Source organism: Astyanax mexicanus, chromosome 3 (genome assembly GCF_023375975.1).
Source record: "Astyanax mexicanus isolate ESR-SI-001 chromosome 3, AstMex3_surface, whole genome shotgun sequence".
Lineage (NCBI taxonomy): Eukaryota > Metazoa > Chordata > Actinopteri > Characiformes > Acestrorhamphidae > Astyanax > Astyanax mexicanus.
In genome coordinates, this window is record NC_064410.1 from 13,159,498 (window position 1) to 13,447,855 (window position 288,358).

Sequence of the window (288,358 nt, forward strand, 5' to 3'; positions counted from 1 at the left end):
TATCAAGTTTTTCTTGCAACCCTATGTGTCACAAAACAAAATGTCCAAACTAATCCACAAAATGCTAATGTGGCTTCAGTCTAAATTTTCAAACAACGGAAAATGTGAGCTTCTGGTTGGTTAGAAGGAAAATCTGCAGCAACACCAGCCTATTGTGGATAGATTAGCAATTCTGCTTTCCAGTCAAAATTAACATGATTTTAAAGTGTATTCTTGGATACTTACAGCTAAAGTCCAGTGATGCTCATTTTTGACACCCAAAAGAACTCTGTATTGGCTTGGATTACACTAAAATAAATTGTGATAAAAATAATTCCTAAAACAATATTGATACTAAAGAAATCATGTAAAATTACATGTGAACATAGCTTTAAAAAAGTACAGCTACAGTAAAAGCTTTTTAGAATTAATTTGCTCTACCTTTCTTAGGATTTGGTCTGACCCTTGTCATAATTGGTTTATTGCAAAGCTGTCGATCATGTAGGCCTTCTCTTCATGTCCCTGATTAAGTTTCCTCACCAGTGTGAAGATATATGCATTAATAACCTTTTAGAGACAAAAACATGCTACATTATTAATGACATAGCTATGTCTTAAATATATTGCTACTGTCACAACAAAACCTAATCTCTCCACTTGTAATATAAAAAGTAAAGGTAGATAAATAAATTAATTAATATTAAATGCTGCTGCTGGTACAGGATATGTGTTGCTCACATCTGGAAATTGTGGAGATGTCTGCATTTTTACTGCCTGGACTGGAGGTGGTGTGGTTTTCACGGCTGGGACAGGAGTTGTTGGAATCTCAACTGCTTCAACAGGAGGTGTCTGCATCTCAACCGCTGGGACAGATGAGAGAGCCTCAACTGCTGAATGCGAGGATGAGAAATATGTTTCAGATTCGTATGTTTCGTATGTTCAGTATGTTTGTGGGGAATATGTGTGTTTTCTCCTCCAGAATTTCTCCGTCCAACTTTCTTCCTTTTCTGCGTTGAGTTCTGATGTTCCTCCTGAGAACCTTTTCCCCAATAGCAAAAGTATGTGACACAGCCCTTTTGTGACAAAGCTACTTTTCTTGCTCTCACTTTGTGCCTTATATATATATATATATATATATATATATATATATATATATATATATATATATATATATATATATATATATATATATTGTTTTTGCTAAGATTTTTCTTCTTCTTCTTATTATTATTATTCTTTTTCCTCTGAAAAAGCAGTTGTGCAGCCTAAACCGTAAGTCGTAGAGATATGAAACTTGGTAGGTAGATGTAGGATCAGTGCATCTCGGGGGACAACAAAAATGGCACCGATTGGTCAAGTGGTGGCGCTATAAACAAGGAAATTCATTTTTCACATTTTTCTCAATAACTCCAGAACCATAAGACCTACATTCAAACATTTTTTTTTTGATGGATTCCATATTAGACCTTCTTACACATCACCATTCTGTGCTCTAGTAGGCACCATTGTGCCAGTTGGTGCTTGAACCCGATGATTGCCGCTTGCGGCTATATATTAAATGATATATATATATATTAAATAAGCACTTAATATCAATTTATTTACTTCATATTTGGATGGGGCCAGCTGGGTAAACATAAAATTAAAGAGATGGTATGTTTTTTTTGTGTTCTCTACACATTTTATATACATCGGTGTTGTTTTGGGGTCAATTTGACCCCAGGCTGTTTTAGCTGTGTAAAACATACAAAACATATCTGAATTTTACACACATTTGTGTTGAATGATGTGAGGATCACTATGACATGCAATTGCATAATCTTCAATTAACTTTAGAGAACCTAAAATAATATAATAATAACTATATTAGTTCAAGAACCACTAATATTTCACGCAGAAGGGGGGGGGGGGGGCATAATTCTCATGTTTCTCCTTCTGTGGAGGAATATATTGTTCCTACAAACATTTAGATAGTTCACACAACATAGCTGTGTAATGCAGATATATAAATTTTTTATACAGAAGCTTCTAAAGCAGTTCTCTCTTGGTTCTCTGTGTGCTCTCTTTTTCTGCTCTCTCTCTACTGAAAATGACGTCTGAATGAAGAGATTTTCTTTCAGTGAGGTTTTGTCTCTCCTTTGATCATTTTTAAATGGCTATTTAAGTAGTCAGCAAGCAAATATAGCATGTGACATAAACTTGGGTAAAAAATTACTATTATATAAGAATTTTCTGTAGGTTAAAATTGCTGGGGTCAAATTGACCTCAAACATAAAAGGTGTTAGTAAATTTGAACATAACAGGAGGGTTAAAACAATTTACAATTCCTTAATTAAACTTATATGTAAGCTTAAAAAAATCTATATTTGCAATATTCATCGCAAGTTTACCCTATTCACGTTCTCACCACAAGCAAACTGCTCCAGAGTTCTAGCTGGTCTCAGTCTCATTATTTTGATCCACATCCGAGTACAAGTAAACTAAAGTCTGTCTGGACCAGATAATGCTGGTCTAAAAACGCCTTTACATTTCTTTGTAGTGATGCAAAAGTGCTGCTTTTGAGAGATTGAATCAAATGAAGGAAAATATTCGATCTTGACCACACAGACATCTGCAGAGCAATCAGACACTTCATTTGTTTGTCTAAGTTTAAAAAGATCTCAAACTGTAGAGCTGGTTCTTTTTCAGAGATCCTTTTGATTTAACAAATGCTAATGGTTTGACAAATTATGAGCAATAAATAATAAAGCAATGCAGCCTGTGTTGTAGTGCTGTTGTGTGTCCTGTTGACCACAAACACAGTTCTGAGATCAGGGATCAAATTTTTCAGCTCACATTTACAAGCATTTGGGGACAAAACATCCCAGATCAGCTGCTTGCCCTGAGGCGTGTACCAAAGTGCAAAAAAATGATCTGAAAAGTTTTGAAACTGTGTGAAGTAACGAAACCTGTTTAGGGACAGTCACAAATATATTTTTTTCATATTAATACTTCGAAGCAGTGTATCAAAGCACTGTGTTTCAAATGAATTGATTTTGACATCTCTATGTGCACTATTTAACCCCTTCAGACCCCTTTTTCCCTTTTATCATTCCCAATCATTTGGTTCATTTGGTCCAATCTCTCAAAAGCTCCAATTATCCAACTCTCACTACACACATATAGCTAGCTTACGCTAACTTACACACATATAACCTAGATAACTTTGCTAGATAACTAACACACACACACACACACACACACACATATAACCTTAACTAACGTTAGCTAACATTAGCTAAAACACATCCTAAAGCTGTTTAACAACACCCAAAGTGTCCTTGTCCGATCTGGGGGTTAAATAAGCTGGAAAACATCCCAATATCTTGATTACTAGTTTATTTTCAGTCAAATACAGAAGAATTAAGACCCGAGAGACCGAGCCGGAACATACCTAACCATCACATCACTAAAAGAAAGGAGTGCAAGGCCATGAAGATGTTTAAAAACGGTGCTAATACCTTAAACTCTTAACACGCCCTGAAATTTATTAAATATAATATCTGGCTGTGTTTATGAATAGTTAAAAATACTTATAGGTTCAATATAGACACCCAATATACCATTTTAAAGCTTAGAATCTCTGCTTTTCGGTTATCTAGTACCAATTATATTCGCTTCCATTACTTTTCATTATTCCTTTTCTCCTGAAAAAGCATATCTGCAGCCTAAACCATAAGTCGTAGAGACATGAAACCTGGTAGGTAGATGTAGGATCAGTGCATCTCAGAGGACAACAAAAAGTGGTGGCGCTATAAACAAGGAAATTCTTTTTTCACATTTTGCTCAATAACTCCAGAAACATAAGACATACAGTCAAAATTCTTTTTTACTGGATTCCTTGGGTCAATACCTACAACTTTCCAATTTGGACCATGCACCCCGACCCGATTTTTTGCTAATTTGCATAATATGCAAAACATACTTTTGTGAACTAGTCCTAGGAATTTTGACCAATCCTGACATGTTTGGTATCAAAATACTCATGAGAGCATGGCCTTCAATACCAAAAAAATGTTGAAATTTGTAAACAATATGGCCGCCTATGCAAATTAGTCCTTCCGGATATATGCCCCATTCACTCCAACAGTTAAATCTGGAACACTATTTCTCAGCAACCGTGCAACCTAGCAACCTGACAATTTGCATGCAGAATATATCATACAGCCTCTAAAGAATGTTCAAAGGGCAACTTAATAATCAACATTAATAACAGGTAAAATACTTTTGATAATTTCTAAATGTGACGGAGTGTCTCCAATTATGTTAGACCTTCTTACACATCACCATCCTATGCTCTAGTAGGCACCATTGTGCCAGTTGGTGCTTGATGAAGCACCATTTAATTCAGAACTAGATTTATAATAACTTTGTAATGACACGTCATATCAGACAATGCACTCCTTTGTGTTAATTTAAACTTGTTGGTCAAACATTTCAGCTTGTTTTGCAAAGGTCAAAAGGTCAATCTGAACACTACTTTGTGAACATTCTGGTTGAAGCCACCTGATTAATACCAATAACATGTAGATAACTTTTGACTAGTTCTAACTCACTTGATGACTATCCTACAAACTTCAATAGATTTGCATGTGAATTTAAGCACTGATCATGTTGAAAGGCCTCTGCTCAACATTAATAACAGGTGAAAAACTTGATAATTTCTAAAAGTGACAGGGCATCTCCAATCATATTAGACCTTCTTACACATCACCATTCAATGCTCTAGTAGGCACCATTGTGCCAGTTGGTGCTTGAACCCGCTGATTGCCGCTTGCGGCTATATTTATTATTGTTTCTACCCATTGTGTCTTTTTTCACTCCTATTATCTGTAATGTCCTGTACCCAAGAGAAAATCTACAGAATTACACTGGGCAAAATTACCATAACATTACCACCCTCCATCTAATAATTTGTTAAATTAAACTGAGCTTATGTTAAACTTATTTAACATTAACATTTAAACACCATATTGTATAAACTGACAAATGTCAATCTCATTGTGAATCAGTGCATTTTAATTTATTTTTAAAAAATAATATCTTAATTAGTACGATAAGTCCTACAGAGTTATGTTGAGAAAACGTACAAGATTTCAGGTGTAGCAAGCCTGTCTCCACCGCTGGGGTTCTTTAGTTCTTCTATGCCATCATAGACGTGCCAATCAGCTTCAGAGCTGAGAAAAAGGAACAAATTTTCTCCATTGCCAAGTTCAGAGGGTCATAATAAAAAATGGTACAGTAATATTACTTGTTCTTTAGGCTGTTCACAGTGTTTAATAGTTGTATTTTCATAATGTGGTCTCAACTTCAAAAGACTGTTTGATAATCTGGAGTTAGGGCAACTGGAAATATGCAGAACAGGCACATCACTTGTATTTCGACTTTTTAAGGTGTACTGAAAAACCTAAATGAGAATCTGACAAATAAGAAGCCTGAGACTAAGCTAACTCTGCTGAATAAGCTGTGCGATGAGTTTTATCCACATATGTGCACTTTTGTGGAAATATGGAGATTTATTATGCTGTATTCTTAATGTTTAAGCACAGTTTTTTTGGGAATACTGCTGAATGTTGAGTTCAGCCATGTATATGTGTAACCACTCTGTCTTGGTCCATCAATAAAGTAACTACACCACAGGGTCAGTTCTGAGCTTTTACTGGAGTCAATGGCTGTATAAAATCAGACAGAAAACAGCAGCTTATCAGTTTTCTTCTCCACTTTTAACAGCATGTCCTTTCAGTATCAAAACTGATTTTACAAAATATAACAATATAATTCATTACATTATAGACTCTTTAGTCTTTTTAAAATAAAGCAGCTCAGATTATCTTTTTTTTCCAGTAAAACAGTAACACAAAAAACTAACAAATAGAAACAAAATAAAAAAAAGTTTACAACATTTTAAATTTTAAATTAGGTCAAGGAAACACAATATGCTAATCCACTCTTAACAGTTATATGCAAAGAAATAAAATTAGCTTCTTGCTAAAATTTGCTTCAACATTGAAACCACATGAAGAGCAGTGCTAGTTCAGTTTACTGTAGCTAAAAGTTAATGCATTAAACCCTTGTAGTAAACAATGCTAAATTAGCTAGCTAGCTGTAGATAAAGGGCCAATACATTACAACCACATGGTCAATAGCTCCAGAATTGTTTTTTACAGTGTAATCAGGGCAAGGAACGGCAATTGAGCTGCATCCTCTGGTGGAAAAATTATTTTACACTTGAAAAATGGTGTCCACAATCCACGCAACGCTTTTACATTGCATCACTGATATATTGCTTTAAGCACAGCTTGCACATCCTGTGTAACAAATAAAAGAATAATACAATTACAAATTGTAAAAGAATTACATAGGTATGTTATTGTAACAACTATTGTAAACCTACAGCAATTTTACAGTGTAGATGAATGAAGGAATCACACAAAATCAAATTAAGGTGTTTAATATCTATTCTTGATAATAATCATGCCTATACTCACACTGTAGCAAAAGAGACAATAGATTCTCACAAATAGTTGAAACAAAAAAATCGCTTGGATGGACAGCTTCACAGCGTCACAGCTTCATGTTGTTACCAAAAATGGTAATTGATTTATTGTTTTTAATGTAGAATGATGCAATCAAGCCTCATATTCCAAAGATGTAGAGTTTAAGAAGAGGTGACCACTACTGAAAGAGGTGACCACTACTGAATACTAGTAGTTTTACAACTAATTCACATTCACACATACACAAACAGTGTGGGACAGATTTAAAGTAAATATAATTGGTAATTAAGGTTTGTTTCTTACATAGAGCGTACAGTTGTACAGAAGCCATTCCCCCCACCTAAAATTTTCAAAAAAAAAATCCAGCACATTTTTTCTTAAGTAAACTGCTACCTAATACTAAGTCATTAAGTCTAAGAGATGCTAAGCCATTATTTTGAGATAGTAAGTCATTATTTTGAGATAGTAAGATATTATTTTGACATGGCAAGAGTGTTTGCTTTTGGGAAAAAAGGTTTTACTTTCAAAACAATTACTTACTATCTCAAAATAATGATAGTATCTTAAAATAATGAGAGCAGTTTACATGATATATATATATATATATATAAAAAATGGGATTCCATAGTTTTGGGAATGCCTATGCTTAAGTACATTTTAGGGCAAATACTGTTGAACTTTTGCTCAAGTGAAAGTCTACTTTTAATAATATTTTATCTTGTGTATCTCCACTTTAACTCAAGTGTGCGATATGTGTATTTTGTCAACAGAATTAAAACATTTGTTTGTGGAATCTTCTACAGCTGTTTAGACAGAGGTTAAGTGAGTTCAGAAAGTGGCCGTGTATATTACCGAGCATTACAGATCAACATTGAATTACGTTATAATACTGAACTCAGTTATAAACGTCTGATTGGTCCCTGAAATCCCCTGTCCTATCACTCATCTTTTCTTTACCTGAGAGTGAATGATCAGGTTATATGTGGATGTAATTCCATGCCCAAACACTAGTGGCACTAATGAGGAATGTTCAGCCTGATTAAACCATATATAGGAGAGTTCATTTGAGCTGACTGTGAAAAGGTAAAAAGGTTTTAAAAAAATAAATAAATAATAATAATAAAATACTGGATTTTCTCACATGCTGTGTGCTTGAGAGTATTTTGTCTATGTACAGTAAAAATGAATGTAGAATTAAAATCTTTATGAAGCTCATTGTGCCAAAGGTTTTGTTTTTAAAAATCTGAAAAATTTCCAGAGTCAAAAGGCTTTAACAACAAAATCCACAAAAACACAAAAATGAAAGCAAAGACTGGCAAAATCCAATCAAATAATTAAAATAACTACAAAGAATAATACACTAACCAAGTGTGTTTGAAAATATACATTTAATATAATTTTTATTGCAGGTTTTCTTTTTCTGTGTAAACATTTTGGCACAAAATGAACCCCATTAATGTTAGTGTAAGCTTTTTAAAAATGATATTCAAGTGTTTGAACATGGGGACTCAGTAGCCAAATCAGGCAGTGTCTGTTTACCTTCACCCTAAAATATAGAGCAAAAATATGTAAATTAATTAATAAAGCCTACTTTTTTTTAGGAGGCAAATTCTATTGCTAATAAATACACATCACTAGTTGTTGGAGTAATTGTTTAATTAAGTAATTATATCTAATTACAAACATAAATAAAAGTGTATGACTAATTTAGATGCCAATTTTGCTGGAACTGAGGGGGGAAAAAAAGGGACCTTGGGAACCTTGACTCAGTTTCGGTAGCCGACCAGTGTACCAGCACTAGAACAAACAGGAGAACCGGTAGATATGGAAGCTACTACAGAAACCACCTGCTCCTGCTTCTGTAAGCTCCCTCACCTTTAACTCCAACTCACGCAGCTGAATCTCCTTTTCATATTCCAGCTCCATTTTACAAACATCCAACTTAAAATCAAACTCCAAATTTCAAGCCTTCTCTTCTGCCTCCAACTGGAGACAGGCCAAACAGATTTTACATGACTGTCAGTCGAAGACCAAGATAAATGAAAAGCTCCCCAGAGACACGCAGCGGGGACTCCTTGCGGTAAGGTGAAAGCCCCCGGTAAGCGAAGCCCCCCATCCGGAGAAATAGTTGGCTCATGCCCCATAGGTGTATCTACCTGAGAATGTGTGGCCAACACCCCCACATCTACCAACCGTCTAATCACAAGCTTATGAACCTCTAACTTTAACCAGAGCCATAGAAAGAGAGAGTCGCTCTTTTGGCAGATGTAATGGGACACACACCTCCCAAGGTTTCTTCCTCCAGATTTTCTTCTTCTTTCAACTGATCACTAGGGGCTCTTTGAGAGAGGGAAAGAAAAAATAAATACCAGGCTCAGTATTTTTAAGGTATAAAAACAACAAAATAGAAACTTTATATAATATATAAAAAATAAATAAATAAATAAAATATATATATATATATATAAAGAAATAGAGTAAGAGAGACAGAAAAATATGTAGAATGAGAGGTGAGATATCAGAATGAATAGGAAAAATATGGTACAGAGAAACGAGTACATAGAGAAGATAGAAAACTTGAATTTACTGTTTAATATGCTGCTTCATGTTTCTTTTAACAGAGGAGGCACAGTATTTGAACAAAGTGTCTCAAGTGCTGAACTGTTCATAAAAACAAACTAAATTAAAAACAAACTAAAAGAAACTGACAGTTTTACATTTTTCACACTGTCTTCGGAATAAAGTGATTTTATGATTTGATTGCTTCCCACTTTCAGGATTTCAGACCTGTTAAAGCTGCTTTTAGGCAATCCATACAATCCTATTTGCCCGGAACTTTACTAGTGACTATCCAATCAATGAATTTGTCCTCCACGCTTTGATTTCTCTGGGGGACCACTTTTTCCATTAAATTGTTGAAGAACCTACACCAGATGACACATTTTGTATACTTAGTTTGTAATTGTTCAGAGAGATGAGAGAGATGCAGAGAAAGATGCAAAGGTAGAGATATAGACAGACGAAAAGGCAGATGCAGACAGCTAGACAGATGCATAGTTTATACAAGTTATTGTGTAAATAAATGTATACTTTTCGAAACTAAAAATGCCCGAAATTATTTTCTTTGATCTTGATCCTTGGACTGATCAATTACCGCAGGTAGAAGAGTAGATGTTGTGAGGAGGATAGATGGATAAATAGATGAGATGGAAGACAAATAAACAGTCATTCGGGACAAAAGGGCAATGGGTTCAGGTAATAAATTTTTTCCCCAATATTTCAGATTGGTGGCTATCCAACTGTGGTAGGCCCCTGGGGTTAGGGGCATGACCACTGTGACCCGGAAGGAGGAAGCACACAGATAACACAGACACGGGGAGTAAATGAACTCAAAACATACCTTTATTTGGTTCCCAAATGCCCTCCACCACACCCAAAATAACTTAAATAAACATGCTAGCCCAGTTTGGCTCTAGAGTCTGTAGAATTACTTCTTATTCTTTCTTTTAGAGTCCGTGCAGCCTCAGCCCTCAGCTCCCCAGTGAAAGTCTCCCCTCAAATGAGGGCTGAGGCTGAGTATATATGCCTGTCCCAGCTGGCGGCTCAATCAGTCCTCATGCGAACCAGCTGAGACAGGCATGGCGTGGGGCGGACCGACAACTCCCCCGCCTCCTCACGCCACACCAACATTCAGGACAATCCACTTATTTCCCATGACAATTAAGATTGACATGATATTGGATTTTCAATAGTAAAACATACTGCCAAGAACCTAACAACAGCAACTGTGATTGAATAGGTATACAATACTCAACACACCAAAGTACAGACTCTGAAGGGGGCACATGTTCAAAAATGCATTAAAGAGAGTATGGATGGGATGTTGAAGGAGACCTGGCATGTTTTGGTCTGCCTCATCTTCATTGTCAGTTTCAGACAGATCACTGTCCAAGTTCACCTTCTCTGATAAGTCAGTAAACAAACCCCAATATTTTATCTTCACATACACTGACATAAACCTTTATATTCACCAATGTTTACTTGTCTGCTTACCATTAGGTTCAATATTTATGTCTTCAAAGTTTCTTCCCTTGAACTCTTGACATTCTTTCCTGCTCGTGGGCCATGAGCACCAGTTGTAATGTTCCTTCAGGTAGCCGGTAACATTTTCAATGAACCCTAACGTAAGCATTTCTGGAGAGAGAAGAATGGGAACCTTTCTGTCACGCTTTCCTGTGCTGAAAATGCGCTGGAAATGCTCACACAGCTTCTTCTCCACTTCAAATAATGCATCTGCTACATCAGAATATAAATCTGAGGTGTCTCTGAGAACATATGAATAAATCTCATTTTGGACACTTCTCCTGCCCTTCTTCTATTGAAAAGTATAACTTCACACAAAGTAACTTTTTTGCAAGATTTGACCAGTTCTTCTGTTTTTTTTTTTCAACTGAAGTTTGATTTGACAGTCATTTATTTTTTCATCAAGATTTAAATGCATCTTCTTTACATCCTCCATGAAGGGAAGAAGCCACCTTGACTCAAGAAGGGTTTTCAGAACACAGACAGACACACTTTTATTCTACTGAGTCATAAAGGTGCTTGAATTTCTTTACATCCTGTACGTCATCCTCTTCTGCAATTATTGCTTCACATTCCACAATATCAGCCATCTTCTTCAGGCTGTGGCCCAACCTCAGTGTTAGAGATGGAACTTTGAAGGCCTTCTTCATCCTTAAATCCACAAGTTTCTTTTACAGCCTGGATCACAATTTTGAGAAAATTCTTCAATTCTAAAGGTTCCCTGTTTTTCTTGCATGAAACAGCAACGTTGCAGCTTCCCACATTTTCTGTTTTATGTATCCGTGTGTAACCACACGCCCCGGTTACGGCGCTCACTCTGCGTTATGTTTTAAGGACAGGACCACGACAGCTGCTGCGTCTTCATTTATTATCTGCATAAGAGTTTCACAGAATCAACAGACATTCAATGTAGCAGCACTAGCCCCACAGCTCTGCCTCGCTCAGCAGGGTGGAGGGAAAAGGGGGTGAATTTCTTTGACTTAGGGCAAAATGTAACAGAACTAGGTATTTTTCATAGAATTACCAGAGCTATGCATTATTACAATATGTATCACATATGTAAGTAGAAAAATAATATATATATATAAATATTTATGATAAAACAAACAAAAACATATATAAAATAAAATAAATAAACATAATTACAGTGCACACCTGCATAAGAGTTTCACAGAATCAACAGACATTCAGTGTAGCAGCACTAGCCCCACAGCTCCACCTGTTGGTTAAAATCAGTAATTCAGCTCTCTATGCTTTATCTATGCAAAAAAATATATATATATATATATAATAGGTACGGGTGCTGTATAACAGTATTTATAGTGTAAAATGAAATTATATATAAAAATACACGAGGGGATAGTTAGACCACGTGTGTTAGTTAACTAGTTAATGCAGCCTAGCTTCCTGATTCTAACCTAGCTTCTAGTATAACTTATATAAGCTTAACATTTGTACAAAATACTGAAAAATTCAAAAATATTACTTATATAAGTGCTAAACTGTGCTTAAACCAGTTAAAATGTAGATATTAACTACTATAAAAATAAAAATTTATCAGAGCACATGTAGAGGGAAGATTTTTACTGCTGAGCTCCCGCTTTATACTAAGTGTACCCTGTTAAAAAATCCCCACGTTTTCAAAATTCAAGTCCTTCTGTTATAAATCCTGTTATAAAATAAAGGTATTTCTTTTACCTTCTATATAATAATAATTAACAATAATAATAATTATAGCAAAAAAATAGTGAAACAATATTAATCCTGCTTGGCCTTGTCACTGCCCATTTTGTTCTAGGGCTGTTCTGCAAATTTAAGGATGCATTTTTCACTCTTCACAGTCTGTCTCACCTCATTTTGACTCATGTCACTAATCAGTTTGCACAACTTTTAATTGTAATGCCATCAGATACAACAGAGTGCTTGAGCTCTTGATTTACCTGGTTTTGTTGTATTGCATTATTGAGGTGCATCCATAGGTCTTTTCATCTAAAAAGCCCTTGGCAGTTTATGCAGTGCATGTAATCCTTCACATTGGCATTCCTTATAGTTGTCTGTTGACATAGGACCAGAACACCTTTTCCAGTCTTCAGAAAATGTATATGGTGAACACTATTCTCTTTATTGCACAAAAGATGCAAATGAATCCTTCTTTCCTCTGATCCCTTATTAAAGCTCAGAGTTTTAGCAACTTCTACCTCATTATGTATTCGTTTCAAGTGTGTCGCCATTTTACATAAGGGTTTAGAGCAATACAAGCAGTCCTGCTTTTTGTTGTACCTCCTTCTTTGCTGTTCAGTTTCATGACTGACACTTCAGTACTACTATTACCATCTCAGTTTGGTGTGTCTTCATCTATAGTTGAGGTTTTTGATTTGGGTGTGTGATGTCATATCACTGGACATCACAATTCTCCCTTTTTTAGAAGAAGTTCTTCTGAACTTGATTCAGTTGTGTCTGGGAGACATTAATCTTCACTATTTTTAGCACTGCTGATTGAGCTGTCGGTGGTGTTGCCATGTAATTCTTTTGTGAAAGAACCAATGATTTTTCTATCTGTAGAACAGTCAACACATAGTTAATATGTATAAATCTTCAGCCAAAATATGCTATTGACAGATATTTCTCTAATTAACTCCTTAGGAGTATGTCACTCAGTCTAGTACAGTGAGTATCAAAACCCTGTAGAGCCAAAAAAAACCCACACACACCAGCAAACTGTCATGTCTGGTGCTGAAAGCACGTCTGTGTCTCCCACATCCAGCTCTATCTGCGATTCTCACAGTAACAACTACAATACCCAGAACGCACCACTCCATGACACAACACACACTCCCGATCACATGACACGTCACATGACGCCACCAGGAAGTCCCGAGTACTGATTACTCAGTGTATTTAAGGACCATGCTCACGCTCACACCTCGCCGAGTATCTGTTTGGTAAATCCTACAATACAAAGCGTTTCTCTTGCCCTTGCTATTCTCCGTGTATGATCTTGTTTTTGTTTTCTACCGACTTTGATTTTTGCCTGCTCCCTTGTGTTGGATTACCGTGTATGACCTGGACTGTTTATCGTACTCTGGATTTTTGCCTACCCTGTGATACTGCCTACCCGTGTATGAACTCTGGACTGTCCTCCGGTTATGGTATGGTTTCTCTACGCTGTGCATTTTTGGTACTGACCCTGTTTCTGTTGACTACCCCTGTCTACTCTATAACTTTAATAAAAGTTATTTTATTGTATCTGCACCAGTCTCATTCCTGTCTGGCCCTGACAAGATACTCGGTCCTAATGACAGAGATTGCGGATACAGAGTCTATTAAGTCTGGTTTGGCTAACCAGGGTCGGCTTTTAGGTCAGCACCAGCAAACGCTCGCTGGTGTGACCCAAGCTGTTGACGAGCTAGCACGCCACCAGGTTAACCAACAGCAGCAGCTAGCCGAGATTATGAGTCACCTCCGGGGTTTGTCCACCCAGAACCCTAGCCCAGTGGTTAGTCCTGTAGCCAGCCCTAACAAAACCACTACTCCCTTTTTCGCTGTGTGTAAACCCGAAGTCTATGACGGTAACACTGAGAAATGTAATGGGTTTCTGCTCCAGTGCTCCGTGTTTTTTAGAAACTCACCTCCTGCTTCTGATAAAGCTAAAATCGGGTTTATAATTTCTCGGTTGTCTGGCAAGGCTTTGGACTGGGCTACAGCTATTTGGGAGAACATTTCTGAATCCAGCTACGACACTTTTTTGTCTATTTTTCGCAGCATTTTTGATCATACACGCTATGGGCAATCTAGTGGAGAGCTTCTGATTACCTTGAAGCAAGGTAAACTATCTGTGGCAGCCTTTGCTCTGGAGTTCCGTACGTTAGCTGCTAGCAGCGGTTGGAACGACCCTGCTCTCATCTCCATGTTTCGACACGGACTTAACCCTGAGATTCAAAGAGAACTTGCATGCAAGGACGACTCACTCACCCTGGATCAGCTGATCGCTCTGTCTATCCGTCTGGATCAGCTCCTTTCCCGTAAGCCCAAAGCTGTTAGCCACACTCCTGCGGTTCGCCCTGCACTACTCCAGTCCGGGAATCCAGTTCCGGAATTTGCGCCTGCACCCAGCTCTGAACCCATGGATATCACACGATCCAGACTACCCGTCGCTGAGAGGCAGCGTCGCATGCGCCTTCACCTGTGCCTCTATTGTGGTGGTTCAGGTCATCTGAGGGCTAACTGTGAACTCCGGCCCAATTCTGCTCAAGCGTCTGCTCTGGGACAGCGCGTGGAGTACTAACGTGGTATGTACCCCTGTTTCTGAACTTAAAGAAAAATGTTTCATGTTGCCTGTTATTATTACCACTCCAACGGATGTGTTTTGTGTCTCAGCGCTTGTAGATTCTGGGTCGGAGGGGAACTTTATCAGCCTGGACCTGGTGGAGGAGCACGCCATACCCACGAAAGTTCTCCCCAAGTCGATCTCCATCCATGCCATCGATGGAAAGACTGTACGCTCCAAACCTGTGACCCTGCAGACTCTTCCTCTCACCCTTCAAGCCAGCGCTCTACATGTGGAACAGCTCTCTCTCTATGTGCTTCCACACACAGAACATCCACTGGTTTTGGGAGCGCCATGGCTCAAGACACACGATCCCGTCATTTCATGGAGCCTGGGAGACATCACTGCCTGGTCTCCTTTCTGCCGTGAGAACTGTTTATCTTTAAATTCACTCTCTTTGCAATCTACCTCTGTTGAAAGCCCTAATTCTGTAGATACCCCTGCTATTCCCTCCGAGTACTATGACTTTTCTGATGTGTTTAGTAAAGCTAAAGCTACCGAGTTACCTCCGCATCGCCCCTATGATTGCTCTATTGATTTACTAGAGGGTTCTGTACTGCCCAAAGCTCGTGTGTACCCATTGTCTCGTGATGAGGAGAAGGCTATGGAAGAGTATGTTAGTGAAGCTCTTGCGCAGGGTTTCATTCGCCCATCCAAATCCCCTGTTGGTTCCGGTTTCTTCTTCGTGAAGAAGAAGGATGGGGGTTTGAGACCCTGCATAGATTACAGAGGCTTAAACGACATTACTAAAAAGTTCGCTTACCCGCTCCCGTTAATCCCAGCAGCTCTTGAACAGTTACGTAATGCCGTGTACTTCACCAAACTCGATCTCCGTAGCGCTTATAATCTCATTCGCATCAGGGAAGGTGACGAATGGAAAACGGCGTTTTCCACCACCAACGGCCACTATGAATACCTGGTCATGAGCTACGGTCTCGCTAACGCCCCAGCTATATTCCAGTCGTTTATGAATGACATATTTCGCGACCTCATTAATCATTCTGTTGTCCTTTTTATAGACAATATCCTTATCTATTCACCAGATCTCCCCACACACATTCAGCATGTCCGTCAAGTTCTCCAATGCCTGAGAGAACATAGCCTGTTTGCCAAAGCCGAGAAATGTGAGTTCCACACTCAAAGGGTCACATTTCTCGGCTACGTTATCAGTTCCTCCGGTGTCCTTATGGACGATGACAAAATAACTGCCGTTACTAGTTGGCCTGTGCCCCAGACCATTAAAGAACTCCAGCGATTCCTTGGCTTCGCTAATTTTTATAGGCGGTTCATCCGTAACTTTAGCTCCATTGCTGCGCCCCTTACTGCCCTCACTAAGGGGGCTACTAAAATCCTGAAGTGGTCAACCGAAGCGGATCGCGCTTTCTGTGAGCTGAAAGCTGCGTTCATTTCAGCCCCTGTACTTAGGCACCCTAATCCCGAGTTTCCCTTCGTAGTGGAAGTGGACACTTCCGAATCGGGTGTTGGCGCGGTTCTCTCTCAGCGTAGTGGGTCGCCACCCAAATTGTTTCCTGTAGCCTTCTTCTCACGCAAGCTTTCCCCTGCGGAGCGTAACTATGGGATAGGGGATAGGGAACTTCTTGCTGTGAAATTAGCTCTAGAAGAATGGCGTCACTGGCTGGAGGGGTCCGTTCATCCGTTTACTGTGTATACTGATCACAAGAATTTGGAATACCTCCGCACGGCTAAACGACTTAATCCGAGACAAGCACGTTGGTCTCTTTTTTTTCTCTCGATTTAACTTCTCGATCTCGTTCCGTCCGGGAAACCGTAATACTAAAGCTGATGCGCTGTCCAGGGTTTACAGCACTGTGGACAGCGCATCCCAGCCCCAGGAGGCTGAACGCATTCTTCCTCCCTCTGTTCAGATCGCAGCCATTCAATGGGAGTTAGACGATCAGATTCGCCAAAGTAACGCTAATCAGCCCGATTCTGAGGACTGTCCTCAGGGTAAAACGTTTGTACCCGTCCAGTTTCGAGACAGGCTCATCACCTGGGCTCATTCCGCTTTAACCTCTGGTCATCCTGGTGTCACACGCACGTTACAATTACTCTCTGCCCGTTACTGGTGGGATTCTATGCGTGCTGATGTTCACTCATTCGTTACCTCCTGCTCTGTCTGTGCGCAATGTAAAACGCCTAAAACCCTTCCAGCCGGTAAGCTACTACCTCTCCCTGTACCTGAGAGACCTTGGTCGCATATTGCTGTTGATTTTGTTACTGATCTGCCTGTATCTGAGGGTTATACTACAGTTCTCACTGTTGTTGATCGTTTCTCTAGAGGGGTTAAATTTATTCCATTCCCAGCTCTGCCTACTGCCTTCCAAACTTGCTCAAGCTATTTATATGCATGTATTTAGACACTTTGGTATCCCCGAAGATATTTTGTCTGACCGTGGTCCTCAATTTACCTCTCGTGTGTGGAAGGCATTTTTTGAACATCTCGGTGTACATGTCAGTCTCACTTCTGGGTTCCACCCTACATGTAATGGTCAATGTGAGAGGGTTAATCAGGAACTCGGGAAATTCCTCCGCACATACTGCTTCAAACATCCCACTGATTGGTCACAATACCTCGTTTGGGCTGAAATTGCACAAAACTCCCTAGTTAACACTACCTCTGGCCTCACCCCCTTTCAGTGTGTTCTGGGTTTTCAGCCTCCTCTAGCTCCCTGGACAGCGGTGTCCACTGATGTGCCGGCTGTGGATGAATGGATGAAGCGCAGTGAGCAGGTGTGGGAAGACACGCATCGTAAAGTCTCTGAGGTACTGCGCGTGTACAAGGAGCGTGCTGACAAGCACCGTGGTGACAGCCCAGACTACCAACCAGGAGATCGGGTGTGGCTTTCTACCCGGGACTTTAGGTTTGAGGGTGGTTGTAGAAAACTCCTGCCTAAGTTTATTGGTCCTCTTAAGATTTTGTCACGTATTAATGAAGTTACTTACAAGGTGGAGTTACCCCCTCAGTATCGTATTAATAATTCTTTTCATGTATCTCTCCTCAAGCCTATGGTCCCGGGTCCGCTCGCTGACGCTGCACCGGCTGATGTTCCACCCGCGGCTGTGGAGGGGGAGGGGTCGTCCACGTATGCTGTCCGGGAGGTGCTGGATTCACGCAGACGTGGGGGTGTGCTCCAATACCTTATCGATTGGGAGGGGTATGGTCCGGAGGAGCGTTGTTGGGTGGCTGCCAAAGACGTGCTGGACCCTGCCTTGCTCGTGGAGTTTCATGCTCGTTTTCCTGGTAAGCCTGCTCCTAGGCCCCGTGGACGTCCCAAGCGTCCTCCGACCTCCTCTGCTCCAACTCGTCGGGTTTCTCGCTCTGGTGAGCCCCGTCTGTCTGGCACCTCCGCTCCGACACCTGCACCTCCCGCCGGTACTCCCTGTCCGCCGGGTGGTCGTCGCCGGGGTCGGCCCCGTTCTGCCTCCACTCCGGTCCCTCAGGGGGAGGGTACTGTCATGTCTGGTGCTGAAAGCACGTCTGTGTCTCCCACATCCAGCTCTATCTGCGATTCTCACAGTAACAACTACAATACCCAGAACGCACCACTCCATGACACAACACACACTCCCGATCACATGACACGTCACATGACGCCACCAGGAAGTCCCGAGTACTGATTACTCAGTGTATTTAAGGACCATGCTCACGCTCACCCCTCGCCGAGTATCTGTTTGGTAAATCCTACAATACAAAGCGTTTCTCTTGCCCTTGCTATTCTCCGTGTATGATCTTGTTTTTGTTTTCTACCGACTTTGATTTTTGCCTGCTCCCTTGTGTTGGATTACCGTGTATGACCTGGACTGTTTATTGTACTCTGGATTTTTGCCTACCCTGTGATACTGCCTACCCGTGTATGAACTCTGGACTGTCCTCCGGTTATGGTATGGTTTCTCTACACTGTGCATTTTTGGTACTGACCCTGTTTCTGTTGACTACCCCTGTCTACTCTATAACTTTAATAAAAGTTATTTTATTGTATCTGCACCAGTCTCATTCCTGTCTGGCCCTGACACAAACAGTACAAACCATTTTAAGTAGCAGGTGGAAAATGAATGGAATCACGCTATGGAACGGTTACCAGTTTATGGTAAATCATGGTAAAATCAACAACGGTTAGTAGGGGTGTGGCATATCGTACCGTATGCTACAATATTGCCAACATATTTGAATATTGTGAATGGTATTATACCCGGCATTACAATGTGTTTCCCTTGCTCTGATTGTATATTTGTTATTTGTTTATGACCCTTTTTCCGTGTACCTAAATGTTGCCTTTTTGTTTGCCCTATGTTGCTGTTTGCCTGTGTTTTGACCCTGGACTGTCTCTTGTTTATGGTATGTCATTCCCTGTTGGCTCTGTTTTTTGGTATTGACCCTGGTTGCTCTGACCACTCGGCCCTAGAGCCTGGCCTCAGTGTTGAAGGCTGTAAGAGCAAGTTATCCTTTTCTCTGCTGCAGACAGTGGTATTATTTGCTAAATGTCACAGCAGTCACTCAAAAAAAAACTAAAAGAAATGTTAGATTAAAGTCTTAGGTCAGTAAGCTCTGTTCCCTGTTCTAGTCACATTTTTAAATCAGAACTTTTAATCCAGATTGCAGTCCTGCATTTTGTTTTTGCTGAAATTCAAAGAACAGTTAATGTATAGGATTGGCCAGTTAACACCATACCTACCAAATATTACAAATCCAGGACTGAATCCTGGATTAAAGATTCAGATGTAAAAGAGTTATTTGAGAGTAGTGTCAGCATAAATTGAGTACAATTTAACATAATTCCCTTCCGTATTCTATACTTAGTTCAGTATCTTAAGCTCAAATCATTTAAGTTAACATGATTTAAGTTGGCTTGACTTAAGTTGCATTAATGCAAACTTGAAACAATCAGATAATTAGGTTGAGCTGACTTAAGGTAACTAGGTTCATTCAACTTAATTTAATTATGTTTTACCAATTGAAGCAATTTATTTGGTTCAACAATTCTCCATTTTTTTGTGACTAACATGAAGACCTGCATGAACATCATTAAAGCAAATAAATAAATAACATTTGCACCTTAATTACTACATGAACTAATATATTATGCATGCATTAACATATGTATGAGACATGCTTACTTCATGCATAATTATGATGACTCATGTTGTATTATGTGCTCACTCATTAAATACTGCATGAATTCATGCTAGTTCATGTACCCTCATTGTAAAGAGTTCTCCCCCAGCTCCACTGTGCAAGCGGCTACCATAAAACGCAGTTTAGGCACCCCAACGTTCACACAGATATTTTCCTGGAGTAAATATTTTATTTTTGTATTGCTTATATCTTTTAACATGCACTAGTGTGTGCTAGAGATAATTGAGATAATTGCATCCATGGGAAATGTGTCCAGTAAGTGAAGATATTAATAAATGAAAATGAGTCCAAAGATCTGGTGGAGAGATTTCTAAGCATATGAAGGAATCAAAAGACATGATATCACAAGTCATGCTTCATAGAGTAATTTATTGAGAAATGCTATAGAAAGTAATCATAAAGATGATGAATCAACACCCAGAATTCAATTTATCCTGCAGTCAGAGCAATACTAAATAATGCTCAGGTTTGTAATTTTGCAGGTAGCATATCTTAATTATATTTCTTCAGTTACAGAAACTTATCAGAATGAAATAAAGACTGATTAATGAATTAAAAAGAGAAATCCACGCAGAGTCAGTGGCTAATCATATTAAAAGAAGATTAGGTCAGGGTTGGGTAAAATTGTTGTTCACAAAGGTCTAGTCAGGTTATCCAGAAAGTCCTCATCTGAAGAATCCTGTAAACACAAAATGGATTTATTGGATGATACAGATGGAACTGATCTAAGCCACTTTAAATATACTTAAATAAATAATCACAGTATAACTAAAATATATTTTCCACCCCCTGTTAAGGGTTTTTTTTAGTTGTATCTACTCACTTTTTATATAAACACAAGCTAGGTTATCTGGTTATTCACAACAAAGCTAGGTGAGCTTGTCATAACGTTAACTTATAACGTTAGGTTAGGTTAGTTACGTATAACTTATAAATTAAAGCTAGGTTAGCTAGTTATAACTTATAAATTAAAGCTAGGCTAGCTAGTTATAACTTATACATTAAAGATAGGTTAGCTAGTTATAACTTATAAATTAAAGCTAGGTTATCTAGTTATAACTTATAAATTAAAGCTAGATTAGCTAGTCATAACTTATAAATTAAAGCTAGATTAGCTAGTCATAACTTATAAATTAAAGCTAGATTAGCTAGTCATAGCTTATAAATTAAAGCTAGGTTAGCTAGTTATAACTTATAAATTAAAGATAGGCTAGCTAGTTATAACATAAATTAAAGCTAGGTTAGCTATAACTTAAATCTAGGTTAGCTAGTTATAACATAAATTAAAGCTAGGTTAGCTAGCTAACTTAAATCTAGGTTAGCTAGTCATAACTTATAAATTAAAGCTAGGTTAGCTAGTTAACTTAAATCTAGGTTAGCTAGTCATAACATAAATTAAAGCTAGGCTAGCTAGTTATAACTAACAAATTAAAGCTAGGTTACCTACTTAACTTAAAGCTAGGTTAGGTAGTTATTTATAACTTATAAATCAACGCTACTTTAGCTGGTTATGAATAAATTATAAGTTAATGCTAGTTGAGCTAGCCATATCTTATAAATCAAAGCTTGGTGAGCTGGTTATTTATAACGTATAAGTTAAAGCTAGTTTCATTACATTTCAAATTCCTTTCATTTATTAATATACATAGATTATTGCATTCCTGGCCTGCAATAGACAAAAAAAGACAAAAAAAAAAAGAAAAAAAAGTTGATGGTCTGAGAGCAACTGATGTATAAAAAATATTATATAGTAATGAAGTAAAAAAAATGAATAATGTGTTTTAAAACAGGCGATGTTAATATACAGTGTTTCTTAAAGAAAGATTGAAAGGGATTTGCATGTCTTTTCCTCTACAGTGCATACTCTCATAAACAAATATCCAATGAATGAGGAGGAATTTCAGTGTGTAAAAGGCAAGGGCCCAGACCTAAGCTGAACAACCTTATCTCCAATCCCTCAGACGCATTGGATCATCAACAACCATCAACCGTCATTCAACAACAGCTGATAAAACCATGTTTAACAAGAGACTTCTTTACACACCTGTATCATTAACAAGCAATAACCACTTTACTGTACACAACACATTATGTTTACCATGTCCTTTACCACCAACAAGCTCTATAATAGACCACTGAAGTTGTGTCATCATTTTGTAGTTGCAACTATTGTGTTCATGCCCATATTTGGGGTTCTGTGCCTAAGCTTCATTTTTCTATGGCAAATTGAATTGGCTTGTTAAAAACCTCCTCTATCACATTCTGTGGTAAATAAAATATGTTCAAAATCTTTATATGTTTTATTCTATTAAATACTGTTTTTTTTAAGTTAAATTTAGAAAGTGAGTGTTAATTACCTGTGCTTCAGACTGTCCAGATGAAAGGCCCCACAGATATGGAGGCCATGTCATGGATGTCCACAGACCGGCCAACTCTGTGGTGAAACCCAGGGAAACAGCGCTGCAAAACACAAATGATTCATTAATGAATTCTTAAGGACATTATATACTGATGTAACCGCTGTTAAAACAAGCACCCTAATGCTGAGTCATTTTTTATAAAGCATTAGTGATGGGTCAGTTGTGAAGTAGGCACAGGAACTGGAGGTAGAGGAAAATAAAAATATTCCTTTTACATAAACAAGATTAAATTGTTGGAATGCAAAAACAAAAATATTTCTTTAGAAAGCTAAGACTACTGTTGGAGAACATTTATACTGTAAATCAATGTGGCACGATGTTTCAGGATGAAAAAAGGAATGAAACTCACCGCTGCACAGTTGTTGCCCTCCAGAATGCACAGGTGAATGGAGCAGTGAAGGAAAACTTTCTGATAGTCTCCATTAAAGGCAAACATCCTGAAGGAGAAACGGCCAGTAGTGGAGACACCGTTCTGAAGAACTTCTACTGTCGTATCCTCTGGATTAGGACACCTGAAAATGAATAAAATTTTATTCTGAAATCATATTTTACTCATGGGTGGGAAACACACAGGGCTCTGCCCTTTCCCTTCACCCTTATTCCTGTCCCCCGCTAGCTCACAACATCTTTAAACTAATTCAAAAAGCTCAACAGTGAGGCTCAACCTTCAAGATCCCTTTACAGGATCATATACATCAAACTCATTTCAGGGGTGTAGAATTATGGCCTAAACCCTGACATTCTCCTACAACCTCCCCAGACACAGACCCATAGAATAAATGGAATGGGTTTCCATTAATTTGTCCCAGCACGGGTAATACAGAAGTCATTGTTGTTAACAGTGCAGTGAGCAACACATTCGGCTCGTGCCTGCGACCGGATCACAGCCGTGATGTTATTCGTGATAACACACTCCCTCTCGTGTTCTATTGCTTAAATAAAATCTGCTTTTGGCTACAGAGAAGCAGCTTGCTGGAATTCACTAAAGGAAACTCTAAAATTCTAAAACAATGAACTTTTAATTTCTAACCACTTTCAGAAAGCCTATAACTGTTTTACCTGACTTTTCCCTTTACCTTTTTATATATTTTATTCTTTTGTTTAATTTACCTTTTAATTTCATTCTTTAATTTATTATATATTCTGTTTTTATTTTATTTCATTTACTTTCTTTATAATCTTGGTGTTAATCTTGGTGCTACTTTATGATTTACTCCACAATATCTTTATTTGTATTATTAGTGGTGACTAAGGCTGTACCTAGGTCCACTGGCCACACTGAAACCAGTAGCATCTTTTAAAAGTTCAAGATTTTAATTAAACAATTAAAGTATTAAATTAAATAATTAAATGTAGAATGATGTCTGTAAAGAGCGCACATCAACAGGACAGTCAAAGAAAGTAAGAAACTCTGACCTGTTAGTGATGAGATCCCAGCGGACAGCATGGTTCTGGTCATTCTCAGGAGTGGCCCAACATGAGTCTATCACTGTGGCAATCTGACGACTGTCCACCCCCTGAACAAACACTCCCACATAGATCCTCTCGTCCACCACTATCTTCACACTGCCGTTGTAAGGTTGGGAGAGGGCAGCATCCTGATAGGGAACGATCCGGACCTGGTACATCCCCTGACCTGGAAGCCTCTTGCGCACTACGCTATATACATTTAAAAAACACAGCAGCAATATTATCAAGTCTCCTAAGCTTTATTTTAATACATCAATCTAAGCTATTAATCAGTTTAAATTAGTAGAATATTAATGAAGGTTTTTAAGAACGCGGGCCACAGCTCCCCTACCTCTGCAGAGGGGTCAATTCTGTGTCCATGGAGAGGGTCTGGCTGATCTGATAAATGCAGGAGAACTGCAGTTCTAGATATTTCTTTCTGTGGATGGATCCTCTTGCTGAGTCTGCTCCTCCTTGGATAGTGTTCTCATAGATGAAGTGTGTACCATTGGCCTGTAGATATTGTAAATTCAGTACATTTAAAAATTGGTCAGCAGTTCACGTAGCTTTACACATAAATAGTTTTAGGAAGTTCTAAGACACAGGAAAGGGACTGTTGGTATATAAATCATGGATATTTTTTTTAATTAGGAGTTCCAGTTGAGGCTGCAGTTTAAGTTGCAGACCTTTTTTGTCCACCTTTGGTTGGTCCCCTTTTGCTAATAAAGTCCTTGCTGGAGTTTACTGAGTTAATGTATTTCCATCTTTATGTATCAGGTATTTGGACCGAAACTAAACCACAGAAATTACTCTTTTTTGAATTTGTTTTACATTATGTTCTTCCTCTTACACCAACTGTGCGTTACGTTAAGTCAGACAGATTCTTCATACCACAGCTCAGGCCAACTAACTAATTTTTGCTGTTGCCCATAAATCACCCACCATGTAGCTGGTGGAGTCTTACTTAAGGCTCTCCTGACTATCCTAATTAGGAGTGGGCATCCCTAAGAAAATCCTAACCAAACATGGCATGACTGCTTGTTTCTTAATTAATTGCAGACCTGTGTTAATTAAATCCCAAAATGTATAATATATGCGCCGACTGACCCAGGGGCATCTGGGTCTAAAGACATGCAAGCCTGCCTTGAAACAGTCCTCTAACTTGTCCAAGAACAGACTTAGCTTTGTGAATTTTACCTTTGTGACAGGTTTCTGGCCCCCCTATCACTTACTGCACGTAAATGTTACAGAAACTGAAACAAGATGCAAAAATGTACTTTTTTTGCACTGATTATTTAATATTTTTGAATGCAGTGCACAACCTTATGCTAAAACTGTTGTCTTTACATTTAAATAACTACAAAGGGCGTGTTTACAGCTGCTTAATAAACTGTAAAAAACTCAATCAGTGTCATTATTGTTTACTGTACCACAAGATTTGTCCCACAGATGTTTGCATCGTTATCAAAGGAGAAGACCAGTCTGCCGTTCTGGATTGTCCCTGTGCAGTTGGGGTCACTCAGGTGCAGGATGTCAGCAGAGAAACCAGCTTCAAAGAGCTGACAGCGGGACAGAGACATGGTGCCAGAGCTGCTCTCACACTCTTCTTTGGAGTCTGGAACAAAAGAGAGAGAATGGAAAGATGAAACAGGCAGTAAAGGGGCACTGAGCGTCTGTTGATGCCAATGCCCTAAAATATCTTCGTACCATAAGACTCCTTCTTTGGTCTAGGATGGTTCTCGTTACAGAAGCAGCCATAGATGTTATCTTTCTCTCCACACCACTCGTCTGCTGTGCATTCCAGCTCTGCACAAGGGTCCGTGTACGCTGAAGATAGAAAAATGGAAATAATATACAAAAATCACCAAACAATCATATAATCAATCAGTAAAACACTTCACATTTAACCCAGATAATCTAAATGAGAGAGAGCCATAAAAATAGCTGACTTACAGCAGCCTAGATCAGAGCGCCACTCTGAGATCTCCAGACCCATTGTAGTGCAAGCAACCTCATAGGCCTCCAGAGCTGAACACAGCATGCCATTGGCTGATGAGTAGACACATAGATCATACACGCAGGACCTGAAGTAAACCATGGGGTTGACATGGAAATGACAGTGCTGGAAAGGTCCGCTGGTGTTGGTGATGATGCTGCAGACTTCAGAGTACTCCTGTGTGAAGGGGCAGTCGTTCACATCATATCTCTGATCAATAGCTCCACACCTGGAAAGAACACAGTACAATCAGTGATGGTGTAAAAAAGTAAAGTTGAGCTAAAAAAAAAAACTATTAAAGAGCCACTAAACCCTAAACCATATTTTTTCCATGAATAGCTAAAATGTTTTCCTTTGAAGTAATGAAACCTACCAGTCCTGCTTAAATTTTATCATTAACCTTTCCTTTTACTGTGGTCATTTCCACCAGGTTTAACTGTGCTATAGGAGTGGGTTAAGTTTCCATGTACTTTGGTGCGATGACACTATATGCATATCAGTCAATCAGTGAAGTTCTCCCTCCTGTCCTCTAAACCCATACATCAACGACTTCTTCCTTTTTTAGCATTTTTTAAATTTGACCTGAGGGTGGAGTCACCAAACATCAGGGGGTATACTGGCCATTTAACTTACTTCTAATGTCAACTCTATTTAATTAATCTCATATTTACAAAACAAACTGATGGAATTCTGATTTGTCATCTTCAGCTCTTTTACCTGCTTGTGTGTCCATTATAATGTATTTTAAGTTTCTTTTTTAATTACTATATACAACAGAGATAAATACCCTTGGGTGCTGATTTCTGATCTCCAACTGTTGCCAAATTCATCGTCACTGGGTGCAAGAGCTCCACTGGGCATAGCTTTGTCATCTGCAGCGTCTCCGTTATTGTTTCCACACATTCCACATACAGATCCGTGAAAGCTTTCGTCCAGTCTCACCAAAAGTGTAAAACGACCATCAAAGTAGACCATCAACTCACTGGATGCATTTACAACCACAAAATCATTCTCCTGATGAAATTCTGCAAGTTGGCCGATTTCAAAAGCAGATGAGTCAATGTCTGTCCCATCAACCTGCAGAGAAAAAAAATAAATTTAAGAAAGAAAGAAGAAAAAGAAGAAAAAACAGGAACTTTTCCCCACTCCTGATCAAAACAGGAAATGCCTGTACCTTCACTCTCTTGTTCTGTCCGATAGTAATCTGTGAACGCTGTCCCCCTTTAGAAAGCCATATGTCCACTACAGAGGCAAAGGACACATCCTTGTTCTCACGGTGCATGTTGGTCGCCACTACAAGAAACTCCAGGCCGTTGTCTAAGAGATTGCCACAGGTCTTAGATATCTCATATGAGCAAGTGCCCTGGAAAGGATCAATAATATATGAACATATGTTACATTATTTCAAAAGAAAAAAAGATTTAAAAAGTTTAAAATCTCTATTCCTGCCTGGAAGGTGGTTACAGCTCCATCAAAGGTAAGGTAATGGGGATCACCCCACACCATGCATGAGGACATTGTGCTGTAGCAGCCGCGTTGGCCATTCTTGACCATACACTCCTGGGTGGGAGAGCAGGAGATGGAGGAGCAGCGCAGGTCATTGGGAGCAAAACACTCACAGTGTTGTGAACATTCTTGGTTCCAGAACTTCTCACCTATCTTTAAAAGGCAAGTGCAAATGACAGTAATTAGTTTTATGATAACACCAACAATGTCTAACTTTTTAAACTGAATTATTGAGGTTGTGTATTTTGATAGATGGATATATAGCCATTGGGAACTCACATTGAAATAAAATCCATTGTAGAGGCAGCCACATTGTTCCACTGGGATACAGAAGCCCCCACTTCTCACAAAGCCTTCATTACAGAAGCAGCCCTCTGAACAGGCATGCTCGCATACAGAATCAATGCTACTAGCACAGGTATGCTCACAGTCTGTGCCACAAAGTTCATAGTGGCTGTTCATGGGACAGTCCATGCCTGTAAGGAACACACAGGCACGTTACATTAGCTACACAATTATTATCTTTTGTTTTTGTGGGGGTAATCTAGTGTGCATTGCAATATCATATTTGAAGTCCAAAAGTAAGGATTATTTTCATGAGTGTCCCTCCTGATTCCCTCCTAATTAAAACTCCACTATCTCCATCTAATACCTCAAATCTATGTTCTTCCATCATTTAGGTCATATTTAAGTAAGTCACTTACGGCAGGTTGTGTTCTGCCTCCAGGGCAAGACTGGAGCATTGGCAGACTGGCAGGCACTCACATAGGTTTGAATAGATCGACACAGTACATCATGTTGGTACTCCGAGAGGCATAAGTCGAAAGCACAATCGTTAAAGTAGGCCTCGGGGTCCACGTAGGAATGACAGAAACTTACAGGACCCTGTCTGTCCCTGAGAATCTCACACTGAGACCGTGCTGACACTGGGTTTTGGCATCGTGCACAGGAGTCTCCACATTCATCATCGCATGAAGTATCATTCCCGACCTTCCAGTCAGCTCCAAACTGAGAAGCTGAAGAAACCAGTTCACCTGAGCGAATTCGGAAATCATCATTTGTCTGGCCATTAAAGTTACCACACAGGCCACAGGTTGCTCCACTGTAATTAGCTGGAACAGTGACGCGCACTACCCAAGAGCCATCGTAACTCACACTTAGGCCAAAGTCAGTTGTAATGAATGTGTTCTGCCCACTGGAGTAAACAGAGACACTGCCAGAATCCAGGAGGACTGGAAGATTCTTAGTCTCACTGTCAATCTAAGAGAAAAGAACAAGAATTATTATATACATTCCTCTTAAAAGTTGTTAATATTAAAGGGTTTAACTTTGATGCTTACCACAGCAATGCCACGCTTGTTACGTGAGACCAGAACCAGGTGTCCTGAGACATTAACAGAAACTTCAACAGTGATTGAGACTGGGAGCCCATTCCATGCTTCATTTTTTGCAACAACCTGGAAAAATGGTAGATCTTGATTGTCACTGCAGACAGTTGACAAGATATATCTGCAGGTGCCCTGGAAGTCAAAATTACGTCCATCAAAAGAGGTGTAATGGGGATCCCCTGATGCAGAACATGTGGCACGGGGTTGAGGGTGGCAGCCATATTCTCCTCCGACAATACGACAGGTTTCCTGCTCACTGCAAGATGATGGGTTGCAGCGGACAAAACCTGTGGTCCCATCACAGATGCATAGGGACTGGCACTGCTCACCGTACCAGAAACGCTCCCCACCCTGCCTATAGCGCCCTTCATGCAGACAGCCACAGCCAATGGGTGGCACACAGTGGTCTCCACTCAGAAGAAGCCCATCATCACACTGGCACCCTTCCTGGCAGTGTTGGGTGCACAGATAGGGGAATGAGAGACTAGGGCAGGCTGCTGGGCAGGAAGTTCCACACAGCTCATAATGACTGTTGGTTGGGCAGGGGAACTCTTTAGGAGAATAAGGAACAAGAAGCAAGGTGTTGGTTGGTGTTTGAAAATTGTTATATATATAAGAAAATTACTGTATTTAGAAATACTTTATAAAATGATAAAGCTACTAAAATGTTTTCTTCAGAACTCACCACAGTCAGTGATGTTTCTCCATTCTTGCAAGACAATGCCATTTTGCTGGCAAAGCACAGCATACCCTCGCAGGGCCTCACACAGGGCTTCCTTTGCACCCTCTGTCTGTTGCAGGGAACTGATACAATCCTCTACCTTCGCCGAGGGATCCAGACTGCTGTGGCATTGAGCGAAAGGTCCAGATGGTGAGGAAAGTATGCTGCAATGCATCCTGAACTGGTTGCTGTCCTGATAATACCCTTTTTGCCAGATATCAGTGGATTCTTCACAGTGGGCTGAGAGGGACCCATCTCGCCAGCTATCCCCAAATGTTCGCGAGTCATTCAGCAAGACTCCATCGGGACTGAGGAATTCATCTTCAAGGTATTCATTGAAATTCCCACACAGTCCTCCAAGTGTGCCATTGTAGGTACTGGGGGCAGTGATTCGGATGAGGTGTGGCCAGTCAGCTCGTACAGTTACACCAAAAGTGGTTTCCATGATTATGCCCTTCACACTGCTGTGGTAGATATGGATTCGACCGCTGCCAACGCTAAATGGCAGAGCAACTTCCTGACCATCCACCTGAAAAAGAATTTCAACCTTTATTTAATCTAAAACTCAACCTTGTTTACAATGTAGCTATGCACTGTAATGTGATTGGAAATAAGATAAGGTAAGATAAGATAGCAATTTCAAAAATAACTTAATAGATGAGCTTACAGTTGCTGTTCCTCCTTCTTCCATCTTCATAGAAACCTGAGTTCCCTCTGCCTCAAATGTCAGCACTCTGGAAAAGCCCTGAGGGCCTGAGGGCTGTTTCTGAATTGTTACTGCAAAGTTAGGGAGTGGAGAAAGTCCCATCACCCTGCTGAGGGTCAGTTCACAGGCTCCTGGGTAGCTGAACATCAGTCCATCGTATGTGTGATAGAAGCCTGGTCCTTCAACCCAGCAGGTGGAATAGCCTATTGGTCTGCAGCCTCTCACACCATTATGGATTGCACACATCTCTTGTGGACCACACTGGTAGTTTTGGCAGCTCATTACTCCACTGTTGCAGGAACACTGCCTCCCACAGTCCCCATCCAATATCACTGACTGACCACTGGCATAGTAGAGTCCTTCAAAAGTGCAGCCACAGTTGGCTTGAGATACACATTCTCCAGCACTTAGGACATATCCTGCGTCACAGATGCAGCTCTCCTGGTTCGGCAAAGGGCAGTTTACGGGAGCAGTGGGGTTACTGCACGTTGCAGGGCAGCTTGTTCCACTGGACTCAAAGTGACTGTTCCTGGGACATGAGATTTCTGAAAGTAAACAGTGAGAAAATAATAGTTTAGTTCGACATGCTCTTCCACCTTTTATTATTAGTAAAATCAGTAAAAATCTCTTTTGACTCCTACCACAGAATCCTTGTCTCCTCCAAAGGCCAAGCTGAACGCCTTGCTGCTGGCATTGAGCAGAATACACATTGAGTGCCTGGCATAGGATTGGCTGGTATCCTCCTCCCACACAAAGATCATAGATGCAGTTCTCCATAAAGGTCTGGGGTGACAGTCTTGAGTGGCAAGAGCTAAAAGGACCAGCAGGATCTCCCAGGATTCCACAGTAGTCTGAATTACTGTAGAGGCTCCTCTGAGCTTCAGTACAAGCAGCACAAGTCAAGCCTGAGCAGGTATTCTGGCAGCCAGGATCTGTGTCCCCTGTTGCTGTCCAAGAATTTGCAAAGTCTGTATCTGAACTCAAGACTTCACCTGAAGGTGTACGGAAGTCATCCTCTGGGTGGTGGTTGAAATTGCCACATAGGCCACAGGTTGCATTCTGGTAGTCAAAAGGCACACTGATGGTCACGTAGGAATATGCATCATATGTGACAACCAAGCCAAAATCTGTACTGATGGCCACTGAAAAACCTGACTGGTAGACTTGAATGGAGCCATTCCGGAGGCTGAAAGGTGTTGATGCAAAACTGCCATTGACCTAAACAGACAAAAAAAAAAACAATCACAGAAAGGACTTCATTAAAATAAACTTTAATGAACTACCTCAGTGATGCTTACCTTGGCCTCATATTGATGATCTTTCACCAGTTCCAGTTCTTCATCATAGACAAACACTCGGACTAAGCGTGTCCATGATACACGTGTGCTGCCCCTGTGCTCATTTTTCCCTTCAATTCGATAGTATGGCAACCCATCCCCACAAGCCTGTACAGAAATTTCAAAATCAGACAGGTTCAAGACTACAGATTCTGTTTCATATGCCGACCACAAATTCCACACCAATAAAATAAATGTTTGTGTACCTCCGACAGGACATAGGTGCAGGTCCCCTGAAAGTGGAAGATCTGATTGTCAAAGGTGTAGTAGTGAGGGTCTCCAGAGATGGTGCAGGTTTGGCGTTGAACATTTTGGCAGCTGTACTCCAAGGCAGCAGGCCGGCAGGCTTGAGAGTATGTGCAAGGCTGTGAGCTGCACTGGAGACCCCTGCGAGTGCAGGTGCATCTCTCCCAGCATGAGGAATCTGTCCAGAAACTGGTTCCCTGAGGTACAGTGTTGCCTGAGAGAAAGTTACATGAGATACATTTAATAGTGTTACTATGGTACTGATACCGATTCTCAAAAGCAGGTATTGTTTTCTTTAGCTTGAAGTGACATTACCATTAAACTGACATGTTCGTGATCCGTGATCTACACGGAAAGCCCATCTGCCCGTGACATTCACATTGCTTGTGTATGTGAAGTCATTGCTGTAGTTGCGTTGAAATGATCCGGGGATTGAGAAATAGTAGCTGGAGTCACTTGTGTCATAACCAGCCTAGAAATCAAAATTAGACAATACAAATTTAATATATATTTTTTCTTTTTTATCATTTTATTTCAATTTTTTCCCATTTTCTCCCCAACACAGCCAATTACTTAACCCACTCACTAGGACTCCCCCTATCACTTGTAATGCCCCAACACACCAGGAGGGTGAAGACTAACACATGCTTCCTCCGATACATGTGAAGTCAGCCACCGCTTCTTTTTGAGCTGCCAGCGCGCTTGGAGGACAGCGCAGCGGCTCGGTTCTGATACATCAGCTCACAGACGCCCTGTGCTGCAGACATCACCCTAGGAGTGATGTGGGGAGAGAGCGCCATCTACCCACCCAGAGAGAGCAGGGCCAATTGTGCTCCCTCTGAGCACCGGCAGCTTGATGGCAAAGCTGCATGAGCGGGGGTTCGAGCCTGCGACCTCCCGCTCATAGTGGCAGCGCATTAGACCGCTGTACCACTCGGCAACCTCAAATTTAATAATTTAATAATTCCTTAATAAAATATTGAACATCGTGTAACAAACAAGTAATTCCTACCTGTACAGCCCGGCTTGTTGGAGCAATTTTACCATAGTTCATTAGAACAAAAGACAGCCGTCCATCAGAAATCAAGACTACTTGGAAAGATGTTTCCTGAAAAAATGTTTAAGATAAGATAAGAAAGTGAACTTAAAGCTGTTTAAGGTAATGGAGGATAAATATTATGTCATTATAGTATGATGTTACATAAGCCAATGAAAAGATGAGATTAAGTAAAGGAAACTTGAAAAAAATATTTTCTTACTTCGCCTGAGTTAGAGCAACAGTATCCTACTCTGTTCCACGTTGCAACAAAGACCCAAGTGGCATTAAAATGAAGCTGAGGGAAATACTGGTTAATGTCCTGGGTAGCCTGAGTGAGAACACTGCCAGATGTGTATTGCTGGTATGAGATGATTCCATTGTAACGATTGTCAATGTCTGTCCAGTATGGAGCAATGATGTCTCGTCCAGCATTAGCAGGAAACTGATAGGGGACGAAGCTGTACCACGCCTGATCAAAAGTTAAGTCTCCATTATTGTTGACCTGCAGAAAAAGAAAGAAAAATCACTGACCACTGACCGCTTTTATTCTGAAAATTAAAAAAATATATATATATATTTTATAAATGTGCTTGGAATAAAAAAGATTGCATGATTGAAATTAATACAAATACAAAGAAATACAATTTGAATTGCAAATCATACTCTCACAGACTGTTCCTCTCTACTCTATTCTACTAATCTATTTTTTAGGACTTCATCTAATATTAGTTATTTTTATGGTAGAGCAACTATTTACTGCAAGTGTGTTGGTGTGAGTTTCTTAAAGCTCCGTTCACAGATTAGGAGGATTTTAAGTTATTCTTTATGTAGAACTATCCCCAGTTCTTCTTCAGGTTGGTATAATGATGCCTATGTCAAGCAGTGCAGATTCCTGATTGAATTGACCTTTTTTCAAAACATTTGAAACTGCCATTTCAAATTTATATTTAACAGATTTTGAGATTAGATGTTAGTATGTTAATGCAGATAGAAAGATAAACAGAAAGACACTGGCTTACATAAAGTTGAGCGTATGTTGTGCCAAAGAATATAAAGTGCTGTAGAAGAGCTATAGCTGGTGAACTTCCATCATCAATTCGCCCGTTCTCTATATCCCCAACTCCAAATGGATAGAAAGGACCTAACAGACATAATAGATACTGTAATTAGCATAAAAGAAAAAAACTTAAGCTTCAGAGCCTTCAAAACTGCATCTAGATTGATGAAAGTAAGCATGTTTGATGGAAGGCTTTCTTTTCTAATGGGAGAATTCCAATCAAGAGCTAATTTAACATGAAGAACACTGGTAATGTTACGTTAGGTGAATAAGGAACCTAATAATAAATTATAGAGTTCCATTGTCAATTAGTAGACTAATAATTCATGTAAAGTAAATAGAATATATGTATGTAAAAAAATATATAAAATATATAATATTTTAAATGAAATATGAATATATGTAAAACAAAAACAAAAAAACAAACTGCAATTTAATAACCATTGTAAATGTTTACATCAACTGCAATGAGAAAATAAAAAAGTGTGTGTGTGTGTGTGTGTGTGTGTGTGTGTGTGTGTGTGGCAGGGGAGGAGGGTGGGGTGATGTGTATCCAGGCATACCTGTGCTAGTGTTCAGTGGAGCAGTCGTGGTCGGCGTCTCTGAATAAAAGATAACATCAAACATTTAATTAAATCTATTCCCCCACACCATTTCCTCTTCACCCATGCATGCTGATTGTTGGTTTGAGGAGTCAAATATATATATATATATATATATATGTATATATATATATATATATATATATATAAACTATATATTTAAGCTATATCTTACATAGCTTAAAATTTTGCAGCATCTTGGCTTTTCATATTCTGAATTTTAAGGGCCCTATTATAGCGATCTATAATGCGCTGGTTAATTGCGCATCCCGCAGCTTGATTTAGGGCATATAGGTGTGTCTTTGGTATCGTGAGGACCCAAACAGTACACCTTGCACAGCTTAGAATGAGCAAAAGGCATGTACTAATTCTCTTAATTAACATAAAATAAACCAATCAGTGTGCCAGTTGTCATTCCCCTTAAGAGCCAGGTGTGCTCTGACTTGGACGCACTGATATCTTAACAGCGCGGCTCAGAGGATACTAACCTGCACGTTTATGCTATGAAAGTGCGACAGCAGCTCATTGTTCTTTATTCTGTTTATTGTTTATGTAAAAGCTGGATTTGTGTCCATATGTGTGTTATAAGTGGGGGTGTACACGCACACAATGCACCTGCAAGGCTAAGATAAGTTTTGGCGGGTGACTATTGACTGTTGTCAGGGTTTAAATCAGTCAGTGGTGCACCTGTATTTACCGCCACAAAGACTGAAAATCAACAGATATTTACCTAAACACACCAGACCACCATGCCCATCGGCGTAGATACATTCCAATACTATTTAACGCTTGCGGGCGCAAGGCTTAAAAAAATTGACTGTTGACAGGGTGTAAGATAGCAACAAGCATCGTAACATGCCTTGCACAGAGTGTAGGATAGCGCCCTCAATCTTTAACTTTATGCTGTTTGGAGATCAGTTTAGGTTCTATTTATTTAACTGTAACCCTGCCAAATGATCATTTTGTTCATTTAAATCGTTCATATGATTTGTTTATTGTAGATAAACTCTATTTATTCTCTCGTTTATATTTCATTGTTTATTCATTTCATAACCTAAACTCTCAGTTAAGTGGCTGTGGAGGGAGAAGGGCTCGGGACATGCTTAAGATGTTAGCTAGAGGTCAGAATTTAGAATGTTCAGATTGTTTAGAGTGTTCAAATTTCTTGCCATTTGAGGCTGATTTTCCTTTATAAATCATTGGTTGTTCACATCAGCAATTTCAGTTAAATATATCATATAGCATATGAACACAGTGATATTTGAGAAGTGAAATGTTTATAGGATTTACAGAAAGTGTTCAATAATTATTTAAACACAATTAGGCAGGTGGTACATTTGGGATACAAAAACAACAGCATTAAGGCCTAAACAGGCCTTTTTTAAGTGTAGTGAATTTTTTTTTTTCTGGCCCGCAGTCTGCGCTTTCATTTTGTCCTCTTAAAAACGTTTTTCCCAACTCATTGCTCTCTTGTAGACTGAAGCAGATATGTGTATACTGCTGCATTCATGTATCCTCTACTTCAACACACCTTTCAGAGCCTGCTGCTGAGAAGATGCCTCCACCATCAGAGTCATGACCAGCTGCTTAGAGAAGCACATGGCTGATGATTGTAGGGATGAGTAGTTTTTGAGAGTGTTTATATAGCTTTAAAATGTGCATTACATGACCTCTCAAAAAGGTTACATTGAATAAGCCATAGCTCTGAGATCATAGCTCAATCTGTCACACCTGGCACTGAAAGTGCACCTGTTGCCCCTGCACTGGCTCTGCCTGCAATCTTTAGTCTCTGAAATACATTACCCTTAACCCACCTCACCATAACAACACTAACATGATCACATGACTCTGAACAAGGCACCTCTAGGAAATCAATCACCGTAATTCTAATCACCGGGAGTTACTTAGTGATGAGTATTGTTTTGGTTCGTCCTGCATTACAATGCATTTATTCAGTGCTCTAATTGATTAGAATTTTTTTTCCATTTTTTCTGTATACCTCAACTCTGCTTTCTTACCTTCCCTTTATTGCTGATTGCCTGTGTTAGAACCCTGGACTTTTTCTTGTGTTTGGTATGTTATTTCCCATTATCTCCTGTGTATACCCTGTCTATCCTGGCTGCTCTTTGTATTGCTTCTATGTATTATACATATTTAACTCAAATGTGCATTTGTGCATTTGAGTACTACTGCTTGATCATGACACAATAATACAGTAATCTTGCTTCAAATGTTGAATGTGAGGAGTTCTTTACTTTACCTGTAGTGGTAGTGGGTGGCTGAGTCGTAGTAGTTATTTCTGACGGGGTAATGCTGCCAACATCTGCAATGAAACAATTTTACTATCAACTAGGGCTGTCAACGTTAAAGCGTTAATGCGTGCTATTAATTTGGAATCAGTAACGCGTTACTATTTTTTTAAAGCAAGTTAATTAAGGCACCAAGTTTGACCCCTTCTTCAGCCATACAGTCCAATTTGGCATACATTCTTTATTCCAGCACCCTGCATTGATTTTATCTCCCCTCAAACATACAAGTATATACTATTACTTTAATTGACACCACTAATATACACATAATTGCATTTTACATTTCTTACATTCATTGCTTTATTTACATTTAAATATTCACTATAATAATTTACATATGAAGACAAACAAATGCTATTAATCACAGTTAATCAGAATTTTGTTGTGATTAATCAGATTAAAGTTTTTAATCAATTGACACCACTACTATCAACATAATGTCTATATGCAGACTTTCTTATCATTTTTTATTTTGTAGATGGATTTTTACATTTTCTGTCAGAGAAGTAATGATTATAACATCATGTGTATATTAACACATATCCTGTTTTCACTGCTGTAAATGAAGAATATTGTTTCCTTGTTGGATGCGCTGTTTTTTTTCAAATGTGAGTTTTGATCTGCAAGAGCTTATTACTGTTGTTGCTCAGTCAAAGTAAGGAGTTTCTGACACACCATAAAAACATCAATAAATGTTGGACTTTGTTAGAGCATCACAAAGCAAATGAAGTGAAATTAAGTGAAGAGAGTGAATATTATATTATTAATAGGAAAGGACATTAACAAACAGCAGATATGGTGGTCACTCAAGGTCCTACAAAAAGAGGTTAAAACAAAGAAGGGAGAAAATAATAAAGGAAGAAAACAATGAGAGTGTTTGAATATCATGTAAAATCGTAAGTATACACACCTGCACAGTAAGCTAAATGACAGTTGACTGGACGGACGAACTCATAAACGTAGTAATTTCCTGGACAAGCTTTCACTTGAATGGGGTAGGAATTAAAAAGGCAGCAGTCACCGTTCCAGTTCCCACAGACCTGCCGACTGACCACTCCATCTTCCAGTCGAGGGTGAGAACCATTCAGCCAGAGAGGGGCATGAGTTCCACACATGTGCTCATTAACACATGACTCTGGCATCCGGACGTTATTGCCCTGATGGAGCAGACGATACCAGCCGTTCCAGCTGATGTCACGGTCACAGTGTAAACCCCACCAGTAATTGGGGCTGTTTGTGGCTCTCCAGGGCTCATCCAGTATGCTGTAGTTATCACAGGGGTCAGTGCTTGGGTTACTGATGGCCTCTGTCATAAAAACATAAAAGAGCGTATTTAGGAAAAACTGATCTAAAGTTTTTTAAAATTGTTAGATTTGTGGTCATTGCTAGGGTTGTTGCTATGGCATTTCAGGGGTTGGTAAGATGTTTCAGTTGGTTGCTATCATTGGCAGTTTCTTCATTAGGGAAAAAAGAAGTACAAGGTTTCTAACACATTCAACCAGTGGTAAACTGTTGTGTCTGTTTTGGACAGCCAGTTCTGCCTCTGAATACCAATCAGCAGCAAGTTGTTTTCCCTGCAATAACACATTTTTTTGGGTCGATTCTTGATAGTCTACAAACCGAGAAAAAGACCACTGTTGGTGCGATAATGACAGACAGTCTCCCTCACTCTGGAGCTCCATGAAAGATCTCACATTCTGAGAAAGAGGTTTTGCATGGGGGAGCTTGTTAATGATCTCACGGGAGCTGGATAACCAGTCACCAAACAACCATTGGTAACACACTCCACTGTAATGGACTGAGATACTACAGCGCCTTTTCTCAAAAAAGCTCATGTACAGTAAACACTGAATGATTCAGAGAAGACTTGGGAAGATTTGTACAATCTCGAATGAGAAGCGCCTGGGCTCTGAACACTGGAGATGGGTCTTCAGACCAGTTCATGTTCTACTCACTGTAATATTCACAGCAACAGAAATTTTATTCAAGGGAGTCAACACATTTATATTTAGAACTGGAAGAAAGAGAACAGTAGTTTACCTGTAGTGGTAGGCAGTGTCTCAGTTGTTGTTGTTTGTGGTATTTCTGTAGTGGTTTCATTTCCAACATCTGTAACGGAACATTTTAAAAGTTAAATCAACAGTACCTAACATAATCTTTCTGCAGGCCCTCTAGCGGTTATTTTATTTTGTATTAAATTAGCTGTCAGTGGAGTAAACTGGAAGCACTATGTTTTTTTTTGTGGCTCATTCAGACAGCCTTTTAGATATGTAATAGCTTATTACTGTTTTTACTCAGTCAAAGAAATAAAAAAAACAGGAGTGATTCATTATATAAATTTGTGTTTAGGGTTTCATAATCACATATAAACATATAAAAGAGAAAGATATAAAATAATGACAGTGTTTGAATATCATATTAAACAGTAAGTATACACACCTGCACAGTAAGCTAAAGAACAGCCATTTGGACGGACGAACTCATAAACGTAGTAATCTCCAGGACAGGCTTTCACTTGAATGGGGGAGGAATTAAAAAAGCAGCAGGCACCGTTCCAGCTCCCACAGACCTGCCGAGTGACCACTCCATCTTCCAGTCGAGGATGAGGACCATTCAGCCAGAGAGGGGCATGAGTTCCACACATGTTCTCACTAACACATGAATCTGGCATCCGGACGCTATTGCCCTGATGGAGCAGACGATACCAGCCGTTCCAGCTGGTGTATTGGTCACAGTGTACACCCCACCAGTAATTGGGGCTGTTTGTGGCTCTCCAGGGCTCATCCAGTATGCTGTAGTTATCACAGGGGTCAGTGCTTGGGTTACTGATGGCCTCTGTCATAAAAACATAAAAGAGCGTATTTAGGAAAAACTGATCTAAAGTTTTTTTAAAATAGTTAGATTTGTGGTCATTGCTAGGGTTGTTGCTATGGCATTTCAGGGGTTGGTAAGATGTTTCGGTTGGTTGCTATCATTGGCAGTTTCTTCATTAGGGAAAAAAGAAGTACAAGGTTTCTAACACATTCAACCAGTGGTAAACTGTTGTGTCTGTTTTGGACAGCCAGTTCTGCCTCTGAATACCAATCAGCAGCAAGTTGTTTTCCCTGCAATAACACATTTTTTTGGGTCGATTCTTGATAGTCTACAAAACGAGAAAAAGACCACTGTTGGTGCGATAATGACAGACAGTCTCCCTCACTCTGGAGCTCCATGAAAGATCTCACATTCTGAGAAAGAGGTTTTGATTGGGGGAGCTTGTTAATGATCTCACGGGAGCTGGATAACCAGTCACCAAACAACCATTGGTAACACACTCCACTGTAATGGACTGAGACACTACAGCGCCTTTTCTCAAAAAAGCTCATGTACAGTAAACACTGAATGATTCAGAGAAGACTTGGGAAGATTTGTACAATCTCGAATGAGAAGCGCCTGGGCTCTGAACACTGGAGATGGGTCTTCAGACCAGTTCATGTTCTACTCACTGTAATATTCACAGCAACAGAAATTTTATTCAAGGGAGTCAACACATTTATATTTAGAACTGGAAGAAAGAGAACAGTAGTTTACCTGTAGTGGTAGGCAGTGTCTCAGTTGTTGTTGTTTGTGGTATTTCTGTAGTGGTTTCATTTCCAACATCTGTAACGGAACATTTTAAAAGTTAAATCAACAGTACCTAACATAATCTTTCTGCAGGCCCTCTAGCGGTTATTTTATTTTGTATTAAATTAGCTGTCAGTGGAGTAAACTGTAAGCACTATGTTTTTTTTTGTGGCTCATTCAGACAGCCTTTTAGATATGTAATAGCTTATTACTGTTTTTACTCAGTCAAAGAAATAAAAAAAACAGGAGTGATTCATTATATAAATTTGTGTTTAGGGTTTCATAATCACATATAAACATATAAAAGAGAAAGATATAAAATAATGACAGTGTTTGAATATCATATTAAACAGTAAGTATACACACCTGCACAGTAAGCTAAAGAACAGCCATTTGGACGGACGAACTCATAAACGTAGTAATCTCCAGGACAGGCTTTCACTTGAATGGGGGAGGAATTAAAAAAGCAGCAGGCACCGTTCCAGCTCCCACAGACCTGCCGAGTGACCACTCCATCTTCCAGTCGAGGATGAGGACCATTCAGCCAGAGAGGGGCATGAGTTCCACACATGTTCTCACTAACACATGAATCTGGCATCCGGACGCTATTGCCCTGATGGAGCAGACGATACCAGCCGTTCCAGCTGGTGTATTGGTCACAGTGTACACCCCACCAGTAATTGGGGCTGTTTGTGGCTCTCCAGGGCTCATCCAGTATGCTGTAGTTATCACAGGGGTCAGTGCTTGGGTTACTGATGGCCTCTGTCATAAAAACATAAAAGAGCGTATTTAGGAAAAACTGATCTAAAGTTTTTTTAAATAGTTAGATTTGTGGTCATTGCTAGGGTTGTTGCTATGGCATTTCAGGGGTTGGTAAGATGTTTCGGTTGGTTGCTATCATTGGCAGTTTCTTCATTAGGGAAAAAAGAAGTACAAGGTTTCTAACACATTCAACCAGTGGTAAACTGTTGTGTCTGTTTTGGACAGCCAGTTCTGCCTCTGAATACCAATCAGCAGCAAGTTGTTTTCCCTGCAATAACACATTTTTTTGGGTCGATTCTTGATAGTCTACAAAACGAGAAAAAGACCACTGTTGGTGCGATAATGACAGACAGTCTCCCTCACTCTGGAGCTCCATGAAAGATCTCACATTCTGAGAAAGAGGTTTTGCATGGGGGAGCTTGTTAATGATCTCACGGGAGCTGGATAACCAGTCACCAAACAACCATTGGTAACACACTCCACTGTAATGGACTGAGATACTACAGCGCCTTTTCTCAAAAAAGCTCATGTACAGTAAACACTGAATGATTCAGAGAAGACTTGGGAAGATTTGTACAATCTCGAATGAGAAGCGCCTGGGCTCTGAACACTGGAGATGGGTCTTCAGACCAGTTCATGTTCTACTCACTGTAATATTCACAGCAACAGAAATTTTATTCAAGGGAGTCAACACATTTATATTTAGAACTGGAAGAAAGAGAACAGTAGTTTACCTGTAGTGGTAGGCAGTGTCTCAGTTGTTGTTGTTTGTGGTATTTCTGTAGTGGTTTCATTTCCAACATCTGTAACGGAACATTTTAAAAGTTAAATCAACAGTACCTAACATAATCTTTCTGCAGGCCCTCTAGCGGTTATTTTATTTTGTATTAAATTAGCTGTCAGTGGAGTAAACTGGAAGCACTATGTTTTTTTTTTGTGGCTCATTCAGACAGCCTTTTAGATATGTAATAGCTTATTACTGTTTTTACTCAGTCAAAGAAATAAAAAAAACAGGAGTGATTCATTATATAAATTTGTGTTTAGGGTTTCATAATCACATATAAACATATAAAAGAGAAAGATATAAAATAATGACAGTGTTTGAATATCATATTAAACAGTAAGTATACACACCTGCACAGTAAGCTAAAGAACAGCCATTTGGACGGACGAACTCATAAACGTAGTAATCTCCAGGACAGGCTTTCACTTGAATGGGGGAGGAATTAAAAAAGCAGCAGGCACCGTTCCAGCTCCCACAGACCTGCCGAGTGACCACTCCATCTTCCAGTCGAGGATGAGGACCATTCAGCCAGAGAGGGGCATGAGTTCCACACATGTTCTCACTAACACATGAATCTGGCATCCGGACGCTATTGCCCTGATGGAGCAGACGATACCAGCCGTTCCAGCTGGTGTATTGGTCACAGTGTACACCCCACCAGTAATTGGGGCTGTTTGTGGCTCTCCAGGGCTCATCCAGTATGCTGTAGTTATCACAGGGGTCAGTGCTTGGGTTACTGATGGCCTCTGTCATAAAAACATAAAAGAGCGTATTTAGGAAAAACTGATCTAAAGTTTTTTTAAATAGTTAGATTTGTGGTCATTGCTAGGGTTGTTGCTATGGCATTTCAGGGGTTGGTAAGATGTTTCGGTTGGTTGCTATCATTGGCAGTTTCTTCATTAGGGAAAAAAGAAGTACAAGGTTTCTAACACATTCAACCAGTGGTAAACTGTTGTGTCTGTTTTGGACAGCCAGTTCTGCCTCTGAATACCAATCAGCAGCAAGTTGTTTTCCCTGCAATAACACATTTTTTTGGGTCGATTCTTGATAGTCTACAAAACGAGAAAAAGACCACTGTTGGTGCGATAATGACAGACAGTCTCCCTCACTCTGGAGCTCCATGAAAGATCTCACATTCTGAGAAAGAGGTTTTGCATGGGGGAGCTTGTTAATGATCTCACGGGAGCTGGATAACCAGTCACCAAACAACCATTGGTAACACACTCCACTGTAATGGACTGAGATACTACAGCGCCTTTTCTCAAAAAAGCTCATGTACAGTAAACACTGAATGATTCAGAGAAGACTTGGGAAGATTTGTACAATCTCGAATGAGAAGCGCCTGGGCTCTGAACACTGGAGATGGGTCTTCAGACCAGTTCATGTTCTACTCACTGTAATATTCACAGCAACAGAAATTTTATTCAAGGGAGTCAACACATTTATATTTAGAACTGGAAGAAAGAGAACAGTAGTTTACCTGTAGTGGTAGGCAGTGTCTCAGTTGTTGTTGTTTGTGGTATTTCTGTAGTGGTTTCATTTCCAACATCTGTAACGGAACATTTTAAAAGTTAAATCAACAGTACCTAACATAATCTTTCTGCAGGCCCTCTAGCGGTTATTTTATTTTGTATTAAATTAGCTGTCAGTGGAGTAAACTGGAAGCACTATGTTTTTTTTGTGGCTCATTCAGACAGCCTTTTAGATATGTAATAGCTTATTACTGTTTTTACTCAGTCAAAGAAATAAAAAAAAACAGGAGTGATTCATTATATAAATTTGTGTTTAGGGTTTCATAATCACATATAAACATATAAAAGAGAAAGATATAAAATAATGACAGTGTTTGAATATCATGTAAAACAGTAAGTATACACACCTGCACAGTAAGCTAAATGACAGGTAATTGGACGGACGAACTCATAAACGTAGTAATCTCCAGGACAGGCTTTCACTTGAATGGGGGAGGAATTAAAAAAGCAGCAGGCACCGTTCCAGCTCCCACAGACCTGCCGAGTGACCACTCCATCTTCCAGTCGAGGATGAGGACCATTCAGCCAGAGAGGGGCATGAGTTCCACACATGTTCTCACTAACACATGAATCTGGCATCCGGACGCTATTGCCCTGATGGAGCAGACGATACCAGCCGTTCCAGCTGATGTCACGGTCACAGTGTAAACCCCACCAGTAATTGGGGCTGTTTGTGGCTCTCCAGGGCTCATCCAGTATGCTGTAGTTATCACAGGGGTCAGTGCTTGGGTTACTGATGGCCTCTGTCATAAAAACATAAAAGAGCGTATTTAGGAAAAACTGATCTAAAGTTTTTTAAAATAGTTAGATTTGTGGTCATTGCTAGGGTTGTTGCTATGGCATTTCAGGGGTTGGTAAGATGTTTCGGTTGGTTGCTATCATTGGCAGTTTCTTCATTAGGGAAAAAAGAAGTACAAGGTTTCTAACACATTCAACCAGTGGTAAACTGTTGTGTCTGTTTTGGACAGCCAGTTCTGCCTCTGAATACCAATCAGCAGCAAGTTGTTTTCCCTGCAATAACACATTTTTTTGGGTCGATTCTTGATAGTCTACAAAACGAGAAAAAGACCACTGTTGGTGCGATAATGACAGACAGTCTCCCTCACTCTGGAGCTCCATGAAAGATCTCACATTCTGAGAAAGAGGTTTTGCATGGGGGAGCTTGTTAATGATCTCACGGGAGCTGGATAACCAGTCACCAAACAACCATTGGTAACACACTCCACTGTAATGGACTGAGATACTACAGCGCCTTTTCTCAAAAAAGCTCATGTACAGTAAACACTGAATGATTCAGAGAAGACTTGGGAAGATTTGTACAATCTCGAATGAGAAGCGCCTGGGCTCTGAACACTGGAGATGGGTCTTCAGACCAGTTCATGCTCTACTCACTGTAATATTCACAGCAACAGAAATTTTATTCAAGGGAGTCAACACATTTATATTTAGAACTGGAAGAAAGAGAACAGTAGTTTACCTGTAGTGGTAGGCAGTGTCTCAGTTGTTGTTGTTTGTGGTATTTCTGTAGTGGTTTCATTTCCAACATCTGTAACGGAACATTTTAAAAGTTAAATCAACAGTACCTAACATAATCTTTCTGCAGGCCCTCTAGCGGTTATTTTATTTTGTATTAAATTAGCTGTCAGTGGAGTAAACTGGAAGCACTATGTTTTTTTTTGTGGCTCATTCAGACAGCCTTTTAGATATGTAATAGCTTATTACTGTTTTTACTCAGTCAAAGAAATAAAAAAACAGGAGTGATTCATTATATAAATTTGTGTTTAGGGTTTCATAATCACATATAAACATATAAAAGAGAAAGATATAAAATAATGACAGTGTTTGAATATCATGTAAAACAGTAAGTATACACACCTGCACAGTAAGCTAAATGACAGGTAATTGGACGGACAAACTCATAAACGTAGTAATCTCCAGGACAGGCTTTCACTTGAATGGGGGAGGAATTAAAAAAGCAGCAGGCACCGTTCCAGCTCCCACAGACCTGCCGAGTGACCACTCCATCTTCCAGTCGAGGATGAGGACCATTCAGCCAGAGAGGGGCATGAGTTCCACACATGTTCTCACTAACACATGAATCTGGCATCCGGACGCTATTGCCCTGATGCAGCAGACGATACCAGCCGTTCCAGCTGATGTATTGGTCACAGTGTACACCCCACCAGTAATTGGGGCTGTTTGTGGCTCTCCAGGGCTCATCCAGTATGCTGTAGTTATCACAGGGGTCAGTGCTTGGGTTACTGATGGCCTCTGTCATAAAAACATAAAAGAGCATATTTAGGAAAAACTGACCTAAAGTGTTTTGCATGTGAGGTACCTGTTGTTTAGTTTTTTTAAATACTTAGATTTATGGTTGTTGCTATGGCATTTCAGGGGGTTGGTAAGATGTTCCAGTTGGTTGCATTAGGCGATCGAGCAACGCCCCATTACAGGACGAAAAGAAAAAATGCACATTGAACCGAAAACACATTCAACCAGTGTTAAACTAGCTCTGACTCTTTTAGACAGCCTGTCCTGACACTGAATATCTTAGACCAATCAGCGGCAAGTTTTTGCCGAATCTCGATAGTCTAGAAAACGCCCCAGATCGCTCTTATTCAGTCCAATTTAAATTGCGTTTTTTCAGAATTTTAATCTCAAAGAGTAGTTTACCTGTAGTGGTAGTGAGCAGCTCAGTCGTAGTAGTTTGTGGTATTTCTGTAAAGGTGTCACTTCCAACATCTGTAACAGAACATTTAAAGTTAAATTCAAGTTAAATTAACATTACATCTTTTTGCAGGTCCTCTAGTGTTCATTGTGTATTTAAATTTGCTCTCAGTAGAGTAATGGCTTTAGCAGGATATACTGTACATATTATCTGCATGTTGCTAAAACCAGTATGTTGCTATGTTGGTTCCAAAAACACTTTATTATCTTTGATCATCATGTGTGAATGCACACAAAACACATTAAATAGATCTTTTACAGGATGTTTGTGTAGGGTGAACTCCAACCTTCAAGTAAAAAAAATTAATATAATGGGTGAGCTCACCGACATGATCACAGGCCAACACTCTACTAAATAAGCTACCTCAACCACATGTTAAAAATCATAAGAGCAGAACCCAAGCCACAGCGGCTGTTTGGGAAATTCTGCTCATTATATATACTTGGGGTATTTAAATAGAATTTATGAAGGCTCAGCTAGAGGGAATTTGCTTAAGCCTAGGTCTGGACTGTCATCCTATATACTACCTATGTAATACCGTTTATTTGGGTTAGTAAAGCACTTCCGTTTGCTTAGATTTCCAGATTTCCACTAAGGCTGGGTGCAGCAGCATTAGCATTAGCAGCTAACCACTAGCCACGGTTGGACGTAGTAAATGCCGCACGACAGAGCTACACTGAGGAACCCTGTTCTGATAAGCCAGGGAGAAATTACCTTGCAGTTTGTCCCATGTAGATTGTTTTAGCACGCAGGCTACAGTTTGATATACTTGCCTCTGAACGGTGAAAGAGCTAGTGCTAAGCGCAACTAGCAGCTTATGCTAATGCTGCTCCAGCAGTGCTAGCAGGGGCGTAGCAGCAAAGACTGGGCCCTGTACACTCTCAATGTCAGTGGGCCCCTATCCATGCCAGTACATGTAACGTGCACAGTAACATAAGCCAAAAAAAGGAGGAGGGGTTCTCTTGATGAGCGGTTCTTTCATTCACTACCTGTATTGATGCATTTGACCTACTTGTGCTCAAATACCTAAAACATTAGACTACATCTGGTTTGTGTACTAACGTTTTGATCCATGACACGTGCAAATTTTGATTTAAAACATTTACTCTTAAACACGAGAAAGGGAGACAACTGTACGTTCAGAATCGAATCAAAAATCATAATCACAATTATTTTTGATTGATATTGAGATCACAGTTATTTAACATGATTATTCATTGGCTTTGGTAACATCATGAATTTATTGAGTGTGGACAATAGATTTTAAGCACAGCACTGCACTGCAAGGACAAGGCTTTTTACCAGACAAAAATCATAAATTGCTTTATTGCTCAATATATTACTAGTGTGCACTTGAGCCTACAGTGATATTGGTAGGATATTTACTTTTTTATATATGCTGCAGAAATATTGCTAGGTGGATCATTTAACGTTATTAAGTCTCAACACTTTCAGCTCTGCTGTGTTAGTTAACAACAGGCTATAGCACACGCACTGAACCAAAATGCTAACTTACTTTAACACCTTAACAACTCACATTTAGGCAGCAATTCTACCAGTCAGCAGCTTGCGCTCTCTTTCTCATGTGAGCATACAAACATCAGCAGCAGCTGTCTGGAGTGTACTACGTTAACTTTAATTGGGTTTTGCATAACAAGCAAACTCCATTCTGCCTTTTTTCTTTTTCCTTCTTTTCTTTCTTCAATTTGATAATCTGATTTCTGCTTTTTGGGCAGATTTATGCTTTTTAGTTTAGCCCCCAGGTCTTTCAGTCTGGGCTGACTCACGTTACACTTGAAGCCGGTCGCTGCAGGGCGGACTAAACCATCATTTCTAAATAAGTTCGCTTAAAAAAAATGCAGAGAGTAAAATAAAAAACAGGCTTCTCTTGCACCTCCATGTATATGTGACAACAAACTCTGCTTCTTTCTCGTAATCCACGAGGAGTTGGCTCACGCGAAGCCGGCTCCTTTGCCCCCAGATGCAACATAGTTTTACCATTTCTGTGTATTTTTTTAACACGGACAAGAGGAGAGTTAGCTAGCTATGCTAAAAGCCAAGCTTTGGATTTATCTTTACATTACATTACATTACATTTCATTTGGCAGACGCTTTTATCCAAAGCGACTTACAATAATAAAGAACAAAATAATAGAAGTTAAAGGTAACAACATCTTTGGATAGGGCCTAAAGGAGGTCAAAGGGAAATGAGGTGGGGGAGTAGAGAGTAGAGAAGAGGAAGAAGGAGATGAGGTTAGAAGTAGTTAGTTTGTTAGTGGTGTTTAGGAGAGCAAGTGCTCTTTGAAGAGCACTGTCTTCAGGAGTTTCTTAAAGATAGCGAGAGATTCTCCTGATCTGGTAGTGGAAGGTTGTTTGTTCCACCATTGTGGAACTCTGTATGAGAACAGTCTGGATTGCTTTGTGTGAATGTTGGGCAAAGCGAGGCGACGCTCATTGGAGGAGCGCAACGGCCGGGAGGTAGCGTAAGCCTTCAGGAGCGAGTGCAGGTAGGAAGGAGCCTGTTCTGTCATCACCTTGTAGGCGATCGTAAGAGCTTTGAATTTGATGCGAGCAGCAACCGGTAGCCAATGGAGCTCAATAAGCAGCGGAGTGACATGTGCCCGTTTTGGCTGGTTGAAGACCAGACGTGCTGCTGCATTCTGAATCATCTGTAGTGGTTTTACTACACTGGCTGGGAGGCCAGTTAGTACTGCATTGCAGTAGTCAAGGCGAGAGATTACCACCGCTTGTACTAGGAGTTGGGTGGCCTGTTGCGTCAGAAACGGTCGGATTTTTCGGATGTTGTAAAGCGCAAAGCGGCAGGATCGAGCAACGGAGGCCACCTGGGGCGTAAAAGAGAGCTGGTCATCAACCATAACACCTAGGTTCCTAGCAACCTTTGTCGGTGAGAGAGAAAGAGTCGATGGTTATGGCGAAGTTGTGTTGAAAAGATGGTTTCGCTGGTATAACCAGAAGTTCAGTCTTTGATAGGTTTAGCTGAAGGTGATGCTCCTTCATCCATGCGGATATGTCTGAGAGACACTGTGATATACGTGCAGAGATTGAGTGATCTTCAGGTGGAAATGACAGGTATAGCTGAGTGTGATCAGCAAAGCAGTGGTAGGAAAAGCCATGTGAGCGGATAATCCGACCAAGAGAGGTGGTGTATATTGAGAAGAGGAGGGGTCCCAAAACCGAGCCCTGGGGAACCCCAGTGGATAAGGAGTGTGCTGAGGACAGCTGTCCTTGCCACGACACCTTGAACGAGCGTCCAGTGAGGTACGATCTGAACCATGACAGCGCGTTGTCTGAGATCCCCATGTTTGAGAGTATGGTTATGAGGAAGTCATGGTTGACTGTGTCGAAGGCAGCCGAGAGGTCCAGCAGAATGAGCACTGTGGACTGTCCTGCAGTTCTGGCAGTCCACTTTTATTTTACGCTTCAGTCACAGCCAACAGAGCCGTCTCCGTGGAGTGCCCTTTTTTGAAACCAGATTGGTTTTGGTCCAGGAGGTCATTCTGGGAGAGGAAGCCAGAGACCTGATTGAGAACTGCTCTTTCTAATGATTTAGAAAGAAATGGTAGTAGTGAGACCGGTCTGTAGTTGTCAACCTGGGCGGGGTTGAGAGTAGGTTTTTTAAGCAGTGGTGTCACCTGTGCTTGTTTAAAAGCAGTCGGGAATACACCAGATGTTAGGGAGGCATTGATGGTGTGAGTGATAGCCGGAATGATTGCAGGTGCAATCAATTGGGTCAAGTGGACACGTAGTAGGGCGGCTACGCGTTAGGAGAGCCAGTGTCTCGTTCTCAGTGAGAGGAGCGAACGAGGAGAAGGCGACTGCTTCGGTAGAGGGATACCGATTAGCAGAGCATGTAGTAGGACTGCTACATGTTGCATCTGTAAACTGGCTGCTGATAGCTGCCACTTTCCCAGTGAAAAAAGAGGCAAGTGTTTCAGCTGTGAGGCAGGTAGCCTGAGGAGGAGGTGGAGGGTTGAGTAGTGTTTTAAATGTAGCAAATAGTTTCCGGGAGTCTGTGAGGGAGCTGATTTTCTTTAGCAGTAATGATGCTGATTGAAAAGGAAGCCAGGAGCAGTTGGTAGTTTTGTAGGTCTGTATTATTTTGTTTCTTTTGCCATTTTCGCTCTGCAGCTCGGAGTTTGGAGCGTAGTTCCCTGAGCGTGTCATTTTTGAGCCATGGCTGCGGTTTGTTTGAGCTAATGGCTCGAGATGTTAGAGGACAGAGGTTGTCCAAACAGGAGCTTAGAGTGGAGCAGAGAGTTTTGGTGGCATCATTTACATTGAGTGATGAAAATGAGCCTAGTGGAGGCATATTGTCAGTCAACAGCGAGGAGTACTGGTCGGCCGAGAGATCTCGAAGTTTCGTCGGAACGAGACCAAAGTAGGAGTAGCTGTGGGTTTTTTCGAAATATGAACAATGAATTGCATGAAGAAGTGATCCGAGAGGTGCAAAGGAGTGAGGGTTAAAGAGTCGGCGTCACAGTTTCGGGTGAAGATCAGGTCAAGATGTTTGCCAGCTTTGTGTGTAGGGGGGCTGGGGACCTGCTCCAGATCAAAAGACTGCATAAGGGATGAGAAGTGTGAGAAGTTGGTACTGTCACGGTGGATGTTCATATCCCCTAGAATGAGCATGGGACAATCTTGCTCGGGGATAGAAGACAGTAGCATGTCTAGTTCATGTGTGAACTCGCCCATTTGTCCAGGAGAACGGTAGATAACAATAACAGCAAGTTTTGCTGGAGTATTAACCAGTGTGGCGTGGTACTCGAAAGAATTATATGTATTTGTAGGTAGTAGTGGATTATGTCTTAAGCCATTAGCGATCAATAGACCAGTTCCACCTCCTCGTCCTGAGAGACGAGAAGTATGGGTATGGGAGTAATTATTAGAAAATGCCGCCGGAGTAGCAGTGTTTTCAGGTTTAATCCAGGTTTCAGTCAGAGCCAGCAGTTGTACTGAAAGATGGTTGGCATAAGAGGCGATAAAGTCTGCTTTATTAACAGCAGACTGGCAGTTCCACAGCCCAACAAAGAATGAGGTAGTAGTGTGCGTGGTTTGCCTTAGCTGACGCAGGTTAGTATGATCCTGGCGCCTATGTGTGTTTTTCCGCCTTCTGTGCATACCGGAGATAACAGGAATGTGATGGGAGCACATTTTGTGAGGCAGTAGGACGGGCTGCCTTGTCGGTGGCCTTGCTCGGTGGACTCGCGCAGGTAGACTCGCAGGTCTTTACCCGAGTTTAGGTCTTCACACGAGAGGGTCTTCACACAACAGCTGACGCCTTCGGCTGACGCCTCGGCGAGTGTGAGTGATGAAATAGGACTCTTGATTGCGCACAGCTGCGGGCGATATAGGAATTCAGCTACACCATCTTAATAATAATAGTAATAATCCGGGTTACACATACAATATACTATTAAGATAAGCCGAGGCCGGCGCAGTGTTACCATCCTACAACAAGCCACTGTTGGCCCCGCTTCAGAGCCGTGGAATGAGTCTATCTCTGGCTGGAGATAGCCATGCTAAAAGCCGAAAGCCAGAGCACAAAAAACTCTACTCGAACAAAAACAGCATCCGCAGGCAATGAGCATAGCGGTCAAAGAAATTTTGCATCATCGCTGTCTGCTGAATGTCTGATTAATTGTGGAAATCAACAGTGAGCTCTCCTTCAAAGTTTTAAAGTGACTCGTTCACTGATTTATTTCAGTTTTTAATCACAAACAAGCGTTCTGAAATATAATCTGCGTGTACATGAGGTCAGAGCATGATATCTGTGAATGGGCTTAAACAATGTAAACAATGTTTTGAATCATTGATTCTAATTTGTGAACAGATAAATTTTTTATATGTTTTTATATGGTTAAATGTTTTAAAATAATTTTAAAATAACTTTATAATATGGCACACATTACAATTTGGGAATAGTTGAGCATAAATTATAACATAGCATACACTACTTAGCTGCTGTAGTAAAAAGCATACCTGTCAAGTTTTAGATTTAAAAATAAGGGATATTTTCCTCTGTCCGCTTAAAGCCGTCCCATCAGCCCAACGAAGGTTCAGTATCCTTTACATTTTAAGACAGGTTTACAAAAAATCTAAAATAACCACATGTGAACCACTTACACACTACAATTAGATTATCAGAATCTGAAATGTTGTGGACATTCCTACATATGTCATTCTTTTAATACAGCCAAATTAAAAGTCCTTTTCTAGATATTAAAAAAAAGTTAAGATTTCATGTCTTTTTTGCCATAATGCACTCTTTTATATTATATAATTATTTATTTAATAGATTTAAAATTTAACAAAGGGTGCACAAATTCTGCAAAATGACTGTAGGTGACCTAAAAATAGCATTATGAGCTTTTACTAAAAGGACATGGACCACATATAATCCATCAAAAAATTAATCCTAAGTGGCCTACACAATTAATATTTTTTAATTAATACTTCTTTCTTTTGATCACTCCTGATCAGTTCAGTTAATTTCGGGTCACAAGCGAGTCACAAGCTGTAATTTTTTTATTTTAAAAGGTTTAATCTGTGTGTTTATTTCGGTTTATTTTTAAGCCGCTATAAGAAAAATCTCATCACAGTTTACATGATTAGCCTACTGTTACCTTTCTTTAAGAAAAATCGCTGTATATCTAGATATGTTTTAACATCAGCTGCTCCGACTTGCTGCCTGAACTCACAGCGACGGGGGGGGGCTTCCCCACACTGACCCTCCTTAGCAAGCTAAGTGGATGTTTCTCCTGAAAGGCGGGACTTTCTCCTTGAACCGGCTCCACGATTGGTTAAGAGACACAGAGCGGTCAGTGCCCTGTCTCCTCAATAATATATATTTTTAAATCTTAATATAAAACGGGACATTTACGGGAAAATACTAATACGGGAGGACGGCGGGAAAGAGGAGTGAAATACGGTAGTTTCCCGGCCAAAACGGGAGACTTGACAGGTATGCATGACATTCAGTGGTCTATTAAATCTAGGTTTGCTAGTTATTTATAACTTATAAATTAAAGCTAGGTTAGCTAGTCATAACTAATAAATTAAAGTAAGGTTAGCTAGTTATAACTTATAAATTAAAGCTAGGTTAGCTAGTCATAACTTATAAATTAAAGCTAGGTTAGCTAGTCATAACTTATAAATTAAATCTAGGTTAACTAGTTATAACGTATAAATTAAAGCTAGGTTAGCTAGTTATAACGTATAAATTAAAGCTAGGTTAGCTAGTCATAACTTATAAATTAAAGCTTGGCTAGCTAGTTATAACTTATAAATTAAAGCTTGGTTAGCTAGTTGTAACTTATAAATTAAAGCTAGGTTAGCTAGTCATAACTTATAAATTAAAGCTAGGTTAGCTAGTTATAACTTATAAATTAAAGCTAGATTAGCTAGTCGTAATTCATAAATTAAAGCTGTGTTAGCTACTCATAACTTATAAATTAAAGCTAGGTTAGCTAGTTCATCTCATTTCTCATCTCATTGTCAACCGCTCAATCCTTGAAGGGTCGCGGGGGGGGGGGGAGGGGGGGGGGGAGCCTATCCCAGCAGGCATCGGGCAAAAGGCAGGATACACCCTGGACAGGCCGCCAATCCATCGCAGGGCAGACGGACACAGACAGACAAACGGACACATTCATTCACACACCCACACCTAAGGGGCAAGTTCAATCAACTTCCAATTAGCCTGAACGTGCCGTCTTTGGACTGTGGGAGGAAACCGGAGAACCCGGAGGAAACACACGCAGACACAGGGAGAACGTGCAAACTCCACACAGAAAGACCCGGGTTGCCCCAGCCGGGAATCGAACCCAGGCCGTCTTGCTGTGAGGCGGAAGTGCTACCCACTGCGCCACCCGGTTAGCTATTCATAACTTATAAATTAAAGCTAGGTTGACTAGTCATACCTTATAAATAAAAGCTAGGTTAACTAGTTATAACTTATAAATTAAAGCTAGGTTAACTAGTTATAACTTATAAATTAAAGCTAGGTTAACTAGTTATAACTTATTAATTAAAGCTAGGTTGGCTACTTATAACTTATAAATGTAAGCTAGGTTAGCTAGTTAACTTAAAGCTAGATTAGCTAGTTATAATTTATAAATTTAAGCTGTGTTAGCTATTTATAATTTATAAATTAAAGCTAGGTTATCTACCGTATTTTTCGGACTATAAGGTGCACCGTATTATAAGACGCACTATCAAAGAACGCCTATTTTCTGCTATTTTTCCATACATAGGGCGCATCGCATTATAAGGCGCGTTAAGTGACACTAGAAAGGGTGCCTATATCAAAGTGAACAGGGGTGGCGCCATGTTTCCCTTCCCCCACCGGGGGTGGTCGCTTGCCGGTGGAGCGTCTCAGTATATATAAATCTAGCTCTTTCAAAGTCAAACGAGTGCTGGATATTAATCTACACAGATTCCTCTCCTGAAAACTGTTTATTTGGGTGAGTAACGTGCTTCAGTTTATTTACAGTAAGCTTAGATTTCCAGATGTCCACTAAGGCTTGCTGCACCAGCGTTAGCATAGCTATCCGCTAGCACGCTAGCTAGTCACCTTAACTAGTAAAGTTAACCCAAACTTAAACGACAGCGTTACACTGAGTAATCCTGCGTGTTCTGGTAAGACAGTGAGATATTAGCTAGCGATTCGTCCCCCGTAGCTTGTTTTAACACTGTAAACAAGCAGATTACAGGCTGATAAAACTCACCTCTGAGAGAGTTAGCGCTTAGCATCTAGCTAATGCTAGCCAGGCAAAGCAGCACAGACTTACAGGCCGATAACTCACCTCTGAACGGTGAACGCTTAGCGATTAGCATCTAACTCTAATAATACTGCTCCAGCAGTATTAAAAGTGCTAAATTTAGAAAATACTGATCTCTGAACAGTGAAAAAGCTAGCTAGCTAAGCGGTTAGCATCTAGCTAATGCTATTGCTGCTCTGCACGGAGTGTGTGTTTACTGCTCCTTACACCTGACGGGTAAAATTTAGATAATACTGATCTCTGAACAGTGAATAAGCTAGCTAATGCTATTTGCTGCTCCAGCCTCGGAGCTGCACGGCTCTGGACTCTGTATAGCACTGAAACTCTGTATAACGCTGCACGGAGTGTGTGTTTACTGCTCCTTACAACCTGACGAGTAAAATTTAGATAATACTGATCTCAGTGAATAAGCTAGCTAGCTTAGCGGTTAGCATCTAGCTAATGCTATTGCTGCTCAGCCTCGGAGCTGCACGGCTCTGGACTCTGTATAGCACTGAAACTCTCTATAACGCTGCACGGAGTGTGTGTTTACTGCTCCTTACAACCTGACGAGTAAAATCCATACAAAAGGCGCACCGTATTATAAGACGCACTGTCAATTTTTGTGAAAATTAAAAGTTTTTAAGTGCGCCTTATAGTCCGAAAAATACGGTAATTATAATTTTTAAATTAAAGCTAAGTTGGCTAGTTATAATTTATACATTTAAGCTAGGTTAGCTAAGTTAGTTATGATTTATAAATTAAAGCTGTGTTAGTTAGTTTTAATTTATAAATTAAAGTTAGGTTAGCTAGTTAATGTTATAACTTATAATACACCACTCTAAGCAAAAGGCCAAGCTCAAGCCCATTAATTCCTGCAATTTTTTGAAGGTAAGCTTCATCTGCTTCTTTGTTTATCTTATCACATGGTCCATTTGTTTTGATTGTGTGTCCTAAAACATGGTGTGCTCTACCCAGCATGCAAAGTACCATTACGTCGTTGCCCACACTCTATTCTTCAGAATTCATTTGTAGTTTTAACAAATTTAGGGTGTTTATTTTGCTGACTTTGTTCTCTCCCACAACTGTTATTCTTTTACAGCTTCAAAACATGTATTTTACAAATTAGACAATGCCGTCATATCTAGCTATTTTTATGACAGCCAAAAGCTACTTTCCCTACTGAGGAGTTGGCACCACTACTGTCATCCAGCAGGTATTATTTGGGTGGTGGATCTCAGCAGTGACACTGGCATGGTTTTGCATACTTAAGAAAAAAAAGTTGATTTGAAAGACTTATTTTTGTGTTTATAAATATTTATAAATATATATGATGAACCACAAACTGCTATTGAACTTATGTTTTATGTCAGTTGTATTAATATAAATTATTACTCTTAATCCTTACAACAGAAACAGCTTAATTAAAAATGTTTTGAAGGGTATACGTAAAAATATAATGGACGCTTGGGCACCTTTATTATTAAGTAATGTGTGCTTTAAGATTTTAGTTAAAAAGGACCAAAAATGACGTACTAGTTTTACATAAAAATATAGTGCAACATTTCTGTAACCTTAACATTATTAAGTAATGTTTGTTTTAAGATTTTTGCTAAAAAAAAAATAATATATATATATATATATATATATATATATATATATATTAAATTAAATTAAATTTTACTGAAAAATACAATGCAACATTTTTTTTACCTTTTAATTACAGTGGTTTTCAAAAGTATTTATTGAATTATTTCATATTTTGTCATCTTAAAACCACAAATATAAATGTATTTGGAAATGGACTTTAATTCATAGACCAACACAAAGTAGCACATATTTGTGAAGTGGAACAAAAATTATAATGATTTTAAATAAAGATCTAAAAAGTGTGAAGCACAAAAGTATTCAGCCCCCTTTACTAAGAAACCCCTAAATAAAATCCTGTTAAATTAATTGCCTTCAGAAGTCACTTAATTAGTTAATAGAGTTAAGAGAGCTGTGCGTAATTTAGTCTTTGTATAAATACAGCTGTTCTGTGAAGGGCTCAGTGGTTTGTTAGAGAACACTAGTAAACAAACAGCATCATAAAGACCAAGGAACTCTCCAGACACGTCAGAGATAAAGTTGTGGAGAAGTTTAAAGCAGGGTTAGGATATAAAAACATATCCCAAGTTTTGAGCATCCCAAGGAGCACGGTTCAATACATTATTAAAAAATTAAAAAAGGATTCTAAACCTGCAAACCTACCAAGACATTGCCATCCATCCAAACTGACAGATCGAGCAGGGAGAGCACTGGTCAGAGAAGCAGCCAAGAGGCCCATGGTCACTCTGGAGGAGCTGCAGAAATCCACAGCTCAGGTGGGAGAATCTGTCCACATGATAACTATGAGTTGTGCACTCCACAAATCTGGCCTTTATGGAAGTGCCAAGAAGAAAACCATTGTTGCCACAAGCCATGTAGGGGACACAAGCAAACATATGGAAGAAGTTCTGTGGTCAGATCAGACCAAAGTTGAACTTTTGGCCTAAATGCAAAACACTATTTGTGGCAGATCACTGCACATCACTCTAAACACACCATCCCCACTGTTTAACATGGTGGTGGCAGCATCACAGAAGCTGGTCAGAGTTGGAGGGAAGATGGATGGAGTTAAATACAGGGCAATCCTGAGATTCACCTTCCAGCAAGACAGTAACATACAGATAGAGCTGCAGTGGAATGGTTTAGATTAAAGACTATTAATATGTTAGAATGACCCAGTCGGGGCGCCGAGTGGTCCAGCGGTCTAAAGCGCTGCCACTATGAGCAGGAGGTCGCAGGTTCGAACCCCAGCTCATGCAGCTTTGCCATCAAGCTGCCGGCGTCAGAGGGAGCAAAATTGTCCCTGCTCCCTCTGGGTGGGTAGATGGCGCTCTCTCCCCACATCACTCCCAGGGTAATGTCTGCAGCACAGGGCATCTGTGAGCTGATGTACCGGAGCCGGGCCGCTGTGCTTTCCTCCAAGCGCGCTGGCTGCATCAGCAGCAGCTCGAAAAGAAGCGGTGGCTGGGTTCACATGTATCGGAGGAAGCATGTGCTAGTCTTCACCCTCCTGGTGTGTTGTGGCATTACTAGTGATAGGGGGAGTCCTAATGAGTGGGTTGGGTAATTGGCCGTGTAAATTGGGGAGAAAAAATGGGAAAAAATTAGAAATAAATAAATAATAAAAAAAAGAATGACCCAGTCAAAGTCCTGACTTAAATCCTATTGAGCATTTGGGGCAAGACATGAAATGTGTTGTTCACAGACGCTCTTCTTCTATCTATTTTGTAAAAGAAGAATGGGTCAAACATCTCAGTCTCCAGATGCACAAAGCTGGTAGACACGTACCCCAAAAGACTGCAGCTGTAATTGCAACGAAGGGTGGCTCTACTCATTATTAATATATGGGGTCTAAATACTTTTGCACATCACACTTTTCAGATTTTTATTTGATTAAAATTTTGAAAATCATGTATCATTCTTGTTCCACGTCACCATTATGTGCTACTTTGTGGTTGTCTATCACTTAAATTCTCTTAAGTTTGTGGTTGTATGATGACAAAATGTGAAAAATTTAAGCGGTATGAATACTTTTGCAACATTTTTTTGTAAAATTGACCAGAGATTATGTGCTAGCTTTATATAAAAAATATAGTGAAACATCAGTTTATGATCTTTAGTAAAAATGATAAAAAGCTGGGTTACATTTAAAAATAAGCTTGCAGAAATGTTGCCTTATATTTATAAGCATAAGTAACACATCTTTATTTTATTTTGTGCCTGAGTCACAAGTGTAGATTTGGAACCCTGTGTCAGGGATAGCTAAATTAAAACAACGTGAACTCTCTGGATTAGTGTGGGTGGACAGTACTGTGAGTGGATGACCTGAACACTTTTATGTACGAGTTGAACATTTTCTTTGCTCACTGCAGTTGGCATGGGGGCAGGTGGTGTAAGGGCCCAGGCTGTGGCTGGTCAATGTGCTATTTCTCCCGAGGCCACCAGATGGAGATGTAGAGTGACCACAGCCTAATTCAGAGTAATTATCAATACCTGGAGCATCATTTTTAAAGGGTGTGTACCATAAAAACAAGCCTGAAATGTGCGTGTGCAACATCTAATACAAGAACTGTGATTTATAAAGAAATACTTGACGTGGAAATGAGCGTACATTTAAACAAGTTTGGAGGCATGCGTATCCATTTAAAAGATTGCAGAGAGAGTGGGAATTAGTGACATTATGTGGTAAAGCACAGAATTGCGAAAAAAAAAAAAGTAAATGCGCAAACCATCCTCACGCATATTCATACCACATAAATCAAGATTAAGAACGGAAAATTAGCCATTACGTGTTTAAATATATTTTTGTTTATATGACTGGTTAATTAACCAATTAATGTTGGGGGCAGATTTATAGAGACCATCGTTACTGAATCAGGTAAAAAAATGTCCATTTACAGATGTTAATAAACCATGGAAAATGTGCGCAGGTTAATCAGCTGTTTAAATCTGAACACTTTTTAAACTCTTTAATAGTTTATCTTTGGAGCTTCATTATTAAACTGCTGCAGACACATGTTGGCTAAAACCACCAAACAACACATTCTTTCTCACCTCATCCTTTGAAACAAGGACTTCTACTTCACATTCTCCAAAATGTTACTTCCCTTCGTTATTCTGCTCTGGATAAATGGGAAATCCCACATTTAAATATTTATTGAGTGATTTGCATGGACCTTTTATGGGTAAATGTCGGCAGTACGGAGGTGAAACACGAGGCTGGTTCATCTCTGCACATTTTTTGTACAGGTTGTGATTTAGAAAGAGTAACAGCATTCATGTGTGCTTTGGCACACATTTTTAAATCAGATTTGTTTGGGGGCGCACAGCATTTCCTGTTTTTTGTGTGCGTGCACACTTTCACGCAGAGTTTTATAAATGAGGCCCCTGGTCTTCTCCTATTTAAGGGAAGCCACCACTGTGCTTAATCTTTTTATTCCTGAGACTGCCACATGCTTCGACTTCCTGTTTTTTTTTCTGTTTTCCAGTAACTTCTTAAGGTTTATCTGGTACCTCTGTCTTTAAAAACTAAATAAATACGGAAAAAAAGAAATTAGAAAGGAAAAACCTTTTCCTAAGTATTTTGAGTTTCTACTTCTCTGTGGTTATTGTTTGACATTCATGCCTGTTTATTACTTTTCCCATGTAAGGGGACACAACATGCACAGTGCTCCTGCATGGCTAAGATAGGATTGGGTGGCTGACCATTGACTGTTGTCAGGGTTGTGTACTTTAGTCTTTTCTTGGTTTAAAATTGGTTTACAATTTAAAACAGAGAGAAATAAAAAAAAACCATAATATTCTTTTAAACATTTAGAAGACCCTATATACTAATACATTCAATTTATCAATTAATTTATCAATTAATCAATTTATTTAAATTGAATATAACATGTCTTAGGTTCTCTAACCACTCTCTGAATGTTTAGCTAATAAGACTGCTCAAGACTGACTGTTGTTGTTTTTCTTAAATTTGTTTTCAGTTTGATATTGCAGTATGGACTAATAAAAGTTATGTTACAGCCTGGTTTTGACTAAATGTGTATTACAGATTGTGAACTGCTGATGTCGCTGTTGTATTCTGGGTGGCACTAGACTGACTGGACTGGTTCTGTGGGATTTTTGTAGACAATTAAATTCCTAGCTTTAAAAACAATGAGCTGTGTAGATGATTGACAAAAGCACTTTTCATAATCTCTGCACTGCATAACAATTGTGAGATAATGACTGATGACTGAAAATCACATGATTAATAAGAACCAGTGCTTAGTATTTAATCAAGATGTAAGAAATCAGAAAGTGGGTGATCAGGAACTGTAAATCTGTCATATCAGCAGCCCAAATATAACCCGTTTTCTGCTGCTGTTGGTATCTGTAGTATTAAAACTTGATACACTGCAGTAAATGTTTCATTAAAATAAATGCAAATATATATGATCTCAGGTGAAATCACTATCATATCAGAAATAAAGCACTAATTACCTTCTGACTGTCCTATATTTACTCCTCCCGTGAAATAAAGATCATTGATTAATATCAATAGTGTTTCAATTTAAAGTAGTACGTTTTTTTGGTAATTTTGCACTTTAACATTATATAACATTTACAAAAGCTTACCACTGATCAGCAGCAGTAGAGGAATACACAGTGGGATTGAAAACCCCATTGTGTCTTCCAGCCCCCAGATTCAGCCCTGTAGAGAAACATTACATTAACATTACAAACCAATATTATATCTGTATATATTTCATATTTATAATATGATTTACTTCTCCTTTACTTTCTCCTTTTAACTGCTTCTGTAGCTACAACATTCTTCAATTTACTCTTTGTGATCTTTTGCTTTGTTTTTTTAAAGTGTAATATTTGAGGATGTAATATTTGAGTTGTTTAATAATTAAGCCCATTCTGTTTTTTTTTTCCTTTGCAGTAACACATATCACCATTCTGTAGAATTTTCTCAAGATTCCAGTTAATCAATAAATAACAGAAAATTATTCTACAAACCACATCAATCCTATTATTAAATACTAAAGATGATTTACCTTATATGGCAGTTCAGCAGCAGGGAGAAGCCAGCAGGTGTATCTGAGATTAAAGATTCTGGACCTGCTGGACTTCTTTACTCCACTTCGTATTTGTAGATGTGTTTAAGAATGTGGGAGGGTTATAAATGATCACCAGAGGTGACCTTAAACCAGTTCTATTGAGATCACGTTATGCATGTTAACCATAGCACGAGATTATGTCCTTCCCAGAAGTGTACAAAGTGTTTCATGAACCAGAAACTGACACTGTGCCAGAAATGTATTAAAAAAAAAACATCAGTGTAGTCTAAACTAAAAGTGCTGTACGCTGCCCAAGCTAACATGCTGTCTTAAATATTTTATATACAGTCATTGCTGTACTTGTATTACAGTGCAAATGCTGGTAAATAAACAGCTCAGTAAAGATCAGTTACAGCATTCCACCATGACTGATTATAATTCATACTTATTTACAACAAATGCAGTATAGCAGTATAACTAGATTGAGATTAGATCCAGAACGAAACCTGAGGTGGCCTTAAAGAGGTTTTGTCGCCATGTTTCCTTTGCAACTTGACACTAAGCACTTTATTGTTTGCTAGACTCATTCAGTGTCGTGGCTATGACAACCTGGATGGGGCTCGGCAGAATGTTGCCTGTGATTAAGCAAGTTAAAGTACTGTATACTTATAATACAAAGTACCAAGACATTGAAACAGTGTCCCAATGACTGTGCGTTCTAGATGGGTGTGTATGTGTGGGTGTGTGTGTAAGATTTTATTTTTAGTTCAGTCTCTGTATGTTGAGGAAGACCAAGTGTAATGTTGGTATTATACCAGCTAGAATACAAGTTCAATGTCACAGAAGGGTAAATAAAAGGGTTGTATAAAAAGGATAAATAAAAGATGAGTTGTAACTAAACTAACAAAATGACCAGACCACGCCCCTGTTCTCTCTTAGACCAAGATAATTGCAGGTGGAAAAGGGGAGGCATCCATTGTTGAAACAAGAATGTGCACTAGAACTTTAGCTAAGACCACATTTGTACAAAGTAATTTTCACCAACTACACGGTATTACCAAAAGTATTCACTCACCCATCCAAATCATTAAAATTAGGTCTTCCAATCGCTTCATTGGCCACAGGTGTACAAAACAAGTAGATTGCCATGCAGATTGCTTCTACAAACATTAGTGACAGTAAAGTCCAGTATGGGACAGTGATAGGATGCCCCCTGACCAGTCGTGAAATTGTCTCGCTACTAAATATTCCGCAGTCAAGTGTTAGTGGTATTATAACAAAGCACATAGGAATGTCAGTAACTTAGCTACGAAGTGAAATAGGTAAAATAACAGAGGCAGGCACTGAGTGAACATAGGTTGCCAACTTTCTGCAGAGTCTGAAACTACAGATCTCCAAGCTTCATGTAGCTTCAGATTAGCTCAATAACAGTAGAGTCTAGAGAGCTTAAAGGATTGGGTTTCCATAGTCAAACAGCTCCATCAAAGCCTCGCATAACGTGATGCAATGGAAAGCGTAGGATGCAGTGCAGCTTGACCCGAAGTGAGAGAAGTGGAGATGTGTTCTCAGGTGTGTCAAATTGTGCTTCTCCATCCGGCAGTCTGATAGAGGTCGCGGCCCGAAGCACCCTCTAGGGGTCCGCAGGCTCATCCTCAGAGGGAGACAGTAGTCTTTAAATCAGGGGTCTCAAACTTGTGGCCCTCGGGCCATTTGCGGCTCGCAGAACGATATTTTGTGGCCTGCGACCTGAAATCAAATTTTAGCGTTAGTGCACGCAAGCACACAAGAAATACGCATCCTCTCCCTGTCCACCAGCACAGCGCATCCTATTTATTTCAATAAAGAGAGCGGCTGCATGAGTGCAGCCCCGCCCTCCGGCAAAAAGTTCAGCTGTGTGTGAGAGAGGCACATGGGAGCCTCTCACACACAGAACAGCTGCCTTTCAACCATGGAGGAGAAGCTGAAAACGGATTTATAGAACTATAGATCACAGTGAGGTGGATTAAAAATCTTAAACTTATGATTGACAACACCTGTTGCTTTATTTGAATTAAAAAAAAATGTCACTGATTCGCCCACATGGATATGCCCAGATACCGAGCCGAGTCATCAGGTATTCTATCGAGTTGTGCTACTCTGTCAAACCACACTACTGTGTATATTTAAAGGTAAAAATAAAAAGAAGCACACTATTAGAGCATGTTTCCAGTAAGAAGTTCATGTACTTACTATATTTGGAAAGCTTAAATCACTGTTTCAGGGTATGGTAGCAAGAGTTTATTGTACTCAGTTTTTTTTTTTAGATCTTTTATTATTATTATTATTACTGTTATTATTATTATTATTATTATTATTATTATTGTTATTATTATTATTATTATTATTATTATTATTATTATTGTTATTATTATTATTATTATTATTATTATTGTTATTATTATTATTATTATTATTATTATTATTGTTATTATTATTATTATTATTATTATTATTAATATTAGGGGGTCTTGACGCTTTCAAGTTGTAAACAGGTGGGCCGTAAGGTAGAAAAGGTTGTTTAATTTTGGTGTTGGGGGGAATATGGTGTTTTTCGAGAGTTGGGCTCGGCCCCTTGGTTCCAGTGAAAGGAACTCTTAATGCTTCAGCATGCCAAGAGATTTTGGATTTCATATATTTTCATAACATATTTTCTTATCTTGTCACATACCATCATGTCCACATTATCATCATTCATATTAATATAACAAACTAAAACACAACAAAAGTGTGAGAATAGCATACACATTCTTGAAGCTAGCATCATTCATTATTCTATCAATTAATAGACAGCTGTGATTATCTATTTTCCAAGTACTGTTTTTTTCTTTCTTCATTAAGAACACCAAATCACCAAATTCTTACTCTTATGTCGTCTCTCTCTCACACACACACACACACACACACCATTGCCTTAATACATAATACTACAGTTATGGGTTCACTGGCACTCGGTTCCTTGAGCAGGGCCCTTAACCCTCTCAGCTCCAGGGGTGCTGATGGATTATCCTGCACCGCTAAGATATGTGTATAGAAGCATATCATGTAAAACATGTCAAACTGCATTGCAGTGCTGAGGCTAATCCGGTGGACAGCCCTGTAACAGGAAACTGCTGCACTTTATTCAATCATTTATTTATTTATTTATTTATTTATTTATTTATTTATATGTCATTATGTTATCACTATGACATACATTCCTCAGATTTCTAATATAACAAGTTAACAGAAGAAAAAAGTTAAAGTTTAATTTTGCATTAATATAATTTGATTCTGTACGGAAGTTTTTTTTGTGTTTTATTTTTTTATTTTTTCTTTCAATATTATTATTATTGTGCTCTTGAAATACGAGAACAGAAAAGGAGTCAAACTGCATTCCAGTGCTGAGACTACACCTGTGCACACCTCTGTACCAGGAAACTACTGCACTTTATTCAATAATTTATTCCAAGGTGTGGGAACCCTATAGTTTTAGTTTGGATTTTTGTTCTTCCTCATTCTTCTAGAAAAAGACTCTTTGGCAGTTATCGTTAAAGCTTGATTGCAGTTGATGCTATTCTGTCTTTATTGTCTTAATGCTGATAATAAGAATCTGAATGATATATCTGATTAATCAAGCTTTCATGTCTCATGGAAATAAACTTTATTTGAACACAAATCATGGATCAACACAAGTTTGTACTATAAAGTGCCAGCCCTCTAGCTCCTCAAAAACTGGTCAGAATGAAATGTAACATAAACATATTCTCCAGTTTTACTGTAGGATCCTTTATCTTCAAGCTGTATGCAGCACTGGCCAACACCGCTCTTCAGCGCTGTCCAAGGTGCTTAAACCCCCCTGTTTAACACTGCTGTTTTGACCAATGTTTTTGTCTAAGCTCTACTTCCAGTGGCTACTCAGCTACAGTGTTTTTAATTAGCTGAGTTAGTATCTCTCCAAAGAAATCTTCACAGACAAGAACAAGGGAACACAGAGAAGGGAATTCTTATTTCAGTTGCAGCACATGGCTGAAACCTCAACCCTGCTGGTCGGCACTGCAGTTTTGGACAACATTACTCACTGCATGGCTAAGGGGAGGAGCCAGTATCAACATATGTATCATAAAAAGCTGCTGTGAAAGCAATGAGAAAACACTTCACTAAACATGGCAGTTCTCGCTTTTTTTCCTCCAATTTTACTGTCTGTCTATGGCCTTTTTTTATATTCTGAGGGAAGAGTTGTTTATGATTTATTTGTGTGGAATATTGTAACTAAGATAAGAGCAGTCATTATGGGTGGACCTGTGGGGTCTAAACAGATTTCTCAGTTTGATTTACAATACAGCACCCCTAGTTAAAATGTGTTAAAAGCGTAATTTTTTTTTCTCACAACCTTCAATTCAAGTGAATAAAAATAAATCCTGACTAAGAATTAATTATAATTTTTAAAATGACCTGTTTCACAATTATTGGCACCCTTAAGAATTTCTTGGAAATAAATGTATTTGAACCATTTATGTCATTTCTACTGTAGTTTATAAAGTGGATCAAAGTATCTAGGAACCTTTAATTAGTAATTCATCATTTCCTGGGGTAGAAATTTGGCATTACACACAGGGCTATTTCTCTTACTCACTACTAAACACTATTCAAGTAAAGCAGCTGTGTTTCAACTTTCATAAATTAGGCAATGGCTACAAGAAAATAACCTCTCACCTGCAGATGCCCTTATCTACATTCAAAGCAATCATCAAAAAGTTTAAAACATCTGGAAGAGTGACAAACAAGCCTGGAAGAGGACGCAAATGTAAGATGGCAAGAGAAGTAAAATCATCAGGCGCTGTCTACAGGCCAACAAGCTGTTTGGGAGGCGTGCAGCACGAAGAAAGCCTTTTCTGAGGTATAATCATAAGCATATAAGGGTGGAGTTTGCCAAGTGGTACTGGGAATGACCCTAAACATGTGGCCAAATCTACTCAAAAATGGTTCACAAGGCACAAAATCAAGCTCCTCTCATGACAATCTCAGTCCCCAGACCTCAAACCAATAGAGAAGCTGTGGTGTGAGCTGAAGAGGAGAGTGCATAGGAGAAGACCCAGGACTCCCCAGGAGGAGGATTTAGAAAGATTGTGCAAAGAGGAATGGTGGAAGATCTCTTTTTATATTCTCCCCTCTTGTGAAGAGTTATAGGAGAAGATTAAGTACTGTCTTGTTGGCAAAAGGGAGTTGTACAAAGTACTAACACCAGGGGTGCCAACTGTGGCACACATGATTTCATTTAAAATATTTATTTCTTAATGTGTGATTTTTTCCCCCCACCAAATAAAGGCACTTGAATTAAACCTTAGATTCCTCTCTTTTTTGAATTGTTGTCCTATTTTATATAAAATAATAATTTATTAGAAGCCAAAGAACACTTCTTAACGAGGGGTGCCAATAGTTATGGAAGACGCTGTGTATGTTCAATTGTTTGTGAACACCCTTTTTTAATAAATGCATATTATTACTCTAATTCAATTCAACCCATTGCTGACAAACGTGTGCAAATGCACACACAGCTTGTCTAATCTCTGCAGAGATGTTTGTCAATAGAATAGGACTCAGAAAAGCTAAGTCCTAGCAGAGAAACTAATTTGATTTAAACTCTGGCTGGCTGCCTAGGGTTTTTGATGAAAATATTAAATGATTAATTGTGCATTTATGACCTTCTTAAGTCATGTCCTACTTAACTACAGTATACCGTATATAGGATATGCAATAAGTGGGCACAAATACCTAGTCCGTGTGACCAAACATGCTTGAGAATTGACCATTAGACAGCTCAATGTGGTGATATTTTTATGGAGAGTCTGTAATTATTACCAAAGCTCTTTCAATTGAGGAAAAATTAGCAGAAAAGCCACATTAAACACAAAACATATAAGGAAATGTGTTATTCACTCTCAACGTGGTGGCATATCTGGTAATACATCACATACCATAATAATCAAATTCTTTCTTTACTTTTTACTTTTCCAGTGCTTTATTGCACAAGCATGCCTGTTAAATCATGTTAACTTTGAGCTTTAGGTATTGTGTGTATTCCATCACTACTCTTTACGTGTAAGACTCCAGCTACAGCTCTAGATAATAATACCTGTAAGATCTGGATGAGTAAATGAAATAAATGAGTAAAATAGTCTGCTTTAGATTTTTCTTAGCATACAACCATTTGAATGAAGAGTCAAAGAAATAATACAATGAACAAAATGAATAATGCTTGTCAGATACATTTATTATATAATGCTAATATAAAGTAATCACCATAAAGTAATCATGGATAATTATATCCATATTTGAAAAAAATCAACAAAAATCAAAGTCAGTGGCGAATAATGCTCATGTATGTAATTTAACAGTCGGCATATCTTGATTATATATATTTCTTCAGTTGCAGAAACTCATTCCCAAGCAGATTATTAAAATGAAATAAAAATTCAGAATGGCACTAGTGGCACAATTACTGAAAAGAGATTAGATCAGGGTTGTGTATAATCGTTCTTTCTAAGGGTGTGTAGAGTCAGAAGATCTGAACCTTCATTATCTGTGGAGTCCATGCACCTGTAAACACAAAATGTGAGGATTAGATACTATAGATCAGACATAGTTGTTGATTTTAGTCCAATACTCCAAATCATATCTTTAGACTCCATCAAGTAACACAAGCCCCTTAAGAAGTCTTATGAATCCAAGGAAGATGCTGACATAATGTTTTCAGTTCAGGTTTTAAATTATCTATCATCTGTATCAAATGACTGAATGCAATGTGTTGCTTATATCATTGTAATTTTTAATCTTTTTTTATTTTATCCAATTTTCTCCCCAATTTGGAAGGCCAATTATTAAAACCCACTTTTTAGGACTCTCCTCTAATCACTAGTAATGTACCCAGTGCTATGAAGGAGACCAGCACATGCCTCCTCCGACAAACTGCCACTCATGCAGCATTACTGGTCATCCAAGGAGCTTGGAGGCGCCTGAGCTGACTGACATCACATTGGGAGTGATGTGAGGAGATGGGCACCCATGCTCTCTCGGACTCTGGTTGCTGATGGCAAGCAGCATGTCTTGAGATTCAAACTGGAAATCCTTGGCTCATAGTGGCACTGCCTTAAACCCTATTCGAACAGGATTCGTTTCTCAGGGAGCATCTGTGAAAAATATTTCACACTTCTACTCAGTGATAAAACTCCAGCAACATGACTGCAATTGGAAAAACAGGAGGACCAGTAAGTTTTTGAGCTTTCTAAGCCAAATAACATTGTGTTAGTAGTCACTCACTCACTCACTCGCGCCCAAAGTGTAATTTCGGTGCGTGGCAGTGGACAAATAGCTATTTTTTATTGAACAAAAGTTGACGAAACTCAGAAATGTGTATCCGGACGGGACCTAAAATACTGGAGGATCAACGAGTTCAGAGAAAAACAGTAGGTAATTCAGCCAGTAATTTTCACAAAGGATGTCTAACCATTTACAAAATCATTAAAAAATGTATGTTGAGCTCACCTGTGCTTTAAGTTGTCCAAATGAATGGTCCCACAGATATGGAGGCCAGGTCATGGTTGTTCACAGACCGGCCAACCCTTGGGTGAAATCCAGGGACACAGTCCTGCAAAACACATATGACAGAATGTGATTCCATACTGAATTACTATTTTATGATTGATTCGGTGCTACTATAGAGAGACATCCAATGTATTTTATTCATGTTAGTCCAAGTGTTATAACTATGAGGACCTTTAATTCTTGAGCTTCTCTGCACAATGATCCTTTTTTTCTTTCCTTTTTTGCCTGCCACCACCCTCATGACTGGTGTAATGAAATGCTGTTCATAATGTAAAAATGTTTGCAATTGGGTAAATAGTAACATCTGGGAGAGGCCGGGGAAAACACGAGACGAAACCGGGGACTGAAACGGACACAGGACAGAGGACAGAGACTGGACGAAAGACTGAGACCGGACGGGAGCCTGAGACTGGACGGGGAACTGGACAGGAGACTGAGACTGGACGGGGAACTGGACAGGAGACTGAGACTGGACGGGGAACTGGACGGGTGACGGAGACTGGACGGGACACTGGACAGGAGACTGAGACTGGACGGGGAACTGGACAGGAGACTGAGACTGGACACTAGACAGGGATGCAGACAGGACAGGACTGGACAGGGGAACAGGGACAAAAACATTTACTGGGACAGAAACTAGCACAGTGACGGGGACAGGAACTGAGACATTACTGGAAACGAGTACTGGGACGCAGACAGAAACTGGAACTAAAACAGGAACAGACACAGGTACAAATACAAACATAGACGGAAGCCCAGGGCTGGGAAAAGTCAATGTCTGAGGGGCCAGCCTGGGCAGAGTTCGAGGGGCTGGAGCAGGAGACCTCGCTGGCTTAGGGACACAGGGCCTAGGGCCAAACTTTGGTCTCGGAGCAGGTACAGAGTCAGAGGCGGACGGAGCCGCGGGTACAGGGTCAGGGACAGTGGGTACCACATTGGTGGCAGGCACTGCTGGTGCTGGAGCAGACACGGAGGCTTGAACAGCAGACACGGAGGCTTGAGGAGCTTCAGCAGACACGGCGGGTGCAGCTTGAGCAGGCGCGGCGGGTGCAGCTTGAGCAGGCGCGGCGGGTGCAGCTTGGGCAGGCGCGGCGGGTGCAGCTTGGGCAGGCGCGGCGGGTGCAGCTTGGGCAGGCGCGGCGGGTGCAGCTTGGGCAGGCGCGGCGGGTGCAGCTTGAGCAGGCGCGGCGGGTGCAGCTTGAGCAGGCGCGGCGGGTGCAGCATGAGCAGGCGCGGCGGGTGCAGCATGAGCAGGCGCGGCGGGTGCAGCATGAGCAGGCGCAGCGGCCGCTAACAGGACTGGAGCAGTAGGCGAGGCTGTAAAGACCGGACCGGAGCATGCTTCTGGATCAGGATTCGCAGAGCTGGAATCCGGCCGGGCTGGAGAGCTGGAAGTAGGTGGAGCTTGAGAGCGCGGTGGAGCTAGCAGGCTAGCTAGCTTAGCCGGAGCTTCAGAGAGCGGCTTCTCGGAGCGCGGATGAGCCACGGGAATCACACAGCGTAGCGTCCCATCCGCTGGCTTCACGGAGTACGCCGTCTCAGCCGGGAGAGTCAAGGAGCGCGGATGAGCCACGGGAGTCACGGAGCGTGGCGTCCCATCCACGGGCCTCACAGAGCGCGGCGTGGAAACAGGAGGCGGCCAGTAAACAGGTGCGGGATCAGGCAGCGGAAGGCGGGTTGGTGCGGGGAAAGGCTCCTCGTCCTCGGAGCTGCTGGGAGCACAGCCAAGAAAGTCCCACGGCTCCCGGGTAGCCTGGCCTCCTCTGTAAAGAGTACCGAGGCTAACCGCACCAACCCGTATCGCCCCCCCAAAATTTTCTCCGCTCCGGAAATCTTCCACCGGAGAAAGGGAGCGCTGAGAGCGCCGCCGCCCACCTCTTCTCCTCCGGCGCCGGGAAGTGGAGGAGTTTTCAGCCGCATACTCCTCCTGAACGCCGCGAGAGAAGGGAGTGGGTCGGATAGCCAGCCTGGATCCATAAAACGGATTACTTGCAGCGTCCATGGTTTTAGGTCGGTTCTTCTGTAACGCTGTGTGAAGGACTGGACGAGGAGAGCGGACGCTAACGCAAGTATCATTTATTAAAGAACAGAAACCAAAAACATAAATCAAACCGAAACAGACCAAACAGGAGACTAACAGACAGACAGGATTTAACACAGCCGTGACAGACGTAAAAACGCACAAGAACCGACAGAAACACTAATGACTGAGATGCTTAAATATACACACAAGGCGGGAAGGAGAACAGGTAACACCTGGGGACAGACTAATGAGGGGCGGAGCTACAAATGGACATAGGTGAGTGGAAAAACACTGACAGAACACAGGGGCACGGGTCACGTGGGACAACACAGGCACGAGGACAGACAGGAAACAGGGCCAGGCGTGACAGGTAGACGCAGCGGGGGTTCAGAGTTTGGTCATGTACACCACGTACGACACACATCACGCATCGGAGCCTAAGGGGTTGGAGTGTAAGAGCATATAAGAGGCATAAGGGGCTAGCAAGGGGAAGCCAGATTCTCTGTGTATGCTACGCTGTCTCACTTCAATAAAACTTTGTTACTTGCTTCGATCCAGACTCAGCATTCAGCATTATTCTTCCACTTCAAACCACCATTTTTCCACAACACTGGGAACTCCTCATTCCCATGTCCTGTTTGCAGTGAGAGCGATACCTCAAGCCTCTATACGGAGAATCCATGTTTCATAGTGAAAGACTGTTGTCAGTATGTTGTGGTAAATGCTGCAGTGTGTAAGGAAGTAACAGTTATCTAAGTTATCTGTGCAGCTGTAAATATTAAGCTTAGCCTAAAACAAAATATTGTAAGTAATTTTAATCATGGATGAAGACTATTTCATCATGCATGGCACATCATAGCTTAACAAGAACTGCAGAGGCTGTTCTTAGACTTATTAGACAAATGCTTACCAGAACATGGAAGGGGGAAAAGAGCCTCTTTTTAAAGGTGAAATCCAGTGTGAAATTGACTTTGGGTATAGTGAAATATGATTACATACAATAGTTCTCCAGGTGACACCTCAAGTCATGAGAAGTCAACTGACAAGCACAAATGAATAGATAGGATAGGAACCCAGATTGACCTCTGTCCTCAAAATCCCCGTTGCACCAACTCCAGACCAAAACTAATGTGAGTGTTCACTTGACTTATCAGCTGTAGTTTCTTTAATGCTCATCAGTGGACTTATCATGAAATTTCATGATGGCAGGATGTCTTTTTTTAAAGTTAAATATCAGGGCTCTCAGAATTCTACCAATGAAGTATGGAGTTAATCTCCCTGGATGTGGACATAAGGGAACTATCTGTCGACAATTGAGTAAAATAAAATGCAATGGCTGGAGACGCCGAACGACCCCACAGCTGACTCAGAAAAACCTAGACTGCAGTATGCCAAAAAGCAAGCCAAAATCCTTCTGGGAAAACGTCTTGTGGACAGATGAGACCAAGATAGACCTTGGTTAAACAGTTCACAGAAAACGGAATGAGGCATATAAAGAAAACAACACAGTGCCTACAGTCAAAGATGGTAAAGATTCAAATATGTTTTTGGGTTGTTTTGCATCCTCTGACACTGGGTGCTTTGACTGTGTGAAATACGTTATGAATCTGAAGGTTACCAAAGGATTTTCGGTTGCAATGTAGGGCCCAGTGTCAGAAAGTAGGGTTTGTGTCCTAGGTCATGGTTCTTCGACCAGGACAATGAGCCCAAACATACTTCTAAAAGCACCCAGAGATGAATGGAAACAAATCGCCGGAAAGTGGGCAGCAATAAGTCAGGATCTAAATCCCAATGAACTTCTGTAGAGAGATATTAAAATTGCTGTTGGGAAAAGGCACGCTTCAAATATGAGAGACCTGGAGGAGTTTGCAAAAGGAGATTGGTCCAAAATTCCAGTTGAGGGGTGTATAAAACTTGATGGTTGTAGGAAGTAACGGATTTCAATATTTTTTTTAAAGGGAGTGCAATCAAATATTAAGCTGAGGATGCCAATAATTTTGTCTTCCAAGAATTTTGTCGACCATGGCTGCATCTAAATCAAATTAATTTTACTTTTTGTGTAGTTTGGAATCCTACTTTCTATTTAGCATATTACTGTGTGACAGGATGACGGAAGGTACTAAATCTCACCTCTGCACAGTTGTTGTTTTGCAGAAGGCAAAGGTAAATGGAGCAATGAAGGAAAACCTTCTGGTAGTTCCCGTTAAAGGCAAACATCTTGAAGGAGAAAAGGCCAGTAGTGGAGACACCATTCTGAAGAACTTCCACTGTCTTATCTGCTGAATTAGGACATCTGAGGATCACAATGTAAATTACATTTAGAACACAGTTTGTAGGCACACTGATGAAGTGGTGTGTGGGCTGTGTGTATATGTTTGAGTAAACAGAAACAAGAAAATTTAAGTAAAACTCTGACCTGTTAGTGATGAGATGCCAGCGGACAGCATGGTGCTGGTCCCTCTCAGGAGTGGCCCAACATGAGTCTATCACTGTGGCAATCTGACGACTGTCCACCCCCTGAACAAACACTCCCACGTAGATCCTCTCGTCCACCACTATCTTCACACTGCCGTTGTAAGGTTGGGAGAGGGCAGCATCCTGATAGGGAACGATTCTGACCTGGTACATCCCCTGACCATCTGGAAGGTTCTTGTGCACTACGCTATATAAAACATCAAAGCACAAACATATACAAATATTATGAATAAGTACATTCCTAATAATACTTCCAAATACATAATACATATAATACATACAGTCCTCTCCAAAGGAATTAGAGGTCAATTTCTTTATTTCTGCTGTAGACTGACAACATTTTCATCACATTAAAAGAGACAAAACATTAACATTTCAGCTTTTATTTTCAGTGACTTCTAAGGTTGTGTTATTGCCCAGGTGTGTCCTGTTACATATAAATGCACAGTCTGCACAAGCAGACCTCAAATCTGAAACTGAACATTTGCCATCCAGCAGTGTTTATTGTTTGAATAATTAGATGAGTAACAAGGAAAAACAAGCAAACCATTTGGAATATCCTGAAGAAGAAAGTTGTCACTGGTGTACTAAGAAACAGGTGCTGAACAGTGCTGTAAAGAAAGACTGGAAAACAATTGTTTGCAATAATCTCCTGAGAGCAGAAATGAAGGTATCACAGTCTAATATTTGCAGATGACGGTATGAACGAAAGCACTACCCTAAGCACTAATCAGTAAGAAGAATAGGGTGGCCAGGCTGTAATTTGCTAAGAAGTAGAGAGACAAGCCTATGGACTGATTTTAGAATGATGAGTCTATGTGATGGAAAGGCTAAAGTTTGGAGAAAGAAAGGATCTGCTCATGACCCCAAACATACCAGCTCATTTGTGAAACACAATGGAGGTTGTGACATGGCTTGGGTTTGCATGGCTTCTATTGGGACGGGCTTATTTATCTTCATTAATGTACAATGAAATTTAAAGAAAGATGCAACCTAACTTATTGGGAGTTCTTTCACCATGCAGCAAGATAATGACCCAATAAACAGTGCCAACACAACAAAGGAGTGAAACAGAGGCAGGAAGTGAAAGGTTTTAGATCCTCCTTAAACGTACAACTCTACAGAGCATTCATTTTACATGCTAAAGAAGAGACTGATGGAATTAAGCCCAAAACAAGCAATAGCTGAAAGAGGCTGACGTGAGCAGCACAGAGCCTGCATAGAGCCTGCACAGAGCATGACAAAGGAAGAAAACAATTTAGTGTTGTCAGTGGGTCTGGAAGCTGTCATGATAGAGCAGATCTCAGACATGCACAGATGCAAATCAAAATATACTTTATTAAATAAAGTTTGCAGATAGCTTGGGTCACACCAGTGAACGTTTGCTGGTGCTGACTGATTAGCTGGCTCTGGTTAGCTAAACCAGTTTTAAATAGCTCTACATCTGCTATCTGGTTAGTGCAAATCGAAATATACTTTATTAACACACAAAACTAGGGCAGATGAACAGTCCAGAGGTCAAAACACGGCAAGACAATATTCCAAGGGCAGGCAAAAATCAAGGTTGGTAATACAAAGCAAGATCAAAACATGATAGTGACACAGACAATGGAAAAACACATTGTACGAGGATTAACTGTCAATACTCAGCAAGGACTAAAAGCAAATGAGCCCCTTTTATGGGGCTAGTATTCAGGTGACCTGTTTCCTGGAAGTATCATGTCCTGTGTCATGTGATTGGGGTTGGGTGTGATGTCAGTGTGTGGTGCATTCTGGGCAATGTAGTTCAGACAGTAATGGGTTCAGACAGAAGGTGCTATCTTCTTAACTTTGCACCAGATCCAGATGGAAATACCTGGAAATAAAAGCTGATGTGTTTGGTGTTTGTCTCATATTCATCATTTAATTTTAACCCCAAATGGTTTTAGTCAACAGCAAAAATAAAAATAAATTTGCCTCACTGTTAACAATACAGTAAAAAAAAGCATTCATCAGTTCAAACTAGTAGGATATCAGTGCTGATTTATAAGAGCCCAGGAAGCAGCTCCCCTACCTCTGCAGAGGGGTTAATTCGGTGTCCATGGAGAGGGTCTGGCTGATCTGATAAATGCAGGAGAACTGCAGTTCCAGATATTTCTTTCTGTGAATGGGCCCTCCTCCTGATTCTGCTCCCCCCTGGATAGTGTTCTCATAGATGAAGTGGGTTCCGTTGGCCTGTGGATACGGTAACTTGAGTGCAACCACTTGGTCTATTACACGCTTACTTAAATTGAGCATTGTTAAACTAAACAAAAAAAAATCACAGCATCTAGACAACATTCTAGGCAAGCCACATCATCATTTTAGAAAGTACTGAAAAACTGAAGTTTCTGAAAATTCTGCAAAACTGTGAGGCAAGGGAGTGCATTCATCATGCTCTGAAGTTCTGCTGCTGGCAGTGACATTGGCAATTTTGCATGCCTAGAAGGAAGAATGGATCTGCAAGCTTATGCTTAAAGTGTCACTAAGCATAAATAAAATGTTAAAAAGTCTACATGGATATTATTTACTGTACCATGAGACTGGTGCCACAGATATGGTCATCGTTATTAAAATGGAAGACCAGTCTGCCGTTCTGGATTGTCCCTGTGCAGTTGGGGTCGCTCAGGTGCAGGAGGTCAGCAGAGAAACCAGCTTCAAAGAGCTGACAGCGGGACAGAGACATGGTGCCAGAGCTGCTCTCACACTCTTCTTTGGAGTCTGAAATAAAGAAAGAACAGTGAAAGGCGAAACAGGCATTTAAAGGGCACTGAACATCTGTAGATGCCCACATCTTAAAATATCTTCATACCATAAGAGTCGTTGCCTGGTCTAGGATGGTTCTCATTACAGAAGCAGCCATAGACCCCATTGCTCTCCCCACACCACTCGTCTGCAGTGCAGTTCAGCTCCTTACAGGGGTCCACCATTGCTGAAGAAAGACGAAAAGATGTAAAACACAGTAAACACAGCATAATGAATCAGTAAATTGTTCACGAACCTTTTCACATGAATTTAAATAAGAGAGATCTAATAATATTTATGACTAGCAACCTGTCAAAGGCTGACATTATTTATCAGTTTGCTTCAAGCTGATGCTTTGGAATTATAAAAAAAGCAAAGAATCTGAAGCACTTTGACCAGAACCAAAATGTAACAGCTGTATCAGCTGTATCAGCTGCCCACTGCCCAGTTCATGCCAACAGCCTCTGTGCTCCCTCTGCATTACTTATTACCTTACATTGAAATTTATACAAACTCCAACAATGAATTTTGTAACTGCTTCCACTGCTATTGTAGCGATTCGCCTAAATATGTTAGACCTATATAGATGTGTAATGAATTTTTTACATGCATTAATAAGTTGTCTGACCAGAGGAGGATGGGTCCCCCTTATATATTAGCCTTGATAGTACATATGATGGTACATGTGATAGTACAAGGTAGCTCCCAGTGTATTTCCTCCTCCAGCTCTGAGGGAGTTTTAAAGCCTCAATTGTCACTCAATTGTGTTTCTGTGTTGTATGTTGAATATTTTGTCTGATTCTCTGTCCTGCAATGTTCTCTGCAACAACATCAGTTGTAAAAAGCACTATATAAAAAAAACATTTTATTTGATTAATGTTCTAGACCATTAGGTTAGAACAGCTCTAAAACATCAGGCAGGTATTGCAGGGTGTTTCTGCTATGCAGTGGTCCAAGCCCACCAAAAGTGACCCTAAAAAGGACAACTGGTGAACCAGCAACAAGGTCATGGCAGCCCATTACTCATGGAGCACATCACAATTTTCATGGGCAGGGCTTAAAGAATTTGGTACCAGATACCACAGGACACATTCAGAGGTCTTGTAGAATCCATGCTTTGTTTATTTGTTTGCTGGCATGAGATGAACAGTATAAGGCATGTGGTTGTCTTGTGAAAGTTGGTAGGTGATACAAAGGTTTTTTGTAGAAAAATGTGTATATTGGTTTATACAACACAAGACACTAAATCTGAACTTTAATAAGTAAAAATGTTCTCTTTATTGTTTTTAAAGCTAAAGATTTTGTCTCCCCCCTTCTTTGTTTTCCCTTTGTTTATTTTGTTGTTTATTTTTTTCATTTTCAAAGGTCACCCCGCCCTTTTTGCCAATAATTTTGCTTATATGATTATGTCTCTATTATATGCACAATGACCACAGAAACTAAAACACTGTATAGACACTAAATAAGTTGAATTAGTACTACAAAGAGGGGGATGGTGGCGGTAAAAAGAGAAAATGTTCAGAATGCATTGTTGATGTGGTTCTGTATGTGTTTATTATATTACAATCTGCGGTCAGTATCCCAAAAGAATTCAATCTTATCAAATAAGAAACCAACTAACTAAAGATGTCAGAAAAAAATCTGTTTACCTGTAGTGGGGGCCTCAGTCATAGTAATATGTGCAACATCTGTAATGGAACAATTTTAAAGTTAAAATCCTCATTACATCTTTCTCCAGACCCTGTAATACATGTTGCATTAAATCAGCGATTATGTTTTACTGCTGCTTAAAAGATGGAGGAATCTTTGGTATTAGTTAAATGCATTATGTTTTTTGGTAAGCTCATTCAGAGAGCAGTTTGGATCTCTAAGACAGGGGTCAGTGCTTGGGTAATTGTAAGCCACTGTCATAAAAACATAAAATTGTACTTTTAAAAATGTTCCTACTGTGAAATGTTGCTTGTTTAATACATTTTTGTATGGTAAGAAATCAATACCTTTGAAAGCAACAATCAGGTGGTTGTAAATGTTATCTAAGGACATCTTAACATGAGGCATGAAGAGAACTTAATACCAGCTGAAGATGTTAATACAAAATAACTATTGCCATACATGTTCAGTGTCAGGGTTTTCTGTCGTGCTTTTTGCATCTCTCTGTGTTTTCCCTTTCAAATCAAATCAAATGTATTTATACAATGTATTTTTCCAACTGATGTTGTTTTCCCTTTCCTTATCACCAGAGTATTAATCAATATCAACTGTTTTTAATCTCACCTATTTGTATTCTTGTTTGGTTCTCTGGTTGTTTAGTTTCTTGGTTGTGAAGCCCTATCTTACACCATGCCTAAGGCACGTCACGATGCTCATTGCTATCATACACCCTGCCAACAGTGTATTTTCACGCCTTGCACCTGCATTGTTTATATTGCATTGAAGTTTAGAAATACAGTGGTATGAAAAAGTTTGGGCCCCCTGATAATTTTCATAATTTTGCTTTATAAATAAATGTATTGTTTAAATCAGAAATTTCAGTTGAATGTATCATATAGCAGTTAAACACAGTGATATTTTAGAAGTAAAATAAAGTTTATAGGATTCACAAAAAGTGTGCAATAAAAAAAATAGGCAGGTGCATACATTTGGGCATCCTTGTGGTTTAATTTGAATTTGAATACCTTTAGCACTAATTATTGGAAGACAAAATTAGTTCGGTAAGCATATTGACCTTTGACGTACATATACATGTGAATCCAATTATAAGAAAGGTGGAAGGCACCAATTGTAAGTTTTTCTCCTCTCTGCATCTTTTCTGAAGAGTGACAACATGGGCACCCCAAAACAACTCTCAAATTACTTGAAAACAAAGACAACCCACAGATCAGCTCCAAGACCTACATCATCATCTTATTCATTCAGCTATTCAGCGTACTTTGCACAAGGAGACGCTGTATGGGAAAGTGATGCAGAAGAAGCCTTTTCTGTTCACACGCCACAAACAGAGTTGCTTTAGGTATGCTAAAGCACATTTGGACAAGCCAGCTTCATTTTGGAATAAGGCGCTGTGGGCTGATGAAACTAAAATTAAGTTATTCAGAGGGTGGTATGCATGGAGGGAAAAAAAACACTATTCCAAGACAAACACTTGTTACCCACAGTAAAATAGTGGTGGTTTCATCATGCTGTGGGGCTGTGTGGTCAGTGCAGGTACTGGGAATCTTAAAAGTTTGCATAGATTCCAGTCAATATCAGCAGATGCTTGAGAACAGTCTTCAAGAATCAGTGACAATGATTGTAGCAAAAAAAGTGGTCCTTCTTTTCTGGAAGGGGAAAGAATCCCCATCAGTTAATAAACGGTTATTTCACTTCTCAAATATCACTGCGTTCTTCTGCTATATGATATATTTAACTGAAATTGCTGATCTAAACCAGGGGCGTCACCTCGCCTGGTCATTTTCTAGCAGCCCTGAATCATTTTGCTCAGCTCAGCTGTGTTTTTAATGAGGAGACAGGTCACTGGCTGTGTGTGAATAAAAAAAATATCTTAAAGCTAATCAAAGAGCCAGTTCAAGGATAAAGTTCCGCCTTTGAGGAGAAACAGCCAATCAGCTTGCTGGTTTTGCGGAATGTGGTGGGCTAGAAGGGAAGCCCCCTCCTCCACAACCAACTTATTTAGAACTATACTTAGTTTAAATTAGTTACTTAGCCCTGCTCTCTGCCCTTCCACCGTATCCAACTGATCAGCTAATAAACTATATTATATTATATGCATAAAATTAACAGGGCTGAAACCCGAATCTTTACACACCCAGGCAATTCCCCTAATCTGAACAACCAGTGATTTACAGTGCTTCATTTTGTTACGGTACAGCCTTATTCCAAATTGTATTATATTAATCTCTTTCCTCAAAATTCTACACAAAATACCCCATTATTACGGTGGCCGAGAAAGCCCAACGCAGTGCAAATTGAAAAGCGCTGCAAAAGCACAAAACACATCCATCAAAATTACAACACAGGCGCAGCAAATAGAAAAACGCACTGCAAATAGAACCACAACACAACGGAAGTGAGTCACAACACAACGGAATTTTCCCGGGGGACCTTAAAAGATACTGTACCAGCTAAGCTGCGTCTTCAGTAACGTCTCGGACTTCACTATGTGTACAAAGGACAATAAGTGGCAAACAAGGCGTTTTGTGAAGCAGAACTTTTAATAATATGCACACAACCGTGGTAATCACAGGTAATAAACATAACTTACTTTTCAGAAGCTTGTTTGCCACTTATGGTCCTTTATACACAGCTGGTACAGCATCTTTTAAGGTCCACCGGGAAAATTCCGTTGTGTTGTGACTCACTTCCGTTGTGTTGTGGTTCTATTTGCAGCGCGTTTTTCTATTTGCTGCGCCTGTGTTGTAATTTTGATGGATGTGTTTTGTGCTTTTGCAGCACTTTTCAATTTGCACTGCGTTGGGCTTTCTCGGCCACCGTACATTATGAACATGTGAAAAAAGTTTTCTTGAGAGTTCTGAAAATGTATTAAAAATAAAAAACTAAGAAATCACATTTACGTAAGTATTCACAGCCGTTGCCATGAAGCACAAAATTGAGCTCAGTTGCATCCTGTTTCCACTGATCATCCTTGAGCTGTTTCTACAGCTTAAATGGAGTCCACCTGTGGGAAATCCAGTTGATTGGACATGATTTTGAAAGGCACACGCCTGTCTATATAAGGTCCCACAGTTGACTGCATGTCAGAGCGCAAACACCAAGCATGAAGTCAAAGGAATTGCCTGTAGACAAAATTGTCTCGAGGCACAAATCTGGGGAAGGATACAGAAAAATTTCTGCTGCTTTGAAGGTCCCAATGAGCACAGTGGCCTCCATCATTTGTAAATAGAAGAAGTTTGGAACCACCAGGACTCTTCCTAGAGCTGGCCGGCCGTCTAAATTGAGCGATCGGGGGAGAAAGGCCTTGGTCAGGGAGGTGACCAAGAACCCGATGGTCACTCTGTCAGAGTTCCAGCGTTCCTCCGTGGAGAGAGGAGAACCTTGCAGAAGGACCACCATCTCTGCAGCAATCCACCAATCAGGCCTGTATGGCAGAGTGGCGAGGCCAAAGCCACTCCTTAGTAAAAGGCACAAGGCAGCCAGTCTGGAATTTGCCAAAAGGCGCCTGAAGGACTCTCAGACCATGAGAAACAAAACTCTCTGGTCTAATGAGACAAAGATTGAACTCTTTGGTGTGAATGCCAGGCGTCACGTTTGGAGGAAACCAGGCACTGCTCATCACGAGGCCGATACCATCCCTACAGTCAAGCATGGTGGTGGCAGCATCATGCTATGGGGATGTTTTTCAGCAGCAGGAACTGGCAGACTTAGTCAGGATAGAGGGAAAGATGAATGCAGCAATGTACAGAGACATCCTGGATGAAAACCTACTCCAGAGCGCTCTTGACCTCAGACTGGGGCGAAGGTTCATTTTTCAGCAGGACAATGATCAGAAGCACACAGCCAAGATCTCAAAGGAGTGGCTTCAGGACCACTCCGTGAATGTCCTGGAGTGGCCCAGCCAGAGTCCTGAGATCTGAAAATGGCTGTGCACAGACGTCTCCCATCCAACCTGATGGAGCCTCAGAGGTACTGCAAAGAAGAATGGTCAAAACTGCCTAAAGAGAGGTGTTCCAAGCTTGTGGCATCATATTCAAAAACACTTGAAGCTGTAGCTTCTGCCAAAGGTGGTTCTACAAAGTATTAAAAGTAAATGTGATTTCTTAGTTTTTTATTTTTTATAAATTTTCAGAACTCTTAAGAAAACTTTTTTCACATGGTCATTAATTTAATACAATTTGGAATAAGTCTGTAACGTCACAAAATGTGGGAAAAGTGAAGCACTGTGAATATTTTCCGGATGCACTTTATAAAGGAAAATCATGAAAATTATCAGGGGTGCCCAAACTTTTTCATACCAATGATTTGTCATCTGGTTTCATCTAGCACTGTACCTTTTTAAATCTTTTGTTCTTCAAATGAAAATGGATATCATTAATGTACCTGCGCAGTATGTTGGCACTACATTGGACACATCTGGCCTGACGAGTTTGTAGACGAAGTAATGTCCTGGACAGGCCTTCACTTGGATTGGTTTGGATTGGGACGATGAATTGCAGTTGGTATCAGAGAACGCCAGAACACTTCGTGTAACAATGCCACCCTGTTCTCGTGGGTGAGAGCCACCAAGCACCAGTGGAGTATGACCACCACATCTGCTGTAGCTTACACATCCCTCAGATATCTGAGCACTTCTTCCTTGGAGATAAAACCGGTACCATCCCTCCCACTCAACAGTGGTGTCGTCATGACCAGGGTTATCATTCCAGTAGGGCTGATGTATGTTTCGTCTTCATTGAGAACAGTGTGGTTGTAACAAGGGTCAAAGTTAGAATCATAAGGTGATGGAGCTGTGGAAGCAATGTAAGATTAGATTAAATTAGAGCTATTTTGTTTGGAAGCATTTATTTCATAATATTAGCAGTAGAGCGCTGAATGTAGTAACTAGTAATTTTCAAATGAACTCAACTAAGCACCAATAGAAATTCTCCAAAACTGAAATAAACTGAAATAAACTTTTTTACATTGACTTCTATTAAAAGGTAAGAAGTTTTTATCTCTTGCCTGCTGTTTTGGAGATACTTGTTTTTCATTGGACAGTAACAATATACTCTTATTTGGTACAGTTATATTTAATATTTAATATTTAAAGTAATGCCCATTGCTATTCTAATGTTACAGAACCGTATATTAGACAAACACTGAGTAAACAAGACTGACCACTGTGTTTAGCAACATTTATTGCTCAAGTCTATGTAGCTGGTGGGACCTGGTGTGCTTAATAATACAGATTGGCAAATACAATAATGTATAAAAGTGTTTCTTGTTTTTTGCATGTTTTGTCTCTGTTTCAGATCTTCAATCAAATGTAAGTATTAGTCAAAGACGACACAAATAAACACAAAATCCAGTTATTAAATGAAGATTTTTTTTTATTATTGAGTAAGAACACCCCCCCCCCCCCCCAAAAAAAAAAAACGATATATTTAAAAGCTAGGCATCATGCTAATATCCAAAGAAATTCAGGAATTCAGGAAAGAGAAAGTAACTTGGTTCTATTACTACCATTTCTAAAGTTTCTAAAGGACTCCAGCGAACCACAGTAACAGCCATTATCCTAAAATGGCGAAAACGTGGAACAGTGTTGGACCATCCGAGAAGTGGCCAGCCAACCAAAATTAAAAATTTCCCAAAGAAAAGCAGTAACGAGTCATCCAAAAGGTCACAAAAGACCCCATCTAAAGAACTGCAGGACTCAGTTAAGGTCAGTGTTCATGAATCTACCATAAGAAAGAGACTGGGAAAAAATGGCCTACGTTGGCAGAGTGCCAAGACAAAAAACACTTTTGAGCAAAAAGAACATTAAGGCTCGTCTCAGTTGTGCCAGAAAACATCTTGTTGATTCCCAAGACAAAAGTTGTGTGTTCCATTTTATCTGTCATTAAGGAACACCGCATTTCAGAAAAAGAACATCATACCTACAGTAAACAATGGTGGTGGAGGTGTGATGGTCTGGGGCTTCCTGCTTCAGAACCTGGAAGACTTGTTGTGAAGAATGAAATCATTTTGCTGTCTACCAAAAAATCCTGCCCCGGTACCAGCTCCAGCAGCACCCGCTGCCCCTGCTTCAGCTCCAGTGCCAGCGGTGCCCGCCGCTCCTGTGCCTGCAGTGCTTGCCGCTCATGTGGTACCTACTGCTTCAGCTCCAGTGCCCGCTGCGCCGGCCGCCTCTGATCCTGCGCCCGCGGCTCCGGCCACCTCTGATCCTGTGCTCGAGGCTCCAGCCACCTCTGATCCTGTGCCCGCTCCCAGAACTAAGCGCACACCCAGGTCATCAGGTCCCAGACCTGCTTCAAGGTCTCCTCCTCCAGCCCCTTAAACTTTGCCCAGGCTGGTTCCACAGACTTTGAACTTCATCAGTCCTGGGCTCCAGTCTATGTTCATATCTGTACCTGTGTCTGTTCCTGCCTTAGTCCTAGTTTCCATCTGTATCCCTGTACCTGTGTCTAGTCATGTTTCGGTTCCTGTTCCCATCACTGTGTTCGTGTGTTTCTGGAATGTCTGTACATCGTTATACTGTGCCGTTGGATGTAGGATGGTGGCATGAAAATATGACCGACTCCATTATTCTTGAGAAACTGTTCAAATGTAAAAGAGACCATTGTCTGACACCATCAACTTGTGCAAGCCATAGACTGCAAAAAGGTTTCTAATAATAATAGGTTGTCTGTTTTTTTTCTGCTATTGTCATCTTTATGGGCAAAAGTTCCAGCCACTTTAAATAGATATCTACTACCAGCAGGTAGTGCTGCCTGTTGATTTCATTATCCGTTCCCACAGTGTTGTAGCCCATGACCATGGATAAAGAGCTGCTGCAGCAGGTCTGTTTAGTGTGATCTTACACGCTTTGAACTGAGCATCATACTTCTCAAGCTCCTGGTCTAATCCAGGCCCGAAACGAAACTTCGCTCTAATGCCTTCATTTATGTTCCCAGGATGTCCAATAACGCACATGTGACAGCAGCCATTGCCTGAACTTTGGCAAAATGATAACCCCCAGAGAACATATTCCTGGTCTGTAGACAACTGATTATGTTTTGTGTAGAATAGTTTCAGTTCTGGATTTGGCACAAACTTTGGCCATCTAGACAATATCTGGCACTACCTCCTTCAGAAAATTCTGATCTCAGCACAGTTTATCTAATTGTTAGCCCTAACGTTGTCAACCTGCCTGCCATGAACTCTATTACACACACTACAGAATCCAACTCCCAGCATGCACCAACACATGATGCTTCTGTGTTCTAACTCACCAAGCTTCTGGTTACACACACCTGGTCCTGTTATTATAAATACCTTTCTGTTTCGATATGTTGTTTACAATTGCTGCCATTTTGTTACTTACCCTGCCTGTTTCCAACCACCCCTGTCGTGTGTTTGGCCAGCGAGACAGAAAACCCGGACCACCTTGCAGACAGCGGACACTCAGGCCTTGATTTCTGGTTTGTTTAACTACGACCAGGTTCTATGTCAGCACCAGCAGACACTGATAGGCCTCAACCAGAGTGTGGGTGAGTTAGCTCATCAACTGACCACCCAGAATGTTCAACTTTCCCAGATAAGCTCCAGTTTACAGTCCTTAGCCCCTAGTACCTCCCAACACCTATTTTCCTTTATGTAGACCTGAACCATATAATGGTAATTTTTTTAGTAACTCCCCGCCAAGAACTGAGCAAGGTAAGATAGCTTTTGTAGTTTCCTGTCTTAGTGGCAAGTCTTTAGGTTGGGCAACTTCTAGCTGGCCATCTATGCATACTTTAACTTATACTGATTTGGAGTTGAGTTCTGTCTAGTTTTTGATCACACACATGAATGTCTCTCCTGTGGAGAGCAGTTATTATCCCTCCGTCAGGATACTAGCTCCTTTTCTGACTACGCTCTAATATTCTGTACCATAGCAGCTGGTAGTGGCTGGAATAAAACTGCATTACCTTTCGTTTTCTATAACAGTCTCTCTGCTCAGGTCCAGTGTCAATTAGCTTGTTGAGATGATGGGCTCAAACTGGACAGCATATCTTGCTAGCTACCCATCTGAATCAGTTCTCTTATTTCATTAAATAATCCTAGCTTACTCCTGTGATTACACACGGCTTACTCCTAAAGACCGCCAGCACCAGTTTTAGGATCATCTGTGCCTGTACTGTGGTGGAGCCGATCACGTTTAGGCTACCTGTGGGCTTCGTCCACAACAAACCAAAGCATCAACCCGGGGACAGCGGATGAAGACTTCTCACCACGCTGTTGGGGGTGTCCCCACGGGTTGGTTTCACAAGCACTCTCTTTAGAAGTTCAGATTTCCTGCCAAACTGTTTCTCTTCGTGTTACAGCTCTGATACCTCTGACTCCGGTGCCAAGGGAAACTTAATTTAGGAGGATTTGGGGATCAGCTGGGGGTCACCATGGAGATGCTGCACTCACCTCTGAAGGTGCAGGCACTGGACAGAAGACCCATCGGCTGTGTCCCAATAACCCACCAGACTCTCCCTGCTGTAAACCTTCATAGTTTCCTTCATAGGGAGGATATTTTCTTTGTTTTTGCCAAATTCTGACTATTCTCCAGTGCTAGAAAAACATGATCCTGTTATCTCCTGGGGTTCCCATGAGTTTTTCTGGTCAATTTATTGTTTTGAGAACTGCCTAGGTTTAGCTCAAGTGTCCCTGGGCTCTACCTCCGTAGAACGTCCACTGTCAGTCCACTGTTCTCTTTCCCCCTGAATATTCTAACCTAAGGTTACATTCTCCCATCTTAATCTCCACCTGTTCTTCCAAGTCCCTTGTCTAAGTGTAACCCTGTTGATGCACCACCGGTGACGAAGAGGGCTGAGGGTTCGTCCACATATATGTTGCAGGAGATCCTGGACTGACGTAGACGTGGTTGAGTGCTGCAGTACCTGACAGCGACCGGCGACAAGTGTAAATTCAGTAAGCCCAGATTGAATGAGCTGGGGGCTAGAGACATCATGCTGCCCAAAAAGCTGAAATCAGGTAATCAAAAGAAAGAAAGGAAGAAAGAAAGAAAAAATTCCCAAAGGTATACCGAGTTTGCTTGCTATGCAAAGTTCAATTAAAGGTAACATAGTCCACACCAGACAGCTGCTGCTTATGTTTTTATGCTCACATGAAGTCGTTAGCTTAGCTTGTTGCCAACCAGCACTGTAAAATGTAAAACTCTGCTCTTATTCATGTAGAGTGTTTTTTCTCACTCTAATAGTTAAAACAGATTTTTTGCTTGAATGCAAGTAAGTAATTTATACCTGCAGTTTGAACTTGCTGTTTTACATTGATACAGTACAGAAATTCAGCTGGACATGAATTTGGAATTATTAATTTAATTAACTCATATTTTTAGATTAAGAAATGCTGGCGCATTCTTTAAAACGTTTCTTATCACACGGTGGCGCTAATGAACCTGATCGCTTATTTCCACCATCCAAAAAGTGAAGAAGAAGAAGGACCTTTCCGGTATCCTTCTTATAGGCTGAAGTAGAGTGTGTTAAAACAACTGAAGAGAAAGATTAGATCTACAGCCTTTAAATGGTCGTTTGATTTTCCAGACCAGTGAAAATAAGTTACCAGTTACCAGTGTTAAGTGTTCATGTGTTTTTATATAAAAAAAACTTTTTTGAGTGATACTTGGTCACTAACTTGTGGGTTCTTAACATTTGTTCCACCCTGTTCCTCTGTGTGTATGGAGACAGTTCCAATTGGAATGTAGAATATTTCTCTTATTTTTCTATTGCCAGCTCTTGGATTTGTCTCTCTTCATTGCTAATAAAGCAATTCGGAAGTTCAGTGCTAAACACAATAAATGTGTTCTAAAGCTATGTGTACTGAGTGGTCATTAGTCATGTAAAGCATTTTTTATAGTTAATTTGCTATATAGTTTTAAATAGTGAAAGCTGTTTTTTCTTTTTTGAGCCAATATAAAATAATCAGTTGCTTTAATATGTAAAATTAGTGGCATTGAGGTCAACTTTTTGCATTAAACCAAATTGACTGTTTACATTACATAAATAAAGACAACATATGTTTTTTTTTTTATTTGGCCACAATTCAAAATAATTTAATTGTCCCAGCCTAAAACAATAGCTTGCACAGAGTAAAAATAATCAGGTTAAATCAAATACATATAATAGTTTTGAATGTTTCATTATAGTTTAATTTTATTTTGTTTTCACTTTTTCTCCTCCAATTCAGTTTTTAAAGGTGGGTTTGTTAGTTTTTATTAGTTTTTACACATCACATCAGATAAACACATAAACAGACTCAAAAACTCAATGAACTCTGCATGTCGTTAATTTGCGTCTAGCGCGAAAGCTATAAACAAGAACTAACGCCACGGACCGTGAGGTGCTGCCGCACTGCCGCTGTTGCGCCGAATACGACTCCCTGCTAAATCTGGCTCCGTTTCGCGAGCAAAAAAAACGCTGTAAAACTGCTGACGTAGAAACAGCGCTTATAAATAAAATAAACACGAAAAAGAAGGGTATTCTATCAGTAATTTCAGTTCGTTTTAGTTAGTTTTATAAACTCTCAATACAGTTCCAGTTAGTTACCTTTTTTCTTTTAATTACCGTTTTTATTAGTTTCAATTAACAAAAATGTTTTTTACTTTCAGTTTTAGTTATTTCGTTTTTTTCTTTAATGATAATACTTGGTTACTTGGCTATATCGTGATTACTACACCAGAGCTTTATCTAAAATAAATATAGCATTAAATGAGCATTAATGTCACAGACTATTTTTCAGGTTCGGGCAGAGAATCTAAGCTCTAATATTATATATAATATGTGTATTTATTAAAAAAAAAACTAATTTAAAACAATTTAAAACAGGCTTTCTGAGTTGCACAGAACAATAGTTTAAGTTCCAAACCATTGAAACAGCTCATCAAAACCTCAACCTATTCTTTATATTTGACAATATTTAATTAACTTTACAGGTCTGTTAGGTGCGTCTGCATTTTTGTGTCTTTCTCCCCGTTTCTCTCTCTCTCTCTGTCTCTCGCTCTCTCCCTGTATCTGATTTGCTGTGTCCATCAGTTATTAGATATATCAAACTGAAATGGCTGTTGCAAACACCCAAATATTTAGAACTAAAAATGATTAAGATTAATAGGGGTGCCCAACCTTTTTAACATGACTGTATAACCATAGTTAAAAAAAATTCCTGGTACTTATTTCATGCATGGAGATGAAAAATTGCAATTCTTTTTTATCTTCAAAGTATTTAATCTTTTAAAGCAATCATCATCCACCTGAAAACAGGTTACTGTTTACTAATTTTTCATGGATAGATTGTGTCTTATTTACTGTTTATACTAGTAAAATCTGACCTCTGTTCTATTGTAAATATCTATATACCTACATATGTGTCACATCCTGGTCTCGTCTCGTGTCTCTGTGTGTCTTCCCCACGTGACCTGTGCTCCCCTGTGTCTCCCGTCTCAGTACTTTTCCACCTGTTTCTCATTTGTTGCTCCGCCCCTTCCCCAGGTGTTTCCTGTTTCTTTAAATAGCCCTCCTCTGCCACTTTGTCTCCGTCGGTCTTTGCACCTTCCACTGTTGTCTGTCTCTCCGCGTTTCTGTGTTGCTAAAGCCCTAGTTCCGTGTTTATTCCTTGTTTGTTTCCCTTGCCCTGCTTAGTTTAGTTTTACCTTGTCTAGTTTAGCTTCTTGTTTATTTCCTTGTTTATTTCTAGTCCTTCTCGTGTATATATTCCCTGTTTATTATTTTATTCTCTAGTTGGTTTAGTTTAGGTTCTCTGATTTGTTCTGGTTATTGGTTATTTTGTGTATTTATCCCTGCCCTGTTTTGTTTTGTATTTATTAAGTCTCTCGCTTGCTTCTTTGTTTATTTACTCACGGTTTGTTTGTTAGTTATTATTTTTATCGAGTTTAGTTCCTTGTTGTTATTCCCTGTTTGTTTATTCTTATTATCTCTTGTTTGTTTATGTTCTCTAGTCTCCCTCGTTTATTTTGGTTTATTATCCTTGTTACGTGTTTACTTGTTTCTTTGTTATTTATTTAATAAATTATTTATTTATTTCGCCCTACCTGCACTTGTGTCCGTCTCCTCGTCTACCTACCTGGGTCACTCCGTGACAATATGTAGTTATTTAAATATTACTTAAATGAAAATGTTCTGCTAAACTGCTAAATATCAATTAGCTAAAATACAGTATGTTAAAGTAACTTTAAAATACACGCAGGTGCAAATACATCAGAGTATTATCTCTGTTTCTGATTAAAGTAATTACATTTACTTATTTGAAAAGGGACCACAAATATTTGTCCATATTGTATATAATAAATTGAACATAAAAAAGTATATAAATATAGTCATACAAAAGGTTATATTTGGTTAAGTTACCTGTTGTCTGCCCTTTGATCAGTGCTCCTGTAAAAGAAATAATATTTATAGTGATTTAAAATCAAATATTCACCCAAATCATTTGTATCTAAACCAGACCTTCAAATCTAGTCCCCTCAATATACAATCAGTGAGTTTTAGATCATACCGTTGATCAGCAGCAGCAGGGGCACACACAGTGGGATTAGAAACCCCATTGTGATTTACTGCCAAGGAGTTTTACCCTGTAAAATAAAATATTGTTTATGTCTCATGTTTTGTTTAAGTTTTAAATACGACACAATATGATGTGTGCATGATGTGTGCATTATCTATTTAGAAAGAAATCTATCCAGAAACCTTTTTAACATTTACTATGTATTCCGGAGCATTTCTTTTGGTCCATTGGTCACAAAAACTGACACAATGTAAAAAATAATTGCCAAATTCACAAAAAGTAAAAAAATATTTGACATTGTGTAAAGAAAATTAGCTGCATAATGGAATAAAATCTTACCTAAGAAGCCACTGCAGAAAAAACTCCCATGCAGATTAAGCGTTTCTCTCTTGTCAGCTGACTCTCTTTTGCTGCAGTTATACAGGTGCGCAGAGATGCTACACCTGCAGGTCCTTTTTATTCTGCATTATTTAACAGGATGGGCGGGACACAATCTCTAAGTACTTACCTGATAAATACGTCATACTGAAAACTCGAAATGTGAGTCAGCTTATGACACTTCTTAATACCTTCAAGATTCACAGAGTTTATTGTCATCTGCACTGTAAAGAAGAAATTCTTTCTTTGTTTCTCGTCAAAAGTGCTACAGAGAAAGGTAGAAAAATACAATAAAGGAAGAAATAATAAATTAATTAAATATAACTATTAAATTGGTGTTAAATTTACATCAAGAAATTAAATATGTACATGATTACAGTAAAATGTGATATAGATAAGTAAGAACATGATTATCTACAGCAATTAGGTATGACAAAAGTGCAAAAGGCTCAGTAGTGCAATTATAAACATTATTACAGTAAAGTGAACAGGTGCCTTAGAGAAATGACAGTGACATGTAAACGTGTAGGGAGTAATGAGCAGGTTATTTCTGAGGTAGGTTTAAGAGTCTGGTAGCAGTGGGGAAGAAGCAGTTCTTTAGCCTGGTGGTTTTGCATTTCACACTTCTGTACCTCCGGCCTGAAGGCAGAAGAGTGAACAGTCCATGCTGGGGGTGGGTAGAGTCTTTGAGGATGGAGGCAGCTCTCCTGAGGACTCTCTGGTGGTAGATGTTCTGCAGAGAGGGCAGTGGAGTCCTGATGATCTTCTCCGCAGTCTTTACCACTCTCTGCAGGTGTGCACGATGCCACACCATGGTGATACAGTTGGTCAAGAGGCTCTTAATAACACAGCTGTAGAAGTTGCAGAGTATCTTGGGAGACATCCCGAACTTCCTCAGCCTCCTCAGGAAGTACAGCCGCTGTTGAGCCTTTTTGACCAGCTGTGTGGTGTTCAATGTTCATGAGAAGTCCTCACTGATGTGGATGCCCAGGTATTTAAAACTGTTGACCCTCTCCACTTCAAGCTCTCAAGCTCATGTCCACTATCAGCTCCTTTGTGTTGTCTGTGTTGAGGGCGAGGTTGTTGTCCTCACACCATGACACCAGCCTGGTCACCTCCCCCCTGTAAGACGCTTCATCCCTGCCAATCTTACGTCCTATCACTGCGGTGTCATCTGCAAACTTAAGGATGATGTTCTTATGGTGCCACAAAAAGGGGTTTTGTAAAGTTCTGGCCAACAGAATGTGGGGTTGTAAAGTTTGGGCATTCAAATAGTTCTGGGACACAATAAGGAGAGGGTTAAAAGTTCTCGGCCACAGTGAGAAGGGTTATATTTTTCTATATTACGATTAAAGGTTTTTTTTTAAAGCTTTGGGCCACAGCAACTGAGATCTGTAAAGTTATTGGCCATAATATGAGGTTTGTAAAGTGCTTGGTCACACACAGTACAGGGGTTTGAACAGTTATGGGCCACAATAAAAGTAAGGTTCTGGCCAGGGGGGTTAAAAATTTGGGTTAGAGTAATGTGTGTCTGTACAATTTTGAGCAAGCTCTGGTTGTTGTCTTGTTCCCTTACACAACATTCTTCGTATGGAAAAGTGCAGTTCCAGTGGATTAAATGATGTGGTTCTTATTAAGTGCACTCACAATGGGATGTGCAATGCAAATCTTAAAGAAAGCTTGCATGTATTCCATTTTATTTAATGATTTATTTTTAGCCACATCCCCTCTAGAATGTAAAAGGCCCATCCTTTAGCTGGAGTTCACTCTCCTATTAATTCTTCATCAAATCTCCTCAAATCAGGGCTATCATCTTCTGTCAGGTGCAGTTGAAAATGTGATATAAGATATTTAAAATGTTAGGAGAACCTGACAATAGAAACGGAATCTGATCCACCTTTGTTTAATTGCTTCAGGCACAGGTGTGTCTGTGGTATGAGAGGAGTGGTTTGTGTTTTTTTGGCAGTTTTGGAATTTTAATTCCTATTTAATAGTGCAGGTTTAACCTCCTGAAATAAGAGAACCGAAAATGAGTCAAACTGCATCCCAAACTGCATTCCAACACCATTGCACAGCTCTGTACCAGGAAAATGCTGCACTATTAAATACTATAAATAATATATTATTAATGTATTTATTATTTACAGCAAATATCTTCATCAATTTATCTGTCGTACACGGCACTGAAAGATACCCAAAAGGTCCTGAATACCTTTAGTTAAGGCACAAAAAAATATTATCATAAAAGAAAGCATTATTGGTAGTTAGGCTACAAATATATATATATAGCTCTGGAAAAAAATGAGACCACATAAAAATTATAAGTTTTTTTTATTTTACTAAATTGAAACACTCTGAATTTTTTTTGTACAAGGAGTGCTTTTTTTTTTACAAAAGCAGTGTGTAAGACTATGGAGGACCAAAAATGACATAAGTATAAATAAATAAATGCACATATAAATGTATAAATAAATATATATATAAATATATATATATATTTTTTTATTTAACCTTTATTTAACCAGGAAATCCCTTGAGATAAATATCTCTTTTTCGAGGGAGACCTGGCCAAGGTGGCACACCATTTCCAGTTACAGACAAAGTACAATCAGACAGTTCACATAAGGGCATTCAACATAGACAAAAAACAACCAGTTACATAGAATTTCTAAATCAGACACAAATGCAGCTTAGGAATAACAGTTACATGTTTCTGTCACAGAATTTGTTAACAAAGTTTTAAAATTACTGAAGGAGACCAAATCATTAAGATGTAATTTGCTTTGAAGGTTATTCCAAGACCACGGTGCAAAATAGGAGAAAGCTTTTTTGCCCAGTTCTAAACTAATTCTGGGGACCTTCAAAAGCAGCCTTCTGGAAGAGCGAGAATCATAAAAACTGTTAAAACGTGACAGCAAATTACACAAATAGGAAGGAAGTTTACCCAACAGAGCTTTATAAATAAAAATGTACCAGTGGTGTTGTCTCCTCAAGCTCAGAGAAAGCCATGACACTAAATCATAAAGTACACAATGATGTGTGCGGAACAATGAATTAGATATAAAACGTAAAGAACTGTGGTACAATGGATCTAACCGGCGAAGTAAGAAGGAGTCAGCATGCATATAGATAATGTCCCCATAATCTAAAACACATAAAAATGTAGCTTGAACAAGTATTTTTTGTGCAGCAAAATGCAGGCAGGTCCTATTTCGATAATAAAAACCCAATCTTGCCTTCAATTTCTTTACTAGGTTCTCAATGTGCACTCTGAAGGACATCCTATCATCTAACCAAATTCCCAAGTACTTATAGGATGGGACTCTTTCTATTGTGTCCCCTCCCATAGTGTGAATCTCAGCCGAATCTAGGATCTGAGAGTGACCTCTAGAAAAAATCATACATTTGGTTTTCTTAGAATTAAGAACCAAGTTCAGATCATTAAGTGAGACCTGTAACTGTTGAAAGGCAACCTGTAGCTCAGCAATAGCCTGACTCAGAGAGGAGGCAACTGAGTAGACTATTGTATCATCTGCATAGAGATGAACTTTAGCTGTAAGCATGTTCTTTCCAATGTTATTTATAAAAATAGAGAATAATACAGGAGCTAAAACTGAACCTTGAGGTACTCCCTTGGGGATCTCCTGAACCTTTGATTTATAACCTTCTGTAAATACACACTGAGATCTGTCAGTGAGATAACTCCTGAACCAGGGCAAGGTTTTAGCACCTATGCCAATGTCACTAAGCCTACCTAGCAGAAGCTCATGGTCAACAGAGTCAAATGCCTTGGATAGATCGACAAATAGACCAGCACAATGCTACTTTCTATCCAAGGCATTCATAATATCATTTGTTACCAACATAGCTGCTGTTATGGTACTGTGATCTGACCTAAAGCCAGATTGATTTTTTTAAATTTATATATTTTTTTAAGTATATAAATGAATAAATAAATAAATGCTGAAATAAATAAATGTTGAAATAAATAAATATATAAATAAATGCACATATAAATTAATGAATAAATAAATATATAAATAAATAAATAAATAAATACACGCATAAATAATTGTATAGGTAAATTAGTACATTAATAAACACATTTCTTATTTATTGATTTATATATTTATATATTTATTTATTCATTAGTGTTGCTTCCTAACTGGACAGTTTGATTTCACAGAAGTTTGATTTACTTGGAGTTATATTGTGTCAGAGCGGGTGGAGAGCTGGAGGTGTTCATTACGCCGTCCCGGCACTATGAGTACCTGGACGTGCCGTTCGGGTTGATGCACCCCCCCGCCGTCTTGCAGGGGTTCATTAATGAGGTTCTTTGGGAGGCCCTGGAGCAGTACTTGTCTACAGCACTGCCATAGACGAACATGTCACTCATGTCCAACGGGTTCTCCAGTTCTCCACAGTTACATCGATCTTGAGAAGTCCCAGTTCCCCGCACAGACCATTTCCCTTTTTTGGTTTTGTTGTGTCTCACAACACGCTGTGCATGGATCCCACCGAGATCAAGCAGTGGAGGACTGGCCCTAGTCCACCTGTGCTGGTCCAAAGCTTCCTGGGCTTTGCTATTTTCTTTTGTCATTTCATGAAGAATTTTAGCTATGTGGCCACCCTGCTAACCACCCAAGGAAGATGTTTGGATGGTGTTGGGTTTTTCTATTATAGAGTACAAGCCCTACAGTACTGCAGATCTGAACAGACATTCAGATGCACTAAGCAGAACAAAACCTATTCAGAAAGTTACAGAAAGTGCTGCAGGTGATGAGTTTGTGTAAAGCTCTGGGGAAGTTTATGGTTATGTTTTGAATTAATATTATATTAAGAAGCATGCCTTTGAAACACGAGAGGAACAGTAAAGGTCAAACTGCATTCTAGCTTAAAGCACGAGGAAACTACGGCATATTACTACACCACCTGTCTGTCTTATTTTATATGTCTGTCTGTCTTTTTGTCTGTATATCCATCTACAACACCAAGTAAGAAAATTACCTGCAACAGGGACAATTTATGACTAGTGAAAAAAACTAAATAATTACTTGATTAACAGGTGACTTCAACAGATGATCCTAATTATTGTACATTATTTATTTTGAAAGTAGTACCCAGGAAACGTCATTGAGATGGGCTTTTAGAGGATCTTTAGTTTGTAACAAATGAATTATTATTGGATTGTTTTAAAACAAGGTTACTCAAAGAAATATTGAAAAAGGATTTGAATATTTCTCCCACTATAGTGCAGAATATCATTAGATCAGGATTAATTTCAGTGTTTTAAGGGTAAGAACACAAACCATTTCTTAACACGCGAATCTGTCATTCCTTCCAGACATATCAGTACACCAGATCTCTTTTTTGGCATAAAATCGAAAATGGCCGTCCACCTTTTTCAACAACAAAGTGTAAAACAACATGCTGCTCACATTAAAAAAGCAAGACGGCAGAACTTGACAAGACAAAATGAAAATGTCTTGGGTTTAGTCAAATTAAATGTAAAACAGTTTTTTTTATTCTGATTTGGGATTGTCTGTCTGTCTATTGGAAGCAGGTAAAACTATATATATATATATATATATATATATATATATAGGGGTTGGACAATGAAACTGAAACACCTGTCATTTTAGTGTGGGAGGTTTCATGGCTAAATTGGAGCAGCCTGGTGGCCAGTCTTCATTAATTACACATTGCACCAGTAAGAGTGTGAAGGTTCAATTAGCAGAGTAAAAGCACAGTTTTACTCAAAATATTGCAATGCACACAACATTATAGGTGACATACTAGAGTTCAAAAGAGGACAAATTGTTGGTGCACGTCTTGCTGGTGCATCTGTGACCAAGACAGCAAGTCTTTGTGATGCATCAAGAGCCACGGTATCCAGGGTAATGTCAGCATACCAACAAGAAGAACCAACCACATCCAACAGGATTAACTGTGGATGCTGTAAGAGGAAGCTGTCTGAAAGGGATGTTCAGGTGCTAACCCAGATTGTATCCAACAAACATAAAACCACAGCTGATCAAATCACAGAATTCAGTGTTTCCTGTTTCCACCAGGACTGTCTGTTAGGACAATAAATTATAGTGGTCTAAAACCTTGTCTAAAAGGTTTCACCCTTGTATGTATTTATATAATAAAATATCAGACAAAACGTTGAATTTGATGTTTGACTCTGTGACATAATGCATAATAGTACTTTATTTTAAGAACTTACTTTAAGAAAAATACAATTTTAGTTTCTATTTCAAATTAGACATGAACGCAATGTACTCAACTAATATACTGAAGCTGTCAAACAACATTCCAGTTCATTCTAGGTCATCACCCTGATCATTTTTAAAACAGAAGAGGCATGTTGTAGATGCAGCTGCGCCTCACCTTGCTGGTCAAACAGAGTTGTAGTGCGCAGTTGGGCGGGGTGGAGTTGTGAAGGGGTAGGGGTGAGGGTGAGGGTAAAGAGAAGTCAAGTTGGACAGTCTCCACCACCAGCAAACTACAGCAGATCTCCCAGTGTGGCTCTTATAAAAGAATAAAAGTAGATCTTCCTCTGATTTTATAGCATTAAACTGCATGCATATCAGCTAGAATAACAGCTAGCTTACTATTAGGAGAAATTTTAAATGATAAGCACTGAATACAGTGTATTGTTTTTATGAGAGAAAATAATATTATGTCACAATGATTTAACATTCTTTTGTCAATCCTACCTAATATTTAAATGGTAATATTTATTGATATAAATATATATAAATTTAGGTCTGCATTTTTTCCCTTTTATAACACAGCAACAACAATAACAATAAAAAAAACAAATAATAATAATAATAACAACAATGGCGATAAAACAAGCTTTATTGTTTGCAGTTTTTAAAACAACAAAAAATGAAGAGAGAAAAAAAATTAAGGACCTAAAATACAAAAGGAATTTTAGTGTTTTACAGTTACAAAATGACATGTGACAAAAATATTATCACAAGATCATTAAAATGTCTATTTTGGTTAAAGAGATTAAAAATGTATGTTTTTATTTTAAAATGAACAGAAACAGGGTCACTTGTTTGTGTTTGTGTGTGTGTGTGTGTGTGAGTGGGATGGGGGAGGGGGTCTAGCCAATGGGGATTAAGCTCTGTCTTCATCAAACTGTCTCTCGGTTCTGACAGCTCAAAAAGCAACTATAGACCGTTTTTTTTTTGGTTAATTGAAACAAATGAGGAAAGACGGCAGACTGTCTGAGCCAGTAATCCATGGGGTCTTCTCCTCTGGGCAGATATGGAGATGAGAGGTATCGTTGAACCTCAACAGTAGCATCAGCAGTAACACTCTGACTCTGAGATGTTTCTCCCACTCTGCTGTCAAACAAATCCCACAGGCTTTCTTGATCCTCCTGACTGACTAGAGATGCTTGACCTGCTGATGAGGGACCTGCTGATGTTGATGGCTGACTCTAACTGATTTGAGTCTGAGATGCAGAACGAATTATAGCACAGCACTCGGAGGTCAAATAACCCTAGCAGCTGCCACTGCTTCACGTTGCTCAAATAAACGCTGAAACATTGAAAAGGTGCTATTCCATCTTGTCTCCACCTGTTGGAAAAGTTTCATTTGAGGTTTTCCCATCTGTTCCTGGATGTTAAAGAGCTTCTCTTTTGTTTTGGTGCTAGATTTGAAACAGCCTACAGTGTTCAGAGATTGAAGCCTTAATTCATGCAGATCATGAGTTTGTTCTATTGCCTTTTTCACCACCAGATTTAATGTGTGGGCATAACAAGGGACATGGCGTGCATGTAAAAGATGTGCACAGGCAATCATATTAGCAGCATGTGATCTTGTCCTTTAACCCCCATGAATCCAGTAGTGCAGTCTTGGCCTCTCTTATGTGCTCTGCTGTGTGTGTTTTTCAGAAAATTCGGACACCCCCAATAAAGTGGTGCAAAGCTTGCTTTCATCATTGATGTAATGGCATGTTACTGCCAGGTAGGCATCCATGTTTATTGAGGTCCACATATCCGATGTCAGGCTCACAGATGTTGCTTTCATCACTTCTGTCATTGCAGTTTTCTTCTCCTGCTCATATCTGGATCTCACCATTGTCTTCAGGGAATTTCTAGATGGCAGTACATAGTTAGGATCGAGTTTTTGAACAAGATCTCTGAAACCCTCATCTTCCACAACAGAAAAGGGTTGTGAATCCTTTATTATGAAATTGACAAGAGCTTCATCCAGCTCTTTTTTAAGTATACTATCAATACAATATGTATATTAATATACATTAAATTGAGTATACGTCACACTCAAATATATGTTTATATACATTTATTAAGATGATCATGTTTTGCTGACTATATATACAAATAATGTGAAAATTAATATTATATAATAAATTAGAAATCTATTACTTTTAATTAAATGTCATATCATACCATATGTGGAATCTTTTCCAACACCAGAAGATGTGCTGGCACTGGACAATACAGGATGCTCTGAACGAAGGTGTCGCCACATAGTTGTGCTATTATTATAGTAAGACAGATGCTGTTGGCAGATCAAGCACTTTACTTGTTTGCCTTCAATTTTATAATGATCCCAAACAGGTCTTTTTCGAGATGCTTCCATTTCACAAATGTACAAAGTATGTTGTTTAAATAAAGCATTTCAACGTGTTCTTTTCTTCTTTACAAAAACAGTCACGATGGTGTGAGGGTGTGGAAATGTTGTCATGTGTCATGTGAAAGCCAGCACAGTTCTGAGATCAGAGAGCAGATTAATTAAGAAGCATTTGGGAGACCAAACATTCTGATCTCAGACCAGCTGCTTGAACTAAAGTGCGGACTACAACGCGGGAAAAAAATTGAAACGTATCGAAACTGCGTGACCTAACGAAACCTGTTTTTGGAACAGTCACGTGGCTTTCCCCTTTTGATATGGACTTTGAAACAGTGCTTCAGAACACCGTGATTCAAATGAATCGATTCAGTTCGATTCCGAGTTTCGAATTTGACATCACTACCGTCAGCCTAAGACAGTGGACCATGTTTTAATTGCCTGTGATAAATATAGATAAACGTGGGCATGGCAGAAGTGCCATTTAAATCTATATAAGTATTGTTTTTTTAAATATTTGACAGACACTTGGCTCATTAAGAGCTCATTAACTGTAGGTGGCAGCAATGCAACAAATTGGATGCCAGCTGCCATAAAACGCCAGAGAAGAAGAAAGTATGCGGGTGGATACACTCCAGAGGTTAACATGTGTTTCGCTCTTCCGTTTTATCCCGCCTCTCTCACTCACTCGCAGGTTCCTGGGTCGCAGGGTTCGGACCGAAGCAAGAGGACGCCGAGTGGGGATTCTCTGAAAGACTGGCAGTGCTCTGAATCTGCTACTGAACTCCCAGCCTGGCAGGAGCGGAGACGCTGTTCTGAGGAAAGACATTAAAGAACCCTTCAGGGAAGTTTTTCTTCATCCCGTGTCTGCTCCTGGTCCATTCTGGCCCGTGTGGCCCACAGTTCATACTGGGTTTCTTCGAATGCTTAATAAGGTAATTAGAGCTATCTTTTTTTCAGTATTTAATTAGTCAGTTGAATTAAAAAACAGTGAAAGTGTAAGGGTTCTATCTGCGGGTCCCTTTATCTCCATCTGGTGGACATTTGTGGGTATTGACCTGCCTTTTTGATCTGAACTCTGAACCTTGATTGTCTGTGATGCCATCCACCTGTGACTGTTTGACCTTGTTGTTTCCTTGCCTCTCATTGGTTCTTTCCCCCCCCTCCTGCCTTATTTAAACCCTGGATTTTGGGTAATCTGTCTCAGATTGTCGTGCCGTGCCCTGCCAACGTTTTGTGAGTTATTCCTGACTTTATCCTTCGTGCTGTTCTGTTGTGTTTTTTTTCTCTCTGAAAGGATTTAAGTGGGATTTTTTGAACCTGTTTTTTGTTTGGACAATTGATGGACTGTTTTTTGTGGGATTTTGTTGGACAATTGATTAAGTGGGATTTTTGGGAATCTGTTTTTGTTTGGACAATTGATGGACTGTTTTTTGTGGGATTTTGTTGGACAATTGATTAAGTGGGATTTTTGGGAATCTGTTTTTGTTTGGACAATTGATGGACTGTTTTTGTGGGTCGTTTTGTTAGATATTTTTTGACCTGCTTAAAGGGTTATTTTTGTAGGGATTTTTGCTCCTACCAGTGGATTTTTAGTTTTGTATTTTTTAATTTTTTGGGAAAAAGTTTTTGTCCTGAGAAGAGGAAGTTTGTGTTGTATTCTTTGTTTGACCTAATAAATCAGCACTCTCCCGATTTCTCTCTGCTTTTGGGTCCAATTTCTAGAACCCTGACAGTACAATCCGAGCAACATGGACCCAGCAGACCAACCATCCCAAGACCAAGCGTTCCCCGACTTCCTTCGCTCTGCCTTGGAACAACAAGGAGCTGTTCTTGGGAGGCACCACAACCAACTAGACTCAATGTCCAAAACTATGGAGAACATGACGACAAGACTAGCTGACCTGGCGGCCCAGATCCAGCACCTCCACCTCTCCCGGATAGCTGCCACGGCTGAAGCTACACCTGCCACCCAAGCCGAACCGACCCCTATGACACTGTCAACCCTCCATACTCCCGAACCCCGTTTGCCCCCTCCAGAACGGTACTCAGGTGAACCTGGCACCTGCCGCGCTTTCCTCACCCAGTGTGACTTAGTCTTTCAACTCCAGCCTATGACCTTTCCGTCTGATCCAGCCAAGGTGGCGTATATCATAACGCAACTTTCAGGGAAAGCCAAAGAGTGGGGAACATCAGTCTGGGAGACAAAGCAGCCATTCTGCATGATCTACAAAGATTTTGTGGAGGAAATGAAGAAGGTCTTTGACAGGTCGAAGTATGGGAGAGAGGCTGCCAGAGAGATGTTGGTCATCCGCCAAGGCAACAGGTCAGTTTCTGATTTTGCTATCCAGTTCCGCACCCTGGCAACCTCGAGTGGCTGGAACTCCGAGGCCCAGCACGACACCTTCCTCCATGGTCTATCAGAGGCAGTAAAGGACCAACTAATAGCCCAAGACCCCCCTAAGACTTTAGACGACCTTGTGGACCGTGCCATTCGTATTGATAATCGCCTGCGACAACGCCAAGAAGGGGGGTTCTTCACCAGGCTTCAGAGTGTACCAGGCTGCACCGTATCCACACATCGGTCTACACTAGGCCTGACTCCACCCCCACCTCCCACACCAAGCAATGTCGAGCCCATGCAGGTAGATCGTACCCGGCTGTCACCTACAGAGAGGCAAAGAAGAATTCAGTCCGGTTCCTGCCTCTATTGTGGTCAGTTGGGACATCTGGCTGCCACCTGCCCGCTAAAAGCCAACGCTCGCCAGTAAAGCGAGGAGTACTGGTGAGCGTGACTCCTGTTAACCCACCCTCTTCCATTCCTTGCAACCTGTTCCCTGCAGTTTTAGAATGGGGCCAGCAACGTCAAACCTTTCAGGTGCTTATTGACTCAGGAGCTGACGAGAGCTTCATTGATGCTTCTCTAGCCTCCAAGTTGGCCATACCCACATCTCCCCTTCAAACACCCTTATTGGCAAGGGCTCTGAATGGAGCATCTCTGGGAGAGGTCACTCACATCACCTCTCCAGTCAGTCTCACTCTGTCTGGCAACCACCGTGAGTCGATTACCCTATGCCTTGTTGATTCCCCTCAAGCCCCCCTCGTCCTGGGCACCCCCTGGCTAGCCAAGCACAACCCTCTCATTGACTGGTCTAAAAACAAAATTGTTGGTTGGAATCAGTCCTGCCATTCCCAATGCCTGCGCTCTGCTATGCTTTCAGAGTCCCCTAGCCCGGAACCCCATGAAGAGTTCCCTGACCTGTCTGAAATTCCCCTAGAATACCTGGATCTAAAGGCGGTGTTTAGCAAGTCCCGAGCCATATCCCTACCCCCGCACCGACCCTATGACTGTGCCATAGAGCTTCTACCTGGCACATTCCCCCCCAGAGGTGGTCTGTATTCGCTCTCTCAGCCTGAGACTGAGGCTATGAATAAATATATATCAGAGTCCCTAGCTGCGGGTATCATTCGCCCCTCTTCCTCACCAGCAGGTGCCGGTTTCTTCTTCGTGGGCAAGAAGGATGGCTCACTTCGGCCCTGCATTGACTATCGAGGACTAAATGAAATAACTGTCCGAAACCGCTATCCCCTTCCTCTTATGTCCTCTGCCTTTGAAATGCTTCAAGGTGCCACGGTGTTCAGCAAATTGGATCTCCGTAATGCCTACCACTTGGTCCGGATTAAGGAGGGAGACGAGTGGAAGACCGCTTTCAATACCCCCTCTGGCCATTATGAATATCTTGTCCTCCCATTTGGACTGACCAATGCTCCTGCCGTCTTTCAGGCTCTTGTTAACGATGTCCTCAGGGACATGCTTAATAAGTTTGTTTTTGTTTATTTGGACGACATCCTCATTTTTTCGAAGTCCTTACCAGAGCATATTGCTCATGTCCGAACAGTCCTTCAACGCCTCCTGGAGAATCGGCTCTATGTGAAGGCAGAAAAAAGTGAGTTCCATCAAGACACCATCTCCTTCCTGGGCTTTGTGGTCTCCACGGGAACCCTACAAATGGATCCTAGCAAAGTGCGGGCTGTGGTGGAGTGGCCCGAACCATCTACACGCAAGGAACTACAGCGGTTCCTTGGTTTTGCTAATTTTTACCGCCGGTTTATCAGGAACTATAGCACCCTGGCAGCCCCCCTGACTTCTCTCACATCTTCCGCTGTGGCCTTCCACTGGTCCCCATCTGCCAATAAGGTCTTCCAAGCCTTGAAATCTTGTTTCACCTCTGCCCCCATCCTCGTACAGCCTGACCCTGACCAACAATTCATTGTGGAGGTAGATGCCTCAGATGTGGGTGTGGGGGCTGTTCTCTCCCAGCGCTCTACTAAGGATCAGAAGGTACATCCATGTGCCTTTTACTCCCACCGGCTCTCCCCCAGTGAACGCAACTATGACATCGGTGACCGAGAGCTCCTGGCGGTGAAATTGGCCTTGGAGGAGTGGAGGCATTGTTTGGAGGGGAGCACATTGCCATTCCTGGTCTGGACTGACCATAAAAATCTGGAATATCTGCGCTCTGCCAAACGCCTGAATCCCCGTCAAGCCCGCTGGTCCCTCTTCTTCTCCAGATTTAATTTTACCCTCTCCTATCGCCCTGGGTCGAAGAATGGAAAACCTGATGCCCTTTCCCGTTCATTCAGCAGTTCGGACAGTACCCCTTCCCCCACCACTATTCTCCCTGAACGCTGCCTTGTCGGCACCGCCATTATGGACATTGAGTCACTGGTACAGAATGCTCAAGACTCTGAATCCACCCCCAGTCAGTGTCCGACTAATTGTTTGTTTGTCCCAGTCTCTGTCCGTCCACAGGTGCTGCAATGGGGCCACTCCTCCCGCCTGTCCTGCCACCCTGGAACCAGACGAACCCAGTCCTTTATCAAGAGACGGTTCTGGTGGCCGTCCATGGGGAGAGAGGTCCGCCGATTCGTCTCTGCCTGTCCAGTATGCGCCCAGAACAAGAGGCCTACTCAACCTCCATCAGGTCTATTACAGCCTTTATCTATACCCAAGAGACCCTGGTCCCACATTGCCCTTGATTTTATTACCGGCCTGCCCGAATCTAACGGCAACACTACCATTTTAACTGTGGTTGACCGGTTTTCTAAATCTGTTCATTTTATCCCTTTGCCCAAACTACCATCTGCTAGAGAGACTGCTAATTTGCTGATAAATCATGTTTTTAGACTGCATGGGCTCCCCGTAGAGGTGGTCTCGGACAGGGGTCCACAGTTTACATCTAGGTTCTGGCAAGCCTTTTGTAAGATGCTTGGTGCTTCAGTCTCTCTCTCTTCTGGTTTTCACCCGCAGTCTAATGGCCAGACGGAGAGGGCGAACCAGCTTCTGGAGACGGTTCTACGCTGCCTGGCCTCCAAGAACCCCTCCACCTGGAGTCAGCAGTTGCCCTGGGCCGAGTACTCTATCAACTCGCTCACCTCCTCTTCGTCTGGTCTGTCACCCTTTGAATGCTGCCTGGGTTACCAACCGCCCCTGTTCCCCGACCAAGAAGTGGAGGTTGCGGTTCCCTCTGCCCAAGCCTTCGTTCGTCGCTGCCGTCGGACATGGCGCCAAGCACGCTCTGCTCTCCGACGTGCCTCGGCCAGGATCAAGGAACAGGCGGACAGGCATCGCACCATGGCCCCTCGTTACCGGGTGGGCCAGCGTGTTTGGTTGTCCACCCAGGACCTTCCACTTAAGGTGGACTCCCGCAAGCTGGCACCCCACTTCATCGGCCCCTTCCCGATTTGTAAACTTATCAACCGGTCTGCTGTTAGGCTGAAGTTGCCCCTCAACCTTCGCCGCATCCACCCCACTTTCCACGTCTCCCGCATCAAGCCATTCATTTGTAGCCCCATGCACCCTGCCCCTGTACCCCCTCCTCCCCCCCGACTCATTGATGGCTCTGATGCCTATACAGTGCGTCGGCTGCTGCAGGCCCGTCGACGGGGCCGTGGCTGGCAGTATCTTGTTGACTGGGAGGGTTACGGTCCGGAGGAGAGGAGCTGGGTCCCTGCGCGCCAGATCCTCGATCCCTCTCTCATCAGGGACTTTCACCATCGGCATCTTGCCCAATCCACTGTTACGCCGGGAGGCGTTCGTTGATGGGGGGGTACTGTAAGGGTTCTATCTGCGGGTCCCTTTGTCTCCATCTGGTGGACATTTGTGGGTATTGACCTGCCTTTTTGATCTGAACTCTGAACCTTGATTGTCTGTGATGCCATCCACCTGTGACTGTTTGACCTTGTTGTTTCCTTGCCTCTCATTGGTTCTTTCCCCCCCTCCTGCCTTATTTAAACCCTGGATTTTGGGTAATCTGTCTCGGATTGTCGTGCCGTGCCCTGCCAACGTTTTGTGAGTTATTCCTGACTTTATCCTTCGTGCTGTTCTGTTGTGTTTTTTTTCTCTCTGAAAGGATTTAAGTGGGATTTTTTGAACCTGTTTTTTGTTTGGACAATTGATGGACTGTTTTTTGTGGGATTTTGTTGGACAATTGATTAAGTGGGATTTTTGGGAATCTGTTTTTGTTTGGACAATTGATGGACTGTTTTTTGTGGGATTTTGTTGGACAATTGATTAAGTGGGATTTTTGGGAATCTGTTTTTGTTTGGACAATTGATGGACTGTTTTTGTGGGTCGTTTTGTTAGATATTTTTTGACCTGCTTAAAGGGTTATTTTTGTAGGGATTTTTGCTCCTACCAGTGGATTTTTAGTTTTGTATTTTTTAATTTTTTGGGAAAAAGTTTTTGTCCTGAGAAGAGGAAGTTTGTGTTGTATTCTTTGTTTGACCTAATAAATCAGCACTCTCCCGATTTCTCTCTGCTTTTGGGTCCAATTTCTAGAACCCTGACAGAAAGGTTAATTTATTTTACAGATATGAAGCAAACACCCACCTTTCATTAATATTACGAGGTACAGAGGGGTGTTACACTTGTATCTATTAACATGCCTTACAGGTTTTTATTTGAAGTATGTCCTTATGATTACTGTTATTATAATGATTTCTAGCCTGAATAGTGATCAGTCTGCACTGTTTTTGTTTCCCTAACCTCTCTTTAGTCTCTTCATTAATTATCACAAACTAAAGAAATAGTGTTAAAGTAAACAGTGGTAAATTTAAACAGTACTGTTTAAAGATCATGGTTTATCTTATACATCACAAATATTTCAGAGGCATTTTCTTCCCTTTGACTTTTCAGTGTTTCTAACACTGATGGTCAGTGAGATCTTGATAGTGGAATCATATCTATAGTTCATCTGTACAGCACATTGGGTGTGTGCTAGAGATAATTGAGATAATTGCATCCATGGGAAATGCATCCAGTAAATGAAGGTATTAATGAAAAAATGAGTACAAAGGTCTCAGAGAGAGATTTCTTAGCATGTGAAGGAATCAAAAGACATGATATCACAAGTCATGCTTGACAGAGTAATTTATTGAGAAATGCTATAAAAAGTAATCATAAAGATGATGGATAATTGTCTCCATATAAAGAAAAGTCAACACTCAAAATTCACTTTATCCTGCAGTCATGTTTGTAATTGTGCAGGTAGCATATCTTAATTATATTTCTTCAGTTACAGAAACTTATCAGAATGAAATAAAGACTGATTAATGAATAAAACAGAGAAATCCATGCAGAGTCGGTGGCTAATTATATTAAAAGAAGATTAAATCGGGGTTGGGTAAAATCGTTGTTTACAAAGGTCTGTAGAGTCAGGTTATCCAGAAAGTCCTCATCTGAAGAATCCTGTAAACACAAAATGGATGATTGGATGACACAGATCAGATGTAAATTTACATTAGAATCACAAAAAGTTACTTTAACTGCTTCTGTATATTACAGTTACTATATTCACTAATACCACTCACACCTTTACTGTACACAACACAAGCCTTATGTTCACCATGACCTTTATCACCAACAAGCTCTACAATACAGTTACTATATTCACTAATACCACTCACAACTTTACTGTACACAACACAAGCCTTATGTTCACCATGACCTTTATCACCAACAAGCTCTACAATACAGAGTTACTATATTCACTAATACCACTTATAACTTTACTGTACACAACACAAGCCTTATGTTCACCGTTTATTTTATCACCAACAAGCTCTACAATAGACCACTGCAGTTGTGTTGTCATGTTGTAGTTTATGGGCTTCTGTGCCTAAGCTTCATTTTTCTATGGCAAATTGAATGGGCTTTTTAAAAACCTCCTGTGGTAAATAAAATATTTTCAGAATCCTATACATTTTATCATACTAAATACAGATTTTTTAAAAGTTACATTTAGAATGTGATTGTTAATTACCTGTGCTTCAGACTGTCCAGATGAAAGGCCCCACAGATATGGAGGCCATGTCATGGATGTCCACAGACCGGCCAACTCTGTGGTGAAACCCAGGGAAACAGCGCTGCAAAACACAAATGATTCATTAATGAATTCTGAAGGACATTATATACTGATGTAACCGCTGTTAAAACAAGCACCCTAATGCTGAGTCATTTTTTATAAAGCATTAGTGATGGGTCAGTTGTGAAGTAGGCACAGGAACTGGAGGTAGAGGAAAATAAAAATATTCCTTTTACATAAACAAGATTAAATTGTTGGAATGCAAAAACAAAAATATTTCTTTAGAAAGCTAAGACTACTGTTGGAGAACATTTATACTGTAAATCAATGTGGCACGATGTTTCAGGATGAAAAAAGGAATGAAACTCACCGCTGCACAGTTGTTGCCCTCCAGAATGCACAGGTGAATGGAGCAGTGAAGGAAAACTTTCTGATAGTCTCCATTAAAGGCAAACATCCTGAAGGAGAAACGGCCAGTAGTGGAGACACCGTTCTGAAGAACTTCTACTGTCGTATCCTCTGCATTAGGACACCTGAAAATGAATAAAATTTTATTCTGAATTCATATTTTACTCATGGGTGGGAAACACACAGGGCTCTGCCCTTTCCCTTCACCCTTATTCCTGTCCCCCGCTAGCTCACAACATCTTTAAACTAATTCAAAAAGCCCAACAGGATCCCTTTACAGGATCATATACATCAAACTCATTTCAGGGGTGTAGAATTATGGCCTAAACCCTGACATTCTCCTACAACCTCCCCAGACACAGACCCAAAGAATAAATGGAATGGGTTTCCATTCATTTGTCCCAGCACGGGTAATACAGAAGTCATTGTTGTTAACAGTGCAGTGAGCAACACATTCGGCTCGTGCCGTGATGTTATTCGTGATAACACACTCCCTCTCGTGTTCTATTGCTTAAATAAAATCTGCTTTTGGCTACAGAGAAGCAGCTTGCTGGAATTCACTAAAGGAAACTCTAAAATTCTAAAACAATGAACTTTTAATTTCTAACCACTTTCAGAAAGCCTATAACTGTTTTACCTGACTTTTCCCTTTACCTTTTTATATATTTTATTATTTTGTTTAATTTACCTTTTAATTTCATTCTTTAATTTATTATATATTCTGTTTTTATTTTATTTCATTTACTTTCTTTATAATCTTGATGTTAATCTTGGTGCTACTTTATGTTTTAGTCCACAATATCTTTATTTGTATTATTAGTGGTGACTAAGGCTGTACCTAGGTCCACTGGCCACACTGAAACCAGTAGCATCTTTTAAAAGTTCAAGATTTTAATTAAACAATTAAAGTATTAAATTAAATAATTAAATGTAGAATGATGTCTGTAAAGAGCGCACATCAACAGGACAGTCAAAGAAAGTAAAAATCTCTGACCTGTTAGTGATGAGATCCCAGCGGACAGCATGGTTCTGGTCATTCTCAGGAGTGGCCCAACATGAGTCTATCACTGTGGCAATCTGACGACTGTCCACCCCCTGAACAAACACTCCCACATAGATCCTCTCGTCCACCACTATCTTCACACTGCCGTTGTAAGGTTGGGAGAGGGCAGCATCCTGATAGGGAATGATCCTGACCTGGTACATCCCCTGACCTGAAAGCCTCTTGCGCACGACGCTGTATACATTTAAAAAACACAGCAGCAATATTATCAAGTCTCCTAAGCTTTATTTTAATACATCAATCTAAGCTATTAATCAGTTTAAATTAGTAGAATATTAATGAAGGTTTTTAAGAACGCGGGCCACAGCTCCCCTACCTCTGCAGAGGGGTCAATTCTGTGTCCATGGAGAGGGTCTGGCTGATCTGATAAATGCAGGAGAACTGCAGTTCTAGATATTTCTTTCTGTGGATGGATCCTCTTGCTGAGTCTGCTCCTCCCTGGATAGTGTTCTCATAGATGAAGTGTGTACCATTGGCCTGTAGATATTGTAAATTCAGAAATTCAAAAATTGGTCATGTAGCTTCACACATAAATCACAATAGTTTCAGGAAGTTCTAAGACACAGGGAAGGGACTGTTGGTATATAAAGCGTGGACCATTATTTTAAAATTGGGAATTCCAGTTGAGGCTGCAGTTTAGGTTGCAGACCTGTCTCTTTTTTTTGTTCAGCTTTGGTTAGTCCCCTTTTGCTAATAAAGTCCTTACTGGAATTTACTGAGTCAATGTATTTCCATACATATGTCTCAGGTATTTGGACCGAAACTAAACCACAGAAATTAGTCTTTTTTTTCATTTGTTTTACATTATGTTGTTCCTGTTACACCAACTGTGCGTTACGTTAAGTCAGACAGATTCTTCATACCACAGCTCAGGCCAACTTAACTAATTTTTGCTGTTGCCCATTAATCACCCACCATGTAGCTGGTGGAGTCTTACTTAAGGCTCTCCTGACTATCCTAATTAGGAGTGGGTATCCCTAAGAAAATCCTAACCAAACATGGCATGACTGCTTGTTTCTTAATTAATTGCAGACCTGTGTTAATTAAATCCCAAAATGTATAATATATGCGCCGACTGACCCAGGGGCATCTGGGTCTAAAGCCATGCAAGCCTGCCTTGAAACAGTCCTCTAACTTGTTCAAGAACAGACTTAGCTTTGTGAATTTTACCTTTGTGACAGGTTTCTGGTCCCCATATCACTTACTGCACGTAAATGTTACAGAAACTGAAACAAGATGCAAAAATTTACTTTTTTTGCACTGATTATTTAATATTTTTGAATGCAGTGCACAACCTTATGCTAAAACTGTTGTCTTTACATTTAAATAACTACAAAGGGCGTGTTTACAGCTGCTTAATAAACTGTAAAAAACTCAATCAGTGTCATTATTGTTTACTGTACCACAAGATTTGTCCCACAGATGTTTGCATCGTTATCAAAGGAGAAGACCAGTCTGCCGTTCTGGATTGTCCCTGTGCAGTTGGGGTCACTCAGGTGCAGGACGTCAGCAGAGAAACCAGCTTCAAAGAGCTGACAGCGGGACAGAGACATGGTGCCAGAGCTGCTCTCACACTCTTCTTTGGAGTCTGGAACAAAAGAGAGAGAATGGAAAGATGAAACAGGCAGTAAAGGGGCAATGAGAGTCTGTTGATGCCAATGCCCTAAAATATCTTCGTACCATAAGACTCCTTCTTTGGTCTAGGATGGTTCTCGTTACAGAAGCAGCCATAGATGTTATCTTTCTCTCCACACCACTCGTCTGCTGTGCATTCCAGCTCTGCACAAGGGTCCGTGTATGCTGAAGGAAGAAAAATGGAAATAATATACAAAAATCACCAAACAATCATATAATAAATCAGTAAAACACTTCACATTTAACCCAGATAATCTAAATGAGAGAGATCCATAAAAATAGCTGACTTACAGCAGCCTAGATCAGAGCGCCACTCTGAGATCTCCAGACCCATTGTAGTGCAAGCAACCTCATAGGCCTCCAGAGCTGAACACAGCATGCCATTGGCTGATGTGTAGACACATAGATCATACACACAGGACCTGAAGTAAACCATGGGGTTGACATGGAAATGACAGTGCTGGAAAGGTCCGCTGGTGTTGGTGATGATGCTGCAGACTTCAGAGTACTCCTGTGTGAAGGGGCAGTCGTTCACATCATATCTCTGATCAATAGCTCCACACCTGGAAAGAACACAGTACAATCAGTGATGGTGTAAAAAAGTAAAGTTGAGCTAAAAAAAAACTATTAAAGAGCCACTAAACCCTAAACCATATTTTTTCCATGAATAGCTAAAATGTTTTCCTTTGAAGTAATGAAACTGCTTAAATTTTATCATTAACCTTTCCTTTTACTGTGGTCATTTCCACCAGGTTTAACTGTGCTATAGGAGTGGGTTAAGTTTCCATGTACTTTGGTGCGATGACACTATATGCATATCAGTCAATCAGTGAAGTTCTCCCTCCTGTCCTCTAAACCCATACATCAACGACTTCTTCCTTTTTTAGCATTTTTAAAATTTGACCTGAGGGTGGAGTCACCAAACATCAGGGGGTATACTGGCCATTTAACTTACTTCTAATGTCAACTCTATTTAATTAATCTCATATTTACAAAACAAACTGATGGAATTCTGATTTGTCATCTTCAGCTCTTTTACCTGCTTGTGTGTCCATTATAATGTATTTTAAATTTCTTTTTTAATTACTATATACAACAGAGATAAATACCCTTGGGTGCTGATTTCTGATCTCCAACTGTTGCCAAATTCATCGTCACTGGGTGCAAGAGCTCCACTGGGCATAGCTTTGTCATCTGCAGCGTCTCCGTTATTGTTTCCACACATTCCACATACAGATCCGTGAAAGCTTTCGTCCAGTCTCACCAAAAGTGTAAAACGACCATCAAAGTAGACCATCAACTCACTGGATGCATTTACAACCACAAAATCATTCTCCTGATGAAATTCTGCAAGTTGGCCGATTTCAAAAGCAGATGAGTCAATGTCTGTCCCATCAACCTGCAGAGAAAAAAAAGAAATTTAAGAAAGAAAGAAGAAAAAGAAGAAAAAACAGGAACTTTTCCCCACTCCTGATCAAAACAGGAAATGCCTGTACCTTCACTCTCTTGTTCTGTCCGATAGTAACCTGTGAACGCTGTCCCCCTTTAGAAAGCCATATGTCCACTACAGAGGCAAAGGACACATCCTTGTTCTCACGGTGCATGTTGGTCGCCACTACAAGAAACTCCAGGCCGTTGTCTAAGAGATTGCCACAGGTCTTAGATATCTCATATGAGCAAGTGCCCTGGAAAGGATCAATAATATATGAACATATGTTACATTATTTCAAAAGAAAAAAATATTTAAAAAGTTTAAAATCTCTATTCTTGCCTGGAAGGTGGTTACAGCTCCATCAAAGGTAAGGTAATGGGGATCACCCCACACCATGCATGAGGACATTGTGCTGTAGCAGCCGCGTTGGCCATTCTTGACCATACACTCCTGGGTGGGAGAGCAGGAGATGGAGGAGCAGCGCAGGTCATTGGGAGCAAAACACTCACAGTGTTGTGAACATTCTTGGTTCCAGAACTTCTCACCTATCTTTAAAAGGCAAGTGCAAATGACAGTAATTAGTTTTATGATAACACCAACAATGTCTAACTTTTTAAACTGAATTATTGAGGTTGTGTATTTTGATAGATGGATATATAGCCATTGGGAACTCACATTGAAATAAAATCCATTGTAGAGGCAGCCACATTGTTCCACTGGGATACAGAAGCCCCCACTTCTCACAAAGCCTTCATTACAGAAGCAGCCCTCTGAACAGGCATGCTCGCATACAGAATCAATGCTACTAGCACAGGTATGCTCACAGTCTGTGCCACAAAGTTCATAGTGGCTGTTCATGGGACAGTCCATGCCTGTAAGGAACACACAGGCACGTTACATTAGCTACACAATTATTATCTTTTTTTTGTGGGGGTAATCTAGTGTGCATTGCAATATCATATTTGAAGTCCAAAAGTAAGGATTATTTTCATGAGTGTCCCTCCTGATTCCCTCCTAATTAAAACTCCACTATCTCCATCTAATACCTCAAATCTATGTTCTTCCATCATTTAGGTCATATTTAAGTAAGTCACTTACGGCAGGTTGTGTTCTGCCTCCAGGGCAAGACTGGAGCATTGGCAGACTGGCAGGCACTCACATAGGTTTGAATAGATCGACACAGTACATCATGTTGGTACTCCGAGAGGCATAAGTCGAAAGCACAATCGTTAAAGTAGGCCTCGGGGTCCACGTAGGAATGACAGAAACTTACAGGACCCTGTCTGTCCCTGAGAATCTCACACTGAGACCGTGCTGACACTGGGTTTTGGCATCGTGCACAGGAGTCTCCACATTCATCATCGCATGAAGTATCATTCCCGACCTTCCAGTCAGCTCCAAACTGAGAAGCTGAAGAAACCAGTTCACCTGAGCGAATTCGGAAATCATCATTTGTCTGGCCATTAAAGTTACCACACAGGCCACAGGTTGCTCCACTGTAATTAGCTGGAACAGTGACGCGCACTACCCAAGAGCCATCGTAACTCACACTTAGGCCAAAGTCAGTTGTAATGAATGTGTTCTGCCCACTGGAGTAAACAGAGACACTACCAGAATCCAGGAGGACTGGAAGATTCTTAGTCTCACTGTCAATCTAAGAGAAAAGAACAAGAATTATTATATACATTCCTCTTAAAAGTTGTTAATATTAAAGGGTTTAACTTTGATGCTTACCACAGCAATGCCACGCTTGTTACGTGAGACCAGAACCAGGTGTCCTGAGACATTAACAGAAACTTCAACAGTGATTGAGACTGGGAGCCCATTCCATGCTTCATTTTTTGCAACAACCTGGAAAAATGGTAGATCTTGATTGTCACTGCAGACAGTTGACAAGATATATCTGCAGGTGCCCTGGAAGTCAAAATTACGTCCATCAAAAGAGGTGTAATGGGGATCCCCTGATGCAGAACATGTGGCACGGGGTTGAGGGTGGCAGCCATATTCTCCTCCGACAATACGACAGGTTTCCTGCTCACTGCAAGATGATGGGTTGCAGCGGACAAAACCTGTGGTCCCATCACAGATGCATAGGGACTGGCACTGCTCACCGTGCCAGAAACGCTCCCCACCCTGCCTATAGCGCCCTTCATGCAGACAGCCACAGCCAATGGGTGGCACACAGTGGTCTCCACTCAGAAGAAGCCCATCATCACACTGGCACCCTTCCTGGCAGTGTTGGGTGCACAGATAGGGGAATGAGAGACTAGGGCAGGCTGCTGGGCAGGAAGTTCCACACAGCTCATAATGACTGTTGGTTGGGCAGGGGAACTCTTTAGGAGAATAAGGAACAAGAAGCAAGGTGCTGGTTGGTGTTTGAAAATTGTTATATATATAAGAAAATTACTGTATTTAAAAATACTTTATAAAATGATAAAGCTACTAAAATGTTTTCTTCAGCACTCACCACAGTCAGTGATGTTTCTCCATTCTTGCAAAACAATGCCATTTTGCTGGCAAAGCACAGCATACCCTCGCAGGGCCTCACACAGGGCTTCCTTTGCACCCTCTGTCTGTTGCAGGGAACTGATACAATCCTCTACCTTCGCCGAGGGATCCAGACTGCTGTGGCATTGAGCGAATGGTCCAGATGGTGAGGAAAGTATGCTGCAATGCATCCTGAACTGGTTGCTGTCCTGATAATACCCTTTTTGCCAGATATCAGTGGATTCTTCACAGTGGGCTGAGAGGGACCCATCTCGCCAGCTATCCCCAAATGTTCGCGAGTCATTCAGCAAGACTCCATCGGGACTGAGGAATTCATCTTCAAGGTATTCATTGAAATTCCCACACAGTCCTCCAAGTGTGCCATTGTAGGTACTGGGGGCAGTGATTCGGATGAGGTGTGGCCAGTCAGCTCGTACAGTTACACCAAAAGTGGTTTCCATGATTATGCCCTTCACACTGCTGTGGTAGATATGGATTCGACCGCTGCCAACGCTAAATGGCAGAGCAACTTCCTGACCATCCACCTGAAAAAGAATTTCAACCTTTATTTAATCTAAAACTCAACCTTGTTTACAATGTAGATATGCACTGTAATGTGATTGGAAATAAGATAAGGTAAGATAAGATAGCACTTCCCGAAGGCAATTTCAAAAATAACTTAATAGATGAGCTTACAGTTGCTGTTCCTCCTTCTTCCATCTTCATAGAAACCTGAGTTCCCTCTGCCTCAAATGTCAGCACTCTGGAAAAGCCCTGATGGCCTGAGGGCTGTTTCTGAATTGTTACTGCAAAGTTAGGGAGTGGAGAAAGTCCCATCACCCTGCTGAGGGTCAGTTCACAGGCTCCTGGGTAGCTGAACATCAGTCCATCATATGTGTGATAGAAGCCTGGTCCTTCAACCCAGCAGGTGGAATAACCTATTGGTCTGCAGCCTCTCACACCATTATGGAGTGCACACATCTCTTGTGGACCACACTGGTAGTTTTGGCAGCTCATTACTCCACTGTTGCAGGAACACTGCCTCCCACAGTCCTCATCCAATATCACTGACTGACCACTGGCATAGTAGAGCCCTTCAAAAGTGCAGCCACAGTTGGCTTGAGATACACATTCTCCAGCACTTAGGACATATCCTGCGTCACAGATGCAGCTCTCCTGGTTCGGCAAAGGGCAGTTTACGGGAGCAGTGGGGTTACTGCAGGTTGCAGGGCAGCTTGTTCCACTAGACTCAAAGTGGCTGTTCCTGGGACATGAGATTTCTGAAAGTAAACAGAAAGAAAATAGTTTAGTTTAGTTTAGTTTGCTCTTCCACCTTTTATTATTAGTAAAATCAGTAAAGATCTCTTTTGACTCCTACCACAGAATCCTTGTCTCCTCCAAAGGCCAAGCTGAACACCTTGCTGCTGGCATTGAGCAGAATACACATTGAGTGCCTGGCATAGGATTGGCTGGTATCCTCCTCCCACACAAAGATCATAGATGCAGTTCTCCATAAAGGTCTGGGGCGACAGTCTTGAGTGGCAAGAGCTAAAAGGACCAGCAGGATCTCCCAGGATTCCACAGTAGTCTGAATTACTGTAGAGGCTCCTCTGAGCTTCGGTACAAGCAGCACAAGTCAAGCCTGAGCAGGTATTCTGGCAGCCAGGATCTGTGTCCCCTGTTGCTGTCCAAGAATTTGCAAAGTCTGTATCAGAACTCAAGACTTCTCCTGAAGGTGTTCGGAAGTCATCCTCTGGGTGGTGGTTGAAATTGCCACATAGGCCACAGGTTGCATTCTGGTAGTCAAAAGGCACACTGATGGTCACGTAGGAATATGCATCATATGTGACAACCAAGCCAAAATCTGTACTGATGGCCACTGAAAAACCTGACTGGTAGACTTGAATGGAGCCATTCCGGAGGCTGAAAGGTGTTGATGCAAAACTGCCATTGACCTAAACAGACAAAAAAAAAAACAATCACAGAAAGGACTTCATTAAAATAAACTTTAATGAACTACCTCAGTGACACTTACCTTGGCCTCATATTGATGATCTTTCACCAATTCCAGTTCTTCATCATAGACAAACACTCGGACTAAGCGTGTCCATGATACACGTGTGCTGCCCCTGTGCTCATTTTTCCCTTCAATTCGATAGTATGGCAACCCATCCCCACAAGCCTGTACAGAAATTTCAAAATCAGACAGGTTCAAGACTTCAGATTCTCTTTCAAATGCTGACCACAAATTCCACACCAATAAAATAAATGTTTGTGTACCTCAGACAGGACATAGGAGCAGGTCCCTTGAAAGTGGAAGATCTGATTGTCAAAGGTATAGTAGTGAGGGTCTCCAGAGATGGTGCAGGTTTGGCGTTGAACATTTTGGCAGCTGTACTCCAAGGCAGCAGGCCGGCAGGCTTGAGAGTATGTGCAAGGCTGTGAGCTGCACTGGAGACCCCTGCGAGTGCAGGTGCATCTCTCCCAGCATGAGGAATCTGTCCAGAAACTGGTTCCCTGAGGTACAGTGTTGCCTGAGAGAAAGTTACATGAGATACATTTAATAGTGTTACTATGGTACTGATACCGATTCTCAAAAGCAGGTATTGTTTTCTTTAGCTTGAAGTGACATTACCATTAAACTGACATGTTCGTGAACCGTGATCTACACGAAAAGCCCATCTGCCCGTGACATTCACATTGCTTGTGTATGTGAAGTCGTTGTTGTAGTTGTGTTGAAATGATCCGGGGATTGAGAAATAGTAGCTGGAGTCACTTGTGTCATAACCAGCCTAGCAATCAAAATTAGACAATACAAATTTAATATATATATATTTTTAATAATTTTATTTCTAATTTTTCCCATTTTCTCCTCAATTTACACGGCCAATTACTCAACCCACTCACTAGGACTCCCCCTATCACTAGTAATGCCCCAACACACAAGGAGGGTGAAGACTAACACATGCTTCCTCCGATTTGTGTGAAGTCAGCCACCACTTCTTTTCGAGCTGCTGCTGATGCAGCATTGCCGAGCAGCCAGCGTGCTTGGAGGAAAGCGCAGCGACTCGGCTCTGGTACATCAGCTCACAGACGCCCTGTGCTGTCGACATCACCCCAGGAGTGATGTGGGGAGAGAGTACCATTTGCCCACCAAGAGGGAGCAGGGCCAATTTTGCTCCCTCTGAGCGCCAGCAGCTTGATGTTATCAGCGCTTTAGACCGCTGGACCACTCGGTGCCCCCAAATTTAATAATTTAATAATTCCTTAATAAAATATTGAACATCGTGTAACAAATAAGTAATTCCTACCTGTACAGCCCGGCCTGTTGGAGCAATTTGACCATAGTTCATTAGAACGAAAGACAGCTGTCCATCTGAAATCAAGACTACTTGGAATGATGTTTCCTGAAAAAATGTTTAAGATAAGATAAGAAGTGAACTTAAAGCTGTTTAAGGTAATGCTGGATATGTAAAAAATGAAAAGAAGAGATTAAGTAAAGGAAACTTGAAAAAAAGCGATTTTCTTACTTCGCCTAAGTTAGAGCAACAGTATCCTACTCTGTCCCACGTTGCAACAAAGACCCAAGTGGCAATAAAATGAATCTGAGGGAAATACTGGTTAATGTCCTGGGTAGCCTGAGTGAGAACACTGCCAGATGTGTATTGCTGGTATGAGATGATTCCATTGTAATAATTGTAAATGTCTGTCCAGAATGGAGCAATGATGTCTCGTCCAGCGTTAGCAGGAAACTGATAGGGGATGAAGCTGTACAATGCCTGATCAAAAGTTAAGTCTCCATTATTGTTGACCTACAGAAAAAGAAAAAAAAATCACTGACACATAAATTGCTTGAAATAAAAAAAGATTTCAGGATTGAAATTAATATAAATACAAAGAAATACAATGTATAACGTACAATACAATGCAAATCATACTCTCACAGACAGCTCCTCCTAGTATTTTTTATCACAAGCAATTCTACTTTACTACTCTACTTTTTAAGACTAATATTAGCTATTTTTATGGTAGAGCAACTATTTACTGCAAATGTGTGAGATTCTAAAAGCTTTGTTCACAGATTGGAAGGATTTTCAGTTATTCTTTATGTAGAACTATTCCCAGTTGTTCTTCTTCAGGTTGGTTTGACTATGCTTATGGTCTGCATTTTTTCAAGCAGTACAGATTCCTGATAGAATTGACCTTTTTAAGATGATATTTTACACCTGATTAAACTTAAAACACATCAACTAAATTACTTACCCACAAAATAGTAAATTAGTAAAATTACCCACAAAAATAGTATTTTTATTGTTTTGGTTACATGCAAATAATATCACTTAAGTTAATTAAAGGATAGTAATGACAGATCAAAACTGCCATTTCTAATTTAAATTAAACAGATTTTGAGAAGATTGAATGCTTGTGCAATGCAAAATAGACAGATGTTAGTATAGATGGATGTTAGTTTGTTGGTGCAGATAGACAGATCAATCTGGACTACGATTCTCATGATCTGCTTCTCCCAGAAGACTCATGTCATGTGCGCCACACTTGGAAAACTCCCTCTCAGCTATGTCCAAAAACTGACTCTCTGCACCAGTGACTCATACTTTCTGTATTTAAACTTTGTTTGCATGATTGTAACTCCCAACTCCCATAGTTGCATTCCTGCACATAACAATTGGGGTTATACATAGGTCTCAGCTTGTTGCCTTCTCCTATACTCTACTCTCTCACCTACTCACGTTTATTTACACAAAAATGGCAAATTTCAACACCTAAGAGCTAGGTTACTAATCTACACTGGTCTGACATTCCTGCTTCCACACTTTCTCAGCTCAGCCCCCAAATCTGCATTTCGCTTATTTTTTTTTTTAAGTTCCATCAACCTCATCCTCATATAGACATGTTAGCTCTAAAACAAACCAACAAGTAAATGTTCTCTGAGTTTAATACAGTATCTGGCATCTGGAGAAGTAACTGCAATGCATTGTAAAACCTGTATTTATATGTATATATTATTATAAATTAAGATAATTATGATAAAATATAAAACTGCAAAATGTTTTCAAGACGTTGGGATTTAGGCTGACTTACATAAACTTGATCGTATGTTGTGCCAAAGAATGTAAAGGGCTGTAGAAGAGATATAGCTGGTGAACTTCCATCATCAATTCGAGCGTTCTCTATATCCCCAACTCCAAATGGATAGAAAGGACCTAACGGACACAATAGATACTGTAATTAAAAGAGAAACAGAAGCTTCAGAGTCTTTAATCCTCCATCTAGATCAGGGGTGTCACATACACATGTTTATCTTTGACAGTGTTGTGTAAACTAAGATTTTTTAAATTGATGTTTAATCTCATGATGTCTCTTAATATAAAACTCCTTAATTACGGCAACTTTTAGACTCTTTTACCCCGTTTTTCTGCGCTAGAAATGTGCACTCTCTCCGCTTTTAGACTCTTTGCCTCGTTCTTCTGCGCTAGAAATGCACACCCTCTCCGCTTTTAGACTCTTTTCCCCGTTCTTCTGCGCTAGAAATGTGCACTCTCTCTGCTTTTAGGCTCTTTGCCCCGTTTTTCTGCGTTAGAAATGCGCACCCTCTCCGCTTTTAGACTCTTTTGCCCTGTTTTTCTGCGCTAGAAATAAGCACCCTCTCCGCTTTTAGGCTCTTTGCCCCGTTCTTCTACGCTAGAAATTCCTTTTAGATACACAAGTGTCCTGTTTTTCTAATGGTGGGATTCCAGTCAAAAACTAATTTAACACAGAGAACACTGGTGATGTTACGTTAGGTGAATAATAAACCTAATAATAAATTATAGAGTTCCATTGTCAAATAGTAGACTAATAATGCATGTAAAGTAAATAGAATATATGTATGTACAAATGTTAAATAAAATATCTAATATTTTAAATTGAATATGAATATATGTTAAAAAAAAAAAAAACTTGCAATTTCAAACCATACTACAATAACTACAATGAGAAAATAAAAAAATATGTGTTTGTGTGTGTGTTTGGTGGGGGTGATGTGTAACCAGGCATACCTGTGCTAGTGTTCAATGGAGCAGTCGTGGTCGGCATCTCTGAATAAAAGATAACATCAAACATTTAATTAAATCTATTCCCCCACACCATTTCCTCTTCAGCCATGCCTGCTGATTGTTGGTTTGAGGAGACAAATATATATATACAGTATATAGCTTAAAATTTTGCAGCATCTTGGCTTTACATATGAACTTTATAGGCCCTATTACAGCCATCTATAGTGCGCTGGTTAATTGCGCATCACACAGCTTGATTTAGGGCATATAGGTGTGTCTTTGGTGTCTAACCCTAGCTTAAAATGGGAAAAAAGGCATGTACTAATACTCTTAATTAACATAAAATAAACCAATCAGTGTGCCAGTTGTCATTCCCCCTAAAAGCCAGGTGTGACTTGGGCACGTTGATATCTTAATCGCACGGCACAGAGGATTCTGACCTGTGAGTTTACGCTGTGAAAGTGCGTCAGCAGCTGATTGTTCTTTATTCTGGTTATTGTTACAGTTTTTCCCAAATGTTTACACAAAAAATGTGGAACTATGCACACAAATCCAAAAACATGAAGCTCACGTGTGAACACTGCTAAACTCTAAAAACAATTCTGTATGTTTTAACTCAAATATCATTCTAAATCACAGCTTTGCAAATAGCTAAACACAAATTGCATCATTTAGTACACCTTGGTCACCTAAGAATCACTGACCTTTAAATACAAAACCCTAATTACCAAGTAGTCTCATACAAGTTGCACCCATGCAAACAGAAAAACGGTTCAATCATTTGTCAGAGTGTAAAAGAGGCCTCAAGTGACACAGTGTGATCAAGTGATACAGGTTATGCGAGATGATGGAGCAACAGGTGAAATGAGGTCCTCTGGCCTGACCGAGATCAGAGGTCTGATGAACAGTGATCTTTTTCCTTGCATTTTGCAATAAATACTTTTTTGTTACCTCTTTGTATGTGAACTGATTTTCCTCATCATGTTTCTCATTGTACTTACATAAAAAATACAGTTTTGCAGCAAACAACATACAGTAAAAATGGCTTACATTTGTGTTGCATATACATGTCGTACTGTAAATGCTATATGCAAATAAATAGAAACAGAAAGCCAATATATTTGAATAACAAACAAATACTTCTGATAATAGTGATCTGAATTGATCTTGTCAGTGTTTATTTGATGCTCTGCAAGAGATAAGCATATAAATAGCTGTGTGTGTTGTTTTGTTGGAAGGAATCAGTTTTGCTAGAGATCTGTGGAGTTTCAACAAAGCAGTTACAGTTTTTCCCAAATGTTTAAACGCATTTCTATAAAACTTGGCTCAATTTCTCAAAACTCTAAACACAAACTGCAAATTATTAACTGCTTTGTTAAAACTCTACAAATCTCCAGCAAAACTGATTCCTTCCACCAAAACAACACACACAGCTATTTTATGCTTATCTCTCACAGAGCATCAAATAAACACTGACAAGATAAATTCAAAGCACCATTATCAGAAGTATTTGGTTATGTTTTTGACTTCATGAGGCCACTGTACAAATTCAAATGCATACAAGTCCATGGAAATATGTTGTCTTTCTGTTGTTTTTATTTATTTGGTGTGGTGTAGGACCCCCCCATTTACAGTACTACTCAAATGTAAGCTATATTTACTGTATGCAATATGTTGCAAAACTGTAATTTTCACCTATTTTCACAATGAGAAACATGATAAGGAAAATTCACATACAAAGAGGACACAAAAATGCAAAGAAACAGATCACTGTTCATCAGACCTCTGATCTCGGTCAGGCAAGAAGACCTCATCTACATCAGCTGCCATATTCTCTCTCACCAAACAGCGGGGGGAAAAATGCCTTGCATGGCAAATCCATCTTTGGCAATCATCTGCGTGGATTTCATCACATGCCTCTTCCATTACAGAAGTAGAGCCACACGCTTGTGGGGTCTGCGTTTGTACACTTTCCACCTCCATGCAGAAAAGAAGTCCTCTATTGGATTGAGAAATGGGGAATATGGTGGAAGGTGCAGCACAACAAACTGTGAATTTAGAGAACCAATCATTGTCCAGAACTGCCCAGTGGAAACTTACATTATCCCAGATGACAACATAGTATCAGTCACTTGACGCCTCTTTTATACTCTGACAAATGATTGAAACGTTCTGCTAATTAAGTTTACACAGCTGCAACTTGTGTGAGACTTGGTAATAAGGGTTTTATATTTGAAGATCAGTGATTCTTAGGTGAGCAAGGTGTTCTAAATGATGAAATTTGTGTTTAGTGATTTGCAAAGCTGTGATTTAGAATGACATTTGAGTGAGAACATATAAAATTGTGTTTATAGTTTAGCAGTTTGGAGTCACAATGTGACACATGAGCTTCATGTTTTTGGATTTGTGTGCATAGTTCCACATTTTTTGTGTAAACATTTGGGAAAAAACTGTAATCATTTTTAGTTTTGAGAAACTGAGCCAAGTTTCTAGAAATGCATTTAAACATTGGGAAAAACTGTAAATCTTAAACTCTGTTTATTCTCTCGTTTATATTTCAATGTTTATTCATTTCCTAACCTAAACTCTCAGTTAAGTGGCTGTGGAGGGAGAAGGGCACAGGACATGCTTGAGATGTTGCATGCTTCTCCAAAACATCAGGTTAGCTAGAGGTCAGAATTTCACATTTTCAGTATTTGAGTGAAGATGTCAGTGTTTTACATTTTCTGGACCATACCACATACTAGCATCTACCCAGACCTGCAGAGCTTTAACAAGTTACATGCCGGCTTATAGTGTGTGTGTGTGTGTGTGTGTGTGTGTGTGTTTTTAAGTGTGTGTGTGTGTGTGTGTGTGTGTTTAAGTGTGTGTGTGTGTGTGTGTGTTTGAGTGTGTGTGTGTTTGAGTGTGTGTGTGTTTGAGTGTGTGTGTGTGTATGTGTGTGTGTGGGCCCACTGCTCAGTTCAAGGTTAAGGTGTTCACATTTCTTGCCATTTGAGGCTGATTTTCCTTTATAAATCATTGGTTATTCACATCAGCAATTTCAGTTCATATAGCAGATGAACACAGATGAGAAGAGAAGTGAAATGAAGTCTTTAGGATTTACAGAAAGTGTCCGATAATTCTTTAAACAAAATCAGGATGAATTTGGGATACAAAAAATTACATCAATATTTTGTGGATCCTTCTTTTGCAGAAATAACAGCATTCAGGCCTAAACAGGCCTTTTCAAGTCTAGTAAAAAAATAAAAAATTCTCGCCCGCATTCTGTGCTTTGATTGGACCTCTTCAGCATATTCACCTTGTCCTCTTAAAAGTGTTTATCACAACTCATTGTTCTCTTGTAGACTGAAGCAGATACGTGAATACTGCTGCTTTCATGTTACCCTCTATCTAAACACACCTTTCAGAGCCTGCTGCTGAGAAGATGCCTTTGAGGAGATGATTTGTTTGTTGGAATGTGCAGTGTTTGGAAATCAACCTTTTTAAATCTGACAGTTTATAAAATTATACAGTATATTACATTATAAGCTGAGACTGAGAAGATGCCTGGCTTCTCAAGTGTTAGGGCTGCATGGCCCTCCAAACAGAGGCATATTTCATCTTGAGTCTCGGATCTATGTTTTCCGGAATGCACCTCACCATGACAACACTCACATGATCACATGACTCTGCACAAGGCACTTCTAGGAAATCACCGGAATTCTAATAACCTGGAGTACTCTGTATAAAAGGCTGTTTAGAACGCTCACTCAGTGATGAGTATTGTTTTGGTTCGTCCTGCATTAAAAGTTTCTTCAGTGCTCTAATTGATTATAATTTTTTTTACCATTTTTCTGTGTACCTCAACTCTTCTTTCTTGCTCTTCATTGCTGATTGCCTGTGTTTGAACCCTGGACTGTTTCTCGTGTTTGATATGTTATTCCCCGTTAGCTCCTGTTTACCGGTATTAACCCTGCCTATCCTGAATGCTCTTTTTATTATACATTTTTTACTCATATGTGCATTTGTCTGAGTACTGCCTGCTCATGAATCAATAATAATTTTGCCTAAAATGTTGAATGTGAGGAGTTCTTTACCTGTAGTGGTAGTGGGTGGCTCAGTTGTAGTAGTTATTTCTGACGGGGTAATGCTGCCAACATCTGCAATGAAACATTTTTACTATCAACATAATGTCTATATGCTGACTTTTTGTTTTTCATTTAGTAGATGGAATTTTCTGTCAGATAAGTAATGGCTATAACACCATATATTGTAGAAGTTTCTGACACACCATAAAAACATCAATAAATGTTGGACATTGTTAGATCATAAAACATATTATTAATAGGAAAGGACAGTAACAAACAGCAGATATGGTCACCCACGGCCCTGCAGTCAGAGGTTAAAACAAAAAGGGAGAAAATAAAGACAATGACTGAACATCATGTAAAACAATAAAGTATACACACCTGCACAGTAAGCTAAATGACAGGTAATTGGACGGACGAACTCATAAACGTAGTAATTTCCAGGACAAGCTTTCACTTGAATGGGGTAGGAATTAAAACCGCAGCAGTCACCGTACCAGCTCCCACAGACCTGCCGACTGACCACTCCATCTTCCAGTCGAGGATGAGGACCATTCAGCCAGAGAGGGGCATGAGTTCCACACATGTTCTCATTAACACATGACTCTGGCATTCGGACGTTATTGCCCTGATGCAGCAGACGATACCAGCCGTTCCAGCTGATGTATTGGTCACAGTGTACACCCCACCAGTAATTGGGGCTGTCTGTGGCTCTCCAGGGCTCATCCAGTATGCTGTAGTTATCACAGGGGTCAGTGCTTGGGTTACTGATGGAAAAACTGTGTTTTGCATGTGAGGTACCTGTTTTTATTTTTTTTTAAATAATTCGATTTGTGGTGGTTGCTAGGTTTGTTGCTATGGCATTTCAAGGGTTGGTAAGATGTTCCAGTTGGTTGCTATCATTGGCAGTTTTTTCATTAGGGTGATCGAGCAACGCAAAGGCGAAAAAAGAAGTGTGAGTGTGAGTGTTAAACTAGTTGTTTCTGTTTTGGACAGACAGTTCTGCCTCTGAATATCTTAGACAAATCAGCGGCAACTTGTGTTCCCTGCTATAACGCCTTTTTTTGGTTGATTCTTGAAGGCTACAAAACGAGAAAGAGACCACTGTTGGTGAGATAATGACAGACAGTCACCCTCACTCTGGAGCTCCATGCAATATCTCACTGTCTGAGAAAGAGGTTTTGCATGGAGGAGCTTGTTAATGATCTCACAGGAGCTGGATAACCAGTCATCAAGCAACGATTGGTAACACACTTCACTGTAATGGACTGAGACACTACAGTGCCTTAAGAAAGCTCATGTACAGTAAACACCCAAATGATTCAGAGAAGACTTGGGAAGATTTGTTCAATCTCGAATGAGAAGCGCCTGGGCTCTGAACACTGATGTTGGTCTTTAGACCAGTTCATGTTTTACTCACTGTAATATTCACAGTAACAGAAATTTCATTTAAGGGAGTCAACACATTTATATTTAGAACTGGAAGAAAGAGAACAGTAGTTTACCTGTAGTGGTAGGCAGTGGCTCAGTTGTTGTTGTTTGAGGTGTTTCTGTAGTGGTTTCACTTCCAACATCTGTAACGGAACATTTTAAAAGTTAAATCAACAGTACCTAACATAATCTTTCTGCAGGCCCTCTAGCGGTTATTTTATTTTGTATTTAAATTAGTTGTCAGTGCAGTAAACTGGAAGCACTGTGTTTTTTCAGTTACTGTAAATTGGGGCTTATTCAGAGAGCCTTTTAGATCTGTAATAGCTTATTACTGTTTTTACTCAGTCAAAGACATAATAATAAAAAAAACAGGAGTGATTTATGACTCATTATATCAATTTGTGTGTTTGGGGTTTCATAATAAGATTCTGACACTGAATAAACATATAAAAGAGAAAGTTATAAAATAATGACAGTGTTTGAATATCATATTAAACAGTAAGAATACACACCTGCACAGTAAGCTAAAGAACAGCCATTTGGACTGACGAACTCATAAACGTAGTAATCTCCAGGACAGGCTTTCACTTGAATGGGGTTGGAATTAAAAGCGCAGCATTGATCCATCAAAATTACAACACAGGCGCAGCAAATAGAAAAACACGCTGCAAATAGAAAAACGCGCTGCAAATACAACCACAACACAACAGAAGTGAGTCACAACACAACGGAATTTTCCCGGGGGACCTTAAAAGATGCTGTACCAGCTGTGTACAAAGGACAATAAGTGGCAAACAAGCTTCTGAAAAGTAAGTTATTACGCCTTGTTTGCCACTTATTGTCCTTTGTACACATAGTGAAGTCCGAGACATTACTGAAGACGCAGCTTAGCTGGTACAGCATCTTTTAAGGTCCACCGGGAAAATTCCGTTGTGTTGTGACTCACTTCCGTTGTGTTGTGGTTGTATTTGTAGCACGTTTTTCTATTTGCAGCGCGTTTTTCTATTTGCTGCGCCTGTGTTGTAATTTTGATGGATGTGTTTTGTGCTTTTGCAGCGCTTTTCAATTTGCACTGCGTTGGGCTTTCTCGGCCACCATAAAAAACTGATCTAAAGGGTTTGCATGTGAGGTACCTGTTTTTAGTTTTCTAAATACTTAGATTAATGATGGTTTCTAGGGTTGTTGCTATAGCATTTCATGGGGTTGGTAAGATGTTCCAGTTGGTTGCAATCAATGACATTTTCTTCATTAGGACGATCGAGCAAAGCCTCATTACAGGACGAAAAGAATGATGCACATTTAACTGAAAACACATTCAACCAGTTTTAAACTAGCTCTGACTGTTTTAGACAGCCCGTCCTGACACTGAATATCTTAGACCAATCAGCGGCAATTTGTGTTGTCAGTAACGCCTTTTTTGGCAGATTCTCGCTAGTCTAGAAAACGCCCCAGATCACTCTTATTCAGTCCAATTTAAATTGTGTTTTTTAGAATTTCAGTCTCAAAGAGTAAAGAGTAGTTTACCTGTAGTGATAGTGGGCGGCTCAGTCGTAGTAGTTTGTGGTATTTCTGAAAAGATGTCAACATAAAATGTTAAATCAACATCACATATTTTTGCAGGTCCTCTAGTGTTCATTGTTTTATTTAAATTTGCTCTCAGTAGAGTAATGGCTCTAACAGGATGTACATATTATCTGCATGTTGCTAAAACCAATATGTTGCTATGTTGGTTCCAAAAACACTTTATTATCTTCGATCATCATGTGTGAATGCACACAAAACACATTGAAGGGCACTTTTACAGGATTTTTGTGTAGGGTGAACTCTACCTTTCAAGTAATAGAAAATGTAATGGGTAAGCTCCCCAACATGATCACAGGCCAACACTCTACTAAATAAGCTACCTCAATCACATGTTAAAAGTCATAAGAGCAGAACCCAAGCCACAGCGGCTGTTTTGGAAATTCTGCTCATTATATATACTTGGGGTATTTAAATAGAATTTATTAAGGCTTAGCTAGATGAAATTTGCTTAAGCCTAGGTCTGGACTGTCATCTTTTATACTACCTATATAATACCATTTATTTGGGTTAGTAAAGCGCTTTTGTTTACTTAGAGTAAGCTTAGATTTCCAGATTTCCACCAAGGCTGGGTGCAGCAGCATTAGCATTAGCAGCTAACCGCTAGCTACTGTTAGACATAGTAAATGCCACAGGACAGCGCTGCACTGAGGAACCCTGTTCTGGTAAGCTAGGGAGAAATTACCTTGCAGTTTGTACTATGTAGATTGTTTTAACATGGTAAACACACAGGCCACAGTCTGATATAGTTGCCTCTAAATGGTGAAAGAGCTCATGCTAAGTGCAGCTAGCAGCTTATGCTAATGCTGCGTTAACAGTGCTAGCTGGGGTTAGCAGCCGGCTACAAATCGATAATACTCACCTGGTGACCTGGTTACAAGGTGAATGAGCTAGCGCTTAGCATGGTTGGCAGCTAACGCTAATATTGCTCCAACCTCAGTACTGGAGAACTAAACTAAAACTCCTGTATAACACTGCACTTTAGCGAAGCGGCTTTACTGTGCCTTACAATCCGACTGATAAAATTCATACATAAGGCACACCAGATTAAAATGCGCACTGATTATTTTGGGGAAAATGAAAGGATTTTAGGTGTGCTTTATACTGTGAAAAATACAGTACTCACTGCTGTGCCCTCAGTTCAGAGTGATTTGTGATATGTTTAGTGGTGATTCAGGTCACTGTTTTCAATTAATTCAATTAAGGTCTCAGAACATGTAAGACACGGTTTTAAACTGCACGTGGGAGGAATAAACAGACATGACTCACTCTTTGTGTTTGTGTTTGTTATTCTCACATTTAGTTTTGACCCTGAAGAGTTATTGAGAAAAAAATACTGAAAGCAAGACAGAGAGAAGCGTAACTGAGAAAAAAATACTGAAAGCGAGACAGAGAGAAGAGTTATTGGGAAAAAAATACTGAAAGCAAGACAGAGAGAAGAGTTATTGGGAAAAAAATACTGAAAGCAAGACAGAGAGAAGAGTTAATGAGAAAAACAATACTGAAAGTGTAACCTATGTAATTATTTGAGATAAAATAATAATTACAGAGGAGAATAGCAGTTGAAATCAGTTTATAAAATTATACAGTATATTACATTATAAGCTGAGACTGAGAAGTGTTAGGGCTGCATCCAAACAGAGGCATATTGCATCTTGAGTCTCGGATCTATGTTTTCCGGAATGCACCTCACCATGACAACACTCACATTATCACATGACTCTGCACAAGGCACTTCTAGGAAATCACCGGAATTCTAATAACCTGGAGTACTCTGTATAAAAGGCTGTTTAGAACGCTCACTCAGTGATGAGTATTGTTTTGGTTCGTCCTGCATTAAAAGTTTCTTCAGTGCTCTAATTGATTATAATTTTTTTTACCATTTCTTCTGTGTACCTCGACTCTTCTTTCTTGCTCTTCATTGCTGATTGCCTGTGTTTGAACCCTAGACTGTTTCTCGTGTTTGATATGTTACTCCCTGTTAGCTCCTGTTTACCGGTATTAACCCTGCCTATCCTGACTGCTCTTTTTATTATACATTTTTTACTCATATGTGCATTTGTCTGAGTACTGCCTGCTCATGAATCAATAATAATTTTGCCTAAAATGTTGAATGTAAGGAGTTCTTTACCTGTAGTGGTAGTGGGTGGCTCAGTTGTAGTAGTTATTTCTGACGGGGTAATGCTGCCAACATCTGCAATGAAACATTTTTACTATCAACATAATGTCTATATGCTGACTTTTTGTTTTTCATTTAGTAGATGGAATTTTCTGTCAGAGAAGTAATGGCTATAACACCATATATTTTCAGTTATCATGTTTTCACTGCTGTAAATGAAGGATATGGTTTTCCTTGTTGGATGCGCTGTGTTTTCTCAAACATGAATATTGGTCTGTAGAAGTTTCTGACACACCATAAAAACATCAATAAATGTTGGACATTGTTAGATCATAAAACATATTATTAATAGGAAAGGACAGTAACAAACAGCAGATATGGTCACCCACGGCCCTGCAGTCAGAGGTTAAAACAAAAAGGGAGAAAATAAAGACAATGACTGAACATCATGTAAAACAATAAAGTATACACACCTGCACAGTAAGCTAAATGACAGGTAATTGGACGGACGAACTCATAAACGTAGTAATTTCCAGGACAAGCTTTCACTTGAATGGGGTAGGAATTAAAACCGCAGCAGTCACCGTACCAGCTCCCACAGACCTGCCGACTGACCACTCCATCTTCCAGTCGAGGATGAGGACCATTCAGCCAGAGAGGGGCATGAGTTCCACACATGTTCTCATTAACACATGACTCTGGCATTCGGACGTTATTGCCCTGATGCAGCAGACGATACCAGCCGTTCCAGCTGATGTATTGTTCACAGTGTAAACCCCACCAGTAATTGGGGCTGTCTGTGGCTCTCCAGGGCTCATCCAGTATGCTGTAGTTATCACAGGGGTCAGTGCTTGGGTTACTGATGGAAAAACTGTGTTTTGCATGTGAGGTACCTGTTTTTATTTTTTTTTAAATAATTCGATTTGTGGTGGTTGCTAGGTTTGTTGCTATGGCATTTCAAGGGTTGGTAAGATGTTCCAGTTGGTTGCTATCATTGGCAGTTTTTTCATTAGGGTGATCGAGCAACGCAAAGGCGAAAAAAGAAGTGTGAGTGTGAGTGTTAAACTAGTTGTTTCTGTTTTGGACAGACAGTTCTGCCTCTGAATATCTTAGACAAATCAGCGGCAACTTGTGTTCCCTGCTATAACGCCTTTTTTTGGTTGATTCTTGAAGGCTACAAAACGAGAAAGAGACCACTGTTGGTGAGATAATGACAGACAGTCACCCTCACTCTGGAGCTCCATGCAATATCTCACTGTCTGAGAAAGAGGTTTTGCATGGAGGAGCTTGTTAATGATCTCACAGGAGCTGGATAACCAGTCATCAAGCAACGATTGGTAACACACTTCACTGTAATGGACTGAGACACTACAGTGCCTTAAGAAAGCTCATGTACAGTAAACACCCAAATGATTCAGAGAAGACTTGGGAAGATTTGTTCAATCTCGAATGAGAAGCGCCTGGGCTCTGAACACTGATGTTGGTCTTTAGACCAGTTCATGTTTTACTCACTGTAATATTCACAGTAACAGAAATTTCATTTAAGGGAGTCAACACATTTATATTTAGAACTGGAAGAAAGAGAACAGTAGTTTACCTGTAGTGGTAGGCAGTGGCTCAGTTGTTGTTGTTTGAGGTGTTTCTGTAGTGGTTTCACTTCCAACATCTGTAACGGAACATTTTAAAAGTTAAATCAACAGTACCTAACATAATCTTTCTGCAGGCCCTCTAGCGGTTATTTTATTTTGTATTTAAATTAGTTGTCAGTGCAGTAAACTGGAAGCACTGTGTTTTTTCAGTTACTGTAAATTGGGGCTTATTCAGAGAGCCTTTTAGATCTGTAATAGCTTATTACTGTTTTTACTCAGTCAAAGACATAATAATAAAAAAAACAGGAGTGATTTATGACTCATTATATCAATTTGTGTGTTTGGGGTTTCATAATAAGATTCTGACACTGAATAAACATATAAAAGAGAAAGTTATAAAATAATGACAGTGTTTGAATATCATATTAAACAGTAAGAATACACACCTGCACAGTAAGCTAAAGAACAGCCATTTGGACTGACGAACTCATAAACGTAGTAATCTCCAGGACAGGCTTTCACTTGAATGGGGTTGGAATTAAAAGCGCAGCATTGATCCATCAAAATTACAACACAGGCGCAGCAAATAGAAAAACACGCTGCAAATAGAAAAACGCGCTGCAAATACAACCACAACACAACAGAAGTGAGTCACAACACAACGGAATTTTCCCGGGGGACCTTAAAAGATGCTGTACCAGCTGTGTACAAAGGACAATAAGTGGCAAACAAGCTTCTGAAAAGTAAGTTATTACGCCTTGTTTGCCACTTATTGTCCTTTGTACACATAGTGAAGTCCGAGACATTACTGAAGACGCAGCTTAGCTGGTACAGCATCTTTTAAGGTCCACCGGGAAAATTCCGTTGTGTTGTGACTCACTTCCGTTGTGTTGTGGTTGTATTTGTAGCACGTTTTTCTATTTGCAGCGCGTTTTTCTATTTGCTGCGCCTGTGTTGTAATTTTGATGGATGTGTTTTGTGCTTTTGCAGCGCTTTTCAATTTGCACTGCGTTGGGCTTTCTCGGCCACCATAAAAAACTGATCTAAAGGGTTTGCATGTGAGGTACCTGTTTTTAGTTTTCTAAATACTTAGATTAATGATGGTTTCTAGGGTTGTTGCTATAGCATTTCATGGGGTTGGTAAGATGTTCCAGTTGGTTGCAATCAATGACATTTTCTTCATTAGGACGATCGAGCAAAGCCTCATTACAGGACGAAAAGAATGATGCACATTTAACTGAAAACACATTCAACCAGTTTTAAACTAGCTCTGACTGTTTTAGACAGCCCGTCCTGACACTGAATATCTTAGACCAATCAGCGGCAATTTGTGTTGTCAGTAACGCCTTTTTTGGCAGATTCTCGCTAGTCTAGAAAACGCCCCAGATCACTCTTATTCAGTCCAATTTAAATTGTGTTTTTTAGAATTTCAGTCTCAAAGAGTAAAGAGTAGTTTACCTGTAGTGATAGTGGGCGGCTCAGTCGTAGTAGTTTGTGGTATTTCTGAAAAGATGTCAACATAAAATGTTAAATCAACATCACATATTTTTGCAGGTCCTCTAGTGTTCATTGTTTTATTTAAATTTGCTCTCAGTAGAGTAATGGCTCTAACAGGATGTACATATTATCTGCATGTTGCTAAAACCAATATGTTGCTATGTTGGTTCCAAAAACACTTTATTATCTTCGATCATCATGTGTGAATGCACACAAAACACATTGAAGGGCACTTTTACAGGATTTTTGTGTAGGGTGAACTCTACCTTTCAAGTAATAGAAAATGTAATGGGTAAGCTCCCCAACATGATCACAGGCCAACACTCTACTAAATAAGCTACCTCAATCACATGTTAAAAGTCATAAGAGCAGAACCCAAGCCACAGCGGCTGTTTTGGAAATTCTGCTCATTATATATACTTGGGGTATTTAAATAGAATTTATTAAGGCTTAGCTAGATGAAATTTGCTTAAGCCTAGGTCTGGACTGTCATCTTTTATACTACCTATATAATACCATTTATTTGGGTTAGTAAAGCGCTTTTGTTTACTTAGAGTAAGCTTAGATTTCCAGATTTCCACCAAGGCTGGGTGCAGCAGCATTAGCATTAGCAGCTAACCGCTAGCTACTGTTAGACATAGTAAATGCCACAGGACAGCGCTGCACTGAGGAACCCTGTTCTGGTAAGCTAGGGAGAAATTACCTTGCAGTTTGTACTATGTAGATTGTTTTAACATGGTAAACACACAGGCCACAGTCTGATATAGTTGCCTCTAAATGGTGAAAGAGCTCATGCTAAGTGCAGCTAGCAGCTTATGCTAATGCTGCGTTAACAGTGCTAGCTGGGGTTAGCAGCCGGCTACAAATCGATAATACTCACCTGGTGACCTGGTTACAAGGTGAATGAGCTAGCGCTTAGCATGGTTGGCAGCTAACGCTAATATTGCTCCAACCTCAGTACTGGAGAACTAAACTAAAACTCCTGTATAACACTGCACTTTAGCGAAGCGGCTTTACTGTGCCTTACAATCCGACTGATAAAATTCATACATAAGGCACACCAGATTAAAATGCGCACTGATTATTTTGGGGAAAATGAAAGGATTTTAGGTGTGCTTTATACTGTGAAAAATACAGTACTCACTGCTGTGCCCTCAGTTCAGAGTGATTTGTGATATGTTTAGTGGTGATTCAGGTCACTGTTTTCAATTAATTCAATTAAGGTCTCAGAACATGTAAGACACGGTTTTAAACTGCACGTGGGAGGAATAAACAGACATGACTCACTCTTTGTGTTTGTGTTTGTTATTCTCACATTTAGTTTTGACCCTGAAGAGTTATTGAGAAAAAAATACTGAAAGCAAGACAGAGAGAAGCGTAACTGAGAAAAAAATACTGAAAGCGAGACAGAGAGAAGAGTTATTGGGAAAAAAATACTGAAAGCAAGACAGAGAGAAGAGTTATTGGGAAAAAAATACTGAAAGCAAGACAGAGAGAAGAGTTAATGAGAAAAACAATACTGAAAGTGTAACCTATGTAATTATTTGAGATAAAATAATAATTACAGAGGAGAATAGCAGTTGAAATCAGCAATATGTAAAATCAAATACAAAGGGAATGCCTAGAGAGCAACCCTTTAATCTGAAAACATCGCAGTTGTTAGATGCTGTTTAACTGGGTGCCTGCCCCTTTAAGGCAGAGAAAAAACGACTGTTAATCAGATTCTGCTGAGATGCTGCAGTTTGCCTGCATCTCACTTATCAAATGAGACTCACTAACTATTTAGAAGCTTATTGTGATTTTGTTGTGGTCTTTCCACCTTAGATGAAGCTGTAGACTACTTTCCTGTATTTTTTTGACACTCAGTGGGTGACACACTGCAGTGAGGACAACTTGGAGTTTTTATACTAATTTTTGGAAGTAATGCACTTTTGTCTTCTAAATATAGGCTAGTGAGCTATTTTTTCCTTTAAATATGAGCAAGCAAATTATTTCCATCTTCTGAGACAAGCAATGGAGTACAAGAGAGGAAAAATACCCTGTATCTGAGCTAGCAAATCCTGACTGGTTTTTTGAAGACTCTTTTCAACTGGAGAACCAGCCCTGTGCACACTTTCTGGAGGGAGACCTGCTTCTTCCAAATTGGCTCATCATGTCCATGGACACTTATCCTTAATAGGTGGTAGGACTTGAGTGCACTCAGTAGGTACAAGGACAAGGGACAAACAAACAAGAAGCGGAACAGGACAATTTTCGTTTTCGATCCATTCTTTTATTTTTTTATTGGAGATCTCCCCATTATTTTATATTATTATTTTTTTTTTCCTGGTACCAGCTTTTCATTGTATAAGGTAAATTACTGTAAATGTATACATTTTGGAACTTGGTGGTTATAAATTAGTTTTGTTTAATGTAGACGATAAAGCATTTCAATGTGAATCTATTTTAAGAAAAAAACGAAAACCAAGACTCAGTATACTTTAAATACAAACCATTTTTGTACCAGTTATTCAATTCTGTAATTTTCTTGTTGATGGGGTGCAATTTATTAAAGTAACATGTCTATTTTGCGAGCCTAGCTTAGGTAAATATAAGTAGTACTTGGAGAAATTTAACAGATTCACAAAAATAATTGAGTTGAAAGAATATAATTCCCTTGTTTAGAAAGGGTGGCGAGCCAGAACTTTAGACCTAACTCCTTTTCTAAGACTAGAATCCCCTTCATCTAGGTTACAAAAGCAAGACAGAGAGAAGCGTAACTAAGGAAAAAAATACTGAAAGCGAGACAGAGAGAAGAGTAACTGAGAAAAAACTACTAAAGCGAGACCAAGAGAAGCATAACTGATAAAAAAAATACTGAAAGCAAGACAGAGAGAAGAGTAACTGAGAAAAAAACACTGAAAGCGAGACCAAGAGAAGCATAGCTGATAAATAAAATACTGAAAGCAAGACAGAGATAAGAGTTACTGAGAAAAAAATACTGAAAGCGAGACAGAGATAAGAGTTACTGAGAAAAAAATACTGAAAGCGAGACCAGTGCCTTTGTATACCTTCTGTTACATAGACAAATTCATGCCACAATAGTATTCCTACTATTCAGAAGGTGGTCATAATATTCTTATATAACTGTTCATTATTAAGTGCATTTTTCTTTTTTCAATGTGGGGTTGTATATATTTTAAAGCTCTCATTCCATCATTTTTTAATTCATTTTAAAATGTCTAGTTGTGGTCTCTAGTATGAATGAATGCCATGTGAGCTGTTTTTTGTACTTTAACAAAAAACAAATAACACAGCAACAAACTTGCCATGTTGCTCCTAGTGCTGTTAGCTTCTGTTTGACGAGACATGCCTGGCTGTGTGGTTTCAGCTTTGTCTGTGGACGGTCGCAAGCCAAGGTGGGCGAGGCTATACTAATTCACGGGTTGACGTAGACACAATGCTTTTCCTGATCAACTTGTTTTTCTGAATATTTTTCTTTTGCTATCTACTGCAGACAGTGGAGGTTGAGGAACAGTTTCATGTGCAGCATCATAAACAACTCCTATAGTAAAAGACCTATAGTATTTCACAAAGAACAAGAAAAAGCGTTTTCATGGTTACTTTGATTAATTCGAATTACAGTTCTAAACAGTTCTAAATATTTTCTAAACAAAGCAACAAGCCAAATTGGATGCAGCCGACATTCCGTAGAGGACTGAGCTTGTACTGAAAAAATGTGAAAATGTCACTTCAGTGGTATGGAACTGGTACACTTTTGAGAAGTCACAACAAAACAATTAAATATGTAGACTGTGACAAAAGTCGGTTGCCACAACAAATCTGTTCCAGCACTTCTGACTCAAACACCCGATGGGATAAAGCATACACACTGCTTAAATAAATAAAGGGAAAACTAAAATAACACATCCTAGTTCTTAATGAATAAAATATTCCAGTTAAAATCTTTATTTATTACATAGTGGAATGCGTTGACATAACATAAAAAATGATCAATGTAAATCAAAAGTATTATCCCATGAATGTCTGGATTTGGAATCATACTCAAAATCAAAGTGGAAAATCAAATGACAGGCTGATCCAACTTCAGTGGAAATTTCTCAATTTCTTCAAAATGAGGCTCAGTAGTGTGTGTGTGGCCTCCACCTCTGGCGAGCACATGGAGGTCTATGTGGCCCTCCAAATAAATGCTTCCCCACACCATTACTGACCCACTGCCAAACCGGTCATGCTGGAGGATGTTGCAGCAGCAGAATGTCTGTTGTGCTCAATGTGAACCTGCTTTCATCCATTAAGAACACTGGGCGCCAATGGCGAATTTGCCAATCTTGGTGTTTTCTGGCAAATTCCAATCACCCTGCACAGTGTTGGGCTGTGAGCACAAGCCCCACTTGTGGACGTTGGGCCCTCATACCACCCTTATGGAGTCATTTTGCCTCCACGTATGTGTGACAACAAATTCTGGTTCTTTCTTGGAATCCAAGAGGAGTTTGCTCACGAGAAGCTGGCTCCTTTGCCCAGTTACGCAGTTATCGGTACTTTTTACTCCATACATTTTTAAAAATGCCTCGTAACTCATATTTCATTCCAGCAACATAAAAAACAAACAGATAAATCGTGCCATCCAGAAAGCTTGTGGTTGGATAACAAGAATAAACATAAACCATTCAGATCCTCTATTGGTTTGTACTTGATCCATCCAACCTGCACGCCACTTCAAACTCCAGGAAGAACAAAACAGATGTTTATGGAAGAGACTTAAGGGAAGTGGAGCGAGTGCGCTCCGAACCGGACCCAGTGAGAAAGTTAGTAGCAATGAAGACCCCATTAGTTGTGTTTTTCATACATCCATATTTGGACATGTTATACATCATTCAAACCAAAAAAATGAACAAGTGGTCCCGCTCCCGCAATTTGATAAATAGTTAAGAAAATTATAATAATCACGCTATGATTCCCATGCAAGCAACAAAAAACCCTCAAGAAAAATCTCTCGTCGGAGGTCTTCAGTTTCTTTACTTTAGTTATTGCGATCAAAGGAACGTAAATACAATCAGTTCCAGTCATGAAGAAAGGAAATTAACCTTTTACTGATGCAGGAGGACTGTCTCTGTGTTATCAAATATACTGTACAGTATTATATGCAGGTTAACAATATAAAAAATGTTTTTAATGGAATTAGGGACAGTTCTATAAATGGCTCACATGAGACCTGCAACACTAGATTAAATTATAATTGCTGGCCTAAATAAAAAATAATACAATGTTTTTAAGATGTTTATTTGAGTGTGGAATTTATATTGCAATTTTGATAAATTCCAATATTTTAAATGTGTTTTAGATGTGACCAAATGTAATTGTAAGATGTAGGACCAATTATATCTTTATATTACACAAAAAAACTATGATCCTTTTTTATAGAACTAATTTGTAAGCCTAATATAAATTAATGGGAGGGTAAAACAGGTGTTGTTGAAAGTAATTTCTTTAAATCAGTTATAAAGAAAATATTACTGCTCAGCACCATGCGCTCTCCCGGCTGGACACGTCTCGCTGCGGTGGTGCTGAAGGCTAGGCTGTGAGTAGCTACGCCTCCACGGCAAAATCTGCACACTGTATAATAACTGTAACACTAGAGCACCAGAGCAAGTTATAAATGTAAATAACTGATAATAATCCCAGCAGCCCTGTAACAGATCATCTTAACAGAGCTTCTTAAACTGGCCACCCAGTTAGCCTTCTTTTCCTATGTACCGTATTTTTCGGACTATAAGGCGCACCGTATTATAAGGCGCACGATGAGTGAACGGTCTATTTTTAGTGTTAGTCCATACACAAGGCGCACTGGATTATAAGGCGCACTAAATGAAACTTAGCCGCAACGCTCCGACAGACCATAATATTATGTTGAAGCACAGCAAGTACGTATTACTCCGCGACGCTCCTGACAACGGTAGCCGCAACGCTCCGACAGACCATAATATTATGTTGAAGCACAGCAAGTATGTATTACTCCGCGACGCTCCTGACAACGGTAGCCGCAACGCTCCGACAGACCATAATATTATGTTGAAGCACAGCAAGTACGTATTACTCCGCGACGCTCCTGACAACGGTAGCCGCAACGCTCCGACAGACCATAATATTATGTTGAAGCACAGCAAGTACCGCATTACTCCGCGAGGCTTCTGACTATAATAGCGTGTTGTGCCGAATTCGGTGAATAAAACGGTTTTAAAACAGAGATAAAGATTGGATAAGTTTAATTTCTGGATGGAGTGATTTCCAGCGCTGTTTGGATATAACTGTGGATTACAGGAGACTGGATTGATGGATTCTCTTTAGTCTGGACGCGTTTTGAAGGTAGGACCTGTGGCTGAGCGCGGGTGTGTGTTCGGGGGGTGGCGGCAGTGACCGGAGGTTACCCCAGGACAAAAGGAGAGCCTTTTATTACTGGAAACATGCGCTCTGACGCAGCTCTAATTCATGAAACATACATCCTACAGTAAAAGCACAGTTCTGGAATCCGGAGAGCCAGACGGTTCGAATGGTGTATGACATGACCGCATTCGATGAAATATGGACGAACGATAAACGCAAATATGAGAGTTATGAATTATTAAAATCATAACCAAGGCATATTTCGCCCTAAATTTTTCTTTTCTGAAAGGATATTCCGCTAAATAGCTCAAAAGCAGAGATTCTAAGCTTTAAAATGGTATATTGGATGTCTATATTGAACCTGTAACTGTTCATAACTATTCAGAAACACAGCCAGTTATGAAATATTAAATATTTCTGGCCCGCCGGTGGGCCAGCGCGTGTTAAGAGGTTAACTTTACTTAGAAGTGGGCGCTAAAAAGAAACAGTTTGTGCTATTACCCCAGAACGGGTGGAAAGGAAAGTTTACCGGCACCTTGTTCTGGCCACGGAGCTACAGTGGAAACTAGCTACCCTGAGCCACAGCAGAGAGGCAGTACAGCAGTCAAAGGTAACCGCGCGCTAGCCCAAGAGGGGGATCTTTTTCTGGCGTGGGTGAGGAATTCTGCACAACAGAGCGCCGTGTACCACATAAAATCGAGGTCAGTAAACACAAGCAAAATCCATACACAAGGCGCACTGCATTATAAGGCGCAATGACGATTTTTGGGAAAAAATAAGTATTTTAAGTGCGCCTTATAGCCCGAAAAATACGGTAATATTATAACGACTTTTATGCGCATTAAAACAAGAAGCTCGGAGGGAAAGGAGCATTTTTCTCTCTTGAACCGTTACAGGGTTGCTGTGATGATAATCAGTTACCTATTGTTATAACCTGTTGATTGTTAATGCTCTAGTGTTACAGTTAGATAACACAGTGTGCAGATTTTGCCATAGTTGTGGTTTCTCCACGGCGCCTCCCGAGCGTACACGGTCCTTCGTGCAGCTTATTGACAAACAATATACACAAATACAATCAATTCCATTCATAAATAAAGGACACAAACATTTTACTAATGCATGATGACTGTGTGCTATGTAAACCATATCAAGTCAGAGTTATCATGTGTTTTTGTATGTGTGCTATATAAACCATATCAAGTCAGAGTTATGATGTGTTTTTGTACGTGTGCTATATAAACCATATCAAGTCAGAGTTATGATGTGTTTTTGTACGTGTGCTATATAAACCATATCAAGTCAAAGTTATGATGTGTTTTAACAAAGATTATTGTGTTTATTAATTTATTAATTTAACATTAATAACAGTCAGTCAGCCTCCAAGTAAATACACCCCTTCATAAATCTGGTTACATCATTATTACATTCATGATACTTTTTATCATGTGTAGAAACAGAATATGTTATACATGAAATGCAATTTTCTGTTTCCACCACAATTTTTGACGTACAAATTATAGTTGTATGAACAGGATAACTGTTTTTAGTGTAATATTATGACATTAATGTACATCAAATTGATCCAAATTATTATTCGAACTGCCCATTCACGAAACATCTTAAAAAAATTTATTAATAGTATTTTAGACCAGCTATTTTGATTTTATATAGTGTTATAGATTTTAAGCAGCTCTTATACTGTCACGCATAAATTATTTTTATATTATCTTTATTTCCTAATTTTTACAGTGTAGTTGGACCTAATTCTTATAGGTGTATATTTATAAAATTACACTTCTTTACTTTAATATTTTTGTTATGTATTTATTAATAAGAAATTAATAAATACAATTCCACATTGCATCATAACTTTGACTTGATATGGTTTATAAAGCACACATACAGTCATCCTGCATCAGTAAAATGTTTGTGTCCTTTATTCACGTCTGGAATTGATTTGTATTTGTGTATATTGTTGGTCAATAAGCTGCACCAAGTTATTACAGTTATTATCTAACAGTAACACTAGAGCATTAATAATCAGCAGGTTATAAATATAGATAACTGATTATCATCACAGCACGAATTAAAGAAATCGTTCGCTTGAATTAAAGAAATCATTCCCTCGAATTAAAGAAATCGTTCCCTCGAATTAAAGAAATCGTGAGCACAAATTAAAGAAATCGTTCACTCAAATTAAAGAAATCGTTCCCTGGAATTAAAGAAATCGTTCACTCAAATTAAAGAAATCGTTCCCTTGAATTAAAGAAATCGTTCCCTCGAATTAAAGAAATCGTGAGCACAAATTAAAGAAATCGTTCACTCAAATTTAAGAAATCGTTCACTCAAGTTAAAGAAATCGTTCACTCGAATTAAAGAAATCGTGAGCACAAATTAAAGAAATCGTTCACTTGAATTAAAGAAATCGTTCACTCGAATTAAATAAATCGTTCACTTGAATTAAAGAAATCGTTCACTCGAATTAAAGAAATCGTTGCCTTGAATTAAAGAAATCGTTCCCTCGAATGAAAGAAATCGTTCGCTTGAATTAAAGAAATTGTGAGCACAAATTAAAGAAATCGTTGCCTCGAATGAAAGAAATCGTGAGCACGAATTAAAGAAATTGTTCACTCAAATTAAAGAAATCGTGCGCACAAATTAAAGAAATTGTTCACTCGAATTAAAGAAATTGTTCACTCGAATTAAAGAAATTGTTCACTCGAATTAAAGAAATCGTTCACTCAAATTAAAGAAATCGTGAGCACGAATTAAAGAAATTGATTAAAGTAGATTTGAACTTGGTTATCTTTGCATGTTTAACATGTTCTCCTAATAATGATCACTGTGGATAAAACGCGTTCAGTCCTACGAGTTATTTAGTTCTTCAATACCCGTCTTGCTTTCTTTATATAACTGAAGTAGCACTGTCTAACAAGAGTCTTTGTTTGGCTTTCTATATAGCTGTGTTTTAAGTGAAATATAATATAAAGCATTATTTACACACAAAAATAACGGACAGCGAGAGTAACCTCTAGCGCCCACATGTTTACCAGACACGCGTGCACGCGAAGGAGAGTCTGATTCTACTGGGGAGTCATAATTTGGCACACCTGTTATTTAAATTATGATTTAAATACATTTCATTAAATGATATATAACGCTTTTCATCGAAGTTGTCCACTCAGCTCAGAGCGCCACTTTAAAATGCGTGATTAATGCTGATATCCAGTTGCTCCAAATACTTTGTCGTCCTGAGGAGCCCTGGATTAAGTTTTAAATTTGTTTGGGTGAGTAAAGCAGGTGTGAAGCTCGTTAGCCCGTAAACAAAACATATATTATATTAGCCGCAAAAAAGCATGTGAAAAAGTATTTATAAAAAACATTTATATAGTTCTAAAATGAAGGCATATCGCGGTGTTGAGCCACCATATAAAACCGCCGGGGATTTTTTTTTACCAGGACAGCCCTATTGGAAACATTAAACAATCTGCTTAAGTGTTAAAATAAAAATGAGAAATAGCAGTTAAAGCAAAGAAAAAGTAAAAAATTAAAAAAAATAACTGTAAAACTAGAAAAATACGGTTCATTGTCACCTATATGACCATAACTTTTTAACAGTAAAGAAAACAAAATTATCATAGAAATGCTATGCCACTTGTTCTTGAAAATGTTTTATGGTTTGGTCTGAACAAATACTGCCTTAAAGGTCCAAATTATTATGTGGAATAATAGTTAATTAAAAACAATTTAATTTATGATTTGTTGTACTTTTTTAAATTCAAATAATTAAAAGTAACTATGTAACTTTTATTAAAAGTACATTTTTAATTAAGGTTTTTTATTTACTTTTACTCAAGTATATTTTTAGTAAAGTAAAGATACTTTTACTTAATTACAACTTTTCTGTACTTTTTCCAAATCTGGTAAATACTTTTGACACCCTTGTTCTTATCCCATACAGAATTCTGCAGCTTCCTTTGTGTTTTCTGTCCTTATTTCACAGCTAGCACGAATAACCCTCTATCTGCGGGTGCAACTCCACTATCCCCGCGGCAGCGTGAATAACCCCCTACCCGCGGCATCAAGACGAGGTGGGCAAGGCCAATGATTTACAAAGGAAAATCATGAAAATTATCAGGTGTGCCCAAACTTTATAATGTCACATGTAAATTATAATCATGGTACACACATCTGATATTTATATGAAGAATATCATCATTGTCTATTTTTTTATTGTTAAATGTATTCATAATACATAAATATCTTATTATTTTATGATATATGGTTAAAATAACTACTTTAAAATAGCTTTATAATGTGGTACACATATTACAATTTGGAAATAGTTGAGCATAAATTATAACACAGCATATATTATTTAGCTGCTGTAGTAAAAAGTAACGGTTTTCTTTCTTTTATAAAGGTAAATAGAAGTGAGCAATGTTATGCACTTACCGATAGTGGTGGTGGTGGCCACAGTGGTGGGCTCTATATGATCTGGTATGTTTGGAGCAGTTACTGGGGAAAGGAGGTCTATATCTGAAATGAGGTGATTAATATTATTCAATATTATTACAAATACATTCATAATCAAAAAAGAAACATGGAATATCATGCGATCATACACACCTGCACAGTAAGCTGATGCACAGATGGCTGGACTGACAAACTCATACACATAGTAATTTCCAGGACAGGCTTTCACTTGAATGGGGAAGGATTTAAAATAGCAGCAGTCACCGTACCAGCTCCCACAGACCTGCCGACTGACCACTCCATCTTCCAGTCGAGGATGAGAACCATTTAGCCAGAGAGCGATATCAGTGCCACACATGCCCCGATTAACACATGACTCTGGCATCCGGATGTTATTGCCATCATAGAGAAGACGATACCAGCCATCCCAGCCAAAGGAACTGTCACACAACCACCAGTTGTTTGTTTGGTTTGTAGCTCTCCAGAGTTCATCCAGTTCATTGTAGTTGTAGCAGGGGTCAATACTCGGTTTGGTAAAAACAACTGTTATGGAGATCATAGTAAAGTTAATTTAAAAACATGCTAGTTTGGTATGTTCTGAGCTCAAAACAGTGATTTCCAATTATTTTAATATTGCAATAAAATTTGCTGCATTTATGAGGTTCCCTTATCCAGAGTACGTAATTCTTCTTAATTACAGTTGCAAGAAAAATGTGAACCCTTTGGTATTTCTTGGATTTCTTCATAAATTGGTCATTAAATGTGTTCTTATCTTTATCTAAATCACAACAATAGACAAACACAGTCTGCTTAAATTAATACCAATGTTTGCATGGTTTTATTGAACACAACTTGTTAGCATTCACAGCGAGGGGGGGGGGGTGGTAGAGTATGTGAACCTTTGGATTTAATAACCCTCCTTAAAGCAATAACCTCAACCAAACATTTCCTGTAGATCTGGGGTGGGTTTCCTGAAAGGTTCATAACGCTAAGAACTTTGTTAACTTAAGATTGATCGTTAATTAAAGAGTGTTTCCCAAACCCGTGCTTAACTAAAGTACTATGTAAACTCGTTCACAGATTAACGAGTAACCTGACCCTGTCGTTATTCTTAACGTTCTACTTAAAGAGCATTTTGCTTGCAGTTCACCAACTTAAACACCAGGGAACGCCAATTTTGAGGGAAACAAAAATATTATTTCCTTGGTTGAATCAATTATATTATATTATATTGTATTGTATTGTATTGTATTGTATTATGTTATATTATATTATATTATATTAAATTATATTGTATTGTATTGTACCGAGAAATCGCTTGAAAAACGCTAGGTATAAGGTACAATTATCTGTTAGAAAAGTCATTAGCCTAGGGGTTCACACACACTTCAACCTACCCCAACTAATACCATATTTTTGCATGGTATTAGTTTAAGCTGACTGTGTTTGTCCATTGTTGTGACTTAGATAAAGGTCAGAACACATTTAATGACCAATTTATGCAGGAATTCCAAAGGGTTCACATACTTTTTTCTTGCAGCTGTATCCTTAACTAAAACTAACCCTAACTTTCCTGAACAGACCAGAATTCAGAGACACCTCTAAACAGCAAATACAAAACATTGTTAAATACAAGTTCAGATTTCCAGATACAGAAAGTGTGCAATAATTCTTTAAACAAAATTACGCAGGTGCAGGAAAGTTACATCAACATTTTAAAATAACAGCTTGTAAATGCTTCCTGTAGCTTCTTATTATCAGGAACATAACCATAAGTGCCTGAACTTTTTAATACCACTGTATAATCATATAAATATTAAGTGAAGTATTATCTGATGATGTATCATAACATTGTTTAACCCTCTAAACCCTAGCATACTGGCATATACACTTGCATGAAAAAGTATTTGCAGATTTACAGATTTTTTTTTGTTCTTGCATTGTGTCGTACTTAATTTTTTCAAATGATCAAATAATCTTTAATATTAGACAAATATAACATGAGTAAATATAAAAAGCACTTTTAAAATGACACTTTAATTTATTATAGGAATCAACTATCCAAACCAATCTAGCTCTTTGTGAAAAAGTGTTTGTCCCCCCCATAGATTAACTGTGATTTATCAAACTTTTGGGAAAGCTGAGTTAAAGTTTTAATAACCACAACCAGGCCTGATTACTACCAGACCTGTAGAATCAAGAAATAACTTAAAAGGAGCCTGATAAAATTAATCAGTTAAAAGATCTCAAAAAGCAACACATTATGCCACAATCAGAGGAAATTCAAAAACAGATGAGAAAACAAAGTCACTGTTCATCTAACAGTCTGGAAAAGGTTACAAAGTCATTTCTAAGGCTTTGGGACGCCAGAGAACCACAGCGAGAGATATTATTCGTAAAAGGGCATGGACAACTCATCCAGGAGGTCACAAAAGAACCCAGAACAACATTTAAAGAACTGCAGGTCTCACTTGCATCAGTTAAGGTCAGCGTTAATGATTTAATAATAAGAAAGATACTGGTTGAAAATTTAATCTATGGGAGAGTTCTAAAACAAAAAACACTGCTGACCTAAAACTACACAACGACCCATCTTACCTTTGCCAAAAACATCTTGATGATCCCCAGGACTTTGGATAAATATTCATTGGACTGACGTGACAATAGTGGAAGATGTGTGTCCTGCTACATCTGCTGTAAAGCTAATACATCATTTTATAAAAAGAACACCATACTAAACGTAAAAATATGGTGGTGCTAGTTGGATGGTTTGGGGCTGCTTCACAATTAATTCTGCTGTTTACCAGAAAATCCTGAATGAGAATGTCCAGCCACCTGTTTGTGACCTCAAGCGTACTTTGGTTCTGTAGCAGGACAATGATCCAAAGCACACAAATAAGTAAACATCTAAAAACCTTTGGCTTTAAAAACCTTTAACCGTTTTGGAGTGGCCTAGTCAAGAGTCCGATTGAGATGCTGTGTCCCGATCTTAAAAAGGCAGTTCATGCTCGAAAATCCTCCAATGTGTCTGAATTAAAACAATTCTGTAAAGATGAGTGGGCCAAAATTCCTCCACAGAGATGTAAAAAACTTTTTGCCAGTTATCCGTTAAGCTTGATTGCAGTTGTGGCAGCCAAAGGTGACACAATCAAGTTATTACGTTTAGGGGGCAAAAACACAGGGTTAGACTGGTTTGGATATTTTTTTTTCCTTCAATAAATAAAATTATTACTTAAAAAGTACTTTTTATATGAACTCCTGTCTTGTCTGATATTAAAGTTTGTTTGATAAACTGAACAAAAGAAATATGTAGGGGGAAAATAAATTTTCACACACCACTGTAGATAATGATGATAATAGCAAAGAAATAATTAATCAATATCTCTCTTTATAAAAAAAAGTGGTAAAAAGTTATGGTAAAAAGTTACTAAGTCTTACTGAAATGTTTATGTTGTACTTTAATCCTAATGATTGGTGAGCCATAATTAATGCTTTAAAGACGCTTTGATTTGCATTAGGTTTTGAACATTTATTTGAACATCAGGAACAAAGAGGCTGGTCCATTGTTTGCCTTGTTGACACGTGTCATGTTTTTGAAGCTGAAGTGTCTCCTTCATTGAACGCTTGAATAATTAAACGTTATTTAAATGAAACGCCAATAGGGTAATCAAAATCTGATGACATTACATGGCATAAGTATAATAGCTTTATTACCTGTGCAGTATGTTGGCCTTGGCAATGACACATCTGGTTTGACAAGTTTGTAGACGTAGTAATCTCCTGGACAGGCTTTCACTTGGATTGGGTGGGATGATCTGTAATTATTACACTCAACATTTCCATCCCTTATCGATCCATAAATTTCTCGGGTGACGATGCCGTCTTCTGGCCGTGGATGAGATCCTCCAAGCCAGAGTGCACTGTACCCTCCACATCTCGTGTAGCTCACACATCCCTCAAGAATCTGAGCATTTTCTCCTTGAAAAAACAACCGATACCAGCCGTTCCATTCAAAAAGTGTGTCATCATAAACATTGTTTAAATACCCGTTCCAGTAATCCCAGCTGGAGACATTTCTCCAATCATCTTCAAGAGCAGTGTAGGTGTTGCAGGGGTCAAAGCTGTAGTCTGTTGGTCTTGTTGCTGAGAAACAGTTGGACAAAAATAATAATAACAATAAAGAGTTAAACACACAAAAAACATCTAGGGTGAAGTTCCAGAAAACAATTTTAACAAATATCAAACTCCCTGATGAAGAACATGAGAAGATTTTAGAAAAGCTTTGAAAACTGAAACCTAACAAATTACTTTAAAGTATGTCTTTGTTGACTCTTTGTAATGGGTTGGAGTGCTACAGATAGGTTGCCCTCCAGCCCAGAGAGTTGTTGAACCCAGTTGCAGAACAGTAGATCTCAAAGCAAGTAAACCCAAGAAAAAAAGGGAAATAATAATAATAATAATAATATATAGAATTGTTAATTTATATATTATTAGGATATATAATATTATATATTAATATTATATGTTTATATAATATATATATATGTAGGTTGGGGCTAGTGGGATCCATGCGCAGCATGTTGTGTGACACGACAAAACCCAAAAATGAGATGGTCTGCGCATGGAACTCGGACTTCTCAAGCTTGACGTAGAGGTGGTTCTCCAGAAGCAGCTGGAGAACCCGTCGCACATGGGTAACGTGCTCGTCTACGGGGCGACTGTAGATAAGAATGTCCTCCAGGTAGACGAACACGTACCGGTCCATAGCCTCCTGAAGAACCTCGTTTATGTACCCCTGGAAGACGGTGGGTGCGTTCATCAACCCAAACGGCATTACCAGGTACTCATAGTGCCCGGACGGGGTGATGAACGCCGTCTTCCACTCGTCACCCGCTCTTATCCTGACAAGGTTATAAGCACTGCGCAGGTCCAGTTTGGTGAAAATGGTGGCCTACTGCAGTGCTTCAAAGGCGGATGACATTAGGGGCAAGGGGTAGCGGTTCTTGATTGTTATTTTGTTGAGGCCCCTGTAGTCGATACAGGGCCTCAGCCCACTGTCTTTTTTGGCCACGAAGAAAAAGCTGGCACCGGCCGGGGAGGTGGATGGCCGAATAAATCCCAAGGCAAGGGCCTCCTGAATATTCCTCCATTGCCCGGCGTTCGGGGCCCGATAGGGAGAACAACCTTCCCCTGGGGGGACTAGCCCCAGGGAGGAGGTCGATGGCCATATCGCAGGAACGGTGGGGAGGAAGTATTTGGGCCTTCTCCTTACTGAACACCTCCCGGAGGTCCTGGTATTCAGAGGGTACCCAAGAGAGATCAGGACCTGCGGGATCGAGGTTCATGCCTTTAGTGGCCTGAAGGCAGGAGGCCCGGCAGGCTGGGCCCCACGCCAGAACCGAGCGAGTCAGCCAGTTGACGCGGGGGGGAATGCGCTAATCAGAGCACTGGAGTTCCACCTGCTTTCAGCCTAGAGCGTACGAAATTCGATGGCATACTCAGACACCGACCCTGATGTAGGTTAAGGAGGCGGGTCCCTGCCTCCTCTCCTCGGACTGGAAGATCGAATGTCCGCGAAAGGGCGGTGGCAAACAGCGCAGCAGTGGAGCAAACTCCTGGCTGGTGTTCCCAGGCTGGGGTAGCCCATGCTAACGCCCTTCCAGAGAGGAGGGAGACAATGTATGCCACTTTGGCACGCTCTGATTGAAAGCGGGAAGGGAGAAGCTCGAAAGCGAGTGAGCATTGTAGGAGAAATCCCCTACAGCCTCCTGGTTCACCCCTGTAGCGCATAGGGGAAGGTAGTGGGGGTTCGACCCGGTGCGCTGTGGGTGGCTCAGCCACAACATGCTCCCCCTGGAGACTTCGGGGGGCTGGCTGTGTGGGGTGTGGCAGATTGTGTGCCAAAATATTAGCCAGCCCCTGCAGCTGGTCTAGAATCTGCTGCAGGGTCTGTTCATGCCTCCCAATAGCTGCCCCCTGGTTCCCCAGGGTGGCCTTTACCTGCTCGAGACCTAACTGCTCTGCTGGATCCATGTTGGGGCTGGATCTTTCTGTAATGGGTTGGAGTGCTACAGATAGGTTGCCCTCCAGCCCAGAGAGTTATTGAACCCAGTTGCAGAACAGTAGATCTCAAAGCAGGTAAACCCAAGAAAAAAAGGGAAATAATAATAATAATAATATATAGAATTGTTAATATATATATTATTAGGATATATAATATTATATAATAATATTATATGTTTATATATATATATATATATATATATATATATATATATATATATATATATATATATATATATATATTATTATTAAACCCCGCTCCACGCGGGGATCGAACCCAGGCTGTCGTGGCCGCAGCCCAATGCTCTAACCGCTGAACCAGCGAGTGGATTGGGACGCGGCTGCTGTATTCGCCCTTATAAGGCATCGCCGAAAGGGGCGGAGCAACGAAAATGGGCGGAGGAGGAAAACAAGTGGAAAACAAACCTCACACCGAGCGTGAGTGAGAATGAGGGGGAGAAAACGTAAACAAGGATCGCCGAGGAAGTGCGGCTTCCTCTTATAAAACGAGGTGAAGGAGTAACTGAACAAAAGAGCTTCCAAAGAAAACAAAACTGAACTGAGGTGCTTATAGATTTAAACGCTGCTCCACCAGAGAGGGGAGGAACAGCGTGGGAGAGGGAAGGTAAACAAATCGCGTGCCTCGCGGTGAGAAACACACACAGACACACACACACACACAGAGACTCGAAAGGGGCGGCAGAAAAGAGCACACCGCTCTGCTCCACCAGACTAGAGAGGGGGAGATGGTGGCTGTGGAGCTCACTGCTCTACACAGCTACACCAAACTCGAAAGGAAAAAGGGATAGAGATAAAGAGCCGGGGCTCACTCGGAAAACCGGCATAGATTCGCTCTCACGAGCTTCAAAGATCCAGCGCCGAGTGGCTAGTTGCTTATAAGCTGTTGAAAGCAGGTGTTGATAATTAGCCAATTAACCCTTGGCACTGGCCTGGCGCGCCCTCCGATGCCCTGGAGGACGCCTCGATCGGGCACCAGCCCTTACACTCTTACCATAAAATAGTGAATAAGTCATTATACAACAATCAATAAACATTGATTTTACTTGGTCAAATGCATAATTTGTCTCTATATGAAAATGCTTTTTAATAATTTACAGACAATTCTAGTCACAGGTGCTGCCAGTCACAATAATTACTGTGAGTGTTAATGCCTTTTGTAAAGTGTTTTTGTACATGCGACACTGTGAGTTGAGGAATGTTAAATACCCAAACAACTTCAGAAATTAAATGTTCCATCTACCTGGCACCCACTATCAGTATTACTATCTCACTCCAACTCCCATAATTCATAAGGCCTTGCCATGCAGATATTGACAGGTGTTCCTAACATATTGCGTTTGCATTTGGGAAATGCTCTTTGTGACAAACAGAACTAAATAGTAAAGTATGCAGCTTTAGTGTGGGCCAGTTCACATTAAAAATGAACCAGTTTAGGTCATACTCATTTTATTTAAATAGTTTATGTTCATAGTTAATAAAATAACAAAGGTCAAAGACACAAATTTAAATGAATAAATAGTTTACGTTCATTTGGGTTTTCCTGCTCAATAGGCAGCTAATTCTTTCTACTAGTTCATCACCAGTCCAAATAACTACTGTACTACCAAAAAAATGTATCATATACAACACTGATATAAGGGTGTATACCAATGTTGAGAATTTTTTAACACTTACCCAATGCAATATATTATTATGACAATGACAAAGTATATTTTATTTGACAATTAGGAGTTTAGAATGTTTGATAAATTGTATACTGAAACTTTTCCTACCATAGAATAATATCAAATGTTTCAGCACTGCCAACATATTTTTGAAGATTTTAAACTCCAGTTATAAAGCTTTTAAATGTGGCTGTTATGCCAGCATTAGCTCACCAACCACTCAGCTCATAGTAGCAGAGATGCAGCGTCTTTACTGCCTAAAATCTGCTTACTGTAGAAAAAACAGATAACAGGTAAGTTTCCTTTGCTTTCTTAGCAAAATACATCATTCTCCTTTATGTCCTGACCAAGTGAATAGTAACTATTTTTGTTGTATTTGTGTTTTTAGCTGCTTTAGTTCAATTTCTCCACTACTTTTTCCGTTTGGTGTAGAAACTGATCCAGAAATCTCCAGAAACTGGCCCTGGCATGGCTGTGTTTTGAAGATGTCATGCAGCATGAAATAAATGTGAGCGTTGTTCTTTGAACGTGTACTTGCACAACCCTGCTCAGCTTTATGAAGCTTTTGGGAACCTCTAAACTCTAATATTTTCTGATTTTATGTTTCCATTTGCTAACTGCTGAAACATTGTTAAATTAACAAAATATGACAAAAAAGTACTACATGCATGCTAGGTGGATCTATTTAACAGGACAATTTATAAGAAAGTGCATGAGAGAACCTACTCATAGTGTTGAGTTCAGAACCAGTGGGTGCAGTTGGTGACGCAGTGGGAGTAATGGTGCTTACATCTGGAAAAATATATATATTTATTATTATGCACATAAATAAAATAAGGCAAGTTAAGATTTTCCATTAAACAGACCTTACCTGTACAGTATGCTGAGTTAAATAATGAGCCGATGAGCTCATAGACATAGTAGTTTCCTGGACAGGCTTTTACACGTATGGGGTTGGAATGGAGGCCACAGCAGCCATAGTAATTATTCCCACAGACCTGACGAGTGACCACTCCATCCTCTATCTGAGGGTGAGAACCGTTCATCCACAAAGTGTAGTAAGCCCCACATCTGTATGTAGGAACACAGCTCTCTGCCAACCGAATGTTAATTCCATAATAGAACAGCCGGTACCAGCCGTTCCAGTAAAAGTTACTGTCAGATAGCCACCATGAACCAGTCTCATTATTGGCCCTCCAGGGTTGGTCCAGTGAGATGTAATTGTAGCAGGGGTCAGTGACATTGTCAAAAGCAACTGTATCAATGAAAAAAAGAGTTTGTCAATTTGTAATATATAATAGTTTTACATTTTAGTAGGGCTGGACCCGAATATTCGGGTATTCGGATATTCGTTCGTTGAGTAGGTATTCGGTTTTTAATTTTGGTATTCGGATATTCGTTTTTTTTCTCCTTTCCAGAGTTCCACCTCACTCTAACCACTTCTGTTCTCGAGGGTCCCGTCAGAATATCTTGCGCGCGGGACAGAACTGAACTGTTATTGGCTGGAACGGGAGTTTAATCCAGACGATGCGGGAGCAAATTAATAAATAGTTAACTGTAACTGTAATAATTCTAAAAAAAAAAACCTAAAGAAAACTCTCAACGCGCAGGATGGACCGATACACACACGCACACACCGATGGTGTTTGGACTGGGGTAAGGAAGGGGACCGCACTATTCAGCGCTGCTGTTTTAATAAATATATAAGTAAATTTGAAGCATTAAATGTAGTTTATTTAATTTATATTAGGAACGTGGGGCGGGAGCGGCAGAAATGTGTATGTGGCGGGCGGGCGCGGGATTAAAAGAAGCAATTTTTTTGCGGAGCGGTAACGAGACAGAAACGCGGGAGCGTGGAAGAGTGGGTTTAAAAATCAGTCTCGCGCAGACCTCTATTATACATGATAAAAAAAAATGCAGGCTCTTCGAAACTGATTTATATAATAAAACGTAAGGGGTAATGTGGCAACAGTAGGGGCTAAATCGGTTACAAAAGCCTGGCCTACAAAAATGATGTCTGAACGAATTTCCTCTTATCTAATATAATTTAAAATGGTTTAAAAATATAAAATAATTTCTAAGCAAACGAAATATTTAATATTGAGCTTATAGCCCAAGTGCAAAAATACAAAATCAGTAATAGGGCTATGCCCTGCACAATCCTTAATCCGAAATAGACCAAGTACAATAACGTCATTAACAATGACTTTCCTCTACTCTAATATAATTTAACATGGTTTAAAAATATAAAATAATTTCTAAACAAACGAAATATTTAATATTGAGCTTATAGCCCAAGTGCAAAAATACAAAATCAGTAATATGCCCTGCACAATCCTTTAACCGAAATAGACCGAGTACAGTTTACAATGACTGTCCTCTAATATAATTAACAATGTTTAAGAATATAAAATACTTCCTGAACAAACGTTTTTTTTGTTTGTTTTTTTAAGCAAATAGCCTAAGTGTGAAAACACAAACAGCAATTTACTGGGCTGGCTTGCGCAGCGGAGAAACCGTGCAGCAGCAGCCTCCTAGCCTGCTTACGCAGCGGATAAGCCGCGGTGTGGGGCAGCAGAAATTCCGGGATGAAGACACAAAGAAATCTGGGCTAAAAACACAGAAAAAATATGGGGTGAAAACACAAAAATCCGGGATAAAAACACCAAAAATCCGGGGTGAATATGTCTCGTCGGTCAGAGCAAATTGAACATTTTTCAGTGGATTAAAGGGGCCGTGATTTGCTTTTTTTTTTTTTTTTTTTACCTCTTTTTTTAAAAACGAATATTCGAATATTCGCTTCGAATCAGTGCCGAATATCCGGAGCTCAAAAAACGCTATTCGGGCCAGCCCTACATTTTAGTTGATCTGACTGTTAATCGGACTCCAGAATTTCCCTCTGGGATCAATAAAGTGTCTGTCTGCCTGTCTATCTATCTATCTATCTATCTATCTATCTATCTATCTATCTATCCATCCATCCATCCATCCATCCATCCATCCATCTATCTATGAACCCGGTGTATTTTTCTTAATAGTGCTGTGATTAAGATCTCAGGACTAGTTCAACACAGTTCAACAAAATAAATTTTTAATAGCTGGATTATCCAACTAATTATTGTTTTTAATAAAGATTAGGCCTATCAAACTAACACATTAATTTTTCACAAATTATTAATTGACCAAAAAATAATGTGTGTGAAAAAAAAATTAATTAATATTCTTTTTAAATATATCTATTTGTTTATGTTATCAACTTAAGACTAACTTAAGATTTTATGTTTTACAATTATATACATTATGAAATGTTCAGCTGTGAACTTTGGTGTAAAAGTGAAATGTGAAAATTAAAGCTTCACCTGCACAGTATGAAGGCATTGGAATGGAGAGCTCTGGTTTAACCAGTTTGTAGACGTAGTAATTTCCTGGACAGGCCTTTACCTGGACAGGGTTGGATCTGTAGCTGGAGCTGCACTGGTTATTACTGTAACTGTAGTAGTAGTAGTAGTAGTAGTAATAGCCATTATAGTAGTTGTAGCCATACATGTTGTTGGTGCCATAGACTTCCCGGGTGACGATGCCATCTTCCAGTTGGGGGTGAGGTCCATTGAGCCAGAGTGGGATGTACCCACCACATGTTGTAAAGCTCACACACCACTCAGAGATCTGAGCACTTTTTCCCTGCAGATAAAGCCGATACCAGCCGTTCCAGTCAACAATGGTGTCATCAAATTGCATGTTACCACTAGTGAAGTAGGTGTGTGTATTTCTCCAGTCGTCATTAAGAACGTGATAGTCATAGCAGGGGTCAGTGTTGTAGTTAGATGCAGAGGTTGCTGTGAAAACAAAACAATAATAATCAGTAATCAAATTTCAAAAAAGTAATCTCATTGTTAGGGTTCACAGAGATCAAAGATGTAGATAATAATATGACCACATCCTTGTTTTTACATTCATTGTCCATTTATAAGCTCCACTGATCGTATAGGACACCTTGTAGTTCTATTATTACTGTAGTCCTGTATCTGTTTTTCTGCATACTTTATTATTATTCTGCTTTCACCCTGCTCTTCAGCAGTCAGGTCCAGGGGTCACTGTGTCCCTGAAATTGTTCTTTTTTCCGTATTTTTCTCACTATAAGCTGCACTTACAGTCCTTTCCCAAAAATCATCAGTGTGCCTTATGTATGAATTTTACCACTCAGGTTGTAAGGAGCAGTAATAACACTCTGGTGACACAGAGTACAGCGTTATACAGGAGTTTCAGTTTAGTTTAGTTCTCATTAGCTGCTAACTGTGTTACTAGCCTTTATTATTAGCTCTTTCCCCTGCTGGAAAAACCAGCTCATAACAGCTTGGATTCTAAGATGGTCAAGCTGGTATGTAGCTGGTTTAGCTGGTTGACCATCTTGGACAAGCTGGTTAGAGCTGGTAGAGTTAGGTCAGCTGGTCAGTGGCCGGAAGACCAACTAGGTTAGATGGTAGACCAGTTAGAGCAGCTGGTCGGGGCTGGAAGACCAGCTAGGTTAGATGTTAGACCAGTTAAAGCAGCTGGTTGAGGCTGGAAGACCAGCTAGGTTAGATGGTAGGCCAGTTAGAGCAGCTGGTCGAGCCTGGAAGACCAGCTAGATCAGTGGGTAGACCAGTTAGAGCAGCTGGTCAGTGGGTGGAAGACCAGCTAGGTTAGATGGTAGACCAGTTAGGTCAGCTGGTCAGTGGCTGGAAGACCAGCTAGGTCAACTGGAAGACCAGCTAGATCAGTGGGTAGACCAGTTAGGTCAGCTAGTCGAGGCTGGAAGACCAGCTAGGTTAGATGGTAGGCCAGTTAGAGCAGCTGGTCGAGGCTGGAAGACCAGCTAGATCAGTGGGTAGACCAGTTAGAGCAGCTGGTCGAGGCTGGAAGACCAGCTAGATCAGTGGGTAGACCAGTTAGAGCAGCTGGTCGAGGCTGGAAGACCAGCTAGGTTAGATGGTAGGCCAGTTAGAGCAGCTGGTCGAGGCTGGAAGACCAGCTAGATCAGTGGGTAGACCAGTTAGAGCAGCTGGTCGAGGCTGGAAGACCAGCTAGGTTAGATGGTAGGCCAGTTAGAGCAGCTGGTCAGTGGCTGGAAGATGTTTAATGTCTCTAATGTTTTTCTGTAAGCGACACATAAAAAACTGCATATACTTACTCATTAAAATAATTCTTTATTTTAATACTATAAGTAATAATAACTGTTTCTTAAAACCCTTATATACATATATATTAGGGTTTTTTAAGAAGCAGTTATTATTACTAACCCTAATATATATACAGCTCTGAAAAAAAAGGCTACGTCAAAATGATCAGTTTTTCTGATTTTACTATTTATAACTATACGTTTGAATATGTTTGAGTAAAGTGAACATTGCTATTTTATTCTATAAACTACTGATAACATTTCTCCCAAATTCCAAACAAAATATTGCCATGAACAGCATTTATTAAAAAAAATGAGAAATTACCAAAGTACCAAAAAAACATGTAGAGCTTTCAGATCAGAAGAATCAGAAAGTTCATATTTATTTAGAAACAACAACACTAAAGTTTTAACTCGGTTTTAACTCAGACGCGGTGTGACGTGGTGAGTGACGCAGCTTCCGGCTTACGTACCTGCTTGTTGTTTGTTTAGCTCGTCTCTGCTGCTAGTCTCTGTTTTAGCTATTTTTTTTCTTTTTATACTTTTAACCGTCTTTTTAACCTTCCTAACCCTCTAAAATCCCTCAGGTAGTTTTTATTTTCGTGTTATAATATAAATAAATGTAAATTATAAATTATGTAAATGACAATATTTTTATTTGGAACTAGGGATAAATGTTGTCAGTAGTTTATAGAATAAAATAAAATTGTTCATTTTATTCAAACATGTATACATTTAGCTATAAATAGTAAAATCTGAAAATGTATGAGTTGAGTTAAAGCGTTTGTTTTAACTGCTAAAGCTGTAGGCTAGCAGGCGGAAGCTAGCAGCGATTAGCATCTGCGATTAGCAATAGCGATCAGGTTAAATGTGTAAATATTTCATGTTCAAGTGTAAAATATGGCTGTTTGTAGGCTTAGCTAACAGTAAATTGCCCCAAACTTAAATATACATTTTAGTCTGGGGCTTGTAAAAGCTTTACTGATACTGTGTTTTTGTTTTACTATTATTTCATGCTGTGCTTGTTTGGTGGTGAGGGCTAACAGTGCTACTCTGTAAACACTCTGTTTTATCAGCTGTAGACACAGAAGAAATGTCTTGTTCCATTCGTGCTTACAATAAAGTAAACATTTCATGCTAAAAGAGACAAATTGATGATGGTTGTAATTATTTTAATGTGCTTTTTACTTTCTGATGGAAAAAGTAGCTTTCATGCAGGTGGATTTTCCACTATTTATGTAGTACATAACAGTCTACTGTAGATTTGTAAAACAAATTACATTAAATTATATTATATATATATATATATATATATATATATATATATATATATATATATAGTATATTAATTCTTAACCCTGGTCCAGTCACACTTTTAATTCAGTAACTACTATGAATTGTAGTTGATTATTAATTATTTAGTTGTAGATTGGTGTTGTAAATGTTACAAGAGTTAAAACTGTACCCACTTTTAAACTCTTTCACTAAGTGTTTTAATTGTGTTCATAGACACCTCTGAAGAAACAGAAGAGGTACTGGCTACAGGAAAAAGCAGCAATTTTATCATTTCTTTATTCTTAACATTATATTAAATTAGATGTTCTGACCAGCTACAAACCAGTTGCCAGATACAGACCAGCTACAAGCTGGTTTTAGATGTTTTGACCAGCTATACACCAGTTACCAGCTATACACCAGTTACCAGCTATACACCAGTTGCCAGATACAGACCAGCTACAAGCTGGTTTTAGATGTTCTGACCAGCTATACACCAGTTACCAGCTAGAAACCAGTTACCAGGTACAGACCAGCTACAAGCTGGTTTTATATGTTCTGACCAGCTGTACACCAGTTACTGGGTACAGACCAGCTACAAGCTGGTTTTAGATGTTCTGACCAGCTATACACCAGTTACCAGCAAGAAACCAGTTACCAGGTGCAAACCAGCTACAAGCTGGTTTTAAAGGTTCTGACCAGCTATACACCAGTTACCAGCTAGAAACCAGTTACCAGGTACAGACCAGCTACAAGCTGGTTTTAGATGTTCTGACCAGCTATACACCAGTTACCAGCTAGAAACCAGTTGCCGCTCAGAGGAGAGTATTTAGACTGTAGCCTGCTGTTAACCCCGGCTAGCACAGCTGGAGCAGCAATAGCATTACCTCCTAATCGTTAGCTCTTTCGCCTTCAAAGGTGAGTATATTGGACTAAAGCTGCTGCTAACACCGGCTAGCACTGCTGGAGCATTATTAGCATTAGCTTCTAAGCGTGCTAAGCACTAGCTCTTTGGCTGTTCAGAGGGGATTATATTGGACTGTAGCCTGTGCATTTAGCGCGTTAATATAAGCTACGTGGGACGAAACGCTAGCTGATATCACCCTGAGTTACTGGAACTCTCAGGGTTCCTCAGTGTAGCACTGTCAGGCAGCATTTACTAGCACTAGTGGTTAGCCACTAATGCTAATGCTGTTGCACCCAGCTTTAGTGGAAATCTGGAAATCTAAGCTTACTGTAAATAAATGGAAGCACTTTACTCGCCTAAATAAGCAAATCTCAGGAGAGAAATATATGTAGATTAATATCCAGCGCTAATTTAACTTTTTTTTTGCAAACATTTTTTAAAACACAGTTTTATTTGTTAATTAGCTATATTGTGATTATCATCCCATAGCTTTACATAAAATAAATATAGCATTAAAAACAGACACCTACGTTGCATACCATTTTCTTGAGCCTGACCTGTATATATATTTAGATTAACATCAGCACTAATTTGACAGATTAGTTTACTGAGCTTAGCTTTTAGTTACCCCCACCACCACCTAACAGCGAGACCTGCTGAATTAAAAAAAAAACCTGACGACACACCTGTTTCTTACTAGTGTAAAATAAAGTGTCTTTTGTATGAAAATAGACCAGAAAGTATACATACAGAAGATATGATAAATCTTTACTATTGCACCAACAAGCATCTTAACCTGTCCTTATGCCAAACTGCATCAGCAAACGTCTTCACGAGTCCTTATGCCAGCCTGTACCAGCACAAGCCACCTCCTGTACTTATGCCAGCCTGTACCAGCACAAGCCACCTCCTGTACTTATGCCAGCCTGTACCAGCACAAGCCACCTCCTGTACTTATGCCAGCCTGTACCAGCACAAGCCACCTCCTGTACTTATGCCAGCCTGTACCAGCACAAGCCACCTCCTGTACTTATGCCAGCCTGTACCAGCACAAGCCACCTCCTGTACTTATGCCAGCCTGTACCAGCACAAGCCACCTCCTGTCCTTATGCCTGCCTGCACCAGAACATGCCTCCCACTGTCCCTATGCCAGCCTGCACCAGCACATGCCTCCCACTGTCCTTATGCCAGCCTGCACCAGAGCATGCCTCCCACTGTCCTTATGCCAGCCTGCACCAGAGCATGCCTCCCACTGTCCTTATGCCAGCCTGCACCAGCACATGCTTCCCACTGTCCTTATGCCAGCCTGCACCAGAGCATGCCTCCCACAGTCTTTATGCCAGCCTGCACCAGAGCATGCCTCCCACTGCCCTTATGCCAGATTGTAACAGCAAGAGCCTCCTCCTGTCCTTATGTCATACCAGCACATGCCTCCCTCTGTCCTTTTGCTAGAAGTAGGTGACATAATATTGTAACTGTCATTACTGAGCCCGTGCCCAATTTAAAGTTTGAATGTTAAAACTGAGCTTTTTAAAAACATGTTCGGGCTGTTTAAATGAGTGAAATCTGTTCAGAATTAATTAACATTGCAACACTGAATAAGATATATTATTTAATAAAAATGTTTATTAGGAACAGATCTCTAAAAGATTAAAACACAAACCATGATCCACAGGCCTAAACATCAGTAAATTAGGCTACAAAAAATATTTCTGAATGACTTTCCTCTAATATAATTTAACATGGTTTAAGAATGTAAAATTCTTTCTAAACAAGCTTATAGCCTTTAACCCTTAAGTGCAAAAGCACAAAAATATAGTATTACTATTAGCAGCTACACACAGCGCTGCAATGCATAAGGAGCTCACGTGTGCACAGTGCCAGAGCTGCGTAATTATAACATTCTAATTTGTATAATATTATAACATTTTTTTAAAACACAGTTTGATTTGTTAATTAGCTATATTGTGATTATCACACCATATTTTTATATAAAATAAAAATAGCATTAAAACAGACACCTACATCGCAGACCATTTTCTTGAGCCCGACCTGACCCGGTTTAAGGAAAGTGGTGGGAAATCCTGGCACGAGTTTGGGTCGGGCAGAGAATCTAAGCTGTAACTGGCATGGGCTGGCAAGTGTAGTGATCGAGAATGTTACTGTGCACTGATGCTGCTGCATTTGCTTACTGCTTATAATTGATTGGTTTGAGTAGTTATAGGTATTAGTTATAGGTCACATTTTGTATGTGTTTGATCAGGACTAGGAGTCTGCCATGTTGTATTGTGCGCAATAATATTGTAAATTGTATTGTTAAGTCAAAAATACTCAGAAATATGGTGATATTGTCTTAGGGCCATATGGGCCATCAACAATGTACACCCTTTTGCTGTTTGTAGCTAAAGGACAATTCACACTCATTTCCCCATATTTTTTTTTTTTACTAGAGACAGATAACATCTGTCCAGCATCATTGATTTTACTTAGTGTATTATTAGTATCATGACATGTTAGATCATTCAAATTCTGTTACAATGGAAATTGTAATAAAAAGTGCAATAATATAAAGAAACAAATTTAATATTGATTTTGTTGCAGTAATATATTTTTGTATTATTATTATTATTATTATTATTTGTGATTAAATGTGTTGTCATACATTTTGAAAATCGGTATCGCAAAAATATACAGAAATATCATGATACTAATTTAGGGCCATTTCACCCACCCCTACCTTACTCCAGCATGTACCAACAAGACCCTCCACCTGTTCTTATGCTACCACTTTTATTTGCATATCGCAAAATAAAAACATCCCATAACCTAAAAAACATAAACCTATAACCTAAATACATATTACCAATATAAAATAATTTTAATTACAACAGAGGCAGAGCTTCTTATTCTTCTGTAAACAAATTTAAAAGATCAAAACAAAAGTGCTTAAGCCAGAAAAAAGAATACAAGAAGCCTTCATAAACATAAAAGGAACATGATATCCCCATCAAATTAACAAACCTATAGGCCTTATCAACTATACATAACTTAACAACATAAGCTACAGAAGCGCTTCAGATAGAATAAGGAAAATATTCGATGTAGTGTAGATAATGTAGATAATTAGGGGTGGGTGATATGGCACGATATTTCAGAATATAAAATTGTTCATGATAATCAAACCGGTTGGCGATATTATTGTGTACGATATCATATGTGTCACCTATGACCCTGGTGTTGCTCCTCCTCGCCTCATGAGGTCGCACTCGCCTCAGTATTAGCGCTTTACTCACCTGTTGCCTGTTTGTAATCACTACCTGTATATATACTCACCACTCCTAACGCTCTATGCGACGTCTTGTCTAAGTTCTACTTGCAATTCGAAGCGTTTTCTCTGTCTCAGCTATTCTGGTATTCTGACTTTTTGCTATCGTTTTTTGGACTCTGTTTTTGGATCTCCCTTGCCTGTTTTGTTGTATTCGGATTTACTCTCTGCTATTAAACCTGCATTTGGATCCTACTTACGTGGTCTTGTGTAACATAAGACGTCGCCAGGATGGACCCAGCAGGTTTGGAGCTGCGGATTGCCAGCCAGGAACAGAAAATGGAAGAATTGGTCCAGCTTGTTCAGGGTTTGGTGCAGCGTGTGAGCCCCTCCGCTGCTGAAGCTGCTGCTGCACCTGAACAGGTCGCTGACGCCGGTGCCCCTGCCAATCCTTCCTCCTCAGTCTTTATTGCTGTTCCTGAACGTTATGACGGCTCTCCGGGTACATGTAAGAGCTTTTTAATGCAATGTACTTCATATATTAATCACAATGCGGCTCAGTTCCGTCAAGAGACTGATAAGATTCATTTTGTAATTTCACTGCTCACCGGTAAAGCCAAGGAGTGGGCTACGGCTCTATGGTCTGCCAATAGCGAGATCTTACTTTCAGAGACGCACTTTTTAGCTCAGTTTAAAGCTGTATTTGACCACCCTGCAGCCGGAAAAGAGGTGGGTTTACAAATTTGCGAACTAAAACAGGGCACCTGTTCTGCGGCAAGTTACTCCCTCGACTTCCGCACACTTGCTGCAGGCAGCGGATGGAGTGAGCCAGCGCTGAAAACCATGTTTCAGCGGGGATTACGGGAAGATCTACAAGCAGAGTTAGTATTCAGGGCTCAAGACCTGTCACTAAATCAGCTTATCGACGCTGCTATTTCACTGGACAACCTTCTCCGCGGGAAAAGGAAACTCAGAGAGCCCCGACCACTCCCCAGTGTTCCTGGCCCCACCCCCTTTGGGGAAACTGAACCTATGCAGCTGGGAAGAGCCCGTTTGATTCCAGAGGAGAAACAGCGCCGCCGCAGAGAGGGGTTATGTTTACACTGTGGCCAGATTGGTCATATCTGCTCTTCCTGTCCTGTTCGTCCTGGGGTTTCCAGGACGGCAGAGGTAAGCGTGTCTCAATTCTCAGTTTCTTTAATGCACATGTCTATCTCTGTACAAATTACCATTGCCTCTGAGAAATATTCTCTGTCAGCCCTTCTAGATTCTGGGGCTGCTGACAACTTCATGGATGCCAACCTGGCTCACCAACTCCAGATACCCTTGCTTCCTATGGACTCCCAACTCAAGGTCAAGGCTCTGGATGGTCGTCCTTTGGGCACCGGAGCCATAACTCAAAGAACTCCTGAACTCTCTCTCCAGGTTGGGCTTTTTCACCATGAACAATTGTCATTTCTAATCTTAGAATCCCCTGATCACCCTATCATTTTGGGCTATACCTGGCTTGCCCAGCACGACCCCCTGATCTCCTGGAAGCAAAGAGAAATACTGAAGTGGAGTAATTACTGCCAAGACCATTGTTTAACCATACCGTGTCGGACCACTTCCATCGAAAGCCCTGATGTGACCAATATTGTTTCCATCCCCAAATGTTATCATGACCTTATGGAAGTATTTAGCAAGAAAAGGGCCACACAACTACCACCCCATAGACCAGGAGACTGTTCCATTGACTTGCTACCCAATACTATCCCCCCTCGTAGCCGGGTCTATCCATTGTCTGAACCTGAAAATCTAGCCTTAGAAAAATATATAGACGAGGCTCTAGCTAACGGTCATATTCGCCCCTCTACATCCCCCTGTGCAGCTGGATTCTTTTTTGTTGAAAAGAAAGATGCCGGCTTACGCCCTTGCATTGATTACCGAGGTCTTAATGCTATTTCTGTAAAGAACCCTTACCCCCTACCTCTTGTACCATCAGCTCTTGAAAAATTGCGGAATGCCCAATGGTTCACCAAATTAGACCTTAGAAGCGCATACAACCTCATTCGCATCAAAGAAGGAGATGAATGGAAAACTGCTTTTGTGACCACTAGGGGCCACTATGAGTACTTAGTCATGCCATATGGGTTGTCCTGCTCCCCCTCTGTGTTTCAAGCATTCGTCAACGAAGTCCTCAGAGACATGCTAGACAGATGGGTCATAGTTTTTATGGATGATATTTTGATCTATTCATCCTCCCTTTCAGAACATATTCGCCAGGTCAGGGCTGTGTTAAAGAGACTCCTAGACAACCAGCTCTATGTCAAATCAGAGAAGTGCGACTTCCATGTCCAAGAACTTTCTTTTCTGGGTTATAACATTCGACCCGGGGGTGTTAGCATGAACTCAGACAAAGTCGAAGCTGTAGTTAAATGGCCTAAGCCCAAAACTATCCGGGAGCTGCAATGTTTTCTTGGATTTGCTAATTTCTACCGTCGCTTCATTAGAGGATTCAGTTCCATTGCTGCACCTCTCACCTCACTACTCAAGGGTAAGAAGAGAACCATTGAATGGACCACTGCTGCTGAACTAGCATTTCAAACATTGAAAGAAAGGTTTACCACAGCTCCCATCCTCACACACCCTGACCCTGAACTGCCATTTGAGGTGGAGGTTGATGCTTCTGACACGGGGGTAGGGGCCGTCCTATCCCAAAGAACTGGAACACCACCCAAGTTACGCCCATGTGCCTATTTTTCCCGTAAGTTAAACCCAGCAGAAAAGAACTATGACATTGGTAATCGGGAACTCCTGGCAATGAAGTATGCCTTAGAAGAGTGGAGACACTGGTTGGAGGGAGCCAGACACCCCTTTCTTGTTTTCACTGATCATCGCAACCTGGAATATATCAGGTCTGCCAAACGGTTAAATTCCGGACAAGCTCGTTGGTCCTTGTTTTTTAACCGTTTTAACTTCTCTGTCACCTTTAGGCCTGGATCCAAGAATGGGAAGGCCGATGCTCTGTCACGCATGTTTCCTGATATCAAGAGCACCCACCATGATAAACCTGAACCAATCCTTCCTCCCTCCTGTGTTATAGCCCCTGTCACTTGGGATCTGGACAGTGAGATCCTACTGGAATGTGCTGCAGATCCCAGCCCTGCTGATTGTCCTGTAGGTAAGACCTACGTACCTGCTACTATGTGTAATCGTGTACTGAGTATTGTACATTCCTCTCCGAGTTCAGGACATCCGGGCATGCAGCGCACTGTGGAGCTATTACATCGCAAATATTGGTGGCCTACGTCTGTGGAGGATGCTCATCGTTTTGTGCAGAATTGTGAGGTATGTGCACAAACCAAATCTACTCGTTCACCCCCCACTGGATTGCTAGTCCCCCTAGAGATACCCAAACGCCCATGGTCTCACCTAGGTGTGGACTTTATCACTGATCTGCCTCCAACTAATGGGTACACTACCATTTTAGTTATTATTGACAGGTTCTCCAAAGCATGTCGTGTCATCCCTTTAAAGAAGCTGCCCACAGCCTGGGAAATGGCAGAAACACTTTTCGAGAATGTCTTCAGATTTTATGGACTGCCAGATGATATCGTATCGGACCGAGGTCCCCAATTCACATCTCATGTGTGGCGTGCTTTCTGCAAAATCCTGAACATCAACATTAGTCTCAGTTCTGGATACCACCCCCAATCTAACGGCCAAGTGGAGAGACTCAACCAAGAACTTGGGCGATTTTTGCGCTCTTATTGCCTCCGTAATCAACATGATTGGAGTTCTTACATCACATGGGCCGAGTATGCACAGAACTCTCTAACTAGCTCTTCCACAGGACTAACCCCTTTCCAATGTGTTCTAGGGTACCAGCCTCCTTTTTTCCCTTTAGACACAGAACCCAGCCAAGTGCCTGCTGTGGATGAATGGAGGAACAGAAGTATGCAGACGTGGGAGGAGGCACACGTTCGTCTTCGAAGAGCCATCCACCGCATGAAAATTCAAGCTGATCGGAGAAGAAGGGCGGCACCTGACTTCACAGTTGGTCAGATGGTCTGGCTGTCCACTCGGGACCTGAGACTCAAACTACCCTCCAAGAAGTTAAGTCCGAGATTTATAGGTCCTTTCAGAATCATTCGACAAATCACTCCAGTCTCCTACCGCTTAGACTTACCTGCTCATTACCGTATTGCTCCCACATTCCATGTCTCTCTCCTCAAACCCTTTTGTTCTTCTGATCCCCAGACTCCAGGGTCCATGGCAGAACCTCCCTCTCCACTGGACATTGACGGGGCCCCAGCGTACTCTGTTCGCGCTTTGTTGGACTCTAAGCGTCAAGGAGGACGTTTGCTCTACCTTGTGGACTGGGAGGGCTACGGACCAGAGGAACGATCTTGGGTCCCGGTGCACGATATCCTCGACCACTCCCTTATCGATGAATTTCACCGGGAACATCCTGACCGTCCGGCTCCCCGTCCTCGTGGTCGTCCACGACGTACAGTAGGGAGGTTGGCTGGGGCCAACCGTCAAGGGGGGGGTAATGTCACCTATGACCCTGGTGTTGCTCCTCCTCGCCTCATGAGGTCGCACTCGCCTCAGTATTAGCGCTTTACTCACCTGTTGCCTGTTTGTAATCACTACCTGTATATATACTCACCACTCCTAACGCTCTATGCGACGTCTTGTCTAAGTTCTACTTGCAATTCGAAGCGTTTTCTCTGTCTCAGCTATTCTGGTATTCTGACTTTTTGCTATCGTTTTTTGGACTCTGTTTTTGGATCTCCCTTGCCTGTTTTGTTGTATTTGGATTTACTCTCTGCTATTAAACCTGCATTTGGATCCTACTTACGTGGTCTTGTGTAACAATATGGCACAGCCCTAGTCTGTAGTAATTGCATTTGCACACTATGTGCCCCACTCTGCCATTTTTACTTTTAACACCACCTGCCACTGTCTCATCAGAGGCATGCCCAGATGCCCATGGAGTTTATCCATGCACTTGAAGTTCATACACATTACTGAGTAAAATTATGAGTTACTGTGAAGAAATTTGATAAAGCTTTGATTTTAGTGTTTTCCTGGGTTGTTCCATGAGTTAATTATTTTGGTTTTCATTGACTGTCATGTTGTTTTGGTTTTGACTAAGTAGAAAATGTATTCGTAAAAAGTTCCTCAAAGTTCTTTAATCAAGAATCAATATGTGATTTAAGTATTCCCTTACTTTTTTTTACTAATGTGAACATTGGGCACAACATCTGAACATCGGGGCTGTATTAGTTTATGTTATGAAGCATCTAGCAAGTAATACTAAGCAATATATTTTTTCTTTTTTCTTTAGTGTATCCTAGAGATGGAAAGGTGCTTTGTGTCGACATTTGATGTAAAAAGTGGCAAATAAATACATTTGCATTGAATTACATTAACAGGGTATTCTCAGTGTGTGTATGCAGGACACGTACTTGGGGTTAGACTCAATTCTGTTCCTGAAGTCGGAGTTATGCTGCCAATGTCTAAAAAAAAAACACACACACATTTAAAAAAAGCTAAATTAAGGATCTCAAATATTGAACAGAATCCTACTCAAAAACCTATAAAACTGAATAGTACCTGTACAGTAGGCCATATTGCAGTATTCAGTGCTAACAAGCTCATAGACGAAGTAATTTCCTGGACATGCTTTTACTCGAATTGGAGTGGATCTAAAGTAACAGCAGTCATATCCTGCATTTCCACAGACCTGGCGAGTGACGACTCCATCCTCCATTTGAGGGTGAGGACCATTGAGCCATAGACTGTGATAAGTGCCACATTTGTTCACATCAACACAGCTCTCCGGCATATGGATGTTCATCCCATAATAGAACAGCCGGTACCAGCCGTTCCAGTCAAAGTTTCTGTCACAGATGCTCAATCCAGTCTCATTACTGGCTCTCCAGGGTTGATCCAGTGAGATATAGTTGTGGCACGGATCATAACTGAGGCTGTTAAAAGCAACTGACAAAGAAAAAAAAAAAACATGTAAATTCATAAGATTGCATTTTTCTGTCTGGTAGTTTTTATAGCAAAATGAAACTGAATGACTGATAATGTTATGATGTACAGTGATATTTATTGTGTAAATATATACATTTTTAAGTCTAGCCTGTAAGTGATGCAGAAGATTTACCTGCACAGTATGTTGGCATTGGGAGTGATACGTCTGGTTTTGTGAGTTTATAGACGTAGTAACCTCCTGGACAGGCCTTCACTTGGACTGAGTGGGATCTGCTAAAAGTGCACAGTGAACCATAGTTCCAGGAGTTGTGGGATCTGTAAATTTCGCGGGTGACAATGCCATCTTCTAGCCGTGGATGAGAACCGTTGAGCCACAGTGGAGTGTTACCTCCACATCTTGTATAGTATTCTTGACACCAGTTAGTGTCAGCAATTTGTGCACTTTTGCCCTCAATGTACAGTCTGTACCAACCCTTCCATTCAGCAATAGTGTCATCATGACCCACGTAGTAATAGTTATGAATGCGTGCATTTCTCCAGTAGTCGTCAACAATGCTGTAGGTACTACAGGGGTCAAAACTCTGATCGGCAGGACTGGAAACTGTGAAAAACAAGATTTCTGTGAGTAAGATTTTACAGCTACATTCCACAGAAACTATACAAGCAGGGGTGTTTTTAAACTAGTATAATACAGTAATATGGATATTTTTCAAGCCTCAACTTTACAAATTAAATTTTTCACTGAACCCTAAGGGTGGCAGAGTCTGGGTGCATTTCCTAATTTTAGGAACACAATTTGTTTTGTCTCCAAAACAGGTTTTAAGCCTGCTTAAACAGGTTTTAAGTAGAACTTTGTTGACAATTCATCTGTGCTGAAAAGGCCCCAGATAAAACTAGAACTATAAATTTCAATATACATTGCCCATGTCAGTGTCATAAATGTGAATCAATGTCAATGACTGTACATAAAGTAACTGTATATAAATAAATATATATATTTATTTATATACAACTCTGAAATCATAGCTTTAGGGCTTGCTTTTCCCTTTATTTAGGCTATTAAATCAAAATAAATTAACTTCCATGTAAAAGTAATACATTAGTACTACATCATGTAATACTACTGCATCTGCTATATTGCAACTGGGTAGGTGAACTTGAACCATGAAAGCTTGACATGGTAAAACACTCATCTCTTGTTTTGTCCTTTTGTTTCTTATTCCTCTGGATGTCTGCCTCATTTGCCTGTGGAAGACCTTATGTGAACTTCGGCAATAAAGGCCCGCAAGCGTGAAACATCTGGCCTGTGAGTTTGTTTGAATTATAATGAACATTAATGAAAAAATAAAATGCTTCTCTGGCGAAATTTAGTTTACACGCGTCCCCTGTCTCTCCGTCGCGCTCGGCATGATTTTAGTTTCCACCTGCTCCTGTTTTTCCGCCCATTCTCAGGCTACCTATCTCTTTATAAGGCTTTTTTTCCAAGTTGAATCTCAATTCACTAGCCGGGGCTACCTGGAACACAAGCGCCGGCTTTCAGAACGCCAATCGTGTCACTCTTTTTCCAATGCAGCTTTCATTTCTCTCCATTCAGCTCATGGCACAGCGTCCATTTCTTACCCATGAAATCTACTCCTCGTTTATACCGTGTATTTCGTACTAATCAAAAGCCCTGGTGTGTCTCCATTTCTCGCCAATCAAATCGCAGTGCTTGCCCGACGCTCTATCCATTTTCAACCAATTACATGTTTCTCCACTGCGAGCCTTCCATTTTGGGCCAATCAAAATCCACACTATCTTAAAGCGTGGCTTAAAAAGACAGAAAAGGGAATAGAAATGCCATAGCACCTAAGCACCATGTATATAGTTGTACTGTATATAGTTTGTGAAATGTGTGTTTTTATTAGTATTTTTTGTTGTTGCTGAAGATTTATCTCATAGTCTCATCTCATGTTACTTAAATATTTTTTATGCATTTAGAAAGTCAGTAAATTGATAATTCCCATAATTCTTCTAAACAATATATGTTGCTGACCTCTCACTGCAGTCCAGTTATCACTGTTTGTTTGATGCCATCAGTACTGCCTTATTACATTTATTGAAGGATTGAAAAGAAACACAATTCATAACAGTGTATAAGTATTGGATGTTAACTGTAGAGTAAAATAAGCTGGGCTCTGTTGAGGATCTTATATTCTATATGCTAATGCTACATGCTATCTTACTTTAATAATCAAGTTAATCATATATTTTATTTTACTTTTCTATCTTACTTTTAATAATCAAGTTAATCATATATTTTATTTTACTTTTCTATTTTACGTTTAATAATCAAGTTAATCATATATTCTATCTTACTTTTATAATTAAGTTAATCATATATTCATTCTTCTGCAGGCTATTTTCTATAATCAAGTTAATCAAAATATATATCCATTCCACTTAATTAGCTAAAATATTTATATCCACTTCAAAGCTAAAGATATTTAATCCTGCTTTTAAGGCCACTCTAAGGCCAGAGAGTTCAGCCAGAGTTGCTTTCGCAAACCAGCTAAGACCAGTTGCTCCACAGCGGTTAAAAAACAGAAGTTCTTGCTCCCTGAGAAGATGGTAGCTGTTTATCTACAGGTAGCAGGTGAGGTTCGGCTCAACAAACACAATGACAATGAAAAAAGCAGACTCTGTGCATATGTTCTGGAAGCACGTATACATGACTATGCAGAATTTATAGCTTCATATAAAAATAGGAGTCAGATCAAGGAGGGGTCAGAATTTCACTGGGGTATGCTGAACGCTGTCTGACTGTAAATTCTCCTGTGCTTGTCAATAAACCTGTGAGTGTTTGAACTTCACTTCTGATCTCAAGAGTCTTCATTCTTCACAATCAACGAACACACAAGGACTGACTTTGTGATAAAGAACACCAGTCCGACAGCTCCTAACGATTAACAATTGTTAAGTGTTTTATAATGCTTTTGTTGGTAAAATTAATTACACACATTTTGAGTGTGAATTCAAATGAATTCCTTTGAAATTCAAATAATAATTTAAGTCTCGTTAGTAAAAAAAAATACATGTTATAAAAAAACACCTTCAAGTATATAAAATATTGTGGTATCTGTTTTACTATCAGTGTTGGGCACGTTACTTTGAAAAAGTAATTAGTTATAGTTACTCGTTACTTCTCCAAAAAAGTAACTGAGTTACTAACGGAGTTACTCCACTATAAAAGTAATTAGTTACCAGTAAAAGTAACTATCGCGTTACTTTTTATTATTCGCCCGTCAAAAAAAGGAAATCAATTATGCATTTACTATTATTATTAGAAAAATAACAAAAAATAACAAACGAAAATAAACCCAAAATGTTGACAAAAATATAATCTAACGAATTTCAAAAAAATAAAACGAAATTCTCCACACAACCAAAGAAAATTACTAAAACTTGTAATACTGAAAAAAGCGGAAAAACGCGTCTGGGGATGAAATTTAACAAACCAAGCCACACTCAAAAGAAATATGTATATATAAAACAAAATAATGGACAAAAACAACAATTTAATGCCCGTTAAAATGGTATTAATATAACAGCTTCACCAAAAGAGAATAGAGCTTAGATCGTGCCCAAAAAATCCGACCCAGCCGGAGCCCGTGCACATTCTGCCCAAGCCCGAACCATAAACTGTCATTATGAGCCTGACCCGATCCGCCCCATAAACTGTCTGTTTTCGGGCTGATTGAATGAGCGAAATATAATCAGAATTATGTTAATTAACACTGTAACATAGAAGCATAGAACTATTATTTAATTTAAATGATTTTTAAGAACAGCTACACACAATGCTGCAAGTCAAACGCGGAGGCGTTCACGTGCGCCCAGAGCTACGTGATTACATTTTTCATTTTTATTATAGTTTAATTTTATTTTGTTTTTATTTTTTCTGTTCATTTTAGGGTGGGCTTGCTAGCGCGAGCGCTTTACACAAGAACTAACGGACCACGAGTGCCGCGCGCTCGGCACAACAACTCCCGCTGTACAACTCCGCTGTACAACAGCGCTTATAAATAAATTAAACACAAAAATGAGGGTATTCTATCAGTAATTTCAGTTCGTTTTAGTTAGTTTTATAAACACAAAATACAGTTCGAGATAGTTATGTTTTTCCTTTTAATTACCGTTTTTAGATTCAGTTAACACAAATGTTTTTCACTTTCAATTTTCGCTATTTCGTTCGCTTTAGTGAACAATAATAATTGGTTACTTAGCAACATTGTGATTATCACACCAGAGCTTTATATAAAATAAAAATAGGAGCCTGATTTCGGGTCGGTCCTCAGGTCAGGTGGGATTCGGGCAGAGAATCTAAGCTCTAAAATAGAAAGCAGCAGCACCACAAAAACCGGAGCAGCTAAAAAGAGCTTAACGTCCTTAATTCGGAACTTGGGTTGTCCACGGCAATCACTGAATTAATTAGAGCAGCAAATCGTCACAATTGTGCCTCACTTCACCACGCCAAACCACAGGCACAGCGGCCAGAAGCTCAAGTTCACCGGACAGAGGAGGGGTTAACCAGGGCAAAGCGAAATAAAAAAAAAAAGTTCATAGAGCTGCTAAAGTAACGTGCAGTAACGGGGTGTCGGAAATGGTAACGGCGTTATAGTTACAGTCATAGTAATTAGTTAGATTACTCGTTACTGAAAAAAAGTAACGCCGTTAGTAACGCCGTTAGTTTTAACGCCGTTACTCCCAACACTGTTTACTATATAAACTATTTTGGCATACATGTTATACTAAAATATAAAATAAAAAAGTGGTTCACTTGTTATACTATGTAAAATATTGTGGTATACTTGTTATACTACATCAAATATTGTGTTATACCTGTTATACTATATAAAACACTGTAGTATACTTGGTATAATATATAAAACACTGTGGTATAGTTAGTATACTATATAGAATACTGTGGTATACATGTTATACTATGTAAAATATTGTGGTATATATGTTATACTATATAGAATACTGTGGTATACCTGTTATACTATATAAAACACTGTGGTATACTTGGTATAATATATACACTTTTGTGGTATACCTGTTATACTATATAAAACACTGTGGTATACTTGGTATAATATATACACTTTTGTGGTATACCTGTTATACTATATAAAACACTGTGGTATACTTGGTATACTATATACACTATTGTTGTATACCTGTTATACTATATAAAACACTGTGGTATACGTGTTATACTATATAACATTTTGTGATAAGCCTTTTATAGTATATAAAGTGTATTTTTTTCACATAACTAAGAAAATTTACAGGAAATTAAGATTAGTGTATAGAAAAGCATTTATTTAAATGCCTCTAAGTTTCAGTAGATTTTAGTTACATTTAAAATCTTAGATGTTGTACTTTTCATAGCACACTGGGATTTGAACTTGCAACCTTTGTATCTTCCCCGATCTTCCCTTTAGCTCAAAAAATGCCAATAAAAGAAGAAACATATTCAACAAAATAAACACTGCAGTTCTTTAAAAGATCCAGAAACATTTAATTTTTCAGTTTTTGCCCCAATAGTTAACTTTTCTTTTTCTCGCTTTTTTTCCTTTTCCCTTCTTCCCCCTTCTTCCCTTCTATTGTTCCCCAGCTTCGGGGCAACGGGTATCATAATGAACCTCAACTCTGGCAACTCTGGTTCGATCCCCGGTTCACCTGCTTCATTTTCCAAAAACTGATTTTTTTTTGTGGTCCGCCGCGTAATGGCTTGGAAAATGTCTGGCCCACAGCCAAAACTATTTGCCGACCCCTGTTCTAAAACATCAGTGAGGGGAAAAAAATCCCTGGTAAGTTTTATGACCAAGCTCAGCCTACACAGTGAATGGATGAAAATGCATGTGGAAACTTACTCATGTTTGTGTTGAGGTTTGTGGCTGGAGTTGGGGTTGGGTTTGGAGCTATAGTGCTGACATCTGGAAAAAGATATTTCCAATTACAATACACTCGATATAGATAGACAGAATCATGAATAAAATTATTATTATTATAACTACTCCTACTACTCCTACTACTACTACTACTACTACTACTACTACTAATAATAATAATAATAATAATAATAAGAAGAAGAAGAAGAAGAAGAAATACATAAATAAAATCTATTTTAAATGTTGTACCTGTGCAGTAAGCCATGTTGCAGTAGGGTGGTCTGATGAGCTTGTACACGTAGTAGTCTCCTGGACATGCTTTTACTTGTATTGAGATTGAACTGAAGAAACAGCAGTCATATCCTGCATTTGCACAAACCTGTCGTCTGACCACACCATCCTCAATCTGAGGGTGAGCACCATTGAGCCACAGAGTGTAATAAGACCCACATTTGTTCACATCAACACAGCTCTCTGCCAAACGGATGTTCATTCCATAATAGAACAACCTGTACCAGCCGTGAAAGAAGAAGTTACTGTCACAGATGTCCAATCCAGTCTCATTATCGGCTCTCCAGGGTTGGTCCAGAGAGGTGTAGGTCTTGCACGGATCAGAAGAGAGAGTATTCGATGTTGCTGTTAAACAAAATACATTAGAAAAATGCATTATATGATAAATGTCACTCATTTACCACAATTTCACAATAAAAATAATAATAAAGATTAAAAAAGCAAAACTGCAATATAAAGATAAAATTGAGAGACAGTTTTGTTCAGGCAATGCTAGACAGGCATGGTCAGGTTTGGACCAGCTGATGGGTAGGAATGGCAGAAATGTTCATTGTGGAGCACATCATTTTGCAGAGTCCATTAGTTTTAAAGGATCATAATACTTTTTTATAGTAGTAGTTTTTTTTAATACAGCTGATTTTAAACTGCAATGCGAGAGGGTCACTGGTAGCATCCCATCTTATTCACCAATTAGATTGACAGAGAAGGACCTGGTCCTGATGGCCTGGGTGGGAGGGTAATGAGGGAATGTATCCATCAGTTGAATCGAGTCCTTACACAGTTTTTTCAGCGTTTGTTAGGTAAGGGCATTGTTCCAGGTTTTAATGATTTTCGACCAGTAGCACTGACATCCATTCTGTGTAGTGGGTTGTTAAAAAGCACCTAATGTTTTACATTGCAAGTAAACTTTACCCATTCCAGTTTTCATAGAGTCACAGGGGTAGTGAGGATCCCATTCTCAGATTATGGGATAAGATTAGTTGTCATCTACAACAGCCAAAAGCTTATGCCAGAGTGCTTTTTGTCAATTTTACAGCTGCATTTAATACAATAAAAAGATTAAAGATTTTCTGTCAGGTCGTCCTCAAAGAGTGAATATTAGTTGAATGATTTCAGAATGGGCAGTGGTGAAGTGTTCTTTCTCCTGTATTGTTTTATACTAATAGTTTTAGGATTTGCGAGACTTTTCTCTGTTTATTTAAATATGCAGATGATATGGCACTCCTTGGACTAATGAATGGAAAGGATGGGTGTACAGTGGAGCAATACCTGAAGCATGTTGATGTTCTTCAGGACTGGTGTCAGTGTAGTAATTTCGAGATCAATAACGGGAAGACGAAGGAGATTATTTTTAGTATTAGAGGGCAGACTGGTTTGCATTTATTAGACTTTGTTCAAATCTCAAGTATTGTGGTGTAATTTATTATTTAGAAAGAGCAGAATTGACTGAAGTATTGATTAAAGAATATTAATTGTGTAGGCCCCTTAGGACTAATATTTACTTATATTTCTTTTAATAATTACTTTCATTGTGCCGTAAAAGAACAATTTAGAAACAAGTGAATTGTAACATTAGGTCATTTTGCAGAATTTGTGCACCCATTGTTACATTTTAAATTCACTCAATAAAAAATATATACCATATAAGAGAGGGTATTCCTGTAAAAAAGGAAAGATTTCATATTAATATCTAGAAAAGTGTTTTCATTTAGACTGTATTATAAGAGTTTTATTTGAAGGAAAGTCCACAGATCATCTATTTGTAGTCTGTAAGTGGTTCACAGATTAAAATTTTTTAGTAACTAAACTCTTGTAAACCTGTCTTAAAATGTAATATGTTTTTTTATATATTTATTTTTTATAAATATATTTATTCCGATTTTACCGAAGAATGCACTACATACAACATTCTAACATGATGAAATTAGAAAAGGTTAATAAAAAAACAAAAACACAAACATAACTAACAGACAATAAACAAACACCAAAACACAGCAGTGGTGGGCATTCATCAGAGTGATAATGCTGTTGCATCGCTATTATACAGGTAATGGGTCAGTCTAAGAGGTGGCTCTTTGAAAAGAATGACGGGAGCCGGCTCCTGAGAGTGAGGCGATTATTATTATTATTTTTTTTTTACAGCACGTGATTTGTGTGTCTCCGCTGAGCAAGGGGAGTGCTTTTTTTAGCGCTGGATAAACACCATTTATTAGTTACAGTTACACAGTGTGAATCTCATTCCGTTATAAAGTAATTATATATAAAGTGTAATTACCGGTTACCATGCTGTCAAACTTGTTTTTATATATTTAGACTTTTAGTCAAAGTTTCAAGATGATACATTTAAACTACAATAGAAGACAGCGTAAAAATATTCATTATGGAATAAAAGAGAAATATTAACAGGCCAGGCCAGTAAAAGCTCATCATAAATTCATACAGTTTTTATGAATTTCTTATTCTTAGCAATTCTAAAGGATTACAAAAGTGAAGTAAAGTCCAGCCATTGTTTTTGTATTTCATAATATATTGTAGTATAAATAAAGCCATATAAATAACACATATTTCATATAATGTAGGTTCTTAAACTAGTAATTCATTTTACACATAATTAGGTAATAAATTGATTTAAGCAACCAAAAAATCTAAAGAGCCGCTTGGGAGCCGAAAGAGCTCTTCTTAGTGAGCTGAGCCAAAAGATCCTGCTCCCTAGAATTCCCATCATTAGAAGACAATCCCATGATTCATTTCACCAGCTCAGAGTTTCAGTGCTCAGATTTTGGCAGATGGAGTTTCGGTACAAATGTAAATAATTTTATTTTGTATTTCCACTCACTGATGCATGTGTTTATCGAACTAGTACATTTTACACTGTATTAAGTTGTTTTCCAGTGTTGTTTTCGCCTGTACTTTATTTAACCCTCTCATGCATGAATTATAAAAAATTCAGTCAGGATTTTTTTACTACGTGTTTTTATACATCCTTAGGGATGTAAAACAAGTTTTGAAAAAAAAAAAGTTTTTATCTTTATTCAGTAAAGAAATATTTATCTGTCCACTCAAATGTACTTCATGCATTTTTTATTGTAAAAAAAAAATCATCAATGTAATAACTTGGTAGTTATATAGGCATATTTGTAATTTAGTTATACAGTTGTAATGTGACATTCTGTTGAAATGGTGGTTCCTCTAAACTGAGGAGGATAGTGTGACACAAGTAACAGTCTCTGAACTGCGGAACCTTGTATATTCTTGACTGTAACTGGTATTTATCATACTGTATTCTTGGCAAGTCTCTGAACTGTTAAGTCTCTAAATTGAACATATCATCTCATAGTATCTGATAGCATGTGTCATATTTTCTGTCAAATCATGCTTGTTGCTCATTTCTGAGACTATTTTCTATGATAGTTGCCAAAGCATCCAGGGCATAAAGCTACAAGACACTGCATGCAGATGTAATTGGTTCTTCGTGTGCATGCTGCATCTTGGCATCTGCTGGCATTTTTTGTTTCCTTGAGCTGGGGCCAGTGGTTTCCATGGGCATACCGGATCTCGGGGGGGGCCTTAGACACTGCTCTCCGTTTTGCCGGTGGTGGAGTAGCACTGGGTCTTCCTCTGGTGTGTATCTTCACGGATCCTGCATTGATAAGAGCACGAGCTATTGACGCCTTGAAGTGCAGCAGATCCTTTGCTTCATTTCCAGACATTCTATAAAGGAGCCAGGCATTCACAGTTGTGACATCAAGGAAGTGAAAGAACACTCTGATGTACCACCGTTTGTTTCTGCGTCGGTGGGGATACATGGCAACACATTGATCCATGAGATCTACTCCACCCATATGCTGATTGTACAACTTCACGGAAAATGGCCTTTGGATGTTGAGCATTCGCTTTTCTTTTTTGCTCCATCTCTGTGCCACATCTGTTGGGGACAGGCCAGTGCAGGAAGAGGCCATGTGAATAACTGGGTAACGCTTTCTTTTACAGTACCCTAAGTTCTAGGTATTAACCAGGTAATAGTGAGGTACAAACTCGGAAGTACTAAGTAATTATTTTTGGTAACAAGATGGTAAGTACCAGGAAAGTCTTGCCTAATTACACTGAAATATCTAGGTATTAACCAGGTAATAGTGAGGTACAAACTCGGAAGTACTAAGTAATTATTTTGGGTAACGAGATGGTAAGTACCAGGAAAGTCTTGCCTAATTACACTGAAATGTCTAGGTATTAACCAGGTAATAGTGAGGTACAAACTCGGAAGTACTAAGTAATTATTTTGGGTAACAAGATGGTAAGTACCAGAAAAGTCTTGCCTAATTACACTGAAATGGAACTAGGTAATAAACAGGTACATGGGTGGTACAAAGTCCAAAGTACTAGGTAATTATGTTGGTTAACAAGATGGTAAGAACCAGACAGTTCAATTTAATTACACTGAAATATCTCACAGGTTCTAGGTAATAACCAGGTAAGTGTGAGGTACTAACCCCAGTAACATGATGATAAGTACCAATATAGTCTCCTTACCCTGATATACCTCACAGGTTCTAGCTAATAACCAGGTAAGTGTGAGGTACTAACCCCAGTAACATGATGATAAGTACCAATACAGTCTCCTTACCCTGAAATATCTCGCATGTTCTAGGTAATAACCAGGTAAGTGTGAGGTACTAACCCCAGTAACATGATGATAAGTACCAATACTGTTCATTTTAATCAGTCTCTATTTATTTGACTGAGAAATCCCTAAAAATGAATTTAAGGTTTATAGAGTGGAATTCTTCACTAGGAAGACAGCACAGGAATGGAATACTTGGCCATATGTTTAAAGACATTAGAGCATGTTACAAGGTTTAAGGGTGAAAAAGTATACCATAAGAATAAAGTGTTGAATATGTGTATTTACCCCCTTTTTAAACATAATTTGTAGAATAAGGTCTTACATGTTAAATATATATATATATATATATATATATATATATATATATATATATATATATATATATATATATATATATATATATTTAACTTATATATATAAATTAAAACTGCTTAAAAATCAGGGTTATTAAAACTACCAAATATTGATTTCTGAAATCTTAAAACATTATTATAGTTGTTTCTAAATTAATATTAACTGCTTTTGTTTGCATTATTTGAGATCTGAAAGCACTAAAGCATCTTTTTCATTATTTTGACCATTTCTCATTTTCTGCTCTAAATTACAATATTTTTATTTAGTATTTGGGAGAAATGTTGTCAGTAGTTTATAGAATAAAATAACAGTGTTCATTTTACTCAAACATGTACCTATACATAGTAAGATCAGAGAAATAGAAAATTTGAAGTGGCTTGGAAGGGTCAAGGGGGCGAAGGCAAGCTCCTGCCCGCAAGCTGCTTACCCCAATAAAAGCTGTCCTCAGCTTTCATTGTATATATATAAGTTCAGTAATGCATGCTTGGTTGTGTCAAAAAAGAGATAAATAATAAACAGTAAACAGTTCTGTTTTGTTTTGAAGTTGTATGTTGTTCTTTTTGAAGTGCTTATTTGTTGAAATACATGGTAAGAACTGAGTAAAACCAGAGAAATAAGCTCTGCTCTCTTTTACAGTCCTTTTACTCCTTTATTAAGCAGAAAGTTCTGTTAGTTACACAGTGTTTTATATGGTACTTACAGAAAGTTGTGTCACATTTAAGTAGTTATTATATATATATTTTTATATATATATATATATATATATATATATATATATATATATATATATATATATATATATATATATATATATATAAAATAATAACTACTTAAATGTGACACAACTTTCTGTAAGTACCATGTAATATATATTCTTTTGGGTTTCTGAATGGGTTTTTGTATGTGAAACGTGAAACATCCAGTCCTGTAGGGGGAGCAGTGCCAGGGGGCGGGCGCTAGGCTGTGGCTTAGGTGAGCAACAGGAGATGGGTCTCAGATTCAGCTGAGAACTGGGAACACCGTGTCTTCTCTGTATCCAGGTGGGGAAATATGTGGAACTGTGCAAGTATAAATGTTTCCAAAGCACTATAAGAGGGATATTTGAGTGTATATGTTCGTTAAAAGGTTTTGCTGTGTAATATGAGCCGCTATGGTCTTGTGTGTTGGTGGACGCTCAGCATCGGGGAGCATTCACTCCCGCGGCCCGCGAGCCGCGCGCCTGGCCGGCGCTCTTGCCTCTGCCACTAGCATTAGCCACTGCCCCCGCTAACCGCGCTCCTTACCGGCTCCCCGCTGTTATTCCTCTCGCTCTTTTGGTCGCTAACTTCGCTCTATAACCGTGTTTAAGCCTGTAATTATCTCTCGTGTGTTCGCGCTCTAGTTTTAGCTATTTTCGCTCGGTAATTGTGCCCGTGTGTCGCTGTTTCTCAAAGTAGCTCGGGCTAATTTCGCGCCTTCATTCCTATTGTTTCTCTATACATTTACGCTAGCATTAGCAGTCGCTGTTAGTTAAATACATGTTTATTAAAAGTCAAGTCAATTTTATTCTCTTTTTAAGAGCCAGTTTGGCCTTGTTAAAGTAAATATAGAGCCTCTGCCAACCACAATAATGAGTTATTACAGCTAGATAAGCTACAGTTTAAGGTTTCTCTAAGTAATCATGTTTTTATACACTTTGTTCAAGTTTTATACTTTGGTCAATTCTATACACTCTATGCAGATACAAATATTAGAAACTCTGCTTAAAATGAGATTTAAAAGCACTAAGATGTAGTTAGTGTGCTCAGTAAAAGTTAAAGGTGTTTTTGGTAATGTAGTGTGTTAATATGAAAGAAGTTTGAGTATTGGTATATGTATGCATATGTAAATGTATTAATATAGAGTAGTATTTTTATATTCATATATATATATATTTTTTTTTTTTGTGTAGAAACAGTATTAAGAGGGTTTGCTGATTAAAAAGTAAAGGTAATATGTACTGTGATATACAGAGTTTTGTTAACTGAAAAAAAGTAAAAAAAAAAAGGATTCTCTGTGAATGTATGTAAAATGCAGATGAGATGCAATGTGTATGTGAAACTGCAAAAGAAAGAGAAAAGAGACCAAAGTAAAAGTGGTTTAGTTTGTGTATGTTGTTAAATAAAGAGATTAAGCTGAGAACTCACTGGAAACACCGTCTCACTGTGTCTTCTCTGTATCCTGTATTCAGCTGATCTAGGCCCTGCTCACCCGGGGTCGCAAACTGTTATAGCCTAACCCACGCCTGGGGAGTGTAACAGTTAGTGTTTTTACATGGTACTTACAGTAGGATGTTCTACAGAGGGTTATTTGTTGAACTACACGGTAAGAACTGAGTAAAACCAGAGAAATAAGCTCTGCTTTCTTTTACAGTCCTTTTACTCCTTTATTAAGCAGAAAGTTCTGTTAGTTACACAGTGTTTTATATGGTACTTACAGTAGGATGTTCTACAGAGGGTTATTTGTTGAACTACATGGTAAGAACTGAGTAAAACCAGAGAAATAAGCTCTGCTTTCTTTTACAGTCCTTTTACTCCTTTATTAAGCAGAAAGTTCTGTTAGTTACACAGTGTTTTATATGGTACTTACAGTAGGATGTTCTACAGAGGGTTATTTGTTGAACTACACGGTAAGAACTGAGTAAAACCAGAGAAATAAGCTCTGCTTTCTTTTACAGTCCTTTTACACCTTTATTAAGCAAAAAGTGCTGTTAGTTACACAGTGTTTTACATGGTACTTACAGTAGGATGTTCTACAGAGGGTTATTTGTTGAACTACACGGTAAGAACTGAGTAAAACCAGAGAAATAAGCTCTGCTTTCTTTTACGGTCCTTTTACTCCTTTATTAAGCAGAAAGTTCTGTTAGTTACACAGTGTTTTACATGGTACTTACAGAAGGATGTTCTACAGAGGGTTATTTGTTGAACTACACGGTAAGAACTGAGTAAAACCAGAGAAATAAGCTCTGCTTTCTTTTACGGTCCTTTTACACCTTTATTAAGCAAAAAGTTCTGTTAGTTACACAGTGTTTTACATGGTACTTACAGTAGGATGTTCTACATAGGGTTATTTGTTGAACTACATGGTAAGAACTGAGTAAAACCAGAAAAATAAGCTCTGCTTTCTTTTACAGTCCATTTACTCCTTTATTAAGCAGAAAGTTATGTTAGTTACACAGTGTTTTATATGGTACTTACAGAAGGATGTTCTACAGAGGGTTATTTGTTGAACTAAATGGTAAGAACTCAGTAAAGAGAAATAAGCTATTTCTTCTCTGTTATCAGGTATTGACCTTTTATTTTTAAATCAAATAAATAGAGACTGATTAAAATGAACAGTATTGGTACTTATCATCATGTTACTGGGGTTAGTACCTCACACTTACCTGGTTATTACCTAGAACCTGCGAGATATTTCAGTGTAAGGAGACTGTATTGGTACTTATCATCATGTTACTGGGGTTAGTACCTCACACTTACCTGGTTATTACCTAGAACCTGTGAGACATTTCAGTGTAATTAAATTGAACTGTCCTTGTTCTTACCATCTTGTTAACCAACATAATTACCTAGTACTTTAGAGTTTGTACCACCCATGTACCTGTTTATTACCTAGTTCCATTTCAGTGTAATTAGGCAAGACTTTTCTGGTACTTACCATCTCGTTACCCAAAATAATTACTTAGTACTTCCGAGTTTGTACCTCACTATTACCTGGTTAATACCTAGACATTTCAGTGTAATTAGGCAAGACTTTCCTGGTACTTACCATCTCGTTACCCAAAATAATTACTTAGTACTTCCGAGTTTGTACCTCACTATTACCTGGTTAATACCTAGATATTTCAGTGTAATTAGGCAAGACTTTCCTGGTACTTACCATCTCGTTACCAAAAATAATTACTTAGTACTTCAGAGTTTGTACCTCACTATTACCTGGTTAATACCTAGAACTTAGGGTACTGTAAAAGAAAGCGTTACCAATAACTGAACTATCCAACCAGCGTGTGATAGTGATGTTTTGAGCATTGGTCACGACAGAGACAGATCCTCTTCCTTCTTGCTTCATTTGCTTTTCTTTTTTCAGCTTTTCTTGAGCTCCATGGAGCCTGTTGCTTCTACATGTGCCAGTGCCATAGATCCCTTGGTGTTCCAGTGCCTGAAGGAGGGGAATAGTGCAAAAGAAATTGTCAAAGAACACCTTGTGGTTCTTGTCCTGAATGTCTTGACAAAGGCGCATGACTACATCTCCAGCCATTCCCAGCTGACTGATCTCACCTCGTCCTCCAGCTGGACCTTGATAGGGTTCAAAGTTGTACATGTACCCAGAGGATCCTGCTCGGACCCACACTTTAATTCCCCAGGGCTTGGGTTTTTTGGGGACATATTGTTTGATAGACAGGCGTCCCTTGTAGGGAATCATCATCTCATCGACAGACTGAAATTCTTCTGGGTCAAGTGCTGACTGGAAGGTTTCCTTGAGTGCATCCAAAACTGGTCTGATTTTGACAAACCTGTCAGCATTTTTGGGGTCCAGTGAGTAGTTGTCAACAAAGTGCATGTACCTAAGAATTTGCTCGAATCTGTTCACTGGCATTGCATCAGCTATCAGTTCAAGACGAAGTCCTGTCTCTGATGACCAGTACATTCTGGATCTAGGATATCTGACATATGACATTACCATATTAATTCCAAGAAATGTTTTGAACTCCTCTGAGGTCAATGCCAGCTTGTCTTTTCCTTTCTGGACAGCGTACAGGTTTGTATTGTGCACAATGTCATTGATCATATCCTGGGTGAAAAGATGCATGAAGAAATCTATTGGATCTGCTCCCTCAACATTCATCTTGCTCTCCCCTAAGAAAGGAGGCAGGTCTCCCTCAAACTGGTTATCCTTAGCTCTCCAGATATTTCTGACACTCTTTTCTTTTGCTTTTTTCCCCTGAGCCCTGGAAGGTGGTCCCTCAGGTTGAACAGCCTCATCTCCCTCATCAGCTTCATCTCCTTCCTCAGTCTCAACTCCCTCAGCAACATTTACAGACTCCTCAACTTCACTACCACTGCTTGACCCTACTTCTCTGCTTGCACCTGTCTGTACTGGCAGCCATTCCTCATCACTGCTACCAGAAGCACAGTCTTCCTCACTTGAGTCTGGAAACTCCTCTATTACCCTGTATGCCTGTTTTTTTGAGCTCTACAAAATATAAGGATTTAAAGAAAAAAAATCAAATTACATTATAAAAACATAAAGAAGTTGATTTACAGCCAAAACATTAAATGATATGAATTATTTTAAGAACAACATTGGTAGTAATTGACATTACATTGAAGTTGAAACATAGCTAGTGATGCATGATGTACAACTGAGTGGACACATGATTAAGCCGCATTTCCTCCAAATATAAAATAAAAAAATTGAAAATCTGTACATAATATGTCACCTTAGATGTTACTTGACTTAATTATATTTTTTTTACCTGCAATGGTAGCTTTTTATAGAAGGTAGAAACAGAAATAGCCGAGGTGTTTGGTCTTTCTCCCTGCCTGTCATCCATCTTGGTTTCACTGACTACTTTTTCCCATTGCAATGACCAGCCAATGGGATTTTTTTGTATAGGATGATGCAATAGCCTTCACTAGAGTGGACTATATGCAGCAGTGCCCAAAATTGCAAACATTTATAGAGAAAAAACACTTTTAAACAGCTGTACACTGTAGTGACCTCTATGCATGAAAGGGTTAAAGTAGGCCTGACCAACTGAAGCTCCCATTAGCTTAATGCATTAGCCGATTCACAGGTTAAGCAAAACGCATTAGCCAGATTTCCCAGTACCAAATGCGGCTGGCTGATTGTGTATGAATCTACTATTGTGTAAAACTTAGCTTTGATGGCTAATATGAACTAATTTATTCTATTATGGTTACATTACTCATGCATTTAAATGAAGCATCTAATCGGAAATAAATAAAATAAATAAATAAAACTGACCATATTCTGAGTATGAACTGACAAAGTGCATATATTTAAGTTTATCTGTAATATTTGGATGCATACATTGCTGCGGAAGTGTACAGAAAAGAGAAATAGCTGCTGCTGCTTTGAGATTCATCCAGAGGTGAGTGTGCTAACCTGAATTTGTAAACAGAGCTCGCGAGCACAGCGTGCTAGATATATGCTGACTTTAAACATGTTTCGCACTCGCTGCCTCATAAGGTTCCTTATCGGTTAAAATGATGCCGTATGAGAGAGCTGCCTTTGAAGGCAATGACTACCTCTTTATGAAAAGCTAATCATCTATCTAGATAGCTCATCATTGAACATTTTGTGTATAATGGGTTTGAAACAAACAAAAAAAAATAAAACAACAATTTTTTTTTCCAAATGTTCCAGATAAAGGAGGAGGGTTGAACAAAGAAGTAGTTCCTGCTAACTACTACTCTTATGCTAACATTTAACTACACAGCAAAAAACTGATTCATGGAATTTACGTAAAACTTATGAAGCTAGGTTAGCTAGTTTTAACTTATAAATTAAAGCTATGTTGGCTAGTTATTCATAACTTATAAATTAAAGCTAGGTGAGCTAACTTAGTAATAACTTATAAGCTAGTTATAACATATAAATTAAAGCTAGGTTAGCTAGTTATAATTTCTAAATTAAAGCTAGGTTAGCTAGTTATAATTTATAAATTAAAGATAGGTTAGCTAGTTATAATTTCTAAATTAAAGCTAGGTTAGCTAGTTATAACTTATAAATTAAAGCTTTATTAGTTAGCTATAACTTATAATACACCACACTAAGCAAAAGGCCAAGCTCAAGCCCATTAATTCCTGCAATTTTTTTAAGGTAAGGCTCCTCTGCTTTTTGTTCATCTTATCACATGGTCCATTTGTTTTGATTGTGTCCTAAAACATGGCGGGCCCTACCCAGCATGCAAAGTACCATTACGTTGTTGCTCTATTCTTCAGAATTTGTAGTTTTAACAAATTTAGGGTGTTTTTACTGACTTTTTTTATCTCCTACAACGTTATTCCTTTACAGGTTTAAAACATGTATTTTGCAAATTAGACTATGACGTCATTTAGGGATTTTTAGTTCAGCCAATAGCAACACTACTGTCACCCAGCAGGTATTATTTGAGGGGTGGATCTCAGCAGTGACACTGGCATGGTTTTGCATACTTAAGAAAAAAAAGTTGATTTGAAAGACTTATTTGTGTGTTTATAAATATTAATAAATATATATGATGAACTACAAACTGCAATTAAACTTGTTTTATGTCAGTTGTATTAATATAAATTTTTTATTTTAATCCTTACAACAGAAACAGCTTAATTAAAAATGTTTTGAAGGAAATACTTAAAAATATAATGGAACGTTTTTGCAACTTTATTATTAAGTAATGTGTGCTTTCAGATTTTTAGATAAAAATGACCAAAAATGACATGCTAGTTTTACATAAAAATATAGTGCAATATTTGTGTAACCTTATTATTGAGTAATGTTTGTGTCACGTCTGGTGCTGTTAGCTCCTCTGTCCCTTCCACACCAAGCTCTAACGGAGGTTCTCAGGTTAACAACTACACTACCCAGAATGCACCACCCGCTGACATCACGCACTCACCTGATCACGTGACACCTCACCTGCTTCCTCTAGGAAGTCCCGAATACTGATTACTGGCACTATAAAGGTGCACGCCAAACAGACTACCACACCGCGTATTGTAGGTTATCCTCGTACAAAGCGTTCTTTATCTCTTGTCTCAGTTTACTTTGTGTATGACCTTGCTTTTTGTTTCTCGACGCCGATTTTTGCCTCTGCCTTTGATATTGGATTGTTTGTGTATGACCTGGACTGTGCTTTCACCACCGCCTCTTGGATTATCTCTGATACTGGATTGCTTGTGTATGAACTCTGGACTGTCTCTCGTTTTTGGTATGGTTTTGTCTTCATTGCTCTGTCTACTGGTGATCACCCTTATTTCTGTATCGACCCTGATTACATCTGTTTATTCTTATAATAAACATACATTGTTTTTATCAGTATCTGCGCTTGTCTGCTATTCTGTTCTGACCATGACAGTTTGTTTTATGTTTTTTTTTATTCTTTTAATTACAGTTGCTTGCAAAATGTTTATATCCCTTGAATTATCTTAAAACCACAAATTTAAATGTATTTGGAAATGGACTTTAATTCATAGACCTACACAAAGTAGCACATATTTGTGAAGTGGAACGAAAATATTCATGGTTTTAAATAAAGATCTGAAAAGTGTGAAGCACAAAATATACCACTTTACTATGAAACCCCTAAATAAAATTCTGTTCAATTAATTGCCTTCAGAAGACACTTAATTAGTTAGGAGAGCTGTGCATAAATTTGTCTTAGTATAAATACAACTGTTCTGTGAAGCGCTCAGTGGTTTGTTAGAGAACATTAGTGAACAAACAGCATCATAAAGACCAATGAACTCACCAGACAGGTCAGAGATAAAGTTGTGGAGAAGTTTAAAGCAGGGTTAGGATATAAAAACATATCCCAAGTTTTGAGCATCCCAAGGAGCACTGTTCAATACATTATTAAAAAATGGAAAATGTATTCTACACCTGCAAACCTGCCAAGACATTGCGATCCATACAAACTGACAACATCGAGCATGGAGGGCACTGGTCAGAGAAGCAGCCAAGAGGCCCAAGGTCACTCTGGAGGAGCTGCAGAAATCCACAGCTCAGGTGGGAGAATGTGTCCACATGATAACTATAAGTTGTGCACTCCACAAATCTGGCCTTTATGGAAGTGCCAAGAAGAGAACCATTGTTGAAAGAAAGACACAAGGAGTGTCGTTTACAGTTTGGTGGTGGCAGCATGACAATGAGGGGATGCTTTTCTGCGGTAGAGACATGGAAGCTGGTCAGAGTTGGAGGGAAGATGGATGGAGTTAAATACAGGTCAATCCTAAAAATAAAGGGATTCACCTCCCAGCAAGACAGTGACAATGGCAGTGACCGTGAGCTGCAGTGGAATGGTTTAGATAAGAGAATATCTATGTGTTAGAATGGCCCAGTCAAAGTCCTGACTTAAATCCTATTGAGCATTTGGGGCAAGACACGAAATGTGTTGTTCACAGACTCTCTTCATCCAACCTGGCCTTGCTATTTTGTAGAAGAAGAATGGGGCAAACATCTCAGTCTGTAGATGAACAAAGATGGTAAACACGTATCCTAAAAGACTGCAGCTGTAATTGCAATGAAAGGTGAAATCTAAGTACTTTTGCACATCACACTTTTCAGATTTTTATTTGATTCAAATTTTGAAAATCATGTATCATTGTTGTTCCTCTTGACCATTATGTGCTACTTTGTGATTATCTATTACTTAATTTCTCAATAAAATACATTTAAGTTTGTGAAAAAATGTGAAAATGTGAAAAAGTTCAAGTGGTATGAATACTTTTGCAACTGACTGTAAGTAATGCCTTTACATTTTTTTGTAAAACTGACCACAGATTATGTGCTAGCTTTATATAAAAATATAGTGCAACATCAGTTTATGATCTTTAGTAAAAATGATCAAAAAAGCTGGATTACATTAAAAAATAAGCTTGCAGAAATGTTGCATTATATTTTTAAGCATAAATAACACATCTTTATTTTATTTTATTTTATTTAGAGTGCCTGAGTCACAAGTGTGGATTTGGAGCCCTGTGTCAGGGATAGCTGATGATAAAACTTGAACTTTCTGAATTAGTGTGGACAGGTGGTGTAAGGGCCCAGGCTGTGGCTGGCCAACGTGCTATTCCTCCCCAGGCCACCAGATGGAGATGTAGAGTGACCACAGTCTAATTAGGAGTAATTATCAATACCTGGGTCATCATTTTCAAAGGGTGCATACCATAAAAACAGGCCTAAAATGTGCATGCGCAACATCTAATGCAAGAACTGTGATTTATAAAGAGATACTTAATGTGGAAAAGAGTGTACATTTAAGCAAGATTGGAGGCATGCATATCCACTTGAAAGATTACAGAGAGAGTGGGAATTAGTGACATCATTTTGCAAACAAATTGCGCAAAAAAAAAGGAAATACCAAACCATCCCCGCGCATATTCATACCGCATAAATCAAGATTAAGAATGGAAGATTACCTATTACTTGTTTAAATATATTTTTGTTTGTATGTATAAAGTGTATAACATGATTTCGATATCTTATCTTCTGCTCTAAATGTAATGTATTGTAGTATTATTATTATGCTAAAGACTTAGCCAAACAACAACCCGACAACATGTTTTTAGAGATCATAAGGATTTTTTTGTAAATAATGCTGACTGGTTAATGAAGCAATTTAGGTTGGGGCAGATTTATAGGGACCATCGTAACTGAATCAGGTAAAAAAATGTCCACTTTACAGGTGTAAATATGCATTGTAAAATGTGTGCAGGTTAATCAGCTGTTTAAATCTGAACACCTTTTAACTCTGTAACAGTTCAGCTTGTGGAGCTTTATTATTAACTGCTGCATGTTGGCTAAAACCACCAAACAACACATTCTTTCTCACCTCATCCTGAGAAACAAGGACTTCTACTTCACACTCTCCAAAATGTCACTTCTTTGCTGTGCATTACTCCGTTATTCTGCTTTGGATAAATGGGGAATCCCACATTTCAATATTCATTAAGTGATTTGTATGGACCTTTTATGGGTAAATGTCGGCGGTACGGAGGCGAAACACAAGGTTGGTTCATCTTTGCACAATTTTTAAGCAGGTTGTGATTTAGAAAGAGTAACAGCATTCATGTGTGCTTAGGCACGCATTTTTATATCTGATTTTTTTGGGGGGGCGCACACCATTTCCTGTTTTTTGTGCTTGCGCACACCTTCACACAGAGTTTTATAAATGAGGCCCCTGGTCTTCTCCTATTTAAGGGAAGCCACCATCTTTTTATTCTTGAGAGTGCCAAATGCTAGTTTGACCTGTTTTTTTTTTTTTTTCTGTTTTCCAGATTTAAATTCCTAAGATGTAACTGGTACCTCTGTCTTTTCTGTCTTTAAACACTAAATAAATAAGGAAAAAAAAGAAATGAAAAAAGGAAAAACGTTTTCTTAAGTATTTTGAGTTCCTACTTCTCTGTGGTTATTGTTTGACATTCATGCCTGTTTATTACGTTTCCCATTTGAGGGCACACAACACGCTCAGTGCTCCTGCATGGCTAAGATAGGATTGGGTGGCTGACCGTTGACTGTTGTCAGGGTTGTGCACTTTAGTCTTTTCTTGGTTTGAAATTGGTTTCAAATTTAAAACAGCGAGGAATGAAAAAAATTATATTCTTCTAAACATTCAGAAGACCCGATATACTCTAATAAATATTGAATTCAATTTATTTAAATTGAATATAACATGTCTTAGGTTCTCTATCCACTTTCTAGTTTTTCGTAAAAATATGTTTTCAGTTTGATATTGCAGTATGGACTAATTAAAGTAATGTTTCAGCCTTGTTGTGACTGATTGTGTATTACAGATTGAGAACTGATGGTGTCGCTGTTGTATTCTGGGTGGCACTGGACTGACTGGACTGGTTCTGTGGGATTTTTTAGACAATTAAATTCCTAGCTTTAAAAACAATGAGCTGTGTAGATGATTGACAAAAGCACTTTCATAATCTCTGCACTGCATAACAATTGTGAGATAATGACTGATGACTGAAAATCACATGATTAATAAGAACCAGTGCTTAGTATTTAATCAAGATGTAAGATATCAGAAAGTGGGTGATCAGGAACTGTAAATCTGTCATATCAGCAGCCCAAATATAACCCGTTTTCTGCTGCTGTTGGTATCTGTAGTATTAAAACTTGATACACTGCAGTAAATGTTTCATTAAAATAAATGCAAATATATATGATCTCAGGTGAAATCACTATCATATCAGAAATAAAGCACTAATTACCTTCTGACTGTCCTATATTTACTCCTCCCGTGAAATAAAGATCATTGATTAATATCAATAGTGTTTCAATTTAAAGTAGTTTGTTTTTTTGGTAATTTTGCACTTTAACATTATATAACATTTACAAAAGCTTACCACTGATCAGCAGCAGTAGAGGAATACACAGTGGGATTGAAAACCCCATTGTGTCTTCCAGCCCCCAGATTCAGCCCTGTAGAGAAACATTACATTAACATTACAAACCAATATTATATCTGTATATATTTCATATTTATAATATGATTTACTTCTCCTTTACTTTCTCCTTTTAACTGCTTCTGTAGCTACAACATTCTTCAATTTACTCTTTGTGATCTTTTGCTTTGTTTTTTTAAGTGTAATATTTGAGGATGTAATATTTGAGTTGTTTAATAATTAAGCCCATTCTGTATTCATTTTTCCTTTGCAGTAACACATATCACCATTCTGCAGCATTTTCTCAAGATGCCAGTAAATCAATAAATAACAGAAAATTATCCTACAAAGACATCAATCCTATTATTAAATACTAAAGATGATTTACCTTATATGGCAGTTCAGCAGCAGGGAGAAGCCAGCAGGTGTATCTGAGATTAAAGATTCTGGACCTGCTGGACTTCTTTACTCCACTTCGTATTTGTAGATTTGTTTAGGAATGTGGGAGGGTTATAAAAGATCACCAGAGATTACCTTAAACCAGTTCTATTGAGATCACTTTATGCATGTCAACCATTGCACGAGACTATGTCCTTCCCAGAAGTGTACAAAGTGTTTCATGAACCAGAAGCTGACACTGTGCCAGAAACGTATTTAAAAAAAAAAAACATCAGTGTAGTCTAAACTAAAAGTGCTGTACGCTGCCCAAGCTAACATGCTGTCCTAAATATTTTATATACAGTCATTACTGTACTTGTATTACAGTGCAAATGCTGGTAAATAAACAGCTCAGTAAAGATCAGTTACAGCATTCCACCATGACTCATTATAATTCATACTTATTTACAACAAATGCAGTATAGCTAGTAATCGATTGAGATTAGATCCAGAACGAAACCTGAGATGGCCTTAAAGAGGTTTTGTCGTCCTGTTTCCTTTGCAACTTGACACTAAGCACTTTATTTGTTTGCTAGACTCATTCAGTGTCGTGGCTATGACAACCTGGATGGGGATCGGCAGAATGTTGCCTGTGATTAAGCAAGTTAAGGTACTGTATACTTATAATACAAAGTGCCAAGACATTGAAACAGTGTCCCAATGACTGTGCGTTCTAGATGGGTGTGTATGTGTGTGTGTGTGTGTGTGTGTGTGTGTGTGTGTGTGTGTGTTTGTGTGTAAGATTTTATTTTTAGTTCAGTCTCTGTATGTTGAGGAAGCTGATAAATTGTACCCTAAAGACCAAAGGTAATGTGTGTACTATACCAGTACTATACTATACAAGTTCAATGTCACAGAAGGGTGAATAAAAGGAGTAAATAAAAAGATGCCTTGTAACTAAACTAACAAAATGACCAGACCACGCCATTTTTTCTCTTAGACCAAGATAATTGCAGGTGGAAAAAGGGAGGCATGCATTGTTGAAACAAGAATGAAGAAAACAGCATAATATACTGTGCACTTTAGCTTACTTTTGTACAAAGTAATTTTTACCAACTACACCACATTACTAAAAGTATTCACTCACCCATCCAAATCATTAAAATGAGGTGTTCCAATCGCTTCAGTGGCCACATGTTTACAAAACAAAGTAGATTGCCATGCAGATTGCTTCTACAAACATTTGTGACAGTAAGTTCCAGCATGGGACAGTGATAGGATGCCCCCTGACCAGTCGGTAAATTGTCTCGCTACTAAATATTCCACAGTCAAGTGTTAGTGGTATTATAACAAAGCACATAGGAATGTCAGTAACTTAGCTACGAAGTGAAATACGTAAAATAACAGAGGCAGGCACTGAGTGAACATAGGTTGCCAACTTTCTGCAGAGTCTGAAACTACAGATCTCCAAGCTTCATGTAGCTTCAGCTCAAGAACAGTAGAGACTAGAGAGCTTAAAGGAATGGGTTTCCATAGTCAAACAGCTTCATCAAACAGCTTCATTCCATTGCATAACGTAATGCAATGGAAAGCGTAGGATGCAGTGCAGCTTGACCCGACTAGAGAAGTGGAGATGTGTTCTCAGGTGTGTCAAATTGTGCTTTTCCATCCGGCAGTCTGATAGATTGAGTCTGAGTTTGACAGTTGCCAGGAGAATGGTACTTATCTGAATGCATTGTGCCAAGTGTAATTTTGGAACAGTTTAGATATGTTCCCATCCAACATGACTGCGAAAAAGTGCACAAAGCAAGATCCCTTACCACTATAATTGGGAAATCGCTGGTTTGAATCCCGGGCATGTAGTTTGCCATCAGATGCCGGAGCCCCGAGATTTTTATACTATAGACTGTATATAATTATGGACAGGAGGATGGAAAGTAAAGCCACTACGTCTCTTCCGCTCTCTGGTGGTTGGGCTCCAGTACAACTTTTAACCCCGCCTATTTCTATTCAAGCTAATGGAAGATAGATCCATTATTTTTTTTGTAAGTTGGGTTCTGTACATTCTGCAAGCCCCCTAAAATGTTAACCCCCAGTGTTTTTCTTTACAGTTAATGCATTTTATAGGAATTATTTTGTAATATTTAAAAGGGGTGTGGCAATGTGGTGATTAACAGCTGTGGGCAAGTTGATTGACAGGTCGCCTAAAAGCACAAACACTCACCACTGTGTCCACAGCCTGTATTTGGTTCAGTTAGAGGGGAGTTCACAAGGAACAGATCCTCAGGGAAATGTTCTCTGCAGTTTGGTGAACCTCTGCTGCTTCTGTTCTGGCTCCACTTTGCTTCTACTACGCAATGGCATGCAAGATGACAGCTTCCCTTTCGGCCTTATTTTGGCTTCAAAATGCCTTAATGAGATCGATGGGGACGTCCTGTCCTTACTTACACAGTCTATGGTTTATACATTCTGTTAACATATTTTCCAATGTCCATCTTATCATCATTCATATTATTCATATAATAACATAACAAACTAAAACACAGCAAAAGTGTGAGAATAGCATACACATTCTTGAAGCTAGTATCATTCATTATTCTATTTCATTAATAGACAGCTGTGATGACCTATTTTCCAAGTACTGTTTTCTTTCTTTCTTTATTAAGAACACCAAATCACCAAATTCTTACTCTTATGTCATCTCACACACACACACACACACACACACACACTTGTGGAGGTCCCTTAACCCTCTCAGCTCCAGGAGTGCTGATGGATTATCCTGCAACACTAAGATATGTGTATAGAAGCATATCATGTAAAACATGTCAAACTGCATTCCAGTGCTGAGGCTAATCGGGTTCACAGCTCTGTAACAGGAAACTGCTGCACTTTATTCAATCATTTATTTATTTATTTATATGTCATTATGTTATCACTATGACATACATTCCTCATATTTCTAATATAGCAAGTTAACAGAAGAAAAAGTAAGTACACAATTTTGTATTATCATTTGATTCTGTACAGGGGTTATTTTTTGTGTTTTGTTAATATATATATATATATATTTTTTTTTACTTTCAATATTATTATTGTGCTCTTGAAATACGAGAACAGAAAAGGAGTCAAACTGCATTCCAGTGCTGAGACTACACCTGTGCACAGCTCTGTACCAGGAAACTACTGCACTTTATTCAATTATTTATTAGTGTTCCAAGCACAGAAGGTGCGGGAACCCTATTGTTTTTGTTTGGATTTTTGTTCTTCTTCTGCTTCCTTAATATTGTTTTTTCTCAGATAAAACAGACCAAACCAAATCGTACAGACATGTTACTTGGTCATCAGGTAGTAGTTCTTCCTGCTACTCAAGTGCTCAAGCTCAGCCTGATCGGCCTGATGGTGGCGCTATAGCGAATCATCCAACTTTTAAGCTCCATATCTTATACCCTGTATGACATACAAGCAAAAGCTCATTGATATTTTACCTACACACAGGTGCATCCATTTAGAAGAAAGGGTTTTTTTTTTTTTGACAAAAACATCTTGATGATCCCCAAGGCTTTTGGGTAAATATTCTTTGGACTGACGTAACAAAAGTGGAACTTTTTGAAAGGTGTGTGTCCCGTTACATCTGGAGTAAAACACATAATTTCAGAAAAGGATATCATACTGAACATAGAACATGGTGGTGGTAGTGTGATGGTCTGGGGCTGCTTTGCTGCTTCAGGATCTGGACAACTTGCTGTAATAGAAGGAATGAGCAATTCTGCTCTTTACCAGACAATCCTGAAGGAGAGTATCTGGCCATCAAAACTTGATTGCAGTTGAGGAGGCCAAGGGTGCACAAGCAAGTTATTAGATTTAGGGAGCAAACACTTTTTCACACAGGGCTAGATTGGTTTGGATATTTTTTTTTCTTTAATAAACAAAATGATCTTTTAAAAAGTGCTTTTTATATTTACTCATAATTATCTTTGTCTGATATCAAAGTTTGTTTGTATGACAAAAAAAGCAAAAACAAAAGTAATCTGTAGTGGCCAAATACTTACATATAAAAAAATTAAAGTTGAGCTGCTAGTATATGAGTAGTGTGCATAGGGCCTATTCTTTCTTTATTGTCTTAATGCTGATACGATTCTGAGTGTTATAATACACAGGACTGACTGTGATATCTGTAGAGATTTTCTAAAATCTGTAGTGTAAAGCTTGTATTTTGTAATCTCTATTCATCACATGCAGATTTGGCAGTAATTTCACACAAACTGCTCTGCATCTGATTAATCAAGCTTTCATGTCTCATGGAAATAAACTTTATTTGGAAACAAATCATGGATCCACACGTTAGTACTATAAAGTGCCAGCCCTCTAGCTCCTCAAAAACGGGTCAGAATCAAATATAAAATAAACATATCCTCAGTTTTACAGAATATTAAGAGCACCACCAAGCTGTATGCAGCACTGGCCTGCTCCGCTCTCCAGCGCTGTCCAAGGTCCTCAAAGCTTAACCCCCCTGTTTAACACTGCTGTTTTGGCCAGTATTTTTGTCTAAGCGCTACTTCCAGTGGCTACTCAGCTACAGTGTTTTTAATTAGCTGAGTTAGTATCTCTCCAAAGAAATCATCACAGACAAGAACCCCTTTATATTCAAACTAATGGCAGATCTGCGCAAGATCTCTCACATCCAGAGCCTGAACCACCAAAGACTTAAAAGTTGCAGCATTCCTAAATATTACCACTGATTTGTACTGAAATTCTGTTCTTTTTCTTCATTCTCTCTGATTGGCTGGCCCTCTAAACTTACTAATCACTTTACATTTACATTACATTGGACAGGGTGAATGACTCAAAAGCCTATTCAACCTGAAGGTTCTTATCTTTCCTGAAATTCTCATTTCAGTTGCAGCATATGGCTGAAACCTCAACCCTGCTGGTCGGCATTGCTGTTTTGGATAACATTCCTCACTGCATGGCTAAGGGGAAGAACCAATATCAATATAAAAAGCTGATGTTAAAGCCATGAATAATTTACTCAATTTGGCATAGTGTCTTGATTTTTTTTCTCCAATTTTGCTGTCTCTCTGTTGCCATTTTCATATTTAGAGAGAAGGGTTGTTTATTATTTATTTGTGTGAAATATTATAAGTAAGATAACAGAGCAGTTATTTTGGGTAGACCTTATCTACACTCAGAGAAATCATCAAAAAGTTTAAAACATTAAAAAATTATTCATAAGGCACAAAATCATGCTCCTCTCATGGCCATCTCAGTCTCCAGTTCTCAACCCAATAGAAAAGCTGTGGGGTGAGCTGAAGAGGAGAGTACATAGGAGAAACCCCAGGACTCTGGATGATTTAAATAGGTTTTGTAAAGAGGAATGGTTGAAGATCCCTCTTTCTGTATTGTCACATCTTGTGAAGAGTTACAGAAGGAGATTAAGTGCTGTCTTGTTGGCAAACGGAAGTTGTACAAAATATCTATTTCTTAATGTCTTATTTTTTCCACCAAATAAAGGCACTTGAATTAAAGCTTAGATTTTTCTCTTTTTTGCATTGTTGTCCAATATTACAAAAATAGAATTGATTAGAAGCCAAAGAACACTTCTTAACAAAGGGTGCCAATAGTTATGGAAGGCGCTGTGTATGTCCAATTGGTTCTAAATGGCCTTTTTAAAAAATGCATATAGCTATTCTTATTAAATTTAAACCAATTGCTGACAGCAGTTGGAAATTTAAACCAATCAGAAAGCAGTTGAAGTGGAAAGATGGTGTTGAAAGACTTTGTGGAATGACGCACATGGTGTACATGTAGTTTAAAAGCCCAGCGGGCCGGGCGGAGGAACGCAGGTTAGAAGGGAAACGACGCACCATAATCAAGGAAGGCAGCCGGCAGCAGTGGCGGTGGAGGAGTAGGTGTGGACGAAAACAGCTTGTTGTGCGAGGTCGGGATCCAGCCGCAGGAGACATAGAGGTGGAGTACCATCGTGGAGCAGGTAAGGAGCGGGAGTCAACGCCGCAGGCGAGGCTGATCAACTGCGAGGCTGTTCAATCGCGGGGTTGTTCAACTGCGAGGTTGTTCAACAAGCATGTAGAGAGAAAGTGACGGTTTAAATAGGGAAGGAAGTGGGAGGAGTGAGGGTGTGGATCAACTCCCAAAACTTAGTTATGATACATAACTCCACAGTAAAATATGTGTTCATTTACGACCTTCTTAAGTCATGTCCTACTTAACTACAATATACCGTATATAGCATATGCAATAAATGGGAACAAATACCTAGTCTGTGTGACCAAACATGCTTGAGAATTTACCATTACACAGCTCAATGTGGTGATATTTTTATGGAGAGTCAGTAATTATTACAAAGTAATTATTACTCTTTCAAATGAGGAAAAATGGGCAGAAGAGCCAGATTAAACACAAAAAAGGAAACAAACTCCTGATCTATGGACAAATATAAGGAAATGTGTTATTCATTCTCAATGTGGTGGCATATCTGGTGATACATCACATACCACAATAATCAAATTCTTCCCTTCACTTTTTACTTTTCCAGTGCTTTATATTGCATAAGCCTGTCTGTTAAATCATGTTAACATTGAGCTTCAAGTATCGTGTGTCTTCCATCAGCCACCCAGTGTACTGCTCACCAAACTCATTTACTCGTACATGTAAGATTTTAGCTACAGCTCTAGATAATAATACACGTACCATCTGAATGAGTAAATGAAATAGAGGAGTAAAATAGTCAGATTTTTCTTAGCATACAACCATTTTAATGAAGAGTCAAAGAAATAATACAATGAACAAAATGTGTAATGCTTGACAGATATATTTATTATATAATGCTAATATAAAGTAATCACCACAAAGTAGTCATGGATAATTATGTCCATATTTGAAGAAAATCTAAAGAAAAAATCAACACCCAAATCAGTGGCAAATAATGCTCATATTTGTAATTTAACAGTCAGCATATCTTAATTACCGTATTTTTCGGACTATAAGGCGCACCGTATTATAAGGCGCACGATGAGTGAACGGTCTATTTTTAGTGTTAGTCCATACACAAGGCGCACTGGATTATAAGGCGCACTAAATGAAACTTTATTTATATCAGTAACAATAACTCTGAGCAATAAATCCTTCACAATATCTGTGAAAAATAACAACATCTCTGAGCAATAAATCAACAAGCACAGCAAGTACGTATTACTCCGGCGACGCTCCTGACAACGGTAGCCGCAACGCTCCGACAGACCATAATATTATGTTGAAGCACAGCAAGTACGTATTACTCCACGACGCTCCTGACAACGGTAGCCGCAACGCTCCGACAGACCATAATATTATGTTGAAGCACAGCAAGTACGTATTACTCCGCGAGGCTCCTGACAACGGTAGCCGCAACGCTCCGACAGACCATAATATTATGTTGAAGCACAGCAAGTACCGCATTACTCCGCGAGGCTTCTGACTATAATAGAGTGTTGTGCCGAATTCGGTGAATAAAACGGTTTTAAAACAGAGATAAAGATTGGATAAGTTTCATTTCTGGATGAAGTGATTTCCAGCGCTGTTTGGATATAACTGTGGATTACAGGAGACTGGATTGATGGATTCTCTTTAGTCTGGACGCGTTTTGAAGGTAGGACCTGTGGCTGAGCGCGGGTGTGTGTTCGGGGGGTGGCGGCAGTGACCGGAGGTTACCCCAGGACAAAAGGAGAGCCTTTTATTGCTGGAAACATGCGCTCTGACGCAGCTCTAATTCATGAAACATACATCCTACAGTAAAAGCACAGTTCTGGAATCCGGAGAGCCAGACGGTTCGAATGGTGTATGACATGACCGCATTCGATGAAATATGAACGAACGATAAACGCAAATATGAGAGTTATGAATTATTAAAATCATAACCAAGGCATATTTCGCCCTAAATGTTTATTTTCTGAAAGGATATTCCGCTAAATAGGCTAAATAGCTCAAAAGCAGAGATTCTAAGCTTTAAAATGGTATATTGGATGTCTATATTGAACCTGTAACTGTTCATAACTATTCAGAAACACAGCCAGTTATGAAATATTAAATATTTCTGGCCCGCCGGTGGGCCAGCGCGTGTTAAGAGGTTAACTTTACTTAGAAGTGGGCGCTAAAAAGAAACAGTTTGTGCTATTACCCCAGAACGGGTGGAAAGGAAAGTTTACCGGCACCTTGTTCTGGCCACGGAGCTACAGTGGAAACTAGCTACCCTGAACCACAGCCGAGAGGCAGTACGGCAGTCAAAGGTAACCGCGCGCTAGCCCAAGAGGGGGATCTTTTTCTGGCGTGGGTGAGGAATTCTGCACAACAGAGCGCCGTGTACCACATAAAAATCGAGGTCAGTAAACACAAGCAAAATCCATACACAAGGCGCACTGCATTATAAGGCGCAATGACGATTTTTGGGAAAAAATAAGTATTTTAAGTGCGCCTTATAGCCCGAAAAATACGGTATATATATTTCTTCAGTTGCAGAAACTCATTCCCAAGCAGATTATTAAAATGAAATTAAAATTCAGAATGGCACTGGTGGCACAATTACTGAAAAGAGGTTAAATCAGGGTTGTGTATAATCGTTATTTCTAAGTGTGTGTAGAGTCAGAAGATTCGAACCGTCATCATCTTTGGAGTCCATAAACCTGTAAACACAAAATGTGAGGATTACATACTATATATAGATCAGACGTAGTTGTGGATTTTAGTCCAGCACTCCAAAACATAACTTTGGACTCCATCAAGTAACACAAGCCCGTTAAGAAGTCTTAATTTGTAGGTTTTACATTATCTATCATCTGTATCAAATGACTGAATGCAATGTGTTGCTAATATCATTGTAATTATTAATCATTTTTTAAAACCCACTTCTTAGGACTGCCCCCTAATTATTTGTAATGCCCCCAACGCTATGAAGGAGACGACCAGCACATGCCTCCTCCGACACTTATGTAGCATTACTGGTTATCCAAGGCGCTTAGAGGAAAGTGAGCGTCTCAGCTCTGATACATCAGCTAACAGATGCCCGAGCTGACTGACATCACATTGAGAGTGATGTGAGGAGATGGGCACCCATGTGCACCTATGCTCTCTCAGACTCTGGTTGCATTGTAATTGTTGCGCCATTTACATTCATTTGGAAGAGCAATTACAAAATAGAGAAGTGCGAATGAGAACATCTAAATCACAATCAGAATCAGTCCTGGCATGTTTATGTTTGCCTTTAAGCATTTAAAAAACATGATTTTTTTGAAGTTGAGTTCACCTGTGCTTCAAGTTGTCCAAATGAATGGTCCCACAGATATGGAGGCCAAGTCATGCATGTTCATAGATCGGCCAACTCTTGGGTGAAATCCAGGGACACAATCCTGCAAAACACATACGACAGAATGTGATTCCATACTGAATTACTATTTTATGATTGATTCAGTGCTACTAGAGAGAGACATCCAATGTATTTTATTCATGTTAGTCCAAGTGTTATTCATGTTATATTATCCAAGTAACTATGAGGATCTTTAATTCTTGATCTTCTCTGCACCATGATCCTTTTTTTTTTCCTTTTTTGCCTTTCTGTGTATGCTATGCTGTCTGACTTCAATAAAAGTTACTTCGATCCTGACTCAGCATTCAGCATTATTCTTCCACTCCAAACCACCAACACTGGGGACTCCTCATTCCCATGTCCTGTTTGCAGTGAGAGCAATAAAAAAGCCTCTATATGAAGAAACTAGGGGTGTAAATCACAAGATTCATTACGATACGATTATTTTAGTCAACGATAAGATAATGTACGATACCTCAAATTATGTCACGATACGATACAATACGATATGATACAATACGATTCGACTTGCTGAGGGCTCCTGCATTGTGTAACTCTTAACTCAAACATGTGCTCGGCAAACAGCAGCGGAGAGTAACGGATAATAGGCGGAGAATAACACAGAGCGGAACAATGCAATGTTTAAACCTCTTACTGCAGATCCAATTTTATGCTCATTTATGCTCAAGTTTTACATATAGCACAATCACCATTCAGGGCTTAAATTGAAGTAGACAGTTGGGGCAAAACAATAATTCACTTCAAGACTTTAATTTCCATTATTTAGGTTCCATTTCAGAACATCAACTGCAGAAGAAAATTAAAAAAAAACCACCTGTTATATTTGGAGTTTATAATGTGTGTATCGATGTTGGTGAGGAATAGTCAATCATTCTCTACATTTCCTGATTCAGTAGTTGTAATTTATATCACAAAGCAAAGTTGCACTGCATTATATTAGGTGTCCACCAGGCGTCTCCAAAGTGTTCAAAATCTCTCCAGGAGAAGTCTTCTGGAGAAAGGCTGTGACCTGATTTGATTGGACACCCACATGATCCAGCTCTCACGCCATTGGTTCAAAAGACGATCACTCAAAAAAGTAATTGTTTGTGGACCAATGAAAACCACAGAATCTAGAAGACGACATCCTTAGCTTTGTATTCACGTACAACTTTACGTAAAAACATTACATTGTGTGGTCGCTAGGAGGTTGAGAATATGAGGTTGCGGCTGCGCTAAAACTAAAGCATGTTTGTAAGGAGAAGTGAGCAGGAGAATAAAGGACTTTATGGATATTTTATCTGCGGTTCAGGGCTGTATTGTGGATGCTGTGATAGTAAGTGAATTTTCTATTATATAATCTGATGTTATTTTACATACTAATAATATTTTATAAGGCTATTTTGTTGGGGAGGCGTGTTCCCCATGTAAATAATGTAAAAAACAGGCTGTTTTCAGTTGGAGATTTCTGGCGACTGGTTTCATGTAGATGGTTGTAAATTTGCATGCAGGTAGTTAAAGTAGTACTAATGAATATGAGTTTAGTTGGTCGCTCTGTTTAGAATATTTGACGCTTTGAAGCATTCTACTTTACATAGTCAGAACGGGGCGACCCGCAAGACAGTGCTTTTGCAGTAACCGGTTAAACGCACGTGAAAAACACATGCATCGATGTTTTTACGTCAAATCGATGCATCGTATCGTTCATAGTTTGTATCGATGCATCGATACAGATCGATGTATTGTTACAGCAGTAGAAGAAACCATGTTTCATAGTGAAAAACTTTTGTCAGTATGTTGTTGTAAAGGGTGAATTACAGTCTTGTCTAGTTATCTATTCCATCCATTTTAGCCACCCCCTCTCTGAATGTCTCTGTTCTCTGATCCCACCACCACCACTACTTTGAGCTCAGTGGCCGCCCCAAAACCTGCCAGGCACACTGACTGCCTTCCTTTTGCTGCTTTTGCTTTCTAAACACCTCCTGGAGGTTGTTAGGAGGCATTTACAAGAAGCCATGTTTAACCAGAACAAGTGGGAGAATTGTTTGCTGCAGAGGTTATTTACTAAACTTATTAGACAAAAACGTACTAGAATATAGAAGGGGGAAAAGAGTCTCTTTTTAAAGGGTAAATCCAGTGTGAAATGGACTTGGGGTGTGGTGAAATATGATTATATACAAAAGTTCTCTGATAGATAGGATAGGGAAACATCGACATTTGAATGAAATAAAATGCAATGGCTGGAGACCCCAAAAGACCTCACAGCTGACCTACACTGCAGTATGCCAACAAGTAAGCCAAAAGCCTTCTGGGAAAATGTCTTGTGGACAGATCAAGATAGACCTTTCTGGTTAAACGGTTCACCAAACACGGAATGAGGCATACAAGGAAAACAACACAGTACAAAGATGGTAAAGATTCAAAGAGGTTTTAGGGTTAATAATAATAATAATAATAATAATAATAATTTTGTCTTGCCCATTTTTTGAGTGCCAACTCTTTCAGCCATGGCTGTACCTAAATCAAGTGCATTTTACTTTTTGTGTAGTTTGAAAGCCTAAACTGTATACATCATAATACTGTGTGACAAGATGACGGAAGGTACTAAATATCTCACCTCTGCACAGTTGTTGTTTTGCAGATGGCAAAGGTAAATGGAGCAATGAAGGAAAACCTTCTGGTAGTTCCCGTTAAAGGCAAACATCTTGAAGGAGAAAAGGCCAGTAGTGGAGACACCGTTCTGAAGAACTTCCACTGTCTTATCTGCTGAATTAGGACACCTGAGGATCACAATGTAAATTCAATTTAGAACACAGTTTGTAGGCACCCTGATGAAGTGGTGTGTGGGCTGTGTGTATATGTCTGAGTAAACATCAACAAGAAAATTAAAGTAAAAAACTCTGACCTGTTAGTGATGAGATCCCAGCGGACAGCATGGTGCTGGTCCTTCTCAGAAGTGGCCCAACATGAGTCTATCACTGTGGCAATCTGACGACTGTCCACCCCCTGAACAAACACTCCCACGTAGATCCTGTCGTCCACCACTATCTTCACACTGCCGTTGTAAGGTTGGGAGAGAGCAGCATCCTGAGGGAACGATCCGGACCTGGTACATCCCCTGACCATCTGGAAGGTTCTTGTGCACTACACTATAAAACATCAAAGCACACACATATACAAATATTATGAATAAGTACATTAATAATAATACTTCCAAATACATAATACATATAATACATACAGGCCTCTCCAAAGGAATTGGAACTGTGAGGTCAATTTCTTTATTTCTGCTGTAGACTGAAAACATTTTCATTACATCAAAAGAGACAAAATTTTAACATTTCAGCTTTTATTTTCAGTGACTTCCAAATGTGTTTGATTGCCCAGGTGTGTGCTGTTACATATATATAAGCACAGTCTGCACAGGCAAACTGAATGGAACATTGGCACCCAGCAGTGTTTATTGTTTGAATAATTAGAGGAGTAACAAGGTCTCAGACATGCACAGATGCAAATCAAAATATACTTTATTAAATAAAGTTCGCCGATAGCTTGGGACACACCAGTGAACGTTTGCTGGTGCTGACCGATTAGCTGGTTCTGGTTAGCTAAACCAGTTTTAAATAGCTCTACATCTGCTATCTGGTTAGTGGCTGAGAACTCTGACATGATAGAGCAGGTCTCGTACACGCGCAGATGCAAATCAAAATATACTTTATTAAATAAAGTATAAGACAAAGGGATGGTCACACAAAACAAGGGAAGATGAACAGTACAGAGGTCAAAGCACAGCAAGGCAATATTCAGAGGGCAGGCAAAAATCAAGGTTGGTAATACAAAGCAAGGTCAAACTGTGAGAGTAACACAGACAATGAAAAAAACGCGTTGTATGAGGATTAACTGTCAATACTAAGCAAGGACTAAAAGCAAATGAGCCCCTTTTATAGGGCTAGTATTCAGGTGACCTGTTTCCTGGAAGTATAATGTGCTGTGTCCTGTGATTGGGGTTGGGTGTGATGTGTGTGGTGCATTCTGGGCAATGTATTCTGGAGCTAAGTGTTGGAGAAAAGCACTTTCAGCGCCAGATGTGACAAAATGATCTGTGATCTGTTTCATTAATTTTGCTCACAAGAAAAATGGGTGGGTTCAGACAAAAGGTGCTATCTTCTGAACTGCCCATCAGATCTATCAGATATATCTGGAAATAAAAGCTGATATGTTTGGTATTTGTCTCATATTCATCTTTTAATTTCAACCCCAAATGGTTTTAGTGAACAGCAAAAATAAAAATAGATTAGCCTCACTGTTAACAATACAGTAAAAAAAGCATTCATCAGTTCAAACTAGTAGGATATCAGTGCTGATTTATAAGAGCCCAGGAAGCAGCTCCCCTACCTCTGCAGAGGGGTTAATTCGGTGTCCAGGGTCTGGCTGATCTGATAAATGCAGGAGAACTGCAGTTCCAGATATTTCTTTCTGTGAATGGGTCCTCCTCCTGATTCTGCTCCCCCCTGGATAGTGTTCTCATAGATGAAGTGGGTCCCGTTGCCCTGTGGATACTGTAACTTGAGTGCAATCCCTTGGTCTATTACACGCTTACTTAAATTGAACATTGTTAAACTAAACTAAAGAAAATCACAGCATCTAGACAACATTCTAGGCTAGCCACATCATCATTTTTGAAAGTACTGCATGCAAAAACTGCATGCAATTCTGTGAGGCAAGGGAGTGCATTCATCATGCTCTGAAGTTCTGCTGCTGGCAGAGACATTGGCAATCTTGCATGGCTAGAAGAAGGAATGAATCTGCAAGCTTATGCTTAAAGTGTCACTAAGCATAAATAAAATGTTAAAAAGTCTACATGGATATTATTTACTGTACCGTGAGACTGGTGCCACAGATATGGTCATCGTTATTAAAGTGGAAGACCACTCTGCCGTTCTGCATTTTCCCTGTGCAGTTGGGGTCACTCAGGTGCAGGAGGTCAGCAGAGAAACCAGCTTCAAAGAGCTGACAGCGGGACAGAGACATGGTGCCAGAGCTGCTCTCACACTCTTCTTTGGAGTCTGAAATAAACAGAGGTGGAAAGTAATGAATTACGTTTACTCAAGTTACTGTAATTGAGTAGATTTAATGAGTAATTTGTAATTTTTAAAGGAGTTTTTAAAATAGATCATTTTACTTTTACAAGTACATTTTGACAAAAGTAATTTACTTTGCTACATTGGAAAACTCCCAATTACTGAGTAAAAAAAATACTGGGGGAAAAAAACAATTGCACGTGGAATAACGAGGCAATAATGTCCTCATGCAATGCAAAATGTGCTTGCCCTGCAGGACAGAGCTGTCAGCTTTCAAAACTTCCACATCAAACCTTGAAAAAGCATGTGGTGTAAGTACCCTTATCATTAAACAATCTGCTTAAATGTAAAAAAACTAAAAAATTACAGTTTATAGTCACCTATATTACCATAACTTTTTAATAGTAAAGAAAAAAAATGGATCATAGAAACCTATGCCAATTGTTTTATGGGGTGGTCTAAACAAATACTGCCTGAAACGTCCAAATTATTTTGTGGAATAATAGTTAATTAGAAACAATTTACTTTATGATTTGTTTTTACTTTTTTTTACATCAAATAGTTAAAAGTAACTATGTAACTTTTACTCAAAGTACATTTTAAATTGAGTACTTTTTTCCTTTAATCGAGTAGATTTTTAGATGGGTACTTTTACCGTACAGTACTTTTTCCACCTCTGGAAATAAAGAAAGAACAGTGAAAGGTGAAACAGGCAGTTCAGGGGCACTAAACATCTGTAGATGCCCACATCTTAAAATGTCTTCATACCATAAGAGTCGTTGCCTGGTCTAGGATGGTTCTCATTACAGAAGCAGCCATAGACCCCATTGCTCTCCCCACACCACTCGTCTGCAGTGCAGTTCAGCTCCTTACAGGGGTCCACCATTGCTGATGAAAGACGAAAAGAAGTAAAACACAGTAAACACTTTCAACACAGCATAATTAATCAGTAAATTGTTCACAAACCTTTTCACATGAATTTAAATAAGAGAGATCTAATAATATTTCTGACTTATAGCAACCTGTCAAAGGCTGACATTATTTATCAGTTTGCTTCAAGCTGATGCTTTAGAATTATAAAAAAGCAAAGAATCTGAAGCACTTTGACCAGAACCAAAATGTAACAGATCAGCTGCCCACTACCCAGTTCATGCCAACAGCCTCTGTGCTCCCTCTCCATTACTTATTACCTTACATTGAATTTTATACAAACTCTAACAATGAATTTTGTAACTGCATCCACTGCTATTGTAGCTAGCTGCCTAAATATGTTAGACCTATATAGATGTATAATGAATTTTTTACATCCATTAATAAGTTGTCTGACCAGAGGAGGATGGGTCCCCCCTTGTATATAAGCCTTGATTGTACATATGATGGTACATGTGATGATACAAGGTAGATGTGAGCTCCCAGTGTATTTCCTCCTCCAGTTCTGAGGGAGTTTTAAAGCCTCAATTGTCGCTCAATTGTGGTTCTGTGTTGTATGTTGAATATTTTGTCTGATTCTCTGACCATTAGGTTAGAACAGCTCTAAAACATCAGGCAGGTATTGCAGGGTGTTTCTGCTATGCAGTGGTCCGAGCCCACCAAAAGTGACCCTACAAAGGACAACTGGTGAACTGGCAACAAGGTCATGGCAGCCCATTACTCATGGAGCACATCACAACTTACAGGACTTAAAGAATCAGTTGCTAAGGTCTTGGTGCCAGATACCACAGGACACCTTCAGAGGTCTTGTGGAATCCATGCTTTGTTTGCTGGCATGAAACGAATAGTATAAGGCATGTGGTTGTCTTGTGAAAGTTGATAGGTGATACAATTTTTTTAAATGTGTATATTTGTTTATACAACACAAGACACTCAATCTGAATTATGAAAAGAGAAAATAGCTGTATTTTGCCCCCCTCCCTTTTTTTGTTAATTTTTTTCATTTTCTAAGGTCACCCCGCCCTTTTTGCCAATGTTTCTATTTTATGAACAATGACCACAGAAACTATATCACTGTATAAACACTAATAAAGCTTATTTAGTCCTCCAAAGAGGGGGACGGTGGCGAAAAAAGAGTCAATGTTCAGAATGCATTGTTGATGTGGTTCTGTATGTGGTTATTATATTACAATCTGCAGTCAGTATCCCAAAAGAATTCAATCTTATCAAATAAGAAACCAACTAACTAAAGATGTCAGAAAAAAATCTGTTTACCTGTAGTGGGGGCCTCAGTCATAGTAATATGTGCAACATCTGTAATGGAACAATTTTAAAGTAAAAATCCTCATTACATCTTTCTCCAGACCCTGTAATACATGTTGCATTAAATCAGCGATCATGTTTTACTGCTGCTTAAAAGATGGATGAATCTTTGGTATTAGTTAAATGCATTATGTTTTTTGGTAAGCTCATTCAGAGAGCAGTTTGGATCTCTAAGAGATTAATATTACTGTGACTCGATCACAAAAATGACGAAACACAAGTGATTTGTTACTTATGTTCTTAAAAATGTGTTGGCTGTTCAGAAGGAGATTTTCTCACACTGTATAATAAATAATACTTTGTGAATGTTGGGTTTAGTTAACCTCATTACAGATCAGATGCACACAAAGATACCAGTGAAGATCATGTCATTATTAGAGGAAAAGAGGTTAATAAAAAGCAGATATGATGGTTTCTTGCTTGCAGAAAGTCCTACAGAAAAAATGTCAAGAAATGAACTGGAAGAAAATGCTGACAGTAATGGAAAATCATGTATAATAATAATAAAAATGATATTTACCTGCACAATATGCTGATGTGCAGGTGACTGGACTGACAAACTCATATACATAGTAATTTCCAGGACAGGCTTTCACTTGAATGGGGTAAGATTTAAAATAGCAGCAGTCACCGTACCAGCTCCCACAGACCTGCCGACTGACCACTCCATCTTCCAGAAGAGGATGAGGACCATTCAGCCAGAGAGGGATATCAGTGCCACACATGCCCTGATTAACACATGACTCTGGCATCCGGGTGGTATTGCCGTGATACAGAAGACGATACCATCCGTTCCAGCTTGTCTCGCTGTCGCACCATGCGAACCACCACAACCAGTAGTAATTGTCATAGTTCCGTTCTGCATTGTCTGTGGCTCTCCAGGACTGGTCCAGTACAGTGTAGTTATCACAGGGGTCAGTGCTTGGGTAATTGTAAGCCACTGTCATAAAAACATAAAATTGTACTTTTAAAAATGTTCCTACTGTGAAATGTTGCTTGTTTAATACATTTTTGTATGGTAAGAAATCAATACCTTTGAAAGCAACAATCAGGTGGTTGTAAATGTTATCTAAGGACATCTTAACATGAGGCATGAAGAGAACTTAATACCAGCTGAAGATGTTAATACAAAATAACTATTGCCATACATGTTCAGTGTCAGGGTTTTCTGTCGTGCTTTTTGCATCTCTCTGTGGTTTCCCTTTCAAATCAAATCAAATGTATTTATACAATGTATTTTTCCAACTGATGTTGTTTCCCTTTCCTTATCACCAGAGTATTAATCAATATCAACTGTTTTTAATCTCACCTATTTGTATTCTTGTTTGGTTCTCTGGTTGTTTAGTTTCTTGGTTGTGAAGCCCTATCTTACACCATGCCTAAGGCACGTCACGATGCTCACTGCTATCATACACCCTGCCAACAGTGTATTTTCACGCCTTGCACCTGCATTGTTTATATTGCATTGAAGTTTAGAAATACAGTGGTATGAAAAAGTTTGGGCCCCCTGATAATTTTCATAATTTTGCTTAATAAATAAATGTATTGTTTAAATCAGAAATTTCAGTTGAATGTATCATATAGCAGTTAAACACAGTGATATTTTAGAAGTAAAATAAAGTTTATAGGATTCACAAAAAGTGTGCAATAAAAAAAATAGGCAGGTGCATACATTTGGGCATCCTTGTGGTTTAATTTGAATTTGAATACCTTTAGCACTAATTATTGGAAGACAAAATTAGTTCGGTAAGCATATTGACCTTTAACGTACATATACATGTGAATCCAATTATAAGAAAGGTGGAAGGCACCAATTGTAAGTTTTTCTCCTCTCTGCATCTTTTCTGAAGAGTGACAACATGGGCACCCCAAAACAACTCTCAAATTACTTGAAAACAAAGACAACCCACAGATCAGCTCCAAGACCTACATCATCATCTTATTCATTCAGCTATTCAGCGTACTTTGCACAAGGAGACGCTGTATGGGAAAGTGATGCAGAAGAAGCCTTTTCTGTTCACACGCCACAAACAGAGTTGCTTTAGGTATGCTAAAGCACATTTGGACAAGCCAGCTTCATTTTGGAATAAGGCGCTGTGGGCTGATGAAACTAAAATTAAGTTATTCAGAGGGTGGTATGCATGGAGGAAAAAAAAACACTATTCCAAGACAAACACTTGTTACCCACAGTAAAATAGTGGTGGTTTCATCATGCTGTGGGGCTGTGTGGTCAGTGCAGGTACTGGGAATCTTAAAAGTTTGCATAGATTCCAGTCAATATCAGCAGATGCTTGAGAACAGTCTTCAAGAATCAGTGACAATGATTGTAGCAAAAAAAGTGGTCCTTCTTTTCTGGAAGGGGAAAGAGTCCCCATCAGTTAATAAACGGTTATTTCACTTCTCAAATATCACTGCGTTCTTCTGCTATATGATATATTTAACTGAAATTGCTGATCTAAACCAGGGGCGTCGCCTCGCCTGGTCATTTTCTAGCAGCCCTGAATCATTTTGCTCAGCCCAGCTGTATTTTTAATGAGGAGACAGGTCACTGGCTGTGTGTGAATGAAAAAATCTCTTAAAGCTAATCAAAGAGCCAGTTCAAGGATAAAGTTCCGCCTTTCAGGAGAAACAGCCAATCAGCTTGCTGGTTTTGCGGAATGTGGTGGGCTAGAAGGGAAGCCCCCTCCTCCACAACCAACTTATTTAGAACTATACTTAGTTTAAATTAGTTACTTAGCCCTGCTCTCTGCCCTTCCACCGTATCCAACTGATCAGCTAATAAACTATATTATATTATATGTATAAAATTAACAGGGCTGAAACCCGAATCTTTACACACCCAGGCAATTCCCCTAATCTGAACAACCAGTGATTTACAGTGCTTCATTTTGTTATGGTACAGCCTTATTCCAAATTGTATTATATTAATCTCTTTCCTCAAAATTCTACACAAAATACCCCATTATTACGGTGGCCGAGAAAGCCCAGCGCAGTGCAAATTGAAAAGCGCTGCAAAAGCACAAAACACATCCATCAAAATTACAACACAGGCGCAGCAAATAGAAAAACGCGCTGCAAATACAACCACGACACAACGGAAGTGAGTCACAACACAACAGAATTTTCCCGGGGGACCTTAAAAGATGCTGTACCAGCTAAGCTGCGTCTTCAGTAACGTCTCGGAGTTCACTATGTGTACAAAGGACAATAAGTGGCAAACAAGGCGTTTTGTGAAGCAGAACTTTTAATAATATGCACACAACCGTGGTAATCACAGGTAATAAACATAACTTACTTTTCAGAAGCTTGTTTGCCACTTATGGTCCTTTATACACAGCTGGTACAGCATCTTTTAAGGTCCCCCGGGAAAATTCCGTTGTGTTGTGACTCACTTCCGTTGTGTTGTGGTTCTATTTGCAGCGCGTTTTTCTATTTGCTGCGCCTGTGTTGTAATTTTGATGGATGTGTTTTGTGCTTTTGCAGCACTTTTCAATTTGCACTGCGTTGGGCTTTCTCGGCCACCGTACATTATGAACATGTGAAAAAAGTTTTCTTGAGAGTTCTGAAAATGTATTAAAAATAAAAAACTAAGAAATCACATTTACGTAAGTATTCACAGCCTTTGCCATGAAGCACAAAATTGAGCTCAGTTGCATCCTGTTTCCACTGATCATCCTTGAGATGTTTCTACAGCTTAAATGGAGTCCACCTGTGGGAAATCCAGTTGATTGGACATGATTTTGAAAGGCACACGCCTGTCTATATAAGGTCCCACAGTTGACTGCATGTCAGAGCGCAAACACCAAGCATGTGTTTGTCAAAGGAATTGCCTGTAGACAAAATTGTCTCGAGGCACAAATCTGGGGAAGGATACAGAAAAATTTCTGCTGCTTTGAAGGTCCCAATGAGCACAGTGGCCTCCATCATTTGTAAATAGAAGAAGTTTGGAACCACCAGGACTCTTCCTAGAGCTGGCCGGCCGTCTAAATTGAGCGATCGGGGGAGAAAGGCCTTGGTCAGGGAGGTGACCAAGAACCCGATGGTCACTCTGTCAGAGTTCCAGCGTTCCTCCGTGGAGAGAGGAGAACCTTGCAGAAGGACCACCATCTCTGCAGCAATCCACCAATCAGGCCTGTATGGCAGAGTGGCGAGGCCAAAGCCACTCCTTAGTAAAAGGCACAAGGCAGCCAGTCTGGAATTTGCCAAAAGGCACCTGAAGGACTCTCAGACCATGAGAAACAAAATTCTCTGGTCTGATGAGACAAAGATTGAACTCTTTGATGTGAATGCCAGGCGTCACGTTTGGAGGAAACCAGGCACTGCTCATCACGAGGCCGATACCATCCCTACAGTCAAGCATGGTGGTGGCAGCATCATGCTATGGGGATATTTTTCAGCAGCAGGAACTGGCAGACTAGTCAGGATAGAGGGAAAGATGAATGCAGCAATGCACAGAGACATCCTGGATGAAAACCTACTCCAGAGCGCTCTTGACCTCAGACTGGGGCGAAGGTTCATTTTTCAGCAGGACAACGATCCGAAGCACACAGCCAAGATCTCAAAGGAGTGGCTTCAGGACCACTCTGTGAATGTCCTGGAGTGGCCCAGCCACCTGAGAGTCCTGAGATCTGAAAATGGCTGTGCACAGACGTCTCCCATCCAACCTGATGGAGCCTCAGAGGTACTGCAAAGAAGAATGGTCAAAACTGCCTAAAGAGAGGTGTTCCAAGCTTGTGGCATCATATTCAAAAACACTTGAAGCTGTAGCTTCTGCCAAAGGTGGTTCTACAAAGTATTAAAAGTAAATGTGATTTCTTAGTTTTTTATTTTTTATAAATTTTCAGAACTCTTAAGAAAACTTTTTTCACATGGTCATTAATTTAATACAATTTGGAATAAGTCTGTAACGTCACAAAATGTGGGAAAAGTGAAGCACTGTGAATATTTTCCAGATGCACTTTATAAAGGAAAATCATGAAAATTATCAGGGGTGCCCAAACTTTTTCATACCAATGATTTGTCATCTGGTTTCATCTAGCACTGTACCTTTTTAAATCTTTTGTTCTTCAAATTAAAATGGATATCATTAATGTACCTGCGCAGTATGTTGGCATTGTATTGGACACATCTGGCCTGACGAGTTTGTAGACGTAGTAATGTCCTGGACAGGCCTTCACTTGGATTGGTTTGGATTGGGACGATGAATTGCAGTTGGTATCAGAGAACGCCAGAACACTTTGTGTAACAATGCCATCCTGTTCTCGTGGTTGAGAGCCACCAAGCACCAGTGGAGTATGACCACCACATCTGCTGTAGCTTACACATCCCTCAGATATCTGAGCACTTCTTCCTTGGAGATAAAACCGGTACCATCCCTCCCACTCAACAGTGGTGTCGTCATGACCATAGTTATCATTCCAGTAGGGCTGATGTATGTTTCGTCTTCATTGAGAACAGTGTGGTTGTAACAAGGGTCAAAGTTAGAATCATAAGGTGATGGAGCTGTGGAAGCAATGTAAGATTAGATTAAATTAGAGCTATTTTGTTTGGAAGCATTTATTTCATAATATTAGCAGTAGAGCTCTGAATGTAGTAACTAGTAATTTTCAAATGAACTCAACTAAGCACCAATAGAAATTCTCCAAAACTGAAATAAACTGAAATAAACTTTTTTTACATTGACTTCTATTAAAAGGTAAGAAGTTTTTATCTCTTGCCTGCTGTTTTGGAGATACTTGTTTTTCATTGGACAGTAACAATATACTCTTACTTGGTACAGTTATATTTAATATTTAAGTAATGCCCATTGCTATTCTAATGTTACACAACCGTATATTAGACAAACACTGAGTAAACAAGACTGACCACTGTGTTTAGCAACATTTATTGCTCAAGTCTATGTAGCTGGTGGGACCTGGTGTGCTTAATAATACAGATTGGCAAATACAATAATGTATAAAAGTGTTTCTTGTTTTTTGCATGTTTTGTCTCTGTTTCAGATCTTCAATCAAATGTAAGTATTAGTCAAAGACGACACAAATAAACACAAAATCCAGTTATTAAATGAAGATTTTTTTTTATTATTGAGTAAGAACACCCCCCCCCCCCCCCCCAAAAAAAAAAAAAGATATATTTAAAAGCTAGGCATCATGCTAATATCCAAAGAAATTCAGGAATTCAGGAAAGAGAAAGTAACTTGGTTCTATTACTACCATTTCTAAAGTTTCTAAAGGACTCCAGCGAACCACAGTAACAGCCATTATCCTAAAATGGCGAAAACGTGGAACAGTGTTGGACCATCCGAGAAGTGGCCAGCCAACCAAAATTAAAAATTTCCCAAAGAAAAGCAGTAACGAGTCATCCAAAAGGTCACAAAAGACCCCATCTAAAGAACTGCAGGACTCAGTTAAGGTCAGTGTTCATGAATCTACCATAAGAAAGAGACTGGGAAAAAATGGCCTACGTTGGCAGAGTGCCAAGACAAAAACCACTTTTGAGCAAAAAGAACATTAAGGCTCGTCTCAGTTGTGCCAGAAAACATCTTGTTGATTCCCAAGACAAAAGTTGTGTGTTCCATTTTATCTGTCATTAAGGAACACCGTATTTCAGAAAAAGAACATCATACCTACAGTAAACAATGGTGGTGGAGGTGTGATGGTCTGGCGCTGCCTGCTTCAGAACCTGGAAGACTTGTTGTGAAGAATGAAATCATTTTGCTGTCTACCAAAAAATCCTGCCCCGGTACCAGCTCCAGCAGCACCCGCTGCCCCTGCTTCAGCTCCAGTGCCAGCGGTGCCCGCCGCTCCTGTGCCTGCAGTGCTTGCCGCTCATGTGGTACCCACTGCTTCAGCTCCAGTGCCCGCTGCGCCGGCCGCCTCTGATCCTGTGTCCGCGGCTCCGGCCACCTCTGATCCTGTGCCCGCGGCTCCGGCCGCCTCTGATCCTGTGCTCGAGGCTCTGGCCACCTCTGATCCTGTGCTCGAGGCTCCAGCCACCTCTGATCCTGTGCCCGCTCCCAGAACTAAGTGCACACCCAGGTCATCAGCTCCCAGACCTGCTTCAAGGTCTCCTCCTCCAGCCCCTTAAACTTTGCCCAGGCTGGTTCCACAGACTTTGAACTTCATCAGTCCTGGGCTCCAGTCTATATTCATCTGTACCTGTGTCTGTTCCTGCCTTAGTCCTAGTTTCCATCTGTATCCCTGTACCTGTGTCTAGTCATGGTTTGGTTCCTGTTCCCATCACTGTGTTCGTGTGTTTCTGGAATGTCTGTACATCGTTATACTGTGCCGTTGGATGTAGGATGGTGGCATGAAAATATGACCGACTCCATTATCAACTTGTGCAAGCCATAGACTGCAAAAAGGTTTCTAATAATAATAGGTTCTCTGTTTTTTTTCTGCTATTGTCATCTTTATGGGCAAAAGTTCCAGCCACTTTAAATAGATATCTACTACCAGCAGGTAGTGCTGCCTGTTGATTTCATTATCCGTTCCCACAGTGTTGCAGCCCATGACCATGGATAAAGAGCTGCTGCAGCAGGTCTGTTTAGTGTGATCTTACACGCTTTGAACTGAGCATCATACTTCTCAAGCTCCTGGTCTAATCCAGGCCCGAAACGAAACTTCGCTCTAATGCCTTCATTTATGTTCCCAGGATGTCCAATAACGCACATGTGACAGCAGCCATTGCCTGAACTTTGGCAAAATGATAACCCCCAGAGAACATATTCCTGGTCTGTAGACAACTGATTATGTTTTGTGTAGAATAGTTTCAGTTCTGGATTTGGCACAAACTTTGGCCATCTAGACAATATCTGGCACTACCTCCTTCAGAAAATTCTGATCTCAGCACAGTTTATCTAATTGTTAGCCCTAACGTTGTCAACCTGCCTGCCATGAACTCTATTACACACACTACAGAATCCAACTCCCAGCATGCACCAACACATGATGCTTCTGTGTTCTAACTCACCGAGCTTCTGGTTACACACACCTGGTCCTGTTATTATAAATACCTTTCTGTTTCGATATGTTGTTTACAATTGCTGCCATTTTGTTACTTACCCTGCCTGTTTCCAACCACCCCTGTCGTGTGTTTGGCCAGCGAGACAGAAAACCCGGACCACCTTGCAGACAGTGGACACTCAGGCCTTGATTTCTGGTTTGTTTAACTACGACCAGGTTCTAGGTCAGCACCAGCAGACACTGATAGGCCTCAACCAGAGTGTGGGTGAGTTAGCTCATCAACTGACCACCCAGAATGTTCAACTTTCCCAGATAAGCTCCAGTTTACAGTCCTTAGCCCCTAGTACCTCCCAACACCTATTTTCCTTTATGTAGACCTGAACCATATAATGGTCATTTTTTTAGTAACTCCCCGCCAAGAACTGAGCAAGGTAAGATAGCTTTTGTAGTTTCCTGTCTTAGTGGCAAGTCTTTAGGTTGGGCAACTTCTAGCTGGCCATCTATGCATACTTTAACTTATACTGATTTGGAGTTGAGTTCTGTCTAGTTTTTGATCACACACATGAATGTCTCTCCTGTGGAGAGCAGTTATTATCCCTCCGTCAGGATACTAGCTCCTTTTCTGACTACGCTCTAATATTCTGTACCATAGCAGCTGGTAGTGGCTGGAATAAAACTGCATTACCTTTCGTTTTCTATAACAGTCTCTCTGCTCAGGTCCAGTGTCAATTAGCTTGTTGAGATGATGGGCTCAAACTGGACAGCAAATCTTGCTAGCTACCCATCTGAATCAGTTCTCTTATTTCATTAAATAATCCTAGCTTACTCCTGTGATTACACACGGCTTACTCCTAAAGACCGCCAGCACCAGTTTTAGGATCATCTGTGCCTGTACTGTGGTGGAGCCGATCACGTTTAGGCTACCTGTGGGCTTCGTCCACAACAAACCAAAGCATCAACCCGGGGACAGCGGATGAAGACTTCTCACCACGCTGTTGGGGGTGTCCCCACGGGTTGGTTTCACAAGCACTCTCTTTAGAAGTTCAGATTTCCTGCCAAACTGTTTCTCTTCGTGTTACAGCTCTGATACCTCTGACTCCGGTGCCAAGGGAAACTTAATTTAGGAGGATTTGGGGATCAGCTGGGGGTCACCATGGAGATGCTGCACTCTGAAGGTGCAGGCACTGGACAGAAGACCCATCGGCTGTGTCCCAATAACCCACCAGACTCTCCCTGCTGTAAACCTTCATAGTTTCCTTCATAGGGAGGATATTTTCTTTGTTTTTGCCAAATTCTGACTATTCTCCAGTGCTAGAAAAACATGATCCTGTTATCTCCTGGGGTTCCCATGGGTTTTTCTGGTCAATTTATTGTTTTGAGAACTGCCTAGGTTTAGCTCAAGTGTCCCTGGGCTCTACCTCCGTAGAACGTCCACTGTCAGTCCACTGTTCTCTTTCCCCCTGAATATTCTAACCTGTTAGAAGGTTTAGCCCTGTTAAATTCCAAGGTTACATTCTCCCATCTTAATCTCCACCTGTTGTTCCAAGTCCCTTGTCTAAGTGTAACCCTGTTGATGCACCACCGGTGACGAAGAGGGCTGAGGGTTCGTCCACATATATGTTGCAGGAGATCCTGGACTGACGTAGACGTGGTTGAGTGCTGCAGTACCTGACAGCGACCGGCGACAAGTGTAAATTCAGTAAGCCCAGATTGAATGAGCTGGGGGCTAGAGACATCATGCTGCCCAAAAAGCTGAAATCAGGTAATCAAAAGAAAGAAAGGAAGAAAGAAAAAAAAAAAATTCCCAAAGGTATACCGAGTTTGCTTGCTATGCAAAGTTCAATTAAAGGTAACGTAGTCCACACCAGACAGCTGCTGCTTATGTTTTTATGCTCACATGAAGTCGTTAGCTTAGCTTGTTGCCAACCAGCACTGTAAAATGTAAAACTCTGCTCTTATTCATGTAGAGTGTTTTTTCTCACTCTAATAGTTAAAACAGATTTTTTGCTTGAATGCAAGTAAGTAATTTATACCTGCAGTTTGAACTTGCTGTTTTACATTGATACAGTACAGAAATTCAGCTGGACATGAATTTGGAATTATTAATTTAATTAACTCATATTTTTAGATTAAGAAATGCTGGCGCATTCTTTAAAACGTTTCTTATCACACGGTGGCGCTAATGAACCTGATCGCTTATTTCCACCATCCAAAAAGTGAAGAAGAAGAAGGACCTTTCCGGTATCCTTCTTATAGGCTGAAGTAGAGTGTGTTAAAACAACTGAAGAGAAAGATTAGATCTACAGCCTTTAAATGGTCGTTTGATTTTCCAGACCAGTGAAAATAAGTTACCAGTTACCAGTGTTAAGTGTTCATGTGTTTTTATATAAAAAAAAACTTTTTTGATTGATACTTGGTCACTAACTTGTGGGTTCTTAACATTTGTTCCACCCTGTTCCTCTGTGTGTATGGAGACAGTTCCAATTGGAATGTAGAATATTTCTCTTATTTTTCTATTGCCAGCTCTTGGAATTGTCTCTCTTCATTGCTAATAAAGCAATTCGGAAGTTCAGTGCTAAACACAATAAATGTGTTCTAAAGCTATGTGTACTGAGTGGTCATTAGTCATGTAAAGCATTTTTTATAGTTAATTTGCTATATAGTTTTAAATAGTGACAGCTGTTTTTTCTTTTTTGAGCCAATATAAAATAATCAGTTGCTTTAATATGTAAAATTAGTGGCATTGAGGTCAACTTTTTGCATTAAACCAAATTGACTGTTTACATTACATAAATAAAGACAACATATGTTTTTTTTTTTATTTGGCCACAATTCAAAATAATTTAATTGTCCCAGCCTAAAACAATAGCTTGCACAGAGTAAAAATAATCAGGTTAAATCAAATACATATAATAGTTTTGAATGTTTCATTATAGTTTAATTTTATTTTGTTTTCACTTTTTCTCCTCCAATTCAGTTTTTAAAGGTGGGTTTGTTAGTTTTTATTAGTTTTTACACATCACATCAGATAAACACATAAACAGACTCAAAAACTCAATGAACTCTGCATGTCGTTAATTTGCGTCTAGCGCGAAATCTATAAACAAGAACTAACGCCACGGACCGTGAGGTGCTGCCGCGCTGCCGCTGTTGCGCCGAATACGACTCCCTGCTAAATCTGGCTCCGTTTCGCGAGCAAAAAAAACGCTGTAAAACTGCTGACGTAGAAACAGCGCTTATAAATAAAATAAACACGAAAAAGAAGGGTATTCTATCAGTAATTTCAGTTCGTTTTAGTTAGTTTTATAAACTCTCAATACAGTTCCAGTTAGTTACCTTTTTTCTTTTAATTACCGTTTTTATTAGTTTCAATTAACAAAAATGTTTTTTACTTTCAGTTTTAGTTATTTCGTTTTTTTCTTTAATGATAATACTTGGTTACTTGGCTATATCGTGATTACTACACCAGAGCTTTATCTAAAATAAATATAGCATTAAATGAGCATTAATGTCACAGACTATTTTTCAGGTTCGGGCAGAGAATCTAAGCTCTAATATTATATATAATATGTGTATTTATTAAAAAAAAAACTAATTTAAAACAATTTAAAACAGGCTTTCTGAGTTGCACAGAACAATAGTTTAAGTTCCAAACCATTGAAACAGCTCATCAAAACCTCAACCTATTCTTTATATTTGACAATATTTAATTAACTTTACAGGTCTGTTAGGTGCGTCTGCATTTTTGTGTCTTTCTCCCCGTTTCTCTCTCTCTCTGTGTCTCTCGCTCTCTCCCTGTATCTGATTTGCTGTGTCCATCAGTTATTAGATATATCAAACTGAAATGGCTGTTGCAAACACCCAAATATTTAGAACTAAAAATGATTAAGATTAATAGGGGTGCCCAACCTTTTTAACATGACTGTATAACCATAGTTAAAAAAAATTCCTGGTACTTATTTCATGCATGGAGATGAAAAATTGCAATTCTTTTTTATCTTCAAAGTATTTAATCTTTTAAAGCAATCATCATCCACCTGAAAACAGGTTACTGTTTACTAATTTTTCATGGATAGATTGTGTCTTATTTACTGTTTATACTAGTAAAATCTGACCTCTGTTCTATTGTAAATATCTATATACCTACATATGTGTCACATCCTGGTCTCGTCTCGTGTCTGTGTGTCTTTCCCACGTGACCTGTGCTCCCCTGTGTCTCCCGTCTCAGTACATTTCCACCTGTTTCTCATTTGTTGCTCCGCCCCTTCCCCAGGTGTTTCCTGTTTCTTTAAATAGCCCTCCTCTGCCACTTTGTCTCCGTCGGTCTTTGCACCTTCCACTGTTGTCTGTCTCTCCGCGTTTCTGTGTTGCTAAAGCCCTAGTTCAGTGTTTATTCCTAGTTTGTTTCCCTTGCCCTGCTTAGTTTAGTTTTACCTTGTCTAGTTTAGCTTCTTGTTTATTTCCTTGTTTATTTCTAGTCCTTCTCTTGTATATATTCCCTGTTTATTATTTTATTCTCTAGTTGGTTTAGTTTAGGTTCTCTGATTTGTTCTGGTTATTGGTTATTTTGTGTATTTATCCCTGCCCTGTTTTGTTTTGTATTTATTAAGTCTCTCGCTTGCTTCTTTGTTTATTTACTCACGGTTTGTTTGTTAGTTATTATTTTTATCGAGTTTAGTTCCTTGTTGTTATTCCCTGTTTGTTTATTCTTATTATCTCTTGTTTGTTTATGTTCTCTAGTCTCCCTCGTTTATTTTGGTTTATTATCCTTGTTACGTGTTTACTTGTTTCTTTGTTATTTATTTAATAAATTATTTATTTATTTCGCCCTACCTGCACTTGTGTCCGTCTCCTCGTCTACCTGCCTGGGTCACTCCGTGACAATATGTAGTTATTTAAATATTACTTAAATGAAAATGTTCTGCTAAACTGCTAAATATCAATTAGCTAAAATACAGTATGTTAAAGTAACTTTAAAATACACGCAGGTGCAAATACATCAGAGTATTATCTCTGTTTCTGATTAAAGTAATTACATTTACTTATTTGAAAAGGGACCACAAATATTTGTCCATATTGTATATAATAAATTGAACATAAAAAAGTATATAAATATAGTCATACAAAAGGTTATATTTGGTTAAGTTACCTGTTGTCTGCCCTTTGATCAGTGCTCCTGTAAAAGAAATAATATTTATAGTGATTTAAAATCAAATATTCACCCAAATCATTTGTATCTAAACCAGACCTTCAAATCCGGTCCCCTCAATATACAATCAGTGAGTTTTAGATCATACCATTGATCAGCAGCAGCAGGGGCACACACAGTGGGATTAGAAACCCCATTGTGATTTACTGCCAAGGAGTTTTACACTGTAAAATAAAATATTGTTTATGTCTCATGTTTTGTTTAAGTTTTAAATACGACACAATATGATGTGTGCATGATGTGTGCATTATCTATTTAGAAAGAAATCTATCCAGAAACCTTTTTAACATTTACTATGTATTCCGGAGCATTTCTGTTGGTCCATTGGTCACAAAAACTGACACAATGTAAAAAATAATTGCCAAATTCACAAAAAGTAAAAAAATATTTGACATCGTGTAAAGAAAATTAGCTGCATAATGGAATAAAGTCTTACCTAAGAAGCCACTGCAGAAAAAACTCCCATGCAGATTAAGTGTTTCGCTCTTGTCAGCTGACTCTCTTTTGTTGCAGTTATACAGGTGCGCAGTGATGCTACACCTGCAGGTCCTTTTTATTCTGCATTATTTAACAGGATGGGCGGGACACAATCTCTAAGTACTTACCTGATAAATACGTCATACTGAAAACTCGAAATGTGAGTCAGCTTATGACACTTCTTAATACCTTCAAGATTCACAGAGTTTATTGTCATCTGCACTGTAAAGAAGAAATTCTTTCTTTGTTTCTCGCCAAAAGTGCTACAGAGAAAGGTAGAAAAATACAGTAAAGGAAGAAATAATAAATTAATTAAATATAACTATTAAATTGGTGTTAAATTTACATCAAGAAATGAAATATGTACATGATTACAGTAAAATGTGATATAGATAAGTAAGAACATGATTATCTACAGCAATTAGATATGACAAAAGTGCAAAAGGCTCAGGAGTGTAATTATAAACATTATTACAGTAAAGTGAACAGGTGCCTTAGAGAAATGACAGTGACATGTAAACGTGTAGGGAGTAATGAGCAGGTTATTTCTGAGGTAGGTTTAAGAGTCTGGTAGCAGTGGGGAAGAAGCAGTTCTTTAGCCTGGTGGTTTTGCATTTCACACTTCTGTACCTCCGGCCTGAAGGCAGTAGAGTGAACAGTCCATGCTGGGGGTGGGTAGAGTCTTTGAGGATGGAGGCAGCTCTCCTGAGGACTCTCTGGTGGTAGATGTTCTGCAGAGAGGGCAGTGGAGTCCTGATGATCTTCTCCGCAGTCTTTACCACTCTCTGCAGGTGTGCACGATGCCACACCATGGTGATACAGTTGGTCAAGAGGCTCTTAATAACACAGCTGTAGAAGTTGCAGAGTATCTTGGGAGACATCCCGAACTTCCTCAGCCTCCTCAGGAAGTACAGCCGCTGTTGAGCCTTTTTGACCAGCTGTGTGGTGTTCAATGTTCATGAGAAGTCCTCACTGATGTGGATGCCCAGGTATTTAAAACTGTTGACCCTCTCCACTTCAAGCTCTCAAGCTCATGTCCACTATCAGCTCCTTTGTGTTGTCTGTGTTGAGGGCGAGGTTGTTGTCCTCACACCATGACACCAGCCTGGTCACCTCCCCCCTGTAAGACGCTTCATCCCTGCCAATCTTACGTCCTATCACTGCGGTGTCATCTGCAAACTTAAGGATGATGTTCTTATGGTGCCACAAAAAGGGGTTTTGTAAAGTTCTGGCCAACAGAATGTGGGGTTGTAAAGTTTGGGCATTCAAATAGTTCTGGGACACAATAAGGAGAGGGTTTAAAGTTCTCGGCCACAGTGAGAAGGGTTATATTTTTCTATATTACGATTAAAGGTTTTTTTAAAGCTTTGGGCCACAGCAACTGAGATCTGTAAAGTTATTGGCCATAATATGAGGTTTGTAAAGTGCTTGGTCACACACAGTACAGGGGTTTGAACAGTTATGGGCCACAATAAAAGTAAGGTTCTGGCCAGGGGGGTTAAAAATTTGGGTTAGAGTAATGTGTGTCTGTACAATTTTGAGCAAGCTCTGGTTGTTGTCTTGTTCCCTTACACAACATTCTTCGTATGGAAAAGTGCAGTTCCAGTGGATTAAATGATGTGGTTCTTATTAAGTGCACTCACAATGGGATGTGCAATGCAAATCTTAAAGAAAGCTTGCATGTATTCCATTTTATTTAATGATTTATTTTTAGCCACATCCCCTCTAGAATGTAAAAGGCCCATCCTTTAGCTGGAGTTCACTCTCCTATTAATTCTTCATCAAATCTCCTCAAATCAGGGCTATCATCTTCTGTCAGGTGCAGTTGAAAATGTGATATAAGATATTTAAAATGTTAGGAGAACCTGACAATAGAAACGGAATCTGATCCACCTTTGTTTAATTGCTTCAGGCACAGGTGTGTCTGTGGTATGAGAGGAGTGGTTTGTGTTTTTTGGCAGTTTTGGAATTTTAATTCCTATTTAATAGTGCAGGTTTAACCTCCTGAAATAAGAGAACCGAAAATGAGTCAAACTGCATCCCAAACTGCATTCCAACTCCATTGCACAGCTCTGTACCAGGAAAATGCTGCACTATTAAATACTATAAATAATATATTATTAATGTATTTATTATTTACAGCAAATATCTTCATCAATTTATCTGTCGTACACGGCATTGAAAGATACCCAAAAGGTCCTGAATACCTTTAGTTAAATATTATCATAAAAGAAAGCATTATTGGTAGTTAGGCTACAAATATATATAGCTCTGGAAAAAAATGAGACCACATAAAAATTATAAGTTTTTTTTATTTTACTAAATTGAAACACTCTGGATTTTTTTTGTACAAGGAGTGCTTTTTTTTTTTACAAAAGCAGTGTGTAAGACTATGGAGGACCAAAAATGACATAAGTATAAATAAATAAATGCACATATAAATGTATAAATAAATAAATAAATATATATATATATATATATATATATATATATATTTTTTTTTTTATTTAACCTTTATTTAACCAGGAAATCCCTTGAGATAAATATCTCTTTTTCGAGGGAGACCTGGCCAAGGTGGCACACCATTTCCAGTTACAGACAAAGTACAATCAGACAGTTCACATAAGGGCATTCAACATAGACAAAAAACAACCAGTTACATAGAATTTCTAAATCAGACACAAATGCAGCTTAGGAATAACAGTTACATGTTTCTGTCACAGAATTTGTTAACAAAGTTTTAAAATTACTGAAGGAGACCAAATCATTAAGATGTAATTTGCTTTCAGTGTTGGGAAGTAACGGATTACATGTAACGGCGTTACGTAATCAGATTACAAATTATGAGTAACTGTAATCCGTTACAGTTACTGCTTCAATAAATGGTAATCAGATTACAGTTACTCTGCTAAAATAAATGGATTACATTGCGGTACTTTCCTATTTTTGCTCTTCCAATCCAACACTGACAAAACGCAAATAACATTTTGCGGTGAAATCGCTCTGATATGACAGGGAACTCTCTGCCCCTCCTCCCGTCTCGCTGCACACACACAGGGAGGAGGGGCAGCGGCTCACAGCGGCTCCACGCTCACACAACGAGACGAAATTAACTGACATTTTGGTCAACGAATAAAAACGAGACGAAAATGTTTGGCAGGGACGAAATCCAATCAGAACTGATTTAGGTCTGTGAAAGGTAGGGACCAGTTAGGAAGAGATCCAATCACTGCTACTTTAGCGAAGGTGGAGTACCCGCCTCTCCTGCAGCAGCGCCGCGCGGAATTAAACTGTCGATACGGAGCTCGACTGGAAGTTAACTCGACAGTGTTCAGCAGGGAGAGAGGGAGAGAGAGAGAGAGGGCCGATATATTTCTCTTTTGACGTCGCGAAAAACAAGATAACGTGTAAACCGCGTGGAGCGACTCCATTACCGGTAAAAACACCACTAATCTTTCAGCTTCTGCAGACCAGAGTCCCACAGATCTCCATGCAGAGACCCGCGTTTTAATACTGATGTTATTTCATGAGCTGATGTGTTTAACTCAGCAGTGCATTAAAACACAGAACTGATACAGAACCCTAACTCATTAAGATCAGATCATCTGTTTAGTCCCACAGTGGGAAAGATATAGCTAGTGTTAAATCAGCAGCAGGTCAGAAAGGAACTCAATAATATATCCAAAATAAAACAATAAAATAAGTGAATCTATGAACCCAAAAGTCTGTGTAAAGTTCCTTACACCACTTTCTCATAAGTTTCTCACTTTAACTCATGAAGTCTCTCTGTACATCCTGAGAGCATCTCTACAGGACAGTGTGTGAATGTGTGTTCATTTATAGACTGTAGCTCCAGTAGGTGTGCTGTTAGTGCTGGAGATAAAACTAGATCCTTTAAAAGTTTTTGCATCTACAGCTCTGTTTAAACTTTAATTAAACTTTTCAGATGTTTTATGACCTGATTTCTAGAGCAAAATTTTAAATGTAAAATATATATAGTCACACACCTATAATAATAATAATAATAATAATAATAATAATAATAATAATAATAATATACATTAAATCATATATAAATATATTTCACTTTCAAACATTAACAATATTACTCAAGTGGTTATTAAACGTTTCATTTCGTATAAGTGTATAGTTAATAATTCAAGGGAACTGATGAAAAAGCATTTACATTTACACCCTTTACATTTTAGTCGACTAAATTTACTGTAATTTTAGTCGACTATATTCTTATGACATTAAGTCGACTAAAACTAAAAACATTTCAGATGACTAAATTGTGACTAAAACTAAATACTATTTTCGTCACAAGACTATGACTAAGACTAAATCACAATTTGTTGTCAAAATTAACACTGGAGGCAAACCTGCAAGTAGATAGCTTACGGTTGTTGTTACATTGTTTGGTTTTAAATGGTTTTATCATCAATTTATAGAAGTGTTTCATAAAATTGTTTGATGAAATGGTTTCATAAGTATTTTTATAGAGTGATTGAAAAGGCTGTTTTATTCGTTTATCTATTTGTTTTATTCATTCAGGCTTAAAAAAATGACAATATTTAAAGTAATCCAAAGTAATCAGATTACGTTACTCACTTGAAGTAATGTAACTGATTACATTACAAATTACATTTTGAGTGATGTAATCAGTAATCTGTAAGGGATTACATTTTAAAAGTAACCTTCCCAACACTGTTTGCTTTGAAGGTTATTCCAAGACCACGGTGCAAAATAGGAGAAAGCTTTTTTGCCCAGTTCTAAACTAATTCTGGGGACCTTCAAAAGCAGCCTTCTGGAAGAGCGAGAATCATAAAAACTGTTAAAACGTGACAGCAAATTACACAAATAGGAAGGAAGTTTACCCAACAGAGCTTTATAAATAAAAATGTACCAGTGGTGTTGTCTCCTCAAGCTCAGAGAAAGCCATGACACTAAATCATAAAGTACACAATGATGTGTGCGGAACAATGAATTAGATATAAAACGTAAAGAACTGTGGTACAATGGATCTAACCGGCGAAGTAAGAAGGAGTCAGCATGCATATAGATAATGTCCCCATAATCTAAAACACATAAAAATGTAGCTTGAACAAGTATTTTTTGTGCAGCAAAATGCAGGCAGGTCCTATTTCGATAATAAAAACCCAATCTTGCCTTCAATTTCTTTACTAGGTTCTCAATGTGCACTCTGAAGGACATCCTATCATCTAACCAAATTCCCAAGTACTTATAGGATGGGACTCTTTCTATTGTGTCCCCTCCCATAGTGTGAATCTCAGCCGAATCTAGGATCTGAGAGTGACCTCTAGAAAAAATCATACATTTGGTTTTCTTAGAATTAAGAACCAAGTTCACATCATTAAGTGAGACCTGTAACTGTTGAAAGGCAACCTGTAGCTCAGCAATAGCCTGACTCAGAGAGGAGGCAACTGAGTAGACTATTGTATCATCTGCATAGAGATGAACTTTAGCTGTAAGCATGTTCTTTCCAATGTTATTTATAAAAATAGAGAATAATACAGGAGCTAAAACTGAACCTTGAGGTACTCCCTTGGGGATCTCCAGAACCTTTGATTTATAACCTTCTGTAAATACACACTGAGATCTGTCAGTGAGATAACTCCTGAACCAGGGCAAGGTTTTAGCACCTATGCCAATGTCACTAAGCCTACCTAGCAGAAGCTCATGGTCAACAGAGTCAAATGCCTTGGATAGATCGACAAATAGACCAGCACAATGCTGCTTTTTATCCAAGGCATTCATAATATCATTTGTTACCAACATAGCTGCTGTTATGGTACTGTGATCTGACCTAAAGCCAGATTGATTTTTTTTTATTTATATATTTTTTTAAATATATAAATGAATAAATAAATAAATGCTGAAATAAATAATTGTTGAAATAAATAAATATATAAATAAATGCACATATAAATTAATGAATAAATAAATATATATAAAAAAAAATACACGCATAAATAATTGTATAGGTAAATTAGTACATTAATAAATACATTTCTTATTTATTGATTTATATATTTATATATTTATTTATTCATTAGTGTTGCTTCCTAACTGGACAGTTTGATTTCACAGAAGTTTGATTTACTTGGAGTTATATTGTGTCAGAGCGGGTGGAGACCTGGAGGTGTTCATTACGCCGTCCGGGCACTATGAGTACCTGGACGTGCCGTTCGGGTTGATGCACCCCCCCGCCGTCTTGCAGGGGTTCATTAATGAGGTTCTTTGGGAGGCCCTGGAGCAGTACTTGTCTACAGCACTGCCATAAACGAACACGTCACTCATGTCCAACGGGTTCTCCAGTTCTCCACAGTTACATCGAGCTTGAGAAGTCCCAGTTCCCCGCACAGACCATTTCCCTTTTTTGGTTTTGTTGTGTCTCACAACACGCTGTGCATGGATCCCACCGAGATCAAGCAGTGGAGGACTGGCCCTAGTCCACCTGTGCTGGTCCAAAGCTTCCTGGGCTTTGCTATTTTCTTTTGTCATTTCATGAAGAATTTTAGCTATGTGGTCACCCTGCTAACCACCCAAGGAAGATGTTTGGATGGTGTTGGGTTTTTCTATTATAGAGTACAAGCCCTACAGTACTGCAGATCTGAACAGACATTCAGATGCACTAAGCAGAACAAAACCTATTCAGAAAGTTACAGAAAGTGCTGCAGGTGATGAGTTTGTGTAAAGCTCTGGGGGAGTTTATGGTTATGTTTTGAATTAATATTATATTAAGAAGCATGCCTTTGAAACACGAGAGGAACAGTAAAGGTCAAACTGCATTCTAGCTTAAAGCACGAGGAAACTACGGCATATTACTACACCACCTGTCTGTCTTATTTTATATGTCTGTCTGTCTTTTTGTCTGTATATCCATCTACAACACCAAGTAAGAATATTACCTGCCACAGGGACAATTTATAGCTAGAAAGAAGGTGAAAAAACTACATAATTACATGTTTAACAGGTGACTTCAACAGATGATCATAATTATTGTACATTATTTATTTTGAAAGTAGTGCCCAGGAAACATCATTGAGATGGGCTTTAGAGGATCTTTAGTTTGTAACAAATGAATTATTATTGGATTGTTTTAAAACAAGGTTACTCAAAGAAATATTGAAAAAGGATTTGAATATTTCTCCCACTATAGTGCAGAATATCATTAGATCAGGATTAATTTCAGTGTTTTAAGGGTAAGAACACAAACCATTTCTTAACACGCGAATCTGTCATTCCTTCCAGACATATCAGTGCACCAGATCTCTTTTTTGGCATAAAATCGAAAAGGGCCGTCCACCTTTTTCAACAACAAAGTGTAAAACAACATGCTGCTCACATTAAAAAAGCAAGACGGCAGAACTTGACAAGACAAAATGAAAATGTCTTGGGTTTAGTCAAATTAAATGTAAAACAGTTTTTTTTATTCTGATTTGGGATTGTCTGTCTGTCTATTGGAAGCAGGTAAAACTATATATATATATATATATATATAGGGGTTGGACAATGAAACTGAAACACCTGTCATTTTAGTGTGGGAGGTTTCATGGCTAAATTGGAGCAGCCTGATGGCCAGTCTTCATTAATTACACATTGCACCAGTAAGAGTGTGAAGGTTCAATTAGCAGAGTAAAAGCACAGTTTTACTCAAAATATTGCAATGCACACAACATTATGGGTGACATACTAGAGTTCAAAAGAGGACAAATTGTTGGTGCACGTCTTGCTGGCGCATCTGTGACCAACACAGCAAGTCTTTGTGATGCATCAAGAGCCACGGTATCCAGGGTAATGTCAGCATACCACCAAGAAGGACCAACCACATCCAACAGGATTAACTGTGGATGCTGTAAGAGGAAGCTGTCTGAAAGGGATGTTCAGGTGCTAACCCGAATTGTATCCAAAAAACATAAAACCACAGCTGCTCAAATCACAGCAGAATTCAGTGTTTCCTGTTTCCACCAGAACTGTCTGTTAGGACAATAAATTATAGTGGTCTAAAACCAGGTGTTTCACCCTATGTATGTATGTGTGTATGTATATAATAAAATATCAGACAAAACGTTGCATTTGATGTTTGACTCTGTGACATAATGCATAATAGTTCTTGTATATTTTAAGAACTTATCTTAAGAAAAATACAATTTTAGTTTCGATTTCAAATTAGACATGAACGCAATGTACTCAACTAATATACTGAAGCTGTCAAACAACATTCCAGTTCATTCTAGGTCATCACCCTGATCATTTTAAAAACAGATGAGGCATGTTGTAGATGCAGCTGCACCTCACCTTGCTGGTCAAACAGAGTTGTAGTGCGCAGTTGGGCGGGGTGGAGTTGTGAAGGGGTAGGGGTGAGGGTGAGGGTAAAGAGAAGTCAAGTTGGACAGTCTCCACCACCAGCAAACTACAGCAGATCTCCCAGTGTGGCTCTTATAAAAGAATAAAAGTAGATCTTCCTCTGACTTTATAGCATTAAACTGCATGCATATCAGCTAGAATAACAGCTAGCTTACTATTAGGAGAAATTTTAAATGATAAGCACTGAATACAGTGTATTGTTTATATGAGAGAAAATAATATTATGTCACAATGATTTAACATTCTTTTGTCAATCCTACCTAATATTTAAATGGTAATATTTATTGATATAAATATATATAAAATTAGGTCTGCATTTTTTCCCTTTTATAACACAGCAACAACAATAACAATAAAAAAAACCAAATAATAATAATAATAATAACAACAATGGCGATAAAACAAGCTTTATTGTTTGCAGTTTTTAAAACAACAAAAAATGAAGAGAGAAAAAAAATTAAGGACCTAAAATACAAAAGGAATTTTAGTGTTTTACAGTTACAAAATGACATGTGACAAAAATATTATCACAAGATCATTAAAATGTCTATTTTGGTTAAAGAGATTAAAAATTTATGTTTTTATTTTAAAATGAACAGAAACAGGGTCACTTGTTTGTGTGTGTGTGTGTGTGTGTGAGTGGGATGGGGGAGGGGGTCTAGCCAATGGGGATTAAGCTCTGTCTTCATCAAGCTGTCTCTCGGTTCTGACAGCTCAAAAAGCAACTATAGACCGTTTTTTTTTTGGTTAATTGAAACAAATGAGGAAAGACGGCAGACTGTCTGAGCCAGTAATCCATGGGGTCTTCTCCTCTGGGCAGATATGGAGATGAGAGGTATCGTTGAACCTCAACAGTAGCATCAGCAGTAACACTCTGACTCTGAGATGTTTCTCCCACTCTGCTGTCAAACAAATCCCACAGGCTTTCTTGATCCTCCTGACTGACTAGAGATGCTTGACCTGCTGATGAGGGACCTGCTGATGTTGATGGCTGACTCTAACTGATTTGAGTCTGAGATGCAGAACGAATTATAGCACAGCACTCGGAGGTCAAATAACCCTAGCAGCTGCCACTGCTTCACGTTGCTCAAATAAACGCTGAAACATTGAAAAGGTGCTATTCCATCTTGTCTCCACCTGTTGGAAAAGTTTCATTTGAGGTTTTCCCATCTGTTCCTGGATGTTAAAGAGCTTCTCTTTTGTTTTGGTGCTAGATTTGAAACAGCCTACAGTGTTCAGAGATTGAAGCCTTAATTCATGCAGATCATGAGTTTGTTCTATTGCCTTTTTCACCACCAGATTTAATGTGTGGGCATAACAAGGGACATGGCGTGCATGTAAAAGATGTGCACAGGCAATCATATTAGCAGCATGTGATCTTGTCCTTTAACCCCCATGAATCCAGTAGTGCAGTCTTGGCCTCTCTTATGTGCTCTGCTGTGTGTGTTTTTCAGAAAATTCGGACACCCCCAATAAAGTGGTGCAAAGCTTGCTTTCATCATTGATGTAATGGCATGTTACTGCCAGGTAGGCATCCATGTTTATTGAGGTCCACATATCCGATGTCAGGCTCACAGATGTTGCTTTCATCACTTCTGTCATTGCAGTTTTCTTCTCCTGCTCATATCTGGATCTCACCATTGTCTTCAGGGAATTTCTAGATGGCAGTACATAGTTAGGATCGAGTTTTTGAACAAGATCTCTGAAACCCTCATCTTCCACATCAGAAAAGGGTTGTGAATCCTTTATTATGAAATTGACAAGAGCTTCATCCAGCTCTTTTTTAAGTATACTATCAATACAATATGTATATTAATATACATTAAACTGAGTATACGTCACACTCAAATATATGTTTATATACATTTATTAAGATGATCATGTTTTGCTGACTATATATACAAATAATGTGAAAATTAATATTATATAATAAATTAGAAATCTATTACTTTTAATTAAATGTCATATCATACCATATGTGGAATCTTTTCCAACACCAGAAGATGTGCTGGCACTGGACAATACAGGATGCTCTGAACGAAGGTGTCGCCACATAGTTGTGCTATTATTATAGTAAGACAGATGCTGTTGGCAGATCAAGCACTTTACTTGTTTGCCTTCAATTTTATAATGATCCCAAACAGGTCTTTTTCGAGATGCTTCCATTTCACAAATGTACAAAGTATGTTGTTTAAATAAAGCATTTCAACGTGTTCTTTTCTTCTTTACAAAAACAGTCACGATTTTTTGCATCTCTTTTAAAGTGTATGAGGGTGTGGAAATGTTGTCATGTGTCATGTGAAAGCCAGCACAGTTCTGAGATCAGAGAGCAGATTAATTAAGAAGCATTTGGGAGACCAAACATTCTGATCTCAGACCAGCTGCTTGAACTAAAGTGCGGACTACAACGCGGGAAAAAAATTGAAATGTATCGAAACTGCGTGACCTAACGAAACCTGTTTTTGGAACAGTCACGTGGCTTTCCCCTTTTGATATGGACTTGGAAACAGTGCTTCAGAACACCGTGATTCAAATGAATCGATTCAGTTCGATTCCGAGTTTCGAATTTGACATCACTACCGTCAGCCTAAGACAGTGGACCATGTTTTAATTGCCTGTGATAAATATAGATAAACGTGGGCATGGCAGAAGTGCCATTTAAATCTATATAAGTATTGTTTTTTTAAATATTTGACAGACACTTGGCTCATTAAGAGCTCATTAACTGTAGGTGGCAGCAATGCAACAAATTGGATGCCAGCTGCCATAAAACGCCAGAGAAGAAGAAGAAGAAGAAAGTATGCGGGTGGATACACTCCAGAGGTTAACATGTGTTTCGCTCTTCCGTTTTATCCCACCTCTCTCACTCACTCGCAGGTTCCTGGGTCGCAGGGTTCGGACCAAAGCAAGAGGACGCCGAGTGGGGATTCTCGGAAAGACTGGCCGTGCTCTGAATCTGCTACTGAACTCCCAGCCTGGCTGGAGCGGAGACGCTGTTCTGAGGAAAGACATTAAAGACCCCTTCAGGGAAGTTTTTCTTCATCCCGTGTCTGCTCCTGGTCCATTGTGTGGCCCACAGTTCATACTGGGTTTCTTCGAATGCTTAATAAGGTAATTAGAGCTATATTTTTTTCAGTATTTAATTAGTCAGTTGAATTAAAAAACAGTGAAAGGTTAATTTATTTTACAGATATGAAGCAAACACCCACCTATCATTAATATTACGAGGTACAGAGGGGTGTTACACTTGTATCTATTAACATGCCTTACAGGGTTTTATTTGATGTATGTCCTTATGATTACTGTTATTATAATGATTTCTAGCCTGAATAGTGATCAGTCTGCACTGTTTTTGTTTCCCTAAACTCTCTTTAGTCTCTTCATTAATTATCACAAACTAAAGAAATAGTGTTAAAGTAAACAGTGGTAAATTTAAACAGTACTGTTTAAAGATCATGGTTTATCTGATACATCACAAATATTTCAGAGGCATTTTCTTCCTTTTGACTTTTCAGTGTTTCTAACACTGATGGTCAGTGAGATCTTGATAGTGGAATCATATCTATAGTTCATCTGTACAGCACATTGTGTGTGTGCTAGAGATAATTGAGATAATTGCATCCATGGGAAATGCATCCAGTAAATGAAGGTATTAATGAAAAAATGAGTACAAAGGTCTCAGAGAGAGATTTCTTAGCATGTGAAGGAATCAAAAGACATGATATCACAAGTCATGCTTGACAGAGTAATTTATTGAGAAATGCTTTAAAAAGTAATCATAAAGATGATGGATAATTGTCTCCATATAAAGAAAAGTCAACACTCAAAATTCACTTTATCCTGCAGTCATGTTTGTAATTGTGCAGGTAGCATATCTTAATTATATTTCTTCAGTTACAAAAACTTATCAGAATGAAATAAAGACTGATCAATGAATAAAACAGAGAAATCCACGCAGAGTCGGTGGCTAATCATATTAAAAGAAGATTAAATCGGGGTTGGGTAAAATCGTTGTTCACAAAGGTCTGTAGAGTCAGGTTATCCAGAAAGTCCTCATCTGAGGAATCCTGTAAACACAAAATGGATGATTGGATGATACAGATCAGATGTAAATTTACATTAGAATCACAATAAGTTACTTTAACTGCTTCTGTATATTACAGTTACTATATTCACTAATAGCACTCACACCTTTACTGTACACAACACAAGCCTTATATTCACCATGACCTTTATCACCAACAAGCTCTACAATACAGAGTTACTATATTCACTAATAGCACTCACACCTTTACTGTACACAACACAAGCCTTATGTTCACCATGACCTTTATCACCAACAAGCTCTACAATACAGAGTTACTATATTCACTAATAGCACTCACACCTTTACTGTACACAACACAAGCCTTATATTCACCATGACCTTTATCACCAACAAGCTCTACAATAGACCACTGCAGTTGTGTTGTCATGTTGTAGTTTATGGGTTTCTGTGCCTAAGCTTCATTTTTCTATGGCAAATTGAATGGGCTTTTTAAAAACCTCCTGTGGTAAATAAAATATTTTCAGAATCCTATACATTTTATCATACTAAATACAGATTTTTTTAAAGTTAAATTTAGAAAGTGAGTGTTAATTACCTGTGCTTCAGACTGTCCAGATGAAAGGCCCCACAGATATGGAGGCCATGTCATGGATGTCCACAGACCGGCCAACTCTGTGGTGAAACCCAGGGAAACAGCGCTGCAAAACACAAATGATTCATTAATGAATTCTTAAGGACATTATATACTGATGTAACCGCTGTTAAAACAAGCACCCTAATGCTGAGTCATTTTTTATAAAGCATTAATGATGGGTCGGTTGTGAAGTAGGCACAGGAACTGGAGGTAGAGGAAAATAAAAATATTCCTTTTACTTAAACAAGATTAAATTGTTGGAATGCAAAAAAATATATATATTTCTTTAGAAAGCTAAGACTCCTGTTGGAGAACATTTATACTGTAAATCAATGTGGCACGATGTGTCAGGATGAAAAAATGAATGAAACTCACTGCTGCACAGTTGTTGCCCTCCAGAATGCACAGGTGAATGGAGCAGTGAAGGAAAACTTTCTGATAGTCTCCATTAAAGGCAAACATCCTGAAGGAGAAACGGCCAGTAGTGGAGACACCGTTCTGAAGAACTTCTACTGTCGTATCCTCTGGATTAGGACACCTGAAAATGAATAAAATTTTATTCTGAAATCATATTTTACTCATGGGTGGGAAACACACAGGGCTCTGCCCTTTCCCTTCACCCTTATTCCTGTCCCCCGCTAGCTCACAACATCTTTAAACTAATTAAAAAAGCTCAACAGTGAGGCTCAACCTTCAAGATCCCTTTACAGGATCATATACATCAAACTCATTTCAGGGGTGTAGAATTATAGCCTAAACCCTGACATTCTCCTACAACCTCCCCAGACACAGACCCAAAGAATAAATGGAATGGGTTTCCATTAATTTGTCCCAGCACGGGTAATACAGAAGTCATTGTTGTTAACAGTGCAGTGAGCAACACATTCGGCTCGTGCCTGCGACCGGATCACAGCCGTGATGTTATTCGTGATAACACACTCCCTCTCGTGTTCTATTGCTTAAATAAAATCTGCTTTTGGCTACAGAGAAGCAGCTTGCTGGAATTCACTAAAGGAAACTCTAAAATTCTAAAACAATGAACTTTTAATTTCTAACCACTTTCAGAAAGCCTATAACTGTTTTACCTGACTTTTCCCTTTACCTTTTTATATATTTTATTCTTTTGTTTAATTTACCTTTTAATTTCATTCTTTAATTTATTATATATTCTGTTTTTATTTTATTTAATTTACTTTCTTTATAATCTTGGTGTTAATCTTGGTGCTACTTTATGTTATAGTCCACAATATCTTTATTTGTATTATTAGTGGTGACTAAGGCTGTACCTAGGTCCACTGGCCACACTGAAACCAGTAGCATCTTTTAAAAGTTCAAGATTTTAATTAAACAATTAAAGTATTAAATTAAATAATTAAATGTAGAATGATGTCTGTAAAGAGCGCACATCAACAGGACAGTTAAAGAAAATAAAAATCTCTGACCTGTTAGTGATGAGATCCCAGCGGACAGCATGGTTCTGGTCATTCTCAGGAGTGGCCCAACATGAGTCTATCACTGTGGCAATCTGACGACTGTCCACCCCCTGAACAAACACTCCCACATAGATCCTCTCGTCCACCACTATCTTCACACTGCCGTTGTAAGGTTGGGAGAGGGCAGCATCCTGATAGGGAATGATCCTGACCTGGTACATCCCCTGACCTGGAAGCCTCTTGCGCACGACGCTATATACATTTAAAAAACCCAGCAGCAATATTATTAAGTCTCCTAAGCTTTATTTTAATACATCAATCTAAGCTATTAATCAGTTTAAATTAGTAGAATATTAATGAAGGTTTTTAAGAACGCGGGCCACAGCTCCCCTACCTCTGCAGAGGGGTTAATTCTGTGTCCATGGAGAGTGTCTGGCTGATCTGATAAATGCAGGAGAACTGCAGTTCTAGATATTTCTTTCTGTGGATGGATCCTTTTGCTGAGTCTGCTCCTCCCTGGATAGTGTTCTCATAGATGAAGTGTGTACCATTGGCCTGTAGATATTGTAAATTCAGTACATTTAAAAATTGGTCATGTAGCTTCACACATAAATCACAGGAAGTTTCAGGAAGTTCTAAGACACAGGGAAGGGACTGTTGGTATATAAAGCGTGGACCATTATTTTAAAATTGGGAATTCCAGTTGAGGCTGCAGTTTAGGTTGCAGACCTGTCTCTTTTTTTTGTTCAGCTTTGGTTAGTCCCCTTTTGCTAATAAAGTCCTTACTGGAGTTTACTGAGTCAATGTATTTCCATACATATGTCTCAGGTATTTGGACCGAAACTAAACCACAGAAATTAGTCTTTTTTTTCATTTGTTTTACATTATGTTGTTCCTGTTACACCAACTGTGCGTTACGTTAAGTCAGACAGATTCTTCATACCACAGCTCAGGCCAACTAACTAATTTTTGCTGTTGCCCATAAATCACCCACCATGTAGCTGGTGGAGTCTTACTTAAGGCTCTCCTGACTATCCTAATTAGGAGTGGGCATCCCTAAGAAAATCCTAACCAAACATGGCATGACTGCTTGTTTCTTAATTAATTGCAGACCTGTGTTAATTAAATCCCAAAATGTATAATATATGCGCCGACTGACCCAGGGGCATCTGGGTCTAAAGACATGCAAGCCTGCCTTGAAACAGTCCTCTAACTTGTTCAAGAACAGACTTAGCTTTGTGAATTTTACCTTTGTGACAGGTTTCTGGTCCCCATATCACTTACTGCAAGTAAATGTTACAGAAACTGAAACAAGATGCAAAAATTTACTTTTTTTGCACTGATTATTTAATATTTTTGAATGCAGTGCACAACCTTATGCTAAAACTGTTGTCTTTACATTTAAATAACTACAAAGGGCGTGTTTACAGCTGCTTAATAAACTGTAAAAAACTCAATCAGTGTCATTATTGTTTACTGTACCACAAGATTTGTCCCACAGATGTTTGCATCGTTATCAAAGGAGAAGACCAGTCTGCCGTTCTGGATTGTCCCTGTGCAGTTGGGGTCACTCAGGTGCAGGACGTCAGCAGAGAAACCAGCTTCAAAGAGCTGACAGCGGGACAGAGACATGGTGCCAGAGCTGCTCTCACACTCTTCTTTGGAGTCTGGAACAAAAGAGAGAGAATGGAAAGATGAAACAGGCAGTAAAGGGGCACTGAGAGTCTGTTGATGCCAATGCCCTAAAATACCTTCGTACCATAAGACTCCTTCTTTGGTCTAGGATGGTTCTCGTTACAGAAGCAGCCATAGATGTTATCTTTCTCTCCACACCACTCGTCTGCTGTGCATTCCAGCTCTGCACAAGGGTCCGTGTACGCTGAAGATAGAAAAATGGAAATAATATACAAAAATCACCAAACAATCATATACATATCAGTAAAACACTTCACATTTAACCCAGATAATCTAAACGAGAGAGATCCATAAAAATAGCTGACTTACAGCAGCCTAGATCAGAGCGCCACTCTGAGATCTCCAGACCCATTGTAGTGCAAGCAACCTCATAGGCCTCCAGAGCTGAACACAGCATGCCATTGGCTGATGTGTAGACACATAGATCATACACACAGGACCTGAAGTAAACCATGGGGTTGACATGGAAATGACAGTGCTGGAAAGGTCCGCTGGTGTTGGTGATGATGCTGCAGACTTCAGAGTACTCCTGTGTGAAGGGGCAGTCGTTCACATCATATCTCTGATCAATAGCTCCACACCTGGAAAGAACACAGTACAATCAGTGATGGTGTAAAAAAGTAAAGTTGAGCTAAAAAAAACTATTAAAGAGCCACTAAACCCTAAACCATATTTTTTCCATGAATAGCTAAAATGTTTTCCTTTGAAGTAATGAAACCTACCAGTCCTGCTTAAATTTTATCATTAACCTTTCCTTTTACTGTGGTCATTTCCACCAGGTTTAACTGTGCTATAGGAGTGGGTTAAGTTTCCATGTACTTTGGTGCGATGACACTATATGCATATCAGTCAATCAGTGAAGTTCTCCCTCCTGTCCTCTAAACGCATACATCAACGACTTCTTCCTTTTTTAGCATTTTTTAAATTTGACCTGAGGGTGGAGTCACCAAACATCAGGGGGTATACTGGCCATTTAACTTACTTCTAATGTCAACTCTATTTAATTAATCTCATATTTACAAAACAAACTGATGGAATTCTGATTTGTCATCTTCAGCTCTTTTACCTGCTTGTGTGTCCATTATAATGTATTTTAAGTTTCTTTTTTAATTACTATATACAACAGAGATAAATACCCTTGGGTGCTGATTTCTGATCTCCAACTGTTGCCAAATTCATCGTCACTGGGTGCAAGAGCTCCACTGGGCATAGCTTTGTCATCTGCAGCGTCTCCGTTATTGTTTCCACACATTCCACATACAGATCCGTGAAAGCTTTCGTCCAGTCTCACCAAAAGTGTAAAACGACCATCAAAGTAGACCATCAACTCACTGGATGCATTTACAACCACAAAATCATTCTCCTGATGTAATTCTGCAAGTTGGCCGATTTCAAAAGCAGATGAGTCAATGTCTGTCCCATCAACCTGCAGAGAAAAAAAAGAAATTTAAGAAAGAAAGAAGAAAAAGAAGAAAAAACAGGAACTTTTCCCCACTCCTGATCAAAACAGGAAATGCCTGTACCTTCACTCTCTTGTTCTGTCCGATAGTAATCTGTGAACGCTGTCCCCCTTTAGAAAGCCATATGTCCACTACAGAGGCAAAGGACACATCCTTGTTCTCACGGTGCATGTTGGTCGCCACTACAAGGAACTCCAGGCCGTTGTCTAAGACATTGCCACAGGTCTTAGATATCTCATATGAGCAAGTGCCCTGGAAAGGATCAATAATATATGAATATATGTTACATTATTTCAAAAGAAAAAAAGATTTAAAAAGTTTAAAATCTCTATTCTTGCCTGGAAGGTGGTTACAGCTCCATCAAAGGTAAGGTAATGGGGATCACCCCACACCATGCATGAGGACATTGTGCTGTAGCAGCCGCGTTGGCCATTCTTGACCATACACTCCTGGGTGGGAGAGCAGGAGATGGAGGAGCAGCGCAGGTCATTGGGAGCAAAACACTCACAGTGTTGTGAACATTCTTGGTTCCAGAACTTCTCACCTATCTTTAAAAGGCAAGTGCAAATGACAGTAATTAGTTTTATGATAACACCAACAATGTCTAACTTTTTAAACTGAATTATTGAGGTTGTGTATTTTGATAGATGGATATATAGCCATTGGGAACTCACATTGAAATAAAATCCATTGTAGAGGCAGCCACATTGTTCCACTGGGATACAGAAGCCCCCACTTCTCACAAAGCCTTCATTACAGAAGCAGCCCTCTGAACAGGCATGCTCGCATACAGAATCAATGCTACTAGCACAGGTATGCTCACAGTCTGTGCCACAAAGTTCATAGTGGCTGTTCATGGGACAGTCCATGCCTGTAAGGAACACACAGGCACGTTACATTAGCTACACAATTATTATCTTTTGTTTTTGTGGGGTAATCTAGTGTGCATTGCAATATCATATTTGAAGTCCAAAAGTAAGGATTATTTTCATGAGTGTCCCTCCTGATTCCCTCCTAATTAAAACTCCAAATCTCCATCTAATACCTCAAATCTATGTTCTTCCATCATTTAGGTCATATTTAAGTAAGTCACTTACGGCAGGTTGTGTTCTGCCTCCAGGGCAAGACTGGAGCATTGGCAGACTGGCAGGCACTCACATAGGTTTGAATAGATCGACACAGTACATCATGTTGGTACTCCGAGAGGCATAAGTCGAAAGCACAATCGTTAAAGTAGGCCTCGGGGTCCACGTAGGAATGACAGAAACTTACAGGACCCTGTCTGTCCCTGAGAATCTCACACTGAGACCGTGCTGACACTGGGTTTTGGCATCGTGCACAGGAGTCTCCACATTCATCATCGCATGAAGTATCATTCCCGACCTTCCAGTCAGCTCCAAACTGAGAAGCTGAAGAAACCAGTTCACCTGAGCGAATTCGGAAATCATCATTTGTCTGGCCATTAAAGTTACCACACAGGCCACAGGTTGCTCCACTGTAATTAGCTGGAACAGTGACGCGCACTACCCAAGAGCCATCGTAACTCACACTTAGGCCAAAGTCAGTTGTAATGAATGTGTTCTGCCCACTGGAGTAAACAGAGACACTGCCAGAATCCAGGAGGACTGGAAGATTCTTAGTCTCACTGTCAATCTAAGAGAAAAGAACAAGAATTATTATAGACATTCCTCTTAAAAGTTGTTAATATTAAAGGGTTTAACTTTGATGCTTACCACAGCAATGCCACGCTTGTTACGTGAGACCAGAACCAGGTGTCCTGAGACATTAACAGAAACTTCAACAGTGATTGAGACTGGGAGCCCATTCCATGCTTCATTTTTTGCAACAACCTGGAAAAATGGTAGATCTTGATTGTCACTGCAGACAGTTGACAAGATATATCTGCAGGTGCCCTGGAAGTCAAAATTACGTCCATCAAAAGAGGTGTAATGGGGATCCCCTGATGCAGAACATGTGGCACGGGGTTGAGGGTGGCAGCCATATTCTCCTCCGACAATACGACAGGTTTCCTGCTCACTGCAAGATGATGGGTTGCAGCGGACAAAACCTGTGGTCCCATCACAGATGCATAGGGACTGGCACTGCTCACCGTACCAGAAACGCTCCCCACCCTGCCTATAGCGCCCTTCATGCAGACAGCCACAGCCAATGGGTGGCACACAGTGGTCTCCACTCAGAAGAAGCCCATCATCACACTGGCACCCTTCCTGGCAGTGTTGGGTGCACAGATAGGGGAATGAGAGACTAGGGCAGGCTGCTGGGCAGGAAGTTCCACACAGCTCATAATGACTGTTGGTTGGGCAGGGGAACTCTTTAGGAGAATAAGGAACAAGAAGCAAGGTGTTGGTTGGTGTTTGAAAATTGTTATATATATAAGAAAATTACTGTATTTAGAAATACTTTATAAAATGATAAAGCTACTAAAATGTTTTCTTCAGCACTCACCACAGTCAGTGATGTTTCTCCATTCTTGCAAGACAATGCCATTTTGCTGGCAAAGCACAGCATACCCTCGCAGGGCCTCACACAGGGCTTCCTTTGCACCCTCTGTCTGTTGCAGGGAACTGATACAATCCTCTACCTTCGCCGAGGGATCCAGACTGCTGTGGCATTGAGCGAAAGGTCCAGATGGTGAGGAAAGTATGCTGCAATGCATCCTGAACTGGTTGCTGTCCTGATAATACCCTTTTTGCCAGATATCAGTGGATTCTTCACAGTGGGCTGAGAGGGACCCATCTCGCCAGCTATCCCCAAATGTTCGCGAGTCATTCAGCAAGACTCCATCGGGACTGAGGAATTCATCTTCAAGGTATTCATTGAAATTCCCACATAGTCCTCCAAGTGTGCCATTGTAGGTACTGGGGGCAGTTATTCGGATGAGGTGTGGCCAGTCAGCTCGTACAGTTACACCAAAAGTGGTTTCCATGATTATGCCCTTCACACTGCTGTGGTAGATATGGATTCGACCGCTGCCAACGCTAAATGGCAGAGCAACTTCCTGACCATCCACCTGAAAAAGAATTTCAACCTTTATTTAATCTAAAACTCAACCTTGTTTACAATGTAGCTATGCACTGTAATGTGATTGGAAATAAGATAAGGTAAGATAAGATAGCAATTTCAAAAATAACTTAATAGATGAGCTTACAGTTGCTGTTCCTCCTTCTTCCATCTTCATAGAAACCTGAGTTCCCTCTGCCTCAAATGTCAGCACTCTGGAAAAGCCCTGAGGGCCTGAGGGCTGTTTCTGAATTGTTACTGCAAAGTTAGGGAGTGGAGAAAGTCCCATCACCCTGCTGAGGGTCAGTTCACAGGCTCCTGGGTAGCTGAACATCAGTCCATCGTATGTGTGATAGAAGCCTGGTCCTTCAACCCAGCAGGTGGAATAGCCTATTGGTCTGCAGCCTCTCACACCATTATGGATTGCACACATCTCTTGTGGACCACACTGGTAGTTTTGGCAGCTCATTACTCCACTGTTGCAGGAACACTGCCTCCCACAGTCCCCATCCAATATCACTGACTGACCACTGGCATAGTAGAGTCCTTCAAAAGTGCAGCCACAGTTGGCTTGAGATACACATTCTCCAGCACTTAGGACATATCCTGCGTCACAGATGCAGCTCTCCTGGTTCGGCAAAGGGCAGTTTACGGGAGCAGTGGGGTTACTGCACGTTGCAGGGCAGCTTGTTCCACTGGACTCAAAGTGACTGTTCCTGGGACATGAGATTTCTGAAAGTAAACAGTGAGAAAATAATAGTTTAGTTCGACATGCTCTTCCACCTTTTATTATTAGTAAAATCAGTAAAAATCTCTTTTGACTCCTACCACAGAATCCTTGTCTCCTCCAAAGGCCAAGCTGAACGCCTTGCTGCTGGCATTGAGCAGAATACACATTGAGTGCCTGGCATAGGATTGGCTGGTATCCTCCTCCCACACAAAGATCATAGATGCAGTTCTCCATAAAGGTCTGGGGTGACAGTCTTGAGTGGCAAGAGCTAAAAGGACCAGCAGGATCTCCCAGGATTCCACAGTAGTCTGAATTACTGTAGATTCTCCTCTGAGCTTCAGTACAAGCAGCACAAGTCAAGCCTGAGCAGGTATTCTGGCAGCCAGGATCTGTGTCCCCTGTTGCTGTCCAAGAATTTGCAAAGTCTGTATCTGAACTCAAGACTTCACCTGAAGGTGTACGGAAGTCATCCTCTGGGTGGTGGTTGAAATTGCCACATAGGCCACAGGTTGCATTCTGGTAGTCAAAAGGCACACTGATGGTCACGTAGGAATATGCATCATATGTGACAACCAAGCCAAAATCTGTACTGATGGCCACTGAAAAACCTGACTGGTAGACTTGAATGGAGCCATTCCGGAGGCTGAAAGGTGTTGATGCAAAACTGCCATTGACCTAAACAGACAAAAAAAAAACAATCACAGAAAGGACTTCATTAAAATAAACTTTAATGAACTACCTCAGTGATGCTTACCTTGGCCTCATATTGATGATCTTTCACCAGTTCCAGTTCTTCATCATAGACAAACACTCGGACTAAGCGTGTCCATGATACACGTGTGCTGCCCCTGTGCTCATTTTTCCCTTCAATTCGATAGTATGGCAACCCATCCCCACAAGCCTGTACAGAAATTTCAAAATCAGACAGGTTCAAGACTACAGATTCTGTTTCATATGCCGACCACAAATTCCACACCAATAAAATAAATGTTTGTGTACCTCCGACAGGACATAGGTGCAGGTCCCCTGAAAGTGGAAGATCTGATTGTCAAAGGTGTAGTAGTGAGGGTCTCCAGAGATGGTGCAGGTTTGGCGTTGAACATTTTGGCAGCTGTACTCCAAGGCAGCAGGCCGGCAGGCTTGAGAGTATGTGCAAGGCTGTGAGCTGCACTGGAGACCCCTGCGAGTGCAGGTGCATCTCTCCCAGCATGAGGAATCTGTCCAGAAACTGGTTCCCTGAGGTACAGTGTTGCCTGAGAGAAAGTTACATGAGATACATTTAATAGTGTTACTATGGTACTGATACCGATTCTCAAAAGCAGGTATTGTTTTCTTTAGCTTGAAGTGACATTACCATTAAACTGACATGTTCGTGATCCGTGATCTACACGGAAAGCCCATCTGCCCGTGACATTCACATTGCTTGTGTATGTGAAGTCATTGTTGTAGTTGCGTTGAAATGATCCGGGGATTGAGAAATAGTAGCTGGAGTCACTTGTGTCATAACCAGCCTAGCAATCAAAATTAGACAATACAAATTTAATATATTTTTTTTCTTTTTTATCATTTTATTTCAATTTTTTCCCATTTTCTCCCCAACACAGCCAATTACTTAACCCACTCACTAGGACTCCCCCTATCACTTGTAATGCCCCAACACACCAGGAGGGTGAAGACTATCACATGCTTCCCCCGATACATGTGAAGTCAGCCACCGCTTCTTTTTGAGCTGCCAGCGCGCTTGGAGGACAGCGCAGCAGCTCGGTTCTGATACATCAGCTCACAGACGCCCTGTGCTGCAGACATCACCCTAGGAGTGATGTGGGGAGAGAGCGCCATCTACCCACCCAGAGAGAGCAGGGCCAATTGTGCTCCCTCTGAGCACCGGCAGCTTGATGGCAAAGCTGCATGAGCGGGGGTTCGAGCCTGCGACCTCCCGCTCATAGTGGCAGCGCATTAGACCGCTGTACCACTCGGCAACCTCAAATTTAATAATTTAATAATTCCTTAATAAAATATTGAACATCGTGTAACAAACGAGTAATTCCTACCTGTACAGCCCGGCTTGTTGGAGCAATTTTACCATAGTTCATTAGAACAAAAGACAGCCGTCCATCAGAAATCAAGACTACTTGGAAAGATGTTTCCTGAAAAAATGTTTAAGATAAGATAAGAAAGTGAACTTAAAGCTGTTTAAGGTAATGGAGGATAAATATTATGTCATTATAGTATGATGTTACATAAGCCAATGAAAAGATGAGATTAAGTAAAGGAAACTTGAAAAAAATATTTTCTTACTTCGCCTGAGTTAGAGCAACAGTATCCTACTCTGTTCCACGTTGCAACAAAGACCCAAGTGGCATTAAAATGAAGCTGAGGGAAATACTGGTTAATGTCCTGGGTAGCCTGAGTGAGAACACTGCCAGATGTGTATTGCTGGTATGAGATGATTCCATTGTAACGATTGTCAATGTCTGTCCAGTATGGAGCAATGATGTCTCGTCCAGCATTAGCAGGAAACTGATAGGGGGAGTAGCTGTTCCACGACTGATCAAAAGTTAAGTGTCCATTATTGTTGACCTGCAGAAAAAGAAAGAAAAATCACTGACCACTGACCGCTTTTATTCTGAAAATAAAAAATATATATATATATATTTTATAAATGTGCTTGGAATAAAAAAGATTGCATGATTGAAATTAATATAAATACAAAGAAATACAATTTGAATTGCAAATCATACTCTCACAGACTGTTCCTCTCTACTCTATTCTACTAATCTATTTTTTAGGACTTCATCTAATATTAGTTATTTTTATGGTAGAGCAACTATTTACTGCAAGTGTGTTGGTGTGAGTTTCTTAAAGCTCCGTTCACAGATTAGGAGGATTTTAAGTTATTCTTTATGTAGAACTATCCCCAGTTCTTCTTCAGGTTGGTATAATGATGCCTATGTCAAGCAGTGCAGATTCCTGATTGAATTGACCTTTTTTCAAAACATTTGAAACTGCCATTTCAAATTTATATTTAACAGATTTTGAGATTAGATGTTAGTATGTTAATGCAGATAGAAAGATAAACAGAAAGACACTGGCTTACATAAAGTTGAGCGTATGTTGTGCCAAAGAATATAAAGTGCTGTAGAAGAGCTATAGCTGGTGAACTTCCATCATCAACTCGCCCGTTCTCTATATCCCCAACTCCAAATGGATAGAAAGGACCTAACAGACATAATAGATACTGTAATTAGCAGAAAAGAAAAACTTAAGCTTCAGAGCCTTTAAAACTGCGTCTAGATTGATGAAAGTAAGCATGTTTGATGGAAGGCTTTCTTTTCTAATGGGAGAATTCCAATCAAGAGCTAATTTAACATGAAGAACACTGGTAATGTTACGTTAGGTGAATAAGAAACCTAATAATAAATTATAGAGTTCCATTGTCAATTAGTAGACTAATAATTCATGTAAAGTAAATAGAATATATGTATGTAAAAAAAAAAAAAAAATCTAATATTTTAAATGAAATATGAATATATGTAAAACAAAAACAAAAAAAACAAACTGCAATTTAATAACCATTGTTAATGTTTACATCAACCGCAATGAGAAAATAAAAATGTGTGTGTGTGTGTGGCAGGGGAGGAGGGTGGGGGTGATGTGTATCCAGGCATACCTGTGCTAGTGTTCAGTGGAGCAGTCGTGGTCGGCGTCTCTGAATAAAAGATAACATCAAACATTTAATTAAATCTATTCCCCCACACCATTTCCTCTTCACCCATGCATGCTGATTGTTGGTTTGAGGAGTCAAATATATACATATATATATATATATATATATATATATATATATATATATATATATATATATATATATATATATATATATATATATATATAAACTATATATTTAAGCTATATCGTACATAGCTTAAAATTTTGCAGCATCTTGGCTTTTCATATTCTGAATTTTAAGGGCCCTATTATAGCGATCTATAATGCGCTGGTTAATTGCGCATCCCGCAGCTTGATTTAGGGCATATAGGTGTGTCTTTGGTATCGTGAGGACCCAAACAGTACGCCTTGCACAGCTTAGAATGAGCAAAAGGCATGTACTAATTCTCTTAATTAACATAAAATAAACCAATCAGTGTGCCAGTTGTCATTCCCCTTAAGAGCCAGGTGTGCTCTGACTTGGACGCACTGATATCTTAACAGCGCGGCTCAGAGGATACTAACCTGCACGTTTATGCTATGAAAGTGCGACAGCAGCTCATTGTTCTTTATTCTGTTTATTGTTTATGTAAAAGCTGGATTTGTGTCCATATGTGTGTTATAAGTGGGGGTGTACACGCACACAATGCACCTGCAAGGCTAAGATAAGTTTTGGCAGGTGACTATTGACTGTTCTCAGGGTTTAAATCAGTCAGTGGTGCACCTGTATTTACCGCCACAAAGACTGAAAATCAACAGATATTTACCTAAACACACCAGAACACCATGCCCATCGGCGTAGATACACTCCAATACTATTTAACGCTTGCGGGTGCAAGGCTTAAAAAAATTGACTGTTGACAGGGTGTAAGATAGCAACAAGCATCGTAACATGCCTTGCACAGAGTGTAGGATAGCGCCCTCAATCTTTAACTTTATGCTGTTTGGAGATCAGTTTAGGTTCTATTCATTTAACTGTAACCCTGCCAAATGATCATTTTGTTCATTTAAATCGTTCATATGATTTGTTTATTGTAGATAAACTCTATTTATTCTCTCGTTTATATTTCATTGTTTATTCATTTCATAACCTAAACTCTCAGTTAAGTGGCTGTGGAGGGAGAAGGGCTCGGGACATGCTTAAGATGTTGCATGCTTCTCCAAAACATCAGGTTAGCTAGAGGTCAGAATTTAGAATGTTCAGATTGTTTAGAGTGTTCAAATTTCTTGCCATTTGAGGCTGATTTTCCTTTATAAATCATTGGTTGTTCACATCAGCAATTTCAGTTAAATATATCATATAGCATATGAACACAGTGATATTTGAGAAGTGAAATGTTTATAGGATTTACAGAAAGTGTTCAATAATTATTTAAACACAATTAGGCAGGTGGTAAATTTGGGATACAAAAACAACAGGCCTTTTTTAAGTGTAGTGAATTTTTTTTTTTCTGGCCCGCAGTCTGCGCTTTCATTTTGTCCTCTTAAAACCGTTTTTCCCAACTCATTGCTCTCTTGTAGACTGAAGCAGATATGTGTATACTGCTGCATTCATGTATCCTCTACTTCAACACACCTTTCAGAGCCTGCTGCTGAGAAGATGCCTCCACCATCAGAGTCATGACCAGCTGCTTAGAGAAGCACATGGCTGATGATTGTAGGAATGAGTAGTTTTTTGAGAGTGTTTATATAGCTTTAAAATGTGCATTACATGACCTCTCAAAAAGGTTACATTGAATAAGCCATAGCTTTGAGATCATAGCTCAATCTGTCACACCTGGCACTGAAAGTGCACCTGTTGCCCCTGCACTGGCTCTGCCTGCAATCTTTAGTCTCTGAAATACATTACCCTTAACCCACCTCACCATAACAACACTAACATGATCACATGACTCTGAACAAGGCACCTCTAGGAAATCAATCACCGTAATTCTAATCACCGGGAGTTACTCAGTGATGAGTATTGTTTTGGTTCGTCCTGCATTACAATGCATTTATTCAGTGCTCTAATTGATTAGAATTTTTTTTCCATTTTTTTCTGTATACCTCAACTCTGCTTTCTTACCTTCCCTTTATTGCTGATTGCCTGTGTTAGAACCCTGGACTTTTTCTTGTGTTTGGTATGTTATTTCCCGTTATCTCCTGTGTACCCTGTCTATCCTGGCTGCTCTTTGTATTGCTTCTATGTATTATACATATTTAACTCAAATGTGCATTTGTGCATTTGAGTACTACTGCTTGATCATGACACAATAATACAGTAATCTTGCTTCAAATGTTGAATGTGAGGAGTTCTTTACTTTACCTGTAGTAGTAGTGGGTGGCTGAGTCGTAGTAGTTATTTCTGACGGGGTAATGCTGCCAACATCTGCAATGAAACAATTTTACTATCAACTAGGGCTGTCAACGTTAAAGCGTTAATGCGTGCTATTAATTTGGAATCAGTAACGCGTTACTATTTTTTTGGCAGTTTCTTCATTAGGGAAAAAAGAAGTACAAGGTTTCTAACACATTCAACCAGTGGTAAACTAGTTGTGTCTGTTTTGGACAGCCAGTTCTGCCTCTGAATACCAATCAGCAGCAAGTTGTTTTCCCTGCAATAACACATTTTTTTGGGTCGATTCTTGATAGTCTACAAAACGAGAAAAAGACCACTGTTGGTGCGATAATGACAGACAGTCTCCCTCACTCTGGAGCTCCATGAAAGATCTCACATTCTGAGAAAGAGGTTTTGCATGGGGGAGCTTGTTAATGATCTCACGGGAGCTGGATAACCAGTCACCAAACAACCATTGGTAACACACTCCACTGTAATGGACTGAGATACTACAGCGCCTTTTCTCAAAAAAGCTCATGTACAGTAAACACTGAATGATTCAGAGAAGACTTGGAAAGATTTGTACAATCTCGAATGAGAAGCGCCTGGGCTCTGAACACTGGAGATGGGTCTTCAGACCAGTTCATGTTCTACTCACTGTAATATTCACAGCAACAGAAATTTTATTCAAGGGAGTCAACACATTTATATTTAGAACTGGAAGAAAGAGAACAGTAGTTTACCTGTAGTGGTAGGCAGTGTCTCAGTTGTTGTTGTTTGTGGTATTTCTGTAGTGGTTTCATTTCCAACATCTGTAACGGAACATTTTAAAAGTTAAATCAACAGTACCTAACATAATCTTTCTGCAGGCCCTCTAGCGGTTATTTTATTTTGTATTAAATTAGCTGTCAGTGGAGTAAACTGGAAGCACTATGTTTTTTTTTTTTGTGGCTCATTCAGACAGCCTTTTAGATATGTAATAGCTTATTACTGTTTTTACTCAGTCAAAGAAATAAAAAAAAAACAGGAGTGATTCATTATATAAATTTGTGTTTAGGGTTTCATAATCACATATAAACATATAAAAGAGAAAGATATAAAATAATGACAGTGTTTGAATATCATATTAAACAATAAGTATACACACCTGCACAGTAAGCTAAAGAACAGCCATTTGGACTGACGAACTCATAAACGTAGTAATCTCCAGGACAGGCTTTCACTTGAATGGGGGAGGAATTAAAAAAGCAGCAGGCACCGTTCCAGCTCCCACAGACCTGCCGACTGACTACTCCATCTTCCAGTCGAGGATGAGGACCATTCAGCCAGAGAGGGGCATGAGTTCCACACATGTTCTCACTAACACATGAATCTGGCATCCGGACGCTATTGCCCTGATGGAGCAGACGATACCAGCCGTTCCAGCTGATGTATTGGTCACAGTGTACACCCCACCAGTAATTGGGGCTGTTTGTGGCTCTCCAGGGCTCATCCAGTATGCTGTAGTTATCACAGGGGTCAGTGCTTGGGTTACTGATGGCCTCTGTCATAAAAACATAAAAGAGCGTATTTAGGAAAAACTGATCTAATGTTTTTTTAAAATAGTTAGATTTGTGGTCATTGCTAGGGTTGTTGCTATGGCATTTCAGGGGTTGGTAAGATGTTTCGGTTGGTTGCTATCATTGGCAGTTTCTTCATTAGGGAAAAAAGAAGTACAAGGTTTCTAACACATTCAACCAGTGGTAAACTAGTTGTGTCTGTTTTGGACAGCCAGTTCTGCCTCTGAATACCAATCAGCAGCAAGTTGTTTTCCCTGCAATAACACATTTTTTTGGGTCGATTCTTGATAGTCTACAAACCGAGAAAAAGACCACTGTTGGTGCGATAATGACAGACAGTCTCCCTCACTCTGGAGCTCCATGAAAGATCTCACATTCTGAGAAAGAGGTTTTGCATGGGGGAGCTTGTTAATGATCTCACGGGAGCTGGATAACCAGTCACCAAACAACCATTGGTAACACACTCCACTGTAATGGACTGAGATACTACAGCGCCTTTTCTCAAAAAAGCTCATGTACAGTAAACACTGAATGATTCAGAGAAGACTTGGGAAGATTTGTACAATCTCGAATGAGAAGCGCCTGGGCTCTGAACACTGGAGATGGGTCTTCAGACCAGTTCATGTTCTACTCACTGTAATATTCACAGCAACAGAAATTTTATTCAAGGGAGTCAACACATTTATATTTAGAACTGGAAGAAAGAGAACAGTAGTTTACCTGTAGTGGTAGGCAGTGTCTCAGTTGTTGTTGTTTGTGGTATTTCTGTAGTGGTTTCATTTCCAACATCTGTAACGGAACATTTTAAAAGTTAAATCAACAGTACCTAACATAATCTTTCTGCAGGCCTCTAGCGGTTATTTTATTTTGTATTAAATTAGCTGTCAGTGGAGTAAACTGGAAGCACTATGTTTTTTTTGTGGCTCATTCAGACAGCCTTTTAGATATGTAATAGCTTATTACTGTTTTTACTCAGTCAAAGAAATAAAAAAAAACAGGAGTGATTCATTATATAAATTTGTGTTTAGGGTTTCATAATCACATATAAACATATAAAAGAGAAAAATATAAAATAATGACAGTGTTTGAATATCATATTAAACAGTAAGTATACACACCTGCACAGTAAGCTAAAGAACAGCCATTTGGACTGACGAACTCATAAACGTAGTAATCTCCAGGACAGGCTTTCACTTGAATGGGGGAGGAATTAAAAAAGCAGCAGGCACCGTTCCAGCTCCCACAGACCTGCCGACTGACTACTCCATCTTCCAGTCGAGGATGAGGACCATTCAGCCAGAGAGGGGCATGAGTTCCACACATGTTCTCACTAACACATGAATCTGGCATCCGGACGCTATTGCCCTGATGGAGCAGACGATACCAGCCGTTCCAGCTGATGTATTGGTCACAGTGTACACCCCACCAGTAATTGGGGCTGTTTGTGGCTCTCCAGGGCTCATCCAGTATGCTGTAGTTATCACAGGGGTCAGTGCTTGGGTTACTGATGGCCTCTGTCATAAAAACATAAAAGAGCGTATTTAGGAAAAACTGATCTAAAGTTTTTTAAAATAGTTAGATTTGTGGTCATTGCTAGGGTTGTTGCTATGGCATTTCAGGGGTTGGTAAGATGTTTCGGTTGGTTGCTATCATTGGCAGTTTCTTCATTAGGGAAAAAAGAAGTACAAGGTTTCTAACACATTCAACCAGTGGTAAACTAGTTGTGTCTGTTTTGGACAGCCAGTTCTGCCTCTGAATACCAATCAGCAGCAAGTTGTTTTCCCTGCAATAACACATTTTTTTGGGTCGATTCTTGATAGTCTACAAAACGAGAAAAAGACCACTGTTGGTGCGATAATGACAGACAGTCTCCCTCACTCTGGAGCTCCATGAAAGATCTCACATTCTGAGAAAGAGGTTTTGCATGGGGGAGCTTGTTAATGATCTCACGGGAGCTGGATAACCAGTCACCAAACAACCATTGGTAACACACTCCACTGTAATGGACTGAGATACTACAGCGCCTTTTCTCAAAAAAGCTCATGTACAGTAAACACTGAATGATTCAGAGAAGACTTGGGAAGATTTGTACAATCTCGAATGAGAAGCGCCTGGGCTCTGAACACTGGAGATGGGTCTTCAGACCAGTTCATGTTCTACTCACTGTAATATTCACAGCAACAGAAATTTTATTCAAGGGAGTCAACACATTTATATTTAGAACTGGAAGAAAGAGAACAGTAGTTTACCTGTAGTGGTAGGCAGTGTCTCAGTTGTTGTTGTTTGTGGTATTTCTGTAGTGGTTTCATTTCCAACATCTGTAACGGAACATTTTAAAAGTTAAATCAACAGTACCTAACATAATCTTTCTGCAGGCCCTCTAGCGGTTATTTTATTTTGTATTAAATTAGCTGTCAGTGGAGTAAACTGGAAGCACTATGTTTTTTTTTGTGGCTCATTCAGACAGCCTTTTAGATATGTAATAGCTTATTACTGTTTTTACTCAGTCAAAGAAATAAAAAAAACAGGAGTGATTCATTATATAAATTTGTGTTTAGGGTTTCATAATCACATATAAACATATAAAAGAGAAAGATATAAAATAATGACAGTGTTTGAATATCATATTAAACAGTAAGTATACACACCTGCACAGTAAGCTAAAGAACAGCTGCTTGGACGGACGAACTCATAAACGTAGTAATCTCCAGGACAGGCTTTCACTTGAATGGGGGAGGAATTAAAAAAGCAGCAGGCACCGTTCCAGCTCCCACAGACCTGCCGACTGACTACTCCATCTTCCAGTCGAGGATGAGGACCATTCAGCCAGAGAGGGGCATGAGTTCCACACATGTTCTCACTAACACATGAATCTGGCATCCGGACGCTATTGCCCTGATGGAGCAGACGATACCAGCCGTTCCAGCTGGTGTATTGGTCACAGTGTAAACCCCACCAGTAATTGGGGCTGTTTGTGGCTCTCCAGGGCTCATCCAGTATGCTGTAGTTATCACAGGGGTCAGTGCTTGGGTTACTGATGGCCTCTGTCATAAAAAACATAAAAGAGCGTATTTAGGAAAAACTGACCTAAAGTGTTTTGCATGTGAGGTACCTGTTGTTTAGTTTTTTAAATACTTAGATTTATGGTTGTTGCTATGGCATTTCAGGGGGTTGGTAAGATGTTCCAGTTGGTTGCATTAGGCGATCGAGCAACGCCCCATTACAGGACGAAAAGAAAAAATGCACATTGAACCGAAAACACATTCAACCAGTGTTAAACTAGCTCTGACTCTTTTAGACAGCCTGTCCTGACACTGAATATCTTAGACCAATCAGCGGCAAGTTTTTGCCGAATCTCGATAGTCTAGAAAACGCCCCAGATCGCTCTTATTCAGTCCAATTTAAATTGCGTTTTTTCAGAATTTTAATCTCAAAGAGTAGTGTACCTGTAGTGGTAGTGAGCAGCTCAGTCGTAGTAGTTTGTGTTATTTCTGTAAAGGTGTCACTTCCAACATCTGTAACAGAACATTTAAAGTTAAATTCAAGTTAAATTAACATTACATCTTTTTGCAGGTCCTCTAGTGTTCATTGTGTATTTAAATTTGCTCTCAGTAGAGTAATGGCTTTAACAGGATATACATATTATCTGCATGTTGCTAAAACCAGTATGTTGCTATGTTGGTTCCAAAAACACTTTATTATCTTTGATCATCATGTGTGAATGCACACAGAACACATTAAATAGATCTTTTACAGGATGTTTGTGTAGGGTGAACTCCAACCTTCAAGTAAAAAAATTTAATATAATGGGTGAGCTCACCGACATGATCACAGGCCAACACTCTACTAAATAAGCTACCTCAACCACATGTTAAAAATCATAAGAGCAGAACCCAAGCCACAGCGGCTGTTTGGGAAATTCTGCTCATTATATATACTTGGGGTATTTAAATAGAATTTATGAAGGCTCAGCTAGAGGGAATTTGCTTAAGCCTAGGTCTGGACTGTCATCCTATATACTACCTATGTAATACCGTTTATTTGGGTTAGTAAAGCACTTCCGTTTGCTTAGATTTCCAGATTTCCACTAAGGCTGGGTGCAGCAGCATTAGCATTAGCAGCTAACCACTAGCCACGGTTGGACGTAGTAAATGCCGCACGACAGAGCTACACTGAGGAACCCTGTTCTGATAAGCCAGGGAGAAATTACCTTGCAGTTTGTCCCATGTAGATTGTTTTAGCACGCAGGCTACAGTTTGATATACTTGCCTCTGAACGGTGAAAGAGCTAGTGCTAAGCGCAACTAGCAGCTTATGCTAATGCTGCTCCAGCAGTGCTAGCAGGGGCATAGCAGCAAAGACTGGGCCCTGTACACTCTCAATGTCAGTGGGCCCCTATCCATGCCAGTACATGTAACGTGCACAGTAACATAAGCCAAAAAAAGGAGGAGGGGTTCTCTTGATGAGCGGTTCTTTCATTCACTACCTGTATTGATGCATTTGACCTACTTGTGCTCAAATACCTAAAACATTAGACTACATCTGGTTTGTGTACTAACGTTTTGATCCATGACACGTGCAAATTTTGATTTAAAACATTTACTCTTAAACACGAGAAAGGGAGACAACTGTACGTTCAGAATCGAATCAAAAATCATAATCACAATTATTTTTGATTGATATTGAGATCACAGTTATTTAACATGATCATTCATTGGCTTTGGTAACGTCATGAATTTATTGAGTGTGGACAATAGATTTTAAGCACAGCACTGCACTGCAAGGACAAGGCTTTTTACCAGACAAAAATCATAAATTGCTTTATTGCTCAATATATTACTAGTGTGCACTTGAGCCTACAGTGATATTGGTAGGATATTTACTTTTTTATATATGCTGCAGAAATATTGCTAGGTGGATCATTTAACGTTATTAAGTCTCAACACTTTCAGCTCTGCTGTGTTAGTTAACAACAGGCTATAGCACACGCACTGAACCAAAATGCTAACTTACTTTAACACCTTAACAACTCACATTTAGGCAGCAATTCTACCAGTCAGCAGCTTGCGCTCTCTTTCTCATGTGAGCATACAAACATCAGCAGCAGCTGTCTGGAGTGTACTACGTTAACTTTAATTGGGTTTTGCATAACAAGCAAACTCCATTCTGCCTTTTTTCTTTTTCCTTCTTTTCTTTCTTCAATTTGATAATCTGATTTCTGCTTTTTGGGCAGATTTATGCTTTTTAGTTTAGCCCCCAGGTCTTTCAGTCTGGGCTGACTCACGTTACACTTGAAGCCGGTGGCTGCAGGGCGGACTAAACCATCATTTCTAAATAAGTTCGCTTAAAAAAATGCAGAGAGTAAAATAAAAAACAGGCTTCTCTTGCACCTCCATGTATATGTGACAACAAACTCTGCTTCTTTCTCGTAATCCACGAGGAGTTGGCTCACGCGAAGCCGGCTCCTTTGCCCCCAGATGCAACATAGTTTTACCATTTCTGTGTATTTTTTTAACACGGACAAGAGGAGAGTTAGCTAGCTATGCTAAAAGCCAAGCTTTGGATTTATCTTTACATTACATTACATTACATTTCATTTGGCAGACGCTTTTATCCAAAGCGACTTACAATAATAAAGAACAAAATAATAGAAGTTAAAGGTAACAACATCTTTGGATAGGGCCTAAAGGAGGTCAAAGGGAAATGAGGTGGGGGAGTAGAGAGTAGAGAAGAGGAAGAAGGAAATGAGGTTAGAAGTAGTTAGTTTGTTAGTGGTGTTTAGGAGAGCAAGTGCTCTTTGAAGAGCACTGTCTTCAGGAGTTTCTTAAAGATAGCGAGAGATTCTCCTGATCTGGTAGTAGAAGGTTGTTTGTTCCACCATTGTGGAACTCTGTATGAGAACAGTCTGGATTGCTTTGTGTGAATGTTGGGCAAAGCGAGGCGACGCTCATTGGAGGAGCGCAACGGCCGGGAGGTAGCGTAAGCCTTCAGGAGCGAGTGCAGGTAGGAAGGAGCCTGTTCTGTCATCACCTTGTAGGCGATCGTAAGAGCTTTGAATTTGATGCGAGCAGCAGCCGGTAGCCAATGGAGCTCAATAAGCAGCGGAGTGACATGTGCCTGTTTTGGCTGGTTGAAGACCAGACGTGCTGCTGCATTCTGAATCATCTGTAGTGGTTTTACTACACTGGCTGGGAGGCCAGTTAGTACTGCATTGCAGTAGTCAAGGCGAGAGATTACCACCGCTTGTACTAGGAGTTGGGTGGCCTGTTGCGTCAGAAACGGTCGGATTTTTCGGATGTTGTAAAGCGCAAAGCGGCAGGATCGAGCAACGGAGGCCACCTGGGGCGTAAAAGAGAGCTGGTCATCAACCATAACACCTAGGTTCCTAGCAACCTTTGTCGGTGAGAGAGAAAGAGTCGATGGTTATGGCGAAGTTGTGTTGAAAAGATGGTTTCGCTGGTATAACCAGAAGTTCAGTCTTTGATAGGTTTAGCTGAAGGTGATGCTCCTTCATCCATGCGGATATGTCTGAGAGACACTGTGATATACGTGCAGAGATTGAGTGATCTTCAGGTGGAAATGACAGGTATAGCTGAGTGTCATCAGCAAAGCAGTGGTAGGAAAAGCCATGTGAGCGGATAATCCGACCAAGAGAGGTGGTGTATATTGAGAAGAGGAGGGGTCCCAAAACCGAGCCCTGGGGAACCCCAGTGGATAAGGAGTGTGCTGAGGACAGCTGTCCTTGCCACGACACCTTGAACGAGCGTCCAGTGAGGTACGATCTGAACCATGACAGCGCGTTGTCTGAGATCCCCATGTTTGAGAGTATGGTTATGAGGAAGTCATGGTTGACTGTGTCGAAGGCAGCCGAGAGGTCCAGCAGAATGAGCACTGTGGACTGTCCTGCAGCTCTGGCAGTCCACTTTTATTTTACGCTTCAGTCACAGCCAACAGAGCCGTCTCCGTGGAGTGCCCTTTTTTGAAACCAGATTGGTTTTGGTCCAGGAGGTCATTCTGGGAGAGAAAGCCAGAGACCTGATTGAGAACTGCTCTTTCTAATGATTTAGAAAGAAATGGTAGTAGTGAGACCGGTCTGTAGTTGTCAACCTGGGCGGGGTTGAGAGTAGGTTTTTTAAGCAGTGGTGTCACCTGTGCTTGTTTAAAAGCAGTCGGGAATACACCAGATGTTAGGGAGGCATTGATGGTGTGAGTGATAGCCGGAATGATTGCAGGTGCAATCAATTGGGTCAAGTGGACACGTAGTAGGGCGGCTACGCGTTAGGAGAGCCAGTGTCTCGTTCTCAGTGAGAGGAGCGAACGAGGAGAAGGCGACTCCTTCGGTAGAGGGATACCGATTAGCAGAGCATGTAGTAGGACTGCTACATGTTGCATCTGTAAACTGGCTGCTGATAGCTGCCACTTTCCCAGTGAAAAAAGAGGCAAGTGTTTCAGCTGTGAGGCAGGTAGCCTGAGGAGGAGGTGGAGGGTTGAGTAGTGTTTTAAATGTAGCAAATAGTTTCCGGGAGTCTGTGAGGGAGCTGATTTTCTTTAGCAGTAATGATGCTGATTGAAAAGGAAGCCAGGAGCAGTTGGTAGTTTTGTAGGTCTGTATTATTTTGTTTCTTTTGCCATTTTCGCTCTGCAGCTCGGAGTTTGGAGCGTAGTTCCCTGAGCGTGTCATTTTTGAGCCATGGCTGCGGTTTGTTTGAGCTAATGGCTCGAGATGTTAGAGGACAGAGGTTGTCCAAACAGGAGCTTAGAGTGGAGCAGAGAGTTTTGGTGGCATCATTTACATTGAGTGATGAAAATGAGCCTAGTGGAGGCATATTGTCAGTCAACAGCGAGGAGTACTGGTCGGCCGAGAGATCTCGAAGTTTCGTCGGAACGAGACCAAAGTAGGAGTAGCTGTGGGTTTTTTCGAAATATGAACAATGAATTGCATGAAGAAGTGATCCGAGAGGTGCAAAGGAGTGACGGTTAAAGAGTCGGCGTCACAGTTTCGGGTGAAGATCAGGTCAAGATGTTTGCCAGCTTTGTGTGTAGGGGGGCTGGGGACCTGCTCCAGATCAAAAGACTGCATGAGGGATGAGAAGTGTGAGAAGTTGGTACTGTCACGGTGGATGTTCATATCCCCTAGAATGAGCATGGGACAATCTTGCTCGGGGATAGAAGACAGTAGCATGTCTAGTTCATGTGTGAACTCGCCCATTTGTCCAGGAGAACGGTAGATAACAATAACAGCAAGTTTTGCTGGAGTATTAACCAGTGTGGCGTGGTACTCGAAAGAATTATATGTATTTGTAGGTAGTAGTGGATTATGTCTTAAGCCATTAGCGATCAATAGACCAGTTCCACCTCCTCGTCCTGAGAGACGAGAAGTATGGGTATGGGAGTAATTATTAGAAAGTGCCGCCGGAGTAGCAGTGTTTTCAGGTTTAATCCAGGTTTCAGTCAGAGCCAGCAGTTGTACTGAAAGATGGTTGGCATAAGAGGCGATAAAGTCTGCTTTATTAACAGCAGACTGGCAGTTCCACAGCCCAACAGAGAATGAGGTAGTAGTGTGCGTGGTTTGCCTTAGCTGACGCAGGTTAGTATGATCCTGGCGCCTATGTGTGTTTTTCCGCCTTCTGTGCATACCGGAGATAACAGGAATGTGATGGGAGCACATTTTGTGAGGCAGTAGGACGGGCTGCCTTGTCGGTGGCCTTGCTCGGTGGACTCGCGCAGGTAGACTCGCAGGTCTTTACCTGAGTTTAGGTCTTCACACGAGAGGGTCTTCACACAACAGCTGACGCCTTCGGCTGACGCCTCGGCGAGTGTGAGTGATGAAATAGGACTCTTGATTGCGCACAGCTGCGGGCGATATAGGAATTCAGCTACACCATCTTAATAATAATAGTAATAATCCGGGTTACACATACAATATACTATTAAGATAAGCCGAGGCCGGCGCAGTGTTACCATCCTACAACAAGCCACTGTTGGCCCCGCTTCAGAGCCGTGGAATGAGTCGATCTCTGGCTGGAGATAGCCATGCTAAAAGCCGAAAGCCAGAGCACAAAAAACTCTACTCGAACAAAAACAGCATCCGCAGGCAATGAGCATAGCGGTCAAAGAAATTTTGCATCATCGCTGTCTGCTGAATGTCTGATTAATTGTGGAAATCAACAGTGAGCTCTCCTTCAAAGTTTTAAAGTGACTCGTTCACTGATTTATTTCAGTTTTTAATCACAAACAAGCGTTCTGAAATATAATCTGCGTGTACATGAGGTCAGAGCATGATATCTGTGAATGGGCTTAAACAATGTAAACAATGTTTTGAATCATTGATTCTAATTTGTGAACAGATAAATTTTTTATATGTTTTTATATGGTTAAATGTTTTAAAATAATTTTAAAATAACTTTATAATATGGCACACATTACAATTTGGGAATAGTTGAGCATAAATTATAACATAGCATACACTACTTAGCTGCTGTAGTAAAAAGCATACCTGTCAAGTTTTAGATTTAAAAATAAGGGATATTTTCCTCTGTCCGCTTAAAGCCGTCCCATCAGCCCAACGAAGGTTCAGTATCCTTTACATTTTAAGACAGGTTTACAAAAAATCTAAAATAACCACATGTGAACCACTTACACACTACAATTAGATTATCAGAATCTGAAATGTTGTGGACATTCCTACATATGTCATTCTTTTAATACAGCCAAATTAAAAGTCCTTTTCTAGATATTAAAAAAAAGTTAAGATTTCATGTATTTTTTGCCATAATGCACTCTTTTATATTATATAATTATTTATTTAATAGATTTAAAATTTAACAAAGGGTGCACAAATTCTGCAAAATGACTGTAGGTGACCTAAAAATAGCATTATGAGCTTTTACTAAAAGGACATGGACCACATATAATCCATCAAAAAATTAATCCTAAGTGGCCTACACAATTAATATTTTTTAATTAATACTTCTTTCTTTTGATCACTCCTGATCAGTTCAGTTAATTTCGGTCCTCTCCACATTTCTAGTTAAACTGAGTCACAAGCTGTAATTTTTTTATTTTAAAAGGTTTAATCTGTGTGTTTATTTCGGTTTATTTTTAAGCCGCTATAAGAAAAATCTCATCACAGTTTACATGATTAGCCTACCGTTACCTTTCTTTAAGAAAAATCGCTGTATATCTAGATATGTTTTAACATCAGCTGCTCCGACTTGCTGCCTGAACTCACAGCGACGGGGGGGCTTCCCCACACTGACCCTCCTTAGCAAGCTAAGTGGATGTTTCTCCTGAAAGGCGGGACTTTCTCCTTGAACCGGCTCCACGATTGGTTAAGAGACACAGAGCGGTCAGTGCCCTGTCTCCTCAATAATATATATTTTTAAATCTTAATATAAAACGGGACATTTACGGGAAAATACTAATACGGGAGGACGGCGGGAAAGAGGAGTGAAATATGGTAGTTTCCCGGCCAAAACGGGAGACTTGACAGGTATGCATGACATTCAGTGGTCTATTAAATCTAGGTTTGCTAGTTATTTATAACTTATAAATTAAAGCTAGGTTAGCTAGTCATAACTAATAAATTAAAGTAAGGTTAGCTAGTTATAACTTATAAATTAAATCTAGGTTAGCTAGTTATAACTTATAAATTAAAGCTTGGTTAACTAGTTATAACTTATAAATTAAAGCTAGGTTAGCTAGTCATAACTTATAAATTAAAGCTAGGTTAGCTAGTCATAACTTATAAATTAAATCTAGGTTAACTAGTTATAACGTATAAATTAAAGCTAGGTTAGCTAGTTATAACTTATAAATTAAAGCTAGGTTAGCTAGTCATAACTAATAAATTAAAGTAAGGTTAGCTATAACTTAAATCTAGGTTAGCTAGTTATAACGTATAAATTAAAGCTAGGTTAGCTAGTTATAACTTATAAATTAAAGCTAGGTTAGCTAGTCATAACTAATAAATTAAAGTAAGGTTAGCTAGTTATAACTTATAAATTAAATCTAGGTTAGCTAGTTATAACTTATAAATTAAAGCTTGGTTGGCTACTTATAACTTATAAATGTAAGCTAGGTTAGCTAGTTAACTTAAAGCTAGATTAGCTAGTTATAATTTAGTTATAAAGCCTATCCCAGCAGGCATCGGGCGAAAGGCAGGATCCATCGCAGGGCAGACGGACACAGACAGACAAACAGACACATTCATTCACACACCCACACCTAAGGGGCAAGTTCAATCAACTTCCAATTAGCCTGAACGTGCCGTCTTTGGACTGTGGGAGGAAACCGGAGAACCCGGAGGAAACACACGCAGACACAGGGAGAACGTGCAAACTCCACACAGAAAGACCCGGGTTGCCCCAGCCGGGAATCGAACCCAGGCCGTCTTGTTGTGAGGCGGAAGTGCTACCCACTGCGCCACCGTGCCGCCCGGTTAGCTAGTTATAACTTATAAATTAAAGCTAGGTTAGCTATTCATAACTTATAAATTAAAGCTAAGTTTGATAGTTATTTATAACTTATAAATTTAAGCTAGGTTAACTAGTCATACCTTATAAATAAAAGCTAGGTTAACTAGTTATAACTTATAAATTAAAGCTAGGTTAACTAGTTATAACTTATTAATTAAAGCTAGGTTGGCTACTTATAACTTATAAATGTAAGCTAGGTTAGCTAGTTAACTTAAAGCTAGATTAGCTAGTTATAATTTATAAATTTAAGCTGTGTTAGCTATTTATAATTTATAAATTAAAGCTAGGTTATCTAATTATAATTTTTAAATTAAAGCTAAGTTGGCTAGTTATAATTTATACATTTAAGCTAGGTTAGCTAAGTTAGTTATGATTTATAAATTAAAGCTGTGTTAGTTAGTTTTAATTTATAAATTAAAGTTAGGTTAGCTAGTTAATGTTATAACTTATAATACACCACTCTAACCAAAAGGCCAAGCTCAAGCCCATTAATTCCTGCAATTTTTTGAAGGTAAGCTTCATCTGCTTCTTTGTTTATCTTATCACATGGTCCATTTGTTTTGATTGTGTGTCCTAAAACATGGTGTGCTCTACCCAGCATGCAAAGTACCATTACGTCGTTGCCCACACTCTATTCTTCAGAATTCATTTGTAGTTTTAACAAATTTAGGGTGTTTATTTTGCTGACTTTGTTCTCTCCCACAACTGTTATTCTTTTACAGCTTCAAAACATGTATTTTACAAATTAGACAATGACGTCATATCTAGCTATTTTTATGACAGCCAAAAGCTACTTTCCCTACTGAGGAGTTGGCATCACTACTGTCATCCAGCAGGTATTATTTGGGTGGTGGATCTCAGCAGTGACACTGGCATGGTTTTGCATACTTAAGAAAAAAAAGTTGATTTGAAAGACTTATTTTTGTGTTTATAAATATTTATAAATATATATGATGAACCACAAACTGCTATTGAACTTATGTTTTATGTCAGTTGTATTAATATAAATTATTACTCTTAATCCTTACAACAGAAACAGCTTAATTAAAAATGTTTTGAAGGGTATACTTAAAAATATAATGGACGCTTGGGCACCTTTATTATTAAGTAATGTGTGCTTTAAGATTTTAGTTAAAAAGGACCAAAAATGACGTACTAGTTTTACATAAAAATATAGTGCAACATTTCTGTAACCTTAACATTATTAAGTAATGTTTGTTTTAAGATTTTTGCTAAAAAAAAAAATAATATATATATATATATTAAATTAAATTACATTTTACTGAAAAATACATTTAAATAAATTTTTACCTTTTAATTACAGTGGTTTTCAAAAGTATTTATTGAATTATTTCATATTTTGTCATCTTAAAACCACAAATATAAATGTATTTGGAAATGGACTTTAATTCATAGACCAACACAAAGTAGCACATATTTGTGAAGTGGAACAAAAATTATAATGATTTTAAATAAAGATCTAAAAAGTGTGAAGCACAAAAGTATTCAGCCCCCTTTACTAAGAAACCCCTAAATAAAATCCTGTTAAATTAATTGCCTTCAGAAGTCACTTAATTAGTTAATAGAGTTAAGAGAGCTGTGCGTAATTTAGTCTTTGTAAATACAGCTGTTCTGTGAAGGGCTCAGTGGTTTGTTAGAGAACACTAGTAAACAAACAGCATCATAAAGACCAAGGAACTCTCCAGACACGTCAGAGATAAAGTTGTGGAGAAGTTTAAAGCAGGGTTAGGATATAAAAACATATCCCAAGTTTTGAGCATCCCAAGGGGCACGGTTCAATACATTATTAAAAAATTATAAAAGGATTCTAAACCTGCAAACCTACCAAGACATTGCGATCCATACAAACTGACAGATCGAGCAGGGAGAGCACTGGTCAGAGAAGCAGCCAAGAGGCCCATGGTCACTCTGGAGGAGCTGCAGAAATCCACAGCTCAGGTGGGAGAATCTGTCCACATGATAACTATGAGTTGTGCACTCCACAAATCTGGCCTTTATGGAAGTGCCAAGAAGAAAACCATTGTTGCCACAAGCCATGTAGGGGACACAAGCAAACATATGGAAGAAGTTCTGTGGTCAGATCAGACCAAAGTTGAACTTTTGGCCTAAATGCAAAACACTATTTGTGGCAGATCACTGCACATCACTCTAAACACACCATCCCCACTGTTTAACATGGTGGTGGCAGCATCACAGAAGCTGGTCAGAGTTGGAGGGAAGATGGATGGAGTTAAATACAGGGCAATCCTGAGATTCACCTTCCAGCAAGACAGTAACATACAGATAGAGCTGCAGTGGAATGGTTTAGATTAAAGACTATTAATATGTTAGAATGACCCAGTCGGGGCGCCGAGTGGTCCAGCGGTCTAAAGCGCTGCCACTATGAGCAGGAGGTCGCAGGTTCGAACCCCAGCTCATGCAGCTTTGCCATCAAGCTGCCGGCGTCAGAGGGAGCAAAATTGTCCCTGCTCCCTCTGGGTGGGTAGATGGCGCTCTCTCCCCACATCACTCCCAGGGTAATGTCTGCAGCACAGGGCGTCTGTGAGCTGATGTACCGGAGCCGGGCCGCTGTGCTTTCCTCCAAGCGCGCTGGCTGCTCAGGCAATGCTGCATCAGCAGCAGCTCGAAAAGAAGCGGTGGCTGGGTTCACATGTATCAGAGGAAGCATGTGCTAGGCTTCACCCTCCTGGTGTGTTGTGGCATTACTAGTGATAGGGGGAGTCCTAATGAGTGGGTTGGGTAATTGGCCGTGTAAATTGGGGAGAAAAAATGGGAAAAAATTTGAAATAAAGAAAAAAAAAAAAAAAGAATGACCCAGTCAAAGTCCTGACTTAAATCCTGACATGAAATGTGTTGTTCACAGACGCTCTTCTTCTATCTATTTTGTAAAAGAAGAATGGGTCAAACATCTCAGTCTCCAGATGCACAAAGCTGGTAGACACGTACCCCAAAAGACTGCAGCTGTAATTGCAACGAAGGGTGGCTCTACTCATTATTAATATATGGGGTCTAAATACTTTTGCACATCACACTTTTCAGATTTTTATTTGATTAAAATTTTGAAAATCATGTATCATTCTTGTTCCACGTCACCATTATGTGCTACTTTGTGGTTGTCTATCACTTAAATTCTCTTAAGTTTGTGGTTGTATGATGACAAAATGTGAAAAATTTAAGTGGTATGAATACTTTTGCAACATTTTTTTGTAAAATTGACCAGAGATTATGTGCTAGCTTTATATAAAAAATATAGTGAAACATCAGTTTATGATCTTTAGTAAAAATGATAAAAAGCTGGGTTACATTTAAAAATAAGCTTGCAGAAATGTTGCCTTATATTTATAAGCATAAGTAACACATCTTTATTTTATTTTGTGCCTGAGTCACAAGTGTAGATTTGGAACCCTGTGTCAGGGATAGCTAAATTAAAACAACGTGAACTCTCTGGATTAGTGTGGGTGGACAGTACTGTGAGTGGATGACCTGAACACTTTTATGTACGAGTTGAACATTTTCTTTGCGCACTGCAGTTGGCATGGGGGCAGGTGATGTAAGGGCCCAGGCTGTGGCTGGTCAATGTGCTATTTCTCCCGAGGCCACCAGATGGAGATGTAGAGTGACCACAGCCTAATTCAGAGTAATTATCAATACCTGGAGCATCATTTTTAAAGGGTGTGTACCATAAAAACAAGCCTGAAATGTGCGTGTGCAACATCTAATACAAGAACTGTGATTTATAAAGAAATACTTGACGTGGAAATGAGCGTACATTTAAACAAGTTTGGAGGCATGCGTATCCATTTAAAAGATTGCAGAGAGAGTGGGAATTAGTGACATTATGTGGTAAAGCACAGAATTGCGAAAAAAAAAGTAAATGCGCAAACCATCCTCACGCATATTCATACCACATAAATCAAGATTAAGAACGGAAAATTAGCCATAACGTGTTTAAATATATTTTTGTTTATATGACTGGTTAATTAACCAATTAATGTTGGGGAAGGATTTATAGAGACCATTGTTACTGAATCAGGTAAAAAATGTCCATTTACAGGTGTTAATAAACCATGGAAAATGTGCGCAGGTTAATCAGCTGTTTAAATCTGAACACTTTTTAAACTCTTTAATAGTTTATCTTTGGAGCTTCATTATTAAACTGCTGCAGACACATGTTGGCTAAAACCACCAAACAACACATTCTTTCTCACCTCATCCTTTGAAACAAGGACTTCTACTTCACATTCTCCAAAATGTTACTTCCCTTCGTTATTCTGCTCTGGATAAATGGGAAATCCCACATTTAAATATTTATTGAGTGATTTGTATGGACCTTTTATGGGTAAATGTCGGCAGTACGGAGGTGAAACACGAGGCTGGTTCATCTCTGCACATTTTTTGTACAGGTTGTGATTTAGAAAGAGTAACAGCATTCATGTGTGCTTTGGCACACATTTTTAAATCAGATATTTTTGGGGGCGCACAGCATTTCCTGTTTTTTGTGTGCGCCCACACTTTCACGCAGAGTTTTATAAATGAGGCCCCTGGTCTTCTCCTATTGAAGGGAAGCCACCACTGTGCTTAATCTTTTTATTCCTGAGACTGCCACATGCTTCGACTTCCTGTTTTTTTTTTCTGTTTTCCAGTAACTTCTTAAGGTTTATCTGGTACCTCTGTCTTTAAAAACTAAATAAATACGGAAAAAAAGAAATTAGAAAGCAAAAACCTTTCCTAAGTATTTTGAGTTTCTACTTCTCTGTGGTTATTGTTTGACATTCATGCCTGTTTATTACTTTTCCCATGTAAGGGGACACAACATGCACAGTGCTCCTGCATGGCTAAGATAGGATTGGGTGGCTGACCATTGACTGTTGTCAGGGTTGTGTACTTTAGTCTTTTCTTGGTTTAAAATTGGTTTACAATTTAAAACAGAGTTTAAACATTTAGAAGACCCTATATACTAATACATATTGAATTCAATTTATTTAAATTGAATATAACATGTCTTAGGTTCTCTAACCACTCTCTGAATGTTTAGCTAATAAGACTGCTCAAGACTGACTGTTGTAGTTATTCTTAAATTAGTTTTCAGTTTGATATTGCAATATGGACTAATAAAAGTTATGTTACAGCCTGGTTTTGACTAAATGTGTATTACAGATTGTGAACTGCTGATGTCGCTGTTGTATTCTGGGTGGCACTAGACTGACTGGACTGGTTCTGTGGGATTTTTGTAGACAATTAAATTCCTAGCTTTAAAAACAATGAGCTGTGTAGATGATTGACAAATGCACTTTCATAATCTCTGCACTGCATAACAAATGTGAGATAATGACTGATGACTGAAAATCACATGATTAATAAGAACCAGTGCTTAGTATTTAATCAAGATGTAATCTTTCATATCAGCAGCTCAGATATAACCCATTGTCTGCTGCTGCTGGTATCTGTAGTATTAAAACTTGATACACTGCAGTGAATGTTTTATTAAAATAAATGCAAATATATATATATAATATCAGGTGACATGAGAATCTGAAATAAAGCACTAATTACCTTCTGACTGTCCTATATTCACTTCCCCGTGTGAAATAAAGATAATTCAATAATAACAATAGTGTTTCAATTAAAAGTTGTTAAAAGTAGTTTGTTATTTTGGTAGTTCTGCATTTTAACAATATATAACATTTACAAAAGCTTACCACTGATCAGCAGCAGTAGGGGAATACACAGTGGGATTAAAAACCCCATTGTGTCCTCCAGCCCCCAGATTCAGCCCTGTAGAGAAACATTACATTAACATTACAAACCAATATTATATCTGTATATATTTCATATTTATAATATGATTTACTTCTCCTTTACTTTCTCCTTTTAACTGCTTCTGTAGCTACAACATTCTTCAATTTACTCTTTGTGATCTTTTGCTTTGTTTTTTTAAAGTGTAATATTTGAGGATGTAATATTTCAGTTGTTTAATAATTAAGCCCATTCTGTATTTTTTTTTCCTTTGCAGTAACACATATCACCATTCTGCAGCATTTTCTCAAGATGCCAGTAAATCAATAAATAACAGAAAATTATCCTACAAAGACATCAATCCTATTATTAAATACTAAAGATGATTTACCTTATATGGCAGTTCAGCAGCAGGGAGAAGCCAGCAGGTGTATCTGAGATTAAAGATTCTGGACCTGCTGGACTTCTTTACTCCGCTTCGTATTTGTAGATGTGTTTAAGAATGTGGGAGGGTTATAAATGATCACCAGAGATGACCTTAAACCAGTTCTATTGAGATCACGTTATGCATATTAACCATAGCACGAGATTATGTCCTTCCCAGAAGTGTACAAAGTGTTTCATGAACCAGAAGCTGACACTGTGCCAGAAACGTATTTAAAAAAAAAAAACATCAGTGTAGTCTAAACAAAAAGTGCTGTACGCTGCCCAAGCTAACATGCTGTCCTAAATATTTTATATACAGTCATTGCTGTACTTGTATTACAGTGCAAATGCTGGTAAATAAACAGCTCAGTAAAGATCAGTTACAGCATTCCACCATGACTCATTATAATTCATACTTATTTACAACAAATGCAGTATAGCTAGTAATCGATTGAGATTAGATCCAGAACGAAACCTGAGATGGCCTTAAAGAGGTTTTGTCGCCATGTTTCCTTTGCAACTTGACACTAAGCACTTTATTGTTTGCTAGACTCATTCAGTGTCGTGGCTATGACAACATGGATGGGGCTCGGCAGAATGTTGCCTGTGATTAAGCAAGTTAAGGTACTGTATACTTATAATACAAAGTGCCAAGACATTGAAACAGTGGCCCAATGACTGTGCGTTCTAGATGGGTGTGTATGTGTGGGTGTGTGTGTAAGATTTTATTTTTAGTTCAGTCTCTGTATGTTGAGGAAGACCAAGTGTAATGTTGGTATTATACCAGCTAGAATACAAGTTCAATGTCACAGAAGGGTAAATAAAAGGGTTGTATAAAAAGGATAAATAAAAGATGAGTTGTAACTAAACTAACAAAATGACCAGACCACGCCCCTGTTCTCTCTTAGACCAAGATAATTGCAGGTGGAAAAGGGGAGGCATCCATTGTTGAAACAAGAATGTGCACTAGAACTTTAGCTAAGACCACATTTGTACAAAGTAATTTTCACCAACTACACGGTATTACCAAAAGTAATCACTCACCCATCCAAATCATTAAAATTAGGTCTTCCAATCGCTTCATTGGCCACAGGTGTACAAAACAAGTAGATTGCCATGCAGATTGCTTCTACAAACATTAGTGACAGTAAAGTCCAGTATGGGACAGTGATAGGATGCCCCCTGACCAGTCGGGAAATTGTCTCGCTACTAAATATTCCACAGTCAACTGTTAGTGGTATTATAACAAAGCACATAGGAATGTCAGTAATTTAGCTACAAAGTGAAATAGGTAAAATAACAGAGGCAGGCACTGAGTGAACATAGGTTGCCAACTTTCTGCAGAGTCTGAAACTACAGATCTCCAAGCTTCATGTAGCTTCAGATTAGCTCAATAACAGTAGAGTCTAGAGAGCTTAAAGGATTGGGTTTCCATAGTCAAACAGCTTCATCAAAGCCTCGCATAACGTAATGCAATGGAAAGCGTAGGATGCAGTGCAGCTTGACCCGAAGTGAGAGAAGTGGAGATGTGTTCTCAGGTGTGTCAAATTGTGCTTCTCCATCCGGCAGTCTGATAGAGGTCGCGGCCCGAAGCACCCTCTAGGGGTCCGCAGGCTCATCCTCAGAGGGAGACAGTAGTCTGTTGTGAGCACTTTAAATCAGGGGTCTCAAACTTGTGGCCCGCGGGCCATTTGCGGCTCGCAGAACGATATTTTGTGGCCTGCGACCTGAAATCAAATTTTAGCGTTAGTGCACGCAAGCACACAAGAAATACGCATCCTCTCCCTGTCCACCAGCACAGCGCATCCTATTTATTTCAATAAAGAGAGCGGCTGCATGAGTGCAGTAATTTGAATTAAAAAAAATGTCACTGATTCGCCCACATGGATATGCCCAGATACCGAGCCGAGTCATCAGGTATTCTATCGAGTTGTGCTACTCTGTCAAACCACACTACTGTGTATATTTAAAGGTAAAAATAAAAAGAAGCACACTATTAGAGCATGTTTCCAGTAAGAAGTTCATGTACTTACTATATTTGGAAAGCTTAAATCACTGTTTCAGGGTATGGTAGCAAGAGTTTATTGTACTCAGTTTTTTTTTAGATCTTTTATTATTATTATTATTATTATTATTATTATTATTATTATTATTATTAATATTAGGGGGTCTTGACGCTTTCAAGTTGTAAACAGGTGGGCCGTAAGGTAGAAAAGGTTGCGAACCCCTGCATTATGCCAAGTGTTTAATTTTGGTGTTGGGGGGAATATGGTGTTGCGCTGTTTTTCGAGAGTTGGGCTCGGCCCCTTGGTTCCAGTGAAAGGAACTCTTAATGCTTCAGCATGCCAAGAGATTTTGGATTTCATATATTTTCATAACATATTTTCTTATCTTGTCACATACCATCATGTCCACATTATCATCATTCATATTATTCATATTAATATAACAAACTAAAACACAACAAAAGTGTGAGAATAGCATACACATTCTTGAAGCTAGCATCATTCATTATTCTATCAATTAATAGACAGCTGTGATTATCTATTTTCCAAGTACTGTTTTTTTCTTTCTTCATTAAGAACACCAAATCACCAAATTCTTACTCTTATGTCGTCTCTCTCTCTCTCACACACACACACACACACACCATTGCCTTAATACATAATACTACAGTTATGGGTTCACTGGCACTCGGGTCCTTGAGCAGGGCCCTTAACCCTCTCAGCTCCAGGGGGGCTGATGGATTATCCTGCACCACTAAGATATGTGTATAGAAGCGTATCATGTAAAACATGTCAAACTGCATTCCAGTGCTGAGGCTAATCCGGTTCACAGCTCTGTAACAGGAAACTGCTGCACTTTATTCAATCATTTATTTATTTATTTATTTATTTATTTATTTATATGTCATTATGTTATCACTATGACATACATTCCTCAGATTTCTAATATAACAAGTTAACAGAAGAAAAAAGTTAAAGTTTAATTTTGCATTAATATAATTTGATTCTGTACAGAAGTTTTTTTTGTGTTTTATTTTTTTATTTTTTCTTTCAATATTATTATTATTGTGCTCTTGAAATACGAGAACAGAAAAGGAGTCAAACTGCATTCCAGTGCTGAGACTACACCTGTGCACACCTCTGTACCAGGAAACTACTGCACTTTATTCAATAATTTATTCCAAGGTGTGGGAACCCTATAGTTTTAGTTTGGATTTTTGTTCTTCCTCATTCTTCTAGAAAAAGACTCTTTGGCAGTTATCGTTAAAGTTTGATTGCAGTTGATGCTATTCTGTCTTTATTGTCTTAATGCTGATAATAAGAATCTGAATGATATAATACACAGGACTGACGGTGATATCTGTATTCATCACATGCAGATTTGGCAGTAATGACAAAAACTGCTCTGCATCTGATTAATCAAGCTTTCATGTCTCATGGAAATAAACTTTATTTGAACACAAATCATGGATCAACACAAGTTTGTACTATAAAGTGCCAGCCCTCTAGCTCCTCAAAAACGGGTCAGAATGAAATGTAACATAAACATATTCTCCAGTTTTACTGTAGGATCCTTTATCTTCAAGCTGTATGCAGCACTGGCCAACACCGCTCTTCAGCGCTGTCCAAGGTGCTTAAACCCCCCTGTTTAACACTGCTGTTTTGACCAATGTTTTTGTCTAAGCTCTACTTCCAGTGGCTACTCAGCTACAGTGTTTTTAATTAGCTGAGTTAGTATCTCTCCAAAGAAATCTTCACAGACAAGAACAAGGGAACACAGAGAAGGGAATTCTTATTTCAGTTGCAGCACATGGCTGAAACCTCAACCCTGCTGGTCGGCACTGCAGTTTTGGACAACATTACTCACTGCATGGCTAAGGGGAGGAGCCAGTATCAACATATGTATCATAAAAAGCTGCTGTGAAAGCAATGAGAAAACACTTCACTCAACATGGCAGTTCTCGCTTTTTTTCCTCCAATTTTACTGTCTGTCTATGGCCTTTTTTATATTCTGAGGGAAGAGTTGTTTTTGATTTATTTGTGTGGAATATTGTAACTAAGATAAGAGCAGTCATTATGGGTGGACCTGTGGGGTCTAAACAGATTTCTCAGTTTGATTTACAATACAGCACCCCTAGTTAAAATGTGTTAAAAGCGTATTTTTTTTTCTCACAACCTTCAATTCAAGTGAATAAAAATAAATCCTGACTAAGAATTAATTATTATTTTTAAAATGACCTGTTTCACAATTATTGGCACCCTTAAGAATTTCTTGGAAATAAATGTATTTGAACCATTTATGTCATTTCTACTGTAGTTTATAAAGTGGATCAAAGTATCTAGGAACCTTTAATTAGTAATTCATCACTTCCTGGGGTAGAAATTTGGCATTACACAGAGGGCTATTTCTCTTACTCACTACTAAACACTATTCAAGTAAAGCAGCTGTGTTTCAATTTTCATAAATTAGGCAATGGCTACAAGAAAATAACCTCTCACCTGCAGATGCCCTTATCTACAGTCAAAGCAATCATCAAAAAGTTTAAAACATCTGGAAGAGTGACAAACAAGCCTGGAAGAGGATGCAAATGTAAGATGGCAAGAGAAGTAAAATCATCAGGCGCTGTCTACAGGCCAACAAGCTGTTTGGGAGGCGTGCAGCACGAAGAAAGCCTTTGAGGTATAATCATAAGCATATAAGGGTGGAGTTTGCCAAGTGGTACTGGGAATGACCCTAAACATGTGGCCAAATCTACTCATAAATGGTTCACAAGGCACAAAATCAAGCTCCTCTCATGACAATCTCAGTCCCCAGACCTCAAACCAATAGAGAAGCTGTGGTGTGAGCTGAAGAGGAGAGTGCATAGGAGAAGACCCAGGACTCCCCAGGAGGAGGATTTAGAAAGATTGTGCAAAGAGGAATGGTGGAAGATCTCTTTTTATATTCTCCCCTCTTGTGAAGAGTTATAGGAGAAGATTAAGTACTGTCTTGTTGGCAAAAGGGAGTTGTACAAAGTACTAACACCAGGGGTGCCAACTGTGGCACACATGATTTCATTTAAAATATTTATTTCTTAATGTGTGATTTTTTTCCCCCCACCAAATAAAGGCACTTGAATTAAACCTTAGATTCCTCTCTTTTTTGAATTGTTGTCCTATATTATATAAAATAATAATTTATTAGAAGCCAAAGAACACTTCTTAACGAGGGGTGCCAATAGTTATGGAAGACGCTGTGTATGTTCAATTGTTTGTGAACACCCTTTTTGAATAAATGCATATTATTACTCTAATTCAATTCAACCCATTGCTGACAAACGTGTGCAAATGCACACACAGCTTGTCTAATCTCTGCAGAGATGTTTGTCAATAGAATAGGCCTCAGAAAAGCTAAGTCCTAGCAGAGAAACTAATTTGATTTAAACTCTGGCTGGCTGCCTAGGGTTTTTGATGAAAATATTAAATGATTAATTGTGCATTTATGACCTTCTTAAGTCATGTCCTACTTAACTACAGTATACCGTATATAGGATATGCAATAAGTGGGCAAAAATACCTAGTCCGTGTGACCAAACATGCTTGAGAATTGACCATTAGACAGCTCAATGTGGTGATATTTTTATGGAGAGTCTGTAATTATTACCAAAGCTCTTTCAATTGAGGAAAAATTAGCAGAAAAGCCACATTAAACACAAAACATATAAGGAAATGTGTTATTCACTCTCAATGTGGTGGCATATCTGGTAATACATCACATACCATAATAATCAAATTCTTTCTTTACTTTTTACTTTTCCAGTGCTTTATTGCACAAGCATGCCTGTTAAATCATGTTAACTTTGAGCTTTAGGTATTGTGTGTATTCCATCAGCCACCCAGTGCACTGCTCACCAAACTCATTTACTCGTACATGTAAGACTCCAGCTACAGCTCTAGATAATAATACCTGTAAGATCTGGATGAGTAAATGAAATAAATGAGTAAAATAGTCTGCTTTAGATTTTTCTTAGCATACAACCATTTGAATGAAGAGTCAAAGAAATAATACAATGAACAAAATGAATAATGCTTGTCAGATACATTTATTATATAATGCTAATATAAAGTAATCACCATAGTAATCATGGATAATTATATCCATATTTGAAAAAAATCAACAAAAATCAAAGTCAGTGGCGAATAATGCTCATGTATGTAATTTAACAGTCGGCATATCTTGATTATATATATTTCTTCAGTTGCAGAAACTCATTCCCAAGCAGATTATTAAAATGAAATAAAAATTCAGAATGGCACTAGTGGCACAATTACTGAAAAGAGATTAGATCAGGGTTGTGTATAATCGTTCTTTCTAAGGGTGTGTAGAGTCAGAAGATCTGAACCTTCATTATCTGTGGAGTCCATGCACCTGTAAACACAAAATGTGAGGATTAGATACTATAGATCAGACATAGTTCAATTTTAGTCCAATACTCCAAATCATATCTTTAGACTCCATCAAGTAACACAAGCCCCTTAAGAAGTCTTATGAATCCAAGGAAGATGCTGACATAATGTTTTCAGTTCAGGTTTTAAATTATCTATCATCTGTATCAAATGACTGAATGCAAAGTGTTGCTTATATCATTGTAATTTTTAATCTTTTTTTATTTTATCCAATTTTCTCCCCAATTTGGAAGGCCAATTATTAAAACCCACTTTTTAGGACTCTCCTCTAATCACTAGTAATGTACCCAGTGCTATGAAGGAGACCAGCACATGCCTCCTCCGACAAACTGCCGCTCATGCAGCATTACTGGTCATCCAAGGCGCTTGGAGGCGCCTGAGCTGACTGACATCACATTGGGAGTGATGTGAGGAGATGGGCACCCATGCTCTCTCAGACTCTGGTTGCTGATGGCAAGCAGCATGTCTTGAGATTCAAACTGGAAATCCTTGGCTCATAGTGGCACTGCCTTAAACCCTATTCGAACAGGATTCGTTTCTCAGGGAGCATCTGTGAAAAATATTTCACACTTCTACTCAGTGATAAAACTCCAGCAACATGACTGCAATTGGAAAAACAGGAGGACCAGTAAGTTTTTGAGCTTTCTAAGCCAAATAACATTGTGTTAGTAGTCACTCACTCACTCACTCGCGCCCAAAGTGTAATTTCGGTGCGTGGCAGTGGACAAATAGCTATTTTTTATTGAACAAAAGTTGATGAAACTCAGAAATGTGTATCCGGACGGGACCTAAAATACTGGAGGATCAACGAGTTCAGAGAAAAACAGTAGGTAATTCAGCCAGTAATTTTCACAAAGGATGTCTAACCATTTACAAAATCATTAAAAAATGTATGTTGAGTTCACCTGTGCTTTAAGTTGTCCAAATGAATGGTCCCACAGATATGGAGGCCAGGTCATGGTTGTTCACAGACCGGCCAACCCTTGGGTGAAATCCAGGGACACAGTCCTGCAAAACACATATGACAGAATGTAATTCCATACTGAATTACTATTTTATGATTGATTCGGTGCTACTATAGAGAGACATCCAATGTATTTTATTCATGTTAGTCCAAGTGTTATAACTATGAGGACCTTTAATTCTTGAGCTTCTCTGCACAATGATCCTTTTTTTCTTTCCTTTTTTGCCTGCCACCACCCTCATGACTGGTGTAATGAAATGCTGTTCATAATGTAAAAATGTTTGCAATTGGGTAAATAGTAACATCTGGTTTTGTATAAATACTAAGTGCTGTTAGTGGGGGAGGTGAATAGGTAGACGCAGCGGGGGTTCAGAGTTTGGTCATGTACACCACGTACGACACACATCACGCATCGGAGCCTAAGGGGTTGGAGTGTAAGAGCATATAAGAGGCATAAGGGGCTAGCAAGGGGAAGCCAGATTCTCTGTGTATGCTACGCTGTCTGACTTCAATAAAACTTTGTTACTTGCTTTGATCCAGACTCAGCATTCAGCATTATTCTTCCACTTCAAACCACCATTTTTCCACAACACTGGGAACTCCTCATTCCCATGTCCTGTTTGCAGTGAGAGCGATACCTCAAGCCTCTATACGGAGAATCCATGTTTCATAGTGAAAGACTGTTGTCAGTATGTTGTGGTAAATGCTGCAGTGTGTAAGGAAGTAACAGTTATCTAAGTTATCTGTGCAGCTGTAAATATTAAGCTTAGCCTAAAACAAAATATTGTAAGTAATTTTAATCATGGATGAAGACTATTTCATCATGCATGGCACATCATAGCTTAACAAGAACTGCAGAGGCTGTTCTTAGACTTATTAGACAAATGCTTACCAGAACATGGAAGGGGGAAAAGAGCCTCTTTTTAAAGGTGAAATCCAGTGTGAAATTGACTTTGGGTATAGTGAAATATGATTACATACAATAGTTCTCCAGGTGACACCTCATGTCATGAGAAGTCAACTGACAAGCACAAATGAATAGATAGGATAGGAACCCAGATTGACCTCTGTCCTCAAAATCCCCGTTGCACCAACTCCAGACCAAAACTAATGTGAGTGTTCACTTGACTTATCAGCTGTAGTTTCTTTAATGCTCATCAGTGGACTTATCATGAAATTTCAAGATGGCAGGATGTCTTTTTTTAAAGTTAAATATCAGGGCTCTCAGAATTCTACCAATGAAGTATGGAGTTAATCTCCCTGGATGTGGACATAAGGGAACTATCTGTCGACAATTGAGTAAAATAAAATGCAATGGCTGGAGACGCCGAACGACCCCACAGCTGACTCAGAAAAACCTAGACTGCAGTATGCCAAAAAGCAAGCCAAAATCCTTCTGGGAAAACGTCTTGTGGACAGATGAGACCAAGATAGACCTTGGTTAAACAGTTCACAGAAAACGGAATGAGGCATATAAAGAAAACAACACAGTGCCTACAGTCAAAGATGGTAAAGATTCAAATATGTTTTTGGGTTGTTTTGCATCCTCTGGCACTGGGTACTTTGACTGTGTGAAATACATTATGAATCTGAAGGTTACCAAAGGATTTTCGGTTGCAATGTAGGGCCCAGTGTCAGAAAGTAGGGTTTGTGTCCTAGGTCATGGTTCTTCGACCAGGACAATGAGCCCAAACATACTTCTAAAAGCACCCAGAGATGAATGGAAACAAATCGCCGGAAAGTGGGCAGCAATAAGTCAGGATCTAAATCCCAATGAACTTCTGTAGAGAGATATTAAAATTGCTGTTGGGAAAAGGCACGCTTCAAATATGAGAGACCTGGAGGAGTTTGCAAAAGGAGATTGGTCCAAAATTCCAGTTGAGGGGTGTATAAAACTTGATGGTTGTAGGAAGTAACGGATTTCAATATTTTTTTTAAAGGGAGTGCAATCAAATATTAAGCTGAGGATGCCAATAATTTTGTCTTCCAAGAATTTTGTCAACCATGGCTGCATCTAAATCAAATTAATTTTACTTTTTGTGTAGTTTGGAATCCTACTTTCTATTTAGCATATTACTGTGTGACAGGATGACGGAAGGTACTAAATCTCACCTTTGCACAGTTGTTGTTTTGCAGAAGGCAAAGGTAAATGGAGCAATGAAGGAAAACCTTCTGGTAGTTCCCGTTAAAGGCAAACATCTTGAAGGAGAAAAGGCCAGTAGTGGAGACACCATTCTGAAGAACTTCCACTGTCTTATCTGCTGAATTAGGACATCTGAGGATCACAATGTAAATTACATTTAGAACACAGTTTGTAGGCACACTGATGAAGTGGTGTGTGGGCTGTGTGTATATGTTTGAGTAAACAGAAACAAGAAAATTAAAGTAAAACTCTGACCTGTTAGTGATGAGATCCCAGCGGACAGCATGGTGCTGGTCCCTCTCAGGAGTGGCCCAACATGAGTCTATCACTGTGGCAATCTGACGACTGTCCACCCCCTGAACAAACACTCCCACATAGATCCTCTCGTCCACCACTATCTTCACACTGCCGTTGTAAGGTTGGGAGAGGGCAGCATCCTGATAGGGAACGATTCTGACCTGGTACATCCCCTGACCATCTGGAAGGTTCTTGTGCACTACGCTATATAAAACATCAAAGCACAAACATATACAAATATTATGAATAAGTACATTCCTAATAATACTTCCAAATACATAATACATATAATACATACAGTCCTCTCCAAAGGAATTAGAGGTCAATTTCTTTATTTCTGCTGTAGACTGACAACATTTTCATCACATTAAAAGAGACAAAACATTAACATTTCAGCTTTTATTTTCAGTGACTTCTAAGGTTGTGTTACTGCCCAGGTGTGTCCTGTTACATATAAATGCACAGTCTGCACAAGCAGACCTCAAATCTGAAACTGAACATTTGCCATCCAGCAGTGTTTATTGTTTGAATAATTAGATGAGTAACAAGGAAAAACAAGCAAACCATTTGGAATATCCTGAAGAAGAAATTTGTCACTGCACTGAAAAAAATGATACTTTGGACCAACTTAAAAAAATTACTCTAATTTGTTACAGCTAAATTTATTAATTTTTCTCAAATTATATTTATAATTCGGTTGAAATTTCATATTTTAATTCAAATTCAATTAAAAAAATATTTTTAACCAAAGAAAAAAAATACTTCCCAACAAATTAAAAAGATCCTTTACTCCAAGGGCCAAATATTGCTATTTTACTTTGTTACAACTTACTTTTTTAATTTAGAGAAAACCAATATTTATTATTAAATTTAAGTACAAGTGTAGCCCTGCTCAAATTAAAAAAATTGATGTCCATTTGTTGCATCTAAACTATTTGACTTCACTCAATCTAAATAAAGTCAATTGTTACAACCTGATTATTTTATTTTGACATAAACCATATTACTTCACTCGACCCAATATTAATTATTCACCTTGATCCAAGTTAAATTCTTTACATTTCAGTTTCGGAACCAAACTAATACATTTAAATTGAACCGAACTTAAAAAAAAAAACATGGCAGCATATTCAGAAGTTCCAAAAGTTACTGTGGCGTGGAAGAGGACGGATAACCAGCGAGATTCGTTTCAGTGCTCTCTTGCTCTTTTTATTTTGCTCTGAGGAGGACACTAAGAGCTGGATTTACATGGGATTCCACTTTTGAAAGTGAAACTAACTACAGCTCCAACGCAGCTAACCCCACTCCCACACACAGAAAACACACAAAGGGTGAGGCACTTACACAAAACAACCACATAACTGATAACTACATGAATAATACTAGAACAGTGATAATAAAACATGACATGAAACTCTGGGATAAACAGTAACATAAACACGCAGAAAAACACCCACTTCCCCCGACAGGGTGAGCTCCCATAATTCCTTCCGCCCCCCCTCCAGTCCCGACGCCACAATACCATAAGCATGCGTTGCTATCTCGCGAGCGCGTTCAGGCACTTTCTCCCTCTCTCATTCTCTCTCTCGCGAGCGCGTTCAGGCACTTTCTCCCTCTCTAATTCTCTCTCTCGCGAGCGCGTTCAGGCACTTTCTCCCTCTCTCCCTCAGTGCTCTGAAGCACTTCTCTACAACTTCTCCCGTGCTCCACAGTGCGCATGCGCAATTCATGTTCGATTCAAATTAAAAATATTACATCCTTATCTCTTTTCTTCGAGTATGATTTCAGTGGAACCAAAACATTTGGTTTATTTCCTTCAGATTTGTAATTAATTTAGTCTGAATCAAAATTGACACATCAAAATTCAAAAAGGTTGAGTTTCACAATAAAGTCAATAATTGTACTATGTGTTCAATCATATTTATTAGCTTGAATGAACAGCTCCATGCTTCACTTTTTACAGTGTACTTGCTCTTACAGCCTACAACACTGCATGCAGGCATTCCGCCATTATATAAAACTTCCCTCTGTAGCTAAGATCACAATGATGGTGAGGGAGGCCACGCCCTTTACGTGTAACAATGGTGACGGGAACCAATGGGAAGAATGTAAGACTGACTGACAGAAAAACTCCAGGAGGAGTGATCTGATGGGGTCATTACCTCTGAAATGAAGTAAGAATTTTATTTGAGTTTAATTATTTATTTTAAGTTGTTTAATAGGGACTGGTTTTGCTTTCAGGCAAACTGAGAAAAACAAGTTTGAACCAGAAATCATAATTTTTCATTAGACCAACATAAAAATACACTTTAAATCAATGACATGGTTGGCACACTTTTTTCAGTGTGGTGTACTAAGAAACAGGTGCTGAACAGTGCTGTAAAGAAAGACTGGAAAACAATTGTTTGCAATAATCTCCTGAGAGCAGAAATGAAGGTATCACAGTCTAATATTTGCAGATGACGGTATGAACGAAAGCACTACCCTAAGCACTAATCAGTAAGAAGAATAGGGTGGCCAGGCTGTAATTTGCTAAGAAGTAGAGAGACAAGCCTATGGACTGATTTTAGAATGATGAGTCTATGTGATGGAAAGGCTAAAGTTTGGAGAAAGAAAGGATCTGCTCATGACCCCAAACATACCAGCTCATTTGTGAAACACAATGGAGGTTGTGACATGGCTTGGGTTTGCATGGCTTCTATTGGGACGGGCTTATTTATCTTCATTAATGTACAATGAAATTTAAAGAAAGATGCAACCTAACTTATTGGGAGTTCCTTCACCATGCAGCAAGATAATGACCCAATAAACAGTGCCAACACAACAAAGGAGTGAAACAGAGGCAGGAAGTGAAAGGTTTTAGATCCTCCTTAAACGTACAACTCTACAGAGCATTCATTTTACATGCTAAAGAAGAGACTGATGGAATTAAGCCCAAAACAAGCAATAGCTGAAAGAGGCTGACGTGAGCAGCACAGAGCCTGCATAGAGCCTGCACAGAGCATGACAAAGGAAGAAAACAATTTAGTGTTGTCAGTGGGTCTGGAAGCTGTCATGATAGAGCAGATCTCAGACATGCACAGATGCAAATCAAAATATACTTTATTAAATAAAGTTTGCAGATAGCTTGGGTCACACCAGTGAACGTTCGCTGGTGCTGACTGATTAGCTGGTTCTGGTTAGCTAAACCAGTTTTAAATAGCTCTACATCTGCTATCTGGTTAGTGAAAATCGAAATATACTTTATTAACACACAAAACTAGGGCAGATGAACAGTCCAGAGGTCAAAACACGGCAAGATAATATTCCAAGAGCAGGCAAAAATCAAGGTTGGTAATACAAAGCAAGATCAAAACATGATAGTGACACAGACAATGGAAAAACACATTGTACGAGGATTAACTGTCAATACTCATCAAGGACTAAAAGCAAATGAGCCCCTTTTATGGGGCTAGTATTCAGGTGACCTGTTTCCTGGAAGTATCATGTCCTGTGTCATGTGATTGGGGTTGGGTGTGATGTCAGTGTGTGGTGCATTCTGGGCAATGTAGTTCAGACAGTAATGGGTTCAGACAGAAGGTGCTATCTTCTTAACTTTGCACCAGATCCAGATGGAAATACCTGGAAATAAAAGCTGATATGTTTGGTGTTTGTCTCATATTCATCATTTAATTTTAACCCCAAATGGTTTTAGTCAACAGCAAAAATAAAAATAAATTTGCCTCACTGTTAACAATACAGTAAAAAAAGCATTCATCAGTTCAAACTAGTAGGATATCAGTGCTGATTTATAAGAGCCCAGGAAGCAGCTCCCCTACCTCTGCAGAGGGGTCAATTCGGTGTCCATGGAGAGTGTCTGGCTGATCTGATAAATGCAGGAGAACTGCAGTTCTAGATATTTCTTTCTGTGGATGGGTCCTCCTCCTGAGTCTGCTCCCCCCTGGATAGTGTTCTCATAGATGAAGTGGGTTCCGTTGGCCTGTGGATACGGTAACTTGAGTGCAACCGCTTGGTCTAATCCACGCTTACTTAAATTGAGCATTGTTAAACTAAACAAAAAAAAAAATCACAGCATCTAGACAACATTCTAGGCAAGCCACATCATAATTTTAGAAAGTACTGAAAAACTGAAGTTTCTGAAAATTCTGCAAAACTGTGAGGCAAGGGAGTGCATTCATCACGCTCTGAAGTTCTGCTGCTGGCAGTGACATTGGCAATTTTGCATGCCTAGAAGGAAGAATGGATCTGCAGGCTTATGCTTAAAGTGTCACTAAGCATAAATAAAATGTTAAAAAGTCTACATGGATATTATTTACTGTACCATGAGACTGGTGCCACAGATATGGTCATCGTTATTAAAATGGAAGACCAGTCTGCCGTTCTGGATTGTCCCTGTGCAGTTGGGGTCGCTCAGGTGCAGGAGGTCAGCAGAGAAACCAGCTTCAAAGAGCTGACAGCGGGACAGAGACATGGTGCCAGAGCTGCTCTCACACTCTTCTTTGGAGTCTGAAATAAAGAAAGAACAGTGAAAGGCGAAACAGGCATTTAAAGGGCACTGAACATCTGTAGATGCCCACATCTTAAAATGTCTTCATACCATAAGAGTCGTTGCCTGGTCTGGGATTGTTCTCATTACAGAAGCAGCCATAGACCCCATTGCTCTCCCCACACCACTCGTCTGCAGTGCAGTTCAGCTCCTTACAGGGGTCCACCATTGCTGAAGAAAGACGAAAAGAAGTAAAACACAGTAAACACTTACAACACAGCATAATGAATCAGTAAATTGTTCACGAACCTTTTCACATGAATTTAAATAAGAGAGATCTAATAATATTTATGACTAGCAACCTGTCAAAGACTGACATTATTTATCAGTTTGCTTCAAGCTGATGCTTTGGAATTATAAAAAAAGCAAAGAATCTGAAGCACTTTGACCAGAACCAAAATGTAACAGCTGTATCAGCTGTATCAGCTGCCCACTGCCCAGTTCATGCCAACAGCCTCTGTGCTCCCTCTCCATTACTTATTACCTTACATTGAAATTTATACAAACTCCAACAATGAATTTTGTAACTGCTTCCACTGCTATTGTAGCAATTCGCCTAAATATGTTAGACCTATATAGATGTGTAATGAATTTTTTACATGCATTAATAAGTTGTCTGACCAGAGGAGGATGGGTCCCCCTTATATATTAGCTATATATATGATGGTACATGTGATAGTACAAGGTAGCTCCCAGTGTATTTCCTCCTCAAGCTCTGAGGGAGTTTTAAAGCCTCAATTGTCACTCAATTGTGTTTCTGTGTTGTATGTTGAATATTTTGTCTGATTCTCTGTCCTGCAATGTTCTCTGCAACAACATCAGTTGTAAAAAGCACTATATAAAAAAACATTTTATTTGATTAATGTTCTAGACCATTAGGTTAGAACAGCTCTAAAACATCAGGCAGGTATTGCAGGGTGTTTCTGCTATGCAGTGGTCCAAGCCCACCAAAAGTGACCCTAAAAAGGACAACTGGTGAACCAGCAACAAGGTCATGGCAGCCCATTACTCATGGAGCACATCACAATTTTCATGGGCAGGGCTTAAAGAATTTGGTACCAGATACCACAGGACACATTCAGAGGTCTTGTAGAATCCATGCTTTGTTTATTTGTTTGCTGGCATGAGATGAACAGTATAAGGCATGTGGTTGTCTTGTGAAAGTTGGTAGGTGATACAAAGGTTTTTTGTAGAAAAATGTGTATATTGGTTTATACAACACAAGACACTAAATCTGAACTTTAATAAGTAAAAATGTTCTCTTTATTGTTTTTAAAGCTAAAGATTTTGTCTCCCCCCTTCTTTGTTTTCCCTTTGTTTATTTTGTTGTTTATTTTTTTCATTTTCAAAGGTCACCCCGCCCTTTTTGCCAATAATTTTGCTTATATGATTATGTCTCTATTATATGCACAATGACCACAGAAACTATAACACTGTATAGACACTAAATAAGTTGAATTAGTACTACAAAGAGGGGGATGGTGGCGGTAAAAAGAGAAAATGTTCAGAATGCATTGTTGATGTGGTCCTGTATGTATTTATTATATTACAATCTGCGGTCAGTATCCCAAAAGAATTCAATCTTATCAAATAAGAAACCAACTAACTAAAGATGTCAGAAAAAAATCTATTTACCTGTAGTGGGGGCCTCAGTCATAGTAATATGTGCAACATCTGTAATGGAACAATTTTAAAGTTAAAATCCGCATTACATCTTTCTCCAGACCCTGTAATACATGTTGCATTAAATCAGCGATTATGTTTTACTGCTGCTTAAAAGATGGAGAAATCTTTGTTATTAGTTGGATGCACTGTGTTTTTTGGTAAGCTCCTTCAGAGAGCAATTTGAATCTCTAAGAGATTAATATTACTGTGACTCGATCACAAAAATGACGAAACACAAGTGATTTGTTACTTATGTTCTTAAAAATGTGTTGGCTGTTCAGAAGGAGATTTTCTCACACTGTATAATAAATAATCATTTGTGAATGTTGAGTTTAGTTAACCTCATTACATCAGATGCACACAAAGATACCAGTGAAGATCATGTCATTAATAAAGAGAAAGAAGTTAATTAATCTCTTGCCTGCAGAAAGTCCTACAGAAAAAGGTTAAATAAGGAAATAAAAATTTGAAAGAAAAATTATGACAGTATAATAATAATAATAATCATCATCATCATATTTACCTGCACAATATGCTGATGAGCAGGTGACTGGACTGACAAACTCATATACATAATAATTTCCTGGACAAGCTTTCACTTGAATGGGGTAAGATTTAAAATAGCAGCAGTCACCGTACCAGCTCCCACAGACCTGCCGACTGACCACTCCATCTTCCAGTCGAGGATGAGAACCATTCAGCCAGAGAGGGATATCAGTGCCACACATGCCCTGATTAACACATGACTCTGGCATCCGGATGTTATTGCCGTGATACAGAAGACGATACCAGCCATTCCAGCTTGTGTAGCTGTCGCACCATGCGTACCACCACCAATAGTAATAGTCATAGTTCCGGTCTGCATTGTTTGTGGCTCTCCAGGACTGGTCCAGAACATTGTAGTTATCACAGGGGTCAGTGTTTGGGTAATCGTAAGCCACTGTCAAAAAAAACATAAAATTGTACTTTTAAAAATGTTCCTGCTCTATGAAAACAATGATTAGGTGTTTGTAAATCAGAAGACATCTTAACATGAGACATGATGAGAACTTAATACCAGCTCAAGTTGCTAATATAGGGTGACCAGATTTGGGTCCTGAATTTCTGTGATATAACAGCTCAATTCTAATTCTTTAGGTTAAAGGTGCTTCCTCCTTTAAACAGCTATAACAGCTATAAGCTACAAACAGGGCTGCTTTATGAATTCATGCAACGCAACTATGTCTTAAAAGCATTTGACACTGTTTTACTCTTATTCAGTGTGGGCATACCTTTTGCTAATATTACTTTTATATTTTTAACACTTTTTACGTTATTTCACTTGTTTTAGTGCTTTTTAAAACATGCTGATCCACAGCATAGAGGCTACAAAACTACACTATGCAGCCTTTCAACACACCTTTAACCTAAATATCTAAAATAAAATGATGTAGCCTAAAATATACACTTTCTGCTCATCCAGCACTTCTCATTCTTGACCGTTTGCTGTTTTATCAGTCATTGCTCATCATTCTCATGTAATAGAGCTAACTTTACCTCCATCACCCTGTGTAATCCTAACTTTACTAACGTTACTACCTGCTACACATTTCTGCTCAGTCTGTCCCTCGTTTCCTCCCTCAAAAGCCTGCCGGTCTGCTGCTGCTGCTCAACACTGAACGTACCCCGCAGAGAAAGGGTGTAGAACCGGCGGACACACATGTGCTTTGGCTTGTAAACACTCGGGGGTACACTGGCAAGCCCACGATTTCTTCTTCAGACACACAACGCAAAGTAGATAGATTTGAGGAGAAGGGCGTGACTAATTTGCGATACAGAGAAACCTGGAATGGAGTGGAATGGAACGGCGTGGCAATTCTAATCACAATGCACTGTCCTTTGGGCAGTCAAACAAAATCCCGGACCATTTTGAAATTCCCCCCGGACATTTTTTTAGGTCTCAAAAGTAGGACATGTCCGGGAAAAAGAGGACGTCTGGTCACCCTAGTTAATACAAAATAACTACTGCCATACATGTTCAGTGTCAAAGTGTTCTGTCACGCTTTTGGCTTCTCTCTCTGCCACTGTTTAATCAATACACTTCCCACAGTCTCCTACAACCAATCATAAACTGTTTTCCCTTTTATATAGTGCTTTTTAAAACTAATGTTGTTTTCCCTTTTCTTATCACCAGATTATTAATCAACATCAACTGTTTTTAATCACACCTATTCGTATTCTTGTTTGGTTTTCTGGTTGTTTGGTTTCTTGGTTGCAACTGAATGCTCATTGCTATCTTACACCCTTCCAATAGTCTTTTTTATGCCTGGCACCTGCCTCATTTAAATAGCAATGGAGTTTAAGGAATATATTTCCACTGATGGGCATGGTTGGTTTGGAAGTAAGGTGTGTTCAGGGAAAATATCTGGCATATTTCTATCTTGGCAACAAAAAAAAACACAGGTGTACCACTGACTAATTAAAACCCTGACCACACTCAACCATCAGCACATGCACATCCCCACTCATTACACATACACATGGAAGTGCCGCAGCAATTAACATTGTCTGTAAATGACCCGCTTACGCAGTGTGAACGAGCAGGTCAGTTTTCTCTGCTGAGACACACAAAAGCCTTGCGCCGCTAAAATACCAATCTGCCGAAGTCAGAGCACACTTGGCTCTTAAATGGAATGGCAAGTGACACTCTGATTGCTTTATTTCACCTTACGCCCAAAACACACCCATGATTAATTAAGATAATTATTACATGCCTTTTGTGAGTTTCGACCCGTGTATTTTTTGTGTCCTTACAATGCCAAACACACACTGAAACACCATAGATCAAGCTACACACTGCACGGTTGATGGCCTGCCTATACACTAGATTGCTAAAAGTTTATCTG

General features: G+C 39.3%; 4 protein-coding genes and 1 pseudogene across 4 annotated transcripts in view; all 5 read right to left on the bottom strand.

The window, feature by feature from the left end:
- Nucleotides 1-20,429: 20,429 nt before the first annotated feature.
- Nucleotides 20,430-192,511, bottom strand: LOC103029580 (alpha-tectorin-like). The gene is made up of 47 exons (XM_049476096.1): nt 192,420-192,511; nt 191,993-192,068; nt 174,872-175,258; nt 174,605-174,667; nt 168,856-169,284; nt 168,297-168,683; nt 168,149-168,199; nt 155,447-155,923; nt 152,959-153,342; nt 152,814-152,879; nt 148,054-148,482; nt 144,493-144,882; nt 144,319-144,402; nt 133,444-133,488; nt 131,994-132,062; nt 130,409-130,471; nt 128,221-128,265; nt 126,771-126,839; nt 125,275-125,337; nt 46,211-46,255; nt 39,296-39,691; nt 38,897-38,965; nt 36,808-36,870; nt 34,509-34,547; nt 33,908-34,029; nt 33,109-33,390; nt 32,862-32,957; nt 32,165-32,321; nt 31,810-32,063; nt 31,565-31,711; nt 30,908-31,484; nt 30,228-30,811; nt 29,525-30,089; nt 28,792-29,390; nt 28,156-28,711; nt 27,731-27,927; nt 27,395-27,604; nt 27,120-27,308; nt 26,733-27,022; nt 25,903-26,174; nt 25,657-25,776; nt 25,380-25,564; nt 24,302-24,462; nt 23,917-24,159; nt 22,850-23,012; nt 22,438-22,540; nt 20,430-20,759 (listed from the first exon to the last, which is right to left on the bottom strand). Exons 2-46 carry the CDS (start codon nt 192,039-192,041, stop codon nt 22,445-22,447), a joined length of 10,227 nt encoding a protein of 3,408 aa, XP_049332053.1. The 5' UTR covers nt 192,042-192,068; nt 192,420-192,511; the 3' UTR covers nt 20,430-20,759; nt 22,438-22,444.
- Nucleotides 67,946-78,308, bottom strand: LOC125799426 (pancreatic secretory granule membrane major glycoprotein GP2-like). The gene is made up of 8 exons (XM_049476100.1): nt 78,208-78,308; nt 76,626-76,745; nt 76,350-76,534; nt 75,849-76,009; nt 73,737-73,982; nt 73,451-73,613; nt 69,238-69,340; nt 67,946-68,292 (listed from the first exon to the last, which is right to left on the bottom strand). Exons 1-7 carry the CDS (start codon nt 78,227-78,229, stop codon nt 69,245-69,247), a joined length of 993 nt encoding a protein of 330 aa, XP_049332057.1. The 5' UTR covers nt 78,230-78,308; the 3' UTR covers nt 67,946-68,292; nt 69,238-69,244.
- Nucleotides 192,512-201,066: 8,555 nt separating the features above from the next.
- Nucleotides 201,067-229,276, bottom strand: LOC103029898 (pancreatic secretory granule membrane major glycoprotein GP2-like; annotated as a pseudogene).
- Nucleotides 229,277-235,792: 6,516 nt separating this feature from the next.
- Nucleotides 235,793-257,232, bottom strand: LOC125799306 (alpha-tectorin-like). The gene is made up of 26 exons (XM_049475748.1): nt 257,199-257,232; nt 255,194-255,262; nt 254,396-254,791; nt 252,866-253,261; nt 251,466-251,731; nt 246,492-246,743; nt 245,530-245,674; nt 245,163-245,416; nt 244,918-245,064; nt 244,262-244,838; nt 243,582-244,165; nt 242,879-243,443; nt 242,343-242,744; nt 242,146-242,189; nt 241,510-242,065; nt 241,087-241,283; nt 240,751-240,960; nt 240,476-240,664; nt 240,089-240,378; nt 239,262-239,533; nt 239,017-239,136; nt 238,740-238,924; nt 237,652-237,812; nt 237,267-237,509; nt 236,200-236,362; nt 235,793-235,888 (listed from the first exon to the last, which is right to left on the bottom strand). Exons 1-26 carry the CDS (start codon nt 257,230-257,232, stop codon nt 235,793-235,795), a joined length of 6,813 nt encoding a protein of 2,270 aa, XP_049331705.1.
- An 18,243-nt stretch (nt 257,233-275,475) lies between these two features.
- Nucleotides 275,476-288,358, bottom strand: part of LOC103044390 (uncharacterized) — a 29,699-nt gene continuing 16,816 nt past the window's right edge. Inside the window, exons 16-24 of the mRNA XM_049476097.1 lie at nt 285,997-286,413; nt 285,444-285,482; nt 283,860-283,979; nt 283,584-283,768; nt 283,081-283,241; nt 279,221-279,466; nt 278,935-279,097; nt 276,764-276,866; nt 275,476-275,820 (exon numbers count right to left, since the gene is read on the bottom strand). Of these exons, the coding sequence (XP_049332054.1) occupies nt 276,771-276,866; nt 278,935-279,097; nt 279,221-279,466; nt 283,081-283,241; nt 283,584-283,768; nt 283,860-283,979; nt 285,444-285,482; nt 285,997-286,413 (1,427 nt within the window). The 3' untranslated portion in view covers nt 275,476-275,820; nt 276,764-276,770. The remainder of the gene's footprint in view (nt 275,821-276,763; nt 276,867-278,934; nt 279,098-279,220; nt 279,467-283,080; nt 283,242-283,583; nt 283,769-283,859; nt 283,980-285,443; nt 285,483-285,996; nt 286,414-288,358) is intronic.

Excerpts from the sequence above, each read along its gene's own strand:
- LOC125799426 (XM_049476100.1), bottom strand. The coding sequence starts at position 78,229 with ATGACTGAGGCCCCCACTACAG. Across the intron at positions 76,535-76,625 it reads ACCAGGCAACGACTCTTATG|ACTCCAAAGAAGAGTGTGAG; the intron begins GTATGAAGATAT and ends TCTTTATTTCAG. Across the intron at positions 69,341-73,450 it reads AAAACAACAACTGTGCAGAG|GACTGTGTCCCTGGATTTCA; the intron begins GTGAGATTTAGT and ends TGTGTTTTGCAG.
- LOC103029580 (XM_049476096.1), bottom strand. The coding sequence starts at position 192,041 with ATGGGGTTTTCAATCCCACTGTGTATTCCTCTACTGCTGCTGATCAGT. Across the intron at positions 155,924-168,148 it reads AGAATTGAGTCTAACCCCAA|CAACCTCTGCATCTAACTAC; the intron begins GTACGTGTCCTG and ends TTGTTTTCACAG. Across the intron at positions 34,030-34,508 it reads TCCACTGAACACTAGCACAG|GTCCTTTCTATCCATTTGGA; the intron begins GTATGCCTGGAT and ends TATGTCTGTTAG.
- LOC125799306 (XM_049475748.1), bottom strand. The coding sequence starts at position 257,232 with ATGTTGCATCTGGGGGCAAAGGAGCCGGCTTCGC. Across the intron at positions 254,792-255,193 it reads GCTGCTCACTACCACTACAG|AGGCCATCAGTAACCCAAGC; the intron begins GTACACTACTCT and ends TTTTTATGACAG. Across the intron at positions 240,665-240,750 it reads GAGCTGTAACCACCTTCCAG|GGCACTTGCTCATATGAGAT; the intron begins GCAAGAATAGAG and ends GATCCTTTCCAG.